The sequence below is a fragment of the Sorex fumeus genome, unplaced genomic scaffold (assembly GCF_029834395.1).
Source record: "Sorex fumeus unplaced genomic scaffold, SorFum_2.1 ptg000142l, whole genome shotgun sequence".
Taxonomy (NCBI): domain Eukaryota; kingdom Metazoa; phylum Chordata; class Mammalia; order Eulipotyphla; family Soricidae; genus Sorex; species Sorex fumeus.
In genome coordinates, this window is record NW_026606199.1 from 3879292 (window position 1) to 4149894 (window position 270603).

Consider the following 270603-nt stretch of genomic DNA (forward strand, 5'->3'; position numbering starts at 1 on the left):
ACCTGCCGGCTTCCCCCCACGCCAGGCGCCACCGCCTCCGCTCCAGGGTCCTGCCTCCGGGTCCCCGGGCAGAGGCTGCCGCCCCTGGCCAGCCCACTCACGGCTGTAAGTGAGCCGGGCCCAGAGTCCTTGTGCCCTTGATGGCCTGAGTCACGTCCCCAAAGCTGAGGGAGGGCAGGGAAGGGGGCTCGCCCGAGGCAGGACTGCCCAGCCCCCGGGGACCCCCACCACCCCCTTCCCGCCCCCTGGGGCTGCTGCAGCTGCTGCCAGACACTCGGCTCCCACTAATGAGGGGCCCGGCCTGCCGGGAGCTGCCATCTGCAGACACAAAGCCACCGAAAGAATTGATGTGACACTTGGTAATTGGGCTCAGGGGCCAGGCTGCAGCTTCGGGCGCTTGGTTCTGTGGGGGTGGGGCCCCCCAAGACAGGCCTGCAGCCTGGCCCCCACCCGCGGAGAAGCCTTCAACACGTGACACTCAGCCACTTAGCAGGAGCACCCTTCGAGGAGGGACGCTGGAGGACGGCGGGAGAAAGGCCACTCCTGTCATCCAGAACAGAGCCGGGGGGAGGAGGCCAGGCCCAAGAACCACGGAGCGTCCCCAGCACGGGAGAGGCTCCCCGGGGCCCCGCCAGGGATCCCCACGGCTGCTACGACTTCAGGGATCTGGAGGGGCTGGGGGGGGGACTCGGGGGTGACACTGGGCAGAGGGGCCAGGCTCAGCTGATCTCGGGTGAAAGCAGTTTCGAGATTGGTCCGTGTGTTTGCACTGACCGTTCTCATGCTCCTGAGACCGACGAGCCCGTGCCAGGCCTCCCCGAGCACTGCCCCGCACGCAAGAGAGGACCCGAGGGCCATACAGGAGGGTTCTGGTTTAGCGCCTCCTCCGGGCAGCCCAGAGAAACCCCAGCCTGTGTCCCGGGGGCACCCCCTGAGGGAGCGCCGGGCACTCCGAGGGAAGGGGGAGCACACACAGCCCAGAGCTAAGCCCACAGCCCACTGACTCAGGGCCCTAGAACAGCCGCACTGAGCCACGGCCCGGGGATGGCCACGGAATCCACCTGCCGGAGACTCCCGTAGGACTCTGCATGGGCAAGGCATCAACGGGCAAGATGCGCGGCCGTACAAAGACAAGATGAAGCAAAATGCGAGTGATCTATTTTAAAATCTAAGTACGACTCTTCTACCTTGAAAGAAATGGAGTCGGTCCTCAAAGGACTCCGCACTGGAGCCACCGCGTCCTGAGGGGACGGAGGGACGGAGTCTCCATAAAGGAGAGAGGGGGGAATCGCCCACGGGGAAATAGAGCGAGACAAACAGAGGCGTCAACTTAAAAACACCCCTGGAATTCTGAATGTCACCGGATGGGCTTAAAGCGGAATGAGAAGATCACGGTGTCGCGGAAGCACGTGCCGAGAGACCAGCCGGTCCCAGCAGCAGAGAAGAAAAGGCTGGAGGAAGACGAAACCCCAGTGGGTCTTAGAAAAATACCCACAGACACCGTCCTCGAAATGCCAGCAGAGAAGAGACCGACGTGTTTGCACACACAAAGACGATGGGTGAAAATGTCCCAAGTTGGGCAAATGACAATTAGAGATGAAATATTCTCAGTAAATCCCAGATACATGGAAGTCGGAGAAAATCATGCCCAGACTGTCGCAGCGAACTTAAAGCAAGGATTGTGGCCATTCTCGTGGGCGAAAGTGGCACCGAGTACAGGCACGGCTGCCCGCGTGGCGACCACCATGGCTCACCACATGGGGAGCAGAGGCCGGAGTGGCAGCTCCTGGCATGGAGCATTTGACATCAGCCCCGTTGTCTGCTCTCATGGAAGATGTTCCTCCGTGTCGAGAGAAACAGAAACGTTCCCGGTGAAGGGAGGCATCCCCGGGAGCTGCTTGGGAAGCAATGCCAAAGGAAGCCCGTCCTGCGGAAGGGACACAGAGGGAAGGCAACTCAGGAGGGACGAGGAGCGTCAGAACATCAGGGACGATGTTCTGACCATGGTCGAAGAGTCTGTGTGAAGGAAACCCCACCCCAGGGAACTGCCCTGTCAGCCACTCCGAGATCAGTGCATCGAGGGTGCTGCATCTTGTGTTTCTTGCCTTGATCAGTGCATCGAGGGTGCTGCATCTTGTGTTTCTTGCCTTGATCAGTGCATCGAGGGTGCTGCATCTTGTGTTTCTTGCCTTTCTTTCACTTAAAAGAGCAAATACTGGGAGCCAGAGAGAGAGTACAGTGGGCAGGGCGCTTGCCTTGCAATGCAGCAGGAAACAATTCCTGAGTGCAGAGCCGGGAGTGACCCCTGGGCACCGCCTGGTGTGGCTCAAAATCGGAGAAAAGGTTTCAAGAAACGCAAGAGAAAGCAGGAAAATCCTTAAAAAGCAGCAGAAGAAAAAAGAAAACAAATAATGAAGTGGCCTCTCCTCCCCTCCCCCGCCCCCCTCCCCACCCCATGCGACGCTGAGATGATGCCCACACACGGCCACTGCCTACTTAAGCTCCCACACGGCCACGATCCAAAGACACACAAACGACTCTCGGACCCGAGCAACTTGCTGCAGCGATCTCTCCAGACCCTAATTATTAAAATTTTAGAATTCCTAGAGCGAGAGGCCCCTCTTGTATTATATTGTATCCATTTTGTTGTATATTGTATCCATAACCCATATTGTGAATACAATATACAATAATGCACAACAATCCACACATAATATGGATACATTACATTGTATCCATAACAAGCACTACAAAACCCATCGTCTAGTTGCCTTTTCCGCAGGTATGAGTGGTGGTGGGACTGGGCTTGAAATAGCAAAGGAACCGAAGTGGGGAGAGAGTGTCGTGCAGAGTGTCTGCCAGGGGGAGGTGTGGAATGGGGGGCAGGGGGGATACTGGGGATTTTGGTGGTGGAAAACGTGCCCTGGTGAAGGATGGGTGTTTGATGATGGTATGATCGAGGCTCAAACATGAAAGCTCTGTTACTGAACCTCACAGTGAATCAATAAAAAATAATGAAGAGGCCGACCTCAATCCAAACATACCAACAATTAGATACAAAGAGGAAAAGGAATGACACCCACTAAGGCAGAGCAGCCCCGCTGCGTAACAGAAAGGAGAGACCCACAGTCCGTGAGCTCATCCAGGCAGCAGGCGAGGGGCGGAGGCCCCACGCTCACATCACACGGAACAATTCAGAACCAGGAAAATCAGCCAGCACGCGAGGGACGGCACAGGGTCACAGAGCGTCCCAGCGCTCCACGGAGACCCACAGCCCACCTGCACGTCAGGGCAGAGAGGAGAGACAGCTACAGCTGGAGACGCCAACACTTCCTGTCAGACCAACAAAAAGCCAGGAGCGAGAAGCAGAAAGACGCAGAGCCCGACGCGTCCCCACCTTCCAGAACACGCCGGCCCACGCAGCTCATGTCAGCGCTCTTAGTCACCAGGGCCACCCTGCCAAGGTGAGGCACTTCTGCGGCAGAAAACAATGCACGACAAACTCCGAGAATAGGAATCATAAAGCATATGCTCGCTGACAGTTATGGACCTGAACGAGAAATCAGCTCTGCGAATCCTCCATCCGCTCGGAAATTAAGCAGCGTAATTCTAAATAACCCATGAGTCAAAGACAGAGACTCAAGGAACATTAGAAAATATCTTCCAATTACATGAAAATTAAAATACAACATATTAAATTCTGTGAGTACAGCAGCTTGAAGGAAATTCTCACAGCATTAAATGTGTCCGAAAAGAAGAAAAGCACTTACAGCCATCAGCTAAGCCCCCACTTTCGGGAAACAGGAAGATAAAGAGCAAATGAACCCAAACAAGCTGACGGAAGGGGGGACGTACAGACAATTCAGAAATCAATGATGTTGAAAATGGAAAAACAATACAAAATAGCAGTGAAATAAAAGGCACTCCTTTGAAAATACGAATAGAATTGATCAACTTTGAACCCGTGCGTCCAAGAAAAAGCACAAAGCGACACAGTCCTGTGATCAGAAGTGGAAGGGGTGTGGAGGAGCCCACAGACTGCAGTCGAGGGTTCGAGGGTTCGGAAGGAACCCAGACTGCCTGAGGCCCGGTGATGCGAGCGCTGATGCGGGGTGGGCCAACAGCCTCCAGGCACAGACCTCCAAACTCACTCAGGAACAGACACAGATCGCCCGAGTCTTCTGGATGGAAGCGAAGTGACAGGCTTATAGGGAATGAGGAGAGGGAGGGGAGGAGAAAAAGGGGGGGCCTGGACGCAGAGCGCCTGGAGGAACATTCTCTCTCCCTCTCTCTCTCTCTCTGTATCCCTCTGTTGCTCTCTCTCTTTCTCTTTCTCTCTCTCTCTCTCTCTCTCTCTCTCTGTAGGTTTTTAGGCCACACCTGGCAATGCTCTGGGGTTACTCCTGGCGGCTCTGCCGGTGCTCAGGGGACCATATGGGCTGCCGGAGATCGAACAGGTCAGCCATGGGCAAGACAAACGCCCTCCCCGCTGTACTATCACTCCGGCCCCTGGAACTTCTTTTATTTATTGAAGTGATGCTTGCTGGGCTGGAGCGATAGCAAAACACGTAGGGCATTTGCCTTGCACGCAGCCCACCCGGCCGACCCGGGTTCAATTCCTCCGCCCCTCTCGGAGAGCCCAGCAAGCTACCGAGAGTATCTCGCCCGCACGGCAGAGCCTGGCAAGCTCCCCGTGACGTATTCGATGTGCCAAACACAAGTAACAAGTCTCACAGTGGAGACCCTACTGGGCCCGCTGGAGCAAATCGACGAACAACGGGAGGACAGTGACAGTGACAGTGACAGTGACAGTGATGCTTGCTAAAACTATTGCTATAGGGCCACAATCTCACCCTCTTCCAAATGGACGCACGTAGCCCCCCCCACTCCCACCACCCAAGAACTACAGTTTCCAGCACTGTCCACTTCCAGCAAATGCTGGAGATTAAGCAATTCTACAGGAGGAAGAGAGCGGCTTGGAACGCCTTCAAGAACGTCGAAGAGATAGCTAGGAGGACGAAGAACCTCCGGCTCCGAGCACATCTCTTTGATTCCACTGTTCTTCCTGCATTAACATATGCCTCAGAGACCTGGGCCCTACGCAAACAAGATGAGAACGCCATTCAGGTCTCCCAAAGAAGAATAGAAAGAGCTATGCTTGGAATATCACGTTTCACTCAAATGAGAGAACGAATCCGGAGTTCTGACATCCGTCGACGATCAAGGATCAGGGACGCTGTCTCATTTGCCACGGTGTCGAAAATCAGATGGGCTGGTCACGTAATGAGATTTAAAGACGACCGTTGGACTAGAGCTGTTACCGACTGGATTCCACGGGATGTCAAGAGACCGCGTGGCCGCCCACCTACCAGATGGTCAGACTTCTTCGTCAAGATCATGAACGATCGGTTTGAGGCCCTTCATGTTCCCGGAGCGAACAGATGCCATTGGGCTACACTAGCACGCGACAGGGACAAATGGAGACGTTACTGGAGCCCGCTCGAGCAGATCGAGGACTAACGGGAAGTTAAGTGATTAAGTGATTAAGCAATTCTACAACCCATGCTGTCCCTCAGAAAGTACGAGGGAGCACCTTCCCAGCCCACTCTGTCACCCGAGTCGCTTGAAATCAAAGCCAGATGAACGAGTACGGACAAGGACACGTGCCCGATGGCTGAGCAGACGCACAGCCTCACCAAAGCAGACACCAGGTGCCGAAGCCTCCGCTCGAGAGACGGGGTCTCCCACAGAGGCAGAGAAGACCCTCCGCACAGCCAAGGCTGCCCCCACAGACCCCGGGCCTGCACAACAGACCCGGCCCCTGCTGTGCAGGTGACGGGGGCGCCCTGCCCACTGCCTGAGACCCCCGGCACAGTGAAGGCACTTCCGGTGTGGGGCCAGGATGGGCCCGAGCCACGCACAGCCCCCCTTTCCCCGCCGTGCCTGCAGGGGAGTGGGGCGCTGTGCACAGCCGTCTCTCACACTCCACCTGCTGGGCCCCCTGCCGCCCCTCTGCCTCTTGCTGTCAGCCAGGCCAGATGTCACCCAGAGGCACCCGGGCACCCCCCCCCCCAGGTGAGTGGTGGACTCTGCCCTGGGGGGCAATGAGGATCGAAATCTGCCAGTGTCCAGGAAGGTGTCTAGGTGGGCAGGTCTGTAACTGGGCACTTCCCTGAGGAAGCAGGTGAGCTCAGGTGGTTCTCAGGTGGGCTCGGGTGGGTCTCAGGTGGGTCTCAGGTGGGCTTGGGTGGGGCTCAGGTGGGCTCAGGTCGGGGGGGTCTCAGGTGAGTCTCCGGTGGTTCTCAGGTGGGCTCAAGTGGGTCTCATGTGGTTCTCAAGTGGTTCTCAGGTGGACTCGAGTGGGTCTCAGGTGGGTCTCAGGTGGGCTCAGGTGGTTCTCAGATGGGTTTCAGGTGGGGGGTCTCAGGTGGGGGACTCAGGTGGGCTCAGATGGGGGGCTCTTAGGTGGTTCTCAGGTGGGCTCAGGTGGGTCTCAGGTGGACTCGAGTGGGTCTCAGGTGGGTCTCAGGTGGGCTCAGGTGGTTCTCAGATGGGTTTCAGGTGGGGGTCTCAGGTGGGGGGGTCTCAGGTGGGGGACTCAGGTGGGCTCAGATGGGGGGCTCTTAGGTGGTTCTCAGGTGGGCTCAGGTGGGTCTCAGGTAGGTCTCAGGTAGCTCTCATGTGGCTCTCAGGTGGGGCGTCTCAGGTGGGGATGTCAGGTGGTTTTCAGGTGGGTTTAAGGTGGGGGGTGTCAGGTGGGGGTGTCAGGTGGTTCTCAGGTGGGCTCGGGTGGTTCCCAGGTGGGGGGTCTCAGGTGGGTCTCAGGTGGGGGGTCTCAGGTGGGGGATCTCAGGTGGGCTCAGGTGGGGATCTCAGGTAAGTAGTTCTCTGGTGAGGGGGTCTCGGGGGGTCTCCAAGTGGGGGTGTCCCTGGGTTTGCAGGTCTCTAAGTGGCGGATCTTGGTGGCCAGACTTGATTTCTCCTGGGTCTTTCTCGGGAGCAGGGTCACCGCGGTCAGCCTGCAACGGTCATTCTACACAAACTCTCCAGCCACCTCTCCCCAGCAGCAGCCCTCTGCCCACACCACCCCCGCACCCGCGATGCCCAGCTGCCCCCGACCCCTGCCTGGTTTGCTCCCTTTCTGTCCCTGGCCAGCATGGCTCCTGAGTGACAGGCGAGGTGAGCAGAGGCTGCTCTGGCGTTCTCCCGACGGGACTCTGAGACGGGAGCTGCGTCTGCACACGAGCCCTCCAGCCCAGCCCTGCCGAGGCCCCGTGGGCCTGGTTCCCGCCTCCCGCCTCCTCTCGGGACGAGATCTCGCTCAGCAAGCCTGATCTGCAACGTTCCCCTGCATGTGACCATTCCACCTACACCCCATGCCGACTGTCGCAGCCTCCTGTCTTCAACAGCAAGTTTTTTTTTTCTTTTTGGGTCATACCCGGCGATGCTCAGGGGTCACTCCTGGCTCTGCACTCAGGAATTGCTCCTGGCAGAGCTCAGGGGACCCTATGGGATGCTGGGAATCAAACCCGAGTCGGCCGCATGCAAGGCAAACGTCCTACCCGCTGTGCTATCACTCCAGCCCCAACAGCAAGCATTTCTAAATTGTACCTATTGGCGTTTGAGGTTAAATCTGAGAGCCTGCTGGGATGCAGGAGGTGACGAAGGCAATAAAACTGGAAATAAAAGAAATTAGCCGTGATCAAGTAGGAAATCGCTGGCAGCAGGTGAGTTCCGGGACTCTGCTGGTGCCTCTGCGTCGCAGGATCAGAACAGGGAAGACGAATAAATGAAGCGATTCCTCCAGGGCACGGAGAGTCGGAAAACAGGAAAGCAAATCAGTGGGATTACTGAGTTCCTTTAAGCTCCTGGAAGGCAGGCTGGGAGTGTGAACACAGTGAGCGAGTACAGGGTGCCTTGTATGGGGCGGGGGCGCCCCCGAGGAAAGGCAGGTGTCACGGAGGGCTCAGCCACGACCTAATGGGTGCTTTGAAGAAAGTCTCACCCAGGGTCCAAAGCGTTTTTAAACAAATAAGGTAAAATTTTTTTTAATCACAAAAGGGGGGGGGGGAAGAGTTCATTGAATAATGAGGCCCAAACAAATGAAAAGCAGATGGTGAAGAAAAGAAGGATTCCAGGAACGGGGAGAGAAAGGAGGGGTCTTGGGGGAGCCTCGAGTCCAGGCACCAGCATCGACACACCTCGCCCCTCCCGAGAGACGCCGGGCACCGCTGGGTGGCGAGCACCCAGCCCCGCCCTGCCACACGCCTGGTTGCCTGAGACTCCCTGAGCACTGCCTGCGAGCCCTCCAGGAGAAAGACGCGCGGGATGAGAAGGAGAGGGCCGTGAGGGGTGACGGGGTAAGGAGTCGGCCCCATCAGACCTGGGGTGGCTGCACCTCCGACCCGTGAGGGAGAAGAGTGTGCAGCAGGCAGGGTGCTCGCCTTGACGACCCCCCCACCCCGCTCAAGCCCCGCACCCCACGAGCGACCTGTGCGCAGGTCTTACCTGCCAGGTGGGACCCAGACCCCAAACAGAAAACAGCAGAACGTCCTTATGGAGTTTCTTCCCAGCCGCTCACACCGGGCTGCCATGTGAGTGTGTGGCTGCTGTGCGGGCCCTTCCCTGGCCCGTCAGCTCCCGCCGCCCGCCCTGGCGGCTCCGGACGGGCCTCGGAGGGCGGCGGGGACGCTTCCCACCTGCTTGCTCTGGGCTCCTGGGCGCTCCCATTCGCGTCGGGACAGCGCCCTCTGCTGCCCGTGCCGTGACCCGCACGCGCCCCTCGCTCCCCGCGGGATGGCACCAGGCCTGGCCCCGAGGGACCCCGTGGGGCGGCTCTCAGCGCCCACCTAGACAGCGCTGCCCCCTGAAAGCGGGAACAGTGAGCTTCCCTGGACGATGCGGGTCGGTGGGGCGGAAAGGCCGCCAGGACCCGGCGACTCAGGCTGAGCCTGGCCCCCCGAGCAGCCCCCTGAGCACCGCTGGGTGTGGCCCCAAACCCAAACGGAAGACGGAAAGCGAGGGGCAGCGACCCGCCTCCTCTGCCCAACACAGGCCCCAGGCCCCCTCAGCAAGGTCGCAGCAGCCCAACGTCGTCTGAACCCAAACCTGAGCCCATTTCTCGTTTTGTTGGGGCCACACCCAGCAGTGCTCAGGGGCACCTTACCAGGGCCAGGCCGGCTGCACTGCAAGGCAAGTGTCCTCCCCACCGCACGACGGCTCCAGCCCCTGACCATGTTTCTGCCGGGCGGTCACTGAAAGGTTTGTCTGCTTTGGGTTGGGGGCCACACCCGGCACTGCTCAGGGCTTACTCCTGCCTCTGTGCTCAAGGATCACTCCTTGTGGGCTTGGGGGACCCCATGGGGCTCTGGGGATTGAGCCCAGGTCAGCCTCCTACATAACACTCCGGCCCCCTCAGCCCCTGAAAGTCTGAGGCGCAGAGGTGCTGGGCGTCCAGAGAGAGAAGAAAGCCAGGAGTGCCATCCACTGGGCCCCATTTTGTTGGCATTTTAAGTTTCACACACATTAAGACAAATTAATTAATTAATTTAGGTTGGAGCAATAGCATAGCGGGTAAGGCGTTTGCCTTGCACGCAGCCAACATGGCCGACCCGAGTTCGATTCCTCCGCCCCTCTCGGAGAGCCCCGCAAGCTACCGAGAGTATTCGATATGCCAGACACAGTAACAACCAAGTCTCCAATGGAGACGTTACTGGGCCCGCTCGAGCAAATCAATGAACAACGGGAGGACAGTGCTATTGTAGGAACAGTGCTAAGATTAATTCGAAACCATCTGCATATATCCTCAAAGTGATGCACTTACAATCCGTTTCTGTATACATACAGGCATGAGTTGTGAAAATACCCTCGAGGGCAAGACCACCCTATGGCCAAGACCAGGCTCTGCCGCCCGCTGCTTACAGAGTGGGGGCGCGGCTCTGCCCCCTCCTGAACTCTCCCCCACTGCCCTCCCCACCTTCCGCCCCGGCCGGTCTGCCCCGCACCCTCTCCAGACTCTGAGTCTGGGACTGGAGCGATAGCACAGTGGTGAGGGCGTTTGCCTTGCACGCGGCCGACCCAGGTTCGATCCCCAGCATCCCACAGGGTCCCCTGAGCACTGCCAGGGGCAATTCCTGAGTGCAGAGCCAGGAGGAACCCCTGTGTATCGCCAGGTATGACCCTAAAAAGCCAAAAAAAAATAAGACTCCACATCTGAGGGGTCGGGGACTGGCTCTGCCCCCAAGTCCAAACCCGCGGCTGCCGCTAACTCACTCCACCAAGTAGCCCACAGCTCCAAGCCCTGCCCAGCCTGACTGGCCCCGTCTCCCTCCACTGCAGAGGCCACTCTGGGCTGGGGACAGCCCTGGACGTGGGGCCCATGTGCCTCCTCCAGGACCCTTGGCACAGTCTCGCAGCCCCGAGTGCTGGAGCAGGCGCCCGGCCGTGTGGTGTCTCTGCTCTTCTCTTGGCTGACTCCAGACAGCCCCGCCCTGCCTCCAGCCACAGAAGCTCCACTTCTCGGGGGTCAGGATGGGGGCAGCACCGCCAGCTCCCAGTGATGCCCCAAGGACAGGGTGTCTGGACAGGTCACAGAGACATCCCCATGGACAAAGATGTCAGGCGTTGCCAGGGTGACTCCCGGAAGTCACCCTCAGGAACAGGCTTCAGGGCCACTGAGGGGTGTCAGTCCCGTGTGACCTGAGGCTCTGAGCAGGGGCCGATATGAGCCCCCCAGCACCTCAGCTGCTGTGTCAGAAATCAGTAGGGCAGAGGTGGGACTGTGGGGACTCCAGGCCTGGGTTCGGCTGGAGTCCGCCCACCGTGGCCAGTCAGGCCACCCAGCGGCACCAACCACACCTGCAGCTGCCCTGGAGTCCCTGCAGGGGGCTCAGCGTGGGGACCCCAAGGCCTGAAGGCTGCTGAGAGCTGCTGCAGGGGACACAAGCCGGTAATCGAAGGGCTGCAACGTGCCAGGCAGAACCCAAATCACCTCCGGTCCCTCGGGGCAGGTGAGGAGGCGCCCAAAGTGAGTCCGGTGGCAGGTGGCCACGCAGGGGAGAGGCTGAGCCCCCAGGCGGGCAGGGGGCTCTGAGGGTGTGTGCGCGCTGGCAGCCTTGCCAATGGCCTCGACCCCTCGTACAGGGTCTGCGAGAGGGCACGTGGGACGGCTCGTTCCGAACCCGGGCGGCACTGCCGTGTTTGCTGACCTTGCATTAATTCTCGCCTTTCCTCTGCTCATTAAGTCCCGTTCCTGGAACCTTATTATCTCCCCGGCCTCTCACCCCTGACCTGGCGCCTCCCTCCCTCACCGCACCCCCACTCCCGGAACACCCCACTTCGGATGTGTCTTTCCGGTGTGACTCATCAAGCAGAATCCCTAAATCACCCCATTTCTGCGCACGGAGCCTGCTGCTTCTGCCAATTATGAAACACTTGCCGTTTTCGGGGGAAATTTTGCTTTTACAAGTCATTATGTTGGGTTGATCTCCCCAGCGGGAAAGGGCTGATGAGGCATCATCCCACTTGGTGCGGGATTCTGTGGGGGCCGAGCACCCAGCAGCCACGTGCAGGGAGTCCTGACCTGACCGACCCAGCGCCCTCCCCTCAGCGGGGCTGCAGCAGCGGTGCAGTGGGGAGGGCACATGCCTGGCACGTGGTCAAGCTGGGTTCGATCCCCTGAGCCGGCCAGGAGTGATCCCTGAGGGCAGAGCCAGGGCACCGCTAGGCGTGGCCCCAAAACAAACAAAATAATAAAATTGTTTATAAAAAAAAAAAGGAAGCTGGGGTCCAGAGATAGTCCAGAGGGTAGGGCACTTGCCTGGCATGTGGCTGACCCAGGTTCAATCCCGACACCCCATATGGTCTCCCAAGAACCGGCAGGAGTAACCCCTGAGTGCAGAGCCACACGTAGCCCCCAGCATCGCCGATGTGGCCTAAAAACAAGCCAAAAAAAACAAGCAGCAACAAAGAAAACAAACAGTAAGTCCACCAAAAAAATGCCAACTTCAGGTCAAGTGCTTGGTATGTGCAGCTCCAGGGCCTGAGTCTGATCCCCAAGCGCCACCCAGTGTGGCCCTGGTGAACCCGCGAGCATGTCCAGACCTGACGTGTGAGCCCCAGCACCACAAGGGGGGCCCCTGTGAATCAGGGAACAGCAGGTCCGGAGACCTACACGGCCCCACCGGGACCGCGAGAAAGGACTGGATCCCAGCAGCCCAGATGCCTGCAGGGCCAGGGGTCCAGCCCTCTCCTGACCATTTGCACATGACCGTGGGGAGGTGGGGGGGGCTCTCACTTGCAACAGCTCAGGGTTCCAGGGTCCTCCTTAGGCCTGGACCTATGTGAGTGGCGACACCAGATGCAGACTGACAACAGAGGACCCTTTGAGCTCATGGCCCGTGGGGGGCTTTCTTCCCTTCTAGCACACGGGCGGCTGGGGGTGGGCCGCTCAGAGAGAGGCGGTGGCGAGGGATCGGCAACTGTTCCCTCCCTGAGGTAACAGGAGGGCAGTGAAGCAGGGCACGGGCCATCTGAGGGACGGGCTTCCCAAAAGGGAAGGACGACGGGCCACTGGCGCCCAGCCCCATCAACGAGCCTGGACTCTCCCAGCATGCACAGCGGCACCTTGGTCCCTCCCACCATCCTGAGATTCCCCCAGCATGCACAGCGACCTCCTGAGTCCCTCCCACCATCCTGGGATTCTTCCAGCATGCACACCATCAGAAGACCCTTTGAGGTCCCTCCCACCATCCTGGGATTCTCCCAGCTTGCACAGCGGCACCCTGGGTCCCTCCCACCATCCTGGGATTCTCCCAGCATGCACAGCGACCTCCTGAGTCCCTCCCACCATCCTGGGATTCTCCCAGCTTGCACAGCGGCACCCTGGGTCCCTCCCACCATCCTGGGATTCTCCCAGCATGCACACCATCAGAAGACCCTTTGAGGTCCCTCCCACCATCCTGGGATTCTCCCAGCTTGCACAGCGGCACCCTGGGTCCCTCCCATCATCCTGGGATTCTCCCAGCATGCACAGCGACCTCCTGAGTCCCTCCCATCATCCTGGGATTCTCCCAGCATGCACAGCAACCTCCTGAGTCCCTCCCACCATCCTGGGATTCTCCCAGCTTGCACAGCGGCACCCTGGGTCCCTTCCACCATCCTGGGATTCTCCCAGCATGCACAGTTGGCACCCTGAGTCCTTCCCACCATCCTAGGATTCTCCCAGCATGCACAGTGTTGCCCTAAGCCCCATCCATGACCCAGGGATTCTCCCAGCATGCACAGCGGCTCCCTGGGCCCCACCCACAACACTGGGATTCTCCTAGCATGCATGGGGTTCCCTGGGGAGTTTTCCTCAGCCTCCTGCTAGAATCTCCTGTCAATATTGTAATCACTGGCCACATCAGCTATTGAATATCAGTGCAAATTAATTTAAATTTGAAACTTCTCTCTTTCTCTCTCTCTCTCTCTCTCTCTCTCTCTCTCTCTCTCTCTCTCTCTCTCTCGCCCCGCCTGTTGTGTTTGATATCATTGCGGCTGGTGCCCCAGCCGGGCAGAGCAGCCTCAGGACACTGCATCCTGGCAGGAGGTCTGGGCCCTTTCCAATGAAGTCGCTTCTGACCTCACAGCACAAAGAGCAGGCATGCGGAGCTTGTGGGGTCTTGCTTCCCTCCCGAAGTCCTAGAGCAAGGGAGCTGGAGGGGGCTCCCCTTCATGCCACGCTCTCAGGGAACGTTTCCAGAAGGTCCCATGTGGACCGGAATTCTGCTGCTTGTTGGTGTCCCGGGAAACGTGGGCTGCTGGAAGGCGAACTCTCAGTGTCTAAACTCAGCCGAAGCTGCTGCATCGTCCATTCCAGGCAGGGAGCTGACTTTTCACCTCATAATTGCTTTTATTATTATGCAAGAATTTTATCTTGGCCAGAATTCCCTGCTTTACATCCTATTACAAGTGTTAATAAGCTGTGTGGAAGACCTTACCTTGCAATTATGTTGAGCAGACTAAATAAATCAACACTGGCTCTTCATCTGTTCAAGGGGGGAATTGAGAGGCTGCTCATTTAACAGAGATTTTCAAAGAGCTGGTGAGCGTTTTCATGGGGTCCGAGCTGAGTCTATGTACTAAGCATGTGACACCATTACCTGAGAATTCCTGGGTGGAAGTCCCCAGGCAGAGGACTAGGGCGTGTGGGGGGACACAGCAGGAGGGACAGGGAACAGGCTCGGGCTCAGTGTCCCGCTGCCACCGCTGTGGTTGGGCTGTCCCCAGTCACACAGACACAGCTCATGGACACGGCACACCCCTTGGCAGGCCTAGAGTGGCAGGGGGACGCTGCCCCAGGCAGCCAGGGACGCCCGGGTCTCCCGCACGAGCCGTCGCCCACCACAAAATGTGACAGGCTGACTCTGGGGGTCGGCCACACCCAGCCCTGCCCGAGGAGTCCGGGGTTCCCTAATGCCGGGGTGCTCGTCTCAGACCCCGCCCTCACCGCCAGGGCTCAACCCAGGGCATGGGCGACCCTTGGTCCGGAAAGGAGGCAGCAGTGACTGCACCCACACGAGCGCCTCGGGTCCCGGGCCCTGCGTCTGCACCCTGATGCCTCCAGCCCCGAGACAGAGCCCCCGAGTGGGGTGTGGCTGGTCACTCCCCATATTTGCTCTTTTCTCCTGGACTGATGGAACGGACACGTGAGAATGCTCAGCCGGAAAACAGAGACATGACTCCAAGTCGACAATGAAGAACCTTCTGGAAGTTCCTGGCAACCCCAGGAGAATGCCGGATGACTGACAGATGTTGAGAAGGAGCAAAGTGTCGTGTCGGAGGCGTCTGGCCGTGCTGGTTAGCTGGGGGCAGCGACAGAGCTCCCGGCCCTGCAGCCACACACCACCTCCCGGGGGGCTCGAGACACCCAGGAAGGCAGGACAGCAAATACCTGGACCTCAAGGCCCTCTGCTGGGGCTGTTATGGCCTGTCCTTTCCCAGGAGGCCGGGAGGGCCCTGACCCCTCTGCCCACTCCTTGGAGGCCTTTCTTTGCCTCCCACTGCCTGAGCCACAAGGGGGCGCTGTGAGCCTAAATCCGGTGTCTGGCCGGGTCCACTCCTGCCTCCCCAATCATCGATAATCCCCCGCCCCACACAAATAGCAGGATCCCGGGCTGGGGGTCCCCACCGGCAGATCCTCGAAGAAAGGCAAAGGGGACCACACTGGAGCACGGAGTGAAGCTGGGCCCAGAGGGTCCTGGGCAGGTCTGACCAGCAAGGGGCCCAGCAGAGACCAGGATGGAGCCTCTGCACAAGGGAGCTTGGAGGTCCTGGACCCAGCACCACCTCCTGAGTGTTCCCGCCTGGGGAGGCCTGTGTTGCTGCCAGCAGGGGACCTGCCTCTCTCTTCGCCCCTCCACAGTCCCTGCAGGGTCCTGGCCAGAAAAGCAGGTGAAGTGGCAGGTACGAAGGAAGAAGCCAGGCTGCCTGTTTCCGAGCGCAGTGATGGTCTGCAAAGCCGAGAAACTCATGCCCCAACACCAGGCGCCAGGCAGGAATCACACGAGACTGCAGGACGGAGGCAAAGGAGCAAGGGGCCGCCGCCCCCCAAACACCCGGCAACAGGGGCTGGAAAGATAGCACAGCGGGTAGGGCGTTTGCCTTGCGCACCCGGGTTCGATTCCCAGCATCCCACATGGTCCCCTGAGCACCGCCAGGAGTGACTCCTGAGTGCAGAGCCAGGAGGAACCCCTGTGCATCACCAGGTGTGACCCAAAAAGCAAAAAACAACAAACACCTGGCAACAGAGGGAAGGAAGCAAGAGCACAAAACCCCCCACGCAGCGGGGCGGGGGGGAGTCTGAGGGCGCGCGAGGAGCTGCCCACAGGGGCACAGAACGCCAATGGACAAAGTGAAGTGGGCCGTGTTGCGAACAGGTGGACCCAGCACCTGCTCGGGTGAGGCCGTGTCTCCCTCCGGGACAGGGACGAGGAGGCCACATGTCCATGCAGCAGCTGGGCTAGGGCTGGGAGGGGAGGGGTCTCGGAGGGCGAGAACCTGGGCAAGACCTGCTTGTGCTTCAGGCCCCAGGCAGTGGGGGACCGCGCAGAGGGGACACAAGGGGATGCAGGGGGGTGCGGGGAACGCAGCGGGAAGCAGAGGGACGCAGGGGGACAGAGAGGGACACAGAGAGCTGAGAGGGGCGGAGAAGATGCAGCAGGATACAGGGCTAACGAGACCGGCACGGAGCCCAGTGTGGTTCTGAAGCGCAGACCCCGTCTGCCCGGCCACCCACACAGGACGGGGCCTTTGTCACAGAGCTGGGGCAACCGAGTCATGCCAAGACAACCGCACACCCCACCCTCACCTGAGCCAGCCCCCGAACCGGGCACTGCCAGGACGCAGCAGAATCAGCGGCATCCGGAGGAAGCGGCATGTGACCGTGGGCTGGCTGGCACGGCTGGCCAGCTGGACCGGGAGTGGCCCTAGGAGGGAAGACACAGGAGCAGGATGCAGGTGCCAGGGGGCCAGCACGCGAGGAAAGAAAACCGCAGGCCAGGAGGGCGCTGGGGCACCTGAGGTCTCCCCGGAGGGAAGTGGGGGCCCTCGGGTGCTGAGCTGCCCGCCAGGTCGAGCGGGGCACGGGGATGCAGACCACTGACCTGGAACCTCCCGAGTGAGACCGAGACCCTAACCCAGGGGCTGGGGCCAGAGACAACACAGGCCTAAGTCAGCCAGTCGGGTCCCCGGCACCCCACAGGGACCCCAAGCACTGCCCGGGGTGATCCCTGAGCACCCCTGGGTGTGGCTCCAGCTACAACAGAGATCCAGACACAGCCACTCATGCGGCCAGGTCGTGCTCCAGGTGATTCCATGGACAGACCCGGGAAGCGCAGGTGTGGTGCGGGTGTGTGTGCGGATCTACACACGCAGGAGTGTGCGTGAGTGAGCACATGCGAGTGTTTGCGTCTGACTGCAACTGTGCACACATGTGCGTGTCTAGGCGAGAGCGTGTGCACAAGGGCACGCGTGTGAGGTGTTGCGTGTGTGCAGGAGACCAGAGTGGGGGAGGCAGTGGCCACGGGGTCCAGGCGGTGACTCAGGGTCTCAGAGACGGTTCCTGGATCATTTCTACCAACCAGTCTCAGCCGGGTTCTGAGAAACCAATCAGAACCCGCCCAGGCTCCGCTCCAGGGCACGCCCTCACCCCGCAGGCGCTGACAGCCACCACCCCCAGGGGACCCCCTGCCCGAGGCCCCACACACGGCCAGCCAAGGGCAGCACAATCTGTCACCGCCCGCCCACAGGTCCAAGCTCTGGAACTGGGATGATTCTCAGGACAGTGGGGTGAGCTGCCCGCCAGTTCAAGGCTACGCTAGGAACCGGGTTTGCAGGAGGCCAGGGTCAGGGCAGGGAGGCGCCGCCTGCAGGAATGTGTGCAGAGCCCAAGGTGCTCCCAGAAGGATAAGTGCCTACTGAGGACAGGCAGCCGGGTACAGAGAGGGCGGGGCAGAGCTGGCCACCCTAGGGCAGGTGCTACTCCGTGAACGTCTAGAATCCGGCCACAGTGGTGCAGACTCTCTCTGCAAGTAACAGAGATGCAGGAGAGCATCACCACAGACCGGGACACAGCACCTCTCAGAAACGGCACCAGGCGGTACACACAGGCCGCAGAGTCCCTGGGCAAGAGGCAAAGTCACTGACAGCACCACGAGCCCGAGGAAGAGGCAGCTCGAGCCGGCAGCTGTGGAGGCCCCCGGCTGGCACATGGCGCCTCAGAGCTCGACTCCCCTCCCCCCAGCACCCCGGCCCCAGCTGTGGAGCCCTGAGGAGCCTCAGGCCCACCCCACCCCCCGCCCCTACAAATGGAAGAGTCATCCACCTCAAGGGGGCAAAACTGGACCTCTCTTAACTCAAAGCGGAGCAAAGACTTCAGAGGGCCAGGCACGGTACAAATGCTAGCGGCAGACAGCTGACCTCCTGCATCTCGACATAGTCTGGATCGGACTCGAACAGCACGGGCACACGCTGGGGAGGGCACAGTGGGCAGGAGCTCGCCTGCACGGGGCCGCCAGGGCGCTAACAGGCTGGCACCGCGTGAGTCACAGGCTGCCGGGAGCGACCCAGAGCACAGGGGCAAACCCTCAGCGCTGCCTGGAACCCCAAGACAAAAGCAGGCGGGGAAACAAACGCCAGAGTAAGGAAGGCAGAGCCAGTGTGCGCCTTAGGGCACCTGACCTGCTGAAGACCCCCGGTTCGACGCGCCGGGTGTCCCAATCACTGCCAGGAGTGAGGCCAGATCACGGCGCCAGGCGTATGCCCTGAGCACCTCTAGGTCTGGCCCCCACAAAAAATAAAAAAATCAAAGACAAACAAGTGGGACTGCGTGAAACTAAATTGCTTCCGAAAAGCAAAATACGCCGTCGGAAAATGGGAGAGCGCCCAGGAGAGCAGAGTGCGTGCGTGCGTGCACGCGTGTGTGGGTGCGTGCGTGTATGCATGGGGGGGGCAAGTATAAGTATTTACCTGCTGGGCACTGGCCTCGGGGACAGAGAAATAGCAACACAACTCAGCAGCAAATCACAAGGAAGTCTGACTGAAAAGGCAGCCACGGATTCAAGCGGACACTTTCCCAGCGAAGACACGCAGATGGCCCGCCGGCCCTCGCCGCTGACCGTGAGACACGTGCTCGCCGGAAGCACGGGGACTCCACCTGCCTCCCCTGGAAGGATGGCCAGCAGCAGACCAGGGAGACGCGGAAACCGGGATCGGAGTGTCCTGGCACCTTCCCCCAAGCACGAGGTAGGAATTCCAAGAGGTGCGCACAGCTCCGAGTGCCTGTGCATGGCCAGGACGGAGGGCGGGAGCCCTGGCACACGCATGGTGGACACGGTGGCCGGAAGGGAAGACCGAGCCCGGCCTGGCACGTGCATCAGGAGCCATGAAGCGAGTCCGAGGGAGGAGGATGAGGACCCCCTGACGTCCACAGAGAACCCAAGGAGGGCACAGGCAGTCTGAGCGATGCCAGGCCCTGGCCCTGGACGGAGCTGAGAGCGCCTGGAGGTGGGGGAGGAGGAGGTGGACGGGAAGGGCACAGAGACCATGGCTGAGGGTCTGTGGGGGACAGTGTAGGGACAGGGTCTGTCACCCAAACCGTGATGCAGCCCGCAGCAAGCACGGCCCACCCGCACTGCTGGCCCCTGAGCACTGCCGGAAGCACCTTTGGGTGGCCCCCACCCCCCCCAAGCAGCCCAAAGGGAAGCCCTGCCCTGTGCTGTCCCCTGGACAGGCACGAGGGGGGTCGCCCCAGAGAACAGAGGCCGGAAGATGGGCAACGTCCACGGCCGTGTGCTCCAGGCCGGCAAGGGGCCATCGCGTCAGGGGACCGGCCAAACCACGTGTCAGGCAGGCAGCCTCAGTTTACCAACAGCCCGAGCGGGGGCCTGGTTCCTGGGGCCCCACCCCCTGCGCCCTGAGCGGTTCCGACCCTCCCAGACGCAGCAAGTTCTGCCCGTCCACCCGCCCCTGGGATGCTCGGCTGCCCCCTGGCCGCCACTTCTGACTCCTGGGGCGCCCCTCCCTCTCTGCTCCCTGGGGCGTCCAGGGTCACCTTCTTGGGTGGGGGGCTGGTGGGGGTCCCGGCAGTGGCCTGGCCCGGTCCAAGGGGATGGGGGCGCTTCGGCAAAGCCAGGAGCGCGCCGCGGGGAGGGGCGGGGAGGGGTCCCGGGAGGGGCCCCCTGCCCCCCCGCCCTGAACCCGCCCGTGTGCACGACTCCCGCGGGGTGCTCGGAGGCGGCCGGGGACCCGCGGGCGGGCGGGTGCGCCGCGAGCCGAGTGGGCGGGGACCCCCGAACGGTGCCCGGGGACCGGCGGTGCGGAGGGTGGGGCGATGACGTCAGCGGCGGGTCCCTGGGGCCTCGCCCACCTCCCCCGGGCTGGGTGACGGGGCAGCCGTGGGCCCGGGGTGGGCGTCGCTCGGCGCCGGCGGGCAGGGAGGGGGCGGGCCGGGTCCCGGGGGGCCGCTGGAGGCCTCCCGGGGGTCTCCGCGCGGCCGCGTCCCTGGTTCCAGCCCGAGGACGCAGCGGGTCAGGGGCTGCCCCGGTGCCGACGGCCCGCGGGGGCCGGGAGGGGCGGGGACTCGGCCCCGCCCCCGCCGCCGCGCTCGCCTCCCATTGGCGGCCCGGCCCGGCGCCGCGCTCGCTCCCATTGGCCGCGGCGGCGGCGGGGCGGGGCGGGGCGGGGCCGGGGAGGGCGGGGCCCGGCCCGCGCAGGCGCCGTGGGCCGTCCCGGCAGCCCCCGCGGCCGCCCGGCCCGGCGGGGGCGTGGCGATGACGCCATCCGGCGGGGCGGCGGGCCCTGGGCGCCATTTTGAAAAGGGCAAAATCCCTCCCGGCGGCGGCGGCGGCGCGGGGCCTGCGGGGTCCCTCGGGCGCTCGGCCGCCGCCCCCCGCCGCCGCGGCATGGCAGGTGCGGGGCGGGCGGGGGCGGGGGCGGCGCGGGGCGGGGCGGGGGCGGCCGGGCGGGATGCACGGGGTGGGGGGCGGGGGCGGGCGCGGGGTGGGCCTGGGGCTGGGCGCGGGGCAGGGGCAGAGGTGGGCGCGGGGCTGGCGCGGGCGGGGGGCGCGGCGGGGGGCGCCCGGGCTGCAGCTCCCCGTGTGTCCGCAGGGGCCGGCGGCGGCTGCCCGGGCGGCCACGACCTGCAGTGGTGCTTCTCGCAGGTCAAGGGGGCCATCGACGAGGACGTGGCGGAAGGTAGGCCGGGGGGGGGGGGGTGGGGGGCGCGCGCGGGGGTCCCGGCGCCCACCTGCAGCGGCTGCCGGGCGGGGGCAGGGCGGGGCGGCGCGGGAGCACTGCGTGGGGGGCACCACCCAGCGCAGTCCTCAGCCCTTTCCTCCGCGGGGCAGGGGAGAGCCGGGCTCCAGGCTCCAGGACCCCCCGGTCCCACCCCTGGGTGCCCGGGGCATCCTCTGGTGCAGGGCCCCGGCGGGCGGGCGGGGGGAGTGCCGGCCCCGAGCACTGGACCCGGCCCCGGCCCCTCGGCCCTGCACTGCCTGCGTCTCCGCTCCCCTGCGCTGGCCGCAGTGACCAGAGCGACAAGGCTGGCGAGGACCTGATAGGACGCTTTCCTCACTCCCAGGACGAGCTCTGGTGGGCAGCGCCTGTGCTGGGCACAGCCACGCCTGCTTGACCACCACCAGCAGCCACAAGGGTGGGGTCAGCGTGCTGGACGCCTGGACAGGGAAGTTTCCAGAAGTAAGACCACCAGCCCCTCAGCCCCATGGTCACTGCTGCTTGCGGGGGGCTGTCCCCAGGTGCCCCCTGGGCACAGGGACCCTGTGGCCGTGGCTGTGCCCACCTGCCCGACATTCTGGCTCCTCTGGCCCTGCAGGGTCCGTGCCCTCAGAGTTGCTGGCCCCGGGCAGAGCCAGCCGACAGCTGCCCGGCCTCGTACTGCCCAGTGCTGGCGCTCCAGTGACTGTGGAGGCCCCTTGCAAGCAGGGCGGAGCTCGGAGTGGACAGACCCTGACCCGTGCCTGTTTAGCTGCCCTGGCCACCAGGCTGCTCCCCCTGAGGTCCCTCACTGGCCTGTGGCACCCGCTATCATCGTGGCCTGCACCTGCCCTTGGGAGACACTCTGGGAACACTTGTGTGCTGAGCAAGTCTGTGGCACCTTACAGAGTGGCGTGGCTGGGTCCCCCACGTCCGTGGCATCTATGCAGAGTGGCGTGGCCGGGTCCGCTCGCCGTCTGTAGTGTTTGTACAGTGACGTGGCCGGGGTCCGCCCACCACGTGTGGCACCTGTACAGAATGACGGGTTCCTCCCCGTGTCTGTGGCATCTGTCAGTCGTAGGACCAGACCCACTGATGGTGTTTGTGGCATCCGTACAGAAAAGTGACTCCTTTGTCAAGCCACTCTGAGCGGCTTGAGATTTTTTCTCGATGATTTCTTGGATTGGATTTTTTTAATTCGTGATGGGTTTTTTTTCCCCAAAGTAACAATACTAGAACTGAAGATTCATTTGCCTAATTAACTGAAGCTCGGGTGTGTTTTGGTGGGGGAGGGGTTCCAAATAATGGCCGGGGCCTGGCAGTGTGGCGGGTCGAGCTTTTCCGTGGAGACCTTTTGATTCAGAGAGATGGAAAGTCGGGGAAGGGGGCGGCCAGGCCCCATTCCCAGGAGAGGCTGTCTCGGACCCGGCCGTCCTGACCAAACGCAGATGGTGGGGGTCCTGTTCTGGGGCTACAGGGACTGGGCGGGGGTCCTGGCGTCAGGGGAGGGGGCGGCCAGGGCTCGCAAGACCCTCGCTGGTCTCCCCCAGCCAAGCCCTCGTGGCTGTGCTTTCGGCTGTGCCCAGTCCAGTGCGGAGAGCCCCAGTTGGGGACCCATCGTGTCCCCCTAACGAGCACTGGTTCTGTAGTGTGACCGTGACATGGGGTCTGGGCAGGGGTCAGAGCCGCTTCTCTGGGGTCACTGTGGGGTCATGGGAGCCCGTCTGAGAGTGGACTGTGGGGAGCTGCACAGGGCAGCTCCCAGGGCACCCGCAGGCACCCGGCCACCTCCTGGGCCTCTGGGCAGGACGGCTTTCCCCGAAACCCCTGGGCCATCGCAGGCTGTGGCCACTGCTCAGCTGGGGCAGGGCAGGGGCCGTGGGGTGGTAGGGCCAGGCCGGGTCCACTGGGCCCCTTGTCTGAGCCCGCAGTGACCAGGGACAGCCAGGGCTCCCCGAGGCCCAGGGTCTGGCGTGGGCACCACTGGACTCAGCCTCGATTCCTAGGCCCCACTGCCAGGAGCGCACCCGCACCCCAGAGACTGTTGGGGCCCGGGCGGGGGTGTCCGGCCGCCGTGTACTGTAGGGGACGCCGAGAAGCCTGGCACCCTAATGGGCTAACTCAGCCCTCCTGGGATGGTGCTTGGTGCAGAGTGGCCGCGGTGCTTCTGCACACTCTGACGCGGGACGGGGAGCCTGGCCCGCTCTGCAGACGCCCGCAGCCGTGTCGGTGCCCCGTCCTGGCCCTGCCGCTCAGTGTCCCGGCCCGGGGACCAACCAGCGTGTCCAAGAGCCCTCCCTGCCCTGGGCCACACGCCGTGCTCCGAGCTGCTTTCCTGCCCTCCCTTCCCGGGAATTCTCGTTCTCGTTGTGTCCAAGTGTCCAGAGTTGGTCCCTGACTGGCCAGTGCCCAGGGCACAGACAGTGAGGCGTGCCTGCCTCTCCATGCACACAGCGCACTGCCTCACGTGGCCAGTGGGGCTGGGCCTGCTCGCTGCCCTCAGCACTCATCTGGAACATCCCTGAGTGCCGCTGCCTTCCCTGTGGCTTCCTGCACGTGTGTGAGTGTGTGTGTGTGTGTGTGCGCGCGCGCGCGCGCATATACACGGACCTGGGTGTATGCACGGCATTGCACAGCGGGTATGGTGCCCACGTGCATGCCATGTGAGTGAGCACGTGCGTGGGTGTGTGTGCTTACTGGCGTGGCTGCATGTGTGTGCATGACTACATACGTGTGCATGACTGAAAGCCTGCATGGTACATACACGATGCGCTTGTATATGTGTATGTGGCTGTGTGTGCGTCCATGACTGCATGTGTATGTGTACACGTGATTGTATACGTACGTGGCTGCGTGTGTTGTATGCGTGGCTGCGCTTGTGTCTGCACGGCTTCACGTGTATGTGCCTGCATGGCTATATACGTGTGCATGCGTGACTGCATGTGTGCGTGTGGCTGCATGTGTGTGTGTGTGTGTGTGCATGGCTGCGTGTGCATGTATGGCTGTGTGTGTGCAGCACGTGTGCGTGCGTGGCTGTGGGCGTGGTTGTGTTGCGTGCTCTGCGAGACCACCTCCACGTGTTTCGCTTTGGGGCTGTCCCTGGCCGTGGCCCCTGCATGTGCCGGCCATGGTTCGTGGCCCGACTGTGCCCGGCTGGAGGTCTCTGCGCCCAGTGGAGAGCTGCGGCCCCGCACAGTGGGACCCAAAGGATGGAGCCCCCCCTACCCCCCCCCCCCACACACACACACACACGTCCCGGGGGTGGTTTCTGCTTGCTGGCGAAGACTCGCCCTTGGCTGTGGAGATGGGCGGAGGCTCTGGCTGAGGGCGGAGGACCCTCCCTTGCCTCCGTCCTGAGCTCCCCCTCTGCCTCGTGTGCAGTGACCGTGTCCAGGCACTGAGCTGCTCCGCCCGTCAGCTGGGACAGTGCCCAGCAGACGCTGCCCCTCACGGTACGAGGGTCCTGGACTTGCTTTTCTTGTGGCCGGCGTGGAACTGCCACGCGTGCTTCACCCCCTGCTAGCTGGCACGTGCAGCCTCACGTGACCCCGAGGTGTGCGTGCTCTTTCTCCCCGGGGAGGGACTTTGTGCCCCGACGGTGCTGGGGCCCCCCGGGCTCTGTGCTCAGGGCTCACCTGGGCGTGCTCAGAGGACCACAGTTAGGACCACAGCGGCGAGTGTCCTCACCCGCTCTCTCCAGCCGGGTGTCACCTCCCCTTTTACCGGCAGGAAATGGGGTTCCGGGAAGGCCCCGGCCTTGGGCGTGTGGACAGGGCCCGTCCCACCGCCCCGACTCGAGGCTGCGTGGCTACGTTCCGCCTTTCCTCTGCTCGCTCCTCCGACAGCTGCGGGGCCCAGGGCTGCCCCCGCCGGGTTTCCGGGAGATGCAGCGGCCGCTCCCCCGATGCAGCCCAGCGCTGTGCCAGGCAGCGGCAGTGACACTGCAGGGGGCAGGGGGTGGGGGGCTGGGGGACGCGGGGGGCTGTGGCAGAGGGTGTGGTGGCCGGCGTGCCCCCAGAGGCCTTCGGGTGCTGCTCGTGGGCCGGCCCTCAGGTGTCCTTTGCTCCCGGGGGCAGCTGCCTCGCTGTCATGCTCCATGGGGCCGTTCAAACCCGGAAACCGTGTGTGAGTCCTGGGCTGCGCCGAATCGTCTCCTCAGGGGCCCGGCATTGGCCCTGGCACCACACCAAGCAGTAGACGCTGAGCACTCCTGGGTGTGACCCCAAAACAGCAACGACAGAGTCCCCGGATTTTCTTCTCTCGTCAGAAATGTATTCCCGGGGAGCAGTTTGGAAATTTCCTTCCTTGCCCGAGTGTGCCTAACTTGTCAGAATTAACGCTGCAGATCTTGTGGGGGGAGGCAGCTCGGCAGGGGGTGGTGACGGTCGCCTGGCTCAGCGGAGCGGAGTCCCCAGGCCCTGGAGTCCCTGCCCTCCTGGCCTCGAGCTGCAGGTGGGCACCGCGAGGCCCTTTGTCACCATGGGTCAGCTCTGAAGGGCAGGGACACGTGAGGGCTGGTCAGGGGCAGGCCAGGAAGGGGCTGCAAGGGGGAGCCAGGGGGTAGAACCCGGGCGTACCCCACAGAAACGTGAGTGCACTGAGGTGGATCTCAGGTCCCAGCACGCTCCTGCCGACCCCACGTGCCCCGGCCCTTGCTTGGCAAGCCCAGCCCCATGACATGGGGACAGGGCCTTGGCAGCCTTGGATGCTGTCTGTTCACTTCTGTTTCTGCGACACTGGGGGCTCCCCCTGGAGGCTCAGAGGCCCAGGCCGTGCCCGGGTGGAGCCCCCAAGCCCTGGGTATCTCCCTGGCATGGACTGGCTTTTGGCCTCCCCCTGACGCCAGCGAGATTTCGCCTGGCGTGTCTCGGTGGGGTGGGCCACGGCCACAGCACCCCTGTCTGCACTGCACCAGTGGGGGCCGAGTTTCTCTCTGCCGCGTGCCGCTCCCTCCCCCGGCGCCAGCAGGGGTGCGGGGAGCCCCTCGCAGGCCCTGGGCCCATCTCGGGCGTCTGCACCCCCTGTCCCAGGGACATCATTCTTGGAGGCTCAGGCCTTTCCAGGAAGGAGCTCGGGGCGTGGGCAGGTCGTGCTCCCTGGCATGTGGCACCCAGGCTTGGTCGTCCATCCCCTCCCTGCCCCGCGCAGACACGGGACTTAGGGGTCTGCAGACGTCCTGTGCTTCCCGCTGCTCCCTGTCCTTTGTCCTCTGACCCGAGGGAAGGGCCACAGCCCGTGAGCAAGAGCCCTGACCGCAGTTCCCACCCCAGGCCCCTTCCGAGGGGAGCACGTCTCCGCACAGCGACGTCCGTTGGCTGAAACGGATGCTGGTAATTTCGGTCTTATTGGCGTTGTAATTCCGTTATTGTTCAGTGGGTATATTTTTTACTTCAGAGCTCTCCGGAACTACGGAGGTATTTCTAATTTTAGGTTCATACATATTTACGTGGTCTAATGAAAGTCGTTTCTCACCACTGGCAGTCGCGGCCGCTCTCGAAGAGATTCTGTCCGTTTTAATTAAGCCTGAGCGTTGCTGCCCGTTAATTAGGCCCCGCGGAGGCCTCGGGGCAGGACTGACACGATTTACTTTCCGGTAATCCAATGTAGGAGACTTTCGTTTCATTGAGGAGAATCGGGTTGTTTGGCGTCACTTCATTCCAAACGCGACATTTCTAACAAGGAGACACGTGATCCCTCTCCCCTTGCGAACGGGGGCGCGCCTCGAGCCCCTCTGCAGCCTCTGCCCGGGGTCTCCGGCCCCAGCTGTGGCGACGGGTCTCGGGGGCTCTGCCGTTGCCCGATTCCTGCCGTGAGGTGTGGTCTGACCGTGTGTGCTCACCCTCGTGGTGCTCAGGGGGTGGCCAGTTGGTACTCTGCGCTCCGGCAGTGTCCAGGACCCCTTGGGCCGTTTCCCTCGGGCCGTCCTGCTCAGTGGCTCCTGGACTTGACCCCCGCGGCACTTCCCCAGTCAGGCCCAGCTGCCCTGCGTCCTGGGGTCGCGCCCAGTGTCTGCGGAGCCTTAGGACTCGGCCACACTGCGTGGGGGGCCCCAGGACCCCCATGCTTCTGGGCTCACTGGAGGGGGCGCCCTTGGGCCCGCGTCACCACGGCGCCTGACCCTCAGGAGAGCCCCACCCCGCTGAGTGGCCTCTGTCTCCCGCAGCCGACATCATCTCCACGGTCGAGTTCAACTACTCCGGGGATCTCCTCGCCACCGGGGACAAAGGCGGCCGAGTCGTCATCTTCCAGCGGGAACCAGAGGTCGGTGGTTCGCGACCCGCCGACAGTGGGGTCACCTTACCTGCCCCGGGACGCGGAGCTGCGTGTCCAGCCTTGGCCTGCACACCTGCCTTGGGTTCTGCCCTGGCCTCTAGGGGAGCCGCCAGGGCGGGGGCGGAGGGGGGGAAGAGACATGGGTTCGAGCGGCATCTGGGCAGCTGGGGGTCCTCCTGCCTCAGCATCCCAGCGGTGCTGGCCTTTTTGGGGCGGGGGGAGAACAGCCTCCTTCCTGCCCCTCCCCCTCTCCGTGGGGCCTCCTCAGGCCCTGCCCGCCCAGGTGCGTCCAGTCTGGCTGCGCCCTGGACTCACAGCCGAGCTCTGGCCGCCACCTCGGGTCTGTGCCAGGCCTGCGGGTGGAGCGGGCGGTGGTGCTCAGACTCGTGTGGCCCCGTGCGCCGTCTCCAGGGCTACCGTGGGAAGCACAGGACCCTGGTGGACGGTCACTAAGGTCCATCTGACGCTGGCCCCGCCCAGCACCGCAGCTGTCGCGGGGTTTGCCATGCTGTGCCGTGCCCACCCGAGACACCGGGGTCCAGGTCGAAGCCTCCCTGCCCTGCAGCTGTGTCCTGCCCTGCCCTGGGCCGGGTGTGTCTGGGCCAGGCTGCGCCGCCCTGGGCTCCCGCCGCTTCTCACGTGGAATCTTGGTCCCTTGCAGAATAAAAGCCGCCCCCAGGCACGGGGAGAGTATAACGTCTACAGCACCTTCCAGAGCCACGAGCCTGAATTCGACTACCTGAAAAGTCTGGAAATCGAGGAGAAAATCAATAAAATCAGGTGGTTGCCACAGCAGAACGCAGCGCACTTCCTGCTCTCGACCAATGGTGAGCCCCTTGGGGAGGCTGTTCCCTGGGGGGCTTTGCAACCTGTTCTAGAACCTACTTCTGGAAAAAAAAATAGAACCTATTTCTGCCTTGTGAACTGATCGGGGAGGGTCAAGTTTCAAATTGAAGACGCCCCAGACCTCCCAGACCACCAGAGTGGGTGGAGCTCCGCCCCCAGGGCCCAGCCAAGCCCCCAGCGTCAGCCCCCCTCTGGCCTGCGCCCACCCCGATTTCCTCCCCGGGCTTCACACAGCGCCGCTTGTGTTGTCTCTCTTCTCAGATAAAACTATTAAATTATGGAAAATAAGTGAACGTGACAAGAGAGCAGAAGGCTATAACCTGAAGGATGAAGACGGGCGGCTCCGAGATCCCTTCAGAATCACGGCACTGCGGGTATGGGGGTCTCTCCAGGGCCCTTGCTCCAGCCGGGTGGGGTCTCTCCGACCCGGAGCTGTGTCTGAGCGGCCCCCCACCCCACCCCCACCCCCCCGCACGCACGCACACTCCCCACAGAGTGTCCGGGTCCCCAGCCACTGTCCAGAGTGGCGATTTCCAACCACCTTGTCGTGGTGGCCCCTGCTCTGTCCTGACTGCCCCGCCCCACGCCCTTGGCAAGCCTCCGAGCACGGACCGGCCCTCCCGACCCTGGTTTCTGCTGTCCTTGAGAATCAGCTCAGACTGGGCTGCGTCTGTCCCTCAGACAAGCGCAGCCAGCCCGTCCGTCCCTCTCCCTCTGACCCACCTCCCTCGGTGTGGCGCTCCCCGTGCCCATCCGCGTGTGACCCGTCTCACGGCGTCTCTTCCTGTGGCTGGGGGCGTGCCGCCGTGGGGGTGTGCCGTCGTTCCTTCTCCAGGCGTCTGCTCTCGGGCTGTTTCCCGAGAGCCAGCTCGAGAGACCCGTGAAGGGCCCCTGTGCCCAAGCCCCGGCCACCCCCAGGCCCCGAGGGCCGTCGGATGGTGGGGGTGGCGGTGCGGGCGCAGGCCGTCTTGCCCAGCTCCGCCCCGTGTCCAGGTACCGGTGCTGAAGCCCATGGACCTCATGGTGGAAGCGAGCCCCCGGAGGGTCTTCGCCAACGCACACACCTACCACATCAACTCCATCTCCGTGAACAGCGACCACGAGACCTACCTCTCCGCAGACGACCTGCGCGTCAACCTCTGGCACCTGGAGGTCACCCACAAGAGCTTCAGTATCCTTGGGGGCCTCTTGCCCCTGTGCTGCCGTGTCCATCCCCGGCACGCCGCCTCCGCCTGGCGGGAGGGCCTTGCTCCGATGGCCTGCTGGAGGGCACCTCCCGGTTTCTGGGTTGAGTGGCTGCCCGCGTGGGCAGTGCCGGGTTCCCGGGGCCGTCCCGGCCGAGCGGCACCGTGCTGGCACTGTGTGTCCAGGCGACCCTCCGGACTCCTGCCTCGTCGTCACACAGTTCACGGGTGCTAGAGGGAGCCAGGACTGGCTTCCGGAGGCCTTAGTTGGCGCTTCTGTTTCCTGGGTCGGGTGGTCGCCGAGTGGAGCTTAGTTGATGGGGAGCGCGTCTGGCAGTGGCCCTAGGCCTGGGCTGGCTTAGGCCCCTTCAAGGGGTGGGTGCTTGCTGGGCTGACACTGCCCGGGGGTATTTCTCTCTTTGACGTCAAATGTCCCAAATGACGTTTTCGCTGACAAGAGCCTGCGTGGTCTCTATCCTGGACCGTTCCTGCCCCTTCGCTCTGCCCAGAGGGAGGCGCCTTCTCCCTCAGCCTCCCACGAGGACATGTGCCCACCTGCCGCCCCCCCCCCACCCTGCGCTCCCCGCCGCCATGCCTGGCCAAGTGTTTGCAGGATGCGGCTGGTCCAGCCCCTGCAAACTGCCCCCGGGGGACTCCTGCCAGGGCGCCAGGTTCCTGCTTCTCTACTGGCTTTTCTCAAGCTCTGAGAGCGGCTCTGGGCACAGTGGGCATGAAACTGCTGGCGGGTGCTCGTGTGCGGTGGGCCTGGGTATAGGTCGGGCCCGTCCCGGGTCAGGGTCAGCGCAGCCACGGGTGCTGGTGGTGCCGCTCCTCAGGGCCAGCCTCCTGCCCGTCTGCAGGACACGCGTCCGGGGCACGGCCAGGGGCAGCGCTGCGTGGGCCTGCGGACCTCCTGCGCCGTGGCTCTTCCTCCGCACAGCCCGGGCTCTGCTGCGGAGTCTCCGGCTTCGGTGCCCTCGCCAGCCGGGGTCGTGCCCTGCCTGGCAGCTCTGAGCCATGCGCGGCCCCTCCCCCACCTCTGCTCTCAGGGAGCCGCACCCTCTGGGTGGGTGTGCGGGTGGGCTGCCACCCTCCCGTTGTCCCTGGAGACGGCCCCCCCCGCCTGCCACGCTCTGGCGCCTCCTGCTCCCCTGCCCCTCGGGGCCCCTGTGCCCTCACCCGAGACACAGCCAGGGCGGCTTGGTCTCCCCGCACCGTCCCCCGGCCGCAGGGCCAGCCCTCCTGCAGCTGCAGCCGTGGCTTGTGGCCTCTGGCCACGTTTCAGGTGTTGCCCTCGGGAGGGGGCTGCAGGCTTAGCCGGGCAGCCGTGGGCGGTGCTGCCGGCCGTGGTGTCCCTCGGGCAGCAAGACCCTCCCCGTGTCTGTTGCTCCTGCTCGTCCAGCGATGGGACGCCTCTTGTCACAGGCCTGGACGTGGCCCCGGCACGTCCCCAGCCGCAGAGAGGGCAGCCCGGGCTCCAGACACGTGTTCTGGTCCGGGACTGGTGCAAGAGGGACTCGCGCTGCTTTGCCTGGCGCAGGTCAGGGGCGGAGCCGCCTCCCCGTCACGCGCCCCACGGAGCCCCCGCTGCTGCCTCTGCGTCCTGCCTCCGCTCTGCTGTGTGCGTGCGTGCGTGTGTGCATACATGGCTCTGTGGCTATATGCGCATGGCTGGGTGTACATGGGACTGTGTGCAGGACTGCGTGTATGTGTGTGTCTAGCTGTGGGTGTGGCTATCCGTGCGTGTAGCTCTGTGTGTATGACTGCCTTATCATGCCTGTGTGTGGTTGTATGTGAACGTGGTTCTGTGTGTGACTGTTTCCGTGTGTGCACGTGTCTGTGTGCATGTGGTCTCTGTATGACCGCACTCTTGTCTGTGTACGACTGGCTGCGTGTGGTGTGTATGTGACTGTATGACTATTCGTGTGTGTGTGACTATGCGCGTGACTGTGTGGCTGTGTATGTGTGTGTGCAGCTGTGTGAGGTTGTCTGTGTGTGTGACAGCTCCACGTGCAGACCCTGCGGCCTGACCACGCCCGTGTCACAGCCTTAACCTGCACGCAGACATCGTGGACATCAAACCCGCCAACATGGAGGAGCTGACGGAGGTGATCACGGCGGCCGAGTGCCACCCGCACCAGTGCAACGTCTTCGTCTACAGCAGCAGCAAGGGCACCGTGCGGCTGTGCGACATGCGCTCGGCGGCCCTCTGCGACCAGCACGCCAAGTGTGAGTCTGGGGGCCCCGCCAGCGGGGGCGCTAGGAAGGGCCCGGCCCTGCCCGCCTCTGCCCGGGAGCTTCCCAGCGAAGAGCAGTTCGGCTGCTCCAGACGAGCTTCTGGGGGCAGCCGCCTCCCTCGGGCCTCCATGTTCCAACGCGTGAAACGCCAGGGCAGCCCAGATCCTCCCCAAATCCCGCTCTGCCGCAGCGGCTGGTCCCTTGCCAGTGGAGGGGCAGTGTGAGTGCTCGGGAGCACGGGGAGTGGCCGGTGTGGGTCACGTGCTGTGAGTGCTCGGGGAGCACAGTGGCCGGTGTGGGTCATGGTGTGCGTGCTTGGGCCCATTGTCAGGCCGTGTGCGTCATCCTTGGAGCAGGGGGGGCAGCCGACGTCGAATCGTGTGCTGAGTGCTCAGGGGAGCACGGGGAGTGGCCAGTGTCAAGTTGTGCTGTGAGTGCACGGGGAGCGGCCGCATGGGGGCACGAGTGCGAGTGTGGCGTGACCAGAACTTGCAGACCGACTCCTGCGGCAGGCAGGACCAGCTGGTGTCCGGCGTGGACTCGGCATTGGCCGCTGCAGCCGCTCCACTCTCTGGGGACCCCGGGCAGCCCCCTTCCTGCCACTAGCTGGGGCCGGGCGGCGGGCAGAGGCCGGCCGGGGGCTGAGGGGCTGTCTGTGTGCAGTCTTCGAGGAGCCCGAGGACCCCAGCAGCCGCTCCTTCTTCTCGGAGATCATCTCCTCCATCTCCGACGTCAAGTTCAGCCACAGCGGCCGCTACATGATGACGCGGGACTACCTGTCGGTGAAGGTCTGGGACCTCAACATGGAGCGGCGGCCGGTGGAGACGCACCAGGTGAGGTGGGGGCGGGGCGGCGGGCCCCGCGCGCATGCCCGCCCTGACGGCCCGGCCCTGCAGGTGCACGAGTACTTGCGTGGCAAGCTCTGCTCCCTCTACGAGAACGACTGCATCTTCGACAAGTTCGAGTGCTGCTGGGGCTGTGCCGACAGGTGAGTGCGGCCCAGGGGCGGCTCTGCCGGGACCGGGAGTCCGGCCACCCACACATGCACGCGGGCTCCGAGCGGGCTTCGTGGCCCGTGGCCCCTCCGGAGGGAGGCCCCGGGGGGCCACATGAGGAGTCGAGGCAGAGGGGGCTGCCTCGGGGAGCTTGGGAGCCGGACCTGCCGGCAGCCACAGGACCCCCGGCTGGTCCTGAGCGCGTGTCCTGCGTTGGGGGGCCGCGTTCCTGATGCCCATCGGGACCTCCCACTACCCCTGGTCGGCTCCCCCACGTGCGTCATTGGCTCGTGGTCACGGGCAGACACAGCAGGGGCAGGTGAGCAGCAGTGGCCTGGGGCCTCCCACCCTGTGGGGCGCACGAGACCATTCGAATGTGGGGCTCAGACCCGAACCAAGAGACACGGCGAAGAGGAGGAAGGCCGTGAGGTTCGGCCTGGATGGGAGGAGGTGGGCGCAGAGCCGTGAGGACAGGAGCCGCCCACTGAGCCTCCTCGCCCAACCTGGCCTCTCCCGCCGCAGTGGGGAGCGGGCGCAGCCCCTTGGGTTCCCCCCTGCCCCGCCCGGGCGCTCAGGGTCACGCTGTGCCCGCCCTCCTGGGCTCTGCGGAACCGGGGAGCCTGGGCTGCAGCACCCTGAGAAGCCCGTGGCCAGCTCGAGGTGGAGAGCCCGGGGGGGACCTGGGGGCCGCCCTGATTTGGGGCGGGGGGCGGCGGCGTGTGCCTCTGGCCACGGCAGGGGCTTAGGTTGGAGAGTCGCGGACTGTCACGGTGCCTGAGACGGTGAATGGGGCGACGCGTTCATGGAGTCGGAAGGATGATTCATTCTTCTCTTTTTATCCTGGACTTTTGTTTTTACCTACGTGATTTACCCACGTGGAACTCAGTCGTCATCAAGTAAAGAGGAGAAGAAAATGTCGGGTGTGGGAGGAAAAGGCGGTGGCCCCCGTGTCAGGCGGGGACGGGCGGGTACCCCGTGTCGGGCGGGGCAGCGGGGCCGCCGGCACACCACGGTGTCGCTCTCTCGCTCACAGCGCCATCATGACTGGATCCTACAACAACTTCTTCCGGATGTTCGACAGAACCACGCGGAGGGACGTCACGTTGGAAGCTTCCAGAGAGAACAGCAAGCCCCGAGCCAGCCTGAAGCCCCGCCGGGTGTGCGCGGGCGGGAAGAGGAAGAAGGACGAGATCAGCGTGGACAGCCTGGACTTCAACAGGAAGATCCTGCACAGCGCGTGGCACCCCACGGACAACGTCATCGCCGTGGCCGCCACCAATAACTTGTACATATTCCAGGACAAGGTCAACTAGGTGCCGCCCACATGTCCTGCGCGGTCCGTCCAGGGAGTCGTGTCCTCCGTGGGGACGGCAGCTGTGCGGCGGGACGCGGCTCGCGTGCGGGCCTACGTCTGCGCCGTCGCCGCTCCCGGCCCAGCTGAGCTGCCCGGGCAGGCCGTGGAGCAGCCGGCCGGGCGGCGGCTCCGTCCACCTGCGGGCCTCGGTGTCCGCCTGCAGGAGCCGCCGCCCCAGAGCCAGGCCAGGCTGGGCCAAGGCGGCCGCTCGGGGACAGGCCGGCCGGCAGCGGTCTGGGCACCGGCTCCGAGGGACACGTCGAACTTTCCTTCGAGCCTTCTTCCAAGTGGGGAGGGCGACGGCCCTTCCGGTCGCGTCAGAATGGCCCGCATGCCGACTCGCACCCCGCATCTCTCGCCAGCGAGATGGGACTGTGACGTCTTCCCCCTCCCCGAGCTGGGTCCCGCCAAGCAGAATCAGGACTTCCCGGGACAGGCGGGCACGGCCACTCACCTCCTGTCCGGGTCCCGGCTGAGCATCCGAAGCGACGTTTTCATTTAAAATGATTCTCACGCTGTATATTGGTTGTAACGATTCACAAATCTGAGATGGGAACAGAGCTATTTAAGCATTAGTTAACCCTGATCCTTAAAAAACAAGAAATTCTAGTAAAATGGGATTGTATATATTTGTTCAACTATTTTGACCAAAAGATTTAATAAATTTTAAACGTTTACTGACCCGTACTGTGTCTGCAGGGCTTATCCCCTTCCCTGGAAGCTCCCGCCGGCTGGGGTGGGGCCCATGCTCCCACCGGCTGGCCTGTGTTCGGAGTGAGGTCGCCCCTCCCCCAGAGCTGGCCACGGGACGCGGGTCCCGTGTGGCAACTGTCCCGGCAGCCTCCGTCCGTGGCCTCAGCAGACGCCACCTCGGCAAAGACACCGAGACTGCTTCCGGCGAGTGTGCTGGGCCCCGGCAGGCCCCTTTTTCTGCCGACGTGGCCCGGGGCTGGAGCCGCAGAGCGGTGGGAGGGCACTCGCCTCGCACCCAGCTGACCTGGTTCCATCCCCGGCACACCCCAGGAGCGAGACGAGAGCACAGAACCAGGAGTCGGCCCTGGCACCGCTGGGTGTGGCCTCAAACGCCCCCGAGTTCTGTGATGCGTTTAGGATTGTCTCCTGGGGCTCAGGAAGCTTCCCTGGGCAAGTGGCCTGGTCAGCTGGACACACTCAGCCCCACTCGAGCCGGACAGAGTCAGTTCTGGCATCCAGTCTCCTCAGCAGAACCCCAGAACGTGTCCAGGTGCTGACGGCCCAGTCGCCCCAGTCTCGGCTGCCCCTCAGGCGGGTGGGAGGAGGGGCCTGGGGGCCTGCCAGGCTCGAAGGACGGCGCAGCACCAACTGTCCTGTCCCGGCAGCGCACGCATGTTCTCTTCACATGGCTGGTGCGCGTTCTCCATGTGATATGTTTCAATCCATGTGGCAGGTATGTTTCCCACGTGGCTGATGATGCGTGTTCTCCACAAGGCTGATGTGTGTTCCCCACATGGGTGGTGCATGTTCCCCACATGGCTAATGTGTGTTCCCCACATGGCCGATGCGTGTTCCCCACATGGCCGATGTGTGTTCCCCACGTGGCTGATGCAATGTTTCCCACATGGCTGATACATGTTCCCCACATGGCCGATGCGTGTTCCCCACATGGCCGATGTGTGTTCCCCACAAGGCTGATGTGTGTTCCCCACATGGGTGGTGCATGTTCCCCACATGGCTAATGTGTGTTCCCCACATGGCCGATGCGTGTTCCCCACATGGCCGATGTGTGTTCCCCACATGGCCGATGCGTGTTCCCCACATGGCCGATGTGTGTTCCCCATGTGGCTGATGCAATGTTTCCCACATGGCTGATACATGTTCCCCACATGGCCGATGCGTGTTCCCCACATGGCCGATGTGTGTTCCCCATGTGGCTGATGCAATGTTTCCCACATGGCTGATACATGTTCCCCACATGGCCGATGCGTGTCCCCCACATGGCCAATGCGTGTTCCCCACGTGGCTCCCAAGCACTAGCTCTGAGGTCCCCACAAGGGCGAGGTGCAGGCCAGCCAGAATCTGGGTGCAGCTCACACCCCAGGCCACCGCCCTGCCCTGGGGGAGAGTGGGCTGGCAGGGATGGTGATACTGGGGGTGACATACTGGGTGGGCCCTGCAAGGGTGGGTGGTCAGCTGGGGCCCTCTGTGCCCCACCCGAACCCGAGAGCTGCAGTCCCTGGGCTGGCCTTGATGTCTCAGGACTGGCACCACATAGCAAGGCCTGGGGCTGTGCCCAGGGCCGTCCTGGGGTGGGGACAGGGCCTTGGTGACCTCACCCGCGCCTCTGCAGGTCCCAGCCTCTGCGCACACACGCTCACACCGTCTCACACTCACGGTCTCACACCCCAGCCCTCAACACTCCCAACACACTACTTCGCTCACACCCGCGCTCACTCTCACATCCTCTCAGACTCCTGCTCCTCCACCCCCACCCTCACGCGGCCTCACACGCTTGCACACTCAGTCGCACGCTCATGCCGTCTCGCACTCACTGTCCCACGGGCATGGTGGGTGCCGCAGCCCCTCAGCCAGCAGGACCCCTGGCAGGGGCTGCCCCCACTCGGCTCGGCTGTGGCGTCGGCTCCGTGGAAGCACCACGCCTCGCCCAGGCCACGCTGATGCCGCTGCACCCTCGTCCATCACAGCCACCCACACAGGGTCTCACAGGCCCCCGCCCCAGCCCCTTTTCTCCATTCACAGGGGGATCTCCACCCCCCCCCCCCCCCACACACACACACACACACGCACACACACCAGGAGGCAGGAGAGGCCAAGCACCAGAATGATGCACCCTGGGCTCTCCCTGAAGCCTCGGGGCAGCCCAGGGCGCCCCCGTGTGGCCTTGTGTGGTAATGTCTGCCGGGCTCCCTGGCTTGGCCTCTCTCCACAGCAGGGACGTGGTCACAGGGTCACAGGAAGTCCAGCACCACGGGGCTGTGGCGGGGAGAAGTGACTGTTCAGTGGAGGGCTCTGTGCCCCCGTGGACCGGCCCGCCCACCCCGAGGCCCGGAGGAAAGTGTGCTCGACCCCGCAGCCTCCACCTGGGGCTAGTTCCTCGGACCCCGCAGCACCCAGCCCCACCCCCCGGCCCTGGAGGAGCCGGGACTCTCGTCTCATTCCTGTCCCCACGGCCAGCACGTCACCCCGGGACGCCGCTGACGAAGCCACAAAGGGAAACGGACGCGTCTCAGTCGCAAGCCCAAGGGCACTGGCGGCTCCCAGACCTGCTGAGGCATGGGGACAGACGTGACGCCCACAGGAGCCCAGAGGCTGAGTTCCCTGGGGGTGACAAGGACGGGCACGCTGCCCCCGCGAGTCCTTTTCTAAGCAGACTGCCCACGGCTCTCTCCCGGCTCTGGCCCCTACCCGAGGGGTCCTTCGAGCATTCATTTTGGGAAACCGCCCCGAGACTTTCTGCGGAAGACGGGCCGAGAGTGGGGGGGGGGGGGGACCTCACAGGGACACGGGCCCGCCACGCTTTCAGAGACGAAACCGCAGGAGTCCCACCATTTCCATTTCACCAGCTTTCGGATGAACGGCTTCCAAGCCGAACACTGAACTCGAAACGAAGGTCGTTTCAAATCAGAACGTGGTTTATTGAGCACTCCGGACTGGGTACACGAGCATACGGCGTCGAGCAACTCGGAGCATGCGGGGGGGGGGAGGGGGCCCGAGCAGCCGGGCCACGGGCGCGGCCGTCCCCGGGGAAGGGGCAGAGGCGTGTTCTCTACGTCGCGTTTCTGAAGCGGATTCTACGAGCACACCAACACCGCAGCCACCGGGAGGCTCGTGCAGGACAGGCCGGCCGCACGCAGTGCAGGCGGGCAGGCGGGACGCGGCCCTCGGCGGGCGGGGAGGGACAGGTCCACTGCCCGGCCCAGGCCCGACTTCGCCGCCCGGTGGCCGCGGGGCTGCACTGCTCGTCACCGGGAGCAGCCAGCGTCGCCCACGGCACTGCCGGAGGCCGCCCGCGCCCACGCACACGCAGCGTGCTCTACAGTCGTGAGTGTAAGGCCACAATATTTATTCGGGACAGACCCCTTACATCGCCATTTTCACACCAGCGTTATTCTGTCTTTCAAAATATAAAGTGTCTTCAGCGCGTTACGATTACAGATTGCTTTGCTAAAATAGTACGTACGTCAGTAACTAGTCGTTAAAAATTATTTATATTGCGCTATGTAACAGAGAAACTCGACTACCAAATGATTCCAGTAGATGGGAGGACATGCTTGCTACCGGACCGTCCCGGCCGCGGCGAGCCTGCGTTAGCGTCTGCTCCGTAGGCCCGAGGACGCAGCGTTTACAGGACGAGACACGAACGCGGTGGCCCAGGGACAGCCACTCTAGCCCGCGGAGCCCGGTGCCGCCTCCCTCAGAAGGTGCTGGTGGAGGGTGCCAGGCGCCGTCCAATGTAGATCCTGCGGGGGAGAGTGGGCTGCGAGGGGCGGGCACGGCAGCCACACCCCTGCCCCCCCCCAGGGCCGCACGGGGCTCGGTCAGGGGCCCCCGCAGCGCCCCCCACGGGCCACGGGAGCAGCTGGCCGAGGGTCCCAGGCGGGGCGAGGCGTCAGGACAAGCCACACCTGGTCAGGACAGGGGTGCCCAGGGCCCGGATCGGAGGCCCCCGGCCAGCCAAGCGGCCGAGTCTGAATCTGGAGCCTCCTCAGGCTGGCGTGGGAGGGTGAGCCCAGGACAGCGCGAGAACAGCCCCGCCGGAAGGGGCGGGGAGCGTCCACCAGGCACGGGGCGGGGCGCCCGGCTGGCCCCAGCTGCCACTCACCCCAGCCCGATGGCCAGCAGATGGGACAGCAGAAGGGAGGGGAGGAAGACCTTGAGGAACTCGGCCGAGAAGATGCCCCCCTTCTTCATGACGCTTGTGTTCCTCATGCTGAGGGTCGGGGCGCGCTTGGGGTGCTTGAAGAGGAACTCCCTGGGCAGGAGAGGCCGTGAGGGGCGGCCCGGCCCGGCCCGGGCGGCCCCGCCCCCCGGCCCGGACTTACTTGGGGGGGATGTTCTCGGGCCGGCTGGACCAGTCCCAGATCCAGTCCGAGTTCTTCCTCAGGATGCTCTCCACCTCTCTCCTCCGCTCCAGGAAGTCCTCCTCCGACTGGGGGCCAGGGGCGCCGGTGAGGCACGCCCAGCCAGAGCCAGCCTCTCCCCGCACCCAGGACGAAGGGCCGGCGGCGAGGGACGGCTCTGGGCTCTGGCGCGTGGACGTGGGTCGGCAGAGCGGGGCCCTGCGCTCCCAAGGGGGCTCAGACTCGGGTCTGAGCTGGGGCCCGCCCCCGAGACGCTCCGGCCACAGGCCCTTCAAGGGGCAGGTTTGCGCCTGTGAGAACACTCTTTCGGTCCTTCCAGTGGTCACCGTTAAGGCGCTGGCCGGCAGCTCCAGGGCACCTCCACTCCCGCCAGCGTGCCTTCCCGACCCTCTCTCTACTGTCTAATAAAGAAGGAAACTCGGGGGCTGGAGTGATAGCACAGCGGGGAGGGCGTTTGCCTTGCACACAGCTGGCCCGGGTTCGATTCCCAGCATCCCATATGGTCCCCTGAGCACCGCCAGGGGTGATTCCTGAGTGCAGAGCCAGGAGTAACCCCTGTGCATCGCCGGGTGTGACCCAAAAAGAAAAAAAATAAAATAAAGAAGGAAACTCGGGCGGGTGGCGCCCAGGTGCTGACGGGGACCACTACAGGTCAGTCGAGAGACGCCGCTGCTCCAGGCGGGCTCCCGCGGTCTGGAGGAAGGACCTGAGGCCTCCCGAGACGTCGTCGCCCGCAGCCCCGACTGAGCAGGGCATCTGGGTGACGGGACGGAGCCGGGGCCACCCCCAACTCCCACACACAGGCTGGGGCACGGGACTCTCCAGGCTGCAGTGCCCAAGCGCTGGGCCTGGCCCGGCAGCCCCCGGCCGGAACCCCAGCTCCTACTGGGTACAACCAAGCAGCGAGCCCAGGCCCGGGCTGCTGGGACCGCGGGGGGTGGCGGGGACAGACGTGCTGGCAGCGCTGTGCATCCGGCCGCACAGGCGTGGACGCGGGCAGTGGTGGGCAGGCAGGCACCCCAGCGGCTGCTTACCTGGGAGCTGTTCTTCTCCCCCAGGCTGTGGGTGTCGGTCTCCGAGGCCCTGTGGGTGTCCAGCGGGGTCTGGGAGCGAGGCGGGCTGGGCCAGGCAGGGGTGACGGGAGGGGACAGACGGCCGTGAGTGCCTGTGGCCAGCTGGAGGGGGCAAGCCCGGGTGCCCCTGACCTCCGACCCCCGGCCCCAGCCGCCCCTACCTGTCGCAGTGGGAGCTCTTGGAGCTGCTCCGGCCGGACTCGTGCTGGGCGTCCAGCAGGATCTTCTCCATGTCCCCGTTGTAGATGGACACCGAGGCCGGCACGCTGCCCCCATTCCCGTTGCTGAAGTGCAGCTCCACCCAGGAGCCTGTGGGCACCAGACGGAGCAGAGCAGTAAGGCGGGGGCTCCTGCAGGGACGGCGTGGCAGGCACCAACCCCACCCGGGGGCCCTGGTGATGACTGGGACAGGGCGCGGCGGTCCCTGCCGCAAGAGGGTCTTGGTCACCGCCACACGTGCCGTGGGGACGCCCGGCTGGACAACTCGCCTTCGTCCCTCTCGCCACCTGGGCCCGCCCCGGCTGAGGGACCGCGCTGGGGACACCCCCCACTCAGAAGGGATTCGGGTCACACTCCACCCCACGGCGGCCTCGGGAAGGCCCAGAACCACCAGACACACAAGCCCACGTGGGAGGAGCCACGAGCAGCGCCACCAAAGACGAGACAGGCCCAGACAGATGTCCCGGGGCACTGCCAGGGCACTGCCCGGCTCCTTGTAGGCGGGCGCAACGCGGTTCAGGCTCACTGGCCATCTGGCCGACACCCTTCCTCTGACGACCATCTTTAACCCTCCCCACGCCAGGCCGCAACGGAGAGTCGCCTGTGAGCAAACGGGGCTGGGGTGAGTGGGCGTCCGTGTGCAGGCTCTTGGCTGGGCGGTCAGTGGGTGCACTCGGGCCCCAGCACACTCAGCACAAGACGCGGCCAACCGCAAGAGGCAGTGCGACAGAGCCGGGGCCTCCAGGCCGCGCTCCCGCTGGCCGCGTCCCCTTTAAGCCCTGCCGCTGCCCCGGAGGCTCAGTGCCAAGCGCCGGACAAAGTCCAGGCCTGGCCGCTGCTGGTCAGAAGCCACAGGGCTGCCCCCCAGTGCTCGAGCCCCCGGAGCCGGGTCCCAGCTCTGGGAGCACCTCCCCGGGCAGGCCCGCCTCGGTCCTGTGCCAACCAGTGCTCCCTGGCACGGGGCCTTCCCACTGTCCAGGTGGCCACTCCCCGGCTGGGGGCCCTGAAGCCCCACCCTTGTTGGAGACGGTCAGGAGCGGCCCAGGGGGCCGAGATGGGCCAGACGCCCCCTCCGCCAGTCTGATCAACGCTGGCCTCTCCCGCCCCTCCCTAGATCCAAGGGCCCAAAGGGAACCCGCCCCCAGAACCGGCCCGGACGTGGTGGAGCTCCCTGGCAGCCAGCAGCGCCCGGCTCGGACCCGAAACTGCCAGGCACGCTCCTCCATCGCCCCAGGACACCAGCCTCCAGCCCGGGAGCTACGCACAGCTTGCACACATCACTTCGAAGAGCCCACAACGCGGCCTTGGACCCGACCAGCACTGCCTTCGGGAGGCGCGAGGGCAGTTCTGGGCCGGTCTCAGGCTGGGGGGGGCGGCCGGGGGTCTGGAGAACAACGGGGCCATCGCCCTGCCCGTGACCTCAGTGTCCTTCTGCAGGCTCTGGGGGGGCTGGGCGGCAAACCCTGAGTGCCCTCAGGGAGGCGACAGTTTTCTCCAACCCTGCAGGGCTGAGACACAGGGCTGAGGGCCAGCCGGATGTCTGACCCCCCACCCCCAGGGCCAGCAGCCCCCCTCCACGCAGCACCAGACCCCGGCAGGGAAGGGGAAGGGGCGAGGACGGACGCGGCAGCCGGGGCCCAGGCCTGCTGACAGTGACGGCGCCGGCTCCGCGGTAAACACGGGCTCCCCCAATCGGGAGCTCGGAAGCCCGGCGGGCCGGCGAGTCCAGGCCCGGATTCACAGGGCAGCTGCGGCCCCGCACGCGCCGGCTCCTCCCACGGGCCGGGCAGGAGCAAGTGCCGGGCGGCACGTACGCGGCCGAGAAGCGGGCCCAGCTCCCGCCGAGTTTCCACTCAACTCGGGGCACCCGTGTGTTTACAGAGTGAAGCGAAGCAGAAAGACGAACCTCCCTCCTGCGGCCGCCGGGGAAGGGGGGGCTGGGGAGGGGCACACCCGGGCAGAAAGACCCAAGCCCGGCTCTGGGCGGGCAGGGCCGGAGGGCAACTTCAGGCAAAAGCTTTGCAGACCCCAGCCCAGGGCGGGGAGCCAGGCCTTTACCGACTCTTTGCAGCTCAAAATAAAGAGGATTTTGTAAAGAGGGAAAAATGACTGACGGGTTTGTTTCTAAACAAGGACTTTAAAAGTTCCCGGGGCACACCCGGCGGTGCTGTTGGGATGAGGGTCTTGGTGAGCACTGCTGCTGGGAGCACTGAGCACTGCTGCAGGGATGGTTTGGGTTTTGTTTATATCTAAACAGAGACTTAAAAGTTTCTGGGCCACACCCAGCAGCGCTCAGGGGGGCTGGCAGGGGATGATGGGCTCCCGGCGAGGCAAGCGCCCGCCTGCCCGCTGCACGGTCTCAGCAGCCCCCAGGACCCCGGTTTGCTGGAGCTTTGAAACCCGCCCTCTGGGTCCCAGGAGCCGACCCCAAGCGTCCCCCAAAGTCACGTCCTCGCTCCTTTTGCTGGGCGAACTGTTGCTTCTGAGCATGCAAAAGCCAGAGGCTCCGGGCCCTGGGGAGCGGCGGGGGCGGCTCTGGGCTCTGTCCCCACCGCGGTGACCCCCCGCCCCCGGCCAACACCAGCCGGGTCCCAGGCTGCCCCCGAGGCCGGGCCCCGAAGGTCACGTGCGGACACGCTCACGGCCCGAACCCGGCGCGCGGGGTGGTCCCGGGCCCAGCCAGGTGCGCGCATGGGAAGGTCCCGGGCCCGTCTGAGCTGCACGAGGTGGTCCCGGGCTCCTGGGGCGCACGGGGTGGTCCCGGCCCGGCCAGGTGCGCGCATAGGAAGGTCCCGGGCCCGTCTGAGCTGCACGAGGTGGTCCCGGGCTCCTGGGGCGCACGGGGTGGTCCCGGCCCAGGCAGGAGGGCGCAGGGGGTGGTCCCAGGCCCGTCTGAGCGCGCACAGGGTGGACCCGGGCTCCTGGGGCGCACGGGGTGGCCCCGGCCCGGCCAGGAGGGCGCAGGGGGTGGACCCGGGCCCGTCTGAGCAGCACGGGGTGGTGCCGGGCTCCTGGGGCGCGCGAGGGGGTCCCAGGCCCAGCCAGGTGCGCGCACAGGATGGTCCCGGGCCCGTCTAAGCAGCACCGGGTGGTCCCGGGCTTCTGGGGTGCACAGGGCGTTCCCGCACGGGGTGGTCCCGGCCCAGCCAGGAGCAAGCATAGGATGGTCCCGGGCCCGTCTGGGCGCGCACGGGGTGGTCCTGGGCTCCTGGGGTGCACGGGGTGGTCCCGATCCAGCCAGGAGGGCGCACGGGACGGTCCCGGGCCCGTGTGAGCCGCACGGGGTGGTCCCGGGCCCGCCGGAGCGCCCGAGCGCGGCGCGCGCCCCCCACTCACCCTGCAGACTCTCCTCCTGCAGCCCGGGGGTCCCGCTCTGCGACATGGCTCCGGGCGGGCGGACGAGCGAGCAGCAGCGCGGGGCCACGGCTCGGCGGCGTCGCGGGGCCCCGACTCGGACGCGCGGACACGCACGGGCCGGTCAGCGGCGGCGTCGCCCGAGGCTGCGGGGCGGGGCCGCGCCTGCGCGGAGGCGGCGGCGCGTGCGGCGCGTGCGGCGCGTGCGCGGGGCGGGGCCGAGGCCCGGCCGAGGGGCGAGGCGCGCGTGCGCGGGCGGGGCGGGACGTGCGGTCCGGACCGCGCGTGCGCACTCTGGGCGCGGCGGCGCCGCGGAGACGTCACGGGGCGGGGCCTAGTTCCCCGTGGGCGGGGCCTGTCTCTGGCTGTCGGGACCCGATCTCAGGAGGGCAGGGGTCTTCCTAGTGAGCGGGCTTGGTCTCGGATGGGCGGGGCCTGGTCTTGGGTGGGCGGGGCCTGGTCTCGGGTGGGCGGGGCCTGGTCTCGGATGGGTGGGGCCTGTCTCCGGTGGGCGGGGCCTGTCTCTGGCTGTCGGGACCCGATCTCAGGTGGGCGGGGGTCTTCCTAGTGAGCGGGCTTGGTCTCGGATGGGCGGGGCCTGGTCTCGGATGGGCGGGGCCTGTCTCCGGTGGGCGGGCCCTGTCTCCGGCTGTCGGGACCTGATCTCAGGTGGGCGGGGGTCTTCCTAGTGAGCGGGCTTGGTCTCGGATGGGCGGGGCCTGGTCTCGGGTGGGCGGGGCCTGGTCTTGGGTGGGCGGGGCCTGTCTCCGGCTGTCGGGACCTGATCTCAGGTGGGCGGTGTCTTCGTAGTGGGCGTGGTCTGTCTCCGGTGGGCGGGGCCTGTCTCCGGCTGTCGGGACCCGATCTCAGGTGGGCGGGGGTCTTCGTATTCGTAGTGGTCGGGCCCGGTCCCCCCGGTGGGCGGGGCCTGTCTCGGGTGGGCGTGGCCCTTTAGGTGGGCGGTGCTTTTTAGGTGGGCGGGGCCTCCGGCGGCCGCTCCTGAGCTGGGGCTGGGCTGCACCGCGCTGGGTGCTTGCTGGTGGTCCGTCCCCTGCTGCTGCCCGGGGAGGCTGGGGCGGGGGGCGGGGGTCCCGGAAGGCCTGAGAACCCCCACACTCCTTCACGCTCCACGGCCTTTGTCCTGGCCTCACAGCTGCCGGCGGGGCGGCCGGAGGGGACTCTCTGCCCCCAGCCCCGGACTCAGCCCTCCTGCACCCCCTTTTCCCGTCAGCCGTGAGGGGCAGCGGGGCGTGACCCGGGGTGCCCCCGAGCCAGGCGTCCCGCGTCTGGGCCTTCTCTGGGCCGCTGTGGGAGAGGGCCAGTCCACTCAGGACCTCCGGACAGCCCGGGAGCCCGTGCCTGCTGGGCGCTGACCTGCGGCAGGGGAGGGCACCGGGACCATGCACCCTGCCGGCCAGGGCCTGGTTGCCCTCCCACACCCCCACAGCTTCAGCCCGTCCTCAGGTCCCTGGCAGCCCCCCAGACACCGCCTGGACCCAGGACCCAGCTGTGCGCATACCTGGGCAGAGGGGCAGAGGCAGGTGCCTGGAAGGAGGGATCTCTGGGGCAGCTGTGGGGGGGGTCGCGGATGAGGGGATACCTTCCTGCCCCCCCCACACCTGGGAGGGGAGGGTCCTGCAGGCCCCAAGGCCGCCACGTCCCGGTGGAGGAGGACAGTCCCGGGGCGCTCCCCTGGGGACAGTGACCATCCTGCGGGGCTGGGAGGGGCTCCCAGGGAAGCCTAAGGTGTCTGTCAGGGTCTGGGGGCCTGGGGCCTTGTAGCACTGTGGACCCCGACACGGGAGGTGACCCGGTTCCCACAGGGCAGCCCATCCCAGGGCCAGTGCACCTGGGTGGACACCACTGTCTACAGAGCCCAGTCAGGAGCATCTGGGGTGCCTGAGAGGAGAGAGCAGCCGTGCCAAGGGGAGGTGCCGGGCCAGGGGAAGAGGCTGGGGTACCCCAGGGGAGAGGCCGGGGTGATCTGGACAGAGGCTGCAATGCCCCAAGGAGAGGCGGGGTGCCCTGAGGAAGAGGCTGGGGTGCCCCGGGGGAGAGGCTGGGGTGCCCCGGGGGAGAGGCTCGGGTGCCCCGGGGGAGAGGCCGGGTGCCCCAGGGGTAGCAGGCTGTCTGAAGGGGTGGGGGTGGGGAGAGCGTGCTTCCTGGGCAGACTCCTGGAAATTTCGTCCTTTCTCACTGATCCCCTGTGGCCCCCACTCCCACCCCCAGCCCCACCTCTCTGTCCTGCACCCTCCCCCACCCCATCTGTACTAACTCCAGGCCAGCGACTGGAAGGGGAAGGGCCCCCAAAGGGGCCTTGTGCCCCAGGACCCCCAGGGCTTGTCTGGACTCGGGACTCCCACTGCAAACCCCCAGCGCCTGGCTCTCTGGCCGGCTGATGCTTTGCTTGTCCCGCTGCGGAAAATTGATTCTCTTCCTGGGCAGGGGTGCTGAGATGGGGCAGGGCTGCCGTGGAGTCGGACTCCCCCCTGCCCACCATCCGCTGGCCGGTGCCCCCTGCTGGCCAGGGAGTGGGACGTGCAGCTGAGCGGCAAAGCTGTAGAAGGCGCCGGAACCCTGAAACTCCTTCCAGCAGCCGAGACGCTCTCCGCCTTGCACACCGCCCAGCCACCGGCAGAGGCGAACCCAGCGCTCTCACCCGCACTAGGCGGCCTGGGGAGGCCCTGGGGGCCGGGCGCCTAGGGCAGGGGCAGTTCTGGCGTGGCGCCAGGCTTACCCCCGTTCGGCAATGCTGTCTGGACAGAACAGCTCACAGAAGCTCACAGCCTTCTGTCCCTCTCGCAGAAGGCTGGTTCATCTCGTACCTTCCTCCCCAAGCGGGAACCTCGAGGGCCTGAGCTCCAGGGAGTGGCGGCCAGCTGCAGCGTCAGGAAAACTCTGGGCCTTCCTGCCAAACGCTCGCAGCGGAGAGGCGTGAGGAGGGCGGGAGCCGTGGGCACAGCAGCTGCGCGTGGGTTCCTCCGCGTGTCCCTGGCCGCTCTTGAAGGGGGAGGCCACGACCCGAGAGGTTCTCAGGGGTCACGCTGGGCTGGGCTGGGCACTTGGGGCGATGGAGAAGCAGGGTGGAGAGGTGGAGAACCCCGCCCCCAGGGGAAGCTGCGCCAGAGGTGCTTGACGAGCTGTCCCCGGCAATGCTTGTCCTTCCTCTGGAGATGAAGGCTTCTCTCCCCGCGTCCCTGAGCCCTGCGTCCTGCCCACCCTCTTAGGCACTCCTGGTTTGCTGATTGCCAGCAGGCGGGGCCTGGCTTTGGCAAAGGGAGGGGTCCCAGTGGGCCAGAGAAGTGGAAATTGAAGGGCGGGGGGTGAGGGGACACCACGGTGAGCAGAGTTCCTGGTGCCACACCAGGTGAGGTGGAAACTACAGCCGCTGTCCACCAAAGGACCAGCCCACGGGACAGTGTGGGCACGGCCCACGCCTGCACGGACTGAGGCCTCGGCACTCGAGCGTGCGGGCAGTCTGAAGCGCGGGGGCAGGTGGGGTACGCAGGGGGAGTGTGACGTGTTGATGTGTGGAGTGGGGCGGGGAGCACACGGGCGTAGGTGGCCGTGCAGGTGGCCAGCAGCATGTACCCTGCCGAGTTGCTGGGATGGAGCACTGTCCAGGCCTGGCTGGGCGCAGCAGGTGGGCAGAAATGGCCGGAGGTACAGACAAGCTTGTCCAGCAGAACAGGGGTGGCCACGCCCTGAGAAGGGTCCAGACGGACCCTGTATGACCCAGGTCCTGGGTGGGCAGCAGTATAGTGGCCGGAGACTTGCAGGGCAGCAGTGACCACTGCACTCGGCCGAGGCTGGAGCCTGCGGGGTCTGTGGGCCTCCTGCGGGGGAGGCAGGGGGCTGCTCCTTGTGACTTCTGGGCTGGGGCAGCCTGACCTCTGGCTCTGGAAGGACTCCTCCCTCTTCAAAATTTGGGGGCTGTGGTCAACCTCGCAATGCTCAGGGCTAGTGCAGGCTCTGTGTCCACCACGTGCGGTACTGGGACCCAACCAGGGCTGGTTGCAGGTGAGACCAGTGCCCTAGCCCTGCTTGCTCTCTCATGTTGAGAACCCGCCCCCCACTTGTGATCTCAGTGAACCCTGCAAGGGCCCCACTGCCCAGACATCACACCGGGGGCAGGTTCTCTGTGGACTCGGGGAAGGGAACACAGAAATCGGTACCTGCCAGAGTCCAGGAGGGGCTGGGGCCAGGCTGGTCTCCACGCCGAGGGGCTGGCGTGGCCGTGCAGCCATACGGAGCCCACCACTGCGTGTCTGTGTTTCCAGGGAGGCGTCTGCCGCTCATAGCCCCCTGTACAGATGTGGACCCCAGGCCCCTTGCCCTGGGGCTGTGGCCCCAGCCCTGAGGCCCTCAGTGTGTGGCCCCTCGGGACAGCTGCAGAGTCTAGAAGCCAGGGCACAGTTGACTGCCTCTCGTGCACCAGGGACACATGGACAAAAGCGCGCAAGAAGGGGCCACTTAGCAGACCAGGGTGTCGGCGGGGGATCCAGTCACCTCTGAATACTTCTGATATTGATTTTCCGGAGGACAAACATTCTTCAAGAACCAAATGTGGAAACAATGGCTGCATTTCTAAAAAGCCAAATGCAACCAAAGATCACTCCATTCCCTCCCCCACCTGCCCACCACCTGCCGCCTCACCTGCACGGATCCCAACCAAACTGCCACACACCCGCCTTCGCCTCCTGCGTCTGTCCGTCCGTCTGTCCCTCCCCCTACCTGCCTTCCGGCCCCTCCTCCTCCCTTCCTCCCGTCATAATTCTCAGCTCACCGGCTGGTCCTTCCTCTCTGCTCTGTTCCTCCAGCCACCCGGCGGCCCACCTGTCTGTTCCTTCGCCCACCCACCCATCCCCCTGATGGTCTCTGCGGAAGTGACATCCCGTCAGTTTGGGAATGTAAGAGAAGGCCGTTCCTCCCGGGGTGAAGACCCCCGGGGCCAGAGCAGGGCTCTGGTCACGGAGGAGCTTCCGTGGGCTGGTGGTTGCCGCAGGCTGTGCTCCGGGCAGGGCTCGTGGGGCGTCTCTGCACTCCCCGGGGCCCTTGGTGCTGTTCTTAGTGGCAGGGTGCCCAGGGACTGCCCTGCCAGCCTTCCTGCTGCACGGGAAGTGCTTGGAAACGGCCACGGGAGAGCAGGGGCAGGGAGGTGGGGAGAGGGAGAGGGGCGCGAGGGAGCGAGCCCAGAGCACGACCCTCTCACAGGTGCAGGGGCCAAGCCCATAGAACCCTGTGGCCCTCAGACCAGCGGACAGATGGGCGACCCCCTGGGCGGGAGGTATCCCAGGGCCCTCCAGCGGCTACGGGCAGTGGGAAGGTGGCAGAGGGCACTGCCCGCCCGGGACCCTGCTGGATGAGGTCTTGGGTCCTACGCTGGGGGCACCCGCCGTGGCCCACAGCCTGGAGGGCCTGTGTGAGCCTCACCAGTTGCCCTGGCCCTGCGCTGCCTGAGAGCGGTGGCCACTTGGGGGACAGCCCCTGTGGGCAGTGAGGTTTCCTGCTGTGCCCACCTTCACACTAACTCCTCCCCTCCCCGGGGCTGACTTGGGGCCTCATGGTTCTGCCTGTCCTGGGGGACCAGAGGGCCGAGAATCCGGGGTGATAGGGGCAGCCCGTGGCAGCTGGGCCGTGGGGGGGGGGGGGGGCAGCGCAGGTCATGGGTTCCTCACCCGGGTGTAGGTGCCCAGACAAGGAGGCAGGTAGGAACATCCCCACCGGCCCCGTTGGCCAAGGCCCTGCTGGCCGAGTCGGAGCCTCCAGGAAAGCGCAGAGCCCAGGGCGCACGTTCCCGGGGAAGCTTTGCCCACCCTGGGGCGGCTGCGAGTGACCTGCGCACCGGCAGGGTCAGCGGAGACGCGGGGCAGTGCGCGCGGGGGCGGGCGGGCCGGGTCGGGGTCCGCGCGGGCGGGAGCGCGGGCAGGGTCCGAGGCCCGGGCAGCGTCCGGCAGGTGCGGATGGGGTCCGGGCGGGCGGGGTCGGGGCAGGCGCGGGCCGGGTCGGGGTCCCGGCGGGCGGGCCGGGCAGGTGAGGGCAGGGTCGGGGGAGGGTCCGAGGCGCGGGCCGGGTCGGGGTGCGGGCGGGCAGGGGCCGGGCGCGGGCGGGGCCGGGTCGGGGTCCGAGGCGTGGGCCGGGTCGGGGCAGGCGCGGGCAGGGTCGGGGTCCCGGCGGGCGGGCGGGCGGGCCGGGCAGGTGCGCGGCCCCGCGCGTGTCCAGGCCGCGCGTCCGACGGGCCGGGGCGCGCGCGGTGCGCGGGGCGGCGCCTGGCGCGGGGCGCGGATGCTGCGTCGCCCACGTGCGGCCCCGCCGCGCCGGCTGCGGACTCGCGGGGAAGGTGAGCGGGGCCGGGGCCGGGGCCCGGGGGCCGGGCGGGGCGCGGGGCCGGGCGCTCGGGGCCGGCGGCGACGGGGACACGCCGGGCGGGACCGACTCGGCGCCTCCCGCCGCGCCGCCATCTGCAAGGTGCGGCCTGCGCGGGCCTCTGGGTGCGGGTGCGGGCGCGGGCGCGGGCCTCTGGGTGCGGGCGCGGGCGCGGGTCCCGGGCGCGGCCCGGCGGGAGCGAGGGAGGGAGGGAGGGGGCGAGGGGCGCGCCGCCCCCGCCGCAGACCCCGCCTGTTTCCGAGCCGGGGCCGCCCCCCGGCCTTGCCCCCCGCCCTGGCCGGGTGTCCCCTGGGCGAGGCCTTCCTGGGTGACGGAGGAGTCGGGGCCTCCGGCGCGCGGCAGGACCGCAGGGCCCAGGCGACCAGGACCAGGGCCTGGGGGGCTGTCGCGGCCGCCGGCGGGTCATCTCCTTTGCTGTCAGGCCCCTTGTCATGCTGCAGCTCAGAGCCAGGCTCTCTTTGGGGGTCCCGGAGAGCAGCCCCCTGTAGTCTGCAGCAATAACCACGCATCCAGCCACCAAGGAAGCTCCCCCCCCCTTGCTGCCACCTTGGGGGTCCAGGCCTGTTTCACTGGGGGAGGGAGCTCCGGCCAGGCCACCCCATTCACGCTCCCCCTGGAGACTTGTAGGAAAGGGTCTCACGGCCACCCCCAGTGGAGCTTGCCGTGAGTGGACGGGCTCTGCCCTCCACCAGCTGACCTCTCAGGACGGGGCAGGAAGGAGGAGAGGGCTGTGCATTCATCCAGAGGGCGGCTGGTGCTCTGCTGCTGGCTCATGGTGGCAGGGGTGAGCGGCTGAGCGGCTGGGGGAGACAGATAACCGGGGGGTGGGGGAACGGCATTGCTGCTGGGGCTCCGTGCGTCTCCGTCCTCTGAGGCAGAGGGGCCTTCAGGGGTGCGTGTGGGGCTGCAGGAGACAGGTGCCAAAAGCCCCCCATTTCTGGAGCCCCTCCCCAGCAGGCATGGAAGCTCCCCAGGTGGGGTCTTCCCTCCCCTGGCCCCCAGGGAGGGACCCTGGGGCCTCCTCAGGCCTGCTTGTGCCCCCAGCGTGCCATCACGTGCCGTCCTGGTGGTAACCAGCGCTCCAGATGACAGGAAAGAGCCTGGTGGACCACAGACGCTCCCCAGCATGGTCGCCTGTGCGGTGACCCCGAGCTCAGGACACAGCTGCCCCCACGCAGCCAGAGTTCGGGGACAGGGCTGGGGGGCAGGGCGTGAGGAGCCCAGGATGGATCAGTGCCCCGAGCACACGGATCACAGCGGCCATGTGCCCTGCCCCATCCTTCTTTCTGGCACATTCTTTTTTTTTGGGGGGGGGGGGTCATACCCAGCGATGCTCCTGGCTCATGCACTCAGGAGTTACTCCTGGTGGTGCTTGGGGGACCATATGGGATGCTGGGAATCGAACCCTGGGTGGGCCATGTGCAAGGCAAACGCCCTGCCCACTGCTATTGCTCCAGCCCTTTCTAGCACATTCTTGCTGGAACCCAGGATGCGCTGACTTAGCCCGGTTCTTCCTCAGGGCTCCGAGCTGCCGTGGCTCTAGCTTGGCTCCCAAAGCAGGCGCTCCCTGCGCACTTCGAAGCCACTCTCGTGAGTGCTGGCTCCTCTGTGGGCATTGACCCTGCTCTGCCCTGCGGCTCTGGTTGTCCGAGGGGACACCGGGCACTCTCGGCACGCTGGGCGGGCACTCCGCCTGGAGCTCCGCCGGGCTCAGGGCTCTTCCTGGAGAGTAGCGAGCTGGCACCCTCCCGCTCAGCTGCGCCCACCTCACCCCCCTGCGGGTGCCCCGTCCGTCGGTCCTGTCCGGGCTGCCACCCTGTCCTCCTCGCGGGGGTTGGGGTTCAGGCCCCTGGCGCAGGCTCCGTGTGGCCCCGGAGGCGGTTCTCTGCTCCTGAGGGCCGGGGCTCAGGTTTGCCAGGGTCCCCGCTCCCAGCCCGGGTGTGGGGCATCGTGCGGGCATCGTGCCACACCGAGGCACACCCCGTGCTGCCGCCCAGCTCTCCTGACAACGCTTTTCCTGATGACAGATGAGGCTGTGGCCTTTGCCTCTGCCCTGGGACCCCTCCCCAGGCCCCGCCCGCCCCTCTGGGCTTGGCTTCTCCAGGGAGTGTCAGGCCCAGTGCTCCCTGCTGCAGGCACTTCCCAGCATTCTCGTTTGGGTTCTGGTGTCTGGCGTCTCTGCTGACAGTTTCCATGCCAACAAGTGCGATTAAGCCCCCTCGGAGGGCTGGGCCGAAGGAACAGGGTGAGGCACTCGCCTGCTGGCCACCCACCCTGCTTTGACCGCCTGAACCACGCGCAGTCCACCGGGTGCAGAGCCAGAGTAATGCCCGAGCACGGCCGGGTGTGGCCCAGCCAAACCCCCCCCCCAAAAAAAAAATCTCCCCATATTTTTTTTAGACAAATAGGAAGAAATTGTGGGCACACACGGTGGGCATGTGGAGACTCTGTTGCCTGATACATTTTGGACGTAAAAAGTGACTTCTGCCCGAGAAACAGAACAGTAGTTTGCCTGCAGGCAGGTATGAGGGAGGCTGAGGTGCGGCTCCGTGTCCCAGGTCCTAAATGTGGTGTCTGCGGCTCAGGGGCTTGTCTGCTGCAGGTGGTGCCCTGCTCTCTCGGGGAGTCCCTGTCCTTGACCCCGGGGCAGGGGCTCTGGAGAGGCTGGGGTGGCGCCTGCCTGTGCTTCGCTCAGGCCTCTCCTGCCAGGGACAGTCTGCGGCCACCCCTCTCCCAGGTGCTCCCGGTCCCTGTCCATGTCCTGCTGCTGGCCACCTCCCCCCCAGCATGGCCAGCCAGCTGTGGAGGGACCCTGCAGGCGTCACTCCCTAGTCCTGGCTTCCCTGCCATCTCGCACCTCCCCGAGCCGAGGCCTGGGCAGTCCCAGCAGACGTGGTCAGTCCTTCGTGGGTGGAGGGGCCCCTGGGGCCAGGCCAGTCCCAGCTCTCTGCCGACCCTTCGCCGGGCCTTCAGAGGGGATGTGTGCACAGGAAGGCCGGGGGGTGGGGAGTTTCCTCTGGGGCCGTGCTTAGGGAGGAGCCTCCAGGCCAGCGTCCCTTTCTTGTTTATGCCTGCGCTCTCTCGGGGGCTCAACTCGAGCTGGAGGTCATGCCAGAGGTCAGGGAAGTTGGTGGAAGTTGGTGGGTCATCCTGCAAGCCAGTGATCGGCTGTGCGTTGGAGCAGGTGGACTTTGTAGAGGGGTGTGGTACAGGTGTGGAGTGAGCGCTGCAGTTAGGTGTGGAGCGGGTATGGGGCAGTGCAGGGGTGGGGCGGTGCAGGGGTGGAACAATGCAGGGGTGGAGTTGTGCAGGCGTAGAGCTGTGTGGGCGTGGGGCGGTGCAGGCTTGGAGCGGTGCAGGGGTGAAGTGGGGCAGGTGTAGAGTGCTGCAGGTATAGTACAGTGCAGGGGTGGGGCGGTGCAGGGGTGGGGTGGTGCGGTGGTGGAACAGTGCAGGGGTGGAGTTGTGCAGGCGTAGAGCTGTGTGGGCGTGGGGCGGTGCAGGCATGGAGCGGTGCAGGGGTGGAGCAGTACAGGGCTGAAGTGGTGCAGGGGTGGAGCGGTGCAGGGTGGAGCAGTGCAGATGTGAAGCACTGCAGGCTTGGAGCAGTGCAGGGGTAGAGCAGTGCAGGGCTGAAGTGGTGCAGGTGTAGAGTGCTGCAGGTATAGTACAGTGCAGGGGTGGAGCGGTGCGGGCGTAGCACAGTGCAGGGGTGGAGTGATTTCAGTGTAGAGTGGAGCCGTGCAGGTGCAGAATGGTGCAGGGGTGGAGCGGTGCGGTTGTAGAACAGTGCAGCTGTGGAGTGGTTCAGGGGTCGAGCGGAGCAGGGGTGGAGTGGTGCGGGTGTAGCCCAGTGCAGGGGTGGAGTGGTTCAGGTGTCCAGCGGTGTAGAACAGTGCAGGGCGGAGCCTTTCGGGTGTGGAACTGTACAGGGGAGGGGTGGAGCGGGGTGCAGTGGTGCCAGTTCAGGGAGGGCAGGTGCGGCTCAGTGCGGTGTGGTGTGGTGCGGGTGTGAGTGCGGGTGCACGCGGTGCTGTGCTCTGTGCAGTGGGAGACTCGGACGTGGCCGGCTTCTGGCTCTCCCCGGGGACTGCCCTTTGATGACTGGCAGATGACCTGGGACCCGTCTCCTGCCTGGGGACCCCCGCCCCTTCCGTCTTGCCCAGGCGTCCTCTGGTTTCAGCCTCGCCCTTTCTCACACGGAGCTGGAATCACCACAGGGTTTGGGTGCCCGGAGGCCCAGTGCCCGTCTGCCAGCTGCTTGTGGCTGGTCAGGGCTGCCACAGCCTTTAAGATGGACTCTGTGTCTGCTCCAGCCTCCGCAGGACAGTGGCCCTGTTCTGGTCACCTCCCCGAACCCCGCGGTCTCTCCTCGGGGGCCTGGGCTGCTGCCTGTGGTCACGTGGGATGGGAAACGTGCGTCAGGGAGCCTATGGTGCCCGTCACCTGCTGGCCGCCTGTTGGCACCCACATCCACCTCTGTCACCACGGTCCCAGAAATGTCACTCCCTGTTGTCACTGCTCCCCTCTCGCCCCCAGCTGTAGCACAGTCTCTTGTTAGGGAAGGAATGGGAAGGGTGGGCTAGACCACGGGTGACTTGTTCTTCACATCCTCATTTGCATAAATAATCCGATCGATCAGCCATCTTTTGAATCTTCTTTTCATTAGAGCGGGTGAGAGCGTCTTACAGACCGGCATAGGGCATGTGATAGATCGGCTGCCCGCAGTGCCTCACACCCTCGTTGGCATGCAGGATCTGATCAGTTGTTCTAATAGGATGACGTCATAGGTCGCAAGCAATCAAGAGCAAATACAACTGGGGTGGGGTTCCGTGTGTAACCCGGGCCTCTGTGTAGGGGGTGCGGCGGGTGGAGGGCGGTGGGTGCTGATGGCCATCCAGGTGCCTGTCCAGGACGGGGAAGTTCCTATTCCTGCAGAAGCCTTGTGCCTGCCTGAGCTGCGAGATAAAGGGGCAGTTAACTGAAGACCAGGAACACAGACCTGTGGTCTCAGCAGACAGTGCTAGCCTCACACATCGTCCAAAAGAGCCGAGTGCAGGTCACTGTCTGCTGTGACACTTACAGACACACCCATTTCTGCAGAGATTCCTGGACGGAGAAGCCCAGTGCAGGCCGGTCAGTGACTTTCAGGGGCAGGAGGGTCTCAAACCAGGCAACAGGTGACTCTACTGGACTCCCAGGCCCTTCTCGGGAGAAAAGCCTGATAACAGTGAAGATTACCAAAGCCTGATAACAGTGGAGATTACCCCGCGCCTCCCACGGTGTGTGGGAAGCCTACCTCCCACACGGAACACGGGACAGGGCCCAGAGCACAGTTCAGGACACGCAGCACGCGTCTCCCAGGACAGCGGCACGGTGAGGGACCAGGCCGCAGGTTCCAGTGGGTTGTCAGCACCAGCCAGGGTCCAAAATCAAGTGTTCTGGTGCCACTGTTGGCTAGTTGTAGGAGAGGAGAAGCAGCAGCACGGGAGCGGGGGCCAGGGTACAGCACACGCGGTGGGCACGGCACCGAGAAGGGCTCTGGGGGAGGCTCGGGCTCAGTGAACGCCAAAACTTCCCAGGAACGGGCTGAGTTGCTCCCGGCGGGGCAGGCCTGTGTGCGAGCAGAGTGAGGTTGACGGGGTCACTCGGGTGGAGCCTGGGGTCTGAATCTGGGTGGGGGCTGGACACCCTGACATGTTGGTGCCATCCCGAGGGAAGGGTGCTGAGAGGGGGAGACCTTTCGGCAAGGGTCCTGCAGGGGGTGTGGGCTGGTGACTCACCCGCGTGGCCACGGTCGTCTTCACAGAACAGAGAAGGAGACCGGGGGCCAGTCAGGCCCTTGTTCTGTCCCCGCCCACACCTCGGAGACCTCAGGCTCAGTGTCCCAGGCCCCGGTTTCCAGGTCGCCTGTGTCCAGGCCCAGAAGTGGGACTGCCGCAGGCCCTGGGCTGACCTGCACACCGATTCCTCCGCACAGTGGGCATCACTGCCCACCCCAGCAGGAAGGCCCTGGAATACAGACGGCCGCTGCGTGATGACGCAAAGGGCCTCTCTGCTGTTTGAAGTTCCCTGATGACCGACGCCTGGACACCCCGCTGGGCTTTCCAGCCGCTTGGGTATCTCGGGGGAAATGTCTCTTCAAGTGCTTGGCCCGATTTTGAATCCAGTTGTTTTCTTTCGCGTTTTGCATTTTCTTTCGAGAACCTACTTTCTCCGTAGGCTCTGCCTGGGTCCCTGGAGACAGAGGACTTGTTCTCCAGTTTGGGGGGACAGTGCACACCCCGCAGTGCTCAGGAATACCGCCTGGCTCTGAGCTCAGGGGTCACTCCTGGTGGGACTTGGGGGGCCGTCTGGGGTGCCGTGATCAAGCCCAGGTCGGCGCACCCAAGGCAAGCATCTTACCCGCTGAACTAGCTCCCCAGCCCCTGAAACAATGTTACATTTTCCTGAGGCCCAGTTTATCTTTTTGTTGCTGTTTGTTACAAGTGCCTTCTGGCATTGTATCCAAGCAGTAATTTCCAAGTTGCATTTCAGGAAGTTTTAGGATACGTCTCCGGTCTTCGTTTTAGGAAGTACTGGCTTTTGATTTAAGTGGACTTGTGCGTCTGCTTTTGGTGTATCTGTGGTCTTTGGTGTAGGTGTACCCAGGAGTCTTTGGTTTAGATGTGCCCAGGTACCTTTGGTTCAGGCATAACCAGGTGTCTTTGGTCCAGGTGTACCTGGGTGTCTGGTTTACATGTACACGGGAGTCTGGTTTAGGTGTTCCCAGTGTCTGGTTCAGGTGTACCCAGTGTCTCATAAGGTGTACCTGGGAGTCTGGTTTAGGTGTATCTGGTGTCTGGCTTAGGTGTGCCTGTGACTCCTTGGTACCTTTTGGGTTAGTTCCCGCAGGGAGCGGTTGCACTTTCTCCAGTGGGTTCTTGTGCCCTTTTGCCAAAGTCCATTTGCCTGCCAACGTGAGGGCTTGTCTCTGGGTTCTCTGGCGTCAGTCTGAAGAACACACACATCTGTAGCCAGAAACGAGGCTCCTCCCAGCCGTGGAGCCCAGTGCTGCTGGGCCCTCTGCAGCCATGGCCAGTTGTCCACTGCGCTTGGGTCTCTGGGCACGCGCTGGGCCCTCAGTGCCCTCTCTGTGGGCCCCCGGGGAGTGCCCGCCGTCCCCTGCACGCCAGAGGCGCATTGTTGCCCTGCCCATAATGCCCCTTTCACTGGCCTGGCGGCCGTGCCTGGCACAGGGGGACATGCTGGGGCCTTGTCACCATCAGGCTGGACACACCCACAGAGCGGCATGGCCTCCACTGTCCCATGGGGCTGGAGGGCCCGTCAGCGTCCTCTCCATCTCCCGGAAAGGACCAGCCGCAGCCTGAGACCCAGAGGCTCGAGTCCTGAGGCTCTGGGCCTGGGGAGCCAGCCAGAACCGGGAGCCCCAGGCCCCAGAGTGGACGGGGGGCTGGGCCTGGGTGTGGCGGCCACGGTGAGTGGGTGCAGGTGTCAGACTGAGTGAGGGTGCTCTGGACTCCCTGTCCTCACTGTGTGTGTGGCCAGAACAGACTGTGGGCGTCTCCAGCCGGACATGACCCAGGCACCCTCCCCCCACCCCGGCCTGGGTTTTGCCCGTCACCCTGGGCTGTCTTTGGGATCCTGATGCTGGATCTGGGGCCGGGGTGCTGTGCACGTTTGGATCCATTTGCGGAGATGTGGACTGGAGTGGCGGGCAGAGCTGCTGGGGGCCGGTGGGGCTCCTACCCCCCACCCCGGACATCTCCCCAGAGGAGGCTCCCTCCCGGCTCTTGGTCTTGGGGGGCTGGTCCTGCTGACTGCCGGCCCCCTCGAAGACTTCGGCACCCCGGCCGTGGAGCTGCTTGTGCCACTGACCTCCTGACCAGGATGGCTGGAGGGAGACCCCCAGCAGGGCAGAGAGCAGTGCACCTCCTGCTCCCTCCCACTGGCCGCTGGCCGGGCTGGGCACCACGGAAGCAGCGGGACCCTCTGCCCCTGCCACTGCAGGAGACGGGGGGTCTCTGCTGCCTGCCCGGGTTCTGCGCGTGCCTGTCTGGCCCGGAGCTGATCCAGCCTGCCCCGGGCGCCCTCCCCCGATGCAGGCGCCGTGGTAGAGCCCATCTGGAAGCTCGGCCGGCAGCCGGCGCTTTGCTGAGTCACAGAGCCCCGAGTGGCTGCACGCGCCGCGCCCGCCCAGAGCTGCAGGGAAGGAGACTGGGTAAGCAGGGCGCCCCGGAGGGCGTGGGGTGCCCATGCTCACCCGGGCACGGCAGAGGCACGGCGAGGGGCTGGGCCGAGTCTTTCCGCGGAGGCTGGCTAAACTCCCGGTGCATCTGCAGTGGTCAGTGGTGACCCTGCAGCAGGGAGACCCGGCTGGACAGCGGGCACAGGTGTGCCCAGCATGGTGCCACGGGCTCCTTGCGGGAGGGCGCTCGCACACACCTGACCCGGGTTCCTCGCTCCTGACCGAGCCCACTGCCCAGGCGGAGTCCAGGGCAGCCTCTTCTCCTCTCTGGAGTCTTGGAAACGTGGGCAGGGAGCCCATCCGTGTGCTTCTCACGGGACTGGCACTGGGCCTGCCTATTCTCCGTCCCAGAGCACCCCCTTAGCCCAGGGTGCGGGTCCTGCTGCTGCTCAGACCTCCCTTGGTGGGGCCCAGGGACCTGCAGGCTGCGATGGAGAGGGGGACACGGGCCGGTTCCTGCTCCTGACACAGCTCTGAGCCCAGGTGACACATGTGCTGGGCTGCTAGGCCAGGGCCCTGAGGTCAGGGGCCACATGCGGGTGGGTGGATGCTGCCACCCTTCGCTGGGTGGGGAGGAGCCCCACAGCGTCCCCTGGCCATGAGTGCCTCTGAAGCCCAGGGCTCGGCCCCAGGAGCTGTCAGCCGCACGGCTTTGCTGTTGAAGACTCTCCCGTCCTCTGGCTCAGGGAGGGTTGGGGCGGGGGTGGGGAGGCGACTTCAGGTGCCTGAAGCCCGAGCTCAGCCCAGCCTGGCGGAGCAGTTTCCTTCCAGACGAGAGGACGCCTGTCCTGCTGTGTGAGGGTCCCGGGACGGCCGCCCACACTGCACCAGCGGCCCCCCAGGATGGGGCTGAACCCACACCTGCACCAGCAGCCCCCAGGACGGGCGCCCACACCTGCATTGCAGCCCCCGCTCCCAGCGAACTTTCCAGGAAGCGCCGGGTGTTCTGTGGGGGTGAACTTTAACTCAGAGAAACCAACATGTGCCAGACTCCTGCAGCCCCCACAGGTTCGGGGAGCGTCCGGATCTTCGAGCATGTTCCCCGAGGGCATCGGGGTCAGAGGCTGCTCCCTGGGATGCCCCGGCACAGCTCCCCGTAGCTCCCCGTGAGCTCTAGGGAAGGTCGGCGCAGAGTGAGGTGGAGGGTGAGCAGGTGGAGCACCTGAGCTCCTTCCCGGGCTGACGACAGAGAACGACACGTGGGGGACAGCCCGGCCAACTTGGGACCTCCCCTCCCCTTCTGGAGACGGCCGCTCTGCCCCCTGGCAGGCCTCAACCAGTGTGTGGGCGTGACCGGGGCAGGGCTGCTGTCCCGTGGCACCCTCGGGTCCAAGCAGGGAGCTGCTGGCTTCCCTGGGGACCAGAGGCTGCGGCTCACCCAGGCTGAGGCCTCCTGGCAGGAAGGGGGCGGGGAGGGGATGGTCGTGACACTGGCCGCGCCCTCCCTCACAGCCGTGGCTCGGTCAGAAGCTGCGCCCAGAGCTGCTCTCTCCCGTGGGGCAGTGTTTGGTGGCCGGCGGGGTCTGGGGCCTGGCCTTGCGGTGAGTCCCTGCCGCCTGCCTCTCCGCCAGCACTTCAGGGTTCTCCGTGCGAGTCCCGCGAGGTGTGGGTGGGGGCAGCTTCTCCCTGGTCTCCCCCGGTTCTGGTCTCTGCGGGTCTAGTCCCCGTGCTCCCTCTGCCCTGCTCTTCGGGCCGAGAGGACTGGCTGGTCCTGGCTGGCTTCCCCGTCTTTCCCCTTCGTGTGCCTTTGGGCCCAGTGTTTGGGGCCCACGCCTGGTGGTGCTTGACGCATACTCCTGGCCCGGAGGGTCAGTCCTGGCAGTGCTAGGGGAGACTGAACCCAGGGTAGGCAGGTGCCAAACAAGTGCCTTAATCCCCATGCTGACTCACCAGCCGTCCACTCCGGGTCAGGTCACTTTGGGTTGATGTCACGGTCTCGCTCAGGTGGGCGTGAAGGAAGCCGGCTTCGCGCTGTGGCCGGCACGCTCCAAGGACATCGGCTGCCGTGCTCGGCTCTCGCTCCGGCCCCTGGAGCGCTCGGGCGAGCTGGTCGGCATTCCTGCTCCCCGTGGGGCCTGTGGCTGCCCTCAGCACTGCCCTGGGGACCGTGAGAGGCACAGCCTTGCGTGTGCAGACTCGGCCCCCACTTCTCCCAGCTGCTCTGCCTTTAGTGTCTGCACGAGCAGGCCGAGACCCCGCAGCTTCCCTGTCTGAGAAACGCCCGTTTCCCTTCCTTTGTTTTTGTTTATTTATTTATTTATTTATTTATTTGCTTTTGGGGTCACATCTGGCGATGCACAGGGGTTACTCCTGGCAGTGCTCAGGGGACCCTATGGGATGCTGGGAATCGAACCCGGGTTGGCCGCGTGCAAGGCAAACGCCCTGCCCGCTGTGCTATCGCTCCAGCCCTGTTTCCCTTCCTTTGGGGAGCAGCTTTAATAATCTCCAACTCTCCCACGTGTGACTTCACAGCACACCTGCCTGCAGTCATGGGCTGGGCAGCCCCCCAGAGTCCCTCCCATCCCAGCCTGCGTCCACGTCAGGGTTGCCCACCGTGCCGTGGGCTCCGTGGATCTGCGTGCTTGCTTGGGTCGCCGTGTTGCCAGGCCCCTCGCGGGCATGGGCCAGGGGTAGGTGCACCGTGAGGCATGGGCCCGCCAGCCTCTGGACTGTCACTCAGGGCCACGTCCCCATCTGCAGCTGGCCCAAAGCAGCTTACAGAGTTGTGGCCCAGGGTGGGGGTGGGGGTGGGGGTGGGGGGGTGAGCGTCCGTCTCTGATGGGGGACGTGCTTGTGTCGGGATGCCCCTCAACTGCTTCCAGAGGCTGCACCGAGCTGGGAGGAAGCCCGAGCGTGCTTCGAGACATCGTCTCCCTCTAGAGGCCTTGAGGCTGTGGCATGACCCTCGTGAGGGCTGGCAACCGTGGGCCATCCCTGGGGGCTGAATCTGTGGCGTGTTTCCCAAGTGCTGTGGACCAGGCTCTGCAGCTGCTGCGTGCTCCCCGGTCTGTGCACATCAGCCCCCGTGTGCTCCGGGGTCCGCGTGCAGTGGCCTGACGGCGAGTCCTTGGCCGATGTTCCTGTGGACACGAGCTCTTTCGGGGGACACGAGAGGAGAGCACTCGTGTCCCCGCCGGGAGGGAGGACGGCATTGCAGGGAGAAGTGGGGTCAAGCGAAGCAAGCAGGGGTTGGCGGGCGGCGCCAAGTTCCCTGCAGCTCGTGTCCCGGAGGCTGGCGGCGCTGTCTGCAGTTCTGGGAAGGGGTGGCGGCGCCTGTGCTGTGGGGTCACCTGCTTCATGCTTTGTCCCTACAGCGCCGGTTTCCTCACTCCTGTGCTCCACAGACCCTCCTCCCCACGCAACCTCAGATCCTCCTCCCTCACACCCTCCTCCCTCAGACTTGACTTCCTCACACTCTCCTCCCTCGGACCCTCCTCCTACATCGCCTCTGCTCTCCCAGGGGACCCGTCCACTTCCGCGGTTCCGGCAGAGCGGGCTGTGGATTCTGTCGGGGGAGCCTGGCACCCCGTGAGGCCTGCACCCCCCCCCATGTCCCCCAGGCCCTGCATGCTGGTGGCTGCGCCTTCATGCACCGACCCTGATCTGCGTCATGGGTCACAGCCTGAGAGCCTGCTGGAAAGCCCTCCCCCCGCCAGTGCCTCCCACTGGTCCCACCTGTGTTGGGGTCTCGGCGGCCCCTCATCCTGGTTTCTCGGGTGCCGCATCCGGTGTTGCGGGGCCGAGCCAGGGGAGGGCCGTCAGGGTGAAATCAGCGCTCGAGTCACACAGGGCTCCGTCATTCAGGAGATGGCATGAATGCGTGCGTTTATTCAGAGCACAGGTACAGACTTAAGTATGTTTCCACAGCCCACCCAAAAGAGAGGACGGGGGATGGGACGTGGGAAAGCGGATGGGACAATGAGCAGAGCCATGCACCGTTGGTCAGCCACCTGGTGACCCTTTCGGCATAATGCTATTGGTCGGAACGACCTGCTTTGATATAGCTTTGACATATCTGCAAAGATTGTGCTGTTCCTCATACATCATTTACAAATCGTTTACGAGGGTGCATTTTCCCCAAACCGAAACCTCCTGTACTGGGAAGCTGCCCAGCTTTGAGCAGGACAAAGGGGGAATGAGAAATCAAGCATGCTTTTACTTGGTCAGTAGGCAACGCTCGGGTCTCTGTGCTTTGAGACCAGTGACCGTGTGTTCCAGAGTGAGGGGCCAGGGCCGAGCCTGTGGGGTGTCAGGCCCAGGCCCTGAGGTGGGGATGGCAGGGGTGTCCCCAGGGAGGAGTGTGATTCCCCGTGAGGTCTGTCCCCAGGGCGCCCCCACGGGGCCTCCGTGGCCGGCAAGGGGGGCTGCAGATGCTCACCCCCCGTGTGCTTCCGCAGGTGAGAACATGTAGCGGGGCCCAGCCTCGTGACTCCGCGACCAGCCACCACCCTCGGCCACACCTTCACCATGTCCAAGAAAGGCCGAGGCCGGGGGGACAGGATGGAGGCCCTGGCTGCGCTTCAGGCTGCCAACGAGGAGCTGCGGGCCAAACTCACGGACATCCAGATCGAGCTGCAGCAGGAGAAGAGCAAGGTGGGCACCCGGCACAGCGGCCCTAGGGGCAGCTGGCCGCACTGGGCCCGGGAGCGGGCGGAGGTGATGTCTCTGTCACTGCTGCCCGGGGTCCCGGAGCTCCTCCCAACCAAAGTCATGGATGCAGGAACAGCCGCGGGCGGGTGACGTGGGGCTGCCCAGGACACAGGGGCAGCCGCAGGTGACGTGGGTCTGCCCGGGAGGGCGCGTTCTGCCCCTGCTGTGACCCCTCACCGTCCCTCCTGCTGCAAAGCCTCTTCCCTCCTAGTCTCACGTCTTGATGATGCCCCTCCAGGGGTGAGGGGAGTCCTGAGCAGAGTAGCTGCTTCCCACCTGCGGGTGCAGGTGTCAGTGTGGCCCCATCTGAGACGCAGGTATCCTTGGTCTTATCTGAGACGCGGGTGTCCGTGGCCCCGTCTGAGACGCGGGTGTCCGTGGCCCTGTCTGAGTTGTGGCTGTCACTGTGGCTCCATCCGAGAGGCAACTGAGGCTGCAGCTGGCTCAGCGCCCACAGCCACGGGGAGACTGGGCGGCTCCTGTGGTCAGGAAAGTCCCTCGGACCTGGTGTGGGCTCAGCAGGATGTCACCAGAGGTGGAGAAGCTCTGGGGGTCTCAGAGCTCCCTATGCTTGGCCTGAGTTGTCCTAAAGGCGAGTGTGCAGTGGACCTGCTGGACGGGGGTCATCAGCCTGCCCGTCTACCCTGACAGGGGACGCAGCAGTGTGGCCCGTGAAGTGTGGGGGAGACGTCCAGGAGAGACTGGACCAGGGAGTGGCTGCAGAGTGCCAGGCCCGAGCCAGGAGGAGCAACGGGCAGCAGTCAGGGCCGAGTGAAGAGCCACAAGGGAGGTCCCAGGACTGAGGGGCAGGGATGGCAGTGTGTGGTAGGGCCATGGAGCAGAGTCTCCACAGCCCTTTGGGGAAAGACAGAAAGCCAAGGCCTGATGGTGTGGGTGGGGGCCGGGTTCGCAGAGACCGGGCAGCCATGGAGACCCGGGCAACCCCCAGAGGCTCAGGCAGGTCACGGAGACTCAGTCAGGTCCCAGAGACCCGGGCAGGACCAGAGATCGGGGCAGGTCACAGAGACACAGGCAGGTCACAGAGACCCAGGCAGGTCACAGAAACCGGGACAGGCCCAGAGACCCGGGCAGGTCACAGACACTCGGCCAGGTCACAAGGACCAGAGACTGGGGCAGCTCCACACACTCGGGCTGGTGCATGGTGGGGGTCCTGGTGATTTGCCAGCAACTTCTGTCCTGAGCACTGTGGCGGGGGAGCTTGTGTTCTAGGCCCCACAGATGGGGTCCTGCAGGTGCTGTGGCCAGGCCACCCCAGTGAGTGGGGGCAGGACAGGAAGAGACCTGGGCCCCCTAGGTGGGAGGGGTGGGTTTGCCTATGGAGCAGTGCGGCTGCTGCCCAAGTCTCAGGGTCGTGCAGGTCACATGGGCCCAGGACACGACCCCCCTCCGCTGCACTCTGGAGGACAAGGAGCGGCCCTTGCCCAGCAGGGTGAGGCTGGGAGAAGCTGTGACACCCCGTCTGTCTCGGCCCACAGCCCCGGCCCACGGGTGCAGGGCTTGGAGTGGCAGCCCCGGGCAGAGTCCACCCGGGGCCCCGGAGAGGCTGGCGGAGTGGACGCCCCACCCGGGACCTCTGACGTGGGAAGGGTCGGAGTGCACACATGGCAGGTCGGGAGGTGCAGGTTGGCCAGGGTGGGGCCAGCAGCCCTGGCGCAGGGAGCCGCGGGGCCCTGACAGCCTCAGTGCCTGGAAGGGCAGGAGGGGATGGGCTGCAGGGGGCAGCACCAGGCTCAGCGGCCTGAGCACTGGCTTTTGGGCTCTCTGGGGGACTGGATGGGTGGGTCTGGGCAGACCTGGGTCCGGGCCCCCTCCTTGCGGCGTCACCTCCACGCCCGACAGGGTTCACGTGGCCGAGGTCAGGCCAGGGTCCGGGAGGAGAGGGAGGACGGGCTTTGAGGCACCCGCTCTGTGTGCGTGCCCGCCCGCCACCACATCGGGTCCCCGGAGCACTGCTGGGCGCGGCCCCCGAACGGTCCCAGGTCTAGAAAGACAGCGGCGATCTGAGACGCTCGCACGACACCCCGCCGTGGGGGCTGAAGCGGGGGCGGGGGGCAGGGCCCAGCCCGCTCTCCTCCGGGTGCCCCCTGGAGCAGGTGGCAGGGCCGCGTGGCTCCCGGGCGCGGCTCCTCGGCTCCTCCCGGGCGTCGCGGCGGCGTCCCGAGCCCGGCGCCCCCGTGTTGCAGGTGAGCCGCGTGGAGCGCGAGAAGAGCCAGGAGCTGCGGCAGGCGCGGGAGCACGAGCAGCACAGGAGCGCGGTCCTGCTCACGGAGCTCAAGAGCAAGCTGCACGAGGAGAAGGTGAAGGAGCTGCAGGCCGTGCGCGAGGCGCTGCTGCGGCAGCACGAGGCGGAGCTGCTGCGCGTCATCAAGATCAAGGACAACGAGAACCAGCGGCTGCAGGCGCTGCTGCAGGGCCTGCGCGACGGCGCCCCCGACAGGGCCAAGACGGCGCTGCTGTCCGAGGCCAAGGAGGAGGCCAAGCGCGGCTTCGAGGTGGAGAAGGTGAAGATGCAGCAGGAGATCTGCGAGCTGAAGGGCGCCAAGAGGCAGGTGGAGGAGGCGCTGACCGTGGCCATCCAGGCCGACCGGATCAAGGCCGCCGAGATGAGGAGCGTGTACCACCTGCACCAGGAGGAGATGTCGCGCATCAAGAAGGAGTGCGAGCGCGAGATCCGCAGGCTGGTACGTGCGTGCGGGCGCCGGGAGCACCCGCCCCGCGAGGCCGGGCGGGGCCGCCCTGCCCAGGGAGCCCCGTGGCTGCCGAGGCCCGGGTGCCCCTCGTGGAGGAGGCTCTGGCGGGCTCGGCGCTGGCAGCTTTGTCTGGGCTCCCCGGCGGCCAGGACCCGGGCCCTCGGCGCTGCGGGCACGGCTCCGGGAGGGGGCTCGGGTCCCCCGATGCCCTCGCGTCCAGAGCAGCTTCCTGGCGCGCGGCTCTGGGCTTGTGGAACTGCGGCTTCTCCCTGCACAGCCTTTCCTTGTCCACACGAGTGTGTGCGTGTTTGTGTGCGTGGCCGCTGGAGCCTGCATGAGCGCGTGGTGGTGTGGCGTGTCTCTTGGTGCTTGGTGCACATGTGGATGCGTGTGCGTAGGCCCGTGAGGACCCATGTGGGTGAGAGTGTGGTTTGTGGGTGTGTCCGTGTGTGCACGTATGTGGTGCGTGTGTGAGAGTATGCAAGCCTGAGTGTTCGGGCGTGGCGGGAAGCTGAAGTAGGCCGCCCGGAGCGTCACCCAGACTGAGGACACTGGCTTCGGAAAGCCCTGGAAAACTTTTCCTAGGCTGCTCTCAGCGGAGGGGGGGGGCGGGTGGGGCCGGGTCAACCAGGAGAGGCGGAGCATCACTCGGTGGGGGCGGAGCCTCACTTTATGGAGGTGGAGCCTCACTTAGTGGGGGCGGGGCCTCACTTTATGGGGTGGAGCCTCACTCGGTGGGGGCGGAGCCTCGCTTTGTAGGGTGGAGTCTCACTCAGCGGAGGGCGGAGCCTCACTTTATGGGGGTGGAGCCTCACTCGGTGGGGGCGGAGCCTCGCTTTGTAGGGTGGAGCCTCACTCAGTGGAGGGCGGAGCCTCAATTTATGGGGTGGAGCCTCACTTAGTGGGGGCGGAGCCTCACTCGGTGGGGGCGGAGCCTCACTTGAAGGGGGGGTTGGAGCTGCGTCAGTCAGAGGAGGTGGAGGCGGGTCAAGCAGGAGGCGGAGCCATGTCAGTGGGGGCGGAGCCTCAATTTACGGGGCGGAGCCTCACTGAGTGGGGGCAGGGCCTCGATGGGGGCAAGCCTCACTTTATGGGGTGGAGCCTCATTCGGTGGGGGCGGAGCCTCGCTTTGTAGGGTGGAGCCTCACTCAGTGGAGGGCGGAGCCTCACTTTATGGGGTGGAGCCTCAGTGGAGGGCGGAGCCTCAATTTATGGGGTGGAGCCTCACTCGGTGGGGGCGGAGCCTCACTTGAAGGGGGGTTGGAGCTGCGTCAGTCAGGGGAGGTGGAGGCGGGTCAAGCAGGAGGCAGAGCCACGTCAGTGGGGGCGGAGCCTCAATTTACGGGGCGGAGCCTCACTGAGTGGGGGCGGGGCCTCGATGGGGGCGAGCCTCACTTTATGGGGTGGAGCCTCGCTTAGTGGGGGCGGGGCTTCACTCGGCGGGGTGGAGCCTCATTCGGTGGGGGCGGAGCCTAACTTTAAGGGTGGGTGGAGCTACTTCAGTCAGGGGAGGGGGGGCGGGTCGAGCAGGAGGCGGAGCCACATCGGTGGGGGCGGAGCCTCACTAGATGGGGGCGGAGCTGCTCAGTCAGAGAGGCGGAGTGGGTGAGTTAGGGGAGGGGGAGGGGGCGCCTGTCAGGTCAGGGGAGGGGAGTCGAGTTGGGTCAGGGCTGGGGCAGCCGGGTCAGTCAGGGGAGGGGGAGGGGGAGCCCGGCAGTCTGTCAGTCGGGGCGGGGTCGCGCTCTCGGGGAGGGTCGCGGGGTGCCCGAGGCAGGAGCACGGGGCGGGGGGCGGGGGCGGGGGTCCGCCTCGCCTGCGGCCCCGTGCAGCGCCCCCCGCCGCCCCCCGTGCGGTCCCGGGCACCGCCAGTCCGGCCCCAAACCGAGACCAAAACAGCGAGCGAGCGGCTCGAGGGCTCCCCCTGACCCGACTTCTCGACGGCCGGCAGGGGCCGGACTCGGACTCGGCCCGCCTCGGCGTCCGCGCGTCCCTGCGGAGGGTCACGTGTGCGTGTGTCTGGGCGCATGCGCACGAGTCGCTCCAGGTTGCCTGCGTACGCGTCGATGAGTGTTTCCCGTGGATGCGTGCCCGTGTACATGTACACACCTGTGCATTAGTGCATGGATGCCCATGTGTGCCACCTGTGTGCTGTGTGTGCCTGCGTCGTGTATGGCTCTGTGCACGCCTGTGCACTATGTGCTTGTGTGTGCCTGATGTGCGCATGCCTGTGTGCCGTGTGCACGCCTGTGTGCTGTGCACTGTGTACACGCCTATGTGCCTGTGTGTACACCCGTGTGCTGTGCGTCTGTGAGCATGCCTGTGTGCACACCTGTGAGCTGTGTGTCTATGCACACCTCTGTGCTGTGTCTCTTGTGTGCAGGCCTGTGTGCTGTGCATCTGTGTGCATGTCTGTGAAAGCCTGTGTGCTGTGTGTCTGTGTGTGTGTCTGTACGCCTGTGTGCTGAGTACCTGTGTTTGTGCCTGTATGCTATGCATCTGTGTGCACACCTGTGTACACACCTGTGAGCTGTGCGTCTGTGCACATCTGTGTACTGTTTATCTGTGCAGGCCTGTGTGCTGTGCATCTGTGTGCATGTCTATGTGAACGCCTATGCGTCTGTGAGCAAGCCTGTGTGCACACCTGTGTGCTGTGCATCTGTGTGCACACCTGTTTACACACCTGTGAGCTGTGTGTCTATGCACACCTATGTGCTGTGTCTCTGTGTGCAGGCCTGTGTGCTGTGCATCTGGGTGCATGTCTGTGTGAACACCTGTGTGCTGTCTGTGTGCGCGTCTGTGTGTACGCCTGTGTGCTGTGTCTGTGTGTGTGCACCTGTGTGCTGTGCATCTGTGTGCACCCCTGTGTACACACCTGTGAGCTGTGCGTCTGTGCACACCTGTGTACTGTTTCTCTGTGCAGGCCTGGGTGCTGTGCATCTGTGTGCATGTCTATGTGAATGCCTGTGTGTCTGTGTGCGTGTCTATGTTTACGCCTGTGTGCTCTGTGTCTTGTGTGTGCCTGTGTGCTGTGTGCATGTCTGTACGCCTGTGTGCCAAGTGCTTGTGTGCCGTGTATCTGTGTGCATGTCTATGTGACCGCCTGTGTGCTGTCTGTGTGTGTCTATGTGTACGCCTGTGTGCTCTGTGTCTTGTGTGTGCCTGTGTGCTGTGTGCATGTCTGTACGCCTGTGTGCCAAGTGCTTGTGTGCCGTGTATCTGTGTGCATGTCTATGTGAACGCCTGTGTGCTGTCTGTGTGTGTCTATGTGTACGCCTGTGTGCTCTGTGTCTTGTGTGTGCCTGTGTGCTGTGTGCATGTCTGTACGCCTGTGTGCCAAGTGCTTGTGTGCCGTGTATCTGTGTGCATGTCTATGTGAACGCCTGTGTGCTGTCTGTGTGCGTGTCTGTGTACGCCTGTGTGCTGTGTGTCTGTGTGTGTGCCTGTGTGCTGTGTGTCTACTTGCGTGTCTATGTGTATGCCTGTGTGCTCTGTGTCTGCCTGTGTGCTGTGTGCATGTCTGTACGCCTGTGTGCTGAGTGCCTGTATGTGTGCCTGTGTGCTGTGTGTCTGTGTGCTGAGTGTCTGTGAGCACGCCGGTGTGCTGTGTGTCTGTGTGCGGTACGCATAGGCCCAGTGGCCTGTCTGCCCCAGCACACAGCTGTCCCGGTTGCCCCATCGTTCTCTTTCCAGGGGCTTGTTGGTCTGTCCCCAGCCGGTCCATCCCCGCCCGCTTCCAAGCTGTCCGTCTCCTGGTTTCTGTGGGAACAAGGCCCCACCCTGAGCTAGAGAAACTCCCTCTTGGCCCCCCAACTCCAGATAAGCTTCGAGGTCCCTTTTCTTGAATCAAAGTAGCTGGATTTTATTGGTGTCCAGGGAAAGGGTCAGAGACCGTGGCATTAGGGTTTTCCCACAAAGAGGACTCACTGGCTCTCGAGAGCCCAGAAGCCGCCACCACAGTGCAGCCGTCCCCGACTCCCGGAGCACTGTGGACCGACCAGGCCGACCTGTGAGTTGGCCTCAGACTCCACGGGACAAATGTGATAAGTCCAGACCCTTACCAGTTTGGGTTCCTGCCCAAGGAGCCAGGACTCCTGTGTCTTGCTGCAGCCTGCCTCAGTTTCCCCACAGAAGCTGTCCCCAGTGCTGACGGTGTGAGGTGTACAGACCTGTCAACCCACAGGTCCTTGGAGTCCGCCAACTCACCCCGGGGGTGGCAACCCTGTTGGCGCTCATCCTCTCCACCAGGGGGCGCTGTGTCGCCAGGCCTGCCCCGCATCCAGCCCTCACATCTTAACACGTTTGCCAAAAGCCACAGAATTGCAGCTCCGTTTAAGGTGATTTTGCTTTTCTGCAATTGAGACGTGATGAGTCAGCAATGGCTCGGCCCCTGCCCAGCGTGCAGGAGGCACCCAGGAGCCCCCCATCACACAGCTCCCGGGGGCCATGGAGCTGCAGCCACAGCACCGGGAGTGCTTCTGTGCTCAGTCTCCTCCCTCCAGCCAGGCCTCACCCGGGGAGAGGCAGAGGCAGGGGTGGGGATCCAGCGGTCCTCAGAGCAGGGGGGTGCTAGAGCCACACGCCCGCCCGGAGGATGCGGGGAGCTGGGGCTGGAGCTGCAGCCCGGAAGGAGTCTTGGCACACAGCCCCTGCGGGCCTCGGAGACAGGCTGCTGGCAGAGCGGGGGCAGAGCCCGGCGAGGGGCCCTTGTCTAGGGCTGCTGGCCCGGGGGACGCTCTTGCTCGCGGTGACTGTGTTCTGTTCTCCTTGTAGATGGAGGAGATAAGATTTAAGGACAGAGCAGTCTTTGTGCTGGAGAGAGAGTTAGGGGTACAAGCCGGGCACGCTCAGAGACTGCAGCTCCAAAAGGAGGCTTTGGATGAGCAGCTGTCCCAGGTCAAGGAGGCTGATCGGCACCTGGGCAGCCCCAGACGGGAACTTCCTCATGCAATCAGTGCAGGAGCCGCTGCCGAGCACCCGGGAAGCCCCGTAAGCACCCCGGCTGCGCCCCCACGCAGCCCCGCGCTCGGCTGCGCCCCCCACCCACAGCACTTCGGCTGTCCCCCCCACACAGCACCACAGCGTCTGAAGGCCAGGGCCCTCCTGCCCAGGCTGCCCGTGTCTGCAGCCCTCCCGGTGGACTGTGCCCCTCGGGGGCCGCCCGGGCTGGCCTGCAGGCAGGTGAGGTGCCCCGGGCAGCGGCCTCCTGGCCCTCAGCCTGGAACCCTGAGGCTGAGGTGCTTGCGGGTCCCTGTCCATCCTGGGCTGGGGCAGTCCAGCTGCCCCCCCCCCATCCAAGGCCTGGGGGCCCACGTGGCCACTGCCGACTTGGCACAGTTCCTGCCACCAGGCGCCTCCATCCTCTGCCCTCCACGGGCTGCCGGGATGGCTCGGGCTCGGCCGTTGGCCCCGCATGTAGAGTCGTCCTGGTGCTCGGGGGAACTGGGCTGTCTAAATTCGGGGGAGCCCCTGCAGATCTTCCTGGGTCTGCAGCCTCTCCTGCACCTGTTGAATGAGGAAGCGCCCCAGGCCCCCAGAGCTCAGGGCACAGCAGAGCCGGCCCTAGACAGACGTTCTGAGAGAGGAAACCCCCTTGCTGGCCCAGCAGAGCTCAGCCCAGCCAAGCGCCCGCTCTCTCCACCACTTCTGAGTGCCCGCAGGGCTGCGCAGAGCCCCTTAGAAGCCCAGTGCAAGGCAGCACGCTCGAGGGGGACCCAGGGCCTGGCACCCTCAGGACACACAAGCCGCAGTAGCACACGGTGCTGGTGCCCGCCCCTCCCCACCGCTCTCCCTCGCTCTGTCCCTCTTCCCGCCCGTGTGCCGGGCAGCCGCCGTGGGCTCCAGGCCGAGTCGGACCAGGGAGGGGCGTGCGCTGCCCTCGGGCCCGGGCCTTCCGGCGCGGCTGTGCTGTCCGCCCTGCGGTGTTGCAGTTGATGTTTGTTGTAGGAACAGCAGCTGGACGAGAAGGATGCTCGTCGCTTTCAACTCAAAATTGCTGAGCTCAGCGCCATCATCCGCAAGCTCGAGGACCGCAACGCTCTGCTGTCCGAGGAGAGGAACGAGCTGGTGAGTGGCCCTGGGCAGCCGGCATGGAGGGACTGTGACCAGAGCCCGGCCCCACCCCCAGCGCCCACTGACAGAACCCCGCGGGGGGTGTGGCCCTGCTCGGCTCCCTGGTGCTGGGCTGTGTGGCCGTCCAGCTGGCGTGGCCGTCAGCCCCCAGCCTGAGAGCCAGGGAGTCCCCGGCGCCACTTCTAGGAGCTCCCTCGGCCCCCGTCCCCGTCCCCATCCCCGTTCCCATCCCCATCCCCGTCCCCATCCCCGTCCCCGTCCTGGTCCCTGAGCCTGCTCTCACCCCAGCTGAAGCGCCTGCGAGAGGCCGAGAGCCAGTACAAGCCACTGCTGGACAAGAACAAGCGCCTGAGCCGCAAGAGCGAGGAGCTGGCCCACACCCTGCGGCGCCTGCAGAGCAAACTCAAGCTCATCACGCAGGAGAACCTGGAGATGGTGAGCCTCGCCCGGGAGGGAGGGACCGCGGGCCGACGGCGGCAGGACCCGAGCCCGGGCGCTGCTCAGGGGCCTCGGGGAACGGAGCGAGGGGTGGGCAGGTGGGCGGGGCGCCCCACCTCCCAGGACCCCGTGTAGGAGGAAAAGGGACGGCCACTCCCACATCTGCACAGCGGAGGGCAGGGGCCTGGGGCGGCCCGGGGGCTGGGATGGTTGCAGCGTCCCTAGGGTAGGGGCAGGGGCCGGGCACTGCCCGCCCCCTGCGCAGGTCTGCCCCCGGGTGAGTGCGGGCCCCGTGACGCCCCGTGTGTTGCAGAGGCAGCGGGCGGGCTCCGTGCGCAGACCCAGCTCCCTCAACGACCTGGAGAGGAGCCGGGAGGAGCAGGAGGCCGACTTCCTGCGGCTGCAGCTGCTGGAGCAGCAGCACCTCATCGATGAGCTCTCCAAGGTGCTGAACCGGGTCTGGGCCTCCCGCCCCGTGCCTGACTACCACAGGGGTCCCCGGACATCCCCACGGCAGGAAGGGAGGGGGCCCAGACCCCTCCCTGGTCCCTGCCCTCTCCAGCCACTGCGGGGATTGGCTTCCGGGCCAGTGGGGGTCTGGGGCCCCCGCTGGATCAAGGGACCCCTCGGGTGAAGTCAGCGCCTTCCTCCAACTGGCTCTTTTCTAGACCCTGGAGACCACCGGCTTCGTGAAGACTGTCCTGGTGAGTGTCTGCTGCCCCCTGACTCGGGGCCCCCATCCGGACTCTCTCCCACCCTCCAAACTCTCCTCCCCCCCAAGCTGCCTCCCACCCCAAACTCTGTCTCCCCAAACTCTGTTCCCCCTACCATACTCTCTCCCCACCCCTCGCTATCTCCCCCTCCCTCCAACTCTCCCTGTGCCCCAAAACTCTCCCATCCTGCAAATCCTCCCCATCCTCCCCAACTCTCTCATGTGCCCCAAGCTCTCCCCTTACCCCTAAACATTTTTGTCCCCTGAACGCTCCCCATCCCCCACTCTTTCCCCATCCCCCATCCTCTCCCACCCCCCACCCTCTCCCCACCCTTGAACACCCAGCAGACTGTGGCTGGCCGGGGCTGGGTGGTGGTGATGCCACTGTCTCTTAGGGGAGGTTCCAGCAATTCGGTAGATTTCTCACTCATCTTGGTGCTGTCCATGGGCACCGCATCCAGCTGGTGGTGCCCACGGAGCCTGACCCCTGACCCCTCTGACCCCCCTTGGGGCAACACCAGTCCCCTCCTCAGGCCCGTGGCTCACTCCCATGGGGTCTCTGCATGACCACACTGGAGAGAAGTGGGGCTCGGGGGAAGCTCGTCCCCAAGTGGTCCTAGCCCAGGGGCACCCTCGAGCCCGGCCTCCAGAAGAAAGTGGGGGTCTTCAGCAGGGGCGGTTCAAGTCCATAGCCTTTGAGCTTGTCTACGTAAGGAATGTCAGGGACTCATTCCCAACCCAGCACCTCAGCCCCACCCGGCCACCCACACCAGGCCCCCAAACTCCCCGTCTGCTTGTTGCAGGAGCGTGAAAAGCTGTTGAGGTTCCGGAAACAGAGAAAGAAAATGGCCAAGCTCCCCAAGGTGGGTGCGGGTAGCTGGGCCCCCGGGACTGCAGGTGGGTCCCGAGTCAGTGCTGGTCGCTCAGGCTCTGGGAAGAGCCTCGGCCCACCTGGCTGCACTGTATGCCCCGGATCCCGTGTGCCCCGGACCCCATGTGCCCCGGATCCCCTGTGCCCTGGACCCCTGTGCCCAGACCCCCTGTGCACCAACCCCGTGTGCCCCAGACCCCATGTGCCCATACCTCGTGTGCTCGGACCACTTGGTGTGAGATTACTGGGGATGTGGTTTCTGTGCCTCACAGTCTGGAGGATGTGGCCACGCCAATGTGAGTCCCCCCAGGCCCTGCAGGACTGGTGTCTCTGGCCCAGCACTGTCCAGGCACAGCTGTGAGGGAGAGGGTGCATCCGGTCATAGATGTCAGGGACGGAGCCTTCGAGCTCCATCGAGGACTCAGGACAGTCCACTCAGCCCAGCACCCTGGGCTCCTCTGCGTGTCTGATCCATGGTGGTGCCCTCAGCGGGGGCTGTGGGTGCAGAGTGGGGGGCAGGAGGGCAGAAGAGGGGTCAGGGGAGCAGGGGCATCCCTGCTTCCTCAGAGCTGGGAAGGGCCTGTGGGGTGACCCTCGGTGATTCTAGAGCTCCATGTCCAGGCCAGGGACATTCTCCACAAGCTCTTCAGTAGGGAGGTGGCAGGGGCATTGGAGTGGCTGGACAGAATGAGTAGTGGGCAGTGATGGACAGTGACGGGCAGTAATGGACAATTACGACCATCTGATGGACAGTAATAGGCAATGGTGGATAGTGACGGACAGTGGTGGTCTGTGGTGGGCAGTGATGGGCAAAGGTGGGCAGTGAGGGACAATGATGGCAGTGGTGGATAGTGATGGCATTTGTGGGCAGTAATGGGCAGTGATAGTGACGGGCAGTGGTGGGCAGTGATGAACTGTGGTGGGTAGTGGTGGATTGTAATGGGCGATGGTACCAGATCCCCAGAACCGATGGTGCCCATGGGAGCCCAGAGCCAGGTGCTGGGGGTGGGGGCGTCAGGATGAGGAGGGGGGTGGGGCAGAGGGGGCCCTGGCAGGGGCTGCCCATGGAGAACTTGTGTGTCCGGGACTGAAGGCCTCGGTGCCGTGGTCACGGGGGTGCTCTGGGATGTTCCCCAGGCTGCAGCTGGTGTCTGCTGCCTCTCTCGGGGGTGGGGGGAGCGCTCCTCGGTGGTGCAGCCCACCCTCCCCCTGTGCTCTTGCAGAGGCAGGATGAGGGCCCGGGGAAGCCTACGGGCTGAGGGAGAGTGGAGTCGAGGCCTGGGGCCTGTGCCAAGGACCCCGGCCTGGGCAGATCATGTGACAGGACTCTGGTCGCAGCCCGTGGTGGTGGAGACCTTCTTCGGATACGACGAAGAGGGGTCCCTGGACTCGGACGGCTCTTCCGTGTCCTACCAAACGGACAGGACGGACCAGACCCCGTGCACCCCCGACGATGACCTGGAGGAGGTGACTTCCTGCCGGGGCGGGGCGGGGTCTTTCTCCACAGCCAGGAGGGATCCTCCGTGGCCTCGCTCAGCTCTGGCCGGGGGTCGTGGGGAGGGTGATCTGGGCCCTGACTGGGCTGGATCAGTGGACTGGAGGGCTTCCTGGAAGCAGGTGGGGAGGAGGAGCAGCCCGCCACCGGGCCCACTGCCCTGCCCTTGCCTGCGGCACTGGGGTCTGGGCCTGGGGAGGACTGGAGGCCCAGGCGGGCCTGGCCTGGGCTGCCCCATCCACGGCATGATGGGGGCAGGCGCCATTCCCTTGTGGTGTGTGCTGTGTGGCGTGTGCCCTTATGTGGTATATGTCATGTGGCATGTGGCATGTGCTGTGTGGCGTGTGCAGGAGCACTGACACGTGGGCTCTGCAGGGCATGGCCAGGGAGGAGACGGAGCTGCGGTTCCGGCAGCTGACCATGGAGTACCAGGCGCTTCAGCGTGCCTACGCCCTACTGCAGGAGCAGGTCGGAGGGTCGCTGGACGCAGAGCGAGAAGTTAAGGTCCACGGAGCTTCTACTCTGCCGCCTTCTGTCCTCCTGCCCCCGGGCCGGCCCTGGTTCCAGCCCCCGTCCTTGGGGGGCCTTGCTGGGGTGGGGGGGCAGCAGCCCTGGGGAGCTTCGGCCACTCCTGTCCCCTCTTCAGAGGGACCTGCCCACCTCTGGGCCATGTCTCCCGGGAGCTGGGGTCGCGGTGTCTGGCCCAGAGGGGTCCCGGGCAGGCAGGCAGCGGGAAAGATCAGTGAGGAGCACAGACCCAGCCCTCCTCAGAGGCTCCCACGCGGTTCAGGCCTGGCGCCCCCCCCCTTTTGAAGGACAAAACCGCTCAGCACCCCCAGAGTCTGGAAAGCACCCTCGCTGCACCCCTCAGTCTAGTCCTGTGAGCTGCTGACTCTGGAAGGATTATTCTAGATGCAGGCCGGCAGCAGTGCTGAGAAGGGGCGTGGGGCCAGGGCTCCCCGCCGGACACAGCCGGCCTGCAACTGGGGGTGGGGCCTGGAGGGCCAGCGCTCGGACCCCTGCCCGGGCCGCCCTGTCCTCATGCCGCTGCTGGTGGAGGAACGGGCCGTGCTGTCGTCCACAGACCCGAGAGCAGCTGCAGGACGAGGTGCAGAGGGCGCAGACGCGGATCGAGGACCTGGAGCGGACGCTGGCTGAGCGCGGGCAGGTACGCCCGCGGGGGGCCGGGGGGCACCCACATCCCGGGAGGTTTTGGAGCAGAAAGCTTCTGCGGGGTCAGGAGACTGTCTGGGCCTGAGAGTGTGGCCCCCAGGAGCCTCCGACGACAGGCTCACGTGAGCTCAGCGGCTCCTGGGTGACCCCTGGGAGCAGGCAGGACCTGGGTGTGGCCCTCAGCCCTTCTGAGCCGAGCAGGGGCCAGCTCCTGACAGCACCCGCTGCGGAGCTGCTCTGCGCCCACACGCCTGCCCCTTCCTTCCTCAGGACATGAAGTGGATCGAGGAGAAACAAGCTCTGTACCGCAGGAACCAGGAGCTGGTGGAGAAGGTGGGTCCTGCCCAGCACCTGGTTCTGGCTGGAGCCGCCTTCTCTGCCCCCCGCCCCAGGGCTGTGGTCACTCTTACTGCCCTGGACTCTGCCCTGCCTCGCCCGGTAGAAGCCCCTCTCTGGCCAGGGGCACACTCCAGCGCCCTGCAGGACAGCGGCTCAGCGGGCCCCAGGGGATGCGGGTTTTCGCTCTGACAAGCCCTGATCCGTGGGCTTGACCTGCACTGCCAACGTCGCCCGAGGGCCGGGAACTCTGGCTGTGGGCACAGGAGGCTCTCTGGAAACGCCGGTCGCACAGGAGATGGTCAGAAGGGCCACCCTGCCAAGCCGTCCCACTGCCTGTCTGCGGCCCCGTCCCTGAGCTCAGCCCCTGCTTCATACAGGCGCCGCGAGTGACCGGGCTGAGGGCTGGGCCCGGAACCAGGGGGGCCCAGGTGCTGCTGGGAATCCGCAGGCAGGAAGCCCGTGGGGCACAGCTTCCCGGGGGCCCGTGATGGCCGCTCCTGCCCACCCCGCCCCAGTGTCTCAGCCGTCAGACTCACGTGGGTGAGGGCTCTGGCCGCGTGGTCAGCCCAGTGTCCCTCTGTGCAGGTCAGGCAGATGCAGGTGGAGGAGGCGCGGCTGCAGCACGAGGTCCAGGACGCAAAGGATCAGAACGAGCTGCTGGAGTTCCGCGTGCTGGAGCTCGAGGTGCGAGGCGGGTGCCGGGCGTGCAGGGTGGGGGGGGGGGGGTGCCGCGGCCGGACAGAGCAGTGGCCTGAGCTGCCAGCGGGCTTCATGGAGCTGCCTGTAGAGGCGGGTGGGCTGCAGGCGGCGGTCACCAGCCTCGACTCTGTCTCAGGAAAGGGAGAGGAAGTCCCCCGCCATCACCTTCCACCACACGCCCTTCGCGGAAGGGAAGAGCCCCCTGCAGTCCTACTGTGAGGCCGAAGGCGTGACGGTGAGCCTGGCCCTGCCCCACCCCGCCCGCCCCTGCTCCCTGCAAAGCCTCCCTGGTGGACACTCAGGCATCCCTCACCTCCTTCCCCCAGGACATTGTGGTCAGCGAGCTGATGAAGAAGCTGGACATTTTGGGGGACAACGCCGTAAGTGTAGGTCGCTCTCCTGATTTGTATGCCCCCGCCCCCTGCCCCGGCCCCCGGGCCCCTGGGACCCCGTTGCTGCAGTCACACACACACACACACACACACACGCACACACCTTGACTCAGCTGCCAGGAAGGGCCCTGGCACATAGGGGGAAATTCTGCTCTTCTGTTCTGGTGCCCACCCAGGGCCCCAGCCCCGGAATGATGAGCTGAGGGCCCAGCTCTGTGGGGGAGCACAGAGATCAGGCAGCTCTGGGGAGTACGGGGATCAGGCAGCTGTGGGAGAGCACAGGGCTCTGGTCCCAGAGTATGGGTGGGCTGAGCTGCTCCATTTGGATCATGGGCTACAGGCTGCAAGAGCTGTTGCTGGGACCTACTCACCCTTTGAGCTCTTTGATTCTCGAGCGCCTGAAGCACCTGAGACCTTCCGGGAGGTCCTGGCTCTGGTTTCAGGGAGGTGGAGCCCATCAAACAGCCCCTGGATTCTGTTGAGGGCTAACTTCGATCCTGTCTCAGCTCCTTGAATACTGCCCACCACGGGCAACGGAAAGCCCTCACGCGTCACCCCCTGCCCACTCTCTGCTTCCTCCCCCTCCCTGCCCTGCTCCCCCCATCCCGTCCTGTCCGTCCCCCTCCCCGTCCATCCCCTTCCTCCCCTTCCTCCTCCATCTCCCTCCTCGTCCGTCCCCCTTCTCGTCCATCATCCTTGCTCACCCGCATCCTCTCTCCACCCGGGTCTGAGGAGTCCGGCCCCTCTGAGGATGCCGACCAAGCCCCAGACAAGACCTCCCTGCCCAGATCGACCCTGGGTGGACTAGGCCTGAATGAGGCACATGTCGCGGCAAAGCCATCCGCAGTACGCCCACGCAGCAGAATTGTGCCACCATGCCATGCACGAGTGACATTCGGCAAGGAGCCTGCTTCCAGCCACACTGTGGTCAGGGGCAGCGAGGGAGCTTTGATCGCTGGCTAGTGTGGCCCACTGTGGCTTCCCGAGTAGGGACAGTGAGGTCAGAGGGAGCAGCACTAGTTTGTAACTGTTGCTCCTCTTGCCGCGTGCCAATCAACCCCAACAAAGATGCCGAATCTCCCACCACACCCACCTACACCTGCCCACACCTGCCATAAACCTGTCCACATACACCTGCCCACTCCCACGCACACCTGCCCACTCCCACACACACCAGCCCACACCCACATACACTTGCCCGCACTTACCAAGCACATGGCCCACACCCGCCAAGCACTAATCGTACTCCTCACCGAACACTGGCAGATGCCCAGCAAAGACTGTCCAGACGTCTTACCATATACCCACAGGCCACCCACAATATATCCACAACATGGTCCAACAAACACTGACCTCGCAATTTATTATGTGCCCACTGTGAACCCACCACGTACCCCCAACACTGACCCCGTCCTCAGCGTGCGCCCCACCAGGCACCTCCTTCACCCGCCGTGTGCCCTCCTGCCTCCGCACTGCACCCCACCACGCCCCGCCCGGCCTCCACCCGACTCGGCCTCTGCTCCGCTTACAGAGCCTGAACAATGACGAGCAGGTGGTCATCATCCAAGCCAGGACAGTGCTGACCTTGGCTGAGAAGGTAGAGGGCTGTGGGGGCCTTGAAGAGGGGCACAGGCCTGCCTCCAGCGGGAGTGGGGTCCTGGCTGGGCCTGGGGGACGGGCCCTCCCTAAGGCTGTGCCACCTGCTTTTGTGTCCTGCCCAGTGGCTGCAGCAGATCGAGGAGGCAGAGGCTGCCCTGCAGCAGAGGATGGGCGACCTGGAGACGGAGAAGGTGGGCGGCGGGCAGCGGGTGGCAGCGGCCAGGGGCAGGGGCAGTCTGCCCGAGGCCCACACAGTCCCCGTGTCCCAGGAGCTGTTCAGTAAACAGAAGGGCTACCTGGACGAGGAACTGGACTTCCGGAAGCAGTCCCTGGACCAGGCTCACAAGGTGAGCGCAGCCGTGCAGCCCAGGAATCTGCCTCTGTCCCCGCGGCCACCGGCTCAGCAGGGCACTCGTGGTCCCAAGTGGCCAGGGAAGCGGGCAGTGGCCCTGAAGCACATCTCGAGCGCCGGGTGGGGCTGCGGGCTGCTCCGTGCCCAGCTCGCCTGTTGGATAGCGGTGCCCCCCCACTGGGGGGGGGGAACGGCCAGGAGCGGGAGGGGGTCCTCCGGCCTCTCAGACCCATGAGTCATGTGACAGGGTGGCTGGACAGTAACCGTGATCCGGGCCATGCACCGGGCACCCCCTGGGGTGGGGCAGGCGGGGGCAGGACACAGGCCCCCACAACCACCCTGGGGCATAGTCCCTCCGGAAGCCCTGCCCCCGTCGGCACAGAATGACCTGCTCCAGCCACCCAGTACAGCAATGGGTGGTCAGCCCTAGGGAACCAGACCTGCCCGCTGCCGTGCCCACAGCACCCACTGTGCCCTCTGACCGTGGCCCTGACCTCGGGGCTCCTCCTGGGTCTTTCATGAGGAGTGAGAGGTTGAGGCGGACATAGCCAGTGAGAGGACGCGGGGGGGGGGGGGGCTGAGGGGCCATCCTGGGCATCAGGGTGGCAGATGCCCGCTCCCAGTGCTCCCCTGAGAGTGCTCACTCCCCATGCTCCCTGAGGGTGCCCGCTCCCAGCCAGGCTGAGTCGGTATCGTTTCAGCCGCTTCCTGCTGCAGGCCGAGCATGGCTGCTGCTCTGTCCACTCTGTCCGGGGCTCACAGGGGCCCAGGGTGCGGTATGTCCTCAGATACAGGGCGTCCGGCCAGGAGGCCTGTACATTGGTGACCACATGGACGGTGTCTGAGTCCAGGGCTCCCTGCCATGCCCCAGCAGGGGCCACAGAGCAGCGGGGCTGGGCAGGCTGCCACTCTGTGCAGGCAGGCCCTGCCATCAGGGCAGCGGGCAGGCGGGGTCAGTGCGTGTCCCGGCGCGGGGAGGGTGTTGGGAATGGAATAGGGCGGTGAGGACCGAGTGTGGTGTCGGGCCTGCTGGTGGTGACAACAACAATGCCAGTGAGAGGCGGTGAGGGGTGGTGGGGGCGCGGTGAGGACAGTGGTGGGGAGGGTGGCCCTAGTGACTGACGGCGGTGACGAGGCTAGTGAAGGGTTGGTGGTGGCGTTGGTGGCTGTGATAGCCGAGGGGAGGCCGAGGGGTCACAGTGGGACACATCCCTTGCAAGACCACTTCCTGTGAAGTCACTCAGGACAGCCCGTGGCAGGACCTTGTGCCCTGCTTCGGCCTCTCGCTACGTGGCCTGCAGCCCTGTCCAGCACAGTGCTGGCACCTGCCGCCCCGAGGGGCGTGGAGTGGGAGCAGTCTAGGGGACAGGCCCCGACCCAATAGCCCTCCCGAGCCAGGCACGGCCTCCTGAGGTCACTGCTGGCCACAGGAGGGGTTTGGAGAGGCAGGTCTGCAGGGCGGGAGGTGGGTGGGAGACGCAGGGCCTGGCGGGCAGGTGTGTGTGGCTGCCGCTGGCTCTCCTACGAGCCCTGCTGCCTGCAGGGGCCTCGGTGAGGGCAGGCTCATGGGGTGGACGTGGTGCACCTGCCCCCGGGCTGGGATCTGTGCGGGCCTGGCAGGAAGACGGGGCTCGTGGGCAGAGCCAGGGCTGGGCAGTGGCATGGGAGGGGGAAAGGGTCTGTCACGGCGGGCAGGGCAGCCAGGGAGGAGTGTGTCGGGACAGCTGTGTGGGGTCTTCCCGAGGGACCCTCTGGGTGGGGGCTGAGGGCACGGGAGTCCCGGACGGACTGGACTCCGTTCCCTGGTGCCGCCTGTGCCCACTGCTGGTGAGAGGCCCTGCTGTGTGGGCAGCGAGTGGCCTTGCAGAGCCCTGCTCGGGGTGGGGGGGTGCCAGGCCCGGGCACAGCTACAAGAGTGCAGCTGCTCAAGGCCCGCACTGCCCCTGAGACTCAAGGCTGCGGTGGAGGCCTGGCCCGACCCCAGCCCACCCCACTGGCCTCTCTCTGAGCGGTCTCTAAGCCCCTCCTGCCCTGCCCTGCTTCCTGCACTGGGGCCTCCTTCCCAGCAAGCTTGCTGCTGGGGGGGCCGACCCCGCCCACGGCACTGGGGGGGCAGGACAGAGGGTCCTGCCAGGAGACGGAGGGCCAAGGACTGAGCCCCGGAGGGCGACGGCCTGGCCTCGGGGGCAGCTGGTCGTGTCTCCGGGGCTCTGCGGTGGGCAGTGGCGGGGGGAGGCCTGACGGTCCCTTCCCCGCAGCACATCCTGGAGCTGGAGGCCATGCTGTACGACGCCCTGCAGCAGGAGGCCGGGGCCAAAGTGGCCGGGCTGCTGACGGACAGCGAGCGGGAGGAGCTCCGGGTGGCCGTGGAGCAGTGGAAGCGCCAGGTCATGAGTGAGCTGCGAGAGCGGGACGCGCAGATCCTGCGGGAGCGCATGGAGACGCTGCAGGGGGCGCAGCAGGTGGGGGCCGAGACCCCGCAGGGGGCACGGGGGGGCAGAGACCCCGCGGGGGGGCACAGGTACGGGGGCACTGCCAGGGACACAGGTGTGTGGTGAAGACGGGGGTGGGAGGCCGGCAGGGGCTCGGGGGCTGAGGGAGCCCGCGGCGCTTCTGCGGGGACTGTCCCCCTCATGCTCCTGCCACTGGCCACGGCTGGAGCCCAGGGGAGGCCGAGCGCGACTCCCTGGAAGGCCGTGGCGGGCCCGGGAGCCTGGGCGTCTGGGCCTGTGCGCCCCCACGCCCCGGTGACGGACGGCCCTTCACCCGCAGAGGGTCAAGGAGCTCGAGGAGCGGCTGGAGGCCCAGAAGAGGCAGCTGAAGGAGCTGGAGGAGAAGGTAGTGCGAGAGCGGGCTCGGGGGCCTCCGGGAGGGCTCGGAGGCCGGGGGGGGAGCAGCGTCGGCAGAAAAGACGGGCCCCGGTGTGGGCACAGCCAGCGGGGGCAGCGTCCCTGTTACACATGTGCCACCTCGCAGGGACAGTCCCGCCTGCACATAGTAGGGACGGTCATGCCTGCACACGCCAGGCCGGCCCGCGTGAAGAGCCCGGACGAGGAGGGTGCCCGGCTCCCGTGCTCTAGCCCTGGCTCCTCCTGGCTCCCGCCTGATTCCTCCTGGTTTCTCCTGGTTCCCTCCTGGTTCCCGCCTGGCTCCTGCCTCGGGCCTGCCCTGATCTGGCCTTGGTTCAGCCCGGGTTCGGTCCTGGTTGTGCCCCTCTCCTGCTCCAGCCCTCAGGGCATCGCTTCCTGGTTTCGGCAGATGTGGCTGGTAGGTGCGGTCACCTGTGGCTCTTTTCCCGGGCCTGTGCAGGTGCTGGTGGCAGGTGCACTGTCCCTTCCCCAGTCCGGGGACTCAGGGCCTGGTTCTCTCTCGGGCTTCGCTTGGCCTCAGGCGGTGTTCATGCCCGTGGACAGTGGCCCCGCCTGCACCCCACCCCGCTGCCTCTGGTCTGGCCAGAGGATCCCCGAGCTGCCTTCCCCAGCCCCTGCCCGCCTGCCCTTGCCCGTCTCTCTGGACACTGAACTGTCACCGTCTGTCCACGACACTGACTCACCCAGGGGCCACATGTGATCACCCCGAGACCCAACAGTGCCCAGCACCAATCTGGGGCCAGAGATAGGGCACCTGTAGAGGAGAGGCTGGTTCCGGGTGCCCAGCAGCACTGACCCAGGCCGTGCCAGCTCAGCTGTGTCCAGGCGCTTGTCCCCAGCCCCTCAAGGGACCGGCTGAGGTACTGTCCCTATGAGGGTCCATGACTGTGCCACAGCCACGTGGCAGGTCCCACAGAGGAGCCAGCCCCCGGAGACTCCCCTACCCTGTGGAGCCCGTATGGCCCTCGAGTGGCCGCAAGGTCCCCAGAGCAGGGATGCCCGGCTGGTGGCACACGGCCCCTGCTTGGGACCTGGGCCCACCTTAGCCTGCGCCCTCTCAGGCAGCCTTCTGAGCTCACCCAACATGCTCTTCTCTCTCCCTCCCTCTCTCCCTCTGCCCTTCCCCCTCCCTCTGTCCTCCCTCTCCTCCCTCCTTCTCTCTCCCTCTTTCGCTCTCTCTCTTTCTCTCTTTCTCTTTCTTTCTCCATCTCTCTCCCTCTCCCTCCCTCCCTCTCTCTCTCTCCCTCTCTCCCGACTCCACCCCGCCCCTTTAGTTTCTGTTTCTGTTCTTGTTTTTCTCCTTAGCTTTCATTCTCTGGTCTTAAGGATCCTGGACACTCTGTGTGGTGAGTAACTTTCAGTCCTGGCAAGCGCCCGAGTGACCGGGGCTTGGGGGCAACACTCGGCTCAGGCGGCTCCCGCCCACCCCCGGCTGTCTCACCCTGAAGGGGCTCCTGTGAGGTCCTTGTGCCCTCCTCGCCCCTCCCCGGAGGCCGAGCACACGCCCCACCCAGCAGCCCCTCACCTGGCCTGTGTGTCTGCTTCCAGCCCCCCGGAGCCTGACCCCTTCCCTCCGGCGGCCGGATGAGCCTCCCCTCTCCCCCGAAGAACCAGGAAGACGTGGCGTCTGCAGACACCCCACCCGCCGTCACGAAGAGAGGAGGGGTCTCTGGTGGGGCCCCCCGTTGGGGTGAGCCTGTTTGGGCTCTGCTGTCCGGGCTCCCCCAGAGAGGGCGCGCAGCCGCTGGCCCTGGGCCCTGGGGTGCAGCCCCCAGCCTGGCGCAGGTTCCCCGTGGACAGGAACAGCGCCTGCCCGCACCTCCCACTCCCCAAGGCCCAGGAAGCTTCCAGAAACATCGCAGGCGACCCACAGTGACAGAGGGGGTGCTGGCCATCCTCGGGGTGCCCTGCCCCTGCACAGTCCCCTCTCTGCCGGCCTGCACACACAAGGGCCCACGGTGACCTCAGTGCGGATGGACAGCTGGGACCCGGGGCCACTCCCACACTCGGTCCCGACACGGGCCCAGTCCAGAGCGTGGCCGGCACCTGGCAGCGTCCGCGGTCTTGATGCTCTGCAGCTATGAGGAGGGAGCCGAGCCAGGTGCCAAGGTGAGGCTCGCCCCGGGATCCTGGGGACGTGGGGGACACGGTGCTGTCCCGTCCGGCCGGGCCCCTCCTGGTCTGCCCGAGCACGGCTCAGCCTGGGGCACCTGCCTCCTCCCTGCCCTGTGTCAGTCCGGGGGTCTAGTCCACGGGTGCCCAAGGCTGGGCTCCCCACACCCTGGGCACCCAGCAGCAGTGTGTGAGACCCTGGTAAACTCAGGGCTCCCAGAACCCAGTGTTCACCCAGGGGTCCTGCTGGCCTGCACCCTGCCCTACGCCGCTGCTCCCAGAGACCCAGGGCACACCTGCCACGCCCTGGCCCTGGCCCTGGACTGACTGGTGGCCACTCGGCTCAGCTGGGGCCTGGCTGAGCATCGCTCACCCCTGCCCCTCCTGTGCGGCCTCACCCCTGCCCTCTTCCATGCAGCCTCACCCCGTGCTCTGACAGATCAGAACCTGTCCCCATCAGGGGCACATCTCTGCTGTGCTCGGCACCCTGAGGGTCTGCCCCTGTGTCCTGCGTTGTCCCTCCCCTGTATCCCCAAACTCTCATCCCTGCCTGTAGACCCTTCACCCCGCCATACCTATGTCCGTGCCTTGTGCCTTGCACTGACCCCCCGCAACACTCCGAGGCGGCTGCTGGCAGGGTCCCTCGCAGCACCGTCCTCACAGGCGACTGTGTCCCCAGACTGTCCCCTGGGCTTTGAGTTGTTGCACACCTATGCCAGGCTCTCGCCCTGTCCTGGGCAGACGGCCCACTCAGCAGTGGAGCAGCAGTGCACCCTCCGCAGCCTGGCCCCATGGGTGTCTCAGGGCCAGCACTGCCCGGGCCCTCCCTGGAGGAGACAGGTGGGCAGCTGGGAGGGAGGGCGGGAGCCCTGTGTGCGTGGTGGAGCTCTGAGATGCTGTCCACTTCCCATCCTGTGCCGAGCAGCTCCCGAGGTGTCAGGCTGCCTGCCGGAAGCTGAGGCAGGAGGGAGCAGGGACACGGGGACATTTGGACACTCCCCAGGAGGAGATGGGGCTGGGGGGATAGGCACTTTGGGGAAGACTGGAAGCTGAGTGTGTGTGTGTGGCCACGCGAGCATGCTGTGTACACGCGTGTGAGCGTGTGTGTGAGCACGCCGTGTGCACTCTGAGCACGTCCACACAGCAGTCTCTCTTCCGGAGAGGGTGGCGGGAAGGGAGTGTCCAGGGTGTGCAGGCTCAGGAGAGGGGCTGCGAGCACTCGGAACCAGACTTGGTTGGTCTGTCCCTTGGGGCATTCTGGTGCTGGAGACCCCTTCATCCCCCGGGCACTGCCCGAGGGGTAGGCTGGGAAGGGTGCCACCTGCAGCTGGAGGGGGGCTTCGGAACCTCCCCTCTTCGGAACCTCCGTTTCCACCTGCAAACGGAGGAACTGATGCTTTGGGACCGGTGGCGATTGTGGCCGTGGGGAGGGGTGCAGGGAAGGTGCAGAGGAGAGCAGGATGTGGCCGAGGCTGCCGTGGACACTAGAGGGCGCCGTGCTCCTCCTCAGGCTTCCAGCTTCCTCTAAAACGCCCGGCTGAGAAAGAAGTTACCGCTCAGTCCTCGGCAGCCCCGCCTCTGTCCCGTCCTGTGCCTTTCCATGTCTGACCCCAGAGCCCCACCCTGGGTGCACTCCCTGCACCACTCACTGGCCAGGCTGACCCAGAACTACTTCCAGGTTAAAGGAACTCACAGAACTTCTAGCGTGTCCCAAACCATCACAGTTGAAGCGTCACAGGAAGGGGCAGCACCAAATCGAGGTCACGTGCTAAAGGAGGGAAGGAGTGAGAATCAGGGGTGCCTGCGGCTGTCCCCATGGAAAGGGAACTGCCAGCCAACTGTCTGTCACCTCGCAGGCCCCAGGCAGCTCTGGAAAGGGACATTTGTGTCTCGGGGCTGGGGGCTCTGGTGTGGCCTGGAGCTGGCACGGGACCCTCTGTGGCAACTGTCCATGTGCAGAGCTGCCCAGGCCCTTGGGCGCCTCCTGGTCTCCTGCTGACATCAGCTTTTCACTCTCTTTCAGCGAGAACCGAGAACCAGCGTGCAGCCTGGCCGAGCCAGTGTGAGGGTGGGCCAGTGCCCAGGGGCTGAACCGACCCGGGTGATCGTCTCAGTGCTGAGTGGTGAGGGGTGCGAGTGTGCACCCGCGTGAGCACGTGCCCAGCCAGAGGATGGCACGTGGAATCCAGCTCTTGTGGGGTACTTGGTAAAAACAAGGTGCAACGGGGATCAGCAGCTGCAGCAGACACGCGTGTGTGACTCCAGGCGGATCCAGGAATTCCAGGCTCGCAGGCGGAGGCCGCATCTGAGGGGCACCGTTGTTTCTGCCATCCTAGGGCCTCACGAGCTGTGCGGTTGCGCAGACGGCCACGTGCCCTCCGGAGGACGCTGCGGCCAGCCTGCAGGCCCAGTCTGGGGTCTGATTCTGTTCTGCTACCTGCAAGCCCACGGCCCTCCCAGAACTTCACACGAACCCCCAGCTAAAGTGCTGTGGGCTGAGTGCCGCAGTGCCCCCGTACTGGGGCACCCTATTGGCGCACGGGTCCAGGGCAGTTCTGTGTGCACGGTGGTGAGTTCTGAGCCAACGACAAGTGGTGTGAGCCCCTGTGCACAGCCTGTGTGTGCTCTAACATCCAGCGCCCAGCTCCGTGACAGACAAGGCAGACCAGGAGGTGGGACGTGCCCCCCCCCCCACTCCTGACCCCAAGGGTTTCCAGAGACAGCACCAATATTCCTGAACTCCACCTGGGGACCGCCTGAGGCGTGGGTGCGGCTCCTGAGCACTGGGGGCGATGTTGGCAGCAGAGCTTCCCTGAAGTGGCTCACGGCGCAGCAGCAGACGCCCTGCGCCCCAGAACAATGCCCCATTTTCGTTTCCCGATCACGGCTTCCTTGCGGACAGGATGTGTGTGCCTTGTCTCCCACTGGATTCCAGTTGTGGAGGGAATTGCCCTTCTTTCAAGTGCTCTGTCCTCCGGGGACCCGAAGCCTTCCAGACACCGGCGTGCCTTACTCAGGTCGTGCCCACTGGCTGGACAACAGGGCCCCGGTCACTGGCACGGAACCTGCATTCGCCACGGCTTTGTGAGCAAGACCTTCCGAGAGAGAGCCTGCGAGTACAGAGGAGTTCGCGCTCAGGCGCAGGAAAACCACGGTGGAAATAGGTGGATCAAATCTTCTATTTGTGTCCTGTGGGTTTCTGAGAGCTTTATTGTACACGTATGCAAGAGCCAGGAAGGGGCCCTGGGCTCCTGGCAGTGTGCCAGCAGAACTCCGGGCTGCTCGGGCCCTGCCCACTGGCTCACATTGTCCTTCTGTCGAGCAAAACAGTGTCCAAGGCCTCAACGGGTGGTCTAGTGAAAAATGACAAAATTTTACACATATTTTTGTATCGTGACACTCTGCTGTACACCAGAGAATTTTTACTCATTTGTAAATCATTGTACAGTTTTCATAGAAAATTGTTTTAAAGCTTAGGAAATCAAAGTCCCCCTCCTCACAAAGCATTAAAGTTTGGACCTCGTGGCTCTGCTAGCCCAGTCCACGTGTGTCATGTCTGCTCTCGGGGCCTTCTGCCGGGGCAGGGGGGTGGCCAGCCCGACCCGGCATTTCAGTGGAAGAGCTGCTGTGGTTGGCTGCCCGGCCCAGCAACTCCAGCTGCTCTTCGGCAGACAGGACCAGAGAGAGAGCCTAGCTGTCCGGAAGGGGGGTGTGTCCGGGAGGGGCCCCGGCCATCTGCTCAGCCCCAGGGCTGAATACAGACCGGGTCACGAAACTCTGGGGCAATCAGCTGGGTTTGTGTGTGGGGACCTGAGTGTCAGGGTGGCACATGCGGCTTCCGTCTGCCTGGGGATCTTCACCCTGCCCGGCCCACCCCATTCACTCAGCGCTGAGCCTCTGCAGTCTTGCCCCAGCCCCCAGCACGAGCTCTTAGGAGGTGAGCATGCAGACACCCCCGTCAGCACTAGCGTCGTGGACAGCTCCCGCAGCCCGCAGCCCAGCCCTGGAGGCGCAGGGGGAGAGGGTGGGACCGAGCCAGGCCAGAGCTCAGCCCACAAACCCTAACGCCTCACCTGCTGCCCCCATGCGCCCCAGGCGGGGGTGGGGTGGGGCACAGCGGCCTGAAGGGCCTGCGGATAGTGTGCCAGGCCCAGCCAGACGGCCGTTCAGTTTCCTGACCACCAGCAAACAGTGGACATAGGCAGAGCCCGCCCCCCTCCCCCAAGCACAGCTTTTGGGGACCCTCTCCCTAACTGGCCTGGCGGTGTGGGTCTGGGGCTTGGGGTCTCTTTATTTAGCCTGCACCCAGCCCGGTCTGGTTCCAGCCTGGGTTGACCTCCAGCTGCCCCCTGAGCCCCAGGGGCTGGCTTGGTGGAGGGTCCTACGGAAGTGTTTCCATCACGGGCTTGGAGTTCCAGCCTGACAAGGTCATCAGCAGAGGAGACCTGTGGGTGCTTGGGATTGGCCCAAGGAAGGGGCACGAACGTCAGAGGAGGCCCCAAGGGTCCCGCCGCCTGCCTGGGGAGGGGCCCGCGTGCGAGGAGCCGCTCCGCGGGCCGGGGGCGGGGCCTGCCGGACCGAGCCGGTGTACAAAGAGCAAATATGTGTCGGGGGCGGGGCCTGTCGGGGGCGGGGCCTGAGCGCGGCTCAGCTTGGGGGCGGGGCCTGGAGGGGGCGGGGCCCGCGCGCGGCTCAGCTGGGGGCGAAGCCTCTGGGGGCGGGGCCTGGCGGGGGCGGGGTCTGCGTGCGGCTTAGCCTGGGGGCGGGGCCTGGCGGGGGCGGGGGCCTGAGCGGCTCAGCTGGGGGACAGGGCCTGGCGGGGGCGGGGCCTGAGCGCTCGGCTCAGCTGGGGGCGAAGCCTCTGGGGGCGGGGCCTGGCGGGGGCGGGGTCTGCGTGCGGCTCAGCCTGGGGGCGGGGCCTGGAGGGGGCGGGGCCCGCGCGCGGCTCAGCCTGGGGCGGGGCCTGGCGGGGGCGGGGCCTGCGCGCGGCTCGGCGGGGGGCGGGGCGCACTCGGGCCTCCCACCCCACTCGGACGCGGCGCCCCCGAGTGCTGCGCGAGGCGTGCGCGTGCCCGCCCGGGACCCCCGGCCGCTGCTCGGGAGCGAGCCCCGCGGCGCTGCGTGGGAGCCCACCATGTCCTTCCCCGGCAAGAAGAGCGCGTCCCGGAGCGCGGTGAGCCCCCGCGAGCCCCGCGGCCGCGGCCTTTGTCGGCCGGGCGCCCGCCCCCCGCCCCGCCCCGCCCCCGGGCTCCCCTCGGGACCCCCGCCCCGCGCCGCGCGGACGGCCTGGGCCCTTTGTCCTCGACAGACAAAGCCCCGAGCCCGCGGCCCGGGACGCGGTGCCGAGACCGCCCGGCCCGGCCCGCTGGTTCCGGAGGGCCGGGGAGGGGGCGGGGAGAGCCCCTCCCGTCATGAGGGGTCTGCATCCCCCCCCCCCCCCCGTTCCCTGGGAACAAAGCGGGCCTGGGGGCGGGCGGGGGTCAGGTGGGGGCCCACAGCTCCGGGCGGGGGTGGGGGGTGGGGGGTCCCGCCCCCAGGGACGGAGGGACAAGGCCAGGGCTATCGCCGGCACCTGCCCGCCCGCGCCTCTGCCGGGCTGCACCGGGGTCTCCGAGGGCCAGGACGAGGGGACCTGGCCACCCCGGCAGATGTCCCCGGGCCAGGGCCATGGCCCCGCCCTGTCCTTCCCGAAGCCCCGCTTCTCGCTGCAGAGCGGGGTGGGAGGGGACCGCCCGGGGCGGCGCTGCGGGCAGGTAGCCGAGAGCCCTGAGCTGGGTCAGCCTCACCTGAAGCTGGGCCCCCCGTGGGAGCTGGACAGCGGCTCCGTGTCCGGCTGACTGGGAGTGGGACAGGGGTCGAGGGTCGCTTTACTCACTGGAGCCAAGTTGGCCGCAGGAGGCTGCAGAGGACCAAGGCAGAGGCCGCTAGCACCACCCGCGGGGCTGCCCCCCACGAGTGGACAGAGTGCTGCTGTCTGCTCTGCCACCGGCCTCCTCGCCGGCTCCCCCAGGCAGCCTCCTGTCGGGAAGCGACTCCGTGACGTCCAGGCTCTGACCCCTCCAGCACCTCTGAGACACGTGGGGGTCAGGCCCATCCACGCTGCCGTTTCCCCCCTGCCCACCGGCGGCCCCCAGAGCCACCTCCAGCCTGCTGGGTCCAGCCCCACAGGTGTAGCCGAGGCCATTCCGCCTGGACAGTCACATGGTCCCGCCACTTCCTGCGTCCGATTCCCTCAGACCCAGCCTTGGGACAGCCCCAGGGCCCCCCATGCCCCTGAAGGCTCCCAGACGAGTCCCTCCTGCCTCAACACCCCCAGCATCAGTCTGGGCAGCCGGAGGGGCCAGGTCCTGGAGGGGCGTCTGCCTGACCCCGGTGGGGGGCACCGGCTCCCGCTCAGACGGCATCTCGCCCCGTAGAGTGACCGCCTTCTGATCCGAGGGGGCAAGGTGGTGAACGCCGACCAGTCCTTCTACGCTGACCTGTACGTGGAGGATGGCCTCATCAAGTAGGTCCTGGATGCCCCCTGAGGGGCCTGAGGGCGCTCCAGGCATGCAGCTCTCAGAGGGGGGGACTGGGGTGTGGGGCAGGGCGGGGGCCGCACAGAGCCCTGCTGGCCACCCCTGCCCGGCACCCTTGACTGCCAGGGAGCTTGGTGGGCCTTGGGCGTGCTGTGGTGCTGTGACCCCGTGTTGCCGGCCTCTCTGCTGCTTGCAGGCAGCTCGGAGAAAGCCTCATCGTCCCCGGGGGTGTCCGGACCATCGACGCCCATGGGCTGCTGGTGCTGCCAGGAGGCATCGATGTACACACCAGGCTGCAGGTGCCCGTCCTGGGCATGACCCCGGCCGACGACTTCTGCCAGGGCACCAAGGCGGCCCTGGCAGGGGGCACCACCATGATACGTGAGTCTGGGGGTGGCGCCTTCCTGGACGTCCTGTCCCCGTCCCTGGCACTGCTGTAGGAGCTGATGGGGAGGAACCCCGTGCCCTCCCTTTGTTCTGTCCCCGTGGCCCTGGCACGCTGAACCCGGAACAGGTGTCTCCTGGGGCGCTGGCGGCTGGCCAGGCTGATGCCCAGCCCAGCGTCCCGCCCTCTGGAGGACTGCGCTGCCGGACGGCCTGTTCGGCCACGCTCAGCCTTGACTCCGGGTCTCGGCCGTGGTGCCGCCTCGCCCCTCACACAGGGCGCGCCCCAACCTGCGCCTGCGCAGTTGTTCAGCTGGAGGCGGAGCCCCCCTCCCCCTGGCTGGCGCCCCGCCTGCCCACCCACCTGCCCACCTGCCTCTGCCTTTACCTCCGGCCTCAGCAGGGCAGCTCTCCTGGGCTCGGAGGGGCTCCAAGTGGCTGGGTGGGGCTGGGGTCAGCTCACTCCGTTGCGGGTCAGGGGGCTGAGCCCTCTGTGCCCTGCACCTCTCCAGGCCAGGAGAGCAGATAAAGGGGTCGGGGAGTGGACACGCGGGACTTCTGGGTCCCAGGGACACCGGCACTCTGAAGGACCTCCCATGTGACACTGGGTGTGTCCAGGATCATGGCTTGTCCCACTGGCCTGGCCACCAGGGCCATCACTGCAGGCCGATGCTCATGCTTATCCAGGGCCAGCCAGGACCCAGGAGGCCTCGGTCACCGCTCTGTAGGTCTGTGGCATCTGGTCAGCCAGGGTGTCGTGTGTGGAGGGACTGGCCAGTGGGCGCATTGGCACATGCGAGGGGTGCTCGAGGGGGCCAGGCAGTAGAGACCTGAGTGCTTTTCCACTCAGACCAGGACCGGAGCCCTTTGACCTGCCCACGAGGCCGGGAGGGGACATGGGCGGGGCTCACCCCTTCCCCTGGGCCTCCGGGCACACGCCTTTGGGACAGGGCGGGTGACGAGCCCCTCGCTCCTGACCCAGGCCCACTTCGGTGGTCTCCTACGCAGCATGGCCCCTGGTCCTGGGGTTCTGTCCTTCAGAAGTGGGGGGTGTTCCCGCTGCTCTCTGCGCAGAGGGGGGCCGGGGCAGAGCCTTGGGTGGGTCCCCGCAGCCCCCGCCGCAGGCGCAGGAACCTAGACCTAGAGTGACCCCGCCTGCCCACAGTGGACCACGTGTTTCCCGAGGCGGGCGTGAGCCTGCTGGCGGCCTACGAGCAGTGGCGAGAGCGTGCGGACAGCGCTGCCTGCTGCGACTACTCCCTGCACGTGGACATCCCCCGCTGGCACGAGAGCACCAAGGAGGAGCTGGAGGTCCTGGTCAAGGACAAGGGTGAGGGGCCGCTGCAGAGGGGCGCGGCCTGGAGGAGAGGGGGCAGCTAGGAGGGGGTGGAACCTGGCGGGGGCGGAGCTTCAGGGCGAGGAGCCAGGCTGTGGGGGCGGAGCTTCAGGAGGAGGAGCTAGGCCGAGGGGTGGGGACTGGAGAGGCGGAGCTTCTGGTGGGAGGAGCTAGGTTCTGTAGGGGCGGGGCTTTAGAGGGGAGGAGCTTTGGTGGGAGGAGCTTTAGTGGGGAGGAGCTGGGGTCTGGGGCGGGGCTTTAGAGGGGAGGAGCTAGGCCGAGGGGTGGGGCCTGGAGGAGATGGAGCGTCTGTGGGGAGGAGCTAGGCCATAGAGTGGGCCTGGATGGGGCGGGGCTTCAAAGGGGAGGAGCTAGGCCATAGAGTGGGCCTGGATGGGGCGGGGCTTCAAAGGGGAGGAGCTAGGCCATAGAGTGGGCCTGGATGGGGCGGGGCTTCAAAGGGGAGGAGCTAGGCCATAGAGTGGGCCTGGATGAGGCGGGGCTTCAAAAGGGAGGAGCTAGACCGCAGAGTGTGGCCTGGAGGGGTGGAGCTTCAGAGGGGAGGAGCTCGGTCGCAGGATGTGGCCTGGAGGGGTGGAGCTTCAGAGGGGAGGGGCTAGGTAGTGGTTAGGGCCTGGCGGGGCGGAGCTTCAGGGGGGAGGGGCTAGACCGCAGCATGTGGCCTGGAGGGGGCGGAGCTTCAGAGGGGAGGAGTTAGATCGCAGGGTGTGGTGTGGAGGAGTGGAACCTCAAAGGGGCGGAGCTAGGTGGTATGGTGGGGCCTGGAGGGGCGGGGCTTCAGGGGAGGGGCTAGGCCATGGGTGGGGCTTGGAGGGGCTGGGGCTTGGGCGGTGGATGCCCGGTGGAAGGTGGGCTGGGCAGCGGAGCCGCTGTCCCTGGTGGGCAGGCAGTGCGGGGCCCCGGCCTGTGGGTGTGCGGCGGGCGGGCGGCGGCGGCGAAGGGCTGGCTCTTCCAGTGCCTCATCCTCCTGTTCGAGGGGCAGGTGGGCGTCTGCTGCCCACTCGCAGAGGCGCCCTGCTTCCTGGCTTCTGGGCCCCGTAGCCGAAACACGCGGGTTCGTTCCCTGGGCCGGACACCCGATGCCTCCCCTGCCCCTGCAGGGTGATTCTTGAGCGCAGGGCAAGCTCGCACTGCCGGATGTGCCCCCTCCCAAAACACCCTCATTCTGGGCAGAGCGTGGAAGTTGCGTCGTGGGCCTGGTGACAGTCGAGTGTGGGAGCCAGTTTCTGGGGCTTGGGCTGACCGGGAAGTGGGGGGTGGCGGCTGCGGCAAGGGGGTCGTCAACTGGCGCCTCCCGTGCCCTGTAGCCCTGGGAAGCTGGAGAAGGGTCAGATGCTGCCCTGGGGTGGTCACACGCCCTTCCGCGGGCAGGTGAGTGGACTCCTGCCCTCTGAGCCCCTCGCCTGCCGACAGCCCTGGCCACAGGTCCTCGTCTGGGCCCTGGAGGGGGACATGGCGCCTCCAGCTGCGCTCACCTGGCTGATAGAGCTGAGTGGTGTTTGCTGCCAGCTGGGCCGGGAGAGCGAGTCTGGGCAGGGGACACGGGGGTCCCTGACTCCCCGTTAGCAGGTGGAGGCCAGTGGGGATACGGTCTGGGAGCAGGGCTGAGCTCTCCTGCCGCTCCCCCAGGTGTGAACTCCTTCCTGGTTTTCATGGCCTACAAGGACAGATACCAGTGCTCTGATGGCCAGGTCGGTCGTGGGCCGTGGGGCGGGCCTGTGGGCGGGGCCAGGCGCAGCCCTGCAGCACACTCAGGTGCCCCCCGCCCCCACTCCGTCCTCCCAGATGTACGAGATCTTCAGCATCATCCGGGAGCTGGGAGCCTTGGCCCAGGTGCACGCGGAGAATGGCGACATCATAGAGGAGGTAAGCGTGTAGCGGGGCCGGTGGCCCTGTGTCAGATGTGAGCAGGTGCCACAAAGCCCGCAGGAGGGACGGTGGAGGCCCCAAGCGGACAGACGTCGTGCCTGGGCACCGGGGGCCAGAGCACAGGTGCCGCGAACTCTCCAGCTTCTCACCCAGAGCTCTGGGCCCTGGCAGCCGAGTCAAGGCTCCTGACCAGGGCCCAGGGCCACTGCAGGCAGACCTCTCTCCCCACTCGATGGCCCTGGGAGTTCTGGGGTCCCCTGCCTGCCTGAGGAGGTCCCAAGCAGCTCAGCTCACCTGCCTCCAAGTTCGCCAGGGGAGGGGGCTCTGGGGAGCCTGCCATGGTCCCTCGGCTTGGGGCCGTGGGCCACACTGAACCTCCCAGCTCCAGGCCCAGTTGGGCCTCGCATGGATCCTGTTGCCTGGGCAACCGAGCGCCCTGGGATGGCCTGTGTTGGGGCCGGGGGCGGGGGGTCCTGTTCCGTGAGGGCGTCTGTCTGTCCTCTGCTGGCGCCCGGGAAGCCAGCCCAGGTGGTCTCCCGCGGGGAGGGGGTGTGCAGGGATTTTTCGCCTCGTGTCTGGAGCACTATGCCTGTCTCTGCGCAGGAGCAGAAGCGGCTGCTGGATCTGGGTGTCACCGGCCCGGAGGGCCACGTGCTCAGCCGCCCCGAGGAGGTGAGTGATGGGCCCGTGCCCGCCTGCCAGTGCCCCAGCCCCGCCTCTGCCCGCTGTCCCGCTGGGGCACCACACCCGTGCCCGCCTGCCAGCTGCCCCAGACCTCGCCTCTGCCCCACTGGCCGCGGGTCCCCTGGGGCCTCGCCCAACTGACCAGCCTGTTCCGGGTCTCCCCTCGGGGCCTGGGGCCGCGGGAGGCCCGGCCGTGGGTGTGGCCTGAGCCCCCCGTCTGCAGGTGGAGGCCGAGGCTGTGTTCCGTGCGGTCACCATCGCCAAACAGGCCAACTGCCCCCTGTACGTGACCAAGGTGATGAGCAAGGCTGCGGCGGACACGGTGGCGCGAGCCCAGCGCAGAGGTGAGCGCCTGCCCCTGCCCGCAGCTAACCGGACGCCTCAGGGGACGCCGCCCTCAGGCCCGTGCTGGCTCCTGTGTGCCAGGAGCCGGGGACGTGTGGTTTGTGCGTTAGGTGCCTGTGACAGGTGTGTGTGTGTCATGCATGCAGGAAGAGTGTGACATGCATGTGTGGTGATGTGACCGGTGTCCGTGTGTGACACGTCTGTAGTGTTTGACACGTACATGTGGCAGACGTCTAAGGTGTGTGCTTGGTGACTGCTGTGTGGCCTCCATGTGTGACAGGCATGTTCAGTGAATGTCACAAGTGTGTAGGGTGTGACTTCTGTGCCAGTCACAGCAGGCATGGCGGCACATGTTGCGTGTACGCCGCATGCAAGTGGGAGGTGACGTGGCGTGTTCCGGCATGCGACAGGCACACAGACATGGCAGGCGCGTGGCCCGTGTCACAGGTGCATGTGGCACATGGTAGGCGTGACGTGCGTGACAGGTGCCCCTATGATGGGCATGTGAGGTGAGTGGCAGGTGACAGGTGCTTGTACTGTGTGGGAGGTAAGTGACATGCGTCAGGCGCACGTGACAGGTATGTAGCAGGTACACGTGATAGGTGCGTTGGCAGGCATGAGAAGTGCGTGAGCACACGTGTCCTGCCGAGGGCTGCGCCCTCCACCGGGGTCTGGGTGGCTGTGACCAGCCGGGCTGGGCCGTGGGGCCCATTCCAGGGTCCTGCACGGGTGCGGCCTCGAGGAGACGCGGGCTGGCTGGGAGGGGCAGGAGGGGCTTGAACCGCATCAGCCCTCCTTCAGACGCCCCCCGCCTGCCGCTGGTCCACTCGGAGGGAGACAGTGTCCGGGGAGGGGGGCAGGGCCGGCGCCCAGGCCTGAGGCCCCGTGGTCCCCGCAGGGCTGGTCGTGTTCGGCGAACCCATCACGGCCAGCCTGGGCACCGACGGCTCTCACTACTGGAGCAAGACCTGGGCCAAGGCCGCAGCCTTCGTCACCTCGCCCCCCATCAGCCCGGACCCCACCACCGCTGACCACCTCAGCTTCCTGCTCTGCAGGTCAGGGACCCCATGCTCCATGCCCCGCTACCCTGCATGCTCCGTGTCCCACACACGTGCCACGTGGGCCCCTTCTGGGCAGGGCCACGTGAGTTGCCCTTGTGCCTGCCCTCTGAGGTGCTAGTGCCACTCCTGTGCCCGCCCTGCCCAGCTTCCGGGCCAGCCCGTGAGGCCCGTGTCCTCTTCTCCCCCAGTGGGGACCTCCAGGTGACGGGCAGCGCCCACTGCACCTTCACCACGGCCCAGAAGGCCGTCGGCAAAGACAACTTCACCCTCATCCCCGAGGGCACCAACGGCGTGGAGGAGCGTCTCTCCGTGGTGTGGGAGACGTGTGTGGTGAGTGCCCGGGCATCCCCCCCACGGGCTGTCCTCTGCATCTGCTGAGCCCAAGGGGCCCTCGGGCTCGAGTCTCGGGGGTGGGCAGAGCCAGGCCATGGGCAAGAGCAGGGGCTGCTGCCTCCCCGGAAGCCCAGCCCTGCACGCTCCCCGGCCCCCCGTCACCCAGCCTGTGGGGACCTTGAGGACCTCACGCACAGACTCCCACGAGCACAGGATCGGAGCAGCCCGCGGCTGCCGTGGGCGGGAGGCCCCCTGCCCACTCTGCTGCTTGCTTCTCAGGCCTCGGGGAAGATGGACGAGAATGAGTTCGTCGCTGTGACCAGCACAAACGCGGCCAAAATCTTCCATTTGTACCCCCGGAAGGGGCGGGTGGCCGTGGGCTCTGACGCCGACCTGGTGCTCTGGAACCCCAAGGCCACCAAGATCATCTCGGCCAAGAACCACAACCTGGTAGGAGCAGCCGGGGCAGCAGGTCGGGGCAGTGTCAGCAGGTTGGTGGCAGGCAGGGGTCTGGCCCCTGGTGGCCCCCAGCAGAGCCCCGGGCAAGTGCACGCAGCAGCCCTGCTCCCTGGATCACTGACCTCGTGTGCACATGTGCCTGCGTGTGCTTCCACACGTGTCTGCTTGCGTGTGTGCAGGGGCTGCATTGCAGGCCGCCCTGGGTCTTGGCCCCTCCGGGCCTCTGGGTGGAAGGGGGGTGGGTGTGGCAGGGGACACGGAGTCCCTGGGCACTGCTCAGGGCTCCAGGGCCTGGGCGTGGCCTGACGCTGCTTCTCCCCCCGCCCCCAGAACGTGGAGTACAACATCTTCGAGGGCCTGGAGTGCCGCGGGGCGCCCGCCGTGGTCATCAGCCAGGGCCGGGTGGTGCTGGAACACGGCAGCCTGCTGGTCACCCCCGGGGCCGGGCGCTTCATCCCCCGGAAGCCCTTCCCCGACTTCGTCTACAAGAGGATCAAGGCCCGGAACCGGGTAAGGCTGGGCCAGGCACCTCGTGGAGGGTGTGGGGGGGTGTCTGGCTCCTGTCGGTGGCAGAGGAGGGTCTGGAGGGCTCTGGCAGCCGCCGCCACCACTGTGGGAGACATGGCAGCTGGGAAGATCCGGCCGGCAGCCACTGTGGTGAGAGCCTCCCCAAGGGACACGTGTGGGCGTGGGGTGGGGCGCCCGCGGGGCTTTGAGCCCTGAGTTTACCCCGGGGCCTTGCTTCTGCTGTCCCAGCCCTGAGCCACCCACACGCATGCACCCAGGTGTGCCTGCATCTCTGCACATGTGTGAACACACTCAGCACACATGCACACACGCTCTGCACGCTGTGCCGTCCCTGGTTTCAGGTGGAGAGTGGCCCCAGCCTGGGTGGGTGGGGGCACTGCCCTGCTCGCAGCCCCACCTTTCCGGCCATGGGTGCCGCTCGGCCGTCCCAGGTCTCATGGGGCCTGCGAGGAGCAAGGTGGGTCCCGACCACTGTTGCTCTTGCTGTGGCGGGTACAGAGAGACCCGCCCTGGGTGCACAGCCCCACGTAGTACCAGCCCCGCTGGGGGTGGGAGGGTGGGAGGCGCCAGTCCAGGCAGGTTCCCAGCGCGTCTGAGGTGCTGTGGGGATCCTCACCTGGTGCCCACCTTTGGGGACGCGTCTCTGTGCTGCAGCACCGCCAGGGGTGGATCCCATCCCAGAGCTAGTGTCGCCCGGGGCCGTGCGCCCTGTCATGTTCAGGACTGGCCGCGGGCCTTGGGTTGGGCAGAGCGTGTGCGCGAGAAACGGGCCTTGCACGTGGGGGCGGGGCCTCTGCACAGGAGAGTGCACAAGGGGAGGGGCCTATGCACGACATTTGGGGTCTGTGTATGTGGGAGGAACCTTGCACCGGGGCGGGGCCTGTGCTCGTGGGGGCGGGGCTTTGCACGTGGGGCCTTGAACTGGGGCGGAGCCTGTACACGTGGGGGCGGGGCCTTGCACAGGGTGGGACCTGTGAGCTTGGGGGCGGTACTGTGCCCATGGGGCGGGGCCTATGCGTGTGGGGGCGTGGCCTGTGCCCATGGGGCGGGGCTTATGCGTGTGGGGGCGGGGCCTAGCACCGGGGCGGGGCCTATGCGTGTGGGGGCGGGGCCTTGCACAGGGTGGGACCTGTGAGCTTGGGGGCGGTACTGTGCCCATGGGGCGGGGCCTATGCGTGTGGGGGCGTGGCCTGTGCCCATGGGGCGGGGCCTATGCGTGTGGGGGCGGGGCCTAGCACCGGGGCGGGGCCTATGCGTGTGGGGGCGGGGCCTTGCACAGGGTGGGACCTGTGAGCTTGGGGGCGGCACTGTGCCCATGGGGCGGGGCCTATGCGTGTGGGGGCGGGGCCTAGCACCGGGGCGGGTCCTGTGCCCAGGGGGCGGGGCCTGACCCAGCAGGGCCAGGCGCACGGCTGGCCCGGCCGCCCCGCGCCCCCTCACGCCCGTCCCGCCCGCAGCTGGCCGAGATCCACGGTGTCCCCCGAGGCCTCTACGACGGGCCTGTCCACGAGGTGATGGTGCCCGCCAAGCCGGGGGGCGGCGCCCAGGCCCGCGCGTCCTGCTCCAGCAAGGTCTTCGTGCCGCCCGTGCGCAACCTGCACCAGTCGGGCTTCAGCCTGTCGGGTGAGCACTGCGGGCGAGCACTGCGGGGCGGGCGTCCGGGGCGGTCGGGGGCGGCGGGCGCCACGGCCGGGGGTCCCCGGGCCCGCGCCGTCCGCCCCACCCGCGCCTCTCCCCGCAGGCTCCCAGGCCGACGACCACGTGGCCCGCCGCACCGCGCAGAAGATCATGGCCCCCCCGGGGGGCCGCTCCCACATCACGTCCCTGTCCTAGGCCCCCCCGACCCCCGACCCCCGACCCCCGACCCCGAAGGCGCCCCTGCCGCGAGCAGGCCCATTAAAGTCCTCTGGGTCGGAACTGCGTGTGGAGCCGGGGGTGGGCGGGAGGGAGCGGGGTCGTCCCTGCGCCCCAGCCGGCCGGAGCGGGGTGGAGGCCAGACCCGGCTGTGCAGCCCGGAACCTTCTAGAAGGACGTTGCACCCCCCCACACACACCTGAGCGGCACCGCAGGCGGGAAGGGCGGGTCAGCCCGCTGGCCATGCGGCCTCAGCAGGTGCTGGTGCTCATCAGACCCTCCCTGGCCACTGGCCGGCACCAGGCACCATCCGGGTTCCGCAGCAGCGATGGGTCTCCACAGGTGCCCCGCAGGGCCCAGCCACGGTCACCACCCCGGGGGCCCCTCACCCCTGCATGGGGGTCACAGGGTCCACCCCTCACCCCTACACGGGGTAGGGGGGTCACACACTCTACCCCTCACCCCTGCACGGAGGGCACATGTTCCACCACTCACCCCTGCACAGGGGGAGGGATCACGCTTCATTCCTGCATGGGATCAGGCTCCACTCCTTCCCCTGCAACCCGGCACGTGAGCGCACACCGGGAGCAGCCTGGCCACTGTGCTCAGACATTGGTCCTCGGGGGTCCCTGTGCCCCCAGGCTAGGACGCAAGCCTGGGCTCCCGCATCCCAGACTCCTCCCTGTGTCCCTGGGGTCAGGTGTGACCACACGGTGGCCTCCCCGGGGCCCCGGCGACGGGCTGAGGGGACCCTCCCCAACAGCAGCAGCCGAGGTCCGGGCTCGTGGCCCGCAGCTGCATGGGGGACACTCGGGCTCGAGTGCTCACACTCGAGGCTCAGCCACACGGGTCAGGGCGAGGCGGGTGCCCGCAGCATAGACACGGCGCCAGCTTTCCTCACGCTGTAATTCAAAGCGAGCCGCCTGGCGGCGTCCCAACCCAGCCCCAAGGCAGGCAGCCGTGGACACAGATGGGAGCTGTCCTGGCCGGGCAGCTGGCCACGCTGCCCACCACGGCAGCAGCCTGAGCACCGTGGCCCTCGCCTGCTCGGGTCCACACCCAAGGCCACACGCGCGGCCCCGGCCCCGCTGCTGAGGTCAGAAGGTCAGTGAGAAGGCGGTGCCGCCCACACGCGGCTGCCCAGTCCGGGTCCTGGCCATGGGCACCAGGCTAGCCGCTCCCGCCTGAGGGGCAGACGGAGCCACAAGGGGGCAGGGCCGGCTGTGCCCCCTCGCCGTCCCCGGGCAGCTCCGCATCAGGAAGGGGCTCGCTCGTGCCCTCCTGGTCCCGCCGCAGCCTGGAGGAAAGCAGAGCAGAGGCATCAGGGCGCCCCGCACGCCCCGGGGCCGGGGAGACCCCTCAGGGAGGCCCCGGCTCGCAGCAGCGGCCAGCGGCAACCGGGACACCCAGGCCGGCCCCGCCTCACCTTTCTCTGTTGAAGATCACGAAGTCCTGCTGGATGGCGTCCAGGCAGTCCTGCAGATAGTCGTTCTCCTGGGAACAGGCGGGCACGTCACCCAAGGGGTCCCACTGGCCCTCGGGACCCCGTCTCCCTGCCCTCTGCCGGCTTGTCACATTCCCACCTGAGGGTCAGTGTGCCGGGTCTGCCCAGAGGGGAAGTCGGAGCTGGGCCCCGCACAGACCAGAGGGTGGGTGTGGGCACTGAGCAGAGGGAGGACCATCCGATACAGGCGAGCGTGAGCACAGGTGTGAGCACAGGTCAGGGGGAGCCCAGGTGAGCGTGAGCCCAGGTGAGTGTGAGCCGAGATGGGTGTGAGCACAGGTAAGCGTGAGCAGAGGTGAGTGTGAGCGCAGGTGAGTGTGAGCGCAGGTGAGCGTGGGCGCAGGTGGGCGCGAGCCCGAGCGCGCAGGTGCGGACGCAGGTGCTCACCGACTGGGAACTGTCCCTGCTGCTGTCCCGGGAGCGGTTCTTGGCCAGGCGCTTCTTCTTCTTGTGCAGGGGCTTCGACTCCAGGATCATCTCCTCCAGCTCAAAGGTGGGGTCGCAGTGCAGGCGGCCTTTCTGTGGGGACGTGCCCGGCTCCCTGGGCTCACGCCAGGCACCGGCCGCCAGCCTGACCCCGCTGGGCACTGACCCTGCCCCCACCCGCCGGCTGACCCCCGGCCTGACCCCGCTGGGCACCGACCCCCGTCCCCAACCCCGCCGACCGACCCCCGGCCCCGACTCACATTGGGCACGAAGCCGGGCTCCACCTTCTTCTCGCTCAGACGGTCCCAGAGCACAGTGGCCAGGGAGGGCGCGGCCTGCATCTCCTGCAGGCTGGAGCAGCGGTGCTTGGGGTCCACGGTGAGGAGCTGGAACCAGACTGGCTGAGGGGGCGGCGTCGGCACCCAGGGCCCGACCCAGCCGCGACCGGCCGCCGGGGACCAGGGCAAAGCAAGGGAAGGCGGGCTTCGGGAGACCCTGGTCAGCAGAAACTGGCCCTGGGGCCTACGGTGTGCCTGCCCGAGGCCCTGAGGGGGACCCCCAGACCACAGCACCCCAGGGCACCGCCAGCGTGCAGGACCCAAACCAGGAGTGGCCCGGAGGCCCCAGGAGAGGAGAGGAGTGCCGAGTGCGGGACCCGCACCCAGGAACCTGGGCAGGCCAGGGGTGGGCTGGCGCCGGCTGTGACCCCCGTGGCCACACGTGCAAACCCAGAGTCTGCGTGTAAAGGGCTCCCCGGGGATGGGGCGGGCAGTGAAGGGCTCCAGCCGGGCCTCGGGGAGGCCCAGTGATCGCTCTGCCTTGGCTCTGGGGATTCCCGGCTCTGGCGGTGCCCCCACAGAGTCAGGGCTGGGGTCCAGGCAGGTGACCACCTGTGCTGTCCCCGGAGCACAGCAGGGGCGGCTGGCGGGGGCGGGGGGCTGTGCGTGGTGACCGAGGGACAGGCCGACGGGGACAGGGACCTGCGGGGCAGGCATGCAGGGGCGCCGTGGACACCCGGCCCACCTTGCGCAGCAGGACCACCGTGTCCTTGGACCAGGCGGGTGCGTACTGCACGCTGGCCGTGCCGAAGAGCTGCACGAGCGAGTCCACGGAGCTGTTGGGCTGGATGTCGTACGGCCTCTGGGGAGAAGCGGCGTGAGGAGCCCCGGGCGGTGGGGGGCCGGAGGAGGGGACGGGAGGGGCCCCCCACACTGGCCGGCGCAGTGACAGGGACCGCCGGAACGTACCCATCCCCGCAGCAGCTCGTAAGCCATCACGCCCACTGACCACCAGTCCACCTCGAAGGAGTAGCCGCTGCCACCGCTGACGAAGGACTGGAAGATTTCTGGAGCTTTCCAGAAAACAATGGCCGCTGGTGCCCGAGGTCCTTCCCGCATCACACCATGGCTCCCTCGCAGTCTCCCCACCACTGCCCACTGACCCCACACTGCCCGCTGTCCTCCTCACTCTCTCTGCCCACTGTCACCCGCACCGTCTCTGCCCACTGTCACTATTCACTGTCACCTGCACTGCCCACGGTCCCCATCACTGCCCACTGCCCATTGTCACCCTCACTGTCTCTGCCACTGTCACTGCCCACTGTCCACTGCACTATCGCTGCCCACTACCCCTGCTCCCATGGAGAGTCCTGCCCACCAAGCCCCAGGGGCACTCACCCATGTATGGTTTGGTGCCCGCCAGGGCGGTGGCCCTCTCGCCGTCCTTGATGATGGTGGCGATGTTGAAGTCCGTCAGGTGAGCGTGTCCTGCGAGGAGCCCAGTGAGTGTCCCTGCCGGCCCCCGCCCCCCCGCCCCCTCGCAGGCCTCACGCACCTTGCTCGTCCAGGAGGATGTTGTCGGGCTTCACGTCCCTGCAGAGAGAGAGCCAGACGCCGTCCCGAAACGCCCCGCCTGCCGTGTCGGGTGGGGGCTGGGGCGGCTGCAGAGGGCCCGTCCACGCGCCGCTGCCCACGGCGTGGCCCAGCCCCGGGGCCTCGGCCGCCTCTGCTGCAGTTGCTGACGTGGGGACAGGCGGGCGCGGGGCCCGGGGGGACGCGCCCGTGGACGGCGTGCGGACACACCTGTGGATGATGTGCTGGCCACGCAGGTAGTCGAGCGCCAGCGCCATCTCGCACACGTACAGCCGCACCGTGTCCTCGGAGAAGCGCACGTTGCGCTGCAGGTGGTAGCGTAGGTCTCCGCCCAGCATCAGGTCCACCACCATGAACATGTCCTCCTCGTCCTGGAAGGAGTACCTGCGGGCGGCGGCGGCACTGCGAGGGGCCCCGGGGAGGGGCCGGGAGCACTGGGCGGGGAGGCGGGGCGGCCGGGCCCCGGCTGTCTGCAGGCCCCATCCCAGACCGGGCAGCGGCAGCAGGGAGCACGGCGTGGTCCTCCCTGTCTGCGCACGGGCGGGCTCTGAGGGTGTCTTGGGGCTGTGGGGCTTGGCACCGGTGTGACATGACAGGGGACATGGGGAAGACACCGTGTGACGTGGGATGTGGTCGGGCAGGTCGTGAGCGTGTCAGGACCCGAGGACCTGTCCCGGCATGAGGGCGAGGCGTGTCCTGGCGTGGGGGAGCGTCACAGCACAGGGATCTGTCCTGTGGGGCGGGGCGTGTCACGGGCATGCTGCATCTGGGGCGTGTCTGGGGCATGTCACGGGGGCATGTCTGCGGTGTGTCCTGGGACATGTTCTAGGGCATGTCTGGAGTATGTCTGGGATATGTAGGTGGCGTGTTGTGGGCCTGGCACAGGGGCACGTCTGAGGTATGTCTGGAATGTGTCTGTGTCTGGAACGTGTCTGGGGGGGTCTTCTCTGAGCATGTCACAGGCAAGTCTGGGGCGTGTCGTAAGCATGTCTGGGGAGTGTCCCAGGCATGTCACAGGTGTGACCAGCCATGTCACAGGCGTGTCACGGGCGTGTCACAGGCGTGTCTGGGGAATGTCCCAGGCGTGTCTGGGCGTGTCTGGGGAATGTCCCAGGCGTGTCTGGGCGTGTCCAGCCATGTCACAGGCGTGTCACGGGCGTGTCTGGGGAGTGTCCCAGGCGTGTCTGGGCGTGTCCAGGCGTGTCACAGGCGTGTCTGGGCGTGTCCAGGCATGTCACGGGCACGTCACGGGCGTGTCTGGGGAGTGTCCCAGGCGTGTCTGGGCGTGTCCAGGCATGTCACAGGCGTGTCTGGGGAATGTCCCAGGCGTGTCTGGGCGTGTCCAGCCATGTCACAGGCGTGTCACGGGCGTGTCTGGGGAGTGTCCCAGGTGTGTCTGGGCGTGTCAAGGCGTGTCACAGGCGTGTCTGGGCGTGTCCAGGCATGTCACGGGCATGTCACGGGCGTGTCTGGGGAGTGTCCCAGGCGTGTCTGGGCGTGTCCGGGCGTGTCCCAGGCGTGTCTGGGCGTGTCGCGGGCGTGACTGGTGCTCACTCACCACAGGTTCACCAGGAACGTGTGCTCGATCTCCTGCAGGATCTCCAGCTCCCGGAAGACGTTGCGCACCTCGTCCCGCTCCACGCACTGCTGCTTGTTCATGTACTTCATGGCGAACATCTTCTCCGTGTCCCGCTTCTGCACGATGCACACCTGGCGGGGCGGGAGGGGCGGGTCAGAGCACGCCCCAGCCCCAGCCCTGCCCTCCCCCAGCACCCCCCGCAGCCCTGCCTCCCGGGTATCAGGACCCACCCCAGAGCCCAGGCCAGCTGCCCACCCCACGGGAGGGCCGGCCCGAGAGTCGGCTCCTGCCGGCCGCCCTCCGGCCCTGCTCCGCCCCACGCAGGGGCAGCCCACAGAGGCCTGGCGGGACCGACCTTCCCTCTACGCGGAGGCCTCCGGGCTGCCTGCGACCCCTGCACCCTCTCCTGAGCGATGCCCCCCGCGCGGGCTGGCGTCACCCCTACCTTGCCAAAGCTGCCTTTCCCGATGGCCCGCAGGATCTGGAAGTGGTCAAAGTTCACTGTGGGCACGAGAGGGGGAGGGGTGAGGTGGCAGCCCCGAGCCCTGAGCCCCAGACAGGACCCCCACCCCAGCCCCACGGACAGGAGCCCCCCACCCGCTTGCCTTGAGGCAGACTCAGACCTGAGAGGAACAGAATGGCGCCTGCAGGGGTGAGGGGAGGACCCCAGCGCCCACGAACCCAACGCAGGGGGTGCCAAGTTGCCAGAACCCCCAGTGTGCCCAGGAACACACCCTCAGGCGCACACTCCCGTCTGCACCCCAGGGACAGCCGGGCAAGGCCACTGCTCGTGACTGAGGTACACGGGAACGTGTATTCATTGCTGCCCGAGACTCAGGCGCAGGTGAGTCCCCGGTCCCAGGGACAGGGACACAACATGTGGCTTCCGCCTGCCAGGCATGGCCGGACACCCCCGATCCCCATCCCAGCCAGGACTGTCGGGGTGGCTCGGGGCCCTGGGCCCTTCCTCCCAGAACATGGTGGGCTCCCCCCAGCCCAGGGGCACTGCAGGCTCTGCGTGCCCGGGATCTCTCCCTGGGCTGGGGAGGCAGCAGTGGGGTCCCAGCCCCCTACCCCCGCCTTCACTCAACTCCCCCCACCAGCCGGAGCCCAGCAGGCCTGAGGCTTCCCCCACTGGGGGCCCAGTAGTGGCCCTGGGAGGGTCCCTCAACCCCGGCCACACTCTGAGGGGGCGGCTGCGAGCCCCTGGGGTCATGACTCTGGGAAGCAGCGGGACCCAGCAACGGCCCGGGGCCGGGAGACCTGTCAGGGCACAGCTGCCCTCCAGCCCCAGGGTGGTGGCTCCCAGACCCCAACACGGGCCCTGCCCCCTCCCCGAAGCCCCGACTGCCTCGGCTGCAGCACCTTCAGTGGGCCGTGGTGCAGCAGACGCGGGTGCACATGCGTGGGCACACGTGTGATGTGCACGGGTGACCCGCACGCATGTGTGTATGGCTCGCCCTGGGTGGGTGAGCAGGTGTGCCTGCACGTGTGTGGGCATGTGTGCATTTGTGCACGAGACGTGTGTGTACATGCGTGCAAAGCTTTGCCCGTGTGTGCATGTGTGTACAGGTGTGGGTGTCTGTGTCTACACGTGTGCATTTCCACACGCACGTACTCTTGTGTCAGTGTGCACGTGTGTCTGCATCTGTTCCTGCACCTCGGTGGATCTGTGTGGCCATGTCTCTCCGTGCACCTGCATGCCAGGCCAAGGCGCCCGGGTCGCCCTCAGCTCAGACCACCCGGATCTCTGTTCTAGCAACATGGGTGCCTGTCTGTGCCCGTGTCTGCTCGTGATGTAGCCAAGCGGGCCCTGGGTGTCACGTGACCGCCTCTTCAGACATGTTCATGTGCACATTCGTGTGCAGAGTGCACAGAAACACACGTGTCCTGGGGTGCGCCTGCGCCTGTGTGTGTGTGTGTTCGGGTGAACCCATGGAGAGGAACACGTGTCTGTGCGTGTGCCCTAGGCTGGCCCCTGTGTACATGTTCATGTGCGCGTCTGACACGCATGCATCTCTGCATGCATGTTCAAACGTGCGTATGCACACGTGTGTGGCGTGTGTGTGTGTCTGCCCTCTCATGTATGTCAGCGTGACACGTGTGTCCATGACCGGGCGCGTGGCGGCAGCAGCTTTGGCCCAGCTCTCACAGGCGCATCTTGCCTGGGTCCGCCTGCCCTGTGGGAGCAGCCGCTCCTGGTGTGCGAAGGTTCTGCTGGGCCGGCCCTCTCTCCCAGCGGGCGGGAGGCTAGGGCGGCTGCGGGCTGGGGGAAGCTGACCCAGGCCGCCGGAGGCTCCAGGCACTGATCCCTCTGGGCCTCCAGCCGTCCTCGCAGGCCAGAGCCCAGAGCACCCCGCCCTCCGCACTGCTCCGAGGTGGGATGCCCCAGGGCCACTTAGCGCCTGGAGCAATTAACACCCGGCAGGGAATCCTCACCCGGCAGTCACCCTCCCGCTCCTCCAGCTCTGCAGTACCGGCAGGCACCAACAGAGGGAGCCGCTGCCCCCCAAGCGAGCCGGTCCCCCAGGTCCCGGCAGATGCAGGCCGGAAACTGTGGGTGTCCCAGTGGCTGGCTCAAGGGGCTCGGCCCAGGGCACCCGCCCTGGGTAGAGGGGGGAAGGAAAAGAGGGGTGGGCAGCGAGGGAAGGGCGGAAGAGGCAGCCGGTGAAGGCCTGTCCCCACCAGGGTGCTGACGGGGACCCACAAGAGCAGGGTCCGGGGCAGTGAACTGCACGCTGAGACCTGGTGCGGGGACAGTAAACCCAGACACCTGCAAGCTGAAGGAAGGGTGTGGGCGGGGGGGCCTGGACGCTGGGTCAGGCCGGGCGGGGGGGGGGGGCGGGGCGGGAGGACATGAGGCGGGCTGGGCTGGGCTGGGCTCAGCTGGGCTCTGGCACTGGCCGGGCCGCCCTGTGCAGCGGGAACTGCGGTGGGGCGGGGCAGAGACAGCAACGTCCTCCCCGGGGGCCTCGGCGGCAGGGACAGCTGCCCTTTCCACCCGCCCCACACCAGGGCCGCGGCCTAGAGAAGGGGCCTGGTGTCTGCCGCGTGCTTGGCGGGAGGTGCCTGCTGACCAGAGCTCCCGGGCTCACTCACGTCCTCCAAGGGCCAACGAGAGCGAGCCAAGGGGCCTGGTCAGAGGGAGCCTGCAGGGGTGCTCCGCCCCCGCCGCAGGCAACGGCCCCAAGGGTGCCCAGCGAAGGTCCTCACAACCCCGCGCCCACCCGCTCTGAGCAAGAGGCGGGGCAACTCCACCAGCCACGGCAGCACTGCGGAGAGTGGTCCATGGTGCCACCACAGTGCTGACCACACAGCTGGCCACAGAGCTGCCCATGGTGCCCAACATGGCACTAAACAGTGCTGACCGTGGTGCTGACCACACAGCTGGCCACAGAGCTGCCCATGGTGCCCAACATGGCACTAAACAGTGCTGACCGTGGTGCTGACCACACAGCTGGCCACAGAGCTGCCCATGGTACTAAACACGATAGTAAATAGTCGCTGACCATGGTACTGACCACACTGCTGACCTCAGTACTATGAAGCTGACCATTTGTGCTGGCTATCCTGCAGGCACTGCTCGGGGGTGCTGGTGACTGAACTGTCCCCCCAGGTGCTGTCTGGGGTGCTGACCACAGGACACTCAAGGGGCCTAGTGAGGGCTGGCCGCCTTCCTTCTCCCGTCCAGAGGCAGCTCAGTGAGTTTCTGAGGCGAGGTCAGCGAGGGCTGCAGCTTCCCGCCAGAGAGCAGTGAGGAGAAGACCCCTCCCACACGTGCTGGTGCCCACCAGTGTGTCACCCACCCCCAGGCTCCGGAGCTAGGCTGGGAGGCACGGCCTCCGACACGCCGATGGGGTGAGTGCTGGCCGTGTCCCCGGCGAGGAGGTGCTGGGCTCCATCCTGGGGCACAGGGCTGGGGCCAGGCAGCTCCCTGACTCGGGGGAGCTCGCTCCAGCAGGCCTGGTCTCGCCAAGGACTTCCGCCAGGGGCTATGGACGGAGTGTTGGACACACCCGGGTCTGAGCTTCCCACCACAGTGAGCTACTGTGCTCTGCGCTGCTCCCTCCGTGGGCTGCTCCCTCCCAAGGCTACGCCCTCCTCTGAGCTGCTCCTCCCCGCCGAGTTGCTCCCGGCTCTGAGTTGCTCCTGCCCCTGAGTGGCTGGTTCTTCTTCGGGGCCCTTGAGAACCGGCTGTCTAGCCCCAGTCCTGGCCCGGCAGTCCCTGGATCCAACAGCACAGTTCTGAGCCGGGCTGAAGTTCTGGCCCCGCCCTGGTAGAGGCCTCCTTGTGGTCTTTCCAGTGGCCTCGGTGCCTCAGAGCCAGGCAGGCAGACGCCACAGTCAGTGTTACAGGAACCGACAGACAGGTGCACCCTGGGCTGGGTGAAGCCACATCGGTAAACTCACCCTTGGGGGGGCAGGACAGTCACCACTCAACTGCACACGCCAAGTGCCCGAGCACCACAGGGCCTGCCTGGAGCGGCTGAGCCCCCCACGCTGCCTGGACAGCCGAAGGCAGACCACGCAGACCACCGGGTCAGAAAGCCCAGACCGCCCGGGTCCGAGGGCGCGGGGTGAGAGGCAGCTGAGGGTGCAGGATGGAGAGTGAAGGGCAGAGGGTCTCCGAACCTCACAACACACACGGGCCTCCCGCACCAGGTCAGTTCCTCTTTCCTGCACACCCTCTCCATCGCTCTCACACAGATACACAGTCCACTGGAGGGCAGTGGGCAGGTGGGGTCTGGAGGACAATGTCCATGTCTCCCCCGCATCCCTGTCAGTCTGCAGTGCCCAGTCAGCTGGGGATGGAGAGGCTCTTTAGAAATCTGTATTTTGTACCTATTTGAGGGGGGACTGGAAGGTGATGTGAAGAGCTACGAAGCTGTTACATTAGTGCCGGGTTATGTAAGACACCGATGTCTCTGCTTCTTTCGTCTCGCTTTTTGTTACATAAATGAAAAGCCATAAAGCAATAAATATCATCCTGGCCCCAGTGTCCAGACAAGATGGGAGCCCTAGCATCGATCATGCAAACCAGGACACGTCTAGGAGCTGGCGTTCACAGCGGCGCTGCCTGCCGGGAGCCACCGCCTGCCGGGGCTGGAACTACAGGCTGGATCCTCTTGGGGTCCCACGGGGACTGTGTCCAGGAAAAACCCAGGGATGCCAGGAGGCTGAGGAGGGACGGCAACAGCCTAGAGCAGCAGACTTGGGGAGAGAGGGGCCTGGAAGGAGCAGCCAACTTCTCTGTCCCTGTGGCATGTGGTGTTAGCACCACGCCCGGCTTCTGACCATAAGAACACAGCAGAGACTCACGGCCACAGAACCACAGAAGCAGAACCAATTTTACAGAGGCATGACTACTGAACCACAGTCTCAGAACCACACCTACAGAACCACATCCGGAGAACCTCAGCACCACAGGAGCAGAACCAAGTCTACAGAGACACGGCTAAAGAGCCACAGTTGCGGGACCACAGCCACAGAGCTACAGTCGCAGAGCACAACCACAAGACCACAGCCACAGAACACAACCACAGAACCACTGCCACAAAATCACAGCCACAGAACCACAGCCACAGAGCACAACCACAGAACCACAGCTACAAGACCACAGCCACAGAACACAACCACAGAACCACCGCCACAAAATCACAGCCACAGGGCACAACCACAGAACCACCGCCACAAAATCACAGCCACAGAACCACAGCCACAGGGCACAACCACAGAACCACCGCCACAAAATCACAGCCACAGAACCACAGCCACAGAGCACAACCACAGAACCACAGCTACAAGACCACAGCCACAGAACACAACCACAGAACCACCGCCACAAAATCACAGCCACAGGGCACAACCACAGAACCACCGCCACAAAATCACAGCCACAGAACCACAGCCACAGGGCACAACCACAGAACCACCGCCACAAAATCACAGCCACGGAACCACGGCCACAGAGAACAACCACAGAACCACAGCTACAAGACCACAGCCACAGAACACAACCACAGAACCACCGCCACAAAATCACAGCCACAGAACCACAGCCACAGGGCACAACCACAGAACCACCGCCACAAAATCACAGCCACAGAACCACAGCCACAGAGAACAACCACAGAACCACAGCTACAAGACCACAGCCACAGGGCACAACCACAGAACCACCGCCACAAAATCACAGTCACAGAACCACAGCCACAGAGCACAACCACAGAACTACAGTCGCAGACACACGCACAGAACCACATTTGCAGAGCCACGCCACAGAGCCACACCGTCCAGCCACACCTGGTAGCAGGCAAGAGTCAGCCTCTCCGCAGTCTCCCCGCTTCTCTCTCTCTCCTTTCTCTTCTGCCTTCCCTCCCCTCCAACTCAAACCAAGTCTGCAAACGCGCTTTGTGCTGGAGCCAGCATGACTCAGAATTGCGATGGTCAGTTACCAGGAGGGAAGAGACGGGGACAAGCTCGGGGACATGGAAGAGTCTGCAATGGCAGCATGGAGAGGTGGAAGCCAGTGGCTCCGCCCAGCCCCGAGGGGTCCCTGGAAGCGGGCGGGGACAGGGGCCCGGTTCCCCTCCCGAAGCCCGGGGAGCCAGGGCCAGGCTGACCTGGGCCTGGCAGCCAGCAGGAAGGGACTCGCGAGACAGCCCCTGTGAAGTGTGCACGGAGACCCCAGGCGGCAGCAAGGCTGCGGGCCACGTCGTGCCTGAGTCACTGGGCTGGCACTTTGGTCTCAGGATCAGAGACACACACGTGCCATGTGCACGGGACCCCCCAGACACCCTTCGGCCGTGGCTGCACACCGAGAGCACCCTGTGGGCCCCGTCTGGACTCAGGACAGGCTGCCGGGACGGGGGTGCTGGTGCCCCGGCCTCATGGACGAGGACGAACAGAGGTCACCGGGGACAGATCCCAGCTGAGCAGGGCAGAGACCCCCTGCTGAACAGAGCCGCCCCCCCGCTGGCACCCACAGATCGGGGGGGGGGGGGCGAGGAAGGCGCCTTCTGAGGCACCATGGGCTGGCGGCTCGCTCCTATTTTTAATCCGGTGGGGGCGAGGTCCCTCCCGCCCACTCCATCTCCTGCTCCAGAACTGAAATAACACGGCACTGCCTTTCCCCGCGGGCCGGGGGCAGCGTCGGGGAGGCGGGCCCGGCCTGCAGCCCAGCCAGGGCACTGCTCCCCCATCCGAAATGCCAGCGATGCTTGGGCAGTGCCCACACCCCCACTCGGGAGGGCGCAGGAGGCGACCGCCCGGAGGAGGCGGGAGCCCAGTGTGGAAGGGACGAACCGGGCCCCTGGCAGGCTGGAGAGCGGCACAGGGAGGCGGCAGCAGCCCCGGCTCTGCAGGAGGAAGGATGCCACGTCCTGGACCACTGGGGTGGGCACAGGCTCACCTGCCATTGCCCCAGAGTCCTCCTGGTCCCTCACTGAGACCCAGGCCGGCCCCTTCCGGGTCCGCTGGCACAAGATGCCACAGGTGGGCCCGAGCATCCCGGGAGGGGCTCCCTCCACCCCCGCAGCGCCGAGGCATGGGGCAGGAGGTCCCAGGCACCCGGCAGGGGTAGGGAGGGGCACGGGGGTGCGGCAGCTGCACCTCCTGGCCCGTGGCGGACACAGGCTCCTCCCTGCACGGCACACGGGCTAGCGACCCGGGTCACTGTGCCTGGTTGCCCAGACGTGTCAGGAGGAGGCCGGTGTCCCTCCACGAGCGTTCCCTCCTTCCCTCCGCACTCGGTGAGCGAGCAGAGCCTGGCCATCGAGAGGCTGCGGATCACCCAAGGCGGAAGGTAGCCACGGTGCTGTCGTCAGAGGTCAATCAAGGGCCACGCACTCTGAAATGTGCGATGGTAAAGCGAGGGACAGAGGCAGGCCCAGCACGAAGGCTTCCGAGACGGACCTCGAGAGCTGGGGGGGCCCCGGGCGGGCAGCGGGATGGCTGTGACCGAATCTGTCCACCCTCGAGCGTGGCAGAGAAGGTGCCGCCAAAGGCCCCGATGCCCCCACGGCGCGCTGCCGCAGGCCTGGGAGAGTCAGGAGCCCAGGGGGCCCCTCACCCACAGGGGGGCTGGCCGAGGGGCTCCTGGCTCACGCACGACCCTGAGCACGCCTGCGGGGTCCTGGTGACCCCAGCACTGCTGGGCCTGGCCAGCACCTTATCTCTGGTGGCTAGGTGAGGGTACAGACACAGCCTGGGAGTCCCCCAGAGGTAGGACAGGCATGCGCAGAGGCCGAAGACAGGGGAACTGCAGTGACCGCAGCGACACCATTCAGCTCCAGGCTGGCTGAGAACAGGGAGGTCCCCCCCGGCCAGGTGCTCCCTCCCTGTTGCTGCCAGGGTGCCCATATCCTGCCTTGTCAGGTAACCCACCCACAGCCCTGCCACGCCCCCAGCCAGCCCCTTCCCGCAGGTGGGCCCGGTCCGCGGAAGATGGAGAGTCGTGGACTGGCCTACAGGGACACGGACAGAGCAGATGTCCTCGGTGACCCCACATATACACAGACAGACACACAGATACATGCAGATGCAAATACTCACACACATACTAACACAGACACACATATACATACACACACACACACACACCAGCACAGAGACACACATGCAGACACATGCACACACTAACACACACCCACATATACCCCCCTCCCTCCCCCAGCGCGGGCCGGTCGGACCAGGGCTGGGGTGCCCACCCCATGGCCCGGTTCCCGGAGGGGGACGGGATTCCTCGAAGCCGGCGAGTGTCGCTAGAAGCCGCACAGCTGTTGCCCGCTCCTGCCCACGTGTGCGCTCGGCCCACCTTCCACGGCTGCTGACGAGAAGCGTCTCGTTTCCTAGAGGACAGGCCACCAGTGACCCTGCTCGCCCGTGGTCCCCTGCCCTGGCCACCGGGAGCCCCGAGATCAGGGGGCGCCCCGAGGGCTGAGAAGGCCCAAACTGCTGTGCTAGCAGCAGAGGGTCAGTGCGGGGCCAGTGCTGGGGGCAGTGTCCTGCCCGCCTGCAGGAGGCGTGAGCAGCAGCCCAGCAGGCACGGGCCAGGGTCTTGCAGTGGCCCTGCAGGAGCGGGACGTGCAGTTAGGTGGCTCCCCACTGTGATGCCCCAGCCCAGAGCAGGGCCACCACTGCCACTGGCCAGGGCAGCCTCGTGTCCATCTCGGCCCCTCTCCTTCTCAAAGCAGCCCGAGTCCCGAGACGGGTGATGGGCACCAGAGCCGCTCTCCCAGGGGGAGTCACCTCGGCTCCCGTCTCAGGCCTGCGACCTGCAGGGCCCAGACTCTCCTGCCCCCAGAGCCACAGGACAGGCAGAAACCGCACGTCTGAAACCAGCCGCCGCCAGAGCTCAAGGTGCCAGGCCAGCCCAGCACACGCCCACGGCACACGGCCCCCCGCACAGGCCTAAGCAGGTGGCCCTCGGCCAGGGCCCACGGCACACCAGCGCACGGGCTGAGCCTGGGACCCGGTGCTCCCTCCTCCCAGCCCAGGGAGCCCCCTGCTGACCCACCCAGGGGAGCCCCCCAGAGGCGCCCACGGTTCTCTGGGCCAGTGGCCAGAACACAGCGTCTGCCGTCACCCCCAGGGCCCAAGCCGGATCACTGCAGTTTCCTATAAGGCTTAAATAATTTATGGGAGAGGAAGAGCGTGGCCACTGGCACCGCGGCTCCACGACGATCAAAGCTGTAGCCCAGGCGAGGGCAGAGGCGGGTCCCACTATTTTAAGACACTGGGAAACGTTGAGCGTCACCAGGCCACCACGGGGCTCCACGGGACACGGGGCGCCAGTCCCCTGTGTCTGAGCCCCCCCTTCGGGGACCCCCTGGAAAGCCCCCGGTGTCCCCACCTGCAGCAGCGAGACCGCGGGAGGCCCTGCGCAACCCAGTGGGCCAAAGCCAGGCCCCCGCCGGGTGCAACCAGCGCAGACTTGGTGGACCGGCAGGGCCCCACCTGTGGGGCGCGCCCGGCCCCGGGCACACCCCGGCTGCCCCACGGGGCCCGGTGGCTGGTGGGGGCACGGAGGACGCAGGCCGGCGCCCTGGCGCGTGGGCACCGCTGGCAGGGCGGGCGCGCGCGTTTCCTTGGAGACCGAGGCGCGGGGACGGCCCCACCCGGTGGCCGCGGTCCCGCCGCGTGGGAGCGCGGGTGCCCACGCCGCGGCCGAGCTGGGTCCCGCCCGCCGCGCTCACCGTCCTCCTTGTCGTCAAACACCGGCCTCCGCGCCGTGGCCGCCGACATGGACGAGCTCATCCGCTTCTTCCACTTGCTCCACGCGAAGAGCGGGCGCGGCTGCGCGCGGGCATCGCCCGAGTCCCGGCGGGGCTGGCCGGCGGCGGGCGGCGGCGCGGGGGGCGGCGAGCCGGGGGGCGCCGCCGCGCCGCTGCCCCTGCGCTCCGCGCCGCTCCTCATGGCCAGGCCGGGGCTCCGGGCATGGCCCACAGGCGAGCGGAGCCGGCGGCCGGCAGCGCCTCCTGCGCGCGCGGCTGCCGCGGGCTGAGCGCACCGCGCGGGGCGGGGCCGGGCCGGCGCGGGGCGGAGCGACGGCGGGGGCCGGGCGGAGCGACGCGGGACGCGGCGGAGAGACGCGGGAACCGGGCGGGGAGACGCGGAGGACCGGGCGGAGAGACGCGGGGACCGGGCGGAGAGACGCGGGACGGGGCGGAGAGACGCGGGGATCGGACGGAGCGACGCGGGGACCGGGCGGAGCGACGCGGGGACCGGGCGGAGAGACGCGGGACGGGGCGGAGAGATGCGGGACGGGGCGGAGACGCGGGGACCGGGCGGAGAGACGCGGGGACCGGACGGAGAGACGCGGGACGGGGTGGAGAGATGCGGGACGGGGCGGAGACGCGGGACGCGGCGGAGAGACGCGGGAACCGGGCAGGGAGACGCGGAGGACCGGGAGGAGAGACGCGGGGACCGGGCGGAGAGATGCGGGACGGGGCGGAGAGACGCGGGGATCGGACGAAGCGACGCGGGGACCGGGCGGAGAGACGCGGGACGGGGCGGAGAGATGCGGGACGGGGCGGAGACGCGGGGACCGGGCGGAGAGACGCGGGACGGGGCGGAGAGATGCGGGACGGGGCGGAGACGCGGGACGGGGCGGAGAGACGCGGGGACCGGGTGGAGCGACGCGGGACGGGGTGGAGAGACGCGGGGACCGGGCTGGGAGACGCGGAGGACCGGGCGGAGAGACGCGGGGACCGGGCGGAGAGACGCGGGACGGGGTGGAGAGACGCGGGGACCGGGCGGAGAGACGCGGGACGGGGTGGAGAGACGCGGGGACCGGGCGGAGAGACGCGGGACGGGGTGGAGAGACGCGGGGACCGGGCGGAGAGACCCGGAGACTGGGCGGAGAGACGCGGGGACCGGGCGGAGAGATGCGGGACGGGGCGGAGACGCGGGGACTGGGAGGAGAGATGCGGGACGGGGTGGAGACGCGGGGACCGGGCGGAGAGACGCGGGGATCGGGCGGAGAGACGCGGGACGGGGTGGAGAGACGCGGGGACCGGGCGGAGAGACGCGGGACGGGGTGGAGAGACGCGGGGACCGGGCGGAGAGACCCGGAGACTGGGCGGAGAGATGCGGGATGGGACGGAGACGCGGGGACCGGGCGGAGAGACGCGGGACGGGGCGGAGAGACGTGGGACACGGTGGAGAGACGCGGGACAGGGTGGAGACGCGGACGCAGACGCGGGACGGGGTCTGGGAACGAGCGGAGCGACGGGGGACCCTGGCCTGGGGATGGGCGCGGTGCAGGAGCGACACGGGACGGCGTAGAGAGACGCGGAACCGGGCGGGGAGACGCGGGGACCGAGGGGAGAGACGCGGGACGGAGCGGAGAGACGCGGGAACCGAGTGGAGACGCGGACACAGAGACGCGGGACGGGTCTGGGAATGAGCGGAGCGACCCGGGGCTCTGGCTGGGGATGGGGTGGTGTAGGAGCGACGCAGACGGGGTGGAGATGCGGGAGGGGGCCTGGGAATCTGCGGGGAGAAGCGGGGCAGAATGACGCGGAGGCTGCACGTGGGGCCGCCCCTCGGCCACTCTCCCCATCGGAGGGAGCCGAGAGTCTGTCGAGTCTGTCGACCCGGCCGGGAGCAAGAACCAGGGGAGGGGACCCCCAGAGCTCGCGGGGTCCATCCAGCCGGGCGGCGGCTTTGGCTCTGGAACAAACACACTCGCCCTCCTGCTGGGCAGGTGGCAGGCTGAGCTCCGGCCAGAGCACATGTGGGGTCCCCACAGTTGCCAGGTCACAGAGCCACCTCCTGCCCCACACCAACCCTTCCCGTTCCCCGGCCCCTGGGAGCTGGACACACTCCAGCCCCTTGCAGGCCTAGGAAGACCACGAGATGTGAGCGAGGTGACCTTTGTCCTTTCTGGGCTGCTCTGAGGGCCAGTGTCCAAAAAATCACAGATGTCCTAGGCTGGCACCCAGCACTTTAGACCATCTGCATACCCGCCAGCCCCCGGGGCCCACACCAGCCTGCAGACCCTTCTAATACCTGGGTCCCTTCAGCAGAAAGCTGGCCAGTCTCTGGCCCCGGACCTCAGCTCGACGCAGAGGCCCTTCCCCGGCCAGGCACAGCTGATGGCAGCCGGGCCATGGGCTCCTACTGAGCCCCGAGTGCAAGGAGCAGCCCAGCCCCTCAGCAGGGCCTCTGGGAGGGGACGCCGCCCAGCGCCTGTGGGGATGGGGCCTCCCCGGCTGGACACATGTCCACGGCTCAGTCCCCACGAGCTGAGCACAGACGTGCGGGTCTCTGTCAGTGCTGCCTGACCCCACGTCCCCCATGTGCTCGACATGTCACTGTGGCTGGGACTTCCCTGATTGCCCGGCTGGCCGATCCCTCTCCCCAGACCGGCAGTCAGGATCCCCCCGGGGGACGTGCTGAAGCGCACGGAGTCGGACCCAGGAGGCAGGAGCTGGGACTGTGTTGGCTCTGCCGCTGCCTGGCCACCTGCATCTTGCCGTGACTCCCAGAGCTGCCCAGGGGTGGCTCAGGGTCCCTGCTACTGCAAGGGGGTGTCCTCAGCTCTCGGTCACCTCCGGGGCTTCTGCAGAGCCAGAGTCTGTGTCTCTGCTCCCATCATGCCCTCTCAGGCTGCATCCGTCCCTGCAAGGACCACACGCTGTGGGGGGCGGTGTGAGGGCCACAGGGGACAAGGGGGGGCGGCTCACCCCCAGACACCCCAGCCCTCCAGCCCTGCCCCGTCTGGGACCCTCCTGCGCTCACTTCCTGGGAGATAATGGGGTGCTCTCTGCTTGGGGAGACTCAGGACCGATTGAGCAGACCCACCCTCTGCTCGCGAGCAAAGCCCCCCAATTCCTGGCACCAGCGGGTCCTTGGGCGGGGGAACGGGGCGTGGCCGCCGGGCAAGACCCGCCATTGGTTGTTCCTGGTTTCCGTCCGCTTCCCGATTGGTTGTCTTACACGCCCTTATTTGCATAGGGCACGTGGCATGGTCGGTAGCCAATCAGGTGCGAGGGGCGGGGTTATGCGGGAACCCGGGAAATCCACCTGTTCGAAGGCCCTCGTGGGACTCGGTGCGTCCCTTCTCGACGCCTTTGCCCCAGGTGCGCTGGCCTGCTGAGCGGGCCCGGGGGACAGTGGGGGCCGGCCTCCCCACCTCCCACCCCCAGGGCCTGGGAGGTGCTGGGCCACCGGTCCCGCTCGTGGGTGGCCCGTGCTCTGGGTGGGGGTGGGCGTGCGGCACAGCCCGAGGCCCTGCGAAGCTGCGTCCTGGCCTGCGTGGGGTGCAGCCTCTTCCCCCCGTGGGCCGCCTTGAGAAGGGGCCCTGCGTCTCAGCTGCTGCTTTATTGCCTTCTGGGCCACACGAGGCAGGGCTCAGGGCTTTCTCCAGGCTCTGTGCTCAAGCATCACTCCTGGCAGTGCTCGGCTGGCAGTGCTCAGGGATCTAACACAAGGCCACGTGCAAGGCAAGTGCCCGACCTGCTGTACTGTCTCTTTGGCCCCCAGCAGATGCAGACATCTCCAACACTTGCCAGGGACTGACAGCGCTCGGTGTGTGGAAGGCCGGCTCCTGCTCACTGAGCCTCTGGGAGCACTGGGCTGCTTCCAAGTGATGCAGAGCAGCCTCGGCCCTTGCCTTCACGGGCCTGTTGGAGAAGCAGGTTCCTCGGCGCGGTGGGTGCCCCAGGCCCCGCTCTGCCTCCCTGCCTCCCGCCACAGCCGCAGCTTCTCACAGTGTTGGGAAGAATGGCACTTGCAGAGACCGGGGATGACACACACAGACCGACTCGGGTCTGCAGGCTCTGGGGACCCGGCACCTGCCCCTGAAGTCCAGCTGCCCACACCTGGCTCCCAAGGGCAGGAGGCTGGGGAAAGCCGTTCCTGCAGGAATGAGCAGAGGCTGGGGTGGGGGCGGCGGGGGTGGCCTGAACCCAGGACCCGGAGTTGGCACTGCTGCTGCAGCACTGAGGGCGAGGAGACAGGGGCTCGCTCAGAGACCCCCACATGCAGAGGCCGCCACCAGGGGGGCAGACAGCGAGTCTGCAGCAAGTGGGCACGGGGGGGGGGGTGACCAGGTGTGGGTGGGGACAAGGGGGGCAGGGGGCTCGACTTCGAAACAATTTTTCGGGTTTCCTGGGGGATCAAGGACAAACCTGGGAGATGTTTGAAGGAGAACAAAGCCTGGAGACAATAAAATATGGAAAAGAGGCCAAAAGAATAGAAACAAACCATGAAAAAAAGGAAAGTCCCCAGCCAGAGTGGACAGCAGTCCCTGCAGTGACCCGTGGGACAGTGCGAACAAAGAACACTCTTCAGAGGGGACAGACAGGCCAACTTCCTGAGGACATCGGAATTGTCCTTGGAGCTGGCCCAGGGTCCGAGCACCCTCAGGGTAGTGCCAGCCCATGCTGCCCGTTCCAGCCTGCTGTCCAGAGCTGTGCCTGGGGCGCCGCTTCTCAGTGTCGGTTCCAGGCGCAGCATGGGCACTGCGCCCGGGTCTGGAGGACCAGCGGCTGGGGTGGCCGCGTCCCTGTCTCTCCACTGTGGTCTGCGGACAGTCCTGACCCGCTTTCCGCGGTCTTGCTTTACCTCTGCCGGGCGCGCTCACTGCTGCGGGCACCTCGTTTGTCACTGTCGAGCCCACAATGGGACTCCGGAGCCACGAGCCACGGGCTTTCAGGCCGCGTCCCGCGAGGGGGTCTCGCTTTCCCTCCTGCGCGCTCGGTGCGCGGCTGGTTCCCAGACGGGACGGGGCAGCGCGGGACACGGGGACTCGGGGACAGGCCCCCCCCCCCACCAGCCGCCCGCGCCCCGCCTCCCCTCCCGGCCTCTGTCCAGGCGTCTCCAGGGCGACCGCGTGGCCCGGCCTCCTTTGTTGGGCCGCGTGCGTGCGTCGGGTCCGAGCGCAGGCGCTTAGGAGGTGCGGCAGGTAGGAGCAGGGAGGGCCTCCCTGGTGAGGCGCGCAGGGAAGGGGCGCAGGCGAGGGGCAGCCGGTGTCGACGCTGGTGGGGGACGCAGATGAAGGGCGCAGGTAAGGGGAGGAGTGAGGCGCGCGGGTGCGGGGCGCAGGGGCCGCAGGTGAGAGACGCAGTGGGGAGCAGGCACGGAGGGGTGGCAGCCGGGGGCACTGGTTCCAGGTGAGAGCCCGGGAGTGAGAGCTTCCGTGGTGGGCACCGGGGGTCTGGGGAGCTGCTCTGAAGGTGTTGGGGTCGGGAGTTCCCTAGCCCTGGGAGGCACGGAGAGGCCAGACAGACAACGGTCCTGCGGGAATGCAAGCGGGGTTTTATTCAAGCCAGCATGCTGGGGCTCTGCAACGTACCCAAGAGCGGGCAGAGGCTGAGAGCCCCGAACTCAGAAACTGGTCATCTTTTATACAGTTTGAGAACAAAGACCACATATTTTCCCCACATATTTTTCACATGCATGTTTTGCTAGGTTCCTTGCGGGCTTTTTTTTTTTTTTTTTTTTTTTGCAGTATCTCGACTCAAACACCTTGACCCGGTCACATAGTTTCAGATTCCAGAATGGTCAAAACACTCTATCTATCTTTAAATAGTTACGTCTAACCCATACCTTACACATCTACCGGGTTCAATCCAATTTTGTAACCTCAAGACTGCTGAACCATTTACAGAAAGCAATTTTGCAAGTTAATTAACTCCTTCCTAGCCTTCCTCGCTCCTTTCATTCCCACTTCTTCTTGTGCATGTCTCTAATCCTAGAGATATTCTTAGGTGGCACTTTCTTCCTCATGGGGTAAAGTCTGACACTGCTGTCTCAGCACTAGCAATTGGGTAGAACTCATTCGTTCCTTAACAAACGTAACTAATTTATTGAGGATACAGGGTCCCAAGGTAAACAGAGTTAGGAGTATCAAGAGTGGTCCAGCTAGGGTCGAAAGGAGAGTTGCTAACCAGGGTGACTGATTAAACTAGGACTCAAACCACCCTTCCCGGGACTCCCTCTCTTTCCTTCGTTGTTCCGGTCCTAACACTGCCCGCCCAGCAGCCTTCTTCCCCAGGCAACTAAACAGAAAAAAAAAAAAAGTTTGGTTTTGTTTACTGCGACATACACATGAAATCGAGTATACAGTCCATGCAGTAGCACAGCCATTGGCGAGGACATTTTGATGCTGGCCCCAGTGCAAAACAGTCCCAGCAATGCCGCCTGCTTGCCATCGCTGCCACCGCCACCGACACCTTCACTATAGAGTCTCTGACAACCTCAGGGTGGTCCGCGTAGAAACAGCATTCCTCCGCCAGAGCAGCGCAGAGCCCTTCGTTCTTGAGAACAACAGGTCGAAGGTCGAGTCCTCTCGGTTTTGAAAGACTGTCTTGGACAGGGATGTTAGAGATTTCTCGATGCAGTCTTAAAAAGAGTTAAAGCAACAGAAACCAAAGCAACACTGGCCAATTCACACATGTACCCAATCACCTCTGTAGAATTAGAATCTGATTCTTACAAGAAACAAGTTACAGAAACATGGTTTTCTCTCCACCTTCATTTTAAAACTTTGCCAGATAGCTTAACAAACCTGGCTTGTCCTTTTGCATAAACACAGCAAGATTAGAGAACTCTCCATTTGGGTTACCCCATTATTTACTGCAAAGTCCTGGGGGTCAGCTAACGACAGGAGACACACCAATAATGGCATTAATCTTATCTGGCAAGTCAGAGTTACCCAGGCCTGGCCATAAGATGTCCCACGACGAACTGGATGACCTCGAGCCTTCAGGTTGAACTGGATGTGGCTTTGGGCCTCATTTTCCACAGAGATGTCCTGGCAGGAAGGAGTCCATCCCATCCCTTCTTCAGGGCTGGGAGAAATCCTTGACGCTGAGAGTAGGCCCAGACTGAGTTAACCTAGATTCCTCCATAGCAATGATGACTTCCAGTCTTTCCTTGAGCTGGCCTGCCTCTAGGGTCACCCTGAGGTTTGTAGGGTACTTGAAACAGTACCTGTTAAGTACAACAAAGGGAGTTGCTCCTTTACGTGGGGGCCGGGCGGGGGTGTCCAAAAGATGGGGGGGGCTCAGCTTTAGGGGCCAAGGGTGGGCAGCAGCAGAAGAAAGACAGCGCCCCCATCCCATGGCCTCACCGCTAGAATGCGACCTCTGGGGAAACTGAGGCACGCCAGGAGCCCCAACAGCCCTGAGGTCTCCCCGCAGTTGGTGTTTTCCTGGGCGGGTGCAGCGGCAGGTCAGGCGGAAGTCCCCATCGCCCCCCCCCCACGCCCAGGGAAGAGAACACCAGGACGGGGTTGCTGCTGACCCTCGGACAGCCCCCAGCTGATCTCAGGCCTGCCCTGCTGGTCCGAGACATGAAGAAAGCCAGTTCCCTTCACTGAATGCAGAGTGACAGGGTTCCGGGACACACCCCGAGCTCAGGGACTGCTCCTGACTTGGAAGTTGTCCCCAGAGTGCTGGGACAGACTCAGCTCCTGTAACAGAGCCTGTGCCATCCCCGAGGGTGGCTGTGTCCTCCCGTGAATCAGTCGGTCATTTCCTCCTCTCGGGGGCAGGGCTGTGGGACTCAGCCCTTCAGCTGGGCTGTGGGTAGTCTGAGGGGCTCTGGGCACCCCCCGCCCGCCGAGCTCACGGCCTGCAGGCAGCAGCTGCCTTTGCCAGACTTGTTCCCTGAGCCCAAGAGAGCGATTTTATTGGCTGAGATTTTTTTTTTGAGTTTGAGAATGTTAAAACGTTTTCCATTTGAATTTCCATAAAGTTTGCCCAGTGATATTTCCAGATACAAAACATCAACCACCAGCTCCCCAGTGGCCTCCTGCCGGTTGCCGGAAACCGGGTTCATGGTTGGGGTTGGGAGTGAGCTCAGATGCAGAAAAGTCCTGCAGTGACCACTGGCCGTGGAGGTGGAAGCAACCACAGGCCGTCCCCCCAGGGTCCAGGGGGCTCAGGTCCATCTCCCCCAGGGTCCGGGGGCTCAGGTCCATCCCCCAGGGGTCCAGGGGCTCAGGTCCATCCCCCAGGGTCCAGAGAGCTCAGGTCCGTCCCCCCAGGGTCCAGGGGGCTCAGGTCCGTCCCCCCAGGGTCCAGGGGGCTCAGGTCCGTCCCCCCAGGGTCCAGGGGGCTCAGGTCCGTCCCCCCAGGGTCCAGGGGGCTCAGGTCCATCCTGCAGGGTCCAGGGCTCAGGTCTGTCCTGCAGGGTCCAGGGGCTCAGGTCCATCCCCCAGGGTCCAGAGAGCTCAGGTCCATCCCCCCAGGGTCCGGGGGCTCAGGTCCATTCCCCCAGGGTCCGGGGGCTCAGGTCCGTCCCCCAGGGTCCAGGGGCTCAGGTCCATCCTGCAGGGTCCAGGGCTCAGGTCTGTCCTGCAGGGTCCAGGGCTCAGGTCCATCCCCCCAAGGTCCAGGGCTCAGGTCCGTCCCCCAGGTTCTGGCTGTGCAGACCCGTCACAGCAGACTTTGGGGGGTGTAGGTTCATATCACCAGTGTTAGGGGAGCCGCACTTCTAAGTTTGTGTTGAACGTCATGTGAAGTCACTAAATTCAAGGCTCTAGTTGATCACACATTTCCAGCTAGAACTGGGGGCCCTCAGCACTAAACACGCAGCCGCTGGAACCGAGTGCCCCCTCAGCCCCTGGGTGTGTGGCCGGGAGCCGGGAATGCTGAGAGCCCATTCCGGAGGCTGGTCACGCCCGGGAGTGCTGGAGACCCCACCTGTGCGTCCCCCAACTAACGGCCTTGCTGGCCCTTGTTGCTACAGGACAGCGGGGCGGGGGGGCATGTGGGGACAGAGCGCCCTCTGCTGTTTCTCTCCGGTTTTACAACTTGTCAAACCAGTCATTGAAATGGCAGCTCGGAGCAGTCAGCTCTGGCACTGCCGCGCCGGAGAAGTGTCAGTGTGTGTGGGTGCAGGTGTAGGTGTGGGTGCGGGTGTGAGTGCGGGTGAAGGTGAGGGTGGATGTGAGTGTGGGTGTGGGTGTGAGTGCGGGTGAGGGTGTGAGTGTGGGTGCGGGTGTGGGTGCGGGTGTGAGTGTGGGTGTGGGTGTGGGTGCGGGTGGGGTGTGGGTGTGAGTGTGGGTGCGGGTGAGGGTGTGGGTGCGGGTGTGGGTGCGGGTGTGAGTGTGGGTGCGGGTGTGTGTGCGGGTGTGGGTGCGGGTGTGGGTGCGGGTGTGAGTGTGGGTGCGGGTGCGGGTGTGTGTGTGGGTGTGTGTGCGGGTGTGGGTGCGGGTGTGAGTGTGGGTGTGGGTGCGGGTGTGCTGTGGGTGTGAGTGTGGGTGCGGTTGAGGGTGTGGGTGCGGGTGTGTGTGTGGCTGTGGGTGTGAGTGTGGGTGCAGGTGTGAGTGTGGGTGCGAGTGTGAGTGTGGGTGTGGGTGCAGGTGCGGTGGTGTGCGGGTGTGTGTGCGGGTGTGGGTGTTGGTGCGGGTGTGAGTGTGGGTGCGGGTGTGAGTGTGGGTGCGGGTGTGAGTGTGGGTGCGGGTGTGAGTGTGGGTGTGAGTGTGGGTGCAGGTGTGAGTGTGGGTGCGAGTGTGAGTGTGGGTGTGGGTGCGGGTGTGGTGGGGTGTGGGTGTGTGTGCGGGTGTGTGTGCGGGTGTGGGTGTTGGTGCGGGTGTGAGTGTGGGTGTGGGTGTGAGTGTGGGTGCGGGTGTGAGTGTGGGTGCGGGTGTGAGTGTGGGTGTGGGTGTGAGTGTGGGTGCAGGTGTGAGTGTGGGTGCGAGTGTGAGTGTGGGTGTGGGTGCGGGTGTTGTGGGGTGTGGGTGTGTGTGCGGGTGTGTGTGCGGGTGTGGGTGTTGGTGCGGGTGTGAGTGTGGGTGCGGGTGTGAGTGTGGGTGCGGGTGTGAGTGTGGGTGCGGGTGTGAGTGTGGGTGTGGGTGTGAGTGTGGGTGCGGGTGTGAGTGTGGGTGCGAGTGTGAGTGTGGGTGTGGGTGCGGGTGTGAGTGTGGATGCGGGTGTGGGTGTGAATGTGGGTGCGGGTGTGGGTGCGGGTGTGGGTGTGGGTGTGAGTGTGGGTGTGGGTGGGGGTGTGGGTGCGGGTGTGAGTGTGGGTGTGGGTGCGGGTGTGGGTGCGGGTGTGGGTGTGGGTGTGAGTGTGGGTGCGGGTGAGGGTGCGGGTGAGGGTGTGGGTGTGGGTGTGAGTGTGGGTGCGGGTGTGAGTGTGGGTGTGGGTGTGAGTGTGGATGCGGGTGTGGGTATGAGTGTGGGTGCGGGTGTGGGTGCGGGTGTGGGTGCGGGTGTGGGTGCGGGTGTGAGTGTGGGTGTGGGTGCGGGTGTGAGTGTGGGTGTGGGTGTGAGTGTGGGTGCGGGTGTGAGTGTGGGTGCGAGTGTGAGTGTGGGTGCGGGTGTGAGTGTGGATGCGGGTGCGGGTGTGAGTGTGGGTGTGGGTGTGGGTGTGGGTGCGGGTGCGGGTGTGGGTGCGGGTGTGAGTGTGGGTGTGTGTGCGGGTGTGGGTGCGGGTGTGAGTGTGGGTGTGGGTGTGGGTGCGGGTGCGGGTGTAGGTGCGGGTGTGGGTGTGGGTGTGAGTGTGGGTGCGGGTGAGGGTGCGGGTGAGGGTGTGGGTGTGGGTGTGAGTGTGGGTGCAGGTGTGAGTGTGGGTGTGGGTGTAAGTGGGGTGGAACGCAGTGCAGGCGGGCACATGTACGGGTGCGGGTGTGGGTGCCACTGAGGGTGCGGGTGTGTGTGCGGGTATGTGTGTGGGTGTGTGTGCAGTGTGGGTGTGGGTGTGGATGTAAGTGTGGGTGTGGGTGGGGTGGGATGCAGTGCAGACGGGCGGGCGCACATATGGGTGCGGGTGTGGGTGCCGCTGAGGGTGCGGGTGTGTGTGCGGGTATGTGTGTGGGTGTGTGTGCAGTGTGGGTGTGGATGTAAGTGTGGGTGTGGGTGGGGTGGGATGCAGTGCAGACGGGCGGGCGCACATATGGGTGCGGGTGTGGGTGCTGCGGAGGGCGCGGGGGTGGGTGCTGAGGTTTCTCGCTGCCTGCAGGTGAACCCGGTCCCCGTGGAGCCGAGCCGTGACCCTGCCCTCCTTGGCGACAGATGGAGGAGGCTGGTCCCGGGGCCGCCGACCCGCAGAGCCCGGCTGGTGGCGAGGGGGGCAGGCCGCATGCTCCCCAGGACCAGAAGGGGGACGGGACCTTTTCCTCCCCCGTCCTAGACTTGAGCCAGAGGGGGCTACACCACTTAAGAAACATCTTCCAAGGTTTCAACCTCAAAGTAAGTGGTGTGCTCCGCGTCCAGGGTGCAGCCTTGGGGTGCCGATGGCCAGGTCGCCCACAGGTGCCTCTGAGCTGGTCACCCAGCGGGCATCTCCGGAGCCAGAGGAATGTGGAGTGAGAGTCAGGGGGTGGCTCTAGACGGTCACGGGAGGTGGGGGCGTCGTCCCTCCACCCAGAGAGGCTCACCCCCAAGGGTCCCCCACCCCGCTGCCCCTGGCCACACAACCCCTGCACAGCTGGCTCTCACAGTGCAGTGCCAGGGTCACGTCTGCATGGCGGGGCCTGCGTGCTGGGGACAGCAGCCCCTTTCCAGGAGGAGGGTCTGTGAGGGCCAGCATCAACCCCGTCCACACGACCCCCCTGCACCACCCAGGGAGGCCCTGGTGAGCTGCATGTCTGGGTGAGCCGAGCTCTGCCAGGAGTGACCCTGGCCTCCTGGGCGTCGCCTGGGAGACCCCAAGTCTCATGCGTTGCTGCAGCTGCAGCTCTGACTGCAGCGGTGTCTTCCTCTTGGGTCATCACAGCCCGTGTCTGGGCTGACGGGACACTCCGACCGCTCGTGTCTGCCTGAGCTGTGCTCCTGGGCATCTCCCATGGCCTGTGGCCGTGTCATGGTGCCCTCTGGGGGGCAGACAGCTCCTTCCCGTGCTCCTGGGGCAGTGGCCCCTGCTCAGTGTGTGAGGGCTCCTTCCCGTGGACTGGACGTGTCTGGTTTCTCCTCTCGGTCACGTGGCTGCCATTCCATGCGGAGACGTCGGAGCCGGGGTGAGGCCGTGTGACGGGCTGTTTCTCCTCTCCCTGGAAGCAGCTGCATCTTCAGAGGAATGTCCTGTGCGCCCTCCCCAAGGACTTCTTCCAGCTGCTGCCCGTCCTGGTTTGGCTGGACCTGCGCTTCAACCGGATCCGGGCACTGCCCCCTGGCATCGGTGCTCACAGGTAGAGTGCCGGCACCCCCGGCCGTGCTTCCTGCCTGCCTTGTTCTGGGCTGGGAATGGGCTTTGTGGAGTGGCTTAGCGGGGCAGTGACGGAGTGGCCCCCCACCACCACAGCGGCCACAGGGTGGCAGTGCCATGAGAGCCCACAGCCTCTGCTGCAGGTGGTGCCAAGGCCGCACCTGCCTCTGTCCCGAGCACCGACCCCCTGGACGGGAGGTGCTGCTGGATCAGCCCGGGGGTGCGGGGGGGGGGGGCTGGGCCCCGAGGCACCTTTCCTCTCCTGCCGGGAGACTGGAAGCCGGGGACTGGTCCTCCTGGCACCCTGCCCAGGGCTGGCTAAGAAGCCCACTGGCTTCTAGGGCCTGGTGTGGCCTCACCCTCTCACCCTTCTTCCTCCGCCCCCAGGCCCCTCGACAGCAGCCCGGGCAGGGAGTCCCCTCAGAGCAGCCCTCTGCCCGGGGGCTGCACCGGCGCCATCCTCTGGGAGGGCCGCAGCCCACCCCCTGCACACCAGCTCCCACGGGGCAGCCTCGGCTGTCACTGTGATAAGTTTGGGTGTGGGGGGACAGCTGCTTTCCTTTCCTGCTGGGCTGGGGGCTGGACATGGGGGCCTGTCTTGGAACCGTACAGGGTGGTCGGGAGCCCGGAGGAGAACCATCAGAGTTGCTGGTCTCGGCTGATGCTGAGTGGCAGGGACCCGCGCAAGGCAACACGGCTCCTGGGCCCCAGCTGAGAGTGGCCTAGAGGGGCTGCCCCTGGCCAGCACGTCCCCACTCAGGCAACAGGGAGAGAACACCTCGAGGGCTTGCGTCTTTGGCTCGGCCACCAAGCAGCCTGTCCGTGTTAGTGCTCACCTGAGTGGACAGTTTCCAGGAGACCGTGGGTCTGCAGAGCAGACCTGGCCGCCAGTCCAGCTGGTGGTCTAGGAGAGTAGCCTTGGCCCAGCGGGAAACTGCCCAGATGTCACCACAGCCACCATCAGCACTAACATGACCAACACCAACTACACAACCACCACAGGAGAAACATCATGAACAATGTCAGCTACACAACCACAGTAGGATCACTCCAACTGCTCAGCCAACACCACCATCACTGACAGAGCCAACACCAACCGCACAACCGCCTCAATAATTTACAGCAACAACTCAGCCGTCACCGCCATCACCAACAAGACCAACACCAACTGCACAACCCCCTTAGTAGAGTTCGCAGCAACAGCACAGCTGCTGCAGCCACCACTGCCAACAGCCATTGACTGCTGCCCACCGTGTCCCCCCACACGTCCACCATTTCCCACAACACCGCCACGACCACCAACACCATCACCAAGAACAGAGGCAGCACCGCCACCACAGTAACACCAAGGCCATCACCAGCCCAACTGCCAACAACACCAACACAAGCCCCTCTCTGCTGCCACTAACACAGCCGACACCCAGCACTGCCCGTGCACCACCACCATCACAGCCACACACTCCCGCAAGCACTGCTAACACCAACCCACCTCTGATACCACCAGCAGTGCCAATAGCACCAGTGCGGTACTGCCATAAGTATCACCCACACCTCTGCCAACAGCATCCGTATGCACCAAACTGCCGCACGCCCACTACCACCAGCAACCACCAGACACCGCGACAGACCAGCACTGCCAGCTCCATGGTGCAGGAGTCCACGACCCACCGCCCCAAGTGCCTCCTGAGTTTGGGGGCTCCTCGGTTCCGGTGTCGGTCAGTGCTCTTGGTCCGTATGGGTCACTCTGCCGGTCTGGGTCACTCCGAGTCTGGCGCACGGCGGCTCCTCAGCGTGAGGGCAGACGGAGCTCCCAGAGCTCTGGGTCTCACTTCTAAAATACATGCATGGCTCTCAAAGTTTGTAACTCTTTGATTTTGCCAGTCAAAACCCCCAGCTGCTTAATGTTTAAAATATAATTTTGCATGTGATTTTTAGTGCATTCTATCATTAAGATCAGCCCCGCTCGCTGGAGAGCTGAAACATCTTAATTAGAAATTTTAAGTAATTACAGGCTTATTAAGAGGCTTAAACTTGGAGAAAAGCCTCGTGAAACCCATGCAGAAACAGTGTCCTCACCGCTCTGCGGGGACTCGTGGCCTGTACAGAGAGGCGGGCGTCTGGAAGGGGCCTCTCGGCTTGGGCGGGAGCCAACCCCTGACACAGCCAGGAGGGACCCCTGAGAGTCACAGGGGAGTGGCCCCTGGCACCACCCGGAGGCGGCCCCCATGCAAGCCAGGGTCTCCATGCATCCCACTGGGGCATGAAGCAGCCGGCCCTGGTGTGCTGAGGCGCCGTCCGGGTCACTCTGGAAGCAGGAGACCAGGGCAGGTGCCGCGGCCAGACTTCGACTTTGTGAAGACCAGGTGGCTCTGTCGTCCCTGCTGCCGCTGCCACCAGGACACGCGTGTGGACTGTTTCCTACAGGACAGAGTGCTGGGGATGACCCGGCCAGGCCGGGGAACGGCCCCTGGGTCTTGCTGTGTCCTGCCTCCTCTTGGGGGCTTATGTTAACCCTCTGAGCTGCGGGGACCCAGCCGTGGCGAGGCTGGGCTCAGTGTCTCCCTGCCCACACATCCTACAGCCCCATGCTTGGCACCTGTGACAACTGAATAAAGGAAGCTGGGGGCGCCGCTGCCAAGCTGGCAGGGGATGCCTGGTGCCTCCAAGCACCAGCTGGAGCTAAGGCAGGACACAGAGCAAAGTGGTCCCTGGCCCTGGCCCCTGACCACACCCCAAAGCCTGTGCTTGCCGTGGGCTGGAGAATCCCACAGCACTGCGGGCAGGCATGGGGGTGAGGGCCGCTGGCTGAGGCAGGTGGGCACGTGGGGGTCAGAGCCCCTGGCCGAGGCCTTGCAGACGAAGGAACCTGAGCACGGATGTCTCTTGTGGCGTGGTCCTGCCTGGCATGGGGGCTGCTGGTCTTTCCTTGGGAACAGGGCGGCTCCAAGAACACGTGCTGGTGTGGCTGGCAGGGTGACCCTCCGTCCGGTTCCTCCCCCTGGACCAGGGTGCTCGGACCACACAGAGTCGCCCTTCGCCTGTCTCTGGTCCTGCCTCGGCCCAGAGAACACGGCGGACATGGTGTTGGGTGCCTGGGGCTGGGGCTGGCCCCTGCTGTGGACGTGAGGCTGCCGTCCCCGGGGCTGTGCTGGAGAAGCTGGGCTGAGCTGACCGCCTGGGGTCACGGCGGGCACCCCTGGGAGACCCTGGCCCGTGGCCAGCCCCTGCGTGCCGGGGCTGTGTCTGCCCTGGTGGGGGCGGTGGCGGCGGCTCCCCACGTCCTGCCCTTGGCTCTGTCTTGTCCACAGGCACCTGAGGACTCTGCTCCTTGAGAGCAACCCCATCAAGGCCCTGCCGCTGGAGCTGGGTAAGAGGCACCGGGACGCAGGGCTTGGGGTTGGAAGCCACTGCGCTGGCCGGAGAAGGCTGTCCCCTCTCTGTCCTCGCTGAGCTCAGGGCGGGTGCCCTGTCCGACTCCTGACAGGGCCCACACACAGCAAGCACGGGACAGGGATGGCCAGGCAGGGCTCGACGCAGACACCACCCCCAGCCGCAGAGAGCCCGTCCCACACCCCCTCCGTGTCCCAGCAACTCTCTGTCTGGGCGTCACGGCTCGTTTCTGGCCGGCCCACCCGCGTCCCTGGGCACGTTGGGAAGCCCACGGCTCTGATGGAGTCGCACCAGCTGTGTTCTGTCTCTTGCTTCTTCACTCGGCGCTGTCTCTGGGGCTCATCTGCTGCTGGCTCGGTTCTTACTCATTTCCGCGGGAGGAGGAGGGGGGAGGGGGAGGGGAGGGGGAGGGGAGGGGGGAGGTCCAGTGGCAGCTGGCAGTGCCCTGGAGTTGTTGTGCTCCCTGTCGGCTCTGTCCGAAGGTGGTCTCTCCGCCTCGGCACAGAGTGGACCCTCTCCTTGGCTCAGGCTCAGGGCTGGTCCACACGTGGGCCGTGGAGGGCCGTGTCCACGGCACTGTCCCCAGGCCTGAGTGCGACTGGTGCCTGTCCTCCTCTGGGGCCGCCCCCTCGTGCCCGCCCCAGGCCCTGGCTTCCTGCGCCCCAGCGGCCTCACCCACCTTCGCCCCTCAGGGCCCTGCCGTGTCCAGTGCGGCTGCATTGCAGGGCGGCCCCGCGTGTCCATGGGGACTGCAGCACGAAACGGCTCCCCGAAGCCCTCGCAGCTTCCTGGCCGGGCTGCGGCTCTGCTGATGGGGCTGGCCTGGGATAGGCGAGGCCTGCGGGGGGGAGCACGTCCACCAGGGCTCTCCCCCGTCCCGTGGGCAGCGAGGGTAGGACACACCACTGTCCTGCTGCAGGGAACGTGAGGACCCTGACGTCCCTGAACCTGAGACTCTGCCCCTTGGAGTTCCCACCCCAGCTCATCCTGCAGAGGGGCCCGGCCGCCGTCCTGAACTTCCTTCGCTTCTGTGCCCAGGGCGGCCCCCGCGGCCCCCCACGGCCCCCACCAGGTTCGAGGGTGGAGGGCTGGCAGCTGCCTCCAAGCCTGAGCTGGCATGGGACGTGGGGGTTGGAGGGGAGGGGGTGCAGGGGTCAGAGGGGAGGTGGGGTTCGGGGGTCGGACAGGAGGGGGGTTCAGGGGCCGGAGGGGAGGTGGGCCTTGCTGTGTCCCCGGCTGGCCCCTCCTGCACAGGGTCTCCAGTGGGTGCGCCCAGCAGCTCCCGGGTCAGGGAATTGGGTCAGTTTGGTGAGGCTGTGCCCAGTAGTGCCGTGGGCACTGCTGCCCTACAAGGAGGGACCCCGAGGGAGAGACCAGCAGGGGTGCTGGGTGCTGGGCCCCACTGGCCCTCTTCTACCCCAGACACAGGACTGCACTCGGCTTGGGTCAGCGCCAGGGTACCGTTCCCGGGCCAGGCCCCCAGGGGACGCAGCCAGAGCTCCCATGCTATGATGGGTTTCTGGGCAGCAGCATCCTCCTGGGGGATCAGCAGTGTCCCGTGCGACCCAGCTCATGGGGGGGGTCTCCCGTGGGACTCACTGGGTCGTGCTCAGCCACCAGCCCCCTACACGCCTGTCCCGCCCGGGGCCCATGACGGTGTCCTGCGGGGCTTCCTGGCTCACCCTGCGCCCCTGCCCAGTGCCCAGTCCAGGAAAGGCGGAACTGGAGGGAACGGTCTTGTCAGGTGCATTTTCACGAGTGACCTAGAGCTGCTGGTCCTCAGGCCCAGCCACATGGCTGGGCGTGTGTCACAGAGCAGCTACGCTTCTGTACAGCCTCTGCCCACAGCCTGGAAGGCTCCAGGGACGGCCTGACGGCCGGGCAGTTCCAGGCTCACCAGGCTCATGGGTGCTGCGGCTGTGGGCGCCCCAAGCCCGTCAGCCAGCTGGCCCGCACCCCAACACCTCACGGGCCCGGGACAAACAGCCGCTGAGGGAATGTGATTCCGCCCATCCCTCTCCAGCGACCATGAGCTGGAGACGAGGAGCTTGAAACCGGGGAAAGGGCAAACAGTGGGAGGAATGGGCACCCCTGGGCAGTCACCAGGGGCTCAGCTGCAAGACCCTGGGCACGGGGGGACTTGGGGGGACTGACAGGGACTGTGGGTGCGCGCAGATGCCAGGATGTGCGTCATATGTACACCTCAGATACAGCCCGCACACATGCACACACATCTCAGCATAGACACACGCACTCACACCCCACACATGCACACTCACACACTCACGTCCCAAACCCACACGCTCACATGCACTCACGCCCCCGCACACACATTCTCCTACGCACTCATGTCCGACACCCACACACTCTCACACACATCCCACACCCACACGCTCACACACACTGACGTCCTACGCACATTCTCACGCCACATGTCCACACCCCCCCCCCCCCAGACGTGAGCTCTGCAGAGGGCATTCAGGCCCCTTGCTCTGGGCGTGGCTACTGCAAGTCTTGAGTGGGTCTGCTTTCCACAGTGAATCAAAGCGCCCGGCTCTGGGCGCTGGAGGACCCCCTGCTGAGCCCGAACCGATCCGGGGAGCGTCAGCAGAGTCGGGGGGACAAAGGGCTGCAGCCCCCCGCGCCCCGAGAGAAGGGCGACCTCCTCCCGCCCGGAGACAAGCAGGACCAGCGCGGGCTCCAGGCCTCCGCCGACCGCCCGGACCGGTGGCTGATGACGGCGGAGATCAGGCGCTTCTGGAAGGTGAGGCAGGAGATCGTGCAGAACCAGCAGGCGGGGGCACCGCACCGGCGGCTCCTGGCCACGGAGCTGCCGCCCAACCTCCAGGCAGCCCTGAGCTCCAGGGAGCCGAGCCCGGACCCCGCGCCCCTTCTCAGGTAAGGGGGTGGGGGGAGACGGCGCACCCAGTGCCACGGGGGCTCGGGATGTCCCCTGCACTGCTGCCTTCAGGCTGGGAGTGTGCGTGTGCACACGTGTGCACGGCTCACATGGAGGAGGCAGCCGCCGAGTTGGGGGGTCTGGCGTGAGTGCTAGAGGGTGGGCCGGTGGACCGAGGGTGGAGCGGGGCACATTGGTAGGGGCCACGGCGGAGGGAGGTGTGTTCACGGGCAGGGCTGCTGGTGTCCTGGCCTTACCGGGCACAGCCGTGTCCTAGCAGGCCAGAATGTGGGGGCTGAGCTCGGGGGCACACGGGGCCCCAGCTGCAGGTGGGCAATCCCCAAGGTGGCTGTCTAGGGACCCTGCCCCCACCCGCACCCCCACAATGGGCAGCCCTGGGGGTGTGCACAGGCCACGGCCTTGTCCATCCCACCGCGGCCCTGAAGTTCCCTCAGAACCCTTCCCAGCCGGTGTGTGGCCTAACAGTGATGAGGGAACAGGGGGTGGGTCCTGGGGTGCGGCCCAGCCCCCCGGCTCGTGGATTGCCCCTTCCTGGTCAGCCCTGGGCCCTGGGTGGCTCCCTGGCCAGGGCCCCAGCCCCGTGTCCCCAGACGTGCCCCCTCCTGGTAAGGGTTGGTGATGGGGGCCCCAGCACCATGGCAGGGCAGAGTGGTGGGGGGGTCTCCCTGCACCTCCCAGCCCTATTCCCATGTCTCTCTTGGGGACTGCTCAGCACTGAGCCCCCTGGGACAGACCCTGAGCCCCCCAGGACAGACCTTGAGCCCCCTGGGACAGACTCTGAGCCCCCCGGGACAGACCCTGAGCCCCCCAGGACAGACCCTGAGCCCCCCAGGACAGACCCTGAGCCCCCTGGGACAGACCCTGAGCCCCCCGGGACAGACCCTGAGCCCCCTGGGACAGACCCTGAGCCCCCCAGGACAGACCCTGAGCCCCCTGGGACAGACTCTGAGCCCCCCGGGACAGATCCTGAGCCCCCCAGGACAGACTCTGAGCCCCCCGGACAGGCCTTTGTCAGATCTGTGAGTCCTCAGAGCCTGGGGGACACGTCAGCACAGCAGGCTGAGGGGCAGAGGGCCCGACGACAGTACACCCCCAAAGTCCCCCAAAGTGTCCTCAGTGAGGTTCTGGGTCATGGGAGTGACCCAGCTGCTGCCCGGGCACGAGGAAGACGAGTGAGCTGCTGGGCGCCTCTGCCCTCGGACGGTGAGCACTGGGGCGGCCCGCAGGGGACGTGTGCAGGGTGTGGCCAGGAGCAGCCACGCGGGCGGCAGCGGTGCTCCCCACAGTGAAGTCAGCCGCGGGGCGCCCAGGCCGGGGAGCCGGTGTGCTGTGGCGACTGTGGCCACAGCCCTGCCCAGCACTCCTGGAGGACTCCTGGGCCGTGCTGGCGATGGGCCAGGGCAGAGGGCTTCAGGGCTGGCTAGGGCGTGGGTGCCCAGCCCGTGGGCAGAAGCTGCGGCGTCAGCATGACCCGGTGCCTGTTCCCCAGGGAGAAGCAGGCAGTGAAGAGGGAAGCGGAGTCCCCAACCCTCCTGCCCCTGCACCAAGGCCTGGTAAGGGGTGCCGGGTGCCCCTGCAGGCCGGCACAGTCCTGAGGGACAGGGCCCCGCAGAGCCGGTCTTCCGCCTGCCCTGGGCCTGGACTCCCCCCTGGGCTGGGGGTGGGCTGCCTCCCTCCGCCCGCAGTGCTTGGTGCTGGGCTCTGCCCCAGCTCCCCGTGACCTCGACTCACCCTGGAACTTAGAGCCCAGGGTGCTGCTCCCAGGGCCCAGGGGACCAGCCCAGCCGGTCCTGGCTGCCGCGTTGGCTCCTCTGGCCACCAAGTGTCACACAGGTGTCCCATTCTGTCCTGCTGCCGGGGTCCCTCGTGGGGCTGGGTCCGGGGCGCGGCCAGGGCAGGGGGCTTCTCTGCAGGGGGCGCCAGGCCTTGGGCTCTGTGAGCTGTGGCGCCCAGTGGCCCCTGGTCCCTGTGAACCGTGGGAGCAACTAATAAGGGGCCGGACCCAATTCTTGGCTGTTTCCGGGGGTCCCTGCTGCCTCCCACAGCTGTGTCAGCTTCTGGGCTTGGGAAGTCGGCACGGGGGAGGGGGGTTGTCCCAGGTGACAGGGACACTCAACAGGGCCACTGCGGGGGCCGGGACAGCTCCTGGGCCTGGGCGCTTCTGGGCGCGTCCTCTCGGCTCTACACGCTGATACGCCGGTTCCTACCCCAGACTTCTCCCCGCCCCACCTCACCCCTCCCACCCAGAATCCTCTTCCCTACCTAAAGTCCTCCCCACTGACTCCTCCCTACCCAAGTCCTCTACCCAGACTCCTCCCCACCTCAGCTCCTCCCTGACCCAAGACAGACTCCTCCCTGCAGACCCCAGACTCTCTCCAGGGCTGGGAGGGACACGGTACTGGAGGCCGTGAGGCTGGAGAGAGGGAAGTGGGGTACGGGGAGGGAGGAAATGAGGCACGTGGGGCACAGGAGAGGCGGGGGGGGGGCGCGCAGAGTGTGGGGGAAGGGTGCGGGGTCCGGGGGAGACGTGGGTGCTGCCGGGAGCTCGTACTGCTGGATGCACCGCGTGACCCTGGGCAGCCCCCACACAGCCCCGTCCTCCCCCGGCCTGGACCGACACGGCACCGGGTGGCTGTGCCAGGGGCCGCTAGGCCACGCTGGCCTACGGTGGGCAATGCTGGAGTCTCTGTGGGCCGGATGGGCTGGGCCAGGTCCCCCGGGGGCTGGGCCGGGTCCCCTGGGGGCCGTGTGGAGGGTGGGGTCTGCCAGGTCTTGGGTCCCGTGTCCCCTGCCTTTTCCGAGTCTCAGTCCTCCCGGACATATTTAGCAGACTCCCGGGTCACTCAGCTGGAGCAGGGTTGTGTCCCGTGGGTCCCATGGGGTCCTTCCTTGCCGCGTGGCCACACACACAGCGGCACCTGACAGAGTATGAACACGCCGCTGCCCGGATGTTCTGCCTCCCGCCCGGTCTGGAGTGTGGAGTCTGTGCACAGGGCACCAGGCTCTGCTTACCTGAGATCTGCTGCCCGCAGGTGCCAGCCAAGGTCCCCCCTGTCAGGGGCGTCCTGGGTCCCAAGAACACCCTGAGCTGCAGTCCCTGGAGGGCCAGCATGGGCCAGGCACTGCGCACGTGCGTGGGAACCAGGTCAGTGTCCGAGGCCGGGCAGGGGCGCACAGGCCCTGACCCCTGACTGTCATGTGACCCGCAGGGGCAGCCTCTGCTCCGGAGGGTTCCGTAGAGTCTGCAGGTAGAGATGGGTGCTTAGGGACTGCAGGATCTGGGTGGCCTTGGACCCTTAGAACACCAGGGGCTTCTGCGGGAAGTTCCAGCGGAGCTGTGCTCAGGGGGGCTCACCTGTCATGGCACCCCAGACTCAGGTGGGTGATGCCTGGCACCTGCCCACAGCACCCGGACTCAGGTGGGGCTCACCTGCCCTCCTAGCACCCTGACTCAGGTGGGACTCACCTGAACCTAATACTCGGATTCAGGTGGGACTCACCTGCCCTAGACTCCGGGCTCAGGTGGGACTAACCTGTCCTCCTAGCACCTGACTCAGGTGGGACTCACCTGCCCTAGGCCCCGGGCTCAGGTGGGGCTCACATGCCCTTCTAGCACCCTGACTCAGGTGGGGCTCACCTGAACCTAGTACCTGGGTTCAGGTGGTGCTCACCTGCCCTAGGCCCCGGCTCAGGTGGGACTCACCTGCCCTAGCCCTGGGCTCAGGTGGGTTCTCCTGTCCGTAGCTCACTCCAAGAGGTGCCCAGTGGGGAAAGGTCACAGCAGCGCTGGCCGTGGAAGCAGGAGAGGAGACAGTGCTTCCGGGGTACTGAGACGCTAGCGCAGGTGCGCCAGGCAGCCCAGGACTGGGGGATCATGAGCGATGCGGGACTGGGGGCGGGGGTCGCAGGCGTCAGCGGGCAGCCGAGTGCCCAGTCCCCCAATAGCTGCACCCCCCTCAAGACCTGGAGGCCGTTGAGGCCACATGGGCTGGACATCAACCGCCCGCGGGCCCCCATGGGCCTCCCAGCACCCTCTTGCCTTCCACTGGCTGCAGCGGCAGCCTAGTGCAAGAGGGGAGCACTTCAGGGCGAGTCCAGCCATGCCCTGGGTGCCTCCTCTCAAACCCACGCCCAGAGCTGTCTGTGCTTCTGCCATAGCCTCAGATCCGGGTGCGTGTCTAGCTGGGGCACAGACACTCATTCCCAGGAGAGCCCTGGGCCAGGGACGGTCCTGCCACCCCAGGGGAGAGCTGGGACAAAGCGTGTCCCCAGGGAAGGGGCGAGGCCTGCAGCCGCAGGGGGAGCCACAGACAGCCCTCGGAACCGTGTCATGAGGCCACAGCTCGGGCAAGCAGAGTCTCACCGCCACCTCCACACACACTGCGGGCAGAGCACGCTCCCGAGACACGGCACGGACACACATGAGCCACAGCCCGGCCCCCCTGGCCCAGTGGGGTGCCTGGTGTGGGCGTTGCTGGGCGGTCCGAGGACCACTGAGGGGCACTTCAGAGTTTGCCTGGAGCTGAGGCCCGTTTGGGAGTCAAGCGCGGGGCCCACATGCCCCCTGCTGGCAGAGTGGAGCATGGCATGTGGGGTGGAGGACGGATCCCCTGGGGATGGGGGGCTCTGCTGGGGGGGGGGGAAGGGGGGTCTGCAGGCGCCAGGGCCTCCCGAGGGGCAGTGGGCCCTGCGGTGCATCCCGGTCTGTCTGTGGGAGCCACGGGGGCAGGGCTGGCGCTGCCCGCGGGGGGAGGGGCTGAGCCCCGCCCGTTCACAGCCTTGCGCTTCCTCCCCAGGGTGGGGTGCCCCAAGAGGACGCCCTGAAGCTCAAGGTGGGGGCGCCCTTGCCCAGGAGCCGGCCCTTCCCGACGCTCACCGCCAGCTTCTCGCGGCACCCACAGAATATATTTTTTAACACAAAGTAGGAGAACGGGAGGCGGCTCCACGGCCCAGAGTGCTCCCAGCTCCCCACCATACCCGGCTGTCCGCGGACCCCACGGACCTCGCGGGCACTGCCTGGACCCCAGCCCCCCGCGGCTCGCTTGGGACCTCGGGGCTCCGCCGATTAAAGGGGACCACAGCCGCCGGTTCTGTGCCCGGGGTCGTGCCATCTGTAGAGCCCAGAGGAGGGGTGCCCGCCTGTCCACCTACCGCAGCCGTGCCCACCTGTCCTGCCTCTGCCCGCATGGGCCCCCCTGTGCCCGTCTGTGCTCGGTCTCACACGCGAAGGCCCGGCAGCACCGACTCGCTTAATGAGGGCAGCCCCAGTTCCTGCCTGGAAAACTCACAACGCGTCTTTGGCTGCGCCCCAAGGAGAGCTCCCTCCTCCTGGACACCAGATGTCACCGTCACCCGAAGGAGGGACCTGCAGCCACCCTGGCCGTCCCACCCTCTGAGACATGCGAGCACCACACACCCAGTACCACCACACCTAACACCCCAACACCCCTCATGCCCCAAACCCTGACAACAGCAGCAATCTGAAACCCCCGTACCCAACACTCATTACACCGACACCCACAGACACGCTGTCTGCAGCTCCCCAGCTGAGACCCTCACTGGGCTGTGTGTGTGCGTGTGTGTATGACCCTCACTGGGCTGTGTGGAGATTCCATGAGCTGTGCCCCCCGGCCGTCCACACTGATCTGTTCCCAGGCCCCACCCCCGCTGCAGTGGCGGCTCCCCCTTGATCCTCTGTCTGTCTCCTCCCACCCGGCACTGTCCTTGCCGCTCCCCCGCGTGTGGCCCAACCGTGGGCATCAGGCTGAGCCTTTCCAACCCGCGTCCTGGGCACTGCCCTCAGAGGCCCCTGTCCCGTCAGCCCTGCACCCAGACTGTCGCTCCTGCCAGGCCCAGCACGAGGGGAGAACAGTGACGGTGGTTTTGGTGCTGGTGCCAAGGAAGATGGGATGGTAGGGATGATGGTGAATATGGCGGCGACTGGGGTGATGGGGACAGCAGGGGCCAGTGCTATGCTACGTGGGGACCTTCATGGCACCTACTTTCAGCATTTCCTCCTCCTCGGGCGTCCCTGAGAGACTGGCCATCAGCCACTCAGCCCGTGCCCTGCAGAAACAGCCACGGGTGCTGTGAGCTGTGACCTCATGGGATGAGGAACTCGGCCTGTCAGCACGGCTGTGGTTGCCGCCTCCTGCGACACCTCCCCACGGTCATCCTCCCCACGGCTCTCCCCCCTCCATGTTATCCTACATCTCCCCACGGCCGTGCTCAGCCTCCCAGCCAGCCTTGCAGGGCACGTGAGCACATCTTGCAGACTGGGGGCTCCCCGCTGAGTAGGACCTTGCCCCCAACTGGGCCCCACAGCAGGTCCGGTCTCTCCAGTCACGTCTCCCCTGCCACTGCGCCCTACAGCCCTTTCTCAGCAGAGCTGGGGACCTTGGGGTGGCTGGGGGTGACTGGAGCCAGGGCGGGTGCTGGTGCCATCTCTGTCCTCACCAGGCCTCGTGGTCGGCCTCGCTCGGTTCTCTCCCCGCTGGCCTCTGCCCAGTCATGAGACCTGCCGAGCGGCGGTTGGCAGCTCCAGGGTGCGCCCAACCCTTATGCCTTTGAGCTCTACCCTGAGACCCTGTGGCCAGGCCCCTGAGTCCCGCCTTAGCAACAAGGGCTTTGGGGAGGGCAGGGTGGGCCACCCAGGCCACCTGTCAAGGAAGGGGATCCGGAGCAGGTGTGGGGCCACGTGTGACCCCAGTACACCCAGCACAGGCTGGGGGAGAGGGCAGCTTTCTGGCATTCCCGGAGTCCCAGCCCCCAGCCTGTGGGTGGAGGAGGAGGGCTGACCGACCTTCACCACGTGGCCAGGCAGGTCGGGCAGAGTGCCAGGCGGACCTTCAGGGGGAGGGGTCCAAGGGGACCACCAGGGCTGACCCTCGGAAGCCCCCTAGAGCACTTCTGAGGACCAATGCAGACAGCAGCACCAGGAAGGAGTCCACCCAAGCCGCCGCAGCTCGGAACTTCCCCCCTGACCTCTGGGGCTCCCTCTCCCACCTCGGCCAGGTCCAGGCCAGCAGGGGGGCTGAGACAGGAGGCAGGCGGGGGTCCCCTGAGAGGCTCGAGCAGCCTGCCCCCGCCCCCCAGACTCTGAGGGTGCCCTTGCCAGCCCCCACCGGGCCGAGCGAGACCCGGGGCAGGGGGAGGCGCAGCAGTGCAGGGCCCCGGCCCCGCTGTGACCTGGAGGGTGAGGGGCCTGCGGCTCTGGACAGCCCAGTGCCTCCACGCGGAGGACCCCTGCGTGGAAGGGGCCAGGCAGGTCCCCGCGTGAGCTCCCACCTCGTGTGCTGGCCAGGGCTTGCTGCTCCGACCAACAGACCCCGCTTCTCCAGGGTCTGGGCTGGCCCGCAGCCCCGGCCTCCCGGCGGGGTGGGAGGTGAAGGATCCCAAACAGGAGCTGTTTTCCCCAGGGTCCTCCATGCGGTCCCCTGGAAGGGCAGTCGCTGAGATCTGGGCCCGCAGGGCGGCAGGCGGCCTCGAGAGGGTCCCGGGCAGAGCCGCCTCCTGGCCTCTGCGCGCCACCTGCTCGCAGTCCCCGCCCACCCAGCCCTGAGGGAGGCTGTGATTGGAGGACCCGCATCCCCTATCAAGACAAGGCGGGCTGAGAGGGGCGGGGCCAGGGCTGGGAAAGCTGTGATTGGCTGCTGCACACTTCATTATCATAGGAGAGCTAAAAGGGGCGGGGCTGGGGAAGCTGTGATTGGCGGGCTCACACTTTCTCATTATCATAGGAGCGCTGAGAGGGCGGGGCGAGGCTTGGGACGCTGTGATTGGCAGGCTCACACTTTCCCATCACCTCATAGGACAGCTGAGAGGGGCGGGGCGGGGCCGGGGAAGCTGTGATTGGCTGTCCTACACTTTCCCGTCATCTCATAGGAGAGTTGAGAGAGGGCGGAGTCAGGGGCGGGGCCAAGGTGCAGTGAAAACTAACGGGGCCGCTGGGAGGGCTTCCTGGAGGAGTGGACAGTTGCCAGCGGAGGCTGGAACAGCGAGCTGAGCCTCGGTGAGCACTGACGAGGCGCGGGGGAGACCCCGTGTTCCGAGGGGAGATGGGGGCACCCTGAGACTCCACAGCCGTATCCCGGGGCGGAAAGCAGAGAGCGGGGGCATAGGGGCCCAACTCCACCCGGACCACAGCGGGACAGCCTGGTGGGCAGCGCTCGGCGAGGGTCAGGCAGGGCCTTTGCGCTTGGAGCTGCCGTCGGGGCCCAGAGACCCCGCGTCTCCACCCTCCAAAACTCCAGTATACCCCCATCCCACACCCTCCCCCTACCCGTGGGGCAGACGATTTCCACATTACTCTCTCTTTACTTTGATTACATTCAATATTTTGACACCAGACCCACCATTATTATTTGGGATTTTACCCCAACACTCAGATCTGCCGAAAAGGCACCCGGAGACAATTTGTTTTCTATTGATGATTATGAATAACATATGATGTTGCACGGCTGCAGTTGTGGCTGTGCGATTTTGGGATTGTGAAATTTTAACAATTAAATCTAGAGAGATTTCTGCCAAAACCTGCTGGGTTCCGAGATTTGTTCCTGAGTCTCTGGGATCATGGCCGTTAAGCAGCTTGATCAGGAGGAAAGGGCCAGCTCCACCCCCATCCTTTAAGGCCCCACAAGTCTTGTCACTGCAGGCCCAAACCTGAATGCCCAATGGCCTCTGGAGGATGGTGGCCACTGAGCCGCCAGGGGGGAACAGGCAGAGGGACAGCACCCTTTCCCCCCCTGGGGTGGTCTGGTGCCGGTATGGGGACCGGATGCATTTCTGCCAAAAGCTGCTGGGTTCTGAGATTTGTCTGAGTCTCTGGGATCATGGCCATTAAGCAGTCTGATCAGGAACCAGAGAGGCCTTGCCTCCAATTATATAGCTGAGCCGGAGGTGGTTTGTGGGTGTGTCTCCCACATACCTAACTTTTGGCCGTTTGCTTTCTTGGTAAACTTAGCCCCAAGTTGTTGGGGTCTGGCCAAAGCCACAGCAGCGATTTTGGGGCATCTAGGAGTCTGAAGGCACCATCAGGCTGCTGAAGCACTCACCTCACAGGTACAGATTGACCTGCTGGCGGCACCATACCCCGTGCATGGTGCTTCTTAAAGGAGCCCACGGGCAGCGCCCACAGCCGTGGGCCCCACCCCCTCCCAGAGGCCACTGCTTACCCGCTAGCAGAGCTGTAGTGTGGCACACTCCGCCCCCCCATCCATCAGCCCTCCCTCCTGCTTGACCCTACTCACTGGGCAGTGGCCACTCAGAGTTGGGCCACCGTGGCCACCCTGCAGGGCCCTTCAACAGGGGGGAGCAGGAAGGAACGTGGGCACAGGCAGAGATGACGCCTGGTGCTGGCTTTGGGCTGGGCTCAAGGAGTCCCTTATCCTGCTGTTTCAGTCCAGTTACTTGAGCTTGGGAGGCTTCCCTGCCAGTTCTCGCTGGAGGCACTGCACCACAGTCGGCAGCAGGTGACCCTGGGGAGACACCAAGCCGGGTGGGTGGCAGAGCTCCTGTGCTTGAGGCTCTTCCAGCAACTGCCTGAGGAGGCCAGGAATGTTCGTAAGCTGCTGCCTGCTCCGCTGAGACAGTGTGGGCTCCTTGCGGCCTGAAACCTCGGATTCTGGGCTGAATGGTGACGGTCTGTCCCTGAAACACACACACACATACACACACACACACACACACACACACCTGCATGCATGCCTGCATGCACATGAGCAGACATGCCTGTATGTATAGGTGCACATGTGGGCATTCCCACACACGCCTACACACGTGCACGTAGACCTGCACACACCTGCATGCACACGTGCAGACGTGCATGCACGCACGGGCACACCACGACGCACACCCATACACACACCTGTTAACGCGTCTATACATGCAGCGACTGAGGGCAGGGCAGTGGCCAGGGCCAGGTTTGTGTCTGTGGCCAGGCCTGTGTTGAAGGTCAGGGTAGTGTCCGAGGTCAGGGCAGTGCCCATGACTGTCTGGTCCCTCTCCCCACCCTGCCCTGGGGGGCAGGGCGGGGAATGCGGTGCTATTTCAGTATATGACCACTAGGTGGTGCCCGATCATCAGAACCAGGAACCCAGGTGCCCAGTGAGCGGCAGGAGGCCACTGCAGACTCCTCCGAGGGCCGCGTGGCCCCCAGAAATCCGGGTACCCTAGAGGTGTTGGGGCCACCTTTCTGGACACGGTGGAGGGAGGCAGCCCTGCCTGGTGCAACTTGCCCTTTGTGATCCAGCTACTGGGAGCAGGGGCAGGGCGTCACGGTGCCAACGTGCCAAGATGTCCTGGAGAAAATGCAGCCAGAGCAGCCTACGCTCAGGCGAGGGCGAAGGTCCCTTAGACCCTCCCTTCCCCACCTCTCCCTGCCATGCCGCCGCCTCACCCCTCTCCCAGCTGCGCCCTCGCGTCACCGCTCCCATTCCCAGTCTCCTTTCCCTGCCCCTCCAGTGGGCACTGGCTCTGCCGGTTCCCTGTCCCCGTGGGCCTGGCCTTCGGGAGAAATGGCCCCAGTCTGGGGTTGGCTCAGGCCTTGGGGCTTCTGCTCTGGGAGCCACCCCTAGTGTTCCAGCACCCAGGCTTCCCCCCTCACACACACACACACACACACACACACACACACACACATGCACGTGCGTCTCCAGGAATCGGGAAGGAGAGACATAGCATCACCAGCTTCCGAGCTGGCAGACCCCTCTGTGCCTCGGTTCCCCTCTGAATCCCGGGTCCTGCATCTCCCTGGGGTTGTGGAGGATTCCAGATGGTCACAGTTCCAGCGAGCGACAGTGCCCTGCGTGAACCCCACCGGCGTGTCCGTGCCCTTCTCCCGGGAGTCCTGGCTGCGGCGCGCGCGGGGATGCCCGCACAGGGCAGGCGGGGACTTGCCCCTCAGGGTCCAGCTGCCAAAGGATGCCCCGAGGTGCAGCGCCATAGCGCCACCTGCTGGCGCTTCCCCCCTCCCCCGCTCGCCTTGGTGCGTACAGTGCGCAGGCGCTTTGGGAATGAGGCTGGGGTCGGGGACCGGGGCTGACCTGACCCCGGATAAGACTTTGGGCTGGAGCAACAGCACAGCGGGTAGGGCGTTTGCCTTGCACGCGGCCCACCCGGGTTCGATTCCCAGCATCCCATGTGGTCCATGTGGTCCCCTGAGCACCGCCAGGGGTAATTCCTGAGCGCAGAGCCAGGAGTGACCCCTGTACATTGCCGGGTGTGACCCAAAAAGCAAAAAAAAAAAAAAAAGACTTTGGAGCGGACATTCAGCTCCGCACAAATGCGCAAACCCCGGCCAAAGGCTCCTGGCAGGCTCCTGCCTGGGCTGCAGGGGAGGGACCTCAGAGCCTGAGGAGGCAGCGTGGGTGCACCAGGACCCTCATGCGGCAGGGAGGGGCTGCCACACTGGGACATGGCGGGCACCGAGTCCCTGTTCCCCAGAGCTGCTCTGCAGTGTGTGTCTAGGCCGTCCCAGACCCGTGGGCAGTGGCCTGCGAGGTTAGAGACCCCACACGTCCCCCACCCCCATCTGCATAGACACCCCCAGCACATGCAGACAAAGGCCCGACACAGCAGACACGTACCCAGGACATGCAGACACGCCCCCCAGCAAGCTCCTAGTGCAGGCACATCCCCTTATGGGCAGACACGCCCCCTTATGCACAGAGACCCCACCACCACCACCATCACCAAGCTGACAAGACAGGACTCAGGGGCTTGCAGCTGGCTTTCAGCTGGTACCTCCCCCTTCCGCACCCGAGCTTAGCACAACCTTTAGGTCCCTGGGTCAGCCTGAGCAGGGGCCAGGGGGTGTGGGGGGCGCAGAGGCCACCAGAGGGCGCCTGCCCGAGCGGCTCGGGTTCAGGGCCGCCTCCAGCCTTGGTCCCCACTCGGGACCAGTGACAGGCTGTGAGAGCAGAGTGGACGCTGGCTGGCTCCTCTGCCCCCACCGTCGCTCCCTCACCTGCCCTTCACTGCCCCTTGCTCTGGGTCGGAGCCCCAGCACCAGGGCAGGGGGCCTCTGAGTTAGCCTGCCCCAGGGCGGGGTTGCAGAGGGCTCTGTTATTGGGAGGGAAGCAAGTACTCCCTCCCCAGGGAGAAGGGGCCGTGTGAAATGGGGACAGCGCAGCCATCAGGGTTTCTAAATCAGCCACAGGGTCACCCCCCCTCCTGCCTGTCGCCTGGGAACAGCCCTGCCTGCTGCCAGAGGGGTGCAGAGAGGGGGAGTTCCTGGCTGTCAGGCAGGCGATGTCCTCGGCCTCCCTGCCAGCCAGCACACGGTGGAGGGAGGCGGTGTCTGTGGGCTCTGGAAAGGGCAACCGCGGGCAGGGGGGCCCCATGGCCTGGCCCAGGCTGGCAGCTGCACCCTGAGTTCTAGTCCCACGGCAGACTCAGGACCGGACGGGGCAGAGGGTGAGACACACAGGGCCACGCAGGCTCAGGTTCTGGGGCCTCGGAGGTTCCAAGGCCCCGTGCCGGGAGCAGGGATTCCAGAGAAGGTGGATGGAGCCCCTGGCTGAGACACACACGCCCCCAGGAGCAGCGGTGAGGCCACTGCAGGCTGGGCAGCTGTCGGGAGCCCTGAGCATGACCCTCGGGCTATCCAGGGCCCAGACCTGCACCCAGAGGGTGGGACTCCTAGGTGGCCAGCCCCACCCAGGCTCCTGACCACGCGCCTTGCTGTTTAGATGGACTCCGGGCCACAGGGCTGCCTCCCCTGAGAACAGAAAGACAAGCTAGGGTGAGGTCCCAGGTTGGGGTCCCTCTGAGCCCCCCAACATAGCCACCACATCAGGCACCCTCTGCGCCTGGGAGCCGCGTGCAGGAAGGCACGTGTGAGTCTGCCCCTGTGGACGCGTCCGGTTGGTCTGTGCCCAGCCAGGCCCCCCGGCCAGGCCACACAGCCCCAGCACAGAGCCCTGAGCTGGCTGGGCTCCAGCTCCCCTCGGCCAGGGCCACACTCATGGGAACCTTATGGCATGTCCCGGACGCAGCGGACAGCCCACGGGACCTGAGGGACAGCCTGGGGTCTGCCGATGGCAGATGGGTCCCCAAGGCATGTGGCTTTCTCTGAGGGGGAGAAGCCCATGGCAGGGCAGGATGCCCTTCAGGGTGCTGTCAAATGCTTCATCTTGGCACCCCCTGAGTCCTGGAAGTAGAGGGACGACTGGGGGACTGGAGGCTGGGGCGGGGGGCGGGGTTCTAGATGCTTTGAGTTGGGGTCAGATGGGGTCAGCCTGCAGGATGGAGGGCCCTGGGTGTGGGAGGAGGAAAGGGGTCACCACAGCAGGCCTGGTGGCCAGCCAGGGCTCCCGCCATGGGCCAGGTCTGGTCTCTCTGGACCCCAGTAGCCTCCAGCCCTGCTCCGGTCTCTGTCCAGGGCACCGGCCATCCCCAGAAGGGGTCAAGGGGGCCAGGGTCATGGCAGGGCCACTGGTCCTGCCTCTGGGCTGGGCTTCTGAGAAAGTGGGCCTTGCCACTGACCCAGACCCGCTGCCGAGTCTGTTCACGCTCCCGCTCTGGAGGACATGCACCTGGTGACCCAGGCTTGTCGCCATGGCCCAGATTCTGCTTCTGGAAGTGCGCAGTCAGGCTGCAAAGCTCAGAGGGCCCTGCCGGAGAGCCCCCCGCCTGTTTCAGCAGGGCCCAGGGCACAGCCTGGCTCCCTCCCCTGCCCCCTGTGTGGAGGCTCCCCGGGGCCTGGGGGCTGGGAGGAGGCACGGGCAGCCCTCCTGTGCCCAGCGGGTCGGGCTGAGGGTCTCAGGGTCGACGCCTCCTGGAGGCCGCAGTGTCGGGCGCCCTTCAGTCTGGGAGGTGCCAGTGGGTCTCAGTGTGCGAAGGAGGTGTCACTGAGGCCCGCGCACAGGCAGGCCTGTGGGGGCAGCACGTGCCAGGCCTGGCTGGCAGCTGCTCTTGCTGTAGTTGGCTGGTGCGGGCCCGAGTTTGAGGAGAAGCTGCTGCTTTGTTTAGGAAACTGTGCCCGTGTCTGTGAGCTCCGGGCAGGTGGGCGGGTGGGCGGCCCTGGCTCTGCTGAGGGTCAGCCCGGGTGCCACCAGACAGGGCCAGGCACCCGTCCCTCTTGTCTGTGGACCGTGTGAGTGAGGCCCAGCTGAGGTGTGTCAGGGCGCCAGGCCCTTCCACGTGAATTTGTGTCCTGGCTGCTCCGAGGCCCCTGGTGCGCGGGTGATAGCCGATGGAGCGTGGGAGCGCGTGCCCTGGGGCTCGGCCAGGTGAGCTCCCAGGCGCCAGCAGCGGGGCCGTGGGGCTCTTGGTCCTTGCTTCTCCCTGGGCCTGCTCCCGCTTCTCCCCCTGCCGCCCTCTCCCACCCCTCAGCCACTCGACCTCCTGCTGTCCACTGCACAGAACCAGGTGCCCCCACCCCCCGCACAGTCCTTCCTGCAAGTCCCTCGCTGCCAAGTCCGGGATGTCCCTGGAACATGGCCCCACAGGCCAGCGCCTGGGTGGTCCTCCTCACCGTCTCCACCTTCCAGCTTGCAGGGTCCAGCGGGTCAGACCCGGGGTGTGTGTGTACATGTGTATACGGTACGCGCACACGTGGCTATGGTGGGTGTGCCTGTGTGTGGGTCTGTCCACACGGAGGGGACATACGTGTGCGTGTGTACATGTGTACAGGGAGGTGTGCAGAGGCTCTGCATGCTTGTCGGTGTGGATCTTTCATGTGCTTGCTGTGTGTGAAAGTATGAACCTGTGTTCATGCGTGTGTGTTTGTGGCGTGTGTGTGTGTGCGGGTCTGTAATACGCATGTGTGCTGTGTGCTGTGTTTCTGGGCCTGTGTGCCTGCGAATTGCAGGCTTGTTCCGCACGCACGTGTGTTTTGGGTAAGTGCATGCCTGTGGATGCAGGTTTGTTTGTGGCACCTGCGTATTCGTGCATGTGCATATGTGTCGTACGTGTCTTCCGTGTCTGTGAAGACACTCTGTGTGCGTGGTGCACGCACACGTCTGTGCTGCTTTCCCCTGCTTCCTCCCCTGTACCGCCCCCCCTCCCGGCTGCGCCCCCTCCCCCGCACCTCCTCTTGCTGCTCTCCCTCCTCCCCCGTTCCTGTCCCCCCTCCTCCTCCTGCTCCTCCTCCTCTTCCTCACTCTCTCCATCTGCATCTCTTTCTGCTCCTCCCCTGTCCCCCCCCCAGCTCCTCCCTCTGCTCCTCCTCTCGAGAGGCTGTGAAACAGGCTGGTCCCCGCGAGCAGGGCCCAGCGGTCAGAGCCTGGCCACCCCTCTGTGGTCCACCTGGGCTGCAGCCCTGCTGTGGCCTCCTCATTCCGGTGCAGTGCTTGTCCCGCTGCCCCTGGCTGGCCACCGCCCTTGGTGTCTGTGCCCTTGTTCTAGGAACCGGCACTGAGGGGCCCCCCCTTGCCCCTCGGCAGCCATGGGGCTGCACCGTGGAGGCCCCTGACTCTCACCCTGACTGTTCAGCCAAGTTCCAGTCATGTCCTTCAGGGTTGCACATCTGCCCTGTACACAGTGACTTCCCAGTCTCAGGGCACTGTGGGCATCTGCTCACGGGTGGGGGTCTGCACTTGCTCCCTACCTCAGACCACTGAGAGGTTCCACATTGCTTGGGCTCTGTCATGGCCAGAGACCTGTGGCCTGTTTCTGTGTGGGGGGGGCATGGGGCAGGGCCACACCCTGTGGTGCTCAGGGCTCCCTCCTGTCTCTGCACTCACAGCTCTCTCCTGACTAGCTCTCACTCCTGGCTCTGTGCTCAGGGATCACTCCTGGCTGTGCTCAGGATTACTCCTGGCTCTGTACTCGAGACTGACTCCTGGCTCTGTGCTCGGGGCTCACTCCTGGCTCTGTGCTCGGGACTGACTCCTGGCTCTGTGCTCAGGGCTGACTCCTGGCTCTGTGCTCGGGGCTCACTCCTGGCTCTGTGCTCAGGGCTGACTCCTGGCTCTGTGCTCGGGGCTCACTCCTGGCTCTGTACTCGGGACTGACTCCTGGCTCTGTGCTCGGGGCTCACTCCTGGCTCTGTGCTCGGGGCTGACTCCTGGCTCTGTGCTCGGGGCTCACTCCTGGCTCTGTGCTCGGGGCTCACTCCTGGCTCTGTGCTCGGGACTGACTCCTGGCTCTGTGCTCGGGGCTCACTCCTGGCTCTGTGCTCGGGGCTCACTCCTGGCTCTGTGCTCGGGGCTGACTCCTGGCTCTGTGCTCGGGGCTCACTCCTGGCTCTGTGCTCGGGGCTCACTCCTGGCTCTGTGCTCGGGGCTCACTCCTGGCTCTGTGCTCGGGGCTCACTCCTGGCTCTGTGCTCGGGACTGACTCCTGGCTCTGTGCTCGGGGCTCACTCCTGGCTCTGTGCTCGGGGCTCACTCCTGGCTCTGTGCTCGGGGCTCACTCCTGGCTCTGTGCTCGGGGCTCACTCCTGGCTCTGTGCTCGGGGCTCACTCCTGGCTCTGTGCTCGGGGCTCACTCCTGGCTCTGTGCTCAGGGCTGACTCCTGGCTCTGTGCTCAGGGCTCACTCCTGGCTCTGTGCTCGGGACTGACTCCTGGCTCTGTGCTCGGGGCTGACTCCTGGCTCTGTGCTCGGGGCTCACTCCTGGCTCTGTGCTCGGGGCTCACTCCTGGCTCTGTACTCGGGACTGACTCCTGGCTCTGTGCTCGGGGCTCACTCCTGGCTCTGTGCTCGGGGCTCACTCCTGGCTCTGTGCTCGGGGCTCACTCCTGGCTCTGTGCTCGGGGCTCACTCCTGGCTCTGTGCTCGGGGCTCACTCCTGGCTCTGTGCTCGGGGCTCACTCCTGGCTCTGTACTCGGGACTGACTCCTGGCTCTGTGCTCGGGGCTCACTCCTGGCTCTGTGCTCGGGGCTCACTCCTGGCTCTGTGCTCGGGACTGACTCCTGGCTCTGTGCTCGGGGCTCACTCCTGGCTCTGTGCTCGGGGCTCACTCCTGGCTCTGTGCTCGGGGCTGACTCCTGGCTCTGTGCTCGGGGCTCACTCCTGGCTCTGTGCTCGGGGCTCACTCCTGGCTCTGTACTCGGGACTGACTCCTGGCTCTGTGCTCGGGGCTCACTCCTGGCTCTGTGCTCGGGGCTGACTCCTGGCTCTGTGCTCGGGGCTGACTCCTGGCTCTGTGCTCGGGGCTCACTCCTGGCTCTGTACTCGGGGCTGACTCCTGGCTCTGTGCTCAGGGCTCCCTTCGGGCTCTGTGCTCAGAAGCAATTGCTGGTGGGGCCGGGGGACCATATGTGGGGCTGGGGCCGGAACCCAGGAACATGCTGAGCCAGGTGAGTGTCCTCCCCCTGTGCTCCTTCTCCTGCGTTGAGGCTGGGACCTGAGTGGCTGTGGGAGAAGGTGGGCGTCAGGGATGGAGCCCGGCGGGTGCAGGACAGGGGGTCAACACCGTTCGGGATGTGCCACTGTGTGTCTGGGGCTGGCCGAGCTGGCCGGTTGACGGGCTGGTGCTGTGCCGGCACTCACACACACCACGTGTCTGGAGCAGCAACAGTCCTGCCCTGGCACTGCCCTGAGGGCACAAGTGGCTGCTGGGGCTATCAGGGCCGAGTGGGCTGCCACCACCACGCCCGTCATGGGGCCCCCTGGGGTTCTTGGGAAAGGGGGGCTCAGGATGCTTCTCCTTGGGTCTCCCTAACTCCCTCCATTGAGGCCTCTGAAGGATCCAGGCTAGAATGGGCTCCGGGCTCATCTCTGATCTCTGTCCTGGGTTCTGTTTTCTGATCTCTGGGATCCTCTGACCTCTGGGCTCTGGGCTCTGATCTTTGATCTCTGATTTTTGATCTCTGATTTCTGTTCTCTGATCTCTGTTCTCCGATCTCTTCGATCTCTGATCTCTCATATTTGATCTCTGATCTCTGGGTTTTGGCTGTGGTCTCTTATCTCTGATCTCTTTTCTCTGATCTCTGATCTGGGCTCTGACCTCTGATCTCTTTCCTCTGATCTCCGATCTCTGATCTGGATTCTGATCTCGGATCTCTCAATCTCTCATCTCTCATCTCTGATCTGATCTCTGGGCTCTGATCTCTGATCGCTGATCTGACCTCTGACCTCTGATCTCTGGGCTTTGGCTCTGGTCTCTATCTCTGACTCTGGGTGTGCTTGCCTGACGCGTGTGCTCCTGATCGTACTCTGACCTCCTGGGCACGTCCCCTCCCCGTGCAGTGCCTCTGACTAAGGTCCCTGACACGCAGGTGCTGAACCCCCACAGGCTCTGCTGAAGGCCCCCCTGGAGCCCTGTCAGTCATAGCCCCACACACTGTCACCTGGGGACTCTCGCCTGCAGGGTGCCAGCACCCCATGCACCACGCGCCCTCGCGGGGAGACGCCCCCTGAGGGAGCCGAGAGACCTAAGATGGGTGGGGATGGAGGCGGAGATCACGTGCCAGCAGCAAAGGTGCTCTGGAGGGACCCTCGGGGACGCTGGGGCCAGGGTCCAGGAAGGTGCCCCTGGACTCCTGCTGTCAAGATAGGGGTTAGGGTGCCCATCCCAGGGCCTCCAGGGAGACCCTTGAAGCAGGGACCCCCACTCGCAGGCAGGGACTCCGCTGACAGGCAGGGACCCCCAAACACAGGCAGGAACCCTACTCACAGGCAGGGACCCCCAACACATGGGCAGGGACCCCCACACACAGGCAGGGACCCCACTCACAGACAGAGACCCCCCACAGCATCCTCCCCCAGGCTGGGCCCCCTGACACGCTCCCCCAGCAGAGGGCCCTGTCCGTGCCATCCCTCAGCTCTGGAAAGCGGGTGACTCAGTTTTCTGTCCTATTAAAAGGCTCCCGCGGGTGCTCAGCCAGAACAGAGGCTCCTTGAGCGCTTCTGGAACGAGGTCGTGGGGGCGGGGCCCTGGGTGGAAACCTGGGGGCTACCTCCCACCAGGCCCCCTCCGTGGCCACTTGTCCCCCAGGGTCCCCCACACTGGCCCTGTGACCGGGCCTGGGGCCCTCAGCCCCTCTCCGCACCCCCATGCCTGCCTCTCACCCCATCAGTCACCCTGGAGCCGGCTCTGGCTGAGACTTGAACCCCCGCGTGTGGGATGACCCCAGTGGCTGTCGGCAAGTTCAGAGCCAGGGGCTCTGTGGGGAGGAGCGGGAGGGCTCCCAGGGGGAGCAGGGAGCACCGGCCAAGAGCGCAGCTGGCTCCCGGGGAGGGGGTGGGGCGCAGAGTCCCGGTCGAGGGGGTCTCACCGGCCCTGCCAGAACAGCCCCATGTGCAGGCTGTGGTTTCTCTTCCAATAGGCAAAAGCCAGTTGGCCCGAGCCCCCCTGCACCAAAACCCCAACCCAGAGCCAGAATATTCTACCTGGGGGGCCTGAGCCAGCCCCCACCTGCAGCCCCTCCTGTGCTCCCAGCGGGGCAGGCTGGGAGGACCCGCAGGGCCCCACATCCTGTCCTGTGCTGTGTCCTGGGACCGCGGGGCGCAGCCCCCGGTGGTCAGAGACCTCCTGAGGAAAGGGGCCTTGGGGCAGACAGGACCGCCGTGCTCCTCCTGGGCGCCGAGCACTGCCTGCTCCTGGGACCCCCCTTTGCCAGGCGGGGCCTCTGTTGGGGTGCCTGGCTGGGAGCTGAGGGAGGTGCCGGGGTGTCCGTGAACATGCTGACGAGGCTTCCGTCTCCTCCCACCTTCCTCCTCAGGACAGTCCTCTCCACCCCTCAGGCCCCTTCCCCACTGAGCACTGTAGGGAGAGCCCAGGGAGCCCCTGTTCAGCCTGTCCTGGGACACACAGGACAAGAGGCGACCGTGGGCATGTCCTGGGGACACAGTGCCAGACCCCAGGCCCCTCCTGTGCTGCTGGCCTCAGGCCCACAGGCCGTGAGGACTTCCCTTCCCGCCAAGGGCACTCAGTCTGGGGTCTTGGCCCCACCTGCCAAGCCCCCATCCCCTGTGCTCTGGCCACCCCCTGCTCCCTGGCCCTCCAGGGACCGCACAGAGCCGCTTCCACCGGGCTGCCTGTGGGGGAGGTGAGAGGCCTGGGGGTGTGCAGACCCCAGCACCAGCACAGGCATGTGTGGGCGTCAACGTGTGCACGCACACACGTGCAGCAACGTCCCACCTTCGCCCATGCGTGCCCAGCATGTGTCTGGCACACGCTGGCGGACGGACGGTCCCAGGGCCTGCCGGGAGGGGCCCGCCAGGCCTGCGGTCCCACGCTCACCCCGCCTCCCGCAGACTGCCCTGGTGACTTGCCCCAGAAACCGCGCCAGGAGCAAGTGTGCCAGGGCGGGCCCTCAGAGCCAGCTTGGCAGGGCTCCGGGGTGGGGGTGGGGGGGCTGGGGGGCGGGGGAGCCGCGGAGCACAGGCCGGGGCGGGCGGGGGCGGGCGGGGGAGGCGGCTCCAGAGGTGAAGGTCGGCCGCATTCCTGGCGCTGGGACGACGCTGGAATTCTGACATCAGATTTTCCATGCTCCAGGGGGAGGAGCTGCGTGGCTGCCAGGACACGGCGGGCAGAGGCTCGGCCCGGGCTCCGCAGTCGGCCGTGCTGGGGCCCTGCTCAGAGTGGGCCCGGCCCGCCGGCCCGCCCGGGCTTCCTGGTCCTCCGGGACTTTCTGTCCTGCTCCCGCTCCGCTCCTGAGTCACTGGTGCTGCGGGGTGCCGAGAATAGCCCCAGCGGCCAGCCTGGTCATTGTCAGCAAAGCCAGCACTGCTCCCGGCCTCCCTGTCCCCGCTGCCTTCCCTTGGAGGGCCGAGACCCGGGGGGGGGGGGGGGCACCAGCGCCTCCTCGGGCTGGGGGACGCCTCCTCTGCCCTCAGCACTGCCCCCTTAGGCCCTGAGCGCCTCTCCCCCCAACCCAGTTATGTATGTGCAGAGGGTACGGGTGTGTGGGCTGGAGGGTGCCTGGGGGTGGGGTGTGCAGAGGTGGTGTATGCAGAGCGTGGGGATATAGGGGTGGCGTGTGCAGGGTTGGGGTGTGAACAGTGTTGGGGCTGCAGAGTCTGGGATGGATGGGGCGGTGTACGGTGCTGGGGGTGCAGGGAGTGGGTGTGCAGGGGTCGGGGGCTGCAGGGGTCGGGGTGCAAGTGCTTCATGCGGCAGCGCAGGGCACATGACTCGGGCCCCAGCGGGAGAATGGCCAGGGGGAATGTGGGACCCTCTGAGCTCGGCCCCACGGCAAGGGCCCCTGCGTCTCTGCCCCTCACACTGGCCCCTCCAGGGACCAGGCCCAGACCTGCAGGAGCCCTACTGGGTCCAAATCTGTGAGCTGATCCGGGGGGGTCTTGGCCAGTCATCGCTGACATGCGCAGCCCCAGAGGAGGGACCCTAGAGGGCCTGCTGGCTGGGCTGACCTCTCCCCGTGCCTCAGGAGAGGCCCAAGATCCACCTTCAGGTCTGACCCCGGAGCCAAACCCTGTGAGAGAAGCAGCCAGAAAGGGCCACGCTCACGCCAGGCGGGCGGAGGCTGCCCAGAGGCTGCGGGGCCCAGGTGGAGCCGGACCACTGACCGGCCCGGCTCCTCAGGGCTTCCCAACTGCGCAGGGAGTTTGTGGGCGTGTGGGGGACCCCATCCAGGGACCCTGCTCAGGGGCTCGCTCTCGCCACGTCCACCTCTCAGACGTCTGTCCCCATGGCGGGCCCCACACCACCCTCCACCAGCAGCCCAGCCCAGGCCACTCCGGAGTCCAGGACCGGCTCCCAGGGTCCCAGCCAGGGGTGGGGCAGGCAGGGAGCAGCGGTGCACCAGAGGGGGCTGCTGGGCAGGGCCGGACAGCTCTGTCCACTGAGCAGGGTCTCCAAAGCAGGGCCAGGCCCCCAGGGAGGAGGGGGCCACAAGTCCGAGGGGATGCTTCTCCTCCCAGCCCCCGTTTTCTCTGCCTCCCAGCCAGGCTGCAGAGGCCAGGTGGGAGGTGGGAGGCGGGGAGGGTCGGGAGAGCCACACGTGCGCGACCCAGAGCTGGCCACTGTCTCCGCCTCCTCCGAGGGGTCGCGATGGGCACTGTGAGCCCTGGACAGATACGGGAGGCAGAGGGGTGCCCAGCAAGGCCAGAGGAACTGCGGGGTGTGAGGCGGTGGCTGGCAGGGGCGGTGGCTCCGGCCCCGCTGCCCACAGGGACTGTCCTGCCCAGAGGCCCCTGTGCACCGGGCAGGGCCTTGAGGCGCCAGGAGGAGCTGTGGGAGGACTGCGCTCAGGAGCCCCCTTCTCAGGCCTGTGTCGAGCACGGCGCGGGGGGGGGGGGCCTTCCCACCAGCTGCGTAGGCAGAGGCTGGCACGGCCCCTCTGAGACGGGCCGGGCCTTCGGAGGGCGGGTGCCCCCTCCATGTCCCACTCCTCCCCTCACCATCTTCCCTGCACCCTCCCCTCCTCCCTCTCTTTGCGCCCCTCCCCCGCACCCTGCTGCTCCCAACACCCACCTCCTCACCACACCCCACCTGCACCCCGCTCCCCCCCACGCCCCTGAACCGTCCTCGCCATGTTCCCTGCAACCCTCCTCCCCTCAGCCCACCTCCCTGCACCTCCTCCCCCCACACCCTTCCCTGCACCCCTCCCCTGGACCCTGCTCCTCTCAGCTCCCCTCTCCTCCTCATCGCACCCCACCTGCCCCCCACTCTTGCCCCTGGCCCGGCCTGCTCTGTCTCCACGAAGGCGTGTGTGTGGGTCGAGCTCTGATGGGGCGGGGGGGCGCCCCTGGGAGACAGACGCTCAGTTCTTTTTCTGTATTTTTTTTTTTTTTTGCTTTTTGGATCATACCTGCCCAGCAATGCATAGGGGTTACTCCTGGCTCATGCACTCAGGAATTACCCCTGGCGGTGCTCAAGGGACCATATGGGATGCCGGGAATCGAACCCGGGTCGGCTGCGTGCAAGGCAAATGCCCTACCCGCTGTGCTATTGCTCCAGCCCCCAGACGCTCAGTTCCGAGCCTGTTACCGGGCGAGGGCTGCAGGCAGAGAAAGGGGGGCCTCCCAGCGGGGCCCCTCCTGCCACCTGCCCTTGGTGCCCCAGATCCTGCTCAAGGCCTCGGGCACGAGCACGGGAAGGCGGACCCGGTGGGCAGGAGCCGCCCTGGACCTGCCTTCCTGGCGGCTCCCACGGAGGCCTCCTGGGGAGCCCTTGGCTCACGTTTGCCCAGTCTTTGCCCTGCACCTGCCTGAGGAATCAATAAACTTTGAAGAAACGCCCGAGGCCCAGGTGGTCCCGAGCCTGCGGCGCTGGGCTGGGCCAGGCTCGGGCTGCGGTGCCTGACGCTTCCCGGCTGTCTCTGGAGAAGCCCCCGGGTGTGCCCCTGCTCACCGCCCCTTCCTCTGCGAGTCCCCCTGCCCGAGCTGGAGCCCGCGTGTGGGGGGCAGGGCTGCAGTGTGAGTGTGAGTCAGGGACGATGTGCCGGTGCCTTCCTGTCTCCCTCGGGCACTGTGCAGCCTCCTGACTGGACCTGCCCCTCCCGGCCGCTGTCACAGCAGTCGGCACAGATGACTCAGACCCTGTTCATGGTCCAGGGCGCCCTTTGCTGCTACAGATGCTGGGACCGGGGTGCAACTGGGCCAGGCCCAGGGCTGCCCCCTAAGCAAGCGTGGGAGGGCGGCCGCCACCCCTCCAGACAAACCCAAGTTTTCTCACCGACCCTTCGAGTCGGACTCTGTCTTTAGGGTGTGGTCCAGGCCAGTCGTCCTCCTGTTCCCCGAGAGTTGGGGTCCGGAAGGGGCACCCCCAGGAGTCCAGACTCTGCCTGCATGCCTGCTGACCCTCCAGAGAGCCTCCGGTGGGCCACGGGCCATGGCCCTGTGCTCTACTGCCCCAGTGGAGTCCCAGCTGTGTGACTGTGGAGGAGGTGATGGACCCCAGGGCCAGGCCTCAGTGTGCATGGGGCAGCTGGCCAGGCCCAGGCACTGAGGGGGGCAGCTCCCGGGCCGGGCACGCTCAGGCTTCCTGGCGGGAGGCTGCGGGTGGCAGTGGCAGAGGGCCTGGAAGCTTCTCCAGCACTGTCTGGGCCGAGCCCACCGTGGGGGCCTGAGCCCAAGACCCCCCACAGCTCAAGGTGGGCTCCCTGGGGGCACGGGGGGGCTAACCTGGGGTCGAGGCACAGGGGGTGCTGCCCCCTGCCCCCTTGAGGCCCCTGAGCTCGGCTGGGACCTCTCCCTCCAGTGCTGCGGTGGCCCCCGCCAGCCCTCCCTGCAGGACCTGCCCCTCTGCTTGGCATGTGTCTCGCCCACAGATGAGTTTATTCTTGCCTATTCTTGGCGCTTTCCTCCAGCTTTCATGAATTTTTCATGCCGCACCGAATTAGTCTCTGTCCTCATTAGCCGGCCCACCTCCGACCCAGATTCTGTCAAGGTTGCGCCGTCCGGGTGCTGCCACCCCCTGCTCACCCTGGTCCTGCCTCGTGCTCGCTCTCGTGGGGGCGGTGCCTGCTGGGAGCAGCGTGGGTGACAGAGTGCAGGACCCTGGGGGAGGGGGTCGGGGGAGTCTGAGGGCGGAGGCGCCCAAGCCCCCTCCCATGGCAGAGCCTCAGAGGCACCTTGCGGACACGGCCTCTACTGAAGTGCGCCCGCCCCCGAGAGGACACGAACAGGTGTCAGCTCCCATGTGGGCACCGTGGGGCACAGGGAGAAGCCGCGTGGGGTCCTGGGGTGGACGCCTGACTGGGAGCTTAGCCCTGCCCCCGGCTCAGCCCCTGGGTCGAATCTGGGGGTCTCCGCTCCTCGGCCAGAGGGCTCTTCGGGGCAGGCAGGCAGCCCCTGCTGTTGCTGGGGACGGGCGGAGGAGCTGCCCGGCAGGGGACCGGTGTCCTGCTGGGGAGACTGGGCAGTCAGACGGTGGGCCTGGAGGTGGACAGCTCTGTCTGTGCTCCCGGGGCCCTGAGCTCTGGCCGGGGGACCCAGGTTCCAGCCCCACCCTGGGGTGTGCTCTGGCTCCTGCCCCGCACCCAGAGGAGAGAAGGGGCCCCGGCACTCGTCCTCGGGGCCTGCAAGTGAGGAGTGACGCCGAGCCGTTTGTGGAGTAAATATTTCAGTTGACTCATGTTTCAGACAGGAAACAGCCTAATTAAATCCGCCAGTTTGCGTGGAGAAGCTGCCAGGGATTCTCAGGGCTCCGCTGCTCTGCTTTGCCTTGCCTTGCTTGAGGTGGCCTTGAGCCTCCCGTTTCCCGCCTTCGGTGCAGCCGCAGGCCGCTCCCAGGGAAGGCTAAGACAAGGGGCACGGCAGGGCCCAGGTGGCGCTGGGCCCACGCAGCGAGCCCCGATGCGTGAGCACACCTGGGACGGGGCTGCTGACGGAGCATCTGCCTGGCCCTCAGAGCCAGCCCGTGGCTCACCGTCTGCTGAGCAGGGCTGGCAGCCTGCAGTGGCCGTGGCTCAGCCCCGTGCCTGTCCCACCGGGACACAGGCCCCAAGTGCTGCAGAGCCGTGCTGTGCCTGCCCCTGCAGATCCCACACCCGCCCATGGCTGTGGACACTCTGGACTCCAGGACCGATGCGGTTCCTGGTGGTGCTGGGAGGAGACCCACAGGGGAAGGAGCCGGGCCCCCGGGAGGGGCGTCCCGTGGGCGCTGAGCTCTGGCTGCTGAGACCACCAGCCCCCTCATCGTTATCTGGTGGTTCTCTGCGTCATTGGTGGGCAGCTCCCCGGGGACAGACCCCTTCCAGTGTGGTGCCGTGAACATGGCTTCCGGGTGAAGGCTGGAAGAGCCAGCCCAGGCCTGGTGGGGAGGCTGGGGTCCATACCAACCCCACCAAGGTGCAGGATCGGGGGTGGGGGCATTGCAGCCTCTGCTTGGGCTCAGAGGCAGGCGTGGGGGGTGCGGCCTCTGCCCAGTTCAGGGGCAATGGTGGGGTGCGGGGGGGTGTGTGTTCTCTGCTTTGATTCAGAGGTAGGGGTGGGGGTGCGGTAGACTCTGCCTGGGTCCAGGGACAGGGCCGGGTGCAGCCGCTCCTCAGGCTTGGCAGGGGAGATGTGGCCCTGCATCTTCTGCCCCCAAGCACAGCGGGGGCGGGGTGGGGGTAGGACAAGCCCCACCCAGCCCCAGGGGGCCTGCCAGCTGGAGCCTCCCCGGAGATGCCGCCTGGCTCAGCCCTGCTGGGCGCAGCTCTGAGGAGGTTCAAAGTCCTTGTCCCTTCCCAGCACTTGGGCCTTGCTGTTGCGCCCAGAACTAATCTGTGTCACCAGAGTGAGCCCGAGACTATCGGGACAGCAGCAGGGAGTGTGCACTTACTCATTTGCTCTGGCTGCCACTCAGAGAAGGTTGATTTCTGAGTGACACTGAGCAAATATTGTTTTCTGGAAAAGGGGGTGTCAGGCCGTATCAGTTTGGGAATGTTTTCCAATCAGACGTTCTTAATACTAATGTTCCATTATTAATTACTGTTGTTATTATTGGTTTTGGAGCCACGCCCAGCGGTGCCCAGGGCTTACTCCTGGCTCTGTGCTCGAGGGAATGCAGTGCCAGGGATTGACCAGCGTTGGCCACAAACAAGGCAGGTGCTCCCCACCCACACGATCTCTCCTGCCCTCATGCCATTACTAACGTTTCCTTGGTAGGCTTCTGGGGCCATCCTGCCTGAGCCCCAAGCCTCCGGTTGTGAGCCCTGACAGGTGCCCGGCCTCCGTCTCCAGCCCACTGGGGAGAGGGGATGTGCTTCTGCCAAAGGCCCCTTGAATTCGGGTTCCCCCAGTCTGCCTACTTTGCCCCCACCCGCCAAGCCAAACGGAAGTCACATCTCAGCTGCCCTCCTGAGGAAGTCAGGGCATGCTCCCAGTCAGCTGACCTCAGTACTGTGGGCTGTGCTGGGGCATGCACTCTGTTGAGGGTGCATAGGCTCTGTGACATGGGCTCTGTGACGTGTATGATGCGAGCGTGTCAGACCTCCCTCGGGCTCAGCCCATCCTGGGATTGCTTTCGTGACTCTGAGCTGCCAAGTCGGCTTCCGCCCCATCAGGGTCCGCCCCGCCCACTGCAAGCATATGCCCCGCCTCCATCAGGGTTCGCCCCGCCCAGTGTGAGCATATGCCCCGCCCCATCAGGGTCCGCCCCGCCCAGTGATCATTTGCCCCGCCCCATCAGGGTCCGCCCCGCCCAGTGATCATTTGCCCCGCCCCATCAGGGTTCGCCCCGCCCAGTGCGAGTGGGGGGGGAGGGGATTTGGGGGGCGTGGGCCTGTCCTCTATTCCTCGGATGTGAGAGGCATATAAAAGTAACCTGAGGTGCCTTTGCAAGTTATTAAGGGACTTTCCAAAGTGTGCCATTTTCAACTTTTGGTCAAATTCGTTTTATCCCTTCAAAACACTTTTTTTGCAAGAGTTTTTCTGCCTTTTCTAAGTATTCTTTGCTCATTCCAAAGCCTAAAAATATCCACATATGTTCTAGGAGCCTTTGGCTTGAGCTTTTGTTGGGGTCTGGCCTGCTCCCGGCGAGGCTGGGCGCCCTGTGTGAAGATACAGGTCTGTTTGATCCTATGCCACTATTCCATACTGGCTCTGGTCGCCCAGGACCTGCGTTTCCTGTTGGACTGGCACCCCGTGGATGCTGGTGAGCAGACAGGGCACTGTCTCCGCTCCAGCTGCCAGCGAGACTGTGCGCTCTAGTGAGGTCACTAAAGCTGGATGTGAAACCAGCCCCCAGACAAGGGGCGAGGTGCACCCTGCCTCACTGGGGTCCTGCCAACCCACAGCTGCCTTCACTCCACCTGTGCTGGGGTTTGGGGGTTTCCTTGCCTAAGTGGTTACATCTTCTGTTACTTTTGTTCCTAAGTATTTGACTTTTGTTTTTGTTAGTGAAACAATGTAAGTCTCATTTTGCAGAGCCAGACACTTAGAGACACAGTGGCCCTTTGAAGCCTGCTCTCAACCCACCTTCTGAACTCACTGGCAGCCAAAGTTTCTGCAGCTCCTTAGAAGCCCCTGGGTAGCTGACCTGGGCCCAGAGAGAAAAGGCGGCTGTGCTTCTCCCCTTCCGGTCCACACAGCCTAGTTCCCCAGGTCCTTACATTGCACAGGTCAGCCTGGAAGGTGAGAGGGGACACCTTGCCTGTCGTGAGACAGCCTGTCAGCTCCTGTAACACATGGACATCCTTTGTGATGTGTCTGGTGAACTTTGAGAGTGTTCCCTTCACGTGTGTGTGTGTGGGGGGGCTTTACTAAAAGGGGATGTTGAATTCTGTCCTGTGTCTTCCCTGGTCCCCTCCGGCCGGCCGAGCACTCCCTCCCTCACCTGCCGACGTGACAGATCACAGTACTGTGTTGTTAATCCGTCTTGTGTCCTTTGGTCAGAGCCCAGATAGACATGACACGTCACTGCTTTTACAGCCTGATTGCCCAGGACTTCTCTCTGATAGACACCAGGGATATCAGATCCTACATATCTGTTCGTATATCATGTCTTTATCTAATGTTGGTATCAGGGCAAAAGACAGTGTGATAACATGCTTTGGGAAATGTTCCAGATGTCTGGAAGAGCAAGTGAAGAACTAGCCTGACTTTTCACTCCCCGTGGGCTGTGCAGTGTGCTCTGTGGGAAGGAGTGGCCTGATGGAGCCACTGTCCGGAGAACTACACGGCCACTCAGGCCACTTCTTCCTGTGAGACCTCAACCGGGTCTGCCCTTGACTTCCAGGAGTGCGCCGTTCCCCTCATTGTGGGTTCTGTGGCCTGAAGTGGTGCTCTTGTCTCAGTGCTGATGTCTCTTCCTCATGGCCCTTTATCAGTCTTGCTACTGGATTAAGGACCATAGTGAATGGGCCAGAGAGTCTAACAGGGCGCTTGTCTTGTATGTGGCTGACCTGGGTTTGATTCCAGCATCCAATATGGTCCCTGAGCCCCACCAGGGGTAATCCCGGAGTGCAGAGCCAGGAAGAGTTCTGTACACCACTGGGTGTGCTCAAGAACCAAAATTAAAAGAAAGAGGGAGAGAGAAAGACAGGGGAGGAAGAAAGAATAGAATAAGGTGCTTCCCACAGGCACTGGAGGCAGCTCAGCTCACAGGAGGACACAGAGCGGAGGGTATCACAGGAAGTAAAGCCCTGGGGACCATCAGTGCTCCACAGTGAGAAGCGCCGTCAGTGCTTCAGAGGTACGGATGCTGGGCGTTTAGGAAGGAGCCCCGCCCCCAGCACCCGGAGGGCTGAGTGGGGCAGGAGGCCAAGCAGGGCTGAGTGTGACCCAACAGAACTCCTCTCGGCTTGCTGGGGACATGGGCAGGGCCATACCTGCGGGGGTGCTCCATGCATGCCCCCGGCTCCCACGCGATCAGTGGGGAGTGTGTGGACACAGTAGTGGACGTGGTGTCGCCCGGCCCCTGTCTGTCCTGTGGCTCCAGTGTCAGTCTCTGCTCTGCACAGCACCAACCCTTTAGCCCGCGGTGTTGGGCAGCGTCCACCAGCTAAGGCGTCAGTGAGCATGTGCAGGAGAAAGCGAGTAACTGATGGGCAGAGGGTTGCACAGCTGGGGATGCGGGAGATGGATGGATGGATGGATGACAGGTGGGAGCATGGCGGGATGGATGGATGAAGGACTGATGGGTGGGGTAAGGACTGGTGATGGTGGGGGCCGGGCAGGATGGGCGGAAGGGCAGGTGCTGGCGGAAGGACTGATGATGGGGAGGACAGAGCAGGTGATGGAGGGGGAAGGGCAGGTGATGGATAGACAAAGGGGGGTGGATGGTGTTTCAGCCTACAAGTTCTTCTTGGACTTGAGCCAGCCTTGGCTCTATCCAGCCCAGTACCTCTGACCATGTGAAGTTCGTAGCTTTGCCATCATGAAGCCTGGGCCTTCTTACCTACGGAACTGAGGCTCGGGGATGGCAGAACCACGGTCGTGAGACAGTGCCCCCAGGGTGCCTGTTGGGACAGCAGCCACACCACCCCTTCTCCAGATGAATTTGGGGTCACGGAATAACTGCCCGTTAACTCCTGTCCTCAGAGCTGCAGGTGCCAGGCTCCAGCCCTTCAGGGCTGAGCTGGGTTTATTTCCTACACAACCAGCCCTACTTCCTGCCAGCAGTGAACTGAGTTTCCATGTGATGCAGCGAGGCCAGCCCCGGGGGGGGGGGGGGGGCAGGCACTCCGGAGCCTGATGGTAAGGCACAGGTGGAGGCACCACCGCAGGCATGGGCTGAGCTCGTCTATGGTGACACGGTTACCCTGGAGACAGAGTGAAGATTCGTGGTCCCAGCCAGAGCCACTGATGGCCACGGAGGATGAGCTGGCTGAACAGCAAGTGGGTCTGCTGTGGGCAGCTTTCCCCGTAAAACCCTACTGTGAGCGGGCAGGATGGCTGAAGGGGCAAAGCGAGTGGGTGGGAGGTGGCACTTGGGAGACCCTGCTCTCCTGTTCCACAAGCGTTTCCACTGGAGAAGGGCTTGTGAGCGGCGTGGAGGTGACTGCTAGGAGCCCCGTGTGAACCGCTTGGCTTTTATGCGAGATGTTGACGTCATCACCTGGTGACCGTTGGGAAACACACAGCTTGTGCAAGCCCATGGTGGATGTTCTGAGGCGGGGACCGTGGGAGGAGATTCATGGCAGGCTGTGGACTTTCCCCCGAGTCAGTGCTCACTGGGCAGGGCACACTCCTGCCTGGCAGGGAGGTCGCTCATGCTGCCCACGCATGCCCAGGGTGGGATCCAGATGGAGACTGAACCAGGCCAGGGTGGGAACACAGGACAGCATTCCCAAGGTTCAGGGTGGTGAGGAAGCTCCCATGTATGCATACGTCGGTGAGCGAAAACCGTGTTGGTCAGGATGTGAATGTGAGAGGGGAGGTCACGGCAGTTCCTAGGAAGCTGGTTGGAGGTTTGAGCCCTGCACTGGGCACCTTGGGGTCTCTGTGGCTGGGTGGCCGTGCAGCAGTTGCTTCCCACCCTCCCTGGGGGTTGTGGGCTGCCTCACGGGATCTCCTGTGGAGGGTCTGGAGCAGGGTCACGCCCACGGCCTCCAGCCAACTGTCTCTTTGCAGGACGCGGTCCATAGAGCACACGGGGGACTCTTGGAACATAAAGAGGCCCTCTGGCCACAGCATCAATGGCTGGGGCACTAACTCATGGGCCGAAGAACATTCTGCAAGTAGGGTCTCTGGGAGTGACCCCATATGCTGCACGGTCCCCCCCCCCCACACACACCTGGGGGGCCCAAAGAGCAAGCCAGCAAATACTGCTCCAATAAAAGGGAAAGCAGGGCAGGAAGTGCTCCCAGGGGTTCCCAGGCTCCCGGTTCCCCACACCGAGGCGATGCCTGGTGCCAGCCTACACCTCGGGCCTTGGCTCTTCCTGATCCCCGCCCCCCTTCCCTTCTGTTTCTCTGTGGTGCTCACAGGGGCACGCCGCTAGCTGTCACACATCCAGCAGGTAGTAGCACCTCGGGGAAGAAGCACTGGGTGCAAGTGGTGGATGCACTGGGGCGACAGCTCCAGACTTTGCCACTGAGCCCTGCCCCCCCCCCCCCCCCCGCAGGGCATTTTACGGATCTGAAGGCTGGCGCGGCCGGCCCGGGGCGGGGGCAGGGCCTGGGCGGCACCTGGCCCGCAGGAAGGTGACAGCGGAGATGCGATGCCCCGGCCCGCCCAAGGCCCAGCGCGCGGCGTGGCCGGAGGCGCGGGTGCGATGCGGGTCCGGGGTTCTCCCAGGGGGCGTCTGGCCCGCGGCGCTCCCGGCTGCGCAGCGTCACAGGCAGACGGGCCGCGTGGCCTTCCAACGGCCAGGCGTCTGTCCACCTGTCCACCTGTCCACCTGTGCGGTGCTGCCTCACGCAGGGCTTGGACCCGGCCCCTTGAGTCCTGGCTCTGCTCCCGGCCCTGCCCCGCTCCACTCCCACCTCCGCAGCCAGGGTTCGAACCGGGCCGTGCAGAAGAGCCGGGTCACGGCGGGGCCCCAGGGAGAGGGGCAGCCCGGGAAAAGCCTGTGGCTCCTTTAAGGGGCGCCTGCGGGGCCGCCGGTGACGTCACGGGCGCGCGCGGGCGGAGTCGGCGAGTCGCTCTCCGGGCGGGGCCGGAGCGGACCCGGGAGCCCGAGAGGCCGGCTGGCTCCGCCCACCGCCCGCGCAGGCGCACAGGCCCCGCCTCGCTGGGCGCCCGCGGCCTCCGGGCCGGGCCCGCCGCGCAGGCCCCGCCCCCCGGGCCGCTCGGCCCCGCCCCGCCGGCAGGCGAGCCGCTAGACGGGGGCTGCGGGGGCGGGGCCCGTGGGGGGCGGGGCCGGGGCGGGGCCTCGGGGCGGGCGCTCCCCGGGCTGGCCCGCGTCGGGGGCGGGGCGCGGGCGGGGCGGGGCCGCGGCGGGCCGGCCAATCGGCGGCCGCCGGCCCGGGGGCGGGGCACGGGCGGGGCGGGGCCGCGGCGGGCCGGCCAATCGGCGGCCGCCGGCCGGGGGCGGGGCGCGGGCGGGGCGGGGCCTCGGGCGGGCGCGCTCCCGGCGGGGCGGGGCGCGGGCGGGGCGCGGCGGGCGGGGCGGCGGGGCGGGCGCTCTCCCGGGCGGGGCGTGCGGGCTCGGCGGCTGCGGGAACTTTCCGGCGCTCCTAATGGCTGCGCGCGGGCCGCGGTGAGGCGCGGGCGGCCGGCGGCGGCGGCGGCGGCGGCGGCGGCGAGGCGAGAGCGAGGAGCGCGGAGCGCGCGCGGCCGGAGCCCCGGCCAGGCCCGGCCCGACCGCGGCCCGCGATGCGCCCCGGGGCCGCCCCCCGGCGCCGCTGACGCGCGGCCGCGCACTCCGGCCCGATGGCGGGGAAGGGGAAGGCGGCGCCCGCGGGCCCCGCGCTGCTGCTGGTCACGGCCAACGTGGGCTCGCTGTTCGACGACGTAAGTGCCGCCCGGCCGCCAACTTCGGGCGCGCGCGGCCCCGCGCGGCTCCGGGCTCCGCGCAGGCCACGGCGGCGGCGGCGGGGGCGGCTCGGCTCGGCTCGGCCCGACCCCCGTGGCCCCCGGCCCGGGCGCGGCGGGCGGCGGCGCGCGGGGCCCGCCCGCCCCCACGGTGCGCGCGCGCGCCCCGGCCCCTTTGTTCCGCGCGCCCGCCCGGCCCCCGGCCCCGGCCCCGGCCCGGGGAGGAGCCTCTCCCGGGCCCCGTCCGTGCGGGGCGCGGCGCGGCGGGGCGGGGCGCCCGCTCCTGGGGGCTCCGGGCTCCGGGTCCGAGCGGCGCGGGGCTGCGGGGCACGGCCGGACCGGCCCGGGCTGGCGCGCGCGGCCGAGTGCGTGCGTGCGTGCGTGCGCCCCGGACGGCGGCCCCCAGTGGGCACTGCTGCTCCGGGGCTTCGCGCCCCCCATCCCGGGCAGGGCACCGGGTGGGCTGCGCGGAGCGGCCCTCTCCGAGAAGGGGCGCGCCGAGGTCCCGGGACTGTGGCCTCCAGGGTCTCCTGGGGCCCCGGGTCTCTGTTCTCCGCTCCCCGCTCTCCGCAGACTCTGCCTCTCGGGAGATCCGAGGGACCCTGGGTGGTCGTGCGTGGCTGCCACCTCTCACCTCTGCCCTAGGCAGGCGCCCAGGGAGGAGGAGGTGATGGCGCATCGGGAACGCTCCACGCAGGGCGCCAGTGCCTGCTTAGGGGCACTCCTGAGACCTGGCCGGGGCTGGTCCTGCTGCCCCCAGGACTCACCTGAGGCAGGGGCGGGGCTGGCTGGCTCCCTCCGCTCCCCTCTCCCCCCCACCCCCCAGTCTTCCTGCTGCCAGTGGGCCAGGGCCTTCAGGCCCCCCAACACGCCCCTCTCCACCCGTGTCCCTGCACCTCCTGAGTCTCCGTGCTCCCCTGAGCACTGTCCACAGGGAGCCCGTACTCTGTCCCCACCTCCACCCTTTTCAGGCCCGTGCAGGGTCCAAGGAGGCTCGGTGCGGGCCCCCCGGGTTTCCCTTCTCATTTGGGGGCGTCGCCAGGCCAGCCCAAGCCCACCCAGGGTGAGGGCCTTCTCTGACATTCAGCACCTGCAGAATTTGCCGGCTGTTAGCAGTTGGCTCCCCTTGCCCCGGGACCCCCAACTCACCTGCAGTGTCTCCCGCCCCCGGGACCCCGGCGCTGCTTCCTGTCCCTGGGACTTTGCCCCATTTGGATGCTGTTGTGAAGTTTCCTCTGGCCTCTTGCGTCCCTCATGTGCCCCTCGCGGGCTGCATCATTGTGTTGTTCCCCGACCCCCACCCCCCAACTCTGGTTGCTGTGGGATCCTGAGCAGAGCCCGGTCAGCAGTCCTGGGAGGTGTCATGTCTGTGTGCATGGGTGTGTGCACTGTGTGTGGCGTGCGTGTGTAGACATTTGGGATTGGATATGTGCATTGGGTATGTGCACATGTGTGTACGTGTGCGTATCCATATGCACATGTGTCCTCAGTCTGCGTGTGTATGTATGTACACAGGTGTGCACGGCGCCCAGGGCCGGGCCTGAGTGAGGTGCCCCTCCGGGTGCTCTGTGGGGGTCCTGTGCCCGATTTCAGGACTCTGCCGCTGTCCCTGTGTGGGTCCTGTCGGGGGCTGCCCCTCGTAGAGGTGCTGCGTCAGGCTCGCTCGGGCTGCCCAGCCTCTGCCCTGCCGCTGCCTCCTGGGGGCTCCTGGGGCTCTGCTTTAGGGTGCAGGCCCTTTGGTTCGGGTGAAATGCTCTCGTGTGAGTCCGGGGGCCCAGGACCGGCGGTTCTTCACAGGGACTCACGACAGCACCAGGAGAAGGGAGCCCGGCCCAGCCAGTGCTGCTCTGATACCGGCAAGGGGCCTGGGGTTTGGGGGGCCCAAGTGGACCCGCCCCATCAGCCTGTCTTCACTCCACTCTGCGCTGCTGAGCCCCCGTCTCTGGAGGAGGCCCCGTGTGGGTCCCTGGGTGGACACTGCTCCTCTCCTGCCCTCTGCTGTGGCTGCAGTGGTGGGCTCTGGGCCCTCTGGCGGCTGCCTCAGTGGGGGTGCTTCCTGCCCAGGCTGCCTCCACCCCGGGGTCCTCTCGAGTGGGCCGCCCACCCCTTTGGGGCTCAGTAGGTTCTGGATGTCCAGACCACATCTGTGCTGACCCTGGGCCCTGGGACAGGCGAGCTCACACACTTGCAGCATCGGCCACGGTGACCCCACCCCTGCCCGTGTCCAGCCAGGGATATGGGGCCTGTGGGGTTCCTGCCCTCACTGGCCTGGGCAGTCCGGACTGCTTTCAGCTCTGTCTGGGGGAGAGCCGGGAGCTCACCTTGGCGGGGCAGGGCAGGACGTGGAGAGGCAGGGCCCTGGCTGTGGGCCCTGGGCTGGAGGACCCTTGGCCAGCCCTGGGAGCACGCACAGAGCCCTCCCGCCCAGTTCTGACTCTCCAGGCTGCTGCAGAGCCTGGAGTGGGTGTCGAGCACCTCGGCCGAGAGTCCGGGAGCCTCTGTGGTCTGGCGCTGTCACTGCTGTTCCCTTCCCGGGACACCGTCCCGAGGCTCGCGCTCTCCCCCTGAGGTTGGGCTCTTGGGCGCTCCTGGGCTGCAACATTGTGCTGTCCCGTTCCCCTCCCGCCCCCTCCCCATCACATGGGGCAGCCTTGACCTCTCTGGCTGCCCTCCCCTCAGCAGCCCTGTCTCTCTAGTGCTCCTGAGCTCTGGGACGAGGCTGCCGGTGTGTCTGCTCCCGGAGCCTCCCCCACACGGTGCTCCCCTCGGCTGCCTCCCCTGCCATGGCTGCCCCCCAGGCTGTCCCCTGCGGCCGCCCTCTGTGCCTTCCTCGCCCGCCGTGGCCACCTTCCCCATGCCCTGTGCCTGCCCCACCTGGGCTGGGCGGGGCTGGACTGTTCCTGCTCTTGGATGTGGGGCCCAGCTGGCTTTCATCTTGGGATCCGGGGGTCTGCTCCGAGGGGTACAGATGACCTTGCCCCGGGCCAAGGGTGGCCAAGGGCCTGGTGTAAAGCCCTCCTGGGGTGCCCGAGTTCTTCGGCTCCCGCTCAGGAGACGCCCCGTGCATCACGTCTGTTCCGCCATCCCTGTCTCCGGCTGGGGTCTGCTTGGCCCATGAGGCGCGTGTCCTACTTGGGCGCTCCTTGGGACCATGAGTGGGGGTCCCTGTCCGCCTCTGCCCTGGCGCGGTGGACTGTGGGAGGCACCTGCGTGAACCAGCCCCCTGCGGGCCCACCTGAGTTGAGGGTGCCAGCGTGGCAGGGCGGGGCTCAGCTGCAGGGCTGGTTGCAGGCAGTGCTGGGGCTGGCCCGCCCTCCCCACAGAGGCCTTCCCAGCACACCCACGGGCATCAGGCCTGTGACCCAGCCTCCCTGGAGAGGCTAAAGTCGCTTCATTTGGGCCAGTGGGGCCGGGGTACCAGTCTCGGGAGCTGTGCCTGGTTCCAGTGGGGCCTCACCTCCACCTTCCCTCTCTGCTGCTCTTCCTGACCTCAGACTGGGAGCTGGTGGTGGTGGGAGTTCAGGGTGTGTGTGTACTGGGGCTGGCAGGTGTGTGTGTTGACCGGCAGGTGTGTGTGTGCCGGGACCGGCCGGTGTGTTGTAGTTGCTGGTGATGGTCGGCAACGGTGCTGCAGGAACCCTGGTGGTGGACAGTTTGGGGTCCCTGAGATGGGCGGTTGGGCCAGTGGGCCCTTGCCTGGGGCTTATTCCTTGCCTGCGTGACACCGGGTGCCTGTTCTTTCGGGGGGGCGTGGGGTTCTTCGACTCCGTCAGGCCAGCCAGGGCTGCCTCCCTTTCCCACATTATGTTCTCAGGGTGCAGGGGTGTCGTGAGGGGGGCAGGGTCTCTGACTGCAGGGGCGTATGAGTGGGATCGCTAGGTGCAGAGGTGTGGGCAAGAGGGCGGGGTCCCCAAGTGCAGGGAGGAGGGTAGGTGGGAGGTTGGGGGTCCTGGGTGTGCAGGGGTGTGGGAAGGAGAGTGTGGGCTCTGCGTGTGGGGTGTGGGAGGAGGGGGCTCTGAGTTCAGGGAGTAGGAAGGGAGAGCAGGGTCCCCAGGTGCAGGGAGAAGAGTGGGGTCCCTGGGTGCAGGGGTGTGGGGAGGAGGGCCGCGGTGGGTTTGTTCTTTCTCTGTGCTGGCCTGTTCGTCTCTGATGAGCACCTCCTGGGTGGGGCATCCTGCCCGCCCCCCCCCCCCATTGCTATAGCCCGTCTTCTCCGGGGACCTTCTCTGGCTGGCAGCCTTACCCTGTTGTCAGTCTGTGGCCGCAGGGGGTGGCCCCGACTCTTGGTGCCAGAGGGCAGCAGGAAACGGGGCATGTGGGGCTTTGATGTCAGGGAGAATTCTTTCAGGTGTGGGCCAGGGTGCAAGGAGGGTCCCCGGGACCAGCAGAGCTGTGCTGTCGGGTCCACCAGGCCTCCCCGCGCGGGGTGGGGCATGGACCTGCCTGACCCCCACACACAGGTGGGTCGAGGGGCACTCGGGCCCAGCCAAGGGGGGAAGTGGAGACCAGGCTGGCCCCTTGGGCTGCCCGGGCAGGGCACAGACGCTGTCTGCCAATGCCGTCCAGACTTCTGAGCCGCGGGTGCCTAGCCTGGCCCTCCTCCCCGTTCCTTGTGCTCTGAGTGGGCGCCGAGCCCTTCCCCAGCACGAGCCGTGGGTGCCTGACCCCTGTGTACTGGAAGGGGAAGAAAGTGACAGGGGCCGAGGGCCTGGATGCTGGACAGAGAGGGGCATCCCTGGGAGTGGTCTCAGGCAGGGGTGAGGACTGGAGGTGAGGGCTGGGGGGTCAGAGATGGGGTTCCGTATTGGGGGCCTTGGGGCTGGGGGGTTGGGTTTGGGGATCGGGGCAGTGAGGGGCGTCTGTTGGGCTCCGCATCCTCGTGTAATGGCCCCAGGCTGCCCGAAGCTCCTGGTTCAGGAGACGCCTGGGAACAGGCTGGCGGGGCCGGAGCAACAACACAGCGGGGAGGGCGTTTTCCCTGCAGGCGGCCGACCCGAGTTCAATCCCCGGCATCCCAGAGGGTCCCCCAGGTACCTCCAGGGGCAGTTCCTGAGTGCAGAGCCAGGAGAAGGCCTTGGGCATCGCCCCGTATGACCAGAAGAGCCAAGAAAGAATAAAATCAAAGGAGAGAAAGAAAACTCAGGCTGGTTTCTGGGGGAACGCGGGCGGTCTCCGCAGCCTCGCCGTGGTGAGTTTCCCGCAGTGACAGGCTTCCTGCTGGGCACCTTCCAGACGGACTGCAGCAGCCCCGCGCCTCTGGAGGGACACAGGGTGGACATGGGGCCCACACAGATGGGCAGAGGATGGACACGTGGAGGGCTCAGGAGATGGGGCCAGGGTGGAAACGGCTGGAAACAGGTCAGGCCGTGGTGGTCTGGATGGACGTGAATATGGGGAAGGCAGAGTGGACACAGGAGGACACGAAGACACAGGATGAACCGTGCTGGTCTGGGAAGTTGCGGTCTGCCAGGGTGGACATGGGGGAGGCCAGTAGACGGTCGGGCTGGAGTGCAAGCAGTGGGCAGGGCTGTGAGAAGCCCCTCTGCCCTTTGCCGGGGCAGCTGCCCCACCCCTGTGTGTCAGCCCCTTTGTCCTCCAGACTCTCCCCCACCAGTGACCAGTGAGTCGGCCCCCTGTCCCCCACACTGCCCAGACTGACCCCCCAGCACCGCCTCTGCCCATGGCTTTGCTCTCAGTGGCATGTGCAGGGCTGTGGCTCCCAGGAGCTCGAGGCCATCCGGGCAGCTGGGGCCTGGGAGACGACATCCGAGCTCGTCCACTGTCTGGGGGTCCCGCCGTGAGGCCTCCGGCTCCCCGAGGCTCAGACCAGCCTGCTGAGTGGGATGGAGTGTCCACATTTCCCACAGCCGAGGCTGGGAGAGCGTCCCCAGGGTTATAGGGCACGTCTGCCGTGGGGAGAGGCGTGTCCGACCCCTGGAGCACTCTCAGTGAGCAGACGTCGTGCGACGCTCCCGCAGGGACTCTGAAGTCCGGGTTCTCCCTCCCTCTGTGTCCCGGTGTCTGTCCCGGGTCTGGCACCCAGACGCCAGCCTGGCCTTCCCCTCCCGAGGAAGAGCCTCTCGCCCCCGTGTGCTGGCCGGAGCCTGCCGTGCTCGTGCCCGAGGGTCCCGGCTGGGCCGTCGCGGTGGGCACTCTTCTCCCAGCCGTTCTCCGGCGCCCTTGCTTGCTCAGACTCGGCTGCGAGTGCAGCTGTTTCTGGTGCTTCCTCGGCCCTGGCTCTGCGTGTCTGTCTGGAGCAGGACCGGGTGAGGAGCTTTGAGTCAGAGTGTGGGAGCCCCCAGGCCCTGTCACGCAAGCATCGGAGCCGCGGGGTCACCGCTCAGTGCTGGACGGGCCACGGGCGGCAGAGAGCCTTGGCTCAGAGCGTCCCGCCAGCCGGTCCAGGAGCCTGTCTGTCCGCTCTCCCAGCCTCTGCGATGACCACGTCCGGAGCTGTGGTTAAGTCTCGCGCCCCCCACGTCTCCTGCCTCGCCCCCCGGCTCACGTCCCGCACCTCGAGTCTCACGCGTGCAGGCATCCGCAGCTCCTGCCGGCACGGTCCCTGACACCGTGCTCTTGCCGACCCACTGCCCTGCCTCCTCTCGCAGCTGCAGGTTCCCGTTCGATCCCACGGGAGCCGTTTGTGAAGTTCCCACGACCGCCCCGCTTCAAGTAGGGGCTCCCGCCCGCCTCCTTCCAGCCCCGGCCCCGCCCTTCTGCCCTGGCTTCTGAGCTGAGGGTTTCTGTGGCTGTCACGTGGCCATCAGCACATTGGGCCAGGGCTGGGCTGAGCCTGGGCCGTGGCTGGCCTGAGGCCGGGCTGTGGCTGGCCGGTGGCCGGGTCCTGACCGGACCGTGGTCGGACGATGGCTGGAGCTCGGCTGGGCCGTGGCTGGCTCCTCTCCGCCCTCTCTCAGGCATGGCAGTGTCAGCGCCTTTCCCAGTTCCACGCCCTACAGTGGGGGCTCAGCGGTGGAGCTGAGCGCCACGTGGACCACACCACAGGGAGACCGCTGCAGTTCCAGCTGCAGGCGTGGCCATCTGTGTCCAGGGCTGCATGTGCTCCTGGGCCCCGCTGGCCCTTTTCTCCGCACTCAGCTTGGGGCAGGGCCAGCAGGCGCCCTCCTCAGGCCTGGCCTCCCTGCCCCCCTCCCCGTGCGATGCGGCAGGGGCCCCAGCTGGTGTGTTGGGCACACTCGGCGGCAGTGTCTTCCTGGGGTGCCAGCCGTGTCCCCGTCGGACACAGCTCATGAGCAGGAGAGAAGGGGGTCTCCAGCTCGTTGACCGGGACAGGGTGGCCTTGCTGCCTCCCGAGCCCTAACTGCTGTGGGCGGATGTGCCACCTCCAGCCTGGCCTTCTGGGAGCTGTGTGGGTTGTCTGAGATCCCTGGGCTTGCGTGGTCAAGGGGCCATGGTGACATGTGAGGTAGCAGGCCCGAGGTGTCCTCCTGCCCAGTGTCTCCGGGTCTCAGCAACAGCCTGCTCCTGCCCGGCGGCACTGGTGCACACCCCACAGCCCGGGACAGCTCTGCAGGCCCAGCTGAAGACCCACGTGCTTGGCGACGCCCACACCCCTGTCTCAGCCGCCTCTGCCACTGCGCCCGGCAGTGGCCTCCGCCTGCACCCCCGTGGCCCCCAGCTGTCTGTCATGGCATCACCAGGAAGGTTTGCCACGGAAGCTGGGACTCTGCGTGTTCCTGGGCACGTCCCCCGTGGCTGGTCCACTGCTGCTTCGGCTCAGCCAGACACACGCGTGTGCTGCATGTACGTCCCACGCTCCTCATGCCCTCATAGCACAGGCCTGTGTCCTGCACGCCCTCACACGCATGCTCATGTTCTGCATGCTCTCACACGCATGCTCACATGTGTGCCCACGCTCTGCATGCCCTCACAGGCACGCCCTCCCATACACACGCCCGCATCCCGCACTTGCTCTGGATCTGCACACGCGTGGACTCTGTTCTCCACTGTGCCTTGTGCTGGCCCATGCTCTGAGCCCTCCTGCGCTGCTGCTTGCAGGACGGTGGCGCGTGTCCTGCCAGACTGTTCTGAGCTGTGCCGTCGTGCAGTGGGGGACCGGGGCCAGCCTGGACGCCCTGCTGGGCAGTCCCGGCTTTCCTCTTGCGCATGGTGGGCCTGGGACTGGCATCTGGTGCCTGTGCCCTCCAGCTGGAAGGCCCTAGAGAGTTGCTCTCTGGGTGCTGGGCGGGGGCCACGCCAGCCGCTGTTCTGGGAGGAGCCTTCGTTTTGTGTCGTGGGCTGGGAAGAGCGGTGAGGGGTTGGCAGGGCACGTCAGCTGGGCCTGCACTTGTCCCTGCCCTGGACCACTGACCCCGCAGTATCCTCTGGGGCCGTTCCTGGGCTGCTGACCCCATTGTACCCCTGGCCTGGCTGACCTCTTGGGCCATTCCTAGGCCGCTGACCCTGTGATGCCCCTGTCCTGGCTACCTCTGGGATCATGCCTGGACCGCTGACCCTGTGGTTTGGGATTTGGCCTCTGGACACAGCATGGGAAGAGAATGGGGTGAGCCACGCTGACCCTCTGCCGTGGCTTTTTGTGTTTTTCTTGGGGCGTGTTCTTGGGTGCCCTCTGAAGGTGGCCTGAGAGCAGCCAGAAGTGGGAAGTGGGTGGGCCTGGGAGCGACTTGGAGCTCGTTGGGGATCTGGCCCCACGGGGCACCTGCTCTAGGCCTCTGCCGCACCCCCCGTATGACAGTCCTCCTGCCTGGCACTGGGTGGGTGCTCGGCCACTGCACCCCCGGCAAAGCCCTCGTGCTGAGCCATGTGCTCAGACTCACGGGCACAAGGGCACATGCACGCTGGAACACGTGAGCCCACCATGCACCCCGCCAGCCCTGCAGCCTGTCCTGTGCTGCCTGGGGCGTCTCCGCAGAGCTCAGTATCCTCACCTGGGCGTCATCCGGCCCCTGGGCATTAGGGAGCCTTTAGGGGTTCCAGGCTAGCGTCCACCCTTCCGTCCCACTCGAGCCAGTCCCAGGAATGCAGCAGAGGTTTTCGGATGCTAAGAAATGAGGCAGTTGGCTTCCACCCTGTGGCTGAGGGGTCAGAGTTTGCCAAGAGTCAGAAACTACTTTGAAATTTTTGAGCGAAATTTTAATGAGAAATTCTCAGTATTAAGTGCTTATGTTTTTTGAAAAGGACCATTTTCAGACCAGTCATCCATTCTCCTTCGAAAACGCAGCGAAGGGCCAGTGGGCTGGAGGGAGAGCACGTGGGCAGCTCTTCGCGCCTGTACCCCCTCGGACCTGCCCGAGCACGGAGGGGCGCGACCCCGGACTGGAGAAGGAAGAAAAGGACAGACGCTCGCGATGGAAGGGCAGGCGCACGTCAGCTCTTTGAGGCAGGACGGGAAAGGAGGATCTTTTCTCTTTTGCATTCTGGGACCCGCCTGGTGCTGCTGGGGCGTCCTGGGCTCTGCTCGGGGGTCTCTTGTGGAGGCACTAGTGGCCAGATAGGCCCAAATAGTGCCCAGAATCAAATCCGGGCCTCCTACTTGCCAGGCTCCTGGCCAGCCCTGGGGCTATCTCCCAGCCCTGGAAATAAGAACCGTCAGGGCCGGAAACAATAAAATTGAAAACAAAAGCAATAGAGAGAATGGATGAAGCAGAGATGTCAAGAAGAGTCCGCGTAATGCTGCAAACCTAGCGAGGTTGGGGAAGGCGAGGAGAGGGAACTTAGAGTATCGGGTGGGAGCGGGGATCCCCTGCCCCCGTTGGAAACCTCCCACAGAAACATGGGTTCAGGGTGCCCACAGCGTCACCTGCTTTCCGAGCTGCGGGCATGTGCTGCCCACGTTGCCAGGATGTGCAGAGGTGTCTGTGTTCACAGCCCCCGACGGCAGTGTCTGAGGGGCTCCCCACGGCCCCCTGATGGCAGTGTCTGGGGGGCTCCCCACGGCCCCCTGATGGCAGTGTCTGGGGGGCTCCCCACGGCCCCCTGACTGCAGTGTCTGGGGGGCTCCACCAGCTGCTGACCTCCTGACCTCACTGGTGCCTCGTGGGCCGTGGCCGTGTGGGAGGGAGCTGGGAGTGGCTTCGAGGGTCCCACCCTGTTCGCCGCCTCCTTTCCCTCCTGCTGGCTTCTGTTTCTCCTGCTGGGGCCTCGTCCCGAGCAGCCGTGGTGTCGCCCAGGAGCCGTGGGCTGCGGCTCTGGCCTTGCGGAGACAGAGGAAGGTGGCCCAAGACCAAGCTCTGTTCGGCAGAGCCGCCTCACCGGAAGGTGGAGCCCATGGCCCTTCTCGGGCGAAACGCGTGCGGAGTGTGGCCCTTCGGGGCGATGGCCTGCACCTTGCCAGAGGCCCCGTCCCCAGAGACACCAGGAGGGCAGCCCCGGGGACGGCTGCATGTGGGGCGAGCCCGGCTGACCGCGGCCGGCCGTGGGGACCTGCTTGTGGCGGGCTCAGAGCTCTCTGGTCGGCGGGTTTCCTCACATCATTCTTCCCAGCAGAACCATGATCGTTACCCGAAAGGCGCGTGATGGTCACGTGACACCTTATCAGCAAATGCTGAAGGCCTGCCTGGGAGGTGTGGCGAAATTTGGGGTTGAGAAGCCCGTGCGGATTCTGAAGTCATCAGTGGGAAGCCTCGGTGGACGCTGAAGAGATCTGGGCAGGGCCAACTTCTCCTCTTGCTTGTTGGGGCCACACTGGCGGGCTCTCCGCACAGTGCTCCCGAGGCCTGAGGAGACTGCAGTGCCTCTCATGGCCTCAAGCTCTGCCCACCAGCCTCCCTGCCCAGGGGAGGTGCTTCATGAAATAGGTTCAAGCATCACTCGCTCCGGCCCCCTCCCGTCCACACCCCTGCCCCATGGCTCTGGAGGTGCCGGTGCTGCCCGGGGTGCACCCTCCCCCCAACCCCTTTCTTGCGGGAGACTGGGCCGGGCATGTGGCCCCTTAGGGGTGCTGGGGAGGGCAGGTGAGGGCAGACACGGTTGCCGCGCAGGTTCTGTGTTCCGGGAGTCCGGCCGCAGCCCTGGAGCTGGCCGCTTCCCTGCAGGGCCAGCTGCGGCTGTGTGGGGCGGCCGCGGACCCTCGGGGCTCCAGCTCCGGGCAGCAGGGCCAGGAGAGGGTCTGGGTCCGGTCGTCCCGGCCTCCCACAGCCGCGCCCCCCCACGCCCCCACCCGCACTGCCAGGGGCTCCGCTGGGCGGCGAGAGGAAAGGGAAGCGGAAGGGCGGACCGTGTCCGGCGGGGCTATATTTAGACGCGGTTATTCTGGACAGAATCTAAGTTCTTAGAATGTTTCCCGAGACGCGTGCGCGCCCGGCCACTCGCCGCGGGCAGGATGCTGCTTTGCATCTTCACCCACTGGCCCCGATGACCCTGGCTTGGGGCTCCCGGGGGTGGCCCCGGCCACCCTGTGCTGCTCCTCGGGGGCTCCTGGCGGCTCTGGTGGGCCCCACAGGGCTGTGCTCGATCGGGGGACTCAGGCTGACTCGTGGCACTGCTCAGGGCTGCTCAGTCGACCCGTGGATAGAAGGGTGCATGTGGGGGGAGTGGACGGTGGACAGAGCTCGGCAGTGCCCAGGATGCTGGGCCCCGTGGCTCAGTGCTCTTGAGGCCCCGCTGTGGCCGATCTGTGGCCCTGTGATAAGGTCTGGGGCCACGTCCTTTGCTCCTGAGGCTCAGGGGTCGCAGCCTCACCCAGGACAGGCCTGGACCCCCTCGGTGACTGTAAGGCCCCCCCCCAGGTGCCCACCCTCCTGCTCTCCCTGTGTAGCTATCATGTGGGCCGGAGGGCCCGACCTCTGGGACCCCCATCTCTGTGACCCTTGTCTCCATGACCTTCATCTCTGTGGCCCCATTTCTGTGGCCTCTGTGTCTGACCCCATCGCTGTGACCCCCATCTCAGTCACCCCAAAGGTGCTCCAAATCAGGGCACCTGGTTTTCTGCCTGCTCTTGGCTCTGTCAGGATTTCCTTCTCACCTGCTGGTGTGTAGTGTGGTCAACCTCCCTCTCCCATGACACCCCGTGCGTCCACCAGCCCCATGGATGGCCAGGTGGGCACTGCAGCACAGGTGTGAGAATGTGGACTCATGGGTGGCCCTGTGGACAGCTCCATGTATGACTCTGCAATAGTGCTTTGATCTACTGCTTTCTAGGACCGTGTGTGTGTGTGTGTGTGTGTGTGTGTGTGTGTGTGTGAGAGAGAGAGAGACAGACAGACAGACAGATAGGCTAGTCTGAAGCGCACACCTCCCTTCCTTGGAGGTTGGGGTGGGGCCTGGCCCCGTAACTACTTCAGTGAGGAGTTCTGCTTATTTGAAGTTGGAGTGAGCAAGGGTTGCCTGACTCCCTGTGGGTGGTGGCACTGCCACCCCCCAGGGGCTGCTGCCTCCGTCCTCCAGAGCCCCTGCTGCTCGTTCCTGTGCTTGGTGGCCCTTCCTGGACAGGTACCTCCCTGGGGGCACCTTTACATGGACAGTGGACCCCCTGGAGGGTGTGGACAGTGCCCCCTTCGATGTTGCCCCTCCGGACGGTGTCCCCCCAGACAGTGTTCATCTGGACAGTGTCCCTCTGGACGGTGGCCCCCTGTATGGTGTGGCACAGTGATTGGTGCCTCCTGGGGTCCAAGGACCTCAGTGGTTGTGCAGCGTCTGGGACTTTGCTTTGGGACCCTTGTGCGTCTCCCTGCATCTGTTGTGTTTGTCCTCACTCGGACACTCACCTGGTTCAGTAGACAGTGAGTGAGTTCGCGGTGGCCAGGCCAGGCAGTGGCTGTCTCACACTTGTCTGCACTGCAGACTCCGCATTTGCACTGGGCAGTTAGTTGGCCTTTGGTGCTCCGAGCCCTGTGGACCCGTTGTGCCCTGCCCTCTGCCCTGTCCTACACATCTCTGTCCCGCGGGTGCCACCTCCACACTCAGCCACATGGTCGCTTGTTCCAAGCCCTGTTCCACCGTCTTGTTTATGAAATGTGTTTGGGAGCAAAACCTTGAGAACCAGTGGGGGGCCCCGTCCTGGGCAGGTGGGCAGGGCGGGGCTGCGTCATGGTGTCCCTGTCCGGCACCGTGGAGCTGGTCCCACCTTCTCCCCTTCCCTGGTGTCTGGTGCGGTGAGTCCCACCGAGTGCCCCCAGCGGGCCCCACCACCTGCTCTGACTCCAGCCCGTCCCGGTAGATTGGCGCCTTCCTTGGTGTGGATTCCTGGTGAGAGCACCCCTGGGAAAGGGTTCCCCCCCTCAGTGCCCATTCTGCCTTGGGGGCCACCCCCTGTGCTGACCTGGACAGCCGTTGGGTGGGTCTGCGGCCCTAGGGATCCCTGGGCAGCTGGGCTGGGGTCAGAGCTGGGACCCCGGAGGGAGGAGGTGGCCAGTCTTGGCCTGCACTGCCGCCCAGTCTGGGGTCCGTCCTGCTTCCGGCTCCCAGGGCTGTGTCTTTCCGCCTCTCAGACTCTCCCTCCGCTGCTGGGCCTGGTGGCTCCCCTGCCGCCGTCTGTCTCTCCCTCGCCACTTCTCTTTCTCTGGCTTCTCTTTCTCTGGACTTTGAATCGAGGCTGGCAGCAGGGCCTGAGGACTGACCCCGTGTGACCCCAGGACACAGGACGTGCCTCCCAGTCACATCTGACACTGCCTCCGTGGTTTCCTTCCTTGGGACTTGGTTCTTTCTTTGCCCGGGAGCAGGGATTTCTCCCTGCCGCGGCTCCTCTGAGCAGCTGTTTGTTTGCACTGTGGCATGGGGCTGTCAGGTTGCTTTCCTCTGGCCGCCTGTCCCTGTGTGCCTCAGACTGAGGGTGGCACTGTGGCCAGTGGGATTATGCCTACCAGGCTACCACACTGAACGTTACTGTGCTGAGCTCACGGTCCCGGGCACCTGGGGATGTGGTATTTCTGAACTGTGTCTATTCTGGGACCGTCGAGGGTTGCTATTAACCAAGAAATCATATTTGTCTAGAGTGAGTCCCCAGACACTGGGGAGATCCTGTTGGTCTGCAGTGTGTCCCAGACACTCGGGTGATCCTGGTGGTCTACAGTATGTCCTGTACACTAGAGTGATCCTGTTGGTCTACAGTGAGTCCCTCAGAGCTCTGGCCCTTGGTGGCTCCCCGATGACCAGGTGTGCACCAAGACCCGGCTGGAAAGTGAGAGGTGCTGCCGGTCTGTTCCGAGTGAGGCTGGGTCAGGTCTGTGACAGGTGTGGAGGGTGTTTACCCACACAGGAACACTCACCGCTGCCCGTAGTGGCCAGGGCTGGATGTGGTCCCTCCTGGGAGTGTGAGACCCAATGGGACCTGGTAGTGCAGGTGTGTGACTTTCGTGGCCTGGGGCGCGCCTGCAGCAGGGTGCGGCTCTCCCAGGCTCGGCCCGGCCCCCTGCACATCCCCCTGTGTGGTGGGCTTCAGTGACCCTAAGTCTCTGCCTCTCTGTGGCTCTCCTCTCCAGAGCATCTGCTCACGCTCAGGCTGTAGCGGGCTGGACTCTGCCTCCCCGTCTCGGCTCCGTCTCTGCCCCGTCTCCGACAGCGTCTCCGTCCGTGTCTCTGTCCGCGCTGCTCCACAGCCAGTCGCTGGGGTGGGCTGACTGGTTTGGGCGACGAATTCTCTGCAGACTCGCTTCTGGTCAGCCTCAGGGTGTCCTGTCCAGGGGCCCGATGTCTCCTCTTAGCACCAGGCCCCCCTGGGAGATGAGGTCCCGGAACGGGGCGCAGATGCCCTCCTGCGCCCCTGGCACTGACCCCCCTCCTCCCCTGCGGCTGGCAGGCTCAGCCTCTGCCGCTTCTGCCGGGACGTTCGTTTCTCTCTGGCCTCCAGACGGGGCCCGGCCCCGGCGGCTGGCTCGCTCTTCTCTTTGCCTCCTGCTCCTGCGTGTGCGCGTCTGGTCCCTCAGTGGGGTGGGCGTGTTGTTTCTCCTTTAAGGTTTTCTCCTGGTTTTTTGATTTTCTGCGTTTTGACTGCCATCAATGAATGCTTCTCCTGTGTGCAGCCCGCCTGGCTTTCTCCGAGCCGTTGGGATCCGGGCTTGGCACCTGTCGCTGATTGTGAGACCCTCTCAGCCCTTGTTTGATCCTGAGAGTTTTCTGCTCTCCTCTCTGCCCTCGTCTGTCTGTCTGTCTGTCTGTGTGTGCGTCTTCTGAGGTCGCGCTGGAGCTCTTGCTCCTGGGACAGTGCTCTCATTTCTGCCTGAGCCTCCCTCAGGCCGCTTCTGTGGAGGTTTGTTCCCAGCGTCTCCTGTGGACCCTCCCAGGGCGTCTGTCTCGCCGGTGTTGCCCGTCTCCGCTCGCCTGTCACCCGCTGCCTCTGTGAGTCCTGGTGTACTCACCGCAGCGACGTAGACCCCCTTTCTCCTTCCTGCGAACTCCGTGTTGTGGCTGTGGCTAAAGGCGTGTAGTGTGGGTAGCGTGTGTGTGGCGTGGTCTGTGTTTCACCTGTGCCGTGTGGTTCGTGCAGGACCCATGTGGACTGTGGATAGCGTGTGGTGTGTGGCACGTGAGGAGTGTGTGTTGGGTGGCGTGTGGTGCGTGCCTGGCGTGTGGTGTTCGGGGCAGAACAACTGGAAGGTCCTCACTGCTCTGGTGCTCTCGGCGGCTGGGTGCTGTTGACACGCTGCGCGGTGACTGAAGCTTTCACTGTTTTCTCTTCAGCTTTCCAAGCTAGTTCAGCCGAAAATGTGAGCACAGTGTGGTCGATTAAAGCCGAGTTAGAATCCAGAAGAGCACACAGAGGTAACGGTGGCCTTGAATCCACCGCTCTGTTAGGGAGTTCCGGAAGTCGGCGTCGTCTGGCTTTGGTTTGGGGCCACACCCACTGCTGGTGCGGCTCATGCCTGGACCCGGAGCCAGACGGCTGTGTGTGGAGTGTGTCCCGGGCTCTCTTCTGGCCCCTCCGGGACCGGGTTGGTGGCGCTTCCCACGGGGTCCCTCTCAGCTCCTCCGTGTGCTCTAGAACCCTGGCTCTGCTGAAGGCCTCTGCTGGGGACCGCGGGGCCCCAAGTGTCGTGTCTGTGGCATCTTGTAAAGTCTCACCCCCCCGGGCGCTGCTGCTCCTCAGAGACCAGCTGGGCCGAGGCTGCGCCCTGTGTCCGCCACACTGCTCGGGTGGACAGGGCCGGCCCAGGCCGCTTCGCTGCCATGGGGCTGGCGTGAGGCCATCTGGCCCCAGAACTTTCTCTCGCCCGCCAGGCGCTGGCCGCTCGCACTCCCACGAGTCCGAGCCGGGATGGCACGCGGGAGGCGGCGCAGAGCACGTCACTGCGCCCAAGGCTGCTCTGGCACCAGCTCCAGAGGGAGCACCGCACGTGTGCAGGAGCGAGTGCTCGCGGCCTCAGCCACACCTGAGCCGTTTTGCCTTCTGCGAGGGCCCGGGAGCCCGGGAGGCTGCTGCTGGCCGAGCGTGGAGCTGGCCTGGACACTGCTCACGCGCTGGGCACGTCCTCGCCCCTCGTCTTCTCTCTGTGGGGGTTTGGGCACCCCACGGTGATGCTCAAGGCCCACTTCGGGCTCAGTGCTCGCGAATCACCCCTGGCTCTGTGCTCGGGGATCCCTCCTGGCTCAGTGCTCGGGGCTCATTCTTGATGCTTTACTTCTGTGTCACTCCTGGCGGTGCTCCGGGGTTCACTGTGTGTGAGAAGGCGGGTGCCATCACCTCCGTCCTGTTCCTCCGGTTTCTTCTGTTTCTGGTGACAGATTTACTGCACTAATCAGACCTTCACAGTGGCTTGGCCCACGCACACCTGTCTGCAGTGGTATTGACCATTGACTGTATCCGACTCTACTGGTTTGGGCTGTACCACCTGCAGTGTCCAGCCGTTCCCACCCACAGTGTCCAGCCGTTGCCACCAGCCATGTCCGGCCGTCCCCACCTGCAGTGTCCGGCCGTCCCCATTTGCAGTGCCTGGATTGTTTGGTGCTTAGGGGACAGCCTGGTGATGCTTTGGACTTCCTCCTGGCCCTGAGCTTAGGGGACACTCCCGGCAGTGCTCAGGGGTTCCTGGCTCTGTAGTTAGCGGTCACTCCTGGAGGACCTCAGGATTGAGTGGGGTCAGCCTTACGCAAGACAAGTGCCTCCCCTTGCACTGTCTCCCCGTGGTGGGGCGTGGGCCATGGAGGGGGGGTGTTCCGTGGTGGGGTGTGGTCCGTGGTGGGGCATGGTCAGTGCTGGAGTGTGGTCCATGGTGGACTGAGGTCCATGGTGGGACGTGGTCCGTGCTGGGGTGGGGACCCCGTGGGTGGCAGGACACAGATCTGGAGCTGAAGGCTGTAGCTTCCTCTCTCTGCCACACTGCCCTCTGGGGAGGGAGGGGAGCCTGGGGGTGTCTCGGCCTTCCTGCCCACAGCACGGCACCCTGTTCCGACCCCGTGCCAAGTCACTGCTGCTGGGGTCTCTCGGCCACCTCTGGTTCTGGAGGGAGGACACGAGACACAGGCTCCAAGCCAGCCCCCCCGGAACGGACCCTCTAGCCTGTCCTTCCCACCCCCAGGAGTCGCTGCTCTGGTGAGCTGCAGACCTGCTCGGCTGCGTAGGTGCTATGGGGGGGTTGTGCCTTTTTTTTTAATTTAATTTAATTTAATTAATTTTTTTTTTTTTGCTTTTTGGGTCATACCCAGAGATGCACAGAGGTTACTCCTGGCTCTGCACTCAGGAATCACCCCTGGCAGTGCTCAGGGGACCATATGGGATGCTGGGAATCGAACCCGGGTTGGCCATGTGCAAGGCAAACGCCCTCCCTGCTGTGCTATTGCTCCAGCCCTGGGGGTTGTGCCTTCTGCCTTTCTGTGGGGGCGCCTGGTTGGGCAAGGCCTGTGGTTCAGCCTCAGCGGCGTCCTGGGGTCTTCTGATACTCGGGGACCCTCTTCATTTACAGGGGCCGCACTGGGGGTGCTGGGGCGGGGGGAGTCCCAATGCTGTGTGGCCCCCGTGCCCAGCAGCTGTCCCTGCATTGACCAGGCCCTCTGCTCACACGACTGAGTGGGGTCCGGCGTGCACCCTTGTCTGCCACTCGGTGGCTGCCCCCTGCTTGTTAGGGCCCGTGGGGGGCCGCTTTGGAGGAAGCCCCTCTGGACCCCCTCCCCTGCCAGGCTGCCCACTCGGTGCCCCCACCAGCCGCCTGTCTCCCGGGAGCATGTCCTGCATGAGCCAGCCCAGGTGGCCGCGGTCCTGTCAGTGCCGGGGGGAGGGCGGTTTGGGCTACCTGTCTGACTGTCTGACTGTCCTTCTCCCCCTTGCAGCCCGAGAACCTGCAGAAGAACTGGCTTCGGGAGTTTTACCAGGTGAGGGGCCTGCAGCGAGGCCGCATGACCCCGAGGGTGCTGCCCTGTCCAGGGCTCTCTGGAGCCTGGGACACACCAAAGGCACTGAGCCTACATGCGGGCCTGGTGGGCGGGGTTGGGAGTAGGGCCCTGGCCGGCAAGCGGTGGGCGTGTGCGGGGCTGTCCCTGGCCAGCGTCTGCACTTGGCTGGGTCCAGGGGGCCTGCGCAGGGCGGCCCGGGGCCTCTGCGCATGCGAACGGGGCCTGCTGGCCACAGCTGGACACTTGGGTGGCTGGAGTACAGGAACCAGGGTGGCCGCAGCCCAGAGTCCGGAGAGCAGGACCGGGGCTGGCCAGGCCACCAGGGCCAGTGAGGGGCAGTGGCAGTGGCCGGGGTCGTCACGTCACTCTGCCGGCCCTGCTCCCCTTTGGGAGAGTGGCCAGCCAGAGAGGCTCCGTCCAGTGAGTGGTGGGAGGGAGGGCAGGGCTCCGGCTGGCCGGTGGAGCCGTGGCTGTGCAGTCAGCCCTGCAGTAGATGTGCGAGTGTGTCCCTGTGTGTCAGGACACATGACCCCAAGTAGGTGTGTGACGGCCACAGGCTGGAGGCATGGCCCGCAGGTGGGTACCGTGGACAGTGTCCATCCTCCACGGGGTGTGGGGCTCAGGGCTCAGAATAGACAGCCGCCCCTGCTGCTCTCAGGGTCTGGACAGCTAGTGGCCACATGGTCAGTGCAGGGAACCTGGCCCTCGCGGTCAGTGCAGGGGTCAGTCAATGGAACATAAATCCTACCTGGAGACCCTTCCCAAGGGACCCTCAGCCCTCTCGGGGCCCCTCCCCGGGGTGACAGCACACCAAGGCCCCAGAACCCTCCGAGCACTGTTTCCTTCCCTCTGGTCCGATTGGAATCTCTTGGCTCCTCCTAGTCTGGTCTGGGGACGCCCGTGTGGCTCGGGGTGGGGAGCGGGGGCAAGGCTCCGGGTTTGATCCTGGCGTGCACCCCCCCGCCCAGCCCACGGCAATGTCCTACGGGCGTGAGGCGCGGGGGGTGCCTGGCCGCAGTGTTGGGTGACGTCAGGATACTTGGGCGACAGGAGGGCAAGTCTGGGGTAGCACCTGAGACCCAGGGGATGGTGCCGAGATCTGTCCTGTGACCCTCACGCCCTCTTCTCGGGCCCTGCGCTGGGCCCTCTGGCCTCTCTGGGCACCTGTGCTGGGGGGTCTGCTGGGGCTGGGGGGTTCCAGGCCTGCTCAGACCCCTGTGTGGAGGGGGACGTCCCAGAGGCCTGTGTGTCAGGCCCTGGGCCCTTGAGGTCTGGAGTCGGGTCCTGTCAGTGTAGACAGAGTTGTAGACCCAGTGTACTGGGTCCCATCAGTGTAGATGTGGATTGATGAAGCCTGCCGGTATAGACATGGAGGTGATTATGTCTGCCAGTGTAGACCAGGGGGAGATTCTGTGTCCCATCAGTGTAGATAGGGAATTCTGGACCCCACCAGTGTAGACAGGGGACATTCTGGACCCTGTCAGTGTAGACAGGATTCTGGACCCTGTCAGTGTAGACAGGGGACATTCTGGACTCTGTCAGTGTAGACAAGATTCTGGGCCCCGTCCATGTAGACGGGACATTCTGGACCCTGTCATTGTAGATGGAATTCTGGACCCTGTCAGTGTAGACAGGATTCTGGACCCCGTCAGTATAGACAGGTGACATTCTGGACCCTGTCAGTGTAGACAGGATTCTGGACCCTGTCAGTGTAGACAGGATTCTGGACCCCATCAGTGTAGACAGGTGACATTCTGGACTCTGTCAATGTAGACAGGATTCTGTGCCCCATTCATGTAGATAGGACATTCCGGACCCTGTCAGAGTAGACAGGATTCTGGGCCCCGTCAGTGTAGACAGGTGACAGTCTGGATCCTGTCAGTGTAGACAGGATTCTGGGCCCCGTCCATGTAGACGGGACATTCTGGACCCTGTCAATGTAGACAGGATTCTGGGCCCCATCAGTGTAGACAGGCAACATTCTGGACCCCATCAGTGTAGACGGGACATTCCGGACCCCGTCAGTGTAGACAGGATTCTGGGCCCTGTCCATATAGACGCGACATTCTGGGCCCCGTCCGTGTAGACGGGACATTCTGGGCCCCGTCCGTGTAGCTCCTGGGGTGCTGCTGTCCCCTACCTCTTCCGGCCTCTCGTGCCAGCCACCTTTGGCTGCGGGGCAGGGGTGGTCCGGGGTGACGCTCGGGGGCAAGCCCAGGAGTCTGGTGTATCAGTCCTGCCCATGGACTGGGGGTGCGGCTGAGGGTCCGGGGCCCAGCCCTGTCGCCCGCCTCTCCCCGGCCCTGGCAGCAGGCGCCTCCCGCCCTCCCCCTGTGCAGCCGGCACCGCCCCCCGTCTTCCCCCTCCGGCCAACACTGTCCTTTTTCGGTCATGCAGCGGCCCCTGCTGAGGCCGGCCAGGCTATTTTTACCAGCGCTCTGGTGGGCTGGGCGGCCACTGGCGGGCAGGGAGCCCGGCGCGGGGCGCCTGCGAGCGGGAGCCGTCCTGCCTGTGATCTTCCAGCCAGGATCCCTTGTTCTTCTTTTCCGAGACCTCTGGAGCCTTCCTCTGAGCAAGGGAGCGCTTCTGTGGCCGTTTCTCCTGTGCACTGATTGGCCTCCGGGAGCGGTTTGGCCCTGAGTGTCTGCCGGCGCCTGCAGGGCTTGGAGAGGATGGGGGGGGGGGTGCCCTCGGGGAGGCAGGAGCCTGCACAGGCCTCTGCTCGCAGACCAGGGTCCGGCGGGCACTGCAGGGCTCTGCCCGAAGCCCAGCCCTGCCACGTGGAGGGGCGCCGAGGACGGCAGCAGCGCCGGAGAGAGCCGTCAGGTGGCTGCGGTGGGCAGGACCCGCAGCCAGTGTCCTCCGCCGAGCGGTGCCCTGCCCCCAGCTCCCGCAGCCCCACACAGGGGTGTGGCCCCCACGGGGGCTCTGGGTACCTGGTCGTCTCCCCGGTGGGGGTGCAGCCGAGCCCGAGCCCCAGGACGTCCTGGGACCTTCCCTGTGTGGCCCCGTGAGCTCCACACTGTGCTGCCGAGTGGGCCGCCAGGAGCCCTTCTCAATTTGCTCTGGGGCCCGGCGGTCACGCCTGGTGGTCTGGGTCAGCCAGGCAGGTGGTTGGCACGGCCCTTCTAGAAGGAGCGCTCGGGGACATCCAGACCCGCACCCGCCGGGTCCACGCCCGGACCCTGCCCTGGCCCCAGGTGCACCCACCTTGCCCCTCGGAAGTAGACGGCCTGTCCCCACAGAATACCTGTCCCCCCTCGGGCATCCCCCACCACTTGGCGTGCATCCCATGCGGGTCCCCGGCCCCGAGGGTCCCCGGTGAGGCGTCCTGCCCTCAGGGAGGGAGCCCTGTGGGGTTTGGCACCGGGTGGGCAGCCGGGAGCCTCTGCATGTTGCCGGCACTCAGACCTGTCACAGCTGTGCCGCCCCTCGCTGGCTCAGTGCTGCCCCCCAGAGGCCTCCCCTGGCATGAGCGCACAGGGGAGCCCTGTGACTGCCTACAGGGGGGCCCGGGGCCCTCCCCGCTGTGCTCCAGAGAGAGCCTCAGCCTGTTGGCGCCCACCGGGAGCTCCTCCCTTGTCCCCTGACCTCTGCCTGGACCTCACCTGACCCCTCTCAGGACTTCCCTGAGCCCTGCCTGACCTCACCTGTCCTCACCCTGACCCCCACCCCATGCCCTGCCCCCCGAGACCCCCGTGACCCCGCCCCCGCCCTGTGCCTCTGCAGGTGGTGCACGCGCACACGCCCCATTTCCTGGCGCTGCACTGCCAGGAGTTTGGAGGGAAGAACTATGAGGCGTCCATGGCCCACGTGGACAAGTTCGTCAAGTGAGTCCCTGCTGGCGCCTCCTGCATGCTGGCGGCGGCTGGAGCTCAGGGACAGCCAAGGGCTCGCCGTGGGGGCGGGGTCAGGGCGGGCGCAGGGGTCACCGAGGGGAAGGAGTCGCGGGTGGGCGCAGCATTCACAGGGCACGGGCAGGTGCAGGGTCGCAGGTGGGTGCAGGGGTCACGGCGAGTTCCGGGGTCACAGCCGGCGCGGCCTCGGTGCTGCAGAGACTGGTCCCGAAATGCCCCGCACGTGTGTGCGTGGCCCGGGTCCGCCGTGCACCTGAGCTCGGTCCTTCTGCTCCTGGCCCCTCCCAGCACAGCGCCCCTTAGGGGTCCCCTCGGGTCCTCCCATGCCGGGGACTGCCTGCAGGCGGCGGCTAGGCCTGTCCCTGTGTCCGGCCTGCAGTTACCGCGTCTCCTCCCTGCCGCCCCTCCCCCCACCGTGACGGCCTCCCGGCCTCTGCCGTGGGCCCGCCATCCCCTGCCCCTGCTGGCCCCGAAGTGCTCATCAGCTCACAGTGCCCGTCTGCGGTGGCCCCTCCCACACCCTCACAGCCACGCAGGCAGGTGGACGGGCCTCCTGTGTCTGCCCCGAGCCCCGTCCCCACCGTGTCCCCGTCCTCAGCCGAGCCCCCTCCCCTTCCCCGTCCCTGCCCCCGTCCTGCTCTTGAGGTGCTGGTGCCGTAGACGCGTCTGGCCAGGCTAACAGGGCCGCCCGCTGCCGCCCCGTGTCCCTGGCACCCTTCCCTGTGGCGTCCGTCCACCGCCCGCCGCTTGCTTGCAGAGAGCTGCTGTCGAGTGACGCCATGAAGGAGTACAACAGGGCCCGCGTCTACCTGGACGAGAACTACAAGTCCCAGGAGCACTTCACGGTGAGTACCCCTGCCAGGGCCCAGTGGCCCCCAAAGCTCAGGCCGTGGGGGGGCTGGGGAGCCAGACAGGGAGGTGGGCAGGACGGCAGGGCTGTGGCGAGCCTCACACAGCCGCGGTGGTGGTGGTCCCTGCCGCGTGCCCTTGGCCCGAGGGTCTCTGCTGCCCACCCCGGGCCACAGGGCCAGCCCTCCTCCTGGGCATCACAGCCAGAGTGGAGATGAGGGGCAGGGCCGTGGCCACGGGAGGGGGCAGGTCTCTTGGGCCACATGGCAGGTGCGGCATGTGCATGGGGCAAGGCTGTGTGTGGCAGCTGCGGACTCCCTTGGGCGCCACCTCCCAGCCCCTGTGGGGACAGCGGGGGCCCAGGCCCACCTGACCGTGACCTGCTCGGTGCCAAGAGACCCCTGGGACCGAGTCCTGGTGGCGCTCCCTGGCCCCCGCTGCCCAGTGCCTGAGTACCAACCAAGGCGGATCAGAGCGGGAGAGACACGGGCACTCGGGGGAGAGGAAACAGCTGGGAGCTCACAGGAGGGGGCGGCACGCTGCCTCCAAAAGCCAGGAGGCATGGGGTCAGCAGGCAGTGGGGTCAGTGGGCCATGGGGCAGTGGGCTGTGGGGTTAGGTGGCCATGGGCATCTGAGCCGTGAGGTCAGCAGACCATGAGGTCATTGGGCCATGGGGTCAGCGGGCCATGGGGTCAGCGGGGTCTGGAGGTCAACAGACCATGGGATCAGCAGGCCATGGGCAGCGGGGCCTGGAGTTCAGCAGGCTGTGGGGTCAGTGGGCCACCGGCATCTGGGCCGTGAGGTCAATGGACCATGAGGTCAGCGGGCCATGGGCATTTGGGCCGTGAGGTCAGTGGACCATGAAGTCAGCAGGTCATGGGGTCAGCAGGGCCTGGAGGTCAGTAGACCATGGGGTCAGCGGGCCATGGGCAGTGGAGCCAGGAGGTCAGCGGACCATGAGGTCAGCGCGCCATGGGGTCAGCAGGGCCTGGAGGTCAACGGACCGTGAGGTCATCGGGCCATGGGGTCAGCGGGCCCTGGGCAGCGGGGCCGGGAGGTCAGCAGGCTGTGGGGTCAGCAGGACGTGAGGTAAACAGACCGTGGGGCCCGGGGGCCGTGGGCAGCTGTGCCTCCCGGCCCGGCGGTGTCCTCGAAGGCTCCCGCTCACACAGCCCCTCCCAGGCTGCAGTGCCCTCACACGCGCTCAGCTGCAGGGGAGGCTCGCCCTCAGGCCGCCCCTGACGATCCTCACGCAGACGTCCACTCACACCTGCACGCGCTCACTCCACACGGGCGTGCCCACACCGGCCGCGCTGCCCCCTTCCTGCACTGCGCGCCACAGCGTAACACGGCATGTGTGCCGTGCATGCTTCCTGCATGTACCGCACACGCGTCTGCACTCGCATCCACACGGACACTGCAGCTCGCTCACGTGCACAGCGCACAGTGCTCCCCGTGTTCCGCCGGGGCCGGCGTCCAGCGCTCCGGGTGCTGTGAGGCTGGACACTGCCGGCTGACCTTCGTGCTGGCTTTTCAGAGCAAGCCCTGACCCCTGGCCACGTGGGGACGGACTCGGCCCCCTTCCACGCAGGTGGGGCGTCCGTTGCCTGGCCGTCGTGCCCCGCCGGGAACCCCCCAGCCAGGTGGCTGCTGGCCCTCAGAGGGAGCGACTTGTAACTTTTCGAAGATGAATGGCCTCAGAGCGGCATTTTCAGCTGACGGTGGTTCGAATAATAGGCCGTTAATTGAGAGAGGAAATTGAAATGAATTTATCTTGTACATAAATGCTGTCACGGGCCTTAATAGGATCCCACAATAGTGACCTGTTCCCAGAAAGAGCTTGGACCCGCGGCAGCTCCTGGCAGGGACTCGGAGGGGGCCCCCCGGCGACCACGGGCCTTATGGGCAGGGGTGTTGCTGGCGGAGGGGCACTTGGCCTCCACCCGCTTGGGCCCGGTGGGGGCGGGGCCCGAGCTGGGCAGGAGGAGGTGCAGGTTTGCATCTCTCCCAGAAGATGGCGCCAAAGCAGCGTCTGCGCAGAGCTGGGCGCTGAGGCTCCAGAACCTTCCTGCACCCTAAGGCCTGCTTGCCTGGTCCCAGACCGATGGCCCTGGAACCGTGCCTGGCCCCTGGTGGGTCAGGTGGCCCAAGTGCCCTGGTGCCCGGGGACGTGGCTGCCGGTGGCACTGCCCTGCTGCGGGTCTGGGTGCGGGTCCCGGTGCTGCCAGCCCAGGGGCAGTGGTCGGCAGGGCTGGCCTGGTAGGTCCTGCAGGCCAGGGCGATGCCTAAGGGCGGGTGGGCGGTGACCGGGTGATGCAGCCACAAGGGTGCCCTGTCCCCGGCCCTCACAGCAGGGCAGAGCGGTCTGTCCAGAGTGTGACCCCGTGACCCTGGCCCGTGCCAGGCCATGCCAGGAGCTGTGTGGGACAGGACCTGAGGGGCTGCAGAGGGACAGCTGCGCTCTGCTCTGCCACGGGTGCGAGTGCCCGCTGGCTCTCCTTGATGGCGCGGTCAGGAGACGACAGCACAACCACAGAGGGACCCCGCACTCCCTCATCCCTGCCCGCACTCCCTCATCCCTGCCCCCTCACTCCCTCATCCCTACCCCCTCACTCCCTCATCCCTACCCCCCAAACTCCTTTATCCCTGACCCCACACTCCCCCTCATCCTGGACCCACACAGTCTTGCCCCCTGTCTTCTTGGAGACACACTGGCGCTGGACTCTAGTTTCCCATGAGCCCTGACCTGGACACCTGCTGCAGGTGGTGTGGGTGACAGGTGTCCCGCCCCTTCCTGCTCCTCTGTGCCCTGAAGGTTCCAGAGGGTCAGGGAGGTTGGTGGGCTGTGCTGCAGCCCTCAGGGCTTGGTGGCGTGTCCCCAGGAAAGGCCCGGCGGCCCGTCCTCCCCGGCGACCTGCTGCGGGAGGACTCCAGATGGGCCTGGAGGCGCGCCCGGAGTGCTCATCGCCGTGCAGTGCTTGCCGCGGCTCGCCCTGTGGGACTGCGTGGTGGCGGGGCGGCCGTGAAGGTGAAGCTGTCGTATCGATCTTTTTAGCACTGAAATATGAGCCACTTTGCTCCACTCCCGCTGCTGTGATGTGAAAAATAATAACTCGGATCCAAATTAAAAACATCGATCGGGGAAGGTGCGGAAAGTAAATAACCCTCCAGAAGTTTCCGGGGCAGCCGAGAAATGGGGCCCAGCAATAAATGTGTCGCTCGCCAGGCCCAGGGCTCCCGGCCTGTTTTTTCTTCCGATTGATTTTTCATTATTTACTTCCTAAAAGTGCCGGGACTGGAGCGCAGGGCGAGCCCAGCATTTGGGCGCTGATTTCTCCCGCTCCTGAGGCGCTGCTAATCCACTGGCTCATTGATTGATCGATCTTTGACTTGTGACCCGCCCTGCCTTCAGGGGCCACCAGATCTGTCACGCCGGGCTCCGCAGCTTCCCTCTCGCGGGTCGCGGGTCGCAGCGGTGGGGACGCTGGCCGGCCCTGCGGGAGGACGCAGGAGTCTCCCTGGCCTAGGCCCCCTGCAGCCCCCCGGACCCCGAGCTGCGCAGCACGGGGGCGGACGGTGGACACGCGGCAGCTGTCGGGCGCTGTGGGTGAGCTGCGCCTGGGACCACCCGGGACCCAGGAGTTTTGCAAGGCCCGTGGGGAGTCCCGGGCTGAGAGGTCACGGGGCCCAGCGCCGCCTCCTGAAGCTGGGCCTGTGTTGTGGGCGGGGCCTGCTGGGCTGTGGGCGGGGCTTGCGGGGTCGTGGGCGGGGTGGCAGTGAGGCTCTGTTGTGGGCGGGGCCTCCGGGCTTGTGGGCGGGGTTTGTGGGCTTGTGGGGCAGGGCCTAGCCGTGGGCTTGTGTTGTGGGTGAGGCTTGTGGGTTGTGGGCAGGGTTAGCCCTGGGCGTGTGTTGTGGGCGGGGATTGCGGGATTGTGGGCGGGGTAGCAGTGAGGCTGTGTTGTGGGCGGGGCCTGCGGGGCTGTGGGTGGGGTTAGCAGTGGGACTGTAGGCGGGGTCAGCCCTGGGTATGTGTTGTGGGCGGGACTTGCCGGGTTGTGGGCGGGGTTAGTCGCGGGCCTCTGTCGCGGGATGTCAGCACGTGTGGCCTGTGGTGTACTCAGTGGACTGTAGGCAGGAACAGTGGGACGGCGGGTGGGCTTGGTCTGTGGACTTGTTCTGTGGGCCTGACCGGACCGACCTTTCGTGGCCGAACTCGTAGCCTGCTGACTGACCATCAGCGAGTTCTAGAACATTCCATCTGCCCCCCAAGCACAGGAGGCTTGCCTGGGGGGTGCAGAGTTGAGTGGAGGGCGGTGTGCGAGACTCCTCCATGGGGAGGGTTTGTGGCCCAGTCAGGAGGCCGTGCCACACCCACTCTCACCCTCCTCCTGTGGACGCCGACACTCACACAGGCCTCAGGAACATCCGTGTGTCACATACACTGAAAATCTGGGTGGACGTGACTGATGGCATGACACGATATGTGACAAGCTTCACACGATGGCACATGTGTAATGTGCAGTGTATGTGACTCTTATACCACTTGTGTCACAGCCTGTGATGTGACGCATTGCTGAGCCTGACGGCAGAAGTTGGGCCACGTGTGAGAAGTGCCATGTTCTGTAGTAGGTCACATGTGATGTTACACAGGGCAGTTCACTGCATGTGGCCTGGCAGGAGTGCCCGAACCCTGACTCTCGTAGAACTCCATGGCCCGAGCTAGGGCAGGGCATGCCCAGGGCATGCACCGGGAGGCAGAGCTTTGAAACCCTGCAAGGCAGGGCCTGGGGCCCTCATTTGTTTTGCAGGGTGTCCACTGTGGTGAGGCCAGTGTCTAGAGGACAGGCCAGCTTGGAGAATCTAGAAACAGGCTCACGTGGGCTGCCCACCAAGGTGCTGCCAGCACAGAGACAGTGTCCCTGAGCCCACGGGGCTGGGGGAAGCTGTGGGGGTGGGGGCTGTGGCCCAGTGGCCCTGCCTGGGGGAGGCTGAGGTGCTTGTTGGGGGAGGGCTGCAGTGGTCACGCACTTTCCTGCACCTTCTGTCCACGTGTCCAGTGGAGGCTCTAATCTTCTGCCTACCTGGTGATTCCCCGGCCCAGGAGAATCCTGCTCCCCTGCCCCACGCCCATGCCCCGGTGGCCTCCCGGCACAGGAGGAAGAGGCCCTTTTCCAGGTGGAGTCTGCCACATCAGGAAAGGGTCGTGCCAGGGCCTGCAAATCCTCTGGGCCAAGAGCAGCTGCTGGGGGCCTGTCTCCGCCCCAGAGACAGTGCAGGAATCACCGGCCGGTCATCGGCCCTTGGGCCTGCACCGCTGCTGGTCACAGCCTGCCGGTCCCCACGCAGCCAGCGTGTGCCCAGACCGTTGGGCCCCCGGCCCCGCAGCAGGCCTGGACTGTGATGCTGAGACCTCCTGGGTGTGGACACCCTCCTGGCTGACTGCCCGGGGCCTGCGTGGAGCAGTGGACAGAGTCGCTGTGGGCCTGTGTGAGGTTGGTCTGAGGCTCTGGTCGGGGGTAGGACGAGCCCTGGGGGCTGACACAGCTGCCCCCACCACCCTGAGACCCCCGAGCTGCCCCTGCTGCTCCCTTCTGCATCGGAGCCCCAGGTCTCGCCGGCCCTGCTAGGTCAGTGCCGGAGGCTGCAGCCTGGCGCTGAGCCCGGAGCAGACCACGGCCCTCCCAGTGGGACTCCCATTCCCTGTCAGGCGTGGACAGGCTGGGGAGCCCAGCGCTGTGTGGACAGCGGCCCCTGAGCCTGCAGAGCTCAGGGCTGCTGGTGCTTGTTAGCACGTCTGACAGGAAATCACTGAAGCCAGGCGCAAGTGGGTGGCGGCAGGGCCTGGCTCCCGGCCCCCGCTGCCCCAAGCGGTCAAGGGACTGGCGTCCCACAGAGCCACAGCGGAGTGGCCCTCCCGGTCAGGTCCCGAGGACGCGCGGCTCGTCCAAGGCTTTTGGGCAGGCCATGGGATGGCCCCACTATGGCCCCCACTACCCTGACATAGTAGGTGCCGGAGGGGACCCCCACGCCTGCTGATTGGGAGGTAGGTTCCCTCGACCCTGAGCTGCTGAGGGCAGAGTCGGGCCCGTCTGCTGCGGGGGCAGCAAGGTCTCCTCCTCTTTCCCTCACCGCAAACGGTGCTCCTGGGGAGCCACGTGCCCTTCCCATCCGCAGAACCACGCATGCCCGACTGCTGGGGGCCACCCAGGCCGCCCCAGCAAGTGACTGACAGCTGTTGGTCTGCAGACGGCGCCCCCACCCCCACCCCCAGGCTCCTCCTGCCCCTGTAGTGTGCCTGAGTCCCCCAACTGTCCCCAGCCCCTGAATATGGCCTCGCCCCACGGCCCTGCTTTCCTGCAGCCCCTGTCTTGGAGCTCGTGTCTGTCTGTCCGTCTGTCTGTCGACCGTTTGGGCATTCCTGTCGCAGCCTCTGGCGAGCACGCCAGAACCTTGGCATTGGGGCAGCGCGGGGCCCCAGCAGTGCCCGTGGAGATTTCCCCACCAGAGAACACATGCCGAGGGGCCCGGCGCACAGGTCTGGGGAGGCGCCCTCCAGCCTGCTGTCACGGCTGCTTCCGGGGCTTCCGGGGGGACAGACCCGATGCAGCCTGACGGCCTCCTCCGGACTAAGTGTGTTTTTACAAACGGGCCTTGTTTGGAGAACCCCTCCTCGTTTTCATCTATTATCACAGTAATTGAGTTTGTAGCTGGAATTAGATTTATCCAATTGCGTTATCCTCTTTAGAAATTGGATCGGCACCCCAGCGGGTGAGGCAGAAGTTAATCCGCTTTGCTCAAACCTCGGGTGGCCCCGCGCGGCCGCTTGGGGAGGCTCCGTGCCCGCCATCACCCTGGACACCGTGCAATTTCTCCTCAATCCCTTGCGCAAATAATGACATTTGAATCGAGCATTAACAGGCTTAATTACTTTAAAATTGTCGTTTTAATTTACACTGATATAGTATTGATCATACAAGCAGAGATTAAGCTGTTCACTGGAGCGGCTGATGGGGAATTAAACGTGGAAGGGCCCTCCAGGGGCCGGCCCCGCCCGGCGCAGACGGAAGAGGGATGGAGCGTCTCGGTAATGAAGTGGCCGCATGCGGCTGCATGAATCTCAGGCGCCCGCGCGGGAAGGGGGGATGGCGCGGGAAGTGGCTGCGGGTTATTCATTCGCTGCCATGCCCCGACCCTCCGTCATCCCTGTGTTCGCCGGCGTTTATTTATCCGGCAAATTCCCGGGCGCTGACCTTTTTGCTAAGTACGTCGGGCCTCGTTGGAGAGGGTTTTTTTGGGTGTAACTTTCATGAGTCTGTTATTTCCCCCCCGTTTCTAGGTAACACCAAGGACAGGTAGTTTCCCTGAGGATCAGATCCAGCCGGTGGGCTCGGGAGGTGGAGCGGAGGATGGGTGGGACCTGCCAACAGTGACACAGCTGGGCCACCACACATGCCCACGGCTGTCACCACACCTGCATTCTGGCACGGAGCCCCAGGGCCAGCCGCTCACCAAGTCCCTTGCTGACTTTCTCCTTCCCTGAGGTCCTGTCCAATGCATGGGCACTCCTGGACCCCCGTCCCCAGCCCCGGCTGCTGGTGGGGAAGCTCAGGCTGAGCCTTGACTCTGTCCGTGGCCTGCCCGCAGCCAAGACCTCCGTGGGGCTTCGTGGGGTTTGCAGCCCCCAAGGGCTGCATTGCACCCCTCATGGCCCTGGGCACTGGCAGCCAAGGCAGCTCCTGTCTTGCAGCTTGGAAAATTGAGGTCTCCAACGGCCGAGAAAAGGCAGGCTGGCAGCCCAGAGCGAGTGAGGCTGCCCCCCCCCCCCCACGGTACACGCCAGCCCTCCCCAACCCTGCCACTGGCTCCTGCCCACAGCAGGATTGGGTGGACTCAGCTGAACACACACCCCTAACAGCATGCATCCGCACACCTAACACACGTACACCGCCTGTGTGTACCTTGTATGCGTGAATGCACATGCCTGATCTGACACGTGCGCACACGTACATAACTGTGCCAACCTTATAGCATGCACACCCCACGCATAAACCCACATGCACGCACACATCCCACACATGCACACCCCACAGCACACACGCCACACACATGTACACACCTCACGGTACACTCCTCATACACGTGCATATGCCTCACACATGCACACCCCACAGCATACACGCCACACGCATGCATAGGCCTCAGACATGCGTCACATCCATATTTCTCACATATGTGTGCGTGCCTGATACGAATCACAGCCTGTACATGTCCCCCGAGTATACATGCATGTGCATACCTCACGTGTGCACACACCCTTGCAGACTCATCACGTGCGGGCTGCACTGCAGCGGACAGCCTCACAGCCCTCGCGGTGTCCAGGCCAGCCCTGCCCATCCCTTCTGGGTCTCGCCTCGTCTGCTCAGATCCCGAGTCCTGCTGGCTCCTTGACCAGCAGGGTCCTGGGGCGAGCCCCCTCTGTCCACGAGCCTGAGGGCCCCTCCCGTCCCACGTGTGGCTGGCCTGGTGACCTGAGACCCAGGAGCTTCCTGGGGTACCCCCCAAAGGTGCATGGTAGTGATGTGGCCGGTAGACGTGCCCACGTCTCCTGCTCTCTCAGCCCCTGGCCCAGGGAGCGCTCGGCACGGGGGCTCGAGCAGAGCTGGACTGGCAGGTCTGTGCCACGGCTCGTCTGCTCCTCTGCGCCTCCACCCTGGCCACAGCCTTGACCGGCAGCGTCCAGGGTGCAGGGTCTGGAGTGCAGCCGTGAGGCCAGCCCACATGCCCCCCCCAACCCAGGTGGTCCCCCCTCAGCCTGGCCACAGCCCAGAACTCCAGGCTGCCCGTGCCATCTGGGTGTCTGCTGGCTCCACGACCAGGCTCAGGGCTGCGTGTGCAGGTCGCGCAGAAGAGGGGGCCAGTGGCAAGGGTGGGCTCCTCAGAGGCACCAGCTGTGGGGGCACTTGGGGGCAGGGGCCCCTCGAAGGCCGGGCCAGGCAGTGCTCCACCTCGCCCGCCCAACGTGGGTGCCCCAGCACAGTCTCCCTGGGGAATGGGGTGGAGGGGGTTGTGGCAGCCCCTGAGGCCCCAGGCCGGGGAAGGGCCACGTGTGCCCAGCACTGGTTCCAGAGGCCCCTCCAGACACAGCCTTGCACAGCAGGAGGGAGCTTGAGGGGACAGCGTCCTCCAGCGCCCCAGGACAGGCCACCGTGGCAGCTCCTCGGGACGGTCTCCATCGGGGCTGCGGTCCAGCAAAGGTGTGGCAGGAGAGGGCACCGGTTGCCACCAGAGTGGCCCTCAGCATGCAGGAGAGGCGGGAAGGAGGCAGGCTGGGGCGGTGGGCTTGGCAGATCTTTAAAGCTGGTAGAGGGACCCCAGTTCGGGCAGAGAACAGAGAGGGCCCGGGAGGTGGCACCCGCAGGCCGGGGGCGGGAGCGGGGGACATGGCATGCTCCCAGTCTAATCGGAATCTAAAAATCAATTAAGCTCCTTCGGCGTTGTGCTCGCCTGCCCCCCTAACGGAGGGTAGTTTGTAAACAGCCCGTGTCGGTGCTGCGTCCTCTCAGATGCTCCTTCCGCTAATCACCCCGCCCGGGATGCACGGCCTGGTGCCAGGCACATTTGCGAGGATGAAATCGTAATTGAAAAGCTAATGATTTTTACAAGACAAAAGGTAGAAGTCAGGGCTGCTTTAATTATGATGCAAACTCTCCACATAATTTAATCGGCATAAAAGTTTATTGATTTACTTTTGCAACAGTTTAGACGCGGGGAAACACGGCCACGCAGACTCCGTGCTCACAGCGACCCTGCCCGCCACATGCATCTCCCTCCCGCCTGCGCTGGCCTCAGGCCCGGAGCACCAGAACCGCCCTGCCCGGGGCTGTGGGGCGTGCCACTCTGTGCCCACACCGCCTGCCCACACTGTGCCCACCACCTGCCCCCATCGCCTGCCCACACCGACTGTGCCCACTCATTGTCCCCACAACCAGCAGTGTTCGCCACCTGCCCTGCCCCTCCTGGGAGCACTGTACTGGGTGGAGCTTGGCTGCGTGCTGACTTTTCTCCTGGACACTCCCCGGGAGGCCCAGCCCCTTCCCAGCCCCCCCCCCCCCCGCCACCCCTGCAGCCACCCAGCGTGGCTGGTCCCGTTCCACCATCTGCCAACTGGACAGGTGCCGTGGGCACCCCTCGTGCGAGGAGCGTCCGGCCGCGCAGCCCTTCCCGACAGTCTGCCTTTGGCCCCCGGGAGGCGCCTCAAGGCGTCTTGTTGCCTGTCCTATGTGATGAGAAATGGTCACCGGTGGATTAATCTGCTGGGATTTATGGGGCCACCAGAGGCACGAGGTGGCCGTGGCCTGATCTGCCTCCCTGTCGTGATGACTTGCGCTTTGAGCTGGCAGCTGAGTGACCTTGGCGGGGCCGCCTAATTGGGGACACGCGACGGGGCCGCGACAGGGCGCAGCCCCCATGTAGAGCCCGCAGGCCCCCTGGCGCACGCTTCATAAAGCCGCCCGCTCGGGGGATGCCGTTAGCTCCTAAGTAGATGAGGACGATGGACAGGCAATTCCATTAACTGCTCAGGGCCGCTGTCGGCCACAGACCAAATGAAATTACGTGCATCAGTGTGGGTGGAAGGGGCTGCCCCAAGGGTCAGACGGGGCGGGGGGTGGGGGGGTGGACCCCTGGGGGCCGCTGCTGAGCTCCTGAAGCTGCACCGGGCGGCAGGACCTTGAGGAGCAGTCGGCGCTTGTTGGAGAGGCTCCTGCCCAGTGCTCGGAGGGCCGGACGGCCGCGGCCTGGGGCCTGCCCGGCTCCCAGCCTCATCCAATTAGCCTGTGGGCCAGGAGGTTGCTTTCCAGGAGAAGATCAATGAAGCCTCCATTGATTGAAACAAAAGCTCGGTTTCATCTGTTATTGTTTGTAATCTAATGAATGTTAGAGTCACTTTGCTTTGATTTATTACTCACTCTCCTAAATTGTCTTAAAGCCAGGAACCTCAGGGCGGCTTTGCCAGCGATCTGGCCCCTCCCTGGGGGCACAGGTGCTTTTCCTGTTCTGTTCTCGGGAGCACTGTGCAGGAGCATGGGGCACCAGCCAGTCCTCACTACCGGGGCTTCGTTCGGTGCCACGTCCCCGGTGAGGCCTCCGTGCTGGGCCCAGGCGACCCGCTCAGAGTCCTGGGGGCTGTGCTCTGCGGAGCAGTCCAAAGGGCTGCTTGGCCCTCGCAAAGGGTCCCGTGAGAAGCTGGAGGCGAGACCGACCGCACGGGCAGGCCTGGGCTCATGCGTGAGGCACTGGTGTCTGCCATGCACCCGGCAGGAACCACGGGCCGGGTAGCGGGCAGGGCCTCCTGCCCCAGGGTCCACTGACATGCCCTGAGGTCGTGGGATCAGTGGGGGCCACTGCCTTGCCCCTCGCCGCTGAGCCCAGAGGCCTCGCCTGACTCTCAGGGGCGCCTCTGGCATCGTCACAGCCACTGGCCCCTCTGTCAGCATCTGAGCAGGTCCCAGGGGCCCCCACACCCCATACAACCTGCAGCCCCAAGCACGTCCCTGTTCATCCGTCCGTCTGTCCGTCCGCCCATGTGTGTGCTCCGGCCGGAGGCAGCGGCGGGGCCGGTCACTGCCCAGGGCCTCAGCCAGGCTCCGGCTTCACATCAGAGTGTGCATGCGTGAGGCTGCCTTAGTAAGCGCGGGTGCACCGTGCCCCCGTGGGTCCTCCCCCTGTGGGACACCCTCCTGGGCCTGCCTAACCGCTCCCCACCTCCTGCTTTCCCCCGCTCCTGCTATCCGCTCCCCTGCCCACCCCCACCGGGGGCTGGTCCTGCCTGGCAGGTGGCCGCTCTGGTGGCTCTGAGAGGGGCTGCAGCAGCGGGTGAGGCTGGTGCAAGTCATGTGGGCTCCGGTGCCCTGTGCCCACCCGTGTCAAGCAGCTCTGCGTGCCAAGGCCAGAGCCCCTGCGTCTGAGCCAGGGCTGGGCCTCTGCAGTGACCGATGGTGGCCTCTGTCTGGCCGCAGATGCAGCGGTGAGGGTCCCAGGGGCAGCCGTTGCTCCCCAAAGGCTTGGCTGGGACCACAGGGGCCCAGGGCCGACCCCTCCCACACCCTCTCGGCTGGCCCCCTCTGCCCTGTTCTGTGGAAGGGCCGCCCAGGAGCCAGGTCTCAGGGTTCCTGCCACAGGGCCCGGAGCGTAAGGGGCACTCGCCAGGAACGCAGGGCCGGGGAGTTCCCAAGGGAGGTAGCGGGTGGGTGTGGGGGTCCCAGGCCTCTGTGGGGCTGTTCTCATCCTCCCACTTGTTCTCTCGGCTCTGCAGGCTCTGGGAAGCTTCTATTTCCTCCACGAATCCCTAAAAAACATTTACCAGTTCGACTTCAAAGGTAAGAGCTGGCTCTTGGCCCTCCGCCGGGCCCTGAGCACCGTGAGCGCCTGTGGCCGCGTGTCTGAGTCCTCTGGGCCGGCACGTCCCCCTGCTCCCGGCCCGGGAGTCCCGGATGTGAGGAAGTGGGGCCGGGACACCGAGTGTACATGGCCAGCAGGGTCTCCCTCTGGGGCCGCGGCTGTGGACCTGCAGGTCCCCTCCCCCCACCCCCGCCCCCCAGACACATTCACGGCACATGTCCCAGTGACCATGGGCCGACTCCTTTCCTCTGTCCAGGCTCCGTCTCTGTCCCCGAGACCCTGTGTTGGCCGGGACACCCCTCTCTGTGGGGCCTCCACCCTTCCCCTGAGCTGGGTCAGAGGCACCAGCCTGGGAGGTGACCACCTGCCCCCCGTACTGGGAGCCCCTGCTGGTGCCTGGTCACCGAGACCTCTGGCCGTCTCCAGGACCCATGGTGGTCAGGGCCGAGAACCACACAGTCCACAGTTCGGAGCCCAGCAGCACTGGCCGTGGGGGCTGCTGTGGGCTGCCCACACCCCAGGGCTCACTCCCGAGGGCTCAGGTGTGGGAGGGACCTTCCGGGAATGAGCCGGACCAACCTGACTGTCCTGTGCCGGCTCCGGCCCCTGTGGGGGTGGTGGGGGTGAGGACCTGGGGAGCCCCCACCCGGGGCTTTCAGGAGGTGCTGGGCAGGCAGCTGTGGGCCTCCCTCGCCCCAGGACTCCCCCTCCTGGACACGAGCATGACACGGGGGTGTCGATGACATGACAGAGTCATGTAAGGTCTGATGAGCGGCGAGTGCACGGGTCAGAGGGCACAGATCAGCCCAGCTGATGGGCAGGGGGAAGGGAAGGACCAGAAGGTAAGGGCCGCAGAACATGGCCAGACGGAGCAGTGGGCCTGCCTGGGTGCTGCCCTTCCCGTCCCCCGCTGTGACATGTCCACACATGGTCCTTTCTCGTCCAGCCAAGAAGTACAAGAAGGTCACGGGCAAGGAGATCTACTCGGACACGCTGGAGAGCACGGCCATGCTGGAGAAGGAGAAGTTCCCGCAGTGCTACTTCCCCGAGGTACGTGCCCCCCACACGCCGTCCTGCACCCCCAGGCTGGGCGTTCCGGGAGGTCTGCGGTGGTCAGGCCCGGCCACTGGCTCCCACAGGGTGCGGTGGTCTGGGGGCAGGAGGGGGCCACTGCAGAAGCCCCGGGGCCCCGCACACATCTTGGTTCTGAGGGTACCAGCCCAGGGCTGTCAAAACACTGTGCTTCAGGCACTGGGTGGTCATGCGGACCCTGAGACCGGACACTCGCAGCCCTTAAGACTGGACACTCGCACAACCCCCAGCCCGGACACTCACGCCCCCGGGCACACACTGCGGCCCGTGTCTCTGGCCCACTCCCAGCTGCAGGTCCTGCCCCACAGTGCTCTGGAGGCACCTCCGTCCCCCGCAGCCCAGAAAGGCCTGGACGTCTGTGGCGCCCCCGCGAGCGGGGTCTGAGACCCCCGTGGGCCCCGGCCTGGTCCCGTCCCAGCACGCCCTGCTCAGCCCCACGCTGTCTGCCTCTGCCTGCTCCCGGGAGGCCCCGAGGGCTGCCAGGACGCAGCCCAGAGAGGCCGCCTGCAGCTGCAGGGCTGTGCGCCAGGGCGCGGTGAGGAGGGCACGCGGGGTGAGTGCCCCCCTCCCCTGCCCCCACTGGCCCTCAGAGCACATCTCCCGAGGCTCTGGAGGGACGGGCAGTGACCAGCCCTTGGACAAGAGCCAGGGACCAAGTCACCTTGGCAGGGGCAACTGGGGTGGGGGTCCAGGATGGGCCCTGATCGGGACAGTGTGTCCTTGTCCCGGGGTCACCCTGTCCCCGCCTGGCGCCGCTCTCTGACAGTGCTGGAAGCCACGTCCCGCGTCCAGTCACCTGGCTCGGGTTCCTGCTTCCTGCCCAGGCCCCTCCCCACACACGGGTCCCAGCCGGGGAGGGGGGGGTGGTCTCCCACGGCCCACGGCTGCAGCCCGTCCTCACCGAGGTGGACATGTTTGGGGGGACTCGTTCCGGGCTGATTTCTCCTCGTTTCATTGCGTCGCTGGAGTCTAATCTAAATGTAATTACCATGATGGAGACGTAATGCAAGCCCTAATAATTACAGCCGCGGCGCACAGAACTAACAAAACTCGCTCTGTTGATTTATGGCTGCTCCGGGCGCGGGACGGATCTCGGCGCGCCGCGGGGAGCCGCGCTCAGACAAGTGAGGCCATTTTTAAAAGGCAGATTTGTGTAGTCGATCGGGGTGAGGCACTTTTTTCCTCCCGGCCGTAGTGAGAAATTGGTTGTTCCCATAGATCACGGTCCCTCCGAGCTCTTATGAAAGATGAATTAATTCCACTAATGCTCCGAAGCGGGCCTTTCACGGCGCGCGGTGTGGCGGGAGCCTTCCCGCAGCGCGGCTCGTCCCGCCGTGATTTATGCCGGCCCTTAGGAGATGAAGCCGCCCGCGCTCGCAATCCATCTGCTGCTAAGGAATCCCATCAGGGGGACGGAGCGGGCCTCGGGACGCGAGGGGAGCCGTGCCCGCCGCCCGCTGCCCGCGGTGGGCAGCTCGTGCGGGGTCCGGCCGGGCTCGGGGCTGTGGGCGGCGAGGCCGGAGCCGAGGGGGTGAGCCCCGAGGAGGCTCCCCGCCCAGCCGTCCCCGGGGCAGGCGCGCTGTCCCGACTCGGCTGCACGGCACGGGTGTGTCCCAGGGGCCGGTGGGCGGCCACGTGTGCAGGCCTGTTTCTGTACTGCTGCCTGGGGTCGTGCTTTGCACACGTGCTACCTGCGTCTGTGTCTGCGCTGCACCTGTGCGCACGTGTCCGCTGTCCATGTGTGGCACCCATGTGCACACGGGCCATCCATGTGCGTAGCACATGTGTGTACACGTGTGCTGTATGTGTGCGGCACTTGTGTGCACACAAGTGGTTTGCGCTCCACACGTGTGCACACGTGTGTGTATCTTGCACCATTGCTGGAGATGCCTCTGTGTGCTGCGTGTGCAGGTGTGCACCCGTGAAGCATCCAGGTGCCCCTGCCTGCAGAGGGACAGTCCAGGCTGTGAGGGACCCTGGCAGGCCCATCAGGGACACTTTCTCCCGGGAGGTGTGGTCCTAGCTGGCAGCCTCCAGCCCGAGGGCCTGTTGGTCCCCTCAGTCAAGCCCGGGGTTGCCATGGCCCGCTCTCCAAGGGAGCCTTTTCTCTGGGGCCCATTGCCATTGAGTGAAAATCCTTGCACCGGAATCCCCGACTTAGGCCCTTGGCAGCTTATTCCTGGGAGCCGGGAAAGATCATTCGCAGGGAGACGGGGGAAAGCACCCCCAGACCACTGGCAGGTGGGCGTGCAGTTCCGCAGGCTGGTGTCCATGTGCGTGTGAGCATGTCCTGTCCACCAGGACAAACTTGGGGGCAGACACCCCTGTTCACCACAGACAAGAAGGGGTCCGGCAGGCGCCCTCCTATGAGGGTGGCCAGCATGGGGCCCCTGGGGCTCCCCGTGGGAGGTGTCGGCCCAGGTCCTGCAGGTGGCAGTGGCCAGGCTGCGGGCACTGGGGTCTCGGGCTCTGGGTGGGGACTTGGAGCGCCCACCAGGCCATCTGGCTTCTACGCTTGTCTCAGAGAACACCGATGAGGGCACTGGCGTCGGGGTGGGAGCAGACCGCTGCCACCCATCCCCCTGACTCCTGGGACAGCCCCCAAGGAGGGCCAGGCAGAAGCTTCACTTCCTGTTTGGCCCCACACTGGGACTTTCCCCTCTGGGTGTGTCCTTGGGGGTCCTAAATCAGACCACCCCTCCAAGCCGGCCCCACCTGCACACCCTGCTCAGAGGCTGGGCCCTGGGGCTCCCTGCAGAGCAATCCAGTCTGAAGGTGTGTGGCTTCCTGGAGCTGGTGTTCTGCATTCCTCTTGTCCCCAGTGGAAGGTGGTCTGGGGGATCCCTGTACATCCTCCACTGCAGCCCGAGTCCCTCACAATGTGCTGGGAAGTGGGGCCGCGGCTGTGGCTCCCGTGGCTCCCGCCACTGCCGGGGGTGTGTCTGTCCGTGCCCCTCGGCTGGTGGGGGTGTGTCTGTTCCTGCCCTGTGGCTGCCGGGGACGTGTCTGTCTGTGCCCCGTGGCGTGGCTGGCAGGCCGGGTCCCAGTGTACCCACGCTCGAGGCTCACAGGCCCCTGCTTGCTTTTTAGTGCAAATGGTCCAGGAAAGGCTTCATCCGGACGAGGTGGTGCATCGCTGACTGGTAGGTGCCCCCCACTGCTAGGCGGGACCTTTCCCTTCTGTGTGAGGTGGGCGGTGGGGGGGGGGGAATGGTGTTGTCCCCTGTCTCAGGCCAGTTGTTCTTCTGGGTCCCCAGAGAGCCCAACCCACCTGGGACCACCTCCCTCAGGGAGCCGAGCTCCCAGCCCTGTAGCTTCCTGGGAGAGGGGCCCCGAGGGAGCCGGGCCCCAGGACCTAGGGGGCAGGTGAGGGACGGCATGGCACAGCAGCAGAGCTTCTCCCTGGAGGGCAGGGGGCTTCTCCAGCCGGCTCCCTGTCCCCTCTCCCCGGGTCCCTGTCCCTCCCGGCTCACTGTCCCTTCTCCTGCAGCGCCTTCGACCTGGTGAACATCCACCTCTTCCATGACGCGTCCAACCTGGTGGCCTGGGAGAGCAGCCCCTCAGTGTATGCCGGCATCCGGCACAGGGCCCTGGGCTACGTTCTCGACAGGTAGGCGCTGCCCGCCCTGCCCGCCTTCTGCCTCCGTGGACCCACCCTTCCCCGCCAGCGCCTCCAGGGGGTGAGCAGTGCTGCCCGCGTTGGGGGGGCCTGGGGGTCGTGCTGGGACCTCCCGCGGAGCTGGGGCCGGGGCCCCATTCAGCCCCACATTCCCAGGGCGCGGGGGCACCCAGCCAGCCGCAGATCCGGACCTCCGGCCGTGCGGGCACACAAAAGGCGGCTCTGTGGGCGCGGAGAATGCGCGGCCGCCTTTCACGGGGCTGCTAACCTTTTGGCAGCCATCAGCGGCCGCATTCTCCCGCCGGGGGACAATGCTCGGGGCTGTGAATGGCGCTGCCACCAACAGTGCCCATTCAGGCCATTGGGAACCTCCACAGCTTTGTCTCGGCTGGGCTGTGCAGCCCCCCGGGGAAGGGGCGCCAGCCCGGCCTCCGCCCCCGGGAACCTGAGCGGCCTTCTCTGTGGGGAGGGGCCTGCACGTGCCACGCGAACCCCCCCAGGCCACCGCAGCCACACCCCGAGGGCCGCCTCCAGGTGAGGAGGGGAGGTGGCCTGGTGGGGCCCCGGCCCTGGGGCACCCAGACCTGCAGAACTCACCCCGGGGCCGCGCCTGTGCTCGTCCCTCCACACCCCGCCGGCCAGCCCCCCACCCCTCCGGCCCCCCACCCCGCCAGGCCCCCTCCCCCACCCACCACCGTCCCTTGCACCCCTGTCCCTCCGGCCGGCGGCCTGGAGCTGTGAGGTCTCCCTCCAGATCTGCTGTGAACGGCGTTTTTCCACAGTTGACAGGCGCTTCTGTCTCCCTTTGAAATGTGGCCTGGCTAGTTCAACAGAGACATTCTACATCACAACTGTGAAATCCGAGCACAAAGCACCCCTTTGTCCTTGTCATCCCCTCACAAACACTGACCATTGTCACAGCTCGAAGTTAATTTGATCAACATTGGGACATTTAACTTTTATGTCCGGTCAAAAGACTTGCCTCATGCTCGTTTGGGGCATTCAAAGGAAATGATCGCCAGAAAAATAATGTTGCCGGCACAATTGGGAGCAATTAGTTTCCCAGGAGGGGCCCTCCCGGCCCCTTTTGTCACGGGGCACCCATCCGTCAGCCGTCAGTGCCACAGCCCTGCCCCCACACGCCTCTGCCGCCATTCCCAGCTCCCCACACCCACCCTGCCGCCAACAGCCCAGCACACACCTACCTGCTCCCGCCCTGCACCTCCACCCTCACCTGCTCCCACTTCCACACCTGCACCTGCACCTTCACCTACTCACACCTGTACCTGCATCGGCACCCACACCTGCACCTTTCCCCACACTGCCCCTGTACTGCATCTTCACCCTCAGCCGCACCTGTATCCACACTGGTACCTGCACCTGCACCCACACCTGTACCTGCACCTGTACCTGTACCTGCACCCACACCCTCACCTGCACCCACACCTGTGCCTGTACCTACACCCTCACCTGCTCCCACTTCCACACCTGCACCTACACCTTCACCTACTCACACCTGTACCTGCACCTGCACCCACACCTGTACCTGCACCTGCACCCACACCTGTACCTGCACCTACACCCACACCTGCACACACGTGTATGTGCGTAACTCCCACGCTTGCACCTGTACCTGCACCTACACCTTCACCTACTCACACCTGCACCTGCACCTGCACCCACACCGTCACCTGCACCTACACCCACACCTGCACACATGTGTATGTGCGTAACTCCCACGCTTGCACCTGTACCTGCACCTACATTTTCACCTGTCCTCACACCTGTATCTATGCTCACGCCTGCACCCACACCTGTACCTGCACCTGCAGCCTCACCTGTGCCTACCTGCTCCTGCACCCGCGCCTGTATCCACACTCCACGCCCGTTCCCAACACCTGCACCTGTACCTTCACTCGTAGATTCACCTGCTTCTGCTCCAGCCTCCTGGTCACCAGGGCCTGCCTGGGTGTCGCCTGGTGCCCAGAGTGGCAGCCCTCCCGTGTGGTGGTGCACGTGCCTGCCGGCGGTGCAGACGGCACCTTTCTCCCAGGGCAGCCAGCTGCTGGCCACGAGGCCTGACCTTCACGGGCCTTACCAGATGCCCCAAGAGAGCTTCCAGGAGCTTCCAGAAGGTGTGGTGCTGTGGCCCCCAAGGCGGCTCCCCCTCAGCTGCTCCGAGCCCCATCAGAAATGCTCTGGCACCTCCTGGGCCCGGCCCGCCCTCTGGGAGCGTCCCCCGCACTGGTCCCCACAGCCCTCACCTTTGTGCGGGTGGGCGGGCAGGTGGGCGGAGCCTGGGTGGCTTCCAGGAGGCGCAGGCTCCAGGGTGGGGGGTGGCCGCTGTCCACCCACCCACCAGGCCTGGGTCTCTGGGCTGACTGACCCCATGTGGTGCCCAGGTCTGGTCCATGCCCTGCAGGGGGCATCCCAGAGGCCCAGTAGCACCAACCCCGTTCGTGCCCCTTGCTTGGTGGACGTGGGCCCCTCAGCACGGGCAGGCCAAGTTCCTGGAATGAGAGTCAGAAACCTTTGGGGGTGCAATAACGCGGCCCCCGGCCAGCGAAGCCGTGTCCCCTGTCTCAGGCCATCCCCTGTCCCGGGCCGTCCCAGAGCCCCCAGGCGGTCACATGGCCCTTCTTGTCACCACAGAGACCGTTTTCAAGGCCTAAAAATGGATTTTTATGGCTCTTCTTGTAATTCTCGTTTTGAGTCGGACACGGCATTGATGGCCGCCTGTTTAATCATAATAGCCGCTGACAGGGCAATTAATTCTCAAACAGCCCTTTCCTCCCGTGCTAAATGGCGCTATGTCGGAATTAAAAGTGGGCGCGTGGGGGCAGTGCCCGGCACTCAGCCGATTGCCGGCCTGACAGCTCTTCACCGTGGCCGCCGCCGACCTTTGAGACGGTGTTATTGATGGCCTCGGCGGGGTCCTGCGTCCCGGACATGAGTCCCACCGCCTGTGGCTGCCTGGCGGCACACAGGCTCCCAGCACCGTGGCCGACACGGGGACGAATCCAAGGACTCCCTCGCACACACACTCGGCCTGCTCCTTCCTGTCTTCCGTATCCTCACTCACAGGCCAGGCAGCTGAGAGTCTGCCCCAGAGTGTCCAGCCAGCCACCAGCACGTCCCGGGCAGTCACAGCCAGGACCGCCCGCTGCCTACGTGCCGGGTCCCTGCCCCTGTCCCCACACTCTCATCCTGCTGGGCACTCACCAGCCAGAAGGGACATGGAGGGCAGCCCCCACCCGCGTGGCCACAGAGGCCAGCCTGCGGCCTGGAGCCCAGAGCCTGAGCCACACCTGCCGAGGGTGTCAGAACAGGGAGCCCGGGAGCCCGGCTCTCACACCGTGGCCTGGCGCTGGCAGGAGGCCAGGAGGGATCCCCTCGGGAGCAGATGAGCCCCTGTGGGCACCGGCATCTCAGGCGACGTGTCTGGGCTGTGACCTGAGCCCGGTCTGGACGGAAGTGAGAACCAGCAAAGAGGGGCCCCGGTCGTGAGGCTCTCCCCAGGAGGTCCGGGGAAAGGCTGTGGACAACCTCGTGACCCTGAGTGGACAGGTGCCCCACACGGGGATCCAGGGTCAAGGCAGCTGAGAGAGGAAGGGGCCGGCCTTGAGGACCAGGGGCCTTGTGGGGCCGAGTTTGCCGAGACGCCGTGACGTCTGTCACGGACGGGGATCCCTGTCATCCTCCCCAGAGTAAAGCAGAACCCGCGTGAGCAGCCATGGCGGCCCCAGCACCAGCCAGCGGCTTTCCTCAGGCCGGCCGGCCCAGCCCCCCGGGGGTGACGGGCACTGGCATGACCCTGCGGGCCCGTCTGAGCATCAAAACGGGGCCCTGGGTGCCCGCTGCAGACGCCTGCCCTCTGCCCCACACGTGCCCGTCCCGGTGGCGCCTGCTAATTCCCTCTTCCTGCGTGTGTCCCTGGAGTCACACGGACCCTTGGCTCCCCGGGTCCATTAGTTGATAAGGAAAGCTGGTGCTCCTGGCCGTGCGCCTTGGTCGGCCGCCCCTACAGGGAGCTGTGTGCGTGCAGGGCGCTCGGGCACTGACCACCATGGGCGCCACAGGGTGCCCTCCCTGCCCCGGGCAGGCTGGAGGGGCGGGTCAGCGACCTCAGGAGCCCCCGTGCCGGGCGGTGAGAGCTGTGTGGTCTCAGGAGTGATGACCGGGCGGGGTGGGGAGGGGCTCCTCTCCCGCCACTGCGGCCGCACAGCCCCGGCTTTCCCCGCCACCTGGCCGCCTGGTGCCCATCTTGGTGGCCCCATCGCAGGCTGGGCGCAGTACCAGAGCTGCCCCCTCCCCCAAGCCTCGTGACGCCTCCCTTTCCCTCACAGAATCGTCGACCAGAGGTTCGAGAAGGCCGCCTACTTCGTCTTCGGAGACTTCAACTTCCGGCTGGACTCCAAGTCCGTGGTGGAGGTGGGTGTCGTGGGCTCTGGTCCGGTCTGCACTCGGGTCAGCCCTGATGGGGACGACCTGCGTGCCGTGGAGAAGGTGCCCTGGCACTCGGACGCCCTTGGGGCTCCCGAGCGGGTCCCTGTTGGGCAGAACATGGAAAAGTCCGTGCTGGCGACCGGGCCCAGTGTTGGGACTGGCCGGGCGAGTGTGGCCATCCCTGCCAGCTTTGTCCCTAGCGACAGACACTATCCCACCTGTGTCCGTCCTGTGGCATGTCCTGTCAGGATAGGGGGACACCAGGCCTCACAAGCCCCACTTTGGACATCAGGAGGCTTCTAGAATATCTCCTGGACAGAGCAGGTGTCTCTGTGTGGCAGGCGCAGTTCTGGGGAAACGCTGAGGGTCACCCCAGAGCTCTCTCCGCCATCAGGTGGGCATCAGGGTCCATGGCCTGGAGAGGGGAGGGGGGCCATGGGGTAGAGGGAGGCCCAGGAGAGGGCAGCAGCCTTGCGACCCCCTCATTCCTGCGATGGTCTGGGTCTCCACAGCTATCAGGATTCCCCCCGGAGCCCCGAGAAGTAGGCCCTGAAAGGCCAGGGGACCCTCACCGAGCCCCTCTGGGACGATAGCACATCTGCAGAGGGGCTGCTTGGGGGGGTGGTCACGGCATATTGTCAGAGGGGGCGAGCAGGCAGAGAGGGGGTCCCGTGGGTCAGTAGGGGCCAACCTCCGTCCCCAGCACCTCCGCAGGCTGGCTTCAGGGTGAACGCCGCCTCGAGCCAGTGTCCCGGGCAGCCGACTGGGGACAGGAAGGTGCTCGTGCCTAGAAGCCCCCGCAACCCTGTGGGTGGGGCCGCAGCACCACCCAGCCTGACCCGAAGAGAGAAGCGGAAACTGCCGAGGGAACCGCCAGGCCCGTCGGGCTGCTCCCTGGAAGCTGCGGGGGGCACTGGCCACTGGCCCCAGCCCCAGAAGGGCGGACTCATCTGTGGTCTCTCTCAGGTCCCTGCTCAGGGGTCGCCCACGTCTGTGCTCTTAGAAGCCCACAGAGGTCCCTGGAGCAGGACGAGCCGCCAGGACCCCACTGCTGCTCGGGCGCCGGGGGCTGCCAGGTGTCCGGGGCTCTTCTTTCAACCACCTGCCCTTTACACTCTGACCTGACCTGCTGTCCTGGGGGCGGGGCCCCCGTCCACTCAGGGTTGGCTCTCAGGTGCTGGGTGGGAGCTGACAGGGCTAACGTGCAGGTCACCAGTGGCCGGACACTGAGCCACGAGCCTCCAGCACTCGAGACGGGAGGACTTGGCTGCCCTGTGGGCAGTCATGGTGGTGCTGGGGAGACGGGTGTGGAGTGCGGGTGCAGGGGTGTAGGTGCAGGCATGGGGCTTTGGGGTGCAGTTACAGGGGTCGGGTGTGGGGATGCGGGGTGTGGGTGTAGGTGCTTGGGGTGTGGGTGTATGGCGTGGGGTGCAGGGTGTGGGTGCGGGTTCTGGTGTGGGTGTGGGTACGGGTGTGGCTGTGGGTGCGGGTGTGGGTGCAGGTTCTGGTGCTGGTGCGGGTGCAGGTGAAGGGGCGGCAGGGGCTGCTCGGGCTGCTCCGGGGAGGCTGCGGGTGGGAGAGGCGGGTGGGCGCCGAGAGTGGGGAAGGCTGTGTCTGGCTCCAGCTCCTATTTCAGATGCAAATTTATACGGAGCCGCCGGAGCAGAACCAGAGGGCGGCGCCCGGCTCTGAGTGGCGTTGCTTCAGCCATAATTAAACACGCAAATCAAACGTGCTCATCCTGTGCGTCTGCCGGGCCGTGGGCGCGGAGCTGAGGAACGCCGGCACGATGCTCACAGAGCGTGTTTTCTGCGCGGTGACAACTGGCAGCTGGGCGCTCAGCTGGCCCCAGTGACAGCGAGTGACGGTGGTGCCAGGCGCGCTCGTCCCCGCGCGGCCCGGCCCGCCCACCTGCCGTCCTTCACCGTGATGGATGGGCTGTGGAGCGCCGCGGCCGTGTTCAAACCCGCTCCCTGGCCGGGCAGGGCAGGTGTGGGCGCCGGGACCGTCCCGCATTTGCCAGGTCCCTGCACCCCCGGGAGCCAGCCCTGCTTGAGAGGGCCCCGGGGTCACAGCTGTGCCGGTGCCGCCCCACACACCCCGCGCAGGACCCGGGCACGTCCCTGCTGCTTCCACAGCCCAGCGGACACGGGCTTGCTGCCCCGCAGGCTGCAGTGACCACTCGGCGGCTCCTGCCGCTGCCCACAGGCCCGTCCTGGCTCCCGGCTCGTCCCCGAGCCCTGCAGACCCAGTCCTTCAGCCTCTAACCCTGCAGACGGGGGTGCAGCTCCAGAGCTCTGTGGTGCGTCCCCCGCCTCTCCCCCGGCCCACACAGGCTCCTGGGCTTCTGCCCTCTGTCTCGGGTCATTGTGAAACTGCAGCCGGTGCCTTGCGTGCCGCTCGCGTCCTCAATCACTGCTCTCAAACCACCAGTGATGCTGGTCTCACGTGGCTGTGACATTAGCGGTACAGTCAGCTCCCTCTCGTTCCCGGTCTGGGCTGCTCTGCGTGTCCCATTCAGGGAGTTTTTCAGGGAAGTTTCTCCCCGCAGAGCAGGGAAGTTTCTCACCCCGGGTCTGAGGGGTGGGGTGCCGGGGCCGTGGGGGGCGTTTTCTGCGTGGTCACCACTGTCACCGGGTCGATTTCCTTGTTCTGTTCTCGACCGCACCTGATGGCGCACTGGTCCCTCCTGCGGGGCTCAAGGGACCGTCGGGGGCTGGGAACAGGCGTGCAAGGCAAGCGTCCTTTACCTCACGCGCACTCAAACTCTGACCAGGTGGATTCCCGGGCTGCGGGGAAGGGCGGGCGCGTCAGCGGGACACGGCCCCCAAGGGTCCAGCTGCTGGGCTTCTGGCTTCGCTGGCTTGTGTGGCGCTGCCTGGGGGCTGGGGTGGCGTGTGTGGGGCCTCTGCTGACACCTCGTGTTGTGACGGGGCAGCCCCGGCCCGGCAGTGCCGTCCTCCCTGGACGCAGGCTGGGGGCCCACTCCTGCTTCCTTCGGGAACCGTCTCTGGCGCTGGCGCCACCAGGGCTTTGCCTGTTGCCATGGGTGCTGCAGGGATGAAAGGGTCTTTATGGTGCGTTGTTGTTCTGGGCGAACAGTTGACAATGCACGGGGGCTGGCCTTGCTCAGTGGAGGCTGGTGCCCGAATGCTGCGGGCAGCGCCCACCCAGGCCCGTGCCCTGCCCCGGGCTGGCACCTCTGGGCTCCTGCGTGGCCACCCCGGCAGGCCCTGGTGCTGGGCCTTCATAAAGGCTGGCGGAGCAGGACTCAGCTGAGGTTGGGGACGGGTGCACTGTAGGGCGAGCCGTGGGTGCAGCCTCCTGGCCATCGCGTCCAGCATCCTTGGCCTTCCCGTCTGTCCTGTTGGTCTCTAGGGAACAGCCCGTGGTGAAAGGTGGTGGTTACGCTGGCGTCTAAGGAAAGGGTGGTCTGCTGAGGACCGCCTCCCTGCCTGGAGTGGTCAGAGCCGTCCTCACCTCAGCTCGGGGGACAGAAGGACACGGCAGCTGGTGCCCCTCAGTGAAGTTGGGGCGTGCGTCTCCGTGAGGGGCACGTCCCCCAGGGTGCCTGGTCTCTGGAGAGGGCAGTGCAGAACCCTGAGGAATTGGGTGGAGGGGAGGGGAGCACCGTCCTGCGGGGGCAGGGGAGTGGCCCCACGCTCCTGCAGGCCAGCCTGCCCCCCCCCCCGCCTTCTCCTGGCCTCTGAGCTGCTGGCGGCCACCAGGGCGGGCTGGGGGCTGACGGGGGACCCGCCCCAGGACCAGCAGGCCCTGCTTGATCTTTGGCCTTTTACCGTCAGCTCTGTGTCCTCCATGGAGCCACATCCCTGCAGGGCTCGCGTGGCCCTGGCAGAGACGTCAGGGAGGCCGGTGGGTGGGTCTCCGGGGCCCGTGGGTGCTGCGTGGTCTTGGCCCCGGCTCCTCTCCTAGCCCGAGGGGGACAGTCGGGTCCCCACGAACCCCAGTTTGCAGCCAGGGCTGGTGCCCGTCTGCGCCAAGGCCAAGTGGGTCTTGTGAGGAGGTTCCCTTTGGGGTCCTGCTGGCCCCTCTGTGTGTGACATAGCTGGGTGATGCAGAACCTCTGCACGGTCCCCCCAGGAGGCCTCTGAGGGCCTCGACAGGCCCCAGCCCCACCCCGCACCGTCCCCTGCCCTGGCCTTCCTCCCGGATGGCTTCAGTTTGCTCCACTTACCAAGAAGCTTCACTTCGTCACCGCACCTCTGGGACCCTCCTCTGTGCCCCGTCAGCCCCGAGGGGGCGGGCCTGGAGCTGCTGGGGGCTCCCCTCCTCCTGCCCCCGCCCGCGCCCTGGGTCTGCCCGTCCGGCCCGCAGGGTCCTGGGGGACACTCGGAACAGGCCAGGGGTGCTGCATGACTGCGGGTCTGACCCGCCGCCATGGAGGCCACTCAGCCGCCAGGCCCCGCCCCCCCGGGCTCTGCCCGAACCCGCCCGGCTTCCCCGGTAGAGCGGCTTTGGGGGTTTCTCTGAAAGGGGCCCGACCCGCCCTGGGTGGCGGGAGGCGCTGGTTCTGCCTGAGTGCCCTGAGCCTGCAGACGCCCGGGGGAGGGGGGCCTCCCAGCCGTGCTGTCAGCGTGGGGGTGCTGGCGCCCGTCGTTGGGCTGCCTCATCTCCATCTGCAGCTGGCCAACTCCCGACACCAGCTTTGGGCTGACCTGACCCTGCGGTGCTGAGTGGCAGCAACGGCCGGGCAGACTCACGGCCCACCGGGGAGCGGGCCCTGCAGGGCCCCCGCGACCGACCTCGAGGCCACGCCCGGTTCCCTCCCCCCTGCCTGAGCTCAGCCCCAGCCGCGGCCTGAGGGACCCAGTTAGCCACCGGCACTGTTCCCGGCTCGACCCCTCCCAAGTGGCAGAGGCCACCTGGGGGTCTCCAGGCCGCCACCAGCCCTGCTGCCTTCCCCACCTGTCTGGCGTCAGGGTGGGCGCCGGAGCCCCCATGCGGCCCTCTCTCCACAGACCCTCTGTACCAAGGCCACCATGCAGACTGTGCGGGCAGCGGACACCAACGAGGTGGTGAAGCTCATCTTCAGGGAGTCGGACAATGACCGGAAGGTGAGCGGGGCGGGGCGGGGCGGGGCGGGGCGGGCTGAGGCCCGCTCTGGGTCCGGGCGCCCCGCGCTGACACCAGCTCTGCAGGTGATGCTGCAGCTGGAGAAGAAGCTGTTCGAGTACTTCAACCAGGATGTTTTCCGGGACAGCAACGGCACCGCGGTGAGTGCCTCCCCGGACTGTGGCTGGGCCCTTGGCTGACCGACCTGCCTGCTGCCCGCGAGCGCCCTGCCACAGACCGGCAGCCGGCCTGGCTCGCCCCAGCTGTGCGGGGGCAGGACGGCCTGACTGGGGCCCTCCTGAGACTGAGGCCCTGGTGCGGTGTGTGAGAGAGAGAGAGAGAGAGAGAGAGAGAGCCTCCCTTGTCCCTGCATTTGCATGTGAGTCTCATGGCTGTATGTGTAGCCATATACACACACGCATGTCTGTCTTGTGTGTGCATGTGTACATGGTGGTTCATGTGTGAATGTCACCCTCATCTGCACGTGTGCTCCTGTGCACACAGGCATATTCTTCTGTCAGCGTGCACATCTCTGCGTGTACATGCAATGCACACATCACTACATGAATGTCTGCATGCACACACGTACCCCTGTATGTGTGCGCCTGCGTGTGTCTGTATCTCTGTTTGTGTACCCGTTTGCGTGTGTGTCCCTGCTGTGCACCCATGTGTGTCTCTGTGTCCCTGTGTGTGCACACCCATGTACGTGTCCCTGCGTGTGCACCTGTGTGCGTGTATGTTCCTGTGTGTGTACTGTGTGCGTGTTTGTCCCTGCCTGTGCACCTGTGTGTGTGTCCCTATATCCCTCTGTGTGCACCCGTGTGTGTGTATCCCTCTGTGTGTCCCTGTGTGTACTGTGTGTGTGTATCCCTGTGTGTGCACCCAAGCGCGCGTCCCTGTGTTCCTCTGTGTGCACCCGTGTGCGTGGGTGTGCACATGCAGCCCCTCCGGCCTCCACAGGGCACCCTCAGCCCCGTGGCACCTGTTTGCCCTGGACCCTTCACCACCCCCCCTCCCCACAGGCTGCCCTTAGACCCCCTTGGGGTCCTGAGTCCTGTCTCAGTTCGCACACTTTGCAGTCAGGGGCGCATCGTGCAGTGCCCTGGTCCTCGGTGCCTCAGTTTCCCGTGCGGTGACGAAGGTTCTTCAGGTCAGAACGAGTCCAGTGCTCAGAAGTGAGGTCTCTTCTGAGCCAGGCCATGTCTCCTCACCAGACAGACCCACTCCTCTCGCTGGACAGGCCAGGCGTCCTCACTGCTCTCAGGCCCTCTCCCTGCCGTCCCCGTTGGTCCCGGGCCCTGGCTCAGAGCCTCCTGTCCCGCATGGGGGGCTGTGCTGGTGGGAGGCGCTCAGTCTGTGCCTTAGCCCTGTGGGTCAGCCCACAGGGGGCCCAGCGGGTGGGTGTGAGAAGGACAGAGGCCCCTTGAGGGACGCAGTGGGCAGCGGAGGGTGGCACTGGGCGGTGGAGGGCCGGGACCTTCCAAAAGGCGTCTGGGAGGGCAGGAACCGCTCCCCGGGGACAGCGTGTCTTCCCTTGGGGCCGGTCCCCTGAGAAGGACACGTGCGCGTGCCAGGAGGACTCGGGACAGGAGGGTCCACGGGCAGGTTTCCAGGCCGCGCTCGTGCGTCACGGCGGCAGCAACGGAACACGCGCGGCCGGCCCCCGCCTCGGCCCCCAGACACGCGCCTGCCTCTGCTACCCCAGCCGTCTCGTGCTCTGGGAGGTGCCGCCCACGCGGCCGCCGCCTCCCGGCCTTGTGGCCCCACCTCGGCGCAGGATGGATGCGCAGCCCGGACCCATCGCCCCCTTCATCAACCACCGGTCTTGTACCCGACTGACAGAAATTTAATTCGAGCTGGCTCCTGAAAATAATTATTGTATTTTAAGGGTAGTAATCATTGGCCGGGACATGATTGAATGTGTCCATGCCTATTGACTTTTTCTATGATTTATAGCTTTGTTTAGTCGATATTCTCATCGAAATTGTATAATTAATTATAAGTGTGGCTGTCAGGCGGCAGGATGGAGTGCCCTGGTGAGGATTTGGAGAGATTAAATTTCCCATGACTGTCCCAGGGCAGGCGCGGCGCGTGGATGGAGACGTCCTGTGTCGAGCGGCGTGCAGCTGCGGCTCACCTCCGTGCCGGTGGCGAGGGGCTGCACGCCGGGCGCGCTGACAGATACGGACGAGCCGGCCGCTCCGGCCCCGCCCAGGCACAGCCTGGCGCTTTTTCACTCTGTAATCAAGAAACATCGGCGAGACGCGAAATCCGTCAGCACGTCGCGAGCAGCCCCGCACAGACGCAGGCTGGGCAGGAGCGGACGCGGTGTGACTCCTGATCGAAGCTACGCGATGCCCCGGCGAAGTCCTTCCCAGAGCCCCACAGCACCCCGAGAGCCCGCTGAGGTCACACCGACGGGGCCGCTGCAGCCCTCTGGGCTGGGGTCCCCAGGTGGCCCAGAACCTGCCTAAGTGGGGGGCAGCAGACGAGCCCTGGCACGATCCCGTGCCTGTGCCCACGCACACGGCCCTACTGTGGGCAATGCCCGGACACCTCCCTGCCCAGGGCTGTGCTCCAGCAGGGTTGCTCCGTCCCGTGAGAAAGATGCGCACATGGTGACCCCGGGCATGTGCAGAGCATGGTCGACCTGTGACCTCAGGCAGCGTGAGTTGGCAACGGTCAAGAGAAGGAGACTTGTGCTGGGGACTGTGAGAAGTCTAGCCTCCGCCGCCAGCCCGCACAGCCTCTGGGGGAGACCCCTGCTGCTGACACTGCCGCCACACCCCAGTCGGGCCAAGTCTCAGTGACAACACGCCAGACTCAGGAGCTTGAAAACAGCCCGGAGTGTCACACAGAGACCCTGCCACAGGGGACAGGCCATTGTGCAGCCGGGCATTCTCACTGCCACGACTGGGTCAGGAGCTCCCAAGAACTCGTCTTGGGAACCGGAGCATGGCCCTAGCAGCCAGGCCAGTGTCCAGTGGCCATGTCCATCCTCGTGCGTACCCTGGGAACCAGCAGCCGGCAAGTAGGACAGCCAGGGACGAGGTGACAGGTGGAGAGCAGGCACTCCCTGAGCCCTGAGCAGCCAGCTCCGGACACGAGGACACTCAGGAGGCGTCCCCTGGACACAGGGAATGGGGATAGCAGAGCAGGGGACACCTCTGACGTCCAAGTCGGGCAGGTGGAAGGTGGGTTGGGGACTTCAGGTGGGTGCTGGCCCCAAGTGCCCCAGCATGAGGAAAGCCAGTGGCTGGCGGAAACTGCAGAGCAAGCTGGGATGCCCCCCTGGAGTGGCTGACGCGGCTGCCCCGCCTCGAGCTATGCGTGCCTGAGGGGAGCAGCTGTGTGTGGCTGAGTCACTGCAAATACAGACACGTTGGGGGTGACTGGCTCAGAGTGTGCATCATTGCACAACTGTGTCTGGGTGACCAGACTGCATTCTGTTCTGTGTAACTGGAAGTGTCACTAACAGCCATGGTGTGAGTTCAGATGACTCTAAAGTGAATGTAACTGAAGTTCTGGTGACAATTTCCAAGTAACTGTGTCACTGTAGCTGTCACTAGAGGAATTGAAAGTCACTGTGGCATTTATAACCCAGTAACTGTAACTGTATGGCTGTGAGTAACTAATTGGACTTAACTGTGTAGCTAAGAGTCACTGGCTTTGTCTGCAACTTTGTAACCATTTCTGAGCAACTGTGTATGACTGTGTTTAATTCTGTCATCATTTTTCAGTGTGTCTGCTGTGTGTAGTTTTGTCCCTGTTTTGGAGGGACAGTATAACTGGTCATTTCTGAATGCATAGATAACTCACCATTTCTGAGTGTCACTGCGTGTAGCTCTGTCACAGTTTCTGAGTAACTCTGTGTATCACCGTCACTGTTTCTGGCGGCTATGTAACTGTCCCTGTTTCTCGTGATTCTGAGTGTGTAACTGTCACTTTGGGAATGACTGTGTTTAACTGTCACTGTTCCCTAGGAACCAGGTGACTGTGTGACTGAGCAGTGCCCTGGGCCCCACCTGGGCGCTGGGCCTCACTTGTCAGGGCCTGAGGTCTGTGACTGTCCTCATGTTCCCTGAGTTGTAGGGGTGTGCGGGGCACCAGAATTTGGCAACTCCACCAAGTGCTTGCAGTGGTCGTTCCCCACAACGCACTCGTGGGAGGGACACCCTCAGCCGCCCCAGGATAGCGGCCCAGGTGGCCGCCATCGGTTCAGGCAGGGCAGGGCAGCCTGGCCCGCAGATCCCCAGGGACATGCATTGCTGGTTGCATGCGTGGGGGGTGCCCACAGCCATGGGGCAGGACTGGCGAGGGAGGCCCCTGGGCACAGACCCTGGTTGGGGGTCCTTCTGCTGGCCGCAGCCCCAGGACTGTGGGGCCCGCGGCTCGCAGCGTGACTCCCTGTTTCTCCATGTCTCCGCAGCTCTTAGAGTTCGACAGAGAGCTGTCCGTGTTTAAGGACAGGCTGTGTGAGCTGGACATCTGCTTCCCTCCCAGGTAAGGGCCTCCTGGCGCAGGGGGTCCCCTCTCTCCTGCTCGCTGACCCCTCGGGCATGGGGGCTCCGGCTGTGCTCCATGCACTGAAGCGGTTGGGCCCCTCTCGCCGGCCAGGGGCTTGGGCTGCGAGTGGTGGTACCCGCCATGGACACAGACACTGTCCGCGCGGCCCCTACACCCCAGTCGCCAAGCAGCATCACTTCCGGCTGGCCCTCGGCTCCCGAACCCGGGCTGGGCACTCAGCAGTCGGCACTCAGACCAGTGGGCAGTTTTCAGGACTGTACAGTGGGAACACTGACCCCTCTCTGCCCCGGGGCTGGCGTGACCCCTCCCGGGACACAGCACAGGCTCTGCCGAGGGGCCCAGGAGGAGCAAGGGTGCAGTGTGCACCCCCAGAGCTGGGTGGAGAGCACCTGGCACAGAGGGGACGTCAGTGGGTCACTGGGGGCCCAGCACACGGGCAGTGAAGTCCTCTCACCCCTCCCTGCCCATCCATCTGGGACACTGTGGGGTGTGTGCAGCCCTGGAACCCGCCGCCTGGTAGGGGCCCTGGGTCGGGGGTGCAGGCAGTTCTGGACACATCTGGTCCAGGGCTCAGGTCTGGTTGGGGGGTGGGTCTGACTGGGGCTCGGGTCTGATTGGGGGGTGGGTCTGGTTGGGGCGCGGGGCTGTCTGGCAGCTGTGGTTACTGGTGCAGTGCTCCTGCCCTGCCAAAGTGGAATCATCATGCTGTGAGCAGCCCCTGTGACCCGGCTGACACCAGCAAAGAGAGACCCTCCTCGCAGGAAGGGGTCCTGGCTCAGGTGCTCAGGGGGCGCCGCCATCTGCCCCGCACCGTCACGCTCTCCTCCCCAGGAGTGCCGCGCTGTGGGGTGGGGTGGGCGGGGCCCTGGTGCCATGAGCCGCTGGGGGCTCAGGCATGTGTGTAGGTGTGTAAGAGTTTGCATTTGAGGGGCCACGTGTGCAGAGCTGATGCCGTAGCACCTGTGTATCATGGGACTGTGGGTGCGGAGCCCTGCGTGTGCCAGTCTTGCGTGTGGTCTCAGTGTGTGTGCGCCGTGTGTCATGTGACTGGTGTATGCCATCAGCACACAGCCTGGCTGTTGGAAGTGGAGACCCCAACCTGGGCCACTTTTCTGGGGCCCCCAGTTAGCCTGTGCCCAACCCTGCTCCCGTGGGCCCAGTGAGCGTGGCAGGGGTTGTGGGCGCGCCCGCGGGCCCACACTTGCTCTCGGGAGGACCCGCGCGCAGAGCCCCCACCCACCCCAGACTGAGAGGCAGCTCCAGGGGCACTGCTGTGGTCTTGGGACTCCTGGGTCCTGCTCTTGTCTGGTCCTTGGCAGTGAGACACCCCCGGGACCCCACGCTCGGGGAGGACCCTCGTGGAGGTGCTGGCTGATGCCTGGATACGGTACCACCCCTGCAGGTCTCCCCTCAGTCCTCCCCTCCAGCCTGCCCCCATCCCGTGTGTCTGCTGTGGCGGGCTAAGAGCATCCAGGGGTCATGCGGATGACCACAGCTGCAGAGCAGGACTGAGTCCTGGTCCCCGAGCAGGCCCCCGGAGACGGAGCCAGCCTCCAGCGCCCAGCCCCTCAGCTGCTGAGCCCAGTGACCCTCGGACCCCTGCCCAGTCGAGTGTGTCCCTTGGACTGGGCTCCTTCAGGAAGTTCAGTGACCATGTTTGGGAAGCAAGCGTGCGGGTCCCCTGTCAGCACGCCGGGCCCCTCCGAGCTGCTGGATGTCCTCCCGGCGTGGCCCCTGCTCCCCCCTGCACGGGTCTTCTCGGGAGGCCCCGACCTCTTCCTGCGCCTTCCAGGCTGACCCCGCAGGGCTAAGCCTGGTCAGTCAACCACCCCAGGACTCGGCCACCCACACCCTGCAGGACGGACGGGATGGGTGGGCGATTGTTGCCTTATCACCGTGCCCTCCCCCTGCAGGCCCAGGCAGGTGCTGCCCACGCCCCCACCCGCGGGTCTGCTTGCAGGTAGATGTGCAGGGCCAGCCTGCCACGTGCAGGGGTCGCCCGCAGGACCCCCCGCGGCACCTTCAGAGAAGGGCTGGCGGCGCCCACCTGCGGGCACCCTGCCTCTTGCTGCCCCCTCCCAGCTGCTGGGTGCCAGGTGAAAGCATTGGCCCCAGCAGGCTGGCCCCACCTAAGCCAACCTTTCCCTGTGTCCGGCAGGACCTCTGTCCTCGGTGCCCGGCCTGGAGCCCGGGTCCGTGAGGCCTGTGGGAAACGTGGCTTCGCAGTGTCCGGCCCATCAGGAGAGGTCCTGGGGTGCCGCAGAGGCCAGTCTCCCAATTGGGGGGTGGGGCTGGGCGGGGCTGGTTCGGGACGCAGCCGCTGAGCGCCCCGGGTTCCCTGAGGGGCAGCTGTCTATTCTAAAGCCCCCGTGGGGAGACCAGGGACCCCAGCTCACCTGCATAGGCTACGAGTGAACCTTCAGATCCCACGAATCAGCCACTCAGACGTGCAGGCCCGAAGGGGCCCACCTCAGGCGGGGCCCTGGGGCCCTCATGCACCTGGCCCACTGCTTAGCGCTTGATCCTGTCCCCAGGGGCTCATCCCCAGGCCCCCGAGGTGGGGGCTCCCAGCCCCTGGAAGGGAACACGGGCCCTGCAGTGCTGCGGGAGGACCTGCTGCCCACAGGACTGCCTGGTGCAGGGGGCCGGCACCAGCCGCGGGGTCCCCTGTGGGAAGCACCCCCTGGGGGCGGCAGCGGGGCGGGGTGGGGTGCTGGCCCTCAGATGCCGCCCAGGTGGTCTTTGTCGCAGAAGCTTCCGCGAGTGACTTGCCTCCCGCTGTCCCCACAGCTACCCCTACAGCGAGGACAGCAGCCAGGGCCAGCTGTACATGAGCACGCGCTGCCCAGCCTGGTGTGACCGGGTGCTCATGTCCCCGACCGCTAAGGAGCTGGTCCTGAGGGTGAGTGACCTGCAGGGCCCCAGCTCGCTGGCAGGCTGAACTCATGCCGCAGGCCGGATGGGGGGTGGGCTGTGGGCTGTGGGTGGACACTGGGCAGTGGGCGATGCTGACCACTCGCAGCCCTTGGGGCCTGTGTGGAAGGGGGAGGCGCTGCAAGCAGGCCTGGCCCCGGGCTGCAGCCTGAGGGTAGTGTCGGGACACGCCCCTCTGCAGTGCCCCTTGCCAGGAGGGCACCCCTGAGTCCCCCACCCCACAGCCCCGCCCAGGCGAGGTCAGCCGGGGCCTCTGCAGGGAGTGTCCGCGGCCCTCGCCCACCCCACACCCCCGGGCACCCCGATTGCCTGTCCCCCGTGAACCCCACCCTGGCCCTAGTGTGAGCTGTGGACACGGCCGAGGGTCAGCTGGACACACGCTGGCAGCCCCGTCCCCCGCACCGGCCCCGCCCCGACTCCTGGGACGGCCCCCGCCCCGCAGCAGACGCCAGCAGCTCCGGAGGCTCAGGCTCATCCATCACACCACGCTCGGCTGCGTCCCCACGTCCACGTCTGTGCCCGCCCGGAAGCAGCGGAGGCAGCGGCTGTCCCACGGGAGGGAGACGGGCGGCCCGCTGGCTTGTGTCTGGATCACGCAGCCGGAACCTGCGTTCCTGCCGCGTCTGATCAGCGCCTGCTGCCTGCACGGCCGGGGGCGTGCCGGAGACAGCTGGGAGGGCCGTCTCCGCCACAGTGGGGCGGGGGGACAGTGCCGCTCCCCGTGGCCACGATGTGGTCAGCACCGCAGTGGGGTCCAGCCGTGGGAGTGAGGCCTGGCACCCCGCACATGCCCCCTGCCAGAGCCCTTGGCCACTGTGGCACCAGCGCTGAGCCGGCCTGGCAGTGGGCTTGGGCAGCAGAGGCCATGCTGCTCCCGCGAGCCCCCAGCCCCGACCTCTGTCCTCTGTTTGCTTCCCCAGTCGGAGAGCGAGGAGAAGGTCGTCACCTACGACCACATGGGGCCCAGCGTCTGCATGGGAGACCACAAGGTGACGGGGCCCCTCCGACGGCCGGACGGCCCGAGTGACACGGGAGGGCTGTTGGCGGGCGAGGACGAGACGCAGAAATGGCCAGAACCGGACCCGCGTGTTGACCGTGGGGTCAGACGTGCACCCATCCTGACGGCCCTGTAGCCAAGGGCCAGGGGCTGGGAGTCCAGCACGGGAGGTCTCGGGCATCCGGACACGTGGCCGCAGCTGTGGCCTGGGCCTCTAACCTGCACGGAGCCGCTCTGGACAGCCCCGGGGACAGCGCTGGGCCCGTCCACGCTGCAGGCGGTGGCAGTGCTGGCTTTTCTGTCCCACGTGGACGCTCTGCCCATGGCGGGGGCCGGGCAGTGCTGTCACGGTGGTGGGGGGCCGGGCCGGGGTCCTGACGTCTCTCTTCTCCCCACTGCAGCCCGTGTTCCTGGCCTTCCGCCTGGCGCCCGGGGCAGGTAAACCTCACGCCCGTGTGCGCAAGTGTTGTGTAGTGCAGTGACGTGTGAGTAAATATCCTTCCCTCGAGTTCCTTTTGAGCTTTTCCTGGTGCGTGTGAGCCCGCGACTGACCCTCGCTCCCCCACAGGCAGGAGAGGGCAGCGGCACGAGAAGCCCCCTCGTGACCCCCTGTAGCTGGCGGCAGGAGCAGCGTCCATCCGTCCGTCTGTCCGTCGTCCGTCCGTCCGCGAGCCCTGAGCCGCCGCCACGGCTGGCCGCACACTCCGCTTCAGCTCCGGACTGTTCCGGACTGTTCCGAGCCTCACATACCTCACTGTCCTGTCTGCTCATGTGACATCAAGTAGAAATACTGGGTTTTCAATAAGTCACAGTGCTGTTGCCAAAAGTCTCGTAGACAGCAAGGCTCCCGCTGCGGCCCCGCGCGGCAGGCGCACACAGGCGCGGGGGCCCTCCGCAGCCGGGCCGGGGACAGCCGGAGACCCGGGTCCCCGCACTCACTTCGCGACCCTCTGTCCGTCACTCTACTGCCATGCTCCATGGTTTTTGAATCACTGCGGCTGCTTCCCATTTTATATCTATAAATATATATAAATATATACTTTTTAAAGTAATTTATAAATCTTACCCAAACTTAGGCTAAATAGACTTTCCAGGCGGATAGCGGCGGGCAGCGGGTGTCCCCGCCAGCCCCCGCCCGGCCCGGGAGCACTGGGCCTCTGGGTGCCCGTGCAGCCCTCCCGCTCTGGATGGGCAGCGGAACCGCCCAGAGACGGCTCTGCCTGCTGCTCCCGCTAGCTCTGCCCTGGGCCGGGACCGCTTCAGAACACTACAGACCCCGGCCGGCCGGCCGCGAGGCGGGCGTCTGCCCTAGACGAATCACTACTATTGGGGGTGGGGCCCCGCTTCCTTCGGGTCACCTGGGAGGCCTTTAGAAGTGGCCATTTTTGTTTCCTAAGCAATAAACCTGATCATGGTGACAAGAGTTCTGCCTCGTCTCCTTCCCTCGCGCCCTGCCCGGCTCCCCAGAACCCTGCGGAAGCACTGACCTTCCCCGGCTCCTCCCGAGGTGCCTGGGCGCGCGCTCTGCAGCCGGGAATCTTCACTGAGTGGCGGGCGGGAGAGAATCCGAGGAGCCACCCGCCAGCCACTCGCTCCCCTTCCGGCTGTCCTGGGGTCCGTGCTGCTTGCCCCCTGCCCGCCTCCTCCGGAATTAGACTTTTAATCGACCGCGAGGTCCGGGCATTGTTCCGCGCTCCGCTCCCTCCCTCTGCTGTGCGGCGTCCGGGAGGGCCGCCGGGAGGAGTGCGGTCAGGTGTGCGGAGACTCCAGCCCCAGGGAGACGGAAAGATCCAACCCTGCCCAGGCGCCGAGCCTTGGGGGTTCCTCTGCAGCGGCCGCTGGAATTAAACCACATCCCAGGGGCCACGCTTCCAAGGCCGGTTTGGTGAGCGGCCTCGGCACACAAACGGGCAGTGCAGAGGGGAGCGGCGCCGGGGCAGGGGCGTCCCCGGGGCCGACCACTCTGGGTCCGCAGGAGCTGCCGAACTCACCCGCTTGCAGGTGCCCGGCGGCGCCCGCGGTGGAGAGGCGAGGAGCTTACCTGCCCGGCCCCGGCCCGCGGCGGCTTCTTCCCCGCGGCCTCGGCAGCGGCGGGCGGGAGCCGCGACTCTCCTGGCGCGGGTTCGGGGCCTCGCGCCCAGGCGCGCGTCCCGCCGACCCGCGGCCGCTCCAGGGGCCCCGGCGGGTTCAGCCGAAGAAACAGGCGGGGCGGCCTCGGGAGCGGCCCGACAGGGACGAGTTAAATAATTTATTGATCGTACAAAGTGTCTGCACCGAGCGGCCTCGGCGCGGGCCCCGCTCGCCCCTCCGCGACCTCCTCTGTAAAAAATATCGCCCCGCCCGCCCGCGCTCCGCCGCGCCCGCTCGGCTCACGCGTCCCCCGCGCCGCCGCCGCACGGGCTGACCAGCGCCAAGTTCGAGGGTTTGTGCTTCTTCAGAAGCCGCGTGATCTTCTCGTCGTCCGAGTTGGGGTCCAGGGGCCGGTTGTACTCGTCGTCGTCCTCGGCGTCCGAGCCGCCCACCTTCAGCTTCTCGGCGTCCGAGTCCTGCTTCTTCTTGGCCGAGGCCATCTCGGCCGCGTGCCGCTTGCGCCACTTGGTCCGGCGGTTCTGGAACCACACCTGCGCGGCGGGGTCGTCAGAGGCGGCCCCGGCGCGGCCCGCCCGCCCGCCCGCCGCCGCCGCCGCGCTCACCTTGACCTGGCTCTCGGTCATGCCCAGCGAGTAGGCGAGGCGCGCGCGCTCGGGGCCCGCCAGGTACTTGGTCTGCTCGAAGGTCTTCTCCAGCGCGAAGATCTGCTGGCCCGAGAAGGTCGGCCGCGAGTGCTTCTTCTTGCCGTCCTTGTCCAGCGCGCCGCCGGCCGGGGCTGCAAGCAGGGCGGTGAGCGCGCGGGCCCCGCGGGCCGCGCCCGCCCCGCGCACCGCACGCCCCCCGCGGGCCACTTACCCGGGCCGGCCAGGCGCGGGTCCCTCCAGGGCGAGCCCTGCACCACGCCGGGCCAGAAGATGGGCGGGCGCCCGGGCAGCTCGGCCAGCGGCTTGGGGTAGCCGCGCGCCACGGCGGCCGCGGGCCCGAAGTAGACGCCGGCCGACGAGGCGAGCCCGTTGAGGCGCGGGAGCCCGCCCAGGAGGCCGCCGCCCGCCGCGCCCACCGGCCGCCCCAGGATGTCGCTGATGCCGTGCGGGGTGCCCAGCGGCAGCTGCGCGCCCAGGCCGCCCAGCGCGGGCGCCTTGAAGCCGGCGGGGCCCTGCAGCGCGTAGGGGAACAACGACGCCTTCATCTCGGCCATGTTGTGCAGCGCGGCCAGCGGCGCGCTGCCCAGCACGAACGCGCCCGGCCGGTTAGCGTCCATGGGCGCCGCCGCCGCCGGCCCGGGCGCCCATCCGGGCCCCGCCGCCGCCGCGCCCGCCGGCCCGGGAAGTTCGCGCGCAGCCCGGGCGGGCGCGGGGCGCGGCGCCGACGGCCCCGAGGGCGGGCGCGGGGCGCGGGGCGCGGGGCGCGGGCGCGGCCGGGGCGCGGCCGGGGCGCGGGCGCGGGGCGGCGGCGGCGGCTCCGGGGCCGGTCGGAGCGGCGCGGCGCGGGCCGGGCGCGCTGATAACCGCGGGGCCCCTGAGCGGCGCGCGCGCTGATTGGCTGCGGGCGCCCGCGGCCCGGCCATTGGCCAGCGCCCGGCCGGCCGCGCGCCCCCGCCGGCCGCACTCCATGATGCGCCCATTAGCGCCGCAGGTGCCCCCGGTTGTAAATTTGCCCCCTGATTTATCTCCCGGGGACGAAATAAATCCCGGCGGATGGGAGTTTAGTTAGGCAAAGGTTTTAATGGGGAGTCGGGAAACTCGCGCGCCCACCGGGCTGCCCGCGAGCATGCAGATTTGGGGACCCGCGGGGCGGGCGCAGCGCCGCGCGCCGTCGGGCCTGGGGCTCGGCCGCCCGCGCTCGGCTCGAGCGGGGCGGGGAGGGCCGGGGAGGGGGCCGGTGTCGCACGGCCACCCCTGCCGCGGCCGGTCCCCGCGAGGACGTCCGCGCCTTCCAGCCCGGCGCCCGGTGACAACGCGAGCCCGGAGCGCTGCTCCGGACCCGGGACCTCCCCGGCTGGGACTGGAGACGCGCGGCCCGAGCCGGGGCCGAAGCCCAGGGAGCGTCGGAGCCACGTCCCCGCTGTGGTCCGGGCGCACGGCGGGGCGCGGCGACCTGCAGAGGGCCGGGGCCGGGGCCGGCGGGGAGGGAGCCGGCGCCGCGTCGGGCTGGGCGGCGCCCCATTCATTAAGCGCGGGTGACAGCGCCGCTGTGGGGCTGCGCGCCCGAGCGAGACCCCACGCGGGCGGGGCCGACCGGCCTCCTGGACGGTCGCTTTTCTGGGGCTTGGGGCTGGAGCGACTCGCGCGCCCAGCAGAGCTTCAGCGTCCGCGCGCGGCAGGACCTGGACGGCGGGCGTTTTCGTTTTGTATCGCCCGGACGCCCGCGCGGGTCGCGGGTCGCGGGTCGCGGGTCGCGGGTCGAAAATGCGCTCGCGGCGCGCTGTCCTGGCGCTGGCGTCCGGCGCACGGCCCGCGGGGCCGCCCTCCGGCCCGGGCCGAACCCCGCCGCGCCCGCCCCGCTGCTGCGCTCCCGCGTCGCTGCCTCCAAGGAGCCGCTGCCCGGGGCCCTCGCGGCCCCTCCGTCTGGTGCGCAACGGAGACTCCTCTCCCCGGCCCACCCTGTGCTGGGGAGAAGGAAGGCGCCGCTCCCGGCCGCAGCTGGGGCCCCCGCAGTTGAGGAACGAGACCTGCCCGCGCCTGGTGAGCCCAGAACTGCGAGGTCGCCCGTGGTGTCGCCCGCGCACCGCAGCGCGGGGAAGGGCGGCCTCGGCTAAGCCTCTTGGAACACCCAGTCCGGCCACCACCAGCCGCCAGGGCTCCCGTGTCCACTGCCTGGCCCCCAGGATGCAGGTGGAGGGACAAGGCACGCCTCCCCACGCAGCTTCCGGCTTCTCCCGGTGTCCACTCCGACTGCCACCCTGATTGACCGGGTTCAGAACTTTGGCTCCGTGGCCCGGGTGAGGCTTCAGGCGGAGCAAGCTGCGATGGATGCCGGGGTGCGCCCTGGATGCCGGGGTGTGCCCTGGATGGTGGGGTCCACCTGTGCCCTGGATGGTGGGTTGCCCCCTGGATGTTGGAGTGCGCCTGGATGGTGGAGTGCACCCTGGATGCCGTGATGCGCCCCGCCCTGGATGCTGGGGTGCGCCCCGGATGGTGGGGTGCGCCCTGGATGCTGAGACGCCGGCTGGGGAATTGGCCCCTGCGGACTTGCTGAGTCTCTCTGGGGCCAGCGGAGACCTAGCGAAGACTGTGGCGGGGCCCACGGGGCCTGGCCACGCTCTCTAGGTCTTGGCTCACTGGGCAGCCACGGCAAACCCGGTACCACCGGGACCGTCCGCGCGGGTCCTCCTAGCGGCTCCGGAGCAGGCCTAGCCCCGCCCCCGCCGCTCCCCCTCACACACCTTGGTCTCCGCTGCCGCCGCCCCGCCCCCTGAGCGCCCCCTGCCGGCCATGCGGTCGCATGGCAGGCTGCGCCCTTCCCTGTGGGTACCGGGCGGGGCTTTGTCTGGGGCAGGTGAAAGGCAGAAGGGGACGCACCTGACGCGGGGCAGGGGAAACCCCGCCTGGGTTTTCCAGCTGTGATGCGCGCTCGGTGCTCCCAGCAGTCACGCGTCCCCAGTGGCTCACCCCGGCTCCCTGGGCACTCCTTGTGGCCTCTGCGTCCCTGCCTGCCCCCAGCAACCCTGTGCGCACCCCGAGGTCGCCGGGCAGCGTCTCTCCTGTTCTGGCACCCTGAGGTCCCGTCCGAGTGCCAGAGAATTTCTGAATGAGCCCCCAAGAGCCTGGAGGAGCTGATCCCACCTGCCCAGTAACCTCGTGCGCGTTCTGTGCCATTCTTCTCCGCAAACCGGTGTCCGCCCTGTGGCAAGCGCTGGAGGGGGGGGGGGGGGGTCCATGGTCTCAGACCAGCAAGCGCTGGGGGGTCCATGGTTTCAGACCAGGGGCCTGTGCCGTCCGGGTGAGCTTCCACCGACTTCCACCCTCCCCCCCTTGGCCACAGGCTCTCCCAGCAGTGCACAGGCGGGACTAGCCCAAGCCCCCGTGTGAGCAGGTCCACACCGATTCCCTGCCTGGGGCCACGTGGTGGGGCCCAGGGTGCTGGAGCCTGGGGCTCCCCAGAGAAGGGTGGACATGTCCCTGCAACATGGTGTGTACACAGCAGGGTCACTCTTGTGACAGGGTAGCTCAGGGGCTGTGGCTGGGGGCCTCTGGGTCAGCTCAGCCCACACTGCCCCTGCAGGCTTCAGACCACAGGACCCCTCAGGTCCACCTGTGTGTGTGAGCATGCATGTATGGGTGTGGCTGTGTGAGTGGAAGGGTAGGCAGGGGGGCTCAGACTGCTTCCTCTGTGTGGAACCCCCTCGCGTGCTCAGTGCCAGCTCCTCCCGCACCATCTCCCGTGGTCAGGCAATTCCAGCACTTTCTCCCTGGAGCACAGGCACGGGAGGGGGGGTGCAACTGCCCTGCACTTCCCTGGGGGCACCCGGACAGGTGGGTGCAGAGGGAGGGGGTGCTGGAACAAACGAGCGGGGACACAGCCCAGGAGGGCGGTCGGCCAGTGCCCCTCGTGGTGGCCCCATCCATGCAGCTGCAGACTCTGCCCGGGGGTGGGCACCCAGCCAGAGGGCCGGGGTCCTGACAGACAGGTCGAGCCCCCAGGCCCGTCTCCCAGCCACTGCTGACCGCTGAGGGGGCTGGCGGAGAGAGGAGTCAGGAGACCAGGGCACACACTTGGGCGGTGGGTCCCGGGGCAGGGGCCGCCTGCGGAGTGAGGAGGGTGTGAAGCCCTGAACAGGCTGCCCCTGAGCAGCCTTTCGGGGCCCCTTCTCCACTTTCTCACCCAGGGGGCAGGACTGCGGGCGTGTGTCGCCCGCCCGCCACGGCGCCAGCCCTACCGTCTGCACAGCCTCGATCCAGATGTTCCTGGTAACAGTGCCCAGAGAAGGGGAAGGTGAGCTGCTCCCTGAGAGTCGCTCACCGGAATGAGGAGGGGCGCGCAGTCACACCAGGTGGTCTTGGTCGAGGCCACGATGGAAGCATCAGTTAGATCAGACTGGCTGGCTGGGGGCGCTGGGTGAGGAGCCAGCTGGGCCCCTGCGTCCACCATGTCCTGGCCCCGGGCAGTGGGGGTCGGGGGGACGAGGCCAGCCCCGCAGAGGGCGTGCTGAAGTGCTGGACCCACACGCCCTTCCCAGAAGCCTGTCCGCTCAGCCCCCTGCTCTGGGCGAAGACCTGTGAAAATTGATTTCTCGGTGGGAAATGGGATAATTAAATGGGTTGTTTCTATCTTCATCATCATCATCATAAAATGGGGACGGCTGCACGAGCCTTCCGCTGTGGCCGGAGCGTTAATTGAATACAAATGGCGCGGCTGGCAGCAGACGCCAGAACTATGGTGTAATGATGCCCGTGAATCACTTTTACAAGGTAGAAAATTACTGGCTCCTGCAGGAAGATCATTAAGGAAAACAATTGTTCACAGCAATTGAAAATAGAGTTTTAATTATTTAATTCAGAAATCAAACTATTAGGGATCAGTGTCGAGTAGGGCCTCAGAGGACATCACACACAAGCGTTTCATTAAGCACCTCATCAAAGTCAGCCCGGACACCTCTGTCCTGTCTGCCTGTGGGTTGCGGCCGCCTGCCCACCTGAGAGCCCCCCGCCCCAGGCCCACCTGTGAGTCCTGCAAATTTTTTTCAAGCCCTGAGCTGAGAAACGGAATCTGGGACTGACGCTGCCTCCAGATCCCGAGGGCCCAGCGTGTCCTGCCCCTGGTCCTGCGGCCCGCACTGGACACAGTCCTGCCCAGAGCCACCTGCATGCCGCGTGGGACAGTCCCAGGGCAACGGTGCCCACGGCAGGTGCATCCACGGCAGCAGCAGGGGGCGGGGCGGGGCGGGGAGGGGGCTCTTCCCGTTCCCAGGTGCCTCTGCTCCTAGGCCGGGGCCCAAAGCTGGTCTCAGTGGCGACGGGCTCAAGGGCATGGCGCTCCAGAGGCCACAGTCAGCAGCCCAGCCGTCCTGCCCCTGCCCACACGGCCAGTCACGTGGCCTCGGGGAAGTGGGAGGCTGGGCCCGGAGACGGGCGCCCTCCGACCCCGACCCGCGTCCTTTCTGGAACCCGTCCAGAGCCTGCCCTGCTCGGGCCGCTCCGAGCGAATTACATCCCGGCCCCTCTTATCACCAATAAATTCCGAGCCATCTTTTCTCTCCTTATAGTTTTTAGGGTTACATAAATTTCACCTAGGCAATTTTTTCATGCTTGAATATATTACAGATTGCCACTTCTGTTATAGAAGCTAATTGATAATGTGATTTGTTATGTTGCTGGGACATAATTCAGAAAGTTATTGTAAGGCCTTTGATGCATGGAATCACACTCTCTGTTAAATATTCCTCGCCTGCGTGGACACACGGGAAGGTAAAAAATGTGGTGCTGCTTCGATGAAATATCTCCAGAAGCTTTTATTCTTGTTGTTTGGGTGGGTGCCAGCACCTTTCTAGAAGAAAGCTCATCTCTCCAGGGCCGCTCGGATTTGAATTGATTTCCTGATCATTAGTTAGCTTTTTAAAAAACTGGAACAAGTGTGTGTATGTATTTGAAGAGATGAAAAACCAAACAATATCAGTGTCATCGGAGGGGGGCAAGGTTTCTAGCTGAAACTGGAAAAACTTTGATCTTGAATTAACTGCAGCTTCATGGGAAGTCCTGCAGTGTGTGCGGCTCCGTGCTTCCCTCCGTGACGCCAGAGAGCTGCCAGGGACAGGCAACAGCCACCGGCAAGTGTGCAAGGAGGGTGCGTGTGTGCGTGCCTGCCTGCCACGTGTGCCTGGGTGCATGGCAGTGTGCGCGTGCACACACGTGTTGTTGTGTGTGCGCGTGTGCACGTGTGTCCACGGAGAAGGCTACACAACTGCTAGTGCGTGCCTGTGGCAGTGAGTGCACAGGTGGGTGTGTGCAGGTATGTGTGGCAGTGTGTCAGGAGGGAGCTGGACACAGGCACCGTGTGCATCTGTGTGTCGTGTGCAGGTATGCATGTATGTGTATGTGGGGTCGAGGACGCAGGTGAAGCCGTGTGTACAGGCGTGGCGTGGCACTTGTTTGTGTCTGTGTACCTGGGGGATCTGTCAAGTATATCAGATGTACATGGGAAGGTGGACACGTATGTGTATATCAGATGTGTGTGTAGGAACGCGTGTGAGCATTCCTGTGCACATGTGTGGTCGTGTGAATGTTGTATGTGTATGTCAGATGCGTGGGTGAGCGAACATGTGTGAGCAGGTGTGCACGGGAGTGTGGTAATGCGTGTTGCGCTTGTGTATTTTGGATGTGTGAATGCGTGTGCACATGGGGGGTTATGTGGCACGTGTGTGCTCGCAGGGAGATGTTCAGGCGCCAACTGGCAACACGTGTGTGCGTATTTGTATGTCTCCATGTGTGTCCATAGCTGCAGGCTTGATCCCATGGCTGTACATATGACTGCATGTCGCATTCATGTTCATGCATGGCACCCTGTGGAATGTCATCCCACGGTGTCTGCTGCTGCCCATCGAGTCAGCCACCAAGCCTCCACGTACACTCCCCCAGTCCTGTAACACGGGCCTCCATCCACGCCAGACTCCCGTGGGAATCACGCCTCTGTCGCCGCTGATGGGTACTAAATAAAGTGGCCACGGGCCACCACGCATGCACATGTGTGTAGGGAGGAGTCCTTTCCTCCAGCGAGGGTTGGGGAGAGCCCATCCCTGGGTGAGGGGGACGCTGGCTTCCGCCCCTGCAGTCTCACCAGAATGGACGGTCCCCATTTTCCAGAGCGACAGTTCCGGGACTCCTCACCACCGACCCACACACATGCACAGACCCCTCCCACACACACGAATACACACACACATGCAGACACTCTACACACGCACACAAGTACACACATGCTTGCAGATATCCCTCACACACACGAGTACACACACACAGACATCCCCATGCACACAAGTACACACACACGCAGACACCCTATGCATGTACACAAATACAGACACGCTTGCAGACATCCCACACACACGAGTACACACACATGCAGACACCCTACACACGCACATGAGTACACACACGCATGCAAACATCCCCATGCACACAAGTACACACACGCATAGACACCCCCCCTTGCACACAAGTACACACACATGCAGGCATCCCCCACAGGCATACACAAGTACATACATGCACACAGGCATACAGGCATCCCCCCACACACGAGTATACACACGCACACGCAGACACCCCCATGCACACGAGTACACACATGCATGCAGACACCCTCACACACAGATACATACACCTCCAACACACACACAAACACCCCCACACGGGCAGTCACAGGCACCCGGGTGGGGGGCAGTGACGGCCACTTCTCAGACCCCAGAAGCCAGAGGCCGCCCAGCTGTTTACTGAGAAACCCGAGAGCCAGGGAACGGGGCCCCCACCTCCGGCAGGCAGGCTGCTTCCAGGCAGCAGGGCCCCCGCCACGCCACGTCCCTCACCAGCCCGCCCTGCCCACGAGACCCGGCCTTCTGTCCCCTGCCGCTGGAGGTGGCGCAGCTCCGCTTCAGCCGATGACCTGGCGCGGCAGCCCGTACAGCACCGAGTTGAGGGTGACGGCCGGCCAGTCGGCGCCCGGGAGCTGCTCCTGGACTAGGGACAGCCTTGCTCTCAGCACAGGTGGCAACTCCTCTGTGGACGGCACGGGAGGCGGCCCTGGGCCACATGTACAGAGCAGCGGCCTACACACGCACACTCACGCATGCACTGTCATACACCCACACCCACGCCCATGCTCACACACGCTCACACCTCCACACTGCCACACACCTGCACACACGCACACACACACGTTCCGGAGCACTTGCTCGCTGTCACAGTGCTCTGTCTGTGACCCCGACCTCGTGGCTGGGACCCCGGGAGGACAAGCACCCCACCCCCATCCCGGACCGTAATGGGGTCGGCCAAGCCCAGGTACCTGGCTTCATCAGGTCATCAGCTCCCATCTTCTGAAGGGCCCTCAGAGCCCGCCCAATGGGCCTGGCAGACTGCAGCAGGTCTGGGGGAGAGGGAGGAGGGTGGAGAGTGGGCGCATCCCCGTGGCAGGGGAAGGGGAAGGAGAGGGAGGGGCAGGGAGGGAGGGAGGATGGATGGAGAAGGGAGGGGAAGGAGGAAGGAGGGGAGGGGAGAGGAGAGATGGGGAGGGAGGGCACAGAGGAGGAAGGGAGGTGGGGAAGGGCGGGAAGGGGTGAGGTGAGACGTGAAGAGGAGAGAAGTGGGAGGGAGAGGAGTGGTCCAGAGGGAAGGCTGGGAAGTATGGGGAGTGGGGTGGAGGGGAGGGGTGAGGAGGAGCGAGGTGAGGAGCTGCGGAGAGAAGGGGAGAGACGTGTGGAGACTACGGGAGGGGTGAGGAGTGGGAGAGAGGGGTGAGGGGGATGCGGGGGAGGGTGCAGTGTGGAGGGAGAGAAGAGGGAAGGGGTGGGGGAAGGGAAGAGGTGTGGAGGGGACAGCGGGGGAGAAGGGAGGGAAGAAGAGGGGAGGGGTGAGGAGTGGAGGGAAGAGGTGAGAGGGAGGAGGGAGAGAGGGAGCGGAGGGGAGAAGTGAGGAAAGGGAAGAAGGGGAGGGACAGAGGGAAGGGGAGAGGAGGGGTGAGGAGGGGAGGGCGGAGGACAGAAGAAGAGGGGAGAGGTGGGGTTGAGGTTGGAGAGAGGGAGGGGTGAGGCGTGGAGGTAGTGGCGTGGAGGCGAAGGGAGGAGAGGAGGGCGTGGAGGGGAGCGGTGAAGAGGAATGAGGCGGGGAGAGGGGGGCTGGGGCCTGGAGGGGTGAGGGGTGGGGGGCGCTCACTCTCCCAGAGCATCCCGGCCCGTAGCACGTTGGCCGCCAGCTCCGTGGGCCACTGGTTGCTTAGCACGCTGCGCACCCCGGCCAGGCTGAGCAGGACGGCCGTCTCCACGGGCTTCTCCAGGGCCCGCTGCGAGGACAGGCTGCAGGGGGCACCTCCGCTGCAGCGCCCACATGGGCGACAGCCCCCCCCCGCCCCCGCCCCGGCCCCGGGGCGCGCCAGGCTGCGGGGATGGGCACCTGCCACTCTCTGCCAGCTGCCTGCATCTGCGTGTGGTCCTCTGGGAGCTGGTCAGGTCCAGCAGGACCATCAGCCGGCAGTCTGCGGGGGGACGCAGTCACGCGTGCCGGCCCCAGCCCCGGGGAGCACCCGTCCCGCCCGCCCGCCTGCCTGCGTGGGCACGGCACCTTCCAGGTTCATGGCCACCAGCCTCTCGGCCCGCAGGTGGGACAGGAAGGGGTCCATCCCGTAGAAGAAGAAGCCGCTGCAGCCGCCCAGTGCGCGCTCCCAGTCGGCCTGGCTGCGAGGGCGGGCGAGAGGGGGCTCGGGCGGCTCACGGCCAGCGGGCGCCCAGGGTGGGACGGGGGCGGGGCGGGCAGGCGCAGGACCCGGAGCGCCGGGGACCGCCTGCGCCATCTTGGGACGGGGGGCTCGGCAGAGACCCGCTGCGTGTCCCCAACACAGACCCCGGCCAGACCCACCTCGGGAAAGATGCTCTGCCCAGGTGACCTGTCCAGTGAGTGGTGAGGGACTCCTGGAACCTGTCCAAGATCTCCTGGGCCACACACACGGGGCTCAGCGGCTCTGAAGAGAGAGTGGAGAGGAGGTGGGGGCGAGAGGGTGTTGGGGGAGGGTGAGGTGTGGGGTGAGGGTGTGAGATGAGGGGTGTGTGGGTGAGGGGTGCTGGGGAGGGGTGAATGGGGTGAGGGTGTGGGAAGGAGCTATGTGGCGTGAGGGTCCCCGGGCGGGCAGTGGGGGTCGAGTTGAGGGTCCACGGGGGAGGGCAGGAGCCCCGGGCAGGTCCTGGGGCTCTGGGTCTCACCCGAGTCCTGGTCCTCCTCGCTGGGGTCCACAATGTCTGGCCCAGGGTTAAGGAGCGACGGGCACGGGGGCGGGGGGTGCCCCACGGGGCCTTAAAGGATACACTTGATGCCGTCGGTGTCCACGATGGCACAGTCAGGGGGCAGAGTGCGGATGGCCGCCTGCGGGACACACGGGCACCCGGTCAGCGCTGGAGTGGGCCCGGCCACGCCCCAGGAGCAGCACCGGGCTGGCCCTACCTTCTTGCCCTTCTTGGACGGCACCGACTTCCTCAGGGCTTTGCTCTCCAGCCTCAAGCTGCCGTCTGGGGGGCACAGACCGTGGCGTCACCTCGGGGGCTTCGAGGCGGCACGTGAGAGTGGGGTGCCTGCCCCCCCAGCCCCAGTGACCCCGTGGGGGACGCCCAGAGCCGTTTCTCAGACATCGTGAGCAGGAGACACCAGGAAAGCCGCAGACTCACTCTCTCCACACCCTGCCCACAAAGTCTCATGCAGTCACACACACACACACACGAACAAACACGGACCCACACTCGGGCCCACACGGACCCACACATGCTCCCATGCACGGCCCACAAACATGGTCCAGCACGTGATCCCAGAAGGGAGGGAGCATGAGGGCCCCAGGTGAAGTGTAGGGTTCCTGGCGGGGCTGACCTGAGGGGTTCCAGGGGAGGGGGGAGGCCCTGGGAGGAGGAGGGATTGGGGAGGAGGGGGGAGCGAGGAGGGGGAGGGGCGTCCTGAGAGGAGGTGGCGGGTAGGAGGAGGAGGGTCAGGGAGGAGGAGGGGTGGGGAGGAGGGGCGGGGCCCTGGGGGGGACGAGTCCAGGAAGGGGGCGGGGCCTGGGAGAATGGGGCCCAAGAGGGATGGGGCGTGGGAGGGGCGCGGCCTTGAGGTGAGGGGCGTGGCCCGGGATGGGGCGTGGCTTGTGAGGGCGTGGCCCGGGATGGGGCGCGGCTTGTGAGGGCGTGGCCTGGGATGGGGCGTGGCTTGTGGGGGCGGGGCCCGGGATGGGGCGGGGCCGGGAGGGCGGGGCCATGGGCGAAGGGGTGGGTCCCGGGAGGGGGCGGGGCCTCGTGGTGCGGGAGCGAGGCGTGGGGGTCCTTGGAGCGCACCGGTCTCGGCTTTGCGCAGCCGCTCGCTCAGCATCTGCAGGGAGAAGTCCCGGGACAGGGACGTGGCGGGCGCCTCGGCGAGCACCGTGAGCCCCTCCAGGGGCAGCTCGAGCAGCGGCTGGTCCGCGATGACGACGATGCTGTCCGCAGGCTCGGGCTGGACTGCGGGAAGCAGCGCTCAGGGCGGGGCCCGGCTCACCCTGCAGGCGCCCCGGGAGGCCCGGCTCACCCTGGACGGTGGATGGCCGCCGGTCCTTGTCCCTGCCCTTGGCCTTCCCCACGTCCGGCACCGCCTGGGGGTTCTGAGTCCTGGAGCCAAGGCACCCGCGGTCTCAGAAACGCTCAGGGCTGGAAGAAAGCTCTGGAACGTGGCTGGCATGTGCCCAGGACACCTCGGGGGTCACATCTGGGTGCCAAGGCCCCGCCGCTGCTGCTTCCCCAACACCAGAGCCCCGAGGCTGGAGCTGTGTGGCCGGGCCAGCTCGGTGGGCCCCGGGACCAGCTGGGGGGGCCCGGCCCCCGCGCCCCTTCTGAGTGGTTCACAGCGAGGAGCACTGAGCCGGGCAGAGTCCTGCTGCCCCCAGCAGCACCCAGTGCCACCCCGAGTCCCGGGCCGCCCACACCCTGCCCTGCCCAGCCAGGCCCCGACCTGTTGTCCAGCGCCCAGGCCAGCAGTGGACTCAGGGGCGCCAGGTACTGCTCCAGGGGCCGCAGCAGGTCAGCAAGCTGCAGGCCGCCGTCTCTCTTCACCTGTGGGGCAGGAGCAAGGGCTCACTCGCACTCACCACCTGCCCTCCGCACCCGGCTGCCCTGGGCCCTGACCGGCTACCTGGGTCTGCTCCTGAAACTGGTGGACGCCAGCCAGCAGGGCAGAGAAGGCTTCTGGGCTCACGGCCGCCCGGGCCACCCTGCAGGCACCTAGGAACCAGACCAGGCCAGCTGGGTGGCGCCTCGGAGGGCACCCCAGGAGGTGCCCACTGCCCGGCCCTTCCTCCCTGCACGGGGGTCGTGGGCTGAACAGGCAGCCTGAAGCCCCCAGAACACGCCCTCCCCTTCCTGAGGAAGGCCAAGGCCCAGGGGCTGTGGATACCAAGGGGGGCCTGACACAGGATGGAGCTTCCCTGGGCTGCAGGGCTGGGAGGGCCCTTTCCATAAGCCAAGTGCAAGTGCCTCAGGAAAGATGTGGGACTGTCCCCCAGACACTGGGACCGTCCCCCCAGACTGATACAGGGACTGTCCCCCTCCCTGGGACTCGCCTCCCTGCTGGTTCCTGGGGCAGGTGCGGTGTCCCCTACACAGACACAGTGTCACTCACCCCCTGTGTGCGTCTGCTTCCCTCGGGCCGTGGGGGTGACCTGGGCCCGCTCGTAGGCTGCCCCGTACAGATGGGCTCTGTCACGGACACGGGGTCAGAGCACAGCCACGGCCCCAGAAGCCCAGAGCCCACTGTGAGGATGGGCCAAGGGCATCTGGGGACCCGCCTGCTCGTGGCCACTGTTCGCCCAGACCTCACCTGTCCGGCCCGTGGTGCAGGAGCAGGAGGCGGTAGGCGGGCGCCAGGTCACCCAGGAGGCTGAAGTGCTGCTCCGTGACGCCCAGGCTCTGCCACGCCTGCAAGCACAGCAGTCTCACCCCGTGGCAGTGAGGCGTGCAGGACGCCGCACACTCTCCCCCCCGGCCCAGCCCCCGCAGCTAACACTGCCTCCTCAGCACCCCTGAGGGCAGCGGGGCCTGCCCTGACCCGGTACCCAGCACCCAGCACCCAGCCTGCACAGTCACAGTCCATGGCACACTGAGCCACGTTCTTCTGTGACCCAGGGCAGCTGGCAGCCCACCCGCACAGGCTCTGGGCCCTCTGACACCACAGGGGTCCCACCATCTGCATAGGAGCACGGGGGCACGGGCTGCAGGTGCAGCATGGGGCACCCATAGGCCTACTCCAGGCCTCACATAAGGTGTTACCCGAGGGCCCGCGTCTGTTGTTCTTTCCCTGTGTCTCTTGTGCACATCGACTCCTGGGTGCTCCCGAGTCCCCTGGTATCTCCTGGACGCCCCCATGTCCCGGGGTCTCCTTTCTACACCTTCACACTTGCTTCCTGACCTCCCACACCTGTCGCCCTCGTCAGCCATACAGTGCCCGTGTGGTGGGAGGGTCTCTCGGGACCCCTCGCTGCCTGTGGCAGGGGCTTCGCTCCGTTGGGCAACTCGTGCTGCATGGGGCATCCAGGCAGACACTGCTCCATGTCCCCCCTCCCAGGACAGCCCCCGAGAGAGGAAAGTGCCCCGTGAACCAAGGAAAGAAGCCGGGGTTTAGGGAACAGTGTATCGACTTGCGTGAGTGACCGTGCAGGTGGCACGCAGGGGACCGTGCAGGGGCCGTTCAGTGGCCACTCGGGGCCGCGGGGGCAGGTCCGGCCTCAGAGCCGTGCTGGGGCCGCCGCCCTGAGGTCTGGCCCAAGGCAGGGCAGTGGGGCTGCTCGCCTTGAAGGTGGTGTCCAGCCGCCGCTCCACGCTGGCGAAGAGCCTGGTGTTCGTCCGGCCCAGCTGCCGCAGCCTCTGCTCCAGGTGCAGCAGCGCAGCCAGCTGTGAGCTGCCCGTGTTGGCCGTGGCCGCGAGCAGCACCTCCCGCATGGAGCCAGAGGCCGAGCAACTCTGGGAGGAGGAGGCGTCCATGCCAGGTGATCCGCGTCCCTGCTGCCCACGCCCAGACCCAGGGCCCGGGGCAGCCTGGGGCCCTACCTGAGACAAAGCCAGGAACTGGCAGGCGGCAAAGGGGTCCAGGGTGCCCACACACTCCACCATCTGCAGGCTGGCGGCTGCCGCCACGTCCAGCAGGCGCTGCCCCAGGGCCACATGCAGGCCCTGCAGCAGCACCTCGGACGCCTGCGCCAGGTACCGCTGGGCCTGGAGCAGCCTCCTCTGCGGGCACCGGTCAGCCTCAGGCCGGGGTGCGGCACCACGGGGCAGGAGGGGAACTGGGATGCGGGGCCCCCAGGGCGTGGAGGGGTGCAGGGATGCAGGGGTGCGGGGCCCCCAGGGTGTGGAGGGGTGCAGGGATGCAGAGATACGGGACCCCTGGGGCATGGAGGGGCACAGGGGTGCAGGAATATAGGACCTCCTTGGGTGTGGAGGGGTTCAGGGGTACAGGGATGCAGGGGTGTGGTGCCCCCAGGGCTTGGAGGAGCGCAGGGGTACAGGGTGCGGGGCCCACCTTCAGTTCCCAGCTCTTCTGGGTGAACAGCTCGGAGGGCGCCTCCCTGGGGCTGGTCAGGGTGGCCCTGGAGGACTTGTTTTCCTCGGCTTCCCAGTCCCGACGGAGGCCCTGCAGGATGCTTGGCTCTGCGGCCTGGAGGAGCCACGTCTCAGCCACTGAGGGGGCAGCTCAGAGGCACCTCGGAGGGTCTCTGCTCCCTCCCTTCCCCGCAGGGTCCCCTGCCTCCTGCACGAATCCCGCCTGGAGCTTCAGGGAAGATCCCGAGTGGGCGAGTAGAGCCAGGGGCTTAATGAGACGGGGCATGGACACGGGGGCCATGGTGGGCCGGGGAGCAGCAGGGCCAGGGGCCAGCACGGCCCAGGCCACTGTGTCGAGGCCTCCCGGCACCGAGGCCCCTGCCACCCACCTGCCTCCGGTGTCCCCGGCTCTGCGGGGGGAGCCCACCTCCCCGCAGCCCTGATGCCCCCAGCCTCTGGCACCTACCGAGGGTCCGTCCCCCCAGCGGAAGGCGGGGTGCAGCGGGGCAGCCTGTTCGGCCAGCAGGCGCAGGGCCTTCCCGGCCAGGCCCAGGTAGCGGGCACGGAGTGGAGGGCAGTGGGCCACCAGGGGCTGCAGGCTGCCCAGCTGGGCCAGCATCGAGTGCGCCAGGGTCCGCCCCAGCGCCAGCCACCTCTGTGGGCACAGAAGTTGGGCTGAGGCAGGCCGGCAGCTCGGCCTGGGCTCGCTGCCCCTGTGAGCTCAGGGCCCTGCCTGCCCCTTTCCTGGGTGCTGGACAGGGTTAGGGTGGTCAGTGTCCAGCCAATCTCGGCTCCACCCCCAACTGTCCCCTAAGGCAGCTCTGGGGCTTCAGACCCTCTGAGGGGAGCTGCTGTTCTGGGCAGCCAAGACTCGCCCAATAGTCTAGAACCGCGACTCCGGCCTGACCCGGACGGGTCCCCAGACCAGGAGTGACTGTCCCCGGGCAGGGCCTCCCGGCCACACCGGCCGCCTCACCACAGTGCTGGCGCTGAGCTCCCGGACGCTGAGCAGGTACTCGGCCAGCACCTTGCCCATGGTGCTCTGCTCCGCCTGCCGCGCCCGCGCCTCCTGCCACAGCAGCTGCAGCAGCTCCAGGGAGAGCTCCACCAGGCCCAGCTTGAGGTGCGCCAGGCTCCACGCCACGGGGCTGCTGGGCGTCTGCACCTGCAGGGCCAGCAGTGCCCTCAGCGCCCTCGAGGAGGTCGCCCGCTGCCCTCTCCCCCACGGCGGCACCTCCTCCGCCCGCGGGGCACATCTCCAGCACGGGCTCGAGTGGGCAGGCCCAGCACAAACCCTGGCAGACCCAGGTGGCCCCGAGGGTGGCCCTGCAGAGCCCGACCGCCCTACCGACAGCTTGGGTTCCTCTCTGGCGGGCAGACGCCGTGGAGGCAGCTCAGCCCGAGGCAGACTCAGCCCGTGGGGACGGCAGTCGCCAGCTCCCCTGCGGTGGGCCTCTGCGGGTGACCGTCCTCCCACTCAGCCTCACCAGCCCGGCCTCCACGGGCTCTGGGAAAAGCATCCTGCCTACGTCTGCCCGGATTGTTTCCTGCTCAATTCCAAGAACTCTTTCGACAACCTGGGGTCGGCTGTCGTGTGGGAAACGTGGCTTGCGGGCCCCTCCTCCCAGCCCCGCGCGCCGGCGTCCCCCGCAGACAGGCTTGGGGCTGCTCGGGGCCTAGGTCACCAAGGTGCCACCTTGGTCTCTGCCAGGTGCAGGTCTAGCTCTGACACGTTGGTTGTGATCACGGGGAGCGTGTTCAGGCTTCAGGTTTGCTTCCCCAACACTGCTGAGTCTCTCCTGCCTCTGGGGTTATGCTGAGGGTCCATCTTCTGTGTGTGTGCACACATGTGTGCATGTATGTGCACATGCGTGCATGTGTATGTGCATGTGAACACATGTGTGCATGCAAGTGTGTGCACGTGTGCACATGCATGTGCATGTGAGTGTGTGCACGTGTGTGCATGTGAGTGTTGTGCATGTGTGTGCATGCAAGTGAGCACATGTGAGTATGCGTGCATGTGTGGGCATGTGTGTGAGCACGTGTGTGCATGTTAGCATATGTGATGGGTGTGCATGTGGGAGTGTGTGCACATTTGAGTGTGTGCCTATGTGTGTACATACAGGTGTGTGTGCATGTATGTGAATGTGTGTGCACGTTTGTCCATGTGCGTATGTGCACGCACATGTGCATGTGCGCATGTATGTATGCCAGGATATGCATACACATGTGTATACATGTGTGCCCGTAAGCGTGCATGGGATGCACGTGAGTGTGCATGTCAGTCTGTCGGTGTGTCTGTATGTCTGTCAGTGTGTGTATGTGTCTGAGTGTCAGTCTGTCAACATGTGTCAGTCGGCCAATGTTGTTTAGTCCTCCAGTGCTTGTGTGTGTGTGTGTGTGTGTGTGTGTGTGTGTGTCTGTCTGTCTGTCTGTCTGTCGGCGTGTTCCTTTACTGAGTTTCTGGGGTTATTCACACAAGGACCTTGTTCTTCACGAGCACACGCGACCTCCATCTTCCCCTCCACAGAGACAGACGGCTCTCATTTCCTCTTCTGCCAGCGAGCTGGGAATCAGTGTGACTGAGCGAGCGGCCGGGGCTGGGTCGGCTTCAGAGTTCCTTCCCCGGGAGCTAACGAAAGAGCTGCTCAAACTCAGAAGCAGCTGAAGTGTCGGTGGCTCTGTCCCCGCCCTGTCACTGCTCGCAAACCCGAAACCAAGTCTACTCCTTCAACCGCACTAACTCCAGGGCTCGTAAGTTCTGATATTGTCCTTGAATGTCTCCATAGCAGCCCTTGTATGAAGACAGGAGTAAATATTCACCTGCACGCCCACTAACATAGCATCTTAAGGACACAGAAGTTGTCAGAGTCACCGATTATTAGTAGGAACCGCTTGCTGAAAAATAATCAGACCTCAGGGAATTGGGACTCTGAAGCTCAAATCACAGCACCCACAAATCTTCGAGAACAACGGCTCACCACCTGGTACCATGTGTAGAGGGACTGTTGGCACCGGAGGTGGTCACATGGCTCGTGTCCTACACCGGATGCTCGGGCTATTCTTTCAGCTGACCAGCCGGCTGGGAACTTTATATGTAGTTCCTTTAAATTCCTTTACGTAAAGGAATTTACCTTCTCTGGGAGACAGGGACAGAAGCCTCAAGCCTCACTGAGGAGAACCTCAAATCAACACGTCATACAAGGGCAATGAAAATAAAGAAATACCTGGAAGAAAACGCCAACCAGCTAAACCATGAACTGAGGTATCCAGGAGTTCGTACAAGTGGACCTGAAGGAGTTTAAGAGTACAAGCAAGTCACAGCAACAGAATCCAGCATGCAGAAAACCGTTTCATCAATATTGAAGATAAAACGCTAGATAGCAAAACAATGAAGTGGCAAAAGAACAGATTAAGAAACAGGAGAGAATAGAAGATTCCTGATAGATAACAGCCAGAGGAATGCTCTGGAAGGAGAGAAAAAGGAGAAAGAGAGAACTAGTGGTGGCACAGAAAACGGAGAACCTCCCAGGGCTCCGGAGAGAAGCTTCTGCAGACTCGAGGCCCAAAGTACACCAACTAAAGTAGACTGAAAACTGAAACAGTACCAAGTCACACAGTAATCAAAAAGGTAAAAAACAAAAACAGACAAGGATAGACAGCCGGCCAGGGACAGGCAGACAGGGACAGACAGACAGACAGGAACAGGCAGACAGGGTCGGACAGACAGACAGGGACAGGCAGAGAGACACAGGCAGACAGACAGGCACAGGCAGACAGGGTCAGACAGAGACAGGCTGATAGGGACAGGCTGATAGGGACAGGCAGACAGGGACAGACAGACAGACAGGAACAGGCAGACAGGGATGGACAGACAGACAGGGACAGGCCAGACAGACACAGGCAGACAGACAGGCACAGGAAGACAGGGTCAGACAGGGACAGGCTGATAGGGACAGGCTGATAGGGACAGGCAGACAGGGACAGACAGACAGGGACAGACAGACAGATAGGGACAGGCAGACAGACACAGGCAGACAGACAGGCACAGGCAGACAGGGTCAGACAGGGACAGGCTGATAGGGACAGGCTGATAGGGACAGGCTGATAGGGACAGGCAGACAGGGACAGACAGACAGACAGGAACAGGCAGACAGGGATGGACAGACAGACAGGGACAGGCAGACAGACACAGGCAGACAGACAGGCACAAGAAGACAGGGACAGGCTGACAGGGACAGGCTGATAGGGACAGGCAGACAGGGACAGACAGACAGACAGGAACAGGCAGACAGGGATGGACAGACAGACAGGGACAGGCAGACAGACACAGGCAGACAGACAGGCACAAGAAGACAGGGTCAGACAGGGACAGGCTGATAGGGAAGGCTGATAGGGACAGGCAGACAGGGACAGACAGACAGACAGGAACAGGCAGACAGGGATGGACAGACAGACAGGGACAGGCAGACAGACACAGGCAGACAGACAGGCACAAGAAGACAGGGTCAGACAGGGACAGGCTGATAGGGAAGGCTGATAGGGACAGGCAGACAGGGACAGACAGACAGACACAGGCAGACAGACAGGGACAGGCAGACAGACACAGGCAGACAGACACAGGCAGACAGACACAGGCAGACAGACAGGCACAGGAAGACAGGGACAGACAGACAGACAGGAACAGGCAGACAGGGACGGACAGACAGACAGGAACAGGCAGACAGACAGGCACAGGAAGACAGGGTCAGACAGGGACAGGCTGATAGGGACAGGCAGACAGGGACAGACAGACAGACACAGGCAGACAGACAGGGACAGGCAGACAGGGACAGGCAGACAGACAGGGACAGGCAGACAGACACAGGCAGGCAGACAGACAGACAGACAGACTGCTTAAAACAAGCAGAGAGAGGAAAACCCTCAAATGCAAGCATCACAACAGACCTTCCAAAAGACCATTACAAGCCAGGGAAGTGGGATGACTCAAAGCATTGGGTGAAAAAACTCCCCGCCTCGAGTCCGCTACCTGCAGTCACCGTGTATACTCAAGGGAGAGAGAGGAGCCCTGCTGGCACTGATGCATCATTTTTATGCATTTCCCGAAACGTTCAACATCTACACGCGTGCTCTTGAGGAGCGACTGGCCTGCTGGTTCCGTCCCTGGCTCCTTTCCCTGCCAGGGTAATATCGGCCCCAGAAAAGTCGCAGCCCTCGTCCGTGGCTGTCTGCGGGAGCTTCTGCACGAATGACAGGACGCAGCTGTCAGTGCCCAGCGGGGCCCTGCGGGATCGTGTGTCGACGGACTGGCCGCTGCTCTCGGAGTCTGCCGTGAGCTGACACCGACCCACGGGCCCGGCCAACCACATGGTGCCCTGTGTGGAGGGACTGTGTCGGCGCCGGGGCGGTCACATCGCTGATGTCCGACACTGCGTGCTCGGGCTATTCTTCTGGCTGACCGGCCGGCTGGCAACTTTATCAGTCTGTCGATCTTCTCCAAGAGGTGGCTTTGGCTGTCATTGACTTTCCTCTTTGCTTTGTACGTCATTGATTTCCACTTGCTTTTTCTCGCTCTGTGCAGGCAGGACGGTGGCTTGGCTCTGTGCCATCTGCCACACTCGGCCGTGGCCGGGCTCCGTCCTCTGAGCCCGGCTGTCCACTGGCCAGCAGTAGGTACCTCCTCCGTGCTCCGGGTCTGGCTGGAGTTCTCCCTCCCGTGCCATGGGGCCGTCTCTCCTCCCTTTCCTGCTTCTGCAGCTCCACTTCATGGCCCTGGTGGTAGCAGTGCCCAGGCCGCGTGACTCATGTGCCATTTCCCGCCATGGCACACACCCAGTGCCTGACAGGACGGCTCGGGCTGCCACCTGCGTCGATGCCGCAGACCCACTCGCCCCTGCGCTCCCCCAGCTGGAGTCACGGTGAGCGTGCGGCTGCTGGACTCTGTGCTCGGGGCCAGCGGGGCCGTGGCAGAGGGCATGGCCCCTCCCCGGGACACTGTCCCCAGCTCCAGGCAGCCGTGGGGCTCAGCCATTGCCTTTCACCCGTCCACTCTACTCACATGCACAGAGTGGAGGGGGTCTGCCACCATGGGGGGAACCAGGCTCGCCTCTGCCCCTTCTCCGCACCCTCATCTGCCCTCCCGGCCTCCCCCGCCCTCCACGCAGGCCCCCTGACTCGGGGCTGAGGGTCACAGTGTCTCTTAGGTCACATGGTCTCGGATGTCACACGGACCCCCACCGCCCACAGAGCCATGTAACTGAGTCTCTGTGTCCCCACCGGGCGACACAGCTCAACTTCCTACACGGTGGTCTCACATCTGCACCCTCCCACTCTCACGCTGTCGGCCGGTGGGCTCTGCTGGGCTCCTTCTCTGGTCCCCGAGCCCCCGCTGCCCCCACTCTGCACTGGGGCCACAGGGAAGCCCCAGCCGCGTCTCAGCCTGGGGGCGGCCACGGAGCACGGCCGGCACAGCCTGCCTCTGGGACGGACGGAGCGTGTGTCTGTGCAAGGCCAGGCCTTGCAGCCCGTGGCCCGGGGAACGCGGCGGAGACCACGTGCTCACCTCGTGGTGGGCCAGCAGGAAGCGGATGGTGTGGTAGCGTGCCTCCCCTCTGGCCACGGCTTCGGAAGCCAAGCCGAAGGCCTCCAGGTAGTACGCGGCTCTCGCCTCCTCGCTCTCCTCCCGCTGGGCGCACAGCCTGCGGCAGAGAGCGAGGCAGGAGGAGCTCAGAGCAGGACGGGCCCATCCACGGGAGCGCCCCTGCACGCGGCCACTGGGGACGAGAAACCTCTCAAGGAAAGGGCCGAGACCAAGGGCGGGAGCCTTGCACACAGCCACCCGGGCTGACGGGCAGCACTGCCCTGGGCACAGGCAGGCCTGAAGACAGACAGCTCGCTCTTCAGCCGGGCTCCCGGGAACATGCTCTCTCTAGCTTCCCTCTGTCTCTTTCCCCCCGATTCCCACTGCGGAGAAGAACGCGCCCTTCTCCCTTTCTCTCCCCTCACATCTCTCTAAATAAGTTTCAATAAAAACTATGAAAACTATTGTGTTTCACAGAACACACACACACACACACACACACACACACACACACACACAGACCAGGGAGCACAGGCTTTAATCCCTGGCACCACAGGGTCCCCCCCGGAACCCCCATATGATTGCCCTGAAACAAAAGCAAATATATAACGAAAGGCCGTGGGCCACCCGGCATCACCCGCCCCCAGCCCTGTCCCGTGACGGTGTGCCTGTGTGAAGGAGACGGCGGCTGAGGAGAGGGGAGGCCGTGGGTGCGGAGGGACGCATGGTGACGTGGGACAGCTGAGTGGCCCTGAGGGTGCCAGGCCCCGTGATAATGCCCTGAGGGAATGCCCGTGGCCCTGGGGAGCAGGCTGCGAGGACAGGCAGGCCCGGGGCTGGTCTCCGAGATGGAGGCCAGGGGCCCTGACTGCTCAGGGGAGGGGACGGGAGCCGCCCCGTGCCCTGCAGCCGCCCTCGGCCCTGCACAGACCCCTGCCCCCATGCCGGACCCGTCCCTGCGCCCTCCGTGCCCCCCACCCCGTGCCCACCCACTTCTTGTTTTTTTTTTTGTTTTTTTTTGCTTTATGGGTCACACCCAGCAATGCTCAGGGGTTACTCCTGGCTCAGGCACTCAGGAATCACCCCTGGCGGTGCTTGGGGGACCTTATGGGATGCTGGGAATCGAACCAGGGTCGGCCATGTTGGCTGCGTGGAAGGCAAACGCCCTACCCCCTGTGCTACTGCTCCAGCCCCATCCCACCCACTTCTTGATCTCCACGCGCTCCAGCATGACGTCCACGCACTTCTCGCCGCCTCCGCCGCCTCCGCGCAGCCTCTTCTCCAGGTCCACCAGCGACGCGTCCAGCTGGCACAGCAGCTGCAGGCCCAGGCCCAGCTGCTCCCGGGCGCTCCGGACCTGCATGCTCAGAAACCTATGGGCACACACGGTCTCGCCCGGGGGCCCCGCCGAGGAGGCCATGCCGGACAGTGGGAGGGGGGCCCCGGGGAGCCAGGCCAGGACGGGGGGGGGGGATGCCAGGCACAGGGACGGCCCAACAGGACCAAGCCCAGTGCGTGCAGACCAGACAGGGTGGGAGGAAGGAGCCTCGGGCCGGCCCAGGTGCGCGAACAGGCCGCCCGGCGTCCTCTGCCTGGAGGCTGAGGCTCAGGACAGGCCGGCTGGGGAGGGAGGCTGAAGGATGTGCTTCCTGCCCCAACGGGTGGGCGCATCCCCAGGGTCCGGCAGAGACCAGGACTCTGAGCTGCAGCCATGGAGAGAGCTCCCCTGAGCACCCTGCAGCCGGCCGGGCCCCCGACGCACCCAGGACCCGGATGCCCACCCCAAGCACAGGCCATCGGCAAGGGGGCAGGGCCCTGGGGCGGGGCGGGGGCTCCTCGCGGCCTGCCTGACCGTACCTGGACTCTAGCTCTACCATCATGCGCTCCAGGACAGGGGCCCGGTTGGGCCGCTCCTTCTTGAGCACCTCGAAGGCGCCGATGAGTCTCTGTAGCAGCCGGGGGACCTGCGGGGTGCAGGGGTGCAGGGGTGCAGGCTGCAGCCCTCGGCCACCCCTGCCCGGGGGCCCCGCCCAGGCCCCGCCTCACCTCCATGTTCTGGCGTCTCGGGCCCATGGACAGGATGGCCTCGGCCAGGGTCAGCGTGGAGCGGAGCCAGAACTCCTCGCCACCCCCCCAGCCGCTGGGCCTCCTCCACCATCCGCCTGGCGCCCCTGAAATCTCGCTCCTTGTTCGCCAGCTGCGCCAGCAGACACAGGCACCGGGACTGGGCGAAGGGGTCCCCCAGCTCCTGGGGGGACACGGGCCGGCAGGGGGCTGTGCACGGAGCCGGGCGCCAGGCCGCGGGAGGGGGGGGGGGTCGGGGGGAGGGGGCAGCCCAGGGCCCATGCGAGCTGGGGGGAGGCGTGGGGGCCTGGCGGGGAGGGCTCACGTGGCTCCCACACCGGCAGCTCTGCCAGGCTCCCGGCCGGCCCTGAGCACAGCACAGGGAGGGCAGCCCTGGCCAGACCACGTCCTCGGGGCCTTTCATCAGGTCCATGTGCAGAGCTGGGGCCGTGGGCGGGGCTGGGGCCGTGGGCGGGGCTGAGGGAACCGTGGGTGGGGTTTTATTTGTGGGCGGGAATTCTGGCTTGTGGACGGGGCTTATGGGGGTGTGGGTGGGGCTAGGGACTGTGGGAGGGGCTGGAGGGGGACTATGGGTGGGGGGTGGGGCCATGGGCGGGGCTTAGGGAACCGTGGGTGGGGTTTTATTTGTGGGCGGGGATTCTGGCTTGTGGGCGGGGCTTATGGGGGTGTGGGTGGGGCTAGGGACTGTGGGAGGGGCTGGAGGGGGACTATGGGTGGGAGTGGGGCCATGGGCGGGGCTTAGGGAACCGTGGGTGGGGTTTTATTTGTGGGCGGGGATTCTGGTTTGTGGGCGGGGCTTATGGGGTGTGGGTCGGGCTAGGGACCGTGGGAGGGGCTGGAGGGGGACTATGGGTGGGGGGTGGGGCCATGGGCGGGGCTGGGACCATGGGCGGGGCTTAGGGAACCGTGGGTGGGGTTTTTGATTTGTGGGCGGGGATTCTGGTTTGTGGGAGGGGCTTAGGGGTGTGTGGGTGGGGCTGAGGGGCCGTGGGAGGGGCTGGAGGGGGACTATGGGTGGGGCCGTGGGTGGGGCTGAGGGGCCGTGGGAGGGGCTGGAGGGGACTATGGGTGGGACTGGAGCCGTGGGTGGGGCAAAGGGGCCGTGGGTGGGGCTAAGGGCTGTGGGCGGGGCTTTGGGATCTGTGGGTGGGGTTGGGTGCGTGGGCGGGACTTAGGAAGATGTGGGTGGGGCTGAGGGGCCGTGGGTTGGGGCTTTAGGGCTTGTGGGCGGGCCTTAGGGAGATATAGGCGGGGCTTAGGGAGCCGTGGGTGGGGCTAGGGCCTATGGGTGCGGCTGTGGCTGTGGGCGGGCCTGGGGGCTGCAGACAGGACGGGGTTTGAGCTGGGCTCCTCACCTGGAAAGCCAGGTGGGCCTCAGAGAGGAGCAGCCTCGCGGGCTGGTAAAGCTCCATCTCCAGCAGGACCTCTGCTTTGAGCGTCCACAGGTGGGGGAAGGATGTGCCTTCCAGGACTTTCCTGTTCTCCTCCTTCATCTTCAGAATCTGCCGGACATGCAGCGTCCTGGGTTGACCCTGTACCTGGGGCTCCTCCTGTCCCACCCCCGCCCTCCCGCCTGGGGTGTTTTGCCCACGCGCAGGCACGGCCCTCTGCAGGGAGACAAGGAGGGGAGGACATGCCCAGCTCCGCCCCAGCCCGGGGCTGCAGGAAGCAGCTCCAGCCGCACCTTGTCCTTGGCCACCAGGGGCTTGGGGAGCTCATGCTGGACGGTGTCCGGGCGCTGGGGCTGGGGCTCGCTGTCCAGCAGGACGTCCTTGTTCTTTTCCTTCAGCAGAGCCATCTCTTTCCTACAGCTGGGGTGGTCAGACACGGGCTGGGCAGCTCAGGAACTGCCCAGCTCACTGGCAGAGAAATGCTGACCCCACGCCGCAGACCCTGATTCCAGGGCAGCCGTCAGGACCATGTGGGCCGCCTCCACCCACACCCCCGGCAGCAGCCTGAGCCTCACTCCAGACCCGTGCAGGGTAGCAGCCCGGCCAGGCACACCCAGGCACACCCAGCCCTCCCCTGGGCTCTGGGCCACAGGTGCTCGGCGGGCCCACTGACCCCTGACAGGCAGGACCCCCACTGGTCCCGGCTTCCTGCCCCTCCCGGGACGCCCCACGCCTGTGCCCGCCCATGCACACACCTCGCCTGCTCTGCCTCAGTGATGTACACCTGGCCGACCACGTCCTCGTGCTGGGCCGCGGCCTCCTTCAGGCCCAGCTCTGTGCAGACCAGGGCGAGCCTGGGGCAGTGAGAGGAATCAGTGCTGCTGGCCTGGGGCCGGTAGGTCAGACCCCACGGTGAGCAGGCCCTGGAGAGGTGCCTGGGCCCTCACAGTCAGGGCAGAAAGGCTGAGTTTCTTATGTCTCGTTCAAGAGAGACTTAGGGGCTTGGTCACTTGGGGCAAGGACACTGCGTCCAGGCCATGCTCCAGCCCTGCAGGGGGCTCTTCTGAACCCACCTCAGGGAGACACACATGCCCCCAGGACCGTTTAGCCGTTCTGGGGCCTGAACCGCCAGGCTTGGTTCCCTCCCTCGCCCTCCCCTACATCAGGTCAAGCACACCTGGTGTTTGCACCTTTAGAAACCTGGGGTCTATAATGCCCGAAAAGAGAGAGGGAGGGGGAGAGAGAGAGAGAGAGAGAGAGAGAGAGAGAGAGAGAGAGAGAGAGAGAGAGAGAGAGAGAAACTGTCTGCCATAGAGGCAGGAGAGAGTGGGAAAGGGGGATACTGGGGACGTTGGTGGAGGGGGATGTGCACCGGTGGAGGGATGGGGGAGTGATCATTGTACGACAAACATGAAAGCTTTGTCACTGTATCTCACAGGGATTCAATTAAAAAAAAAGAAAGGACGAAAGAAAGAAAGAACGAAAGAAAGAAAGAAAGAAAATGAAGGAAGGAAGAAGGGAGAGAAAGGAAGGAAGAAAGAAAGAAAGAGAAAGAAAGGAGAGAAGGAGGGAAGAAAGGAAGGAAGAAAGAAGGAAAAGTGGGAAGGAAAGAAGAAAGGAAGAAAGAAAAAAATAAAGAAAGAAAGAAGGGAAGAAAGAAAGAAATGAGAAAGGAAGGAAATAAATGAAGGAAGGAAGAAGGAAGGGAGAGAAAGAAAGGAAGAAAGAAAGAAAGAAAGAAAGGAGAGAAGGAGGGAAGAAAGGAAGAAAGAAAGAAGGAAAAGTGGGAAGGAGAGAAGAAAGGAAGAAAGAAAAAGAAAGAAATAAAGAAGGAAAGAAAGGAAGGAGGGAGGGATGAAAGGGAGAAAGAAAGAAAGAAAGAAAGAAAGAAAGAAAGAAAGAAAGAAGCAAAGAAATCTGGGGGTTTGATTTGCACCAGGTGCAGCCAAGGACTTCATGCACTCATGGTGATCATTCTTGTGTTCTTCGGGGAGAGGCAGCCCACTCCGGGGAGGCCGGGGCCACTGACCGGAGGTGGTAGAGATCCTTGATGCTCTGGTTCTCTAGAACGGAGTCGGCGATCAGCACCCCGAGCTGCAGGAGTGGGACGGTGAGCTGGTGCAGAGACAGTTTCTGCAGGGCCTTCACCAGCTGGTCCACGTAGTACAGCGTGTACGTCTGGGAAACACCCAGCGAGAGGGTCTGCCCTGCGGCACGCGGCAGCCCCCTCCCTGGACTGCAGGGCCTGCACCCCCCGCCCTCCACGCGCACCACATGCCCTCGCGAGACAGAATCTCCTTAGGCACCCACACAAGTGCTGGGTACCGGAGCAGGGCCAGAGGAGTGAGGCTGGCTGAGGCGGCCACTCCTCGTCGTGAAGGAGGACGGCCGCGGGCGGGAAAGCACAACAGCCTCACGGCCTGGCCTCCCGGGGTGAACGCGCTTCTCAGAGAGGCAGAGGGAGGCTGCGGCCTCGGGCGACCTGACATGGACTCACGGGCTTTGGGATGCTGACGGCGTTGACCGTGAAGTCGCTCCTGTCCATCTGGAGCACGGACACCATCTCCACAGGGCAGAAGTAGGACGCCCACTCGGTGATGCTCGCCGGGAGATCTTCCAGATGCTTGGCAGGAGTCACGGGCTGAGAGTGAGAAGCAGGGGCCTGGGGTTGGCTCTAAAAAGTGCAGCTGGAGACGGCAGCTCCGCGGCCAGCCCTGAGGGCAGCCCCAGCCACGCTGCTTGTGCCCAGACAGCCCGCCCAGGCTGGGCCCCGCACGGCCGCCAGGAGGGCCGGGCTCACCGGCTTCAGCTCCTTGCTCGGCTCCTTGGTCTTCTCCTCCTTCCCTCTCTCCCTCTCCTTCTTCTTGTCCCTCTCTTTTTTGTTCAGCAACGAGTGGGTACTGCCTACGACTGTGTGCGTGCTGCCTGCTACTCTGATTTTATTCTCAGAAATGGCTTGTTGTACCGCTTGAAAAGAAACCTAGTGGGGGGGGGGACACGTTCTCCAGGTTTGCCGACACGCGTGTGCCCCCCACCCCTGCTCACGCCCAGACACCAGCCTGGTCCCCCGCGGCCTCCTTGCAGCCAGGTATCTGCAGAGGGGCACTGCCTGGCCCTCCTGCCCACCAGCACCAGGGATGCAGGCAACCGCCCACGCCACATCAGAGAGGTGGCGGCCCGGGCAGGGGTAGCTCGGGGCGGGGGGCGTAAATCCCCCCCCCCACCGTGGGCTCAGGAGGACGAGGGGCTGCAGCTGCCCCCGAGGCCCCTGGCCAGCGCAGCCCAGCATCCCGGGCAGAGGCACCCTCCCACCTTCCAGATGTGCTGAAAGAAGGCGCAGGCCAGCAGGCAGTGGTCATCGTAGCGAGGCGAGGAGGCCGCGGTCACCAGCGCCAGCAGCGTGTGGGCCCGGGCCAGCGCCTCCAGCTGCCGCACACTGCGCAGCCTCTCCCAGCCGCCCGGGCTCGGCTTCGGGCTCTCGGCCTTCTCCGGGGGCTCCTCTGTGGCACGGGGTCAGCCGGGCGTGAGCCGGACCCGGCTGCCCTGTGCCCTCACGGGCCTCAGGCCCCCCACCCCCAGGAACCCACCTGCCGGCTCGGGCGCCTCCCTGGGGGCCCCCATCCGCAGCAGGATGTGGATGGCCCACTGGAGCAGGAAGACCACGTTGTTCAGTGGGAACTGTCTGTAGTACAGCCACTTGCTGAACTCCAGGATGTAGTCCACCTTCTGCCACCTGCTCTCCGGCCTCTGCAGATGCCACCCGACCGACCGTCAGCCCCAGCCCCAGGGAAACGAACCCCGCAGGGGTCCCGGAGCTCACCCCTCCCAGAGGGCGCGTCCGCTCTGCGTCGTAACTAACGCACCTCTGCTGGCCCCTGCTCAGGGTGGAATGTCCCCAGAGCCCACCCTGCCCGCAGGACGCCTCTCGGACACCAAGACGCCCTGGGCTGTGGGCTGAGGAGGAAGGGGAGTGAGGCTGAGTGATTGGAGGGGCTGGGCCAGGAGCGTGCATGTGCGAGAGAGGCCCGTGGGCCTGGGGCTCGGGGAGACGAAATGTCCTGAAGTCCAAAGTGACAACGGCTGATCCCTTCGAGAACTCGCTAGAAGCACCTGGTTCCCCACAGAAGGGGGACAAGAGGGAAGTGGCTGCCCCGCTGTGACCCTTCCCGTTCTGGCCCAGGGGGATGGGCTTTGGTTCCACTGACCACACAGTGAGTTGAGCCAGCCAGTCCCTGGTCCCCAATGGGCACAGCCCTGCCTGGGCTCCAGAGGGGGGCATGGCTGCACCCGGCCTCTGCTTGGGTGGGGACTGCACTGGCAGCACCGTCCTTGTCCTCGGGACGTCTCTGTCCCTTGGTAAGCCCCACGGTCCCTTCGGATAAGCCAGGGCAGCCCCCGAAGCCCACCGAGGAGGGTGTGCCCTGGGCTCTTGGCGGGGGCCGGGGGCTGGCTGGGACATGTCCAAGCTCCCTAGCGGCAGGTGGTGGGTGCCGCCCACGAGGCCCCCACACGGGCAGGGCCAGGCTGGGCCCCTCCCGCCGCACCTGCAAGGCCTGGATGGCGTTCTGGTAGCACATCATCTGGCCGTGGATGCTCTTGGAGTTCAGGGCCAGGCGGTACCACATGTGCGCCAGGTAGTCCTCGCTCTCGTCCTTGAACTTCTGGATCTCCATCAGGAACGTCTGCCCCAGCTTGGCCTTGACGATGATCATATGCTTGAAGATCAGGCTGGAGTGGCGAGGACGGAAGAGGGAGCACTGGCCACGCACAGTGAGGGAGGACGGGGAGCACTGGGCACACGCAGTGAGGAAGAACGGGGAGCACTAGCCACGCGCAGAGGGAGAATAGGGAGCATTGGCCACACACAGTGAGGGAGAACAGGGAGCATTGGCCACGCGCAGAGGGAGGACAGGGAGCACTGGCCACACACAGTGAGGAAGGATGGGGAGCACTGGGCATGCACAGAGGGAGGACGGGGAGCACTGGCCACGCGCAGTGAGGGAGGACCGGGAGCACTGGGCATGCATGAGGAGCACTGGTCACGCTCACTGAGGGGGGTCAGGGGAGTGCTGGGTCTCAGGCCGCAGCTTCTGAAGGGGGCAGAGAGGCCAGGCAGGAGCAGGCTGGTGCCGTGGGGGGTCTTGGCACTCACAGCCGGTGTGGGGTCCGCGGCAGCACCTGGGCGGCCTCGCCCAGCACCTTGAGGCCGCCCGCCCAGTCCTCATTGTCAGCATAGCTGTGGAACAGGAGGCCGTAGAGGGCAGCCCGCAGTGTCAGGTCTTCCTCAGCACCTGTGGGCGGCACCTGAGGGCAGCATCTGCCCTGGTGCAGAGCTTGGCCCAGCTGCAGAGGGGCACTCGGGGGCGGCCCTGTGCGCGCTCCGTGCCGTGATCTCTTATTCCCGGCTCTGATACTCTGGACACGCGTGTCACCTCGTGCAGTGAGCACAGGCTCACAAGCCTGCCTCAGAGCCTTGTGGGGGCACAGAGTGTCATTTTTTGGCAAAAAAGCTCTTTTTTTTTCTCTAAGTAGGATTTGGTGCTATGCCTTGATTGTTCTAAACTAGGCGAGCGAACTACGGGGCGTGAAGAACAGGGTTCACCTCAGAGTGATCCAGAGGCTGGATTTCTAGCACTGTGCGGCTGGGAGTAACAGGCCACGTCCCGCTGACCGGGCATGGTGTGAGCCTGTGGGCGTGGCCTCCCTGTGTGTACCTCAGGGGCTTCTGTGGGGCTCCGTGGGCCTCCTGTGAGAACAGAGCTGGCTCTCTCTGGGGCCGCCCAGCCCTAGCACGACAGCTGGCACTACCCACCTGGGAGGAAGTAGCCTTCACTGATCCCTCCGCTTTGGAAGTCTGCCGTCGGCCACTGATGCAGAAGCAGTATCTTTCTCTTTTTCTGAGGTAAAAGCAAAGAGAGCAAACGCACAGTAGGAAATCACGATCTACTAAACTTCACGGGCAAGTTTACATCAGGCTCCATAACGAATTGCAAAAGTTGGAGCACAGTTTCTGAAATACTGAGTTACAAAAAGCTGTTTTCACCCAAAAGAAAAGGTTCTCACCACAAATTTAGCTACCACATGCAACCAGCCAACTCAGAACAGCTGTCCTCAGTTGTCTCATTCAGTCGGACGTGGAGTGGCTGACCCTCAGTGTCTGAACCAGTCGGACATGGAGTGACTGTCTCTCAGAGTCTCAGTCAAGCATGGAGTGGCTGTCCTCTGTGTGCCAGTCAGTCGAACATGGAGTGGCTGTCCCTCAGTGTCTCAGTCAGTCGAGTATGGGATGGCTCTTTTCAATGTCTCAGTCAGTTAGACATAGGGTGACTGACCCTCAGTATCTCAGTCAGTCGGACATGAAGTGGCTGTCCCTCGGTGTTTCGGTCAGTCAGACATGGAGTGGCTGTCCCTCAGTGTCTCATTCAGTTGGACATGGAGTGGCTGACCCTCAATGTCTGAATCAGTCAGACATGGAGTGACTGTCTCTCAGAGTCTCCGTCAAGCATGGAGTGGCTGTTACTCAGTGTCTCAGTCAGTCGGACGTGGAGTGGCTATTGTTAATGTCTCAGTCAGTTAGACATAGAGTGCTGTCCTCAGTGTCTCAGTCAGTCAAGTATGGGCTGGCTCTCTTCAATGTCTCAGTCAGTTAGACATAGGGCGACTGACCCTCAATGTCTCAGTCATGCATGGAGTGGCTGTCCCTCAGTGTCTCACAGACTGAGCAGCTCTCCCTCAGCACCTCATAGTCAGTCAGACCAGGAGTGGCTGTTCTTCACGGCGAGGAGAGGCATGGCACCCCAGAGGCCCTGCTGTGGAAACAGTGGTGGGCCTTGTGCACTTGGACAGTGAACCTGCAGGTCACAGCAATTCTCCTCGGAGGTGGAGACCCCAAACCACCGAAAGCCACAGTCCTAGCAGTGCCTTGGTGAGACAGGCAGACACCCATGCAGGCTGCAGTGGTGTGAACAGGTCACAGGTCCTGCCACATGGTGGAGGGGGTGGGCTCACATGAAGCCACCGTGACTGCACCCCGACGGCCTCGGGAGCCCTGTGGAGTCTGGAGCGGAGGCTGGTCCCCGAGAGACTCCTGCAGGGTGGGCGTGCACTGGTGATGCGGAGCCCAGCAGCAGCTCCAGAGGCCGAGGCTGCTGGGCTAAGGGGGTGCCAGCCACCCAGGGCGGCCCCACATAGACCTCACAGAGCCGTCAGGCCCTGAGGAAGCTTCCTGGGGGTGGGGGGGCACAGGGTGCCCACACTCGGCACTGCTCCATTGCCAGCCGCTCGTCCCTGCCCCAGACGTGCTGAGTCTCAGCAGGTGGAGGGCTCAAGCCGCTGCCCTGCAGGGCTTCTGACCACGGTGCCCGCCTCAGGGTCCACCGGGGCCGCTGTCTGCCCCGCCCGTCCCGGGGCCTGCGCTTGTGGCCACAGTACCGGCTTCTTGGCCTCCGTCTTGTTGATGATGTGGATGACCTTTTGCAGGCTGCTCCGGCACATCTTCCTGCTGGCCGCCGAGCCCAGCATGGGGAGCCACGAGTTCCAGAAGTGCCGCGCGCCCAGCAGCACCAGGGCGCTGTTCTCGGCAATGCCAGCGAACCTGGGGAGGAGACCGGGGCTAAGTCCAGTGACGTCATGCCCAGAGCGCCAGCCACGGAGACAAGTCCACAAGACAGTGTCACTCCTGGGACACCGACCACGGAGCTGAGGGCGAACAAAGAGGGCAGGACCCGGGAGTCCAGGACCTGCCTCTCTGCACACGTTGCCGGGTGCCCTTCACAGGCGCTGCGCACGCAGTCAGCTGCCCAGAGAAGTAGCTTCCACACAGCAAGCAAGCCTGGCCACCAAGGGGCCACCGGGGATGGCCAGTCTTGTACAGAAGCTGCCACGTCATACACCACAGGACACACACACACACACACACACACACACACACATACAATACAGCCCAGAACATGACACAGCACAAGCAGGAAACCTCCATAAGAACACACAGGACACATGCCACACAGGAAACTCCCACACAGGACATAGTCACATAAGATACACCCACACAGGATGCACCCACACAGGGTACACACCACACAGGACCCACCCATATAGGGCACAGTCACACAGGACAGAGCCACACAGGGCCCAGATACACAGGACACACCCACACAGGACACAGCCAACACACGCTGAGGCAGCCCCAACGGGGCACACCCGCACAGCCCGTGGGCGCACCTTACGCCCTCCAGGAAGGCCCTGGCCGCCACGTGCCGCAGCCTCTTCTGGCCCTTCATGTTCTCTATGATGCTGCGGCCCTGGACGTAGCAGGTGCTGCTCAGCATCTCGGCCAGCAGAGGGACCTCGGCCCTGCGAAGGGACGAGAGCTCGGTGGACACGGGCCCGGGGACAGTGCTGGGCTTGACTCCGCAGGAAGCCCGGGACACCCCCAACCAGAACTCACTGTGGAGGTCAGCCCACGCACAGCAGCTTGGGGAGAACAGGCTCGGGGGGGGGGGGTGAGTGACCTCCAGCACAGCTGACCCGTCCAAGGGAAATGTGGGGTCCCACTTATGTGCCCCAGATTACGGTTCTCTCAGAGGCCTCCAGGAACTGACCCCCAAAACTTAGTCTTCTTTGGCCCGGCTCCTCCCCCCTAGACCTCTGCTGACCGACCAAGCTCGATGGGCCCCCCGCCGCCTGTTCTGTGAGCAGGTGCTCGCCCGGCTGCTGGGGGGACGGTGTCCAGGACCTGGGGGTACAGGGGGCAGCGTCACCAGGACCCCCTGCCCCAGCTCGACAGGGGCACATGGGCTGAGTGGACCCTTCAGGACCTTGGTTTTGGGGGCCACACTCGCTGCCCAGGGGTTCCCCCTGGCTCTGCACTTGGGACCGCTCTGGTGCACTCGGGGGCCTGTGGGGTGCCAGAGATGGAGCCCACGCCAGCCGGGGGCAGGGCGAGCGCCTCCCACTCTGCTCTGTCCGGAGGCCACTGGCTCGTCTCACACTGCTGAGGCCGCTGCCGTGCTCCAGGCCATCCCATGTGGCCTCTGCTTCCCCAGGCACCTCTCGCCCTCCTGCAAGGCCCCTGTCACGGCCCCTGGCCACGGCCTTAGAGGCTCGCAATGTTTGCCTCCCCGGACACCATCAGGAGAGGGTAATCAAGCCAACGGTGGGAGGCGGGTACAGCAGCACACACGGAAGTCATCCTGTGCGCATCAGCGCCGGACCCCAGAGCACCCGCAGAAGGACGACCACCACAGAGGTGGCTGGGGCGGGGGAGGGAGTGGGCACTGCCAACGGGATTGGGATGGGAATATTGCATGTCTGAAACTCACTCATAAGTACCTTTGCAAGTTATGGGGCCTCAAAAAGTAATATAAGTACAAGAAAGATAAAGTATTACTAGGAAAAGCTTGGCAAACCTGTTAAGGACAGAGGAAGTTAACAATATTAACCAAAAAAGCGTCCACCTGCAAAGAGGCCCGGTAGATTTTTGTTATAATAGAGTCACTCGTCAGGGTCTTGGGGGACAGACCCTGTCCCTTCACCGTCCCCAGAGACTCTCCGCCGTGGTGTCTGTGCCCTTCCCGTCCACCTCCTCCTCCCCAACCTCTGGGCGGTCTCAGCTCCAGGGCAGGGTCTGGCATCGCTCAGACTGCCTGAGCCCTCCTTGATTTCTCTGTGGATGTCAGGGGGTCCTCGTCCTCCTCCCTTGGATTCACTTCGCGGCCCCCCACACACGTCCCAGGCAGGGCTCAGTCTTCCCTTCATCCTGCTGCGTCTCTGTCCATTCATCTGTTGCTGACATTCGGGGTGTTCCGTTCCCTGGACATTGGGCCAAAGGGTGTGTTGACCCCCTTCCAGCTCGGTGCTGCTGGGTTTGGGGGAAGGTGGGACCCGGGGTCAGGAGCAAGCTCTGCCGTGACCTCTCTGGGGCGTCTCCACGCGGCTGCCTGAGGGGCTGACATTCCCCCGCTGTGGGCAAGGTCCTTCGGTCCAGTTTGTTTGGATGCCACTCACACACGCTTTTGAATACAAAAGTGTCCTTTAAATGACAGAGTCGAGTGAGAGGCCTTTGGTCCACCCACATCCGAGACTCGGGCTCAGCGGGACTTCCCTGGCCACCCCAGATCCTCTTTCAGCCGCACTTCCCTCCTGCGTTTCTTGCTCTGCGCTCTTCGCGGTCGGATTCTCCTGGTCGGCCAGAATGGCAGGGCTGTGCCTTCGTGTGGGACGGATGTTCAGGCAACGTGGGCCCCTCTGACAGCTTTCTCATTCCAAACTCTGAACTGCAGCGTCAGCGCCTGGATTCCGCCGTGCGCCACGTGGGTCACCGTGAAAACCCACGTGTTCCTCTGGCTCGTCCTGCGCACAGTTCACCAACATTCTTGGTTCTCTGGATCAATATTTTAAATTCAACTGAAAATACTTTCCAGTGTCGTTCTCAAATCTATGTTCTCTGTCCTGTGTCCTGGCCTCTGTCATCCTGGGATGACCCTAGCGGCCACGTCCTGCTCACTGTATCTGTAGGGGCCCTTCCAAGCAGTGGCCCTCCCGGCAACCTCGGCCTGTGAAGGCACGAGGACAGGGTGTGGGGGGCCCGTGCCCCCGGCCTACCCCAGGGATGCTCAGGAGGCCTATGGAGCTCGAGAGCAAAGCCGGGGACGGCACTTGCACGGCGTGTGCTATGGCCTGTTCTCTCCCTCTCGCAAAGCCAGGTCATGCATGAGTACGGCGTGTCCTACAGCCTGGGCTCTCCCTCCTGCAAAGCTGGGTCATACATGTGCATGGCATGTCCTACGGCCCGGGCTCTCTCTCCTGCAAAGCGGGGTCACGCATGTGCACGGCGTGTGCTACGACCTGGGCTCTCCCTCCCTGGTCCCAAACTCTGCTTTATTTTGGCCTCTGCTCCTGGGGAGTCTGTTTCAGTGGCCTGTTGACTTACTTTGTCAGGCCTGGGTATGGGCAGCTGGAATCCAGGTTTGGCCCTGGCCCTGTGAGGTCCCCCATAGCCATCTGTCACCCTCTAGGCCCAGAGGTCCTGCTCTCCTGGTGGCATTTCCACTTCAGACACTGTGTTTCTGGTCTTGAGATTTCTCCTGATTCTCTATGTGCTCTCCACTTCTTGGTTGAAACTTCCCAGCTGCATTCTAAATCCTCCATTAAATATCCTTTCATGTATTTATAAAGCGGCTTGAAATGGCTGTCCTCTGATTTCAGCTCTTGTGCTGTCTGGACCTACTGACTGTCCTTTCACCTGGTATGGGTCAGGTAGATGTTTTTGCCATGGCTAGAATTATGTTTTATTCTGGACTCTGGTGTTCTTTTGTCAAGAATGTTAGTGACGTGGCTTCAGTTAAAGGAAGACAGGTGTCAGGTGTCAGGCAGCCAACTGAACGGTGAGCATCTTTGTCCTGTTGATTTGGGGGTTAATCTTTGTAAGAAAGTACAAGTCGGCCCTATTCCTGAGGTGGATTTTTCTGAACGTCTGGGGACCCGAGAAAGATCATCCTGACTCTTACTGAGCAATTCAAATCTCTCTCAAGCTTAGAACCACATTCCAGGGCTGCCTCCGAGCACTGAGAAACCAGTGTTGCACGGCCTGCCTTCGCACGGGGAGACTGGTGGCTCTCTGTCAATCGCCACCTCGGCCTAGCGTGCCTGCGCTGTCACTCATCTCCTCAGAGTGTGAGAGCACTTCTCTCTGTCACTTGTCTCTCCAGATGGAGAGCCCTAGTTCTGTCACCTGCTCAGAATGAGAGTGCTTGTTCCGTTAGGCATCTCGGAGTGAGAGTCTGTTCCCTGTCGCCTCCTCAGAGTGACAGTGCTCGTCTCTGGCATGCACCTTCTCAGAGAGAGAGAGTTAGTTCTCTGTAGTCTCCTCAGAGTGAGAGCGCTTGTGTCTCTCCCCCACCTCCTCAGAGGGAGATCATTTTCTCTGCCACACACCTCCTTCAAGAGCACCTGCTGCGTCACCTCCTCAGAGTCAGAGAGCTTCTCTGACCTCGTTCTGTCACCCGCTCAGAGTGACAGCACTGATCTGTCACTCATCTCAAAGAGCACCTGTCACTCTCGCTCTCCTCAGAATTAAGGAACTCGTTAGACTCTATTCCCCTAATCCTTGCTTTACAATTCTGGTGAACCATGAGAATTTTCTTGTTAATATTTCTTTTTCACATTAATAGTATCTGTATAAAGATGAGTCTAGTTACTACACACTTGAGAGTTGAAAATACAAATTTATTAGTGACTACACTTTTGCTTTTGGGTCACCCTCGGTGGTGCTCAGGGGTCACTCTTGATTCTGCGCTCACAAATTATTCCTGATGATACTCAGGGGTCGCTCCTGATTCTGTGCTCAAGAATTACTCCTGGTGGTGCTCAGGGGGCCATAGGGGTGCCAGGGGTTGAACCTGGGTCAGACATGTGCCAGGTCAGCACCCTTCCCTCCACTGAACTGTCACTTTGGCCCCTGTACTATATTTTTTAACAAATCGCAAGAATCATTTTCACCTCTACTCTAAAAATGACCTTGACCAAGTCCCCATTAGAGTTTTGACACAATTTGTAAAATAGAAAAAATGAACACAGGCATTCGGAAAGAAGCGTAACCATTTTTTGAAGGTGCATCACCTAGAGCCGCAGCCCTTGTGGGCTGGACCCCGGGTCCTGCCTTCCTGAGGCGGCCTGAGGTCTGTGTGGCGGGAGAGAGGGGCCCGCCAGTAGGAAGCCGACGCGGCACACCGGCTGCCACCAGAGGGCGCCCTGGCCCGCAGTGTGGCTCCGCCCGCCAGGCTCTCCCTGCCAGGATGTGTGTGTGTGAGCGCGCGCGTGTGTGGACAGAGGTGCACGTATGTGTCCGTGAATGGATGAGTCTATTAAGATCCAGAGAGTTGAGACTCACTGCTTTAAAATAAGACGTGACTCGGCGGCGGGAGGCGGGTGAGGCATGTGGGTGCTCTGGGGCTGGGGGCCGACCCGGCCCTGACCGCCGCGTCCTGGAGGTGCCCTGGGTCCCCTGGGCACTGACCTGCTTCCAGAAGCGCTTGTCCCTCTGAGGACTGTGGAGCTGCAGGCCACATCCTCAGGAAGGCCGGAAAGACTGACACCAAAGCTCACTGCACACGGCCAGGAGCGATGTGCCCAGTCCCCGTCCTGCCACGGGGGCAGTTGGCCACTCGCCCCCACGCCCCCACGGACACTTGCCCCCACGGCCCCCACGCCCCCCACGGCCTCTCCCCGCCTTGCCAGGAACTGAGGCTCAGGCCTGCCTCCACCTTCTGACCGTGAGTGTGGCCGGTTCTCCCTCGCTGCCTCGTCTCTGCCCGTGACCAGAAGCCCCTGTCCGGTCAGCGCACACTCCCCTCCTGACGTGTTCCCTGGTGGCACCCACCCGGCAAGGTCACGTCACGGCTGTGGCTCTCAACCCGGACACTCCTGCCCATCACGGGTTCTCGGGGGCAGGGACGGGCCCTGTCTCACCAACGGGCACCCCAGATGGCGCAAGCCTGACCCTCCCCACCGGCCCCAGCGGCCGCCCGGGGTGGCTTACGGGTTGGTGACCCTCAGGAGCGTGATGGCCATCTGGACGGCCTTCTGCGCGCAGGCCACGGTCAGCTCGTGGTTGCGGGCTGCGTAGGCAAAGTGGGCCAGCCTCATGTGGGCCTGAAGCTCCACCACGGGGTCCGTCCACCTGCACTCGGACGCCATGGACACGACCTGCAGTAAGGAACTGCCATCAGCTGTCCTACTGGGCCTGAGGACGCTGGGACTGTGGGCAGCAGGTCGGGCCTCGGCAGCCACAGCCCCATGGCCGTGCCACATGGGCGAACGAGGGCAGCACCCCAGTGCCTGGGGACCTGCCTGGGGACCTGCCTGGGAGGGTGGACACCAACTAGGGGGGACAGGGCCCTGGGGACCTGCCTGGGGACCTGCCTGGGAGGGTGGACACCAACTAGGGGGGACAGGGCCCTGGGGACCTGCCTGGGGACCTGCCGGGGGGGACACTGACTGGGGGGGACACAGCCTGGGGGGACAGGGCCCTGGGGACCTATGGGGGGGACAGGGCCCTGGGGACCTGCCTGGGGACCTGCCGGCGGGGACACTGACTGGGGAGGACACAGCCTGGGGGGACAGGGCCCTGGGGACCTATGGGGGGGACAGGGCCCTGGGGACCTGCCTGTCGGGCACCCTGTGCCCCTGGCGCCTCGGAGCAGGAGGTGAGGCTCTGCCCATACCCAGGTGCGGTTCACACAGGAACGGAAGCCCTGGGACAGGAAGGCGGGGGGGAGGGAGGGGAGGCAAGGGAGGGAGAGGCGGGCACCTGCCTGGGCCAGCGGGGGCACGGTGAAGTCCATGAGGCCCAGCCCGTTGCATGAGAACATCTCCAGAGCCACGAGGACCTTGCTCACGGCGCTGACCTTCTCGCTGGTGCCCTGAGGGGGGGGAGGGGGACAGGATGGAGGATCTGGGAGCCGGCACTCGGGCCACCGCAACCCAGCCCCTGGCACACGGGGCTCCCCGAGTCCCTGGGCTGCGGCCCGTGTCCCCCACAGGACAGAGTCCCCAGGGCTGGATGCGGACGGCTTGCAGCCCCGTGGGCGCTCACCTCCTCGGGGACCAGCCGCGGCCCGATCTGCTGCTGCAACAGCTGCTTGGCCTTCACCCAGGTGGCGATGAGCTGCTGGCGCACCTGGACAGGGACGTCCTCCCCGGGCACGGCCCCCCCGGACAGGCTCAGGGCCAGCTCGCAGACCTGAGGGGGCGGCGCACCGCTGACGGCCCAGGCTCATGCTGGCCGCTGTCCCTCCCGCCCTCCCGCCTTCCCGCCTTCCCACCCTGACCCCTGCTCCCTGGGTGCCGCAGGTCACAGCTCCTGCCCCGGCGCCAGCTCTGCAGATAGGCCCTGCACTGGCCACCCCGGACACTCCGGTCTGCAGTGACCACAGGCCGGTCCTTTTCCCGGCGGGAACCGTGTACACGCCAACCACCCACCCTCGAGGGGGTCAGAGCAAGCGAGGGCAGGAGCCACATGGCCCCGTGGCCCCAGCCCCGCCCCTGGTGGCCGCACCTCCACCGCGGTCCCGATCTCCGAGGCGGCGTTGGCGTCCAGGGGCACGTGCTGGAGATTCGAGCGCACGGCCTTTCTAGACCTTTCCGGGGGGTGGGCCGGGATCCAGCTGAGGATCAGGCCTCGGGCGAGGTTGTTGCACACGGAGGCCTCGATCAAGGGGTCTCTGGAAGGAGGCGCAGGCGGGAAGTACCTCCGTCCAGGCCACGCCCCGGGGGCCACGGGCTCTGTGGGGCCTCGTGCTCCCCCCGGAGGCCCCACACCACCGTGGAAGCCGTCCTCACGTATGTGGTCAGTGGCAGAGCGTCCAGCGTGGGGCGGGCGGGTCTCCCCGAGCTGCCCCTCACTCCTCGCAGCGCCCGGGACGCCCTCCCCAAGGACCGTTGGGGTCCCCAGTGCTGACAGGTGCAGAGACCACCTCCGGTCCCACGCCCTGAGCCTGGTGGGGGTCTGAGTCAGGCCCGGCTGAGGCCACAGCTGCGCAGACGCAGGTCAGGGTCTTGGGTGGGGGCGGGGAGAGGGGGCCTCCTCCCAGCCCCGCTCCCTCCCTCCCCTCCTCCAGGGGGCGCTGCGACTCCACAGACCTACCCGCAGTGGCCCATGGACTTGATGATGCCCAGGAGCTGCTGCAAGGCGCCCACCAGCTCCTTCTGCCGCCCGGCCACGATGAGGTGGTAGTTGTGGTTCAGCACGTACGCCATGGCGTTCTGCACCACCCACGCCTCCTGCAGCTCACGGCCAATCTCGGCGGCCCGCAGCCAGCTGCTCATGGCCAGCTGGGACAGGCTCGCTATCCACGTGCTGCCGCAGGCACCGGCACTCAGGACGGGCGCCACATGCCCTTTGGCGGCCACCGGTGGGCCCCTGAGCTCAGGCTCCCTGTTCCCCCTCCACCCGCGGCTCCCGGCCACCTCCTGGACTCCGTGGGCCACAGCCGGGCAGGCGCTGGCCCAGCTGGGCTCAGAGTCACTGCCAGGAGCAGGTGGGTCCTGGCGGCAGGAGCCCTGTCCAGGCTGCGTGCAGGTTCCACACCAAAGCGGCCACAGCTGAGACCGCGGGGAGATCTCAGGGCCCAGGGCTCGCCTCCCTGGACGCTGCACCACTGCCCACTGTGGCCCGGCCCCCGGCCCCAGCACTCCAATGCAGCCAGGCCCGTCCCACCCCCACCCTAGTGCTCTGGGCCGGCCCCTGGCCACTACCTGTACAGAAGCCACTCCTCATTGTCCTCCGGGGACTCCAGCACGAAGCCGGCCGCGTGCTGGCTCAGGTCCTCGGGGGGACGGGGGCTGTCATTCAGTCTCACCCCCTCTGCCTGGAGCAGCTGGATGGTGGCCTGCAGGGGGCCGCAGAGGGGGCAGGGACGGGTGAGAGCCCCCACGTCCTCCCACACTCCCACACACGCCCAGCACAGGCCGACGGGTCCACGGCTCTGCTTCCACAGCACACAGTGGCCTGCTGGCACCCAAGATCTGCCCTCACTGGAGAACCCGCCTCAGCCACGGAGAAGGGAGAAACCAAAGTTCTCCAGGCACCTCACACCTGGCGGCCAGCCTGTCCCCAGCCCAGCCCAGCCTAGAGCCCAGCCCAGCCCAGAGCCAGCCCAGCCCAGCCCAGCCCAGAGCCCAGCCCAGAGCCCAGCCCAGTCCAGCCCAGCCCAGAGCCCAGCCCAGAGCCCAGCCCAGCCCAGAGCCAGCCCAGCCCAACACAGCCCAGCCCAGCCCAACCCCAGCCCAGAGTTCAGCCCACCCCAGCCCAAAGTCCAGCCCAGCCCAGCCCAGAGCCCAGCCCAGAGCCCAGCCCAGAGCCCAGCCCAGTCCCCGACCCACCCCATCCCCACCAGCCCCACCCCAATCCCACCTCCCAGCCCAGAGCCTGGTGCTCCCGGCTGTGTGCAGACCCGCCCTGCCTGCAGACATGCTTGGAGGCACTGCTGGACGCCAGGAGCCCGTCTGTCCCTCGGTCTACATGCCTACCTCGCCGCAGATGAAGCCCACCTCCGCGAACTTTCTCTTCAGCTCGGGGGGCAGCACGCTCAGGTCCGACTGCGTCTGCGCCTCCAGCAGGAGGTTGTCCTGGCCTCGTCGCTTCCTCCCTGCAGGAGCCTGCACTGTCCCAGAGGCGGCCCGGCAGAGTTCCCCGCACTGGGGTCCCCTGAGGGCCTCCCCTGGCCCAGCCGGGGGTCGCGGGTGGACTCCAGGCGACCACTAGACCAGCCTTCTCGGTCCCCACCCAGAGGCCACCCCTCGCCGCCCGCCCCCTCCGAGCCCCGGCACCCCGAGTGACAGGCCCGGCCCTGCACACCTGCCCCCTTGCGGGTGGCCCTCAGCAGCTTCTTCGCGTTGACGCCGTCGTAGAGCAGGCAGAAGCGGCACGCCGTCCGGCACACGTCCCACACACCCTGCTTCCGGGCCACCTTCACCAGCTCCGTCCAGATCCAGACCCTGCCCCGGTGCCAAGATGGCAGCCCCAGGTGGGGCTCAGGCGTGGGCTCAGGTGTGGGCTCAGGTATGGGTACAGGTGTGGGCTCAGTGTGGACTCAGGTGTGGACTCAGGTGTGGGCTCAGGTGTGGGCTCAGGTGTGGACTCAGGTGTGGGCACAGGTATAGGCTCAGGTGTGGGCTCAGGTGTGGGCTCAGGTGTGGACTCAGGTGTGGGTTCAGATGTGGGTGCAGGTGTGGGCTCAGGTGTGGACTCAGGTGTGGGCTCAGGTGTGGGCTCAGGTGTGGGCTCAGGTGTGGGCACAGGTATAGGCTCAGGTGTGGTACAGGTGTGGGCGCAGGTGTGGGCTCGGGTGTGGGTGCAGGTATGCTACAGGTGTGGGCGCGGGTGTGGAGTCAGGTGTGTTACAGGTGTGGGCACAGGTGTGGGCTCAGGTATAGTGCTCAGGTATGGGCTCAGGTGAGGTACAGTTGTGGGCTTAGGTGTGGGCTCAGCTATGGGTACAGGTATGGGCTCAGGTGTGGGCTCAGGTGTAGGCTTAGGTGTGGGTACAGGTGTGCTACAGGTGTGGGCGCGGGTATGGACTCAGGTGTGGGCTCAGGTGTGGGTGTAGGTTGCTACAGGTGTGGGCGCGGGTGTAGGCTCAGGTGTGGGTGCAGGTGTGTACTCAGGTGTGTTACAGGTGTGGGCTCAAGTGTGGGTGCAGGTGTGCTACAGGTGTGGGTGCAGGTGTGGGCGCTGGTGTGGTACAGGTGTGGGTGCAGGTGTGGGCTCAGGTGTGGGCTCAAGTGTGGGTGCAGGTGTGCGAC

At 65.5% G+C, this 270603-nt stretch overlaps 9 protein-coding genes across 25 annotated transcripts in view; 5 read left to right on the forward strand and 4 right to left on the reverse strand.

Moving 5' to 3' along the window:
- Positions 1–20335: 20335 nt before the first annotated feature.
- On the forward strand, positions 20336–34322 carry PPP2R2D (protein phosphatase 2 regulatory subunit Bdelta). The gene is made up of 10 exons (XM_056106739.1): positions 20336–20448; positions 20647–20733; positions 26915–27012; positions 27686–27851; positions 28132–28244; positions 28864–29041; positions 31119–31283; positions 31956–32125; positions 32189–32280; positions 33321–34322. The coding sequence occupies exons 1-10, from the start codon at positions 20442–20444 to the stop codon at positions 33598–33600; spliced, it is 1356 nt and encodes a 451-aa protein (XP_055962714.1). The 5' UTR covers positions 20336–20441; the 3' UTR covers positions 33601–34322.
- Positions 34323–37679: 3357 nt separating this feature from the next.
- BNIP3 (BCL2 interacting protein 3) lies at positions 37680–84565 on the reverse strand. Of its 2 annotated transcripts, XM_056106742.1 has the most exons (7): positions 84561–84565; positions 43348–43433; positions 39954–40101; positions 39754–39838; positions 38681–38787; positions 38461–38610; positions 37680–38098 (listed from the first exon to the last, which is right to left on the reverse strand). In XM_056106742.1, exons 2-7 carry the CDS (start codon positions 43391–43393, stop codon positions 38053–38055), a joined length of 582 nt encoding a protein of 193 aa, XP_055962717.1. In that variant the 5' UTR covers positions 43394–43433; positions 84561–84565; the 3' UTR covers positions 37680–38052. The 2 variants fall into 2 exon arrangements, with proteins under 2 accessions (XP_055962717.1, XP_055962716.1); XM_056106741.1 differs by lacking the exon at positions 84561–84565 and having other exon boundaries at positions 43348–43516.
- Positions 62468–84052, forward strand: JAKMIP3 (Janus kinase and microtubule interacting protein 3). Of its 15 annotated transcripts, none has more exons than XM_056106726.1 (22): positions 62468–62593; positions 64855–65352; positions 70132–70347; positions 71305–71424; positions 71719–71865; positions 72182–72313; positions 72537–72572; positions 73384–73443; positions 74790–74918; positions 75322–75450; positions 76031–76114; positions 76390–76452; positions 77044–77142; positions 77294–77392; positions 77484–77543; positions 79081–79146; positions 79271–79339; positions 79418–79495; positions 81759–81962; positions 82273–82338; positions 83645–83716; positions 83919–84052. In XM_056106726.1, exons 1-21 carry the CDS (start codon positions 62468–62470, stop codon positions 83693–83695), a joined length of 2532 nt encoding a protein of 843 aa, XP_055962701.1. In that variant the 3' UTR covers positions 83696–83716; positions 83919–84052. The 15 variants fall into 15 exon arrangements, with proteins under 15 accessions (XP_055962701.1, XP_055962696.1, XP_055962702.1 ...); XM_056106721.1 differs by having other exon boundaries at positions 83676–83716; XM_056106727.1 differs by having other exon boundaries at positions 77484–77537.
- A 4935-nt stretch (positions 84566–89500) lies between the features above and the next one.
- On the forward strand, positions 89501–99859 carry DPYSL4 (dihydropyrimidinase like 4). The gene is made up of 14 exons (XM_056106738.1): positions 89501–89655; positions 90899–90987; positions 91197–91381; positions 92550–92714; positions 94371–94432; positions 94527–94607; positions 95214–95282; positions 95518–95638; positions 96538–96694; positions 96889–97030; positions 97313–97483; positions 97823–98002; positions 99478–99643; positions 99762–99859. Exons 1-14 carry the CDS (start codon positions 89617–89619, stop codon positions 99851–99853), a joined length of 1719 nt encoding a protein of 572 aa, XP_055962713.1. The 5' UTR covers positions 89501–89616; the 3' UTR covers positions 99854–99859.
- Positions 99860–101300: 1441 nt separating this feature from the next.
- Positions 101301–115685, reverse strand: STK32C (serine/threonine kinase 32C). The gene is made up of 11 exons (XM_056106740.1): positions 115451–115685; positions 105700–105755; positions 105234–105385; positions 103886–104059; positions 103638–103675; positions 103481–103570; positions 103052–103155; positions 102828–102944; positions 102065–102190; positions 101766–101893; positions 101301–101368 (listed from the first exon to the last, which is right to left on the reverse strand). Exons 1-10 carry the CDS (start codon positions 115668–115670, stop codon positions 101852–101854), a joined length of 1119 nt encoding a protein of 372 aa, XP_055962715.1. The 5' UTR covers positions 115671–115685; the 3' UTR covers positions 101301–101368; positions 101766–101851.
- Positions 115686–126727: 11042 nt separating this feature from the next.
- On the forward strand, positions 126728–166743 carry LRRC27 (leucine rich repeat containing 27). The gene is made up of 11 exons (XM_056106709.1): positions 126728–126904; positions 127712–127842; positions 131168–131226; positions 132169–132321; positions 133787–134147; positions 135659–135722; positions 137202–137314; positions 137914–138052; positions 138966–139090; positions 165518–165662; positions 166600–166743. Exons 1-11 carry the CDS (start codon positions 126728–126730, stop codon positions 166741–166743), a joined length of 1611 nt encoding a protein of 536 aa, XP_055962684.1.
- INPP5A (inositol polyphosphate-5-phosphatase A) lies at positions 166660–226329 on the forward strand. Of its 2 annotated transcripts, none has more exons than XM_056106658.1 (16): positions 166660–166848; positions 185050–185091; positions 188842–188942; positions 189727–189814; positions 202133–202196; positions 203165–203268; positions 206401–206453; positions 206801–206920; positions 211276–211360; positions 216355–216450; positions 216535–216609; positions 220878–220951; positions 223766–223877; positions 224830–224898; positions 225308–225344; positions 225475–226329. In XM_056106658.1, exons 1-16 carry the CDS (start codon positions 166768–166770, stop codon positions 225519–225521), a joined length of 1248 nt encoding a protein of 415 aa, XP_055962633.1. In that variant the 5' UTR covers positions 166660–166767; the 3' UTR covers positions 225522–226329. The 2 variants fall into 2 exon arrangements, with proteins under 2 accessions (XP_055962633.1, XP_055962634.1); XM_056106659.1 differs by having other exon boundaries at positions 166662–166848; positions 225308–225395.
- Positions 226330–227139: 810 nt separating this feature from the next.
- Positions 227140–228327, reverse strand: NKX6-2 (NK6 homeobox 2). Its single transcript, XM_056106660.1, has 3 exons — positions 227853–228327; positions 227600–227772; positions 227140–227527 (listed from the first exon to the last, which is right to left on the reverse strand). Exons 1-3 carry the CDS (start codon positions 228256–228258, stop codon positions 227276–227278), a joined length of 831 nt encoding a protein of 276 aa, XP_055962635.1. The 5' UTR covers positions 228259–228327; the 3' UTR covers positions 227140–227275.
- Positions 228328–235583: 7256 nt separating this feature from the next.
- The window catches only part of CFAP46 (cilia and flagella associated protein 46), a 50138-nt gene continuing 15118 nt past the window's right edge, over positions 235584–270603 (reverse strand). The window contains 46 exon segments of the mRNA XM_056106710.1: positions 235584–235708; positions 235995–236075; positions 236861–237000; positions 237098–237179; positions 237266–237378; positions 237560–237662; positions 237901–237936; positions 238003–238060; positions 238139–238203; positions 239014–239175; positions 239234–239322; positions 239663–239743; positions 239745–239931; positions 240329–240405; positions 240527–240624; positions 241495–241665; positions 241753–241932; positions 242225–242359; positions 242672–242899; positions 243221–243409; positions 248807–248942; positions 250030–250197; positions 250682–250788; positions 250871–250957; positions 250959–251072; positions 252265–252411; positions 252594–252720; positions 253056–253154; positions 254330–254478; positions 254798–254923; positions 255101–255280; positions 255613–255800; positions 255888–256047; positions 256845–257028; positions 257453–257591; positions 258113–258197; positions 259732–259894; positions 260521–260652; positions 265838–266004; positions 266613–266720; positions 266894–267040; positions 267356–267521; positions 267944–268156; positions 268555–268688; positions 269329–269447; positions 269657–269796. Of these exon segments, the coding sequence (XP_055962685.1) occupies positions 235584–235708; positions 235995–236075; positions 236861–237000; positions 237098–237179; positions 237266–237378; positions 237560–237662; positions 237901–237936; positions 238003–238060; positions 238139–238203; positions 239014–239175; positions 239234–239322; positions 239663–239743; positions 239745–239931; positions 240329–240405; positions 240527–240624; positions 241495–241665; positions 241753–241932; positions 242225–242359; positions 242672–242899; positions 243221–243409; positions 248807–248942; positions 250030–250197; positions 250682–250788; positions 250871–250957; positions 250959–251072; positions 252265–252411; positions 252594–252720; positions 253056–253154; positions 254330–254478; positions 254798–254923; positions 255101–255280; positions 255613–255800; positions 255888–256047; positions 256845–257028; positions 257453–257591; positions 258113–258197; positions 259732–259894; positions 260521–260652; positions 265838–266004; positions 266613–266720; positions 266894–267040; positions 267356–267521; positions 267944–268156; positions 268555–268688; positions 269329–269447; positions 269657–269796 (6085 nt within the window).

Excerpts from the sequence above, each read along its gene's own strand:
- PPP2R2D (XM_056106739.1), top strand. Across the intron at positions 20,734-26,914 it reads CGACGAGGACGTGGCGGAAG|CCGACATCATCTCCACGGTC; the intron begins GTAGGCCGGGGG and ends TGTCTCCCGCAG. Across the intron at positions 27,852-28,131 it reads CTTCCTGCTCTCGACCAATG|ATAAAACTATTAAATTATGG; the intron begins GTGAGCCCCTTG and ends CTCTCTTCTCAG.
- BNIP3 (XM_056106742.1), bottom strand. The coding sequence starts at position 43,393 with ATGTCGCAGAGCGGGACCCCCGGGCTGCAGGAGGAGAGTCTGCAGG. Across the intron at positions 38,611-38,680 it reads CCCGAGAACATCCCCCCCAA|GGAGTTCCTCTTCAAGCACC; the intron begins GTAAGTCCGGGC and ends TCTCCTGCCCAG. Across the intron at positions 38,099-38,460 it reads CTGCTGGCCATCGGGCTGGG|GATCTACATTGGACGGCGCC; the intron begins GTGAGTGGCAGC and ends TCTCCCCCGCAG.
- JAKMIP3 (XM_056106721.1), top strand. The coding sequence starts at position 62,468 with ATGTCCAAGAAAGGCCGAGGCCGGGGGGACAGGATGGAGGCCCTGGCT. Across the intron at positions 70,348-71,304 it reads CCGAGCACCCGGGAAGCCCC|GAACAGCAGCTGGACGAGAA; the intron begins GTAAGCACCCCG and ends TGTTTGTTGTAG. Across the intron at positions 76,453-77,043 it reads ACCAGGAGCTGGTGGAGAAG|GTCAGGCAGATGCAGGTGGA; the intron begins GTGGGTCCTGCC and ends CCCTCTGTGCAG.
- DPYSL4 (XM_056106738.1), top strand. The coding sequence starts at position 89,617 with ATGTCCTTCCCCGGCAAGAAGAGCGCGTCCCGGAGCGCG. Across the intron at positions 95,283-95,517 it reads TGCTCAGCCGCCCCGAGGAG|GTGGAGGCCGAGGCTGTGTT; the intron begins GTGAGTGATGGG and ends CCCCGTCTGCAG. Across the intron at positions 97,031-97,312 it reads TGGTGTGGGAGACGTGTGTG|GCCTCGGGGAAGATGGACGA; the intron begins GTGAGTGCCCGG and ends CTTGCTTCTCAG.
- STK32C (XM_056106740.1), bottom strand. The coding sequence starts at position 115,670 with ATGAGGAGCGGCGCGGAGCGCAGGGGCAGCGGCGCGGCGGCGCCCCCC. Across the intron at positions 104,060-105,233 it reads ACGTTCCTGGTGAACCTGTG|GTACTCCTTCCAGGACGAGG; the intron begins GTGAGTGAGCAC and ends CGCCGCCCGCAG. Across the intron at positions 102,945-103,051 it reads ACGAGCTGCTGCGGGGATGG|AGGCCGTACGACATCCAGCC; the intron begins GTACGTTCCGGC and ends GCTTCTCCCCAG.
- LRRC27 (XM_056106709.1), top strand. The coding sequence starts at position 126,728 with ATGGAGGAGGCTGGTCCCGGGGCCGCCGACCCGCAGAGCCCGGCTGGT. Across the intron at positions 131,227-132,168 it reads GGCCCTGCCGCTGGAGCTGG|GGAACGTGAGGACCCTGACG; the intron begins GTAAGAGGCACC and ends GTCCTGCTGCAG. Across the intron at positions 139,091-165,517 it reads AATATATTTTTTAACACAAA|GGCATTTTACGGATCTGAAG; the intron begins GTAGGAGAACGG and ends CCCCCCCCGCAG.
- INPP5A (XM_056106658.1), top strand. The coding sequence starts at position 166,768 with ATGGCGGGGAAGGGGAAGGCGGCGCCCGCGGGCCCCGCGCTGCTGCTG. Across the intron at positions 185,092-188,841 it reads GGCTTCGGGAGTTTTACCAG|GTGGTGCACGCGCACACGCC; the intron begins GTGAGGGGCCTG and ends GTGCCTCTGCAG. Across the intron at positions 225,345-225,474 it reads CCGCCTGGCGCCCGGGGCAG|GCAGGAGAGGGCAGCGGCAC; the intron begins GTAAACCTCACG and ends GCTCCCCCACAG.
- NKX6-2 (XM_056106660.1), bottom strand. The coding sequence starts at position 228,258 with ATGGACGCTAACCGGCCGGGCGCGTTCGTGCTGGGCAGCGCGCCGCTG. Across the intron at positions 227,773-227,852 it reads CCCGCGCCTGGCCGGCCCGG|CCCCGGCCGGCGGCGCGCTG; the intron begins GTAAGTGGCCCG and ends CCCTGCTTGCAG. Across the intron at positions 227,528-227,599 it reads TGACCGAGAGCCAGGTCAAG|GTGTGGTTCCAGAACCGCCG; the intron begins GTGAGCGCGGCG and ends CCCGCCGCGCAG.